The 283,881-nt window shown below is 44.5% G+C and overlaps 10 protein-coding genes across 27 annotated transcripts in view; 8 read left to right on the forward strand and 2 right to left on the reverse strand.

Moving 5' to 3' along the window:
• Window positions 1-12,346: 12,346 nt before the first annotated feature.
• On the forward strand, window positions 12,347-27,262 carry Cavin1 (caveolae associated protein 1). Its single transcript, XM_027947267.2, has 2 exons — window positions 12,347-12,999; window positions 24,765-27,262. Exons 1-2 carry the CDS (start codon window positions 12,526-12,528, stop codon window positions 25,464-25,466), a joined length of 1,176 nt encoding a protein of 391 aa, XP_027803068.1. The 5' UTR covers window positions 12,347-12,525; the 3' UTR covers window positions 25,467-27,262.
• A 34,068-nt stretch (window positions 27,263-61,330) lies between these two features.
• Stat3 (signal transducer and activator of transcription 3) lies at window positions 61,331-121,539 on the forward strand. Of its 5 annotated transcripts, none has more exons than XM_027947027.2 (24): window positions 61,331-61,544; window positions 93,727-93,880; window positions 94,864-95,008; window positions 96,502-96,600; window positions 100,256-100,351; window positions 100,495-100,576; window positions 100,886-100,980; window positions 101,129-101,280; window positions 102,353-102,511; window positions 102,653-102,745; window positions 103,541-103,600; window positions 108,256-108,285; window positions 108,385-108,478; window positions 108,572-108,619; window positions 111,500-111,583; window positions 112,609-112,707; window positions 112,820-112,955; window positions 113,687-113,739; window positions 113,967-114,061; window positions 114,180-114,319; window positions 115,025-115,234; window positions 118,365-118,407; window positions 118,747-118,809; window positions 119,436-121,539. In XM_027947027.2, the coding sequence occupies exons 2-23, from the start codon at window positions 93,753-93,755 to the stop codon at window positions 118,769-118,771; spliced, it is 2,166 nt and encodes a 721-aa protein (XP_027802828.1). In that variant the 5' UTR covers window positions 61,331-61,544; window positions 93,727-93,752; the 3' UTR covers window positions 118,772-118,809; window positions 119,436-121,539. The 5 variants fall into 5 exon arrangements, with proteins under 5 accessions (XP_027802828.1, XP_027802823.1, XP_027802827.1 ...); XM_027947022.2 differs by having other exon boundaries at window positions 61,332-61,544; window positions 115,025-115,237; window positions 118,697-118,809; XM_027947026.2 differs by having other exon boundaries at window positions 61,332-61,544; window positions 115,025-115,237.
• A 1,402-nt stretch (window positions 121,540-122,941) lies between these two features.
• Window positions 122,942-143,944, reverse strand: Stat5a (signal transducer and activator of transcription 5A). Of its 3 annotated transcripts, XM_027947030.3 has the most exons (19): window positions 143,717-143,944; window positions 142,809-142,946; window positions 142,346-142,502; window positions 141,191-141,280; window positions 138,258-138,432; window positions 132,737-132,867; window positions 132,377-132,528; window positions 131,752-131,907; window positions 131,234-131,413; window positions 129,592-129,679; window positions 129,369-129,491; window positions 128,911-129,003; window positions 128,006-128,212; window positions 127,294-127,388; window positions 127,069-127,199; window positions 126,237-126,392; window positions 125,568-125,622; window positions 125,144-125,248; window positions 123,977-124,233 (listed from the first exon to the last, which is right to left on the reverse strand). In XM_027947030.3, the coding sequence occupies exons 2-19, from the start codon at window positions 142,934-142,936 to the stop codon at window positions 124,071-124,073; spliced, it is 2,385 nt and encodes a 794-aa protein (XP_027802831.1). In that variant the 5' UTR covers window positions 142,937-142,946; window positions 143,717-143,944; the 3' UTR covers window positions 123,977-124,070. The 3 variants fall into 3 exon arrangements, with proteins under 3 accessions (XP_071459748.1, XP_027802831.1, XP_027802832.1); XM_027947031.2 differs by lacking the exon at window positions 143,717-143,944 and having other exon boundaries at window positions 142,809-143,691; XM_071603647.1 differs by lacking the exons at window positions 125,568-125,622; window positions 143,717-143,944 and having other exon boundaries at window positions 122,942-124,233; window positions 125,144-125,238; window positions 126,227-126,392; window positions 142,809-143,692.
• A 9,417-nt stretch (window positions 143,945-153,361) lies between these two features.
• LOC114102000 (signal transducer and activator of transcription 5B) lies at window positions 153,362-217,232 on the forward strand. 4 transcript variants are annotated; one of them, XM_071602978.1, is made up of 19 exons: window positions 153,362-153,537; window positions 190,929-191,066; window positions 194,517-194,673; window positions 196,397-196,486; window positions 197,374-197,548; window positions 200,799-200,929; window positions 201,138-201,289; window positions 201,759-201,914; window positions 202,252-202,431; window positions 203,119-203,206; window positions 203,285-203,407; window positions 204,133-204,225; window positions 205,973-206,179; window positions 207,347-207,441; window positions 207,677-207,807; window positions 208,737-208,907; window positions 213,587-213,638; window positions 213,965-214,069; window positions 214,657-217,232. In XM_071602978.1, the coding sequence occupies exons 2-19, from the start codon at window positions 190,939-190,941 to the stop codon at window positions 214,781-214,783; spliced, it is 2,361 nt and encodes a 786-aa protein (XP_071459079.1). In that variant the 5' UTR covers window positions 153,362-153,537; window positions 190,929-190,938; the 3' UTR covers window positions 214,784-217,232. The 4 variants fall into 4 exon arrangements, with proteins under 4 accessions (XP_071459079.1, XP_027803018.1, XP_071459081.1 ...); XM_027947217.2 differs by lacking the exon at window positions 153,362-153,537 and adding an exon at window positions 153,753-153,874; XM_071602980.1 differs by lacking the exon at window positions 153,362-153,537 and adding an exon at window positions 154,007-154,025.
• A 6,844-nt stretch (window positions 217,233-224,076) lies between these two features.
• Ghdc (GH3 domain containing) lies at window positions 224,077-230,317 on the forward strand. 7 transcript variants are annotated; one of them, XM_027947183.2, is made up of 10 exons: window positions 224,077-224,165; window positions 224,347-224,429; window positions 224,599-224,903; window positions 225,189-225,316; window positions 225,462-225,963; window positions 226,339-226,531; window positions 226,641-226,712; window positions 226,788-226,921; window positions 227,280-227,365; window positions 227,608-228,369. In XM_027947183.2, the coding sequence occupies exons 3-10, from the start codon at window positions 224,612-224,614 to the stop codon at window positions 227,824-227,826; spliced, it is 1,626 nt and encodes a 541-aa protein (XP_027802984.2). In that variant the 5' UTR covers window positions 224,077-224,165; window positions 224,347-224,429; window positions 224,599-224,611; the 3' UTR covers window positions 227,827-228,369. The 7 variants fall into 7 exon arrangements, with proteins under 7 accessions (XP_027802984.2, XP_027802985.2, XP_027802988.2 ...); XM_027947184.2 differs by lacking the exon at window positions 224,347-224,429; XM_027947187.3 differs by lacking the exons at window positions 227,280-227,365; window positions 227,608-228,369 and adding exons at window positions 229,023-229,168; window positions 230,138-230,224 and having other exon boundaries at window positions 224,080-224,429.
• Hcrt (hypocretin neuropeptide precursor) lies at window positions 230,246-231,583 on the forward strand. Its single transcript, XM_027947190.3, has 2 exons — window positions 230,246-230,327; window positions 231,114-231,583. Exons 1-2 carry the CDS (start codon window positions 230,307-230,309, stop codon window positions 231,483-231,485), a joined length of 393 nt encoding a protein of 130 aa, XP_027802991.1. The 5' UTR covers window positions 230,246-230,306; the 3' UTR covers window positions 231,486-231,583.
• Window positions 231,584-233,935: 2,352 nt separating this feature from the next.
• On the forward strand, window positions 233,936-251,888 carry Kcnh4 (potassium voltage-gated channel subfamily H member 4). Its single transcript, XM_027947199.2, has 17 exons — window positions 233,936-234,153; window positions 235,978-236,211; window positions 236,536-236,682; window positions 236,799-236,926; window positions 237,754-237,997; window positions 238,316-238,473; window positions 241,312-241,519; window positions 242,873-243,067; window positions 243,495-243,694; window positions 245,424-245,673; window positions 246,261-246,505; window positions 247,192-247,230; window positions 247,433-247,785; window positions 248,056-248,162; window positions 248,766-248,839; window positions 250,010-250,697; window positions 251,658-251,888. The coding sequence occupies exons 1-16, from the start codon at window positions 234,078-234,080 to the stop codon at window positions 250,388-250,390; spliced, it is 3,039 nt and encodes a 1,012-aa protein (XP_027803000.2). The 5' UTR covers window positions 233,936-234,077; the 3' UTR covers window positions 250,391-250,697; window positions 251,658-251,888.
• Window positions 251,889-253,572: 1,684 nt separating this feature from the next.
• On the forward strand, window positions 253,573-275,416 carry Rab5c (RAB5C, member RAS oncogene family). 2 transcript variants are annotated; one of them, XM_027947303.3, is made up of 6 exons: window positions 253,573-253,682; window positions 271,068-271,321; window positions 272,318-272,469; window positions 272,888-273,010; window positions 273,888-273,981; window positions 274,495-275,416. In XM_027947303.3, exons 2-6 carry the CDS (start codon window positions 271,156-271,158, stop codon window positions 274,608-274,610), a joined length of 651 nt encoding a protein of 216 aa, XP_027803104.2. In that variant the 5' UTR covers window positions 253,573-253,682; window positions 271,068-271,155; the 3' UTR covers window positions 274,611-275,416. The 2 variants fall into 2 exon arrangements, with proteins under 2 accessions (XP_027803104.2, XP_027803105.2); XM_027947304.3 differs by lacking the exon at window positions 253,573-253,682 and adding an exon at window positions 254,495-254,657.
• Window positions 275,417-276,196: 780 nt separating this feature from the next.
• On the reverse strand, window positions 276,197-276,676 carry Hspb9 (heat shock protein family B (small) member 9). The gene has a single exon (XM_034635199.1). The coding sequence runs from the start codon at window positions 276,647-276,649 to the stop codon at window positions 276,197-276,199; it is 453 nt and encodes a 150-aa protein (XP_034491090.1). The 5' UTR covers window positions 276,650-276,676.
• Window positions 276,677-277,767: 1,091 nt separating this feature from the next.
• Kat2a (lysine acetyltransferase 2A) overlaps window positions 277,768-283,881 on the forward strand; it is a 7,716-nt gene continuing 1,602 nt past the window's right edge. Inside the window, exons 1-13 of one of the 2 annotated variants that reach the window (XM_027947301.3) lie at window positions 277,768-278,175; window positions 278,314-278,437; window positions 278,776-278,921; window positions 279,035-279,124; window positions 279,421-279,602; window positions 279,688-279,879; window positions 280,775-280,881; window positions 281,079-281,189; window positions 281,275-281,414; window positions 281,500-281,708; window positions 281,931-282,057; window positions 283,128-283,238; window positions 283,634-283,777. In XM_027947301.3, coding sequence (XP_027803102.1) covers window positions 277,837-278,175; window positions 278,314-278,437; window positions 278,776-278,921; window positions 279,035-279,124; window positions 279,421-279,602; window positions 279,688-279,879; window positions 280,775-280,881; window positions 281,079-281,189; window positions 281,275-281,414; window positions 281,500-281,708; window positions 281,931-282,057; window positions 283,128-283,238; window positions 283,634-283,777 — 2,022 coding nt within the window. In that variant the 5' untranslated portion in view covers window positions 277,768-277,836. The remainder of the gene's footprint in view (window positions 278,176-278,313; window positions 278,438-278,775; window positions 278,922-279,034; window positions 279,125-279,420; window positions 279,603-279,687; window positions 279,880-280,774; window positions 280,882-281,078; window positions 281,190-281,274; window positions 281,415-281,499; window positions 281,709-281,930; window positions 282,058-283,127; window positions 283,239-283,633; window positions 283,778-283,881) is intronic. The other variant, XM_027947302.2, reaches the window with a different exon arrangement.

The following is a 283,881-nucleotide window of genomic DNA, read 5'->3' on the forward strand; positions in this document are numbered from 1 at the left end:
ATTCATTAAGTTTTTGTAGTATTGGGGATTGAACCCAGGGCCTCTTTACCACCAAGCTACATCTCTAGCCCTATTTTGGTTGACTTTTATGTTGGTGTGACCAAAATACCAGACAAGAGCAACTTAGAGGAGGGAAAGTTTATTTGGGCCTCAAGATTTCAGAGATCTCAGTCCACAGACAGTCGACTCCATAGCTCTGGGCCCAAGGTTAGCCAGCACATCATGTTGGAAGGCTCAAAAGAGGAAGGCTGCTCTCTCATGGAAAGCAGAGAGAACAGGAGGATGGGCCACAGGGAAGATTCACTCCTCCAGGGCAGAACTCCAGTGACCCACCTTCAGCCACCCCACACCTGCCCATAGTTACTACCCAGTTAGTTCATTCAAACTAGAATGGACCAATTAGGTCACAGCTCTCATAATCTAATCATTTCACTCAAAACACTCCTGCATTAATACAAATGCTTTCAGAGGAACACCTCACATCCAAACCATAACAAGCCCTTTTTGTTTTCTAGTTTGAGAGAAGGTCTCAATAAATTGCCCAGGCTGGCCTACAACTTGCAATCCCTCTACCTCCCCAGTTACTGGGATTACAGTCATGTGCCTCATACCTGGCTGTTTTATTTTATTTTATTTTTTGTGGTATTGAGGATTGAGCCCAGGGGTGCTTTACCACTGAACTATATCTCCAGTCCTTTTTAAAATTTTATTTTGAGGGAGAGTCTCACTAAATTGTCTAGACTGACTTCAAAATTACGATCCTCCTACCTTGGCCTTCAAATGGGATTACAGTGCATACCACCACACCCAGCAGAGATACCTACTTTATTTATTTAATTATTAATTTTTGGTATCAGGGATTGAACCCAGGGGGCTTAACCACTGAATCACATCCACAGCTCTTTTTATCTTTTGAGATAGAGTCTCTCTAAATTGCTTAGGGCCTTACTAAGTAGCTGAGGCTGCCTTTGAACTCATGATCCTCCTGCCTCAGCCTCCTGAGCTGCTGGAATTACAGGCATGCACCACCATGCCAGCCAAGATATCTATTTTAGTATCAGAGTAAAGAGGATGCCAGAAGAGAAGATGAAAAGGAAACAGAGAAGGTGATGGAAACAAGATCATAGGGCTGGAGACAGAACCTACCTTAAATTAAGAAAACAGCATAAAGCTGAGCACAGAGGCACTCCTCTGTAATCCCAGGTACTTGGGAGGCTGAGGCAAGAGAATCACAAGTTTAAGTTCAGCCTGGGCAATTTAGCAAGACCCTGTCTCAAAATAAAAATAATAAGTAATAATAGGGGCTGGGGTTGTGGCTCAGCGGTAGAGCACGCTTGCCTAGCACATGAGAGACGCTGGGTTCGATCCTCAGCACCACATAAAAATACATAAATAAAATAAAGGTATTGTGTCCAACTACAATTAGAAAATATTTAAAAATGATAATAAAATGGCCTGGGGATGTTATATTAGTGGTAGAGTACCCCTGGGTTCAATCCCTAGTACCACACAAAAAAGAAAAGAAAAATTGCATGCCTGAAACAACATTTATTTATTTATTTATTTAGTACTGGAGATTGAACTCAGATCAGAGATGCCATCCTACTAAGCCACATCCACAGTGCTTTTTATTTTTTAATTTGAGACAGGCTCTTACTAAGTTGGTTAGGGCCTTGTTAAATTGCTGAAGCTGGCCACAAACTTGCAATCCTCCTGGGATTACAGGCATGTGCCACAGTGCCCACTTTTTAAATTTTTTGAAACTTTGAGACAAGGTCTTGCTAAATTGCCTACTCTAGCCTTGAACTTGTGATCCTCCTGCTTTAGCCTCTCAAGTTGCTGGTAGTCAGGCATGGTACCGCATCCCTGTAATTCCAGAGATTCAGGAAGAGCACAAGTTCAAAGCTAGCCTCAGTCAAGGCGAGACATTAAGCAACTCAGTGAGACCCTGTCTCTAAATAAAATAAAAAATAGGGCTGGGGATGTGGCTTAGTGGTCGAGTGCCCCTGAGTTCAATCCCTGTACAAAAAAAAAAAATTTGCTGGGGCTGGGGATGTGGCTCAAGCGGTAGCACGCTCGCCTGGCATGCGTGCGGCCCGGGTTCGATCCTCAGCACCACATACAAACAAAGATGTTGTGTCCGCCGAAAACTGAAAAACAAATATTGAAATTCTCTCTCTTAAAAAAAAAAATTGCTGCATTTACAGGCAAGTACCACCACACTCACCCGAGTTATTCTGAATAGCGACTCAAATGTCCACCAGTTTATGAATGGATAAACACAATGTGGCATAATTGTACAATGGAATACTATTAGCCATAAAGAGGGATGAAGTTTTGATACCTGCTATGACCTGTAGCATGAAAACACTGTGCTAGCTGGGCAAGGTGACACACGCCTGTAATCCCAGCGGCTGGGGAGGTTGAGGCAGAAGGATTGCGAGTTCAAAGCCAGCCTCAGCAATGGTGAGGCGCTAAGCAACTCAGTGAGATCCTGTCTCTAAATAAAACACAGCATAGGGCTGGAGATGTGGCTCAGTGGTGGAGTGCCCCTGAGTTCAATCTCTGGTACCCCACCAGCCCCCGTCAAAAAAAAAAAAAAAGAAAACATTGTGCAAAGTAAAAGAAGCCAGCTACAACAGGCCACACGAATTTTATGATTCCACCTATATGAAGTGTTTGGAATAGGAAAATCTATAGAGATAGAATAGATTAATGGCTGCCAGAGGCTAGGGAAAGGAAGGCATGGGGTGTGATAGCTAATGGCTATGGGGTCACAATGATGAATTTGACCTGAGTCCTGGACTCCTGGAAAACAATGAAGATTGAAGAGATTCCATCACATTTTTATGTTCTGGGGAATAGTTTACTTTAAATAACTTCTCTTCCCCCCATGACTCATAGATGTGTCCCTGGTTTACCTATGACAAGGACAGACACAGACCCATCAAATTGCTCTTCTCCTCATTGATTAGGGTGAACTGCTTGGTCCCACTGATCACTCAAGAACAAAAAGCTGGGGCTGGGGATGTGGCTCAAGCGGTAGCGCTCTCGCCTGGCATGCGTGCGGCCCGGGTTCGATCCTCAGTACCACATACAAACAAAGATGTTGTGTCCGCCAAATACTAAAAAATAAATATTAAAAAATTATCTCTCTCTCTACCTCTATCTCTCTCACTCTCTCTTAAAAAAAAAAAAAAAAAAGAACAAAAAGCTGGTTAACTTACTTTGTTGAGGCACCTCCCTCCTTCAGCCCCCTGAACTTTGGCCCACCCTCGCAGGGGCTAGCCTGAGAGTAAAAGACTCTGATCCACTCTGCAATCATGCCACCTTCTGTCCCATTCTCTACATCTGGTTCTTTCCGGCTTGGTTTACTTCTCTGTATAAAAGAAAAGGCCTAGCCCTTGAGATGCTAGCAGGCCTTAGTCTTTTCCCTCTTTTAATAGACTCCCTTCCCTATTGTGACATTCCTGTCCTCCCCTAGAAAAAAGTCTTTTGAATCAAGTCTCTCTTTACTAAATCTGAATTTCTTTTTTATTTGATGAGAGTTTCTCCTTGGGGTGATGGAAAATGTCCTAAGGTTGATTGTGGTTGCACAACTCTGAATGTACTAAAATCCAGTGAATTATATTATACACCTTTGGTAAATCATGTGGTATGTGAATTATATGTCAAAGCTGCTCCCCCTCCTTTTTCTTTTCTTTTTAGCTTTTTAATTCCCCCTTTAAAAAAATATTTTATTTTTTAGTTGTAGATGAACACAATACCTTTATTTTATTTTTATGTGGTGCTGAGGATCGAACCCAGGGCCCTGCACGTGCTAGGCGAATGCTCCACCACTGAGCCACAACCCCAGCCCTAATTCCCCCTCTTTTTTCTTTTTAATTTAATTTTATTTTTTATTGGTTGTTCAAAACATTACAAAGCTCTTGACATATCATATTTCATACATGTGATTCAAGTGGGTTATGAATTCCCATTTTTACCCCGTATACAGATTGCAGAATCACATTGGTTACACATCCACGTTTTTACATATTGCCATACTAGTGACTGTTGTATTCTGCTATCTTTCCTATCCTCTACTATCCCCCCTCCCCTCCTCTCCCATCTTCTCTCTCTACCCCATCTACTGTAATTCATTTGTCTCCCTTGATTTTTTTCCCTTTCCCCTCACAACCTCTTATATGTAATTTTGTATAACAATGAGGGTCTCCTTCCATTTCCATGAAATTTCCCTTCTCTCTCCCTTTCCCTTCCACCTCTCGTCCCTGTTTAATGTTAATTTTTTTCTCATGCTCTTCCTCCCTGCTCTGTTTTTAGTTGCTCTCCTTATATCAAAGAAGACATTTGGCATTTGTTTTTTAGGGATTGGCTAGCTTCACTTAGCATAATCTGCTCTAATGCCATCCATTTCCCTGCAAATTCCATGATTTTGTCATTTTTTAGTGCTGAGTAATACTCCATTGTGTATAAATGCCACATTTTTTTAATCCATTCATCTATTGAAGGGCATCTAAGTTGGTTCCCCAGTCTAGCTATTGTGAATTGTGCTGCTATGAACATCAAAGTAGCAGTATCCCTATAATACGCTCTTTTAAGGTCTTCAGGGAATAGTCCGAGAAGGGCAATAGCTGGGCCAAATGGTGGTTCCATTCCCAGCTTTTCCAGGAATCTCCATACTGCTTTCCAAATTGGCCGCACCAATTTGCAGTCCCACTAGCAATGTACAAGTGTACCCTTTTCTCCCACATCCTCGCCAGCACTTGTTGTTGTTTGACTTCATAATGGCTGCCAACCTTACTGGAGTGAGATGGTATCTTAGGGTGGTTTTGATTTGCATTTCTCTGACTGCTAGAGATGGTGAGCATTTTTTCATGTACTTGTTGATTGATTGTATATCCTCCTCTGAGAAGTGTCTGTTCAGGTCCTTGGCCCATTTGTTGATTGGGTTATTTGTTTTCTTATTGCTTAATTTTTTGAGTTCTTTGTATACTCTGGATATTAGGGCTCTATCTGAAGTGTGAGGAGTAAAGATTTGTTCCCAGGATGTAGGCTCCCTATTTACCTCTCTTATTGTTTCTCTTGCTGAGAAAAAACTTTTTAGTTTGAGTAAGTCCCATTTGTTGATTCTTGTTTTTAACTCTTGTGCTATGAGTGTCCTATTAAGGACTAATTCCCCCCCCCCTTTTTTTTTTAAAGAGAGAGAGAGAGAGAGAATTTAAATATTTATTTTTTAGTTTTCGGCGGACACAACATCTTTGTTTGTATGTGGTGCTGAGGATCGAACCCGGGCCGCACGCATGCCAGGCGAGCGCGCTACCGCTTAAGCCACATCCCCAGCCCCATAATTCCCCCTTTTTAAAGCAATTCTTTTTTAATATTTTTTAAGTTGTTGATGGATCTTTATTTAATTTATTTATATGCAATTCTAAGAATCAAATTCAGGACCTCAGACATGCTAGGCAAGTGCTCTACCACTGAGCTACAACCCCAGCCCCTTTTAAAAGCAATTTTAAAAGATGTTATTGTTTTAAGAAATAAAGTGAAGAAAAAAATAAGCTAACAAATGGAACAAGAAATAAAAAAATAAATAAAATAAAATACTATAGTGTCCCAAGATCAAGAGGGAAGAATCCAAATGACAAATTAATTGGCAGTGCCAAATTATGCAATATTTAAATAAAATTAGAGCCAGGTGCAATGGTTCATGCCTGTAATCCCAGTGGCTCCAGAGGCTGAGGCAGGAGGATTGCAAATTCAAAGCCAGCCTCAACAATCTAGTGATACCCTAAACAACTTAGTGAGACCCCATCTCAAAACAAAAAATAAAATAGGCTAGGAATGTGGCTCAGTGGTTAAGCACCTCTGGGTTCAATCACTGGTACACATACATACATACCAAAAAAAAAAAGGGATATAATTGGTGGAATATAGATTTTCTTAATGATTTTTTGGTTTTTGTTTTCATTTTGAGTCAGGATGTTCCTTAGTATGGTCTTCAACTCCTGGGCTCAAATGATTCTCCTGCCTCAGCCTCTCAAGTCATCGTTACCACAGGTGCAAGCCACTGCACTTGGCTCTTAGGGACTTTTAAGTACTCTTGTAGCAGAGAAGAAGCCACCTTTTCAGATGAACTATAGAAATTTCAGGACCGAATTGCAGGCAATTGACTACAGCAGCTGTGGTAGACGATAAAGACTGAACAGAAGAGAAAACAGAGTGATCCAAATTGAGCAGACAGGAGGGTAAAACACATGAAGACTTGAAGTTTTAGCTGGCATGGTGACAGTCGCCTGTAAATCCAGAGACTGGGAGGTTGAGCCAGGAGGATAGTAAATTCATCAAGATCCTGTCTCAAAATAAGAAAAGGAGGGCTGGGGTGGTAGGTATGTTGGTAGAGCGTTTGCCTTTGTACGAGGCACTGGGTTCAATCCTTAGCACCACAGTAAAAACAAATAAAATAAAGGTATTATGTCTGTCTACAACTAAATATATATTTAAAAAAAGAAAGAAGGAAAGAAGGGGGTTTTGTAGCTCAGTGAAAAAGCACCTCTGAATTCAATCACCAGTTCTTAAAAAAAAAAAAAAAGACTGGAGTTTGTGGATCCCCTGCCAGTGCTGGGGACTAAATCCAGGGGCTCTCTACGACTGAGCTGCAACTCCAGCCCTTTCTTTTTAAAAAATATTTATTTTGGGGGGGGCTGGGAATGTGGCTCAAGTGGTACGCGCTTGCCTGGCATGCGTAAGGCCCTGGGTTCGATTCTCAGCACCACATAAAAATAAAAAAAAAAATAAAATAAAGATATTGTGTCTACCTAAAACTAAAAAAAATAATAAAAATATTTTTAAAAAATATTTATTTTTTTAGTTATAGGTGGACACAATACCTTTATTTATTTTTATGTGGTGCTAAGGATTGAACCCAGTGCCTCACACGTGCTAGGTAAGCGCTCTACCTCTAAGCCACAACCCAGCCCCCTCCAGCCCTTTCTTTTATATATTTTTTTTATTTTTTGGTACCAAAAATTGAGCCCAGGAGCCGGGCACGGTGGTGCATGCCTATAATCCCAGAGGCTCAGGAGGCTGAGGTGGAAGGATAATGAATTCAAAGCCAGCCTGAGCAAAAGCAAGGCACTAAGCAACTCAGTGAGACCCTGTCTCTTAATAAAATACAAAACAGGGCTGGGGATGTGGCTCAGTGGTCAAGTGCCCTAAGTGCAATCCCCAGTACCAATAAATAAATAAATAAATAAATTTTATTTTTTTTTTCCAGTTTTCGGCAGACACAACATCGTTGTTTGTATGTGGTGCTGAGGATCGAACCCGGGCCGCACGCATGCCAGGTGAGCACGCTACCGCTTGAGCCACATCCCCAGCCCCTATATATGTATATATTTTAATGGTACAGGGGATTGAACCTCTGCTTAACCTCTGAGCCACATCTCCAGTCATTTTTTTGTATTTTATTTAGAGACAGAGTTTGAACTTGCCATTCTCTTACCTCAGCCTCCCAAACTGCTGGGATCATGCCCTGCTATCCTCAGCCCTTTATTTAATTTTTTTTTTTTTGTACTGGGGATTGAATCTAGGGGTGCTTTACCACTGAGCTATATTCCCAGTCCTTTTTAGTTTTGAAACAAGTACTCACTAAATTGCTGAGGATGGCCTTGAACTTGCAATACTCCTGCCTCAGGTTCCTGAGTTGCTGGGATTATAGGCCTATGCCACTGTGCCTGGCTTATGTTTTTGTTTTTAGGGTAAAAAGAATATGTGCATATAGAGAAAAGCTTTTTTTTTTTTTTCCCATCAGTACTGGTGATTGAATGCAAAGGTGGCACATGTTAGCCAAGCACTTTACCATTGATCTACTTTCCCAGCCCAAGACAAGAAAAGGTTTGATGTCGTTTCTGCTAACATGTTTCCTTGATATTTTCTGTTAACCTGAATTACTGCTTCCCTGACACTTAAACTCCCACCCCATAGCAAATGCACTATTGGGTCCCTTGGCCAGCATGAAATTACGCTTAAATTAGCACTTTTTGATCATTTTCTGGCATAGAAAAGTTGCCCAATATATTAAGGCTTAAAGAGAAGATGAAAGAATTTTTTGTTTTGTTTTGTTTATTTTGTTGCTGTTTTTTAAATTTTATTTTAGTTATTGATGGATTTTTATTTTATTTATTGATATGCGGTGCTGAGAATCGAACCCAGTGCACACATGCTAGGCAAGCATTCTACCACTGAGCCACGACCCCAGCCCATGAAAGAATTTTTGAGAAAGAGAAATATACAAATAGTATAGGCACCTTTTGGATATAGCAGAGAGACAAGAATAGTGCCTATACCGCTGGCAAGAAAACACGTCACTGCTGTTTGTGGCAGCTGGGAGCCAGCTGCTGAGGATTGGTCTTGGTTTTTCTGATGTGAGGACCCATCATCCATCCCAACTTCCCAACTGTTTATTACTAACAAAACACACCGTCTCCCTGGGAGCTCTCCCAGAACAGATCCAAAACTAACTGGAACATATCACACTTTTTACTGATTCCCTTAAATGTAAACCAATAAGTATGAGATAAGACTAAGGGAGAACAAGATAAAAGGAGATGAGCGAGGCCTGGCACTTTCATACCCAATGTTTTTACTGATGTTGGGGAGGTGTCTTCCTTTACACCTGGAGACCCTCCCCCACCCTGGGAACCCTTCCCCACTCCCTTAGGAGTAGTGACCACCTTCCCTAACATTCCACATTGCATTAGAAACTACCTATGTTTCCCTTGCTACACTGTGAGCTTTTCAACGGAAGGGACTGGGCTTCATTCATCCTTATTGAGTCCCTAGCCAGGAGCTGGCTCACGGCAAGTAATCACACTTTATTAAACAAATGCCTGGATGGAAGATTATGATAGAGCACTGTGAGATTCTAGCTGCTGATGCAGTTGCATCCTGATGAGGTTTTTTTTTTTTTGTGTGTGTGTGTGTTTGTTTTTTTCCCTGGGCCAAAGGAGTTTGCTTTTAACCTCACTATGCCATAATTTAAGGACTCTTTCTCAGTGGCAGAAAGTACACAATGAAACAGTGTGCCTCTCAGCAAATAGAGTGAGCAATGGAAAATTGGAGCAAAGGATCAACCCTGAATGCAAGCAATGGCATGCTAACTGCAATTAATTACAAATAAAGAGAAACTGCTTGTTTTCAATGAAATGGCGTGAAATGCTCTGGAAAGGATTATTGTGTTTCATGTCGGTCTGCACTAGTAAACCTAGTGCAGGAGGAGGCTCAGGATGCCCCCTGTTGGATTTAGCTGATATTTGGTAAGAAGAGGTATAGTGAGAGAAAGATGGATGCTGACATTTCTTCAACATAGCTAAGCAAGGGTAGGGCCCTTTCACCAAAAAAAAAAAAAAAAAAATGTTGTTAAGGAGGCATTAAATGAGTCAAAGGTATAGTCATTAGACTATCCCTGGAACATAGCTTGACTCATCCACAATACTGACCTTCCTTTTTGAAGAACTAGAATAGAAATGCTTTCCTGACAGGAGAGCCAGAATGGTATGAACTTAATAACTTTTAGCAAGCATGTAAACACACAAACACACACACACAGAATCAACCACTAAAATACCTCTTTGGGGGCTGGGGTTGTGGCTCAGTAGTAGAGTGCTTGCCTAGCATGTGTGAGGTACTGGGTTCTATCCTGAGCATCACATAAAAATAAATAAAATAAAGGCATAAAGAAAAGTTTAAAAAATACCTCCCCACACCAGGGAGGTTTCACTTGTAATCTGTGAATGTCCATTTATAGGAAACCAGTTAAATAACTATAGTACATCCATCCATTGGAAAACAGGCAATTCTACATGGAATAATCTCTAATATATATTAATAGCTAAGATATTATGAGTAACTGAAAAAAAAAATGAAGAAATTTTCTGTAAAAGATTCCACAAGAAAATGGTGACAATGGTTTCCTAGGAAGGAAATAAACAAGTTGCTGGAGTGGGAGTAGAAATAAAACTTCACGATGTATTTCTTCCTGTCCTATATGCAATCGTATCTTGCAAATCACCTGTCAAATAATCTAATCAGTATAGGAACATTAGGAAGGTTCAATAAAGCCCTCTGCTGTCACTCTTTCCTCAAAGTTTTATCAGTCCACAATAGAAGGAATTTAAATTGTGATAATACATTTCTCTTAAAAAATTTTTTTTGAGAACAAAATAACAAGATCAATTAGAGTAATAGAAAGAAAGCAGAGCTCCCAAAAGAAAAGGGGTCCCTCAAACCGAGGGATACCCCATTTCTCTTAAATTCTTAAACAAATGGGTACTATGACAGTTCTGGCAGCCATCTAGTCATATAATACATAATTATTTTATACCACCTCACTGTACTTGAACTTCAAATGAGAAAGCCACTTGTTGCTGAGGAAACAATTGTTAAGTGTTGGGGAAAGTATTTTACTCAGTAGTTTTTTAAATACTATCCCAGACACAGAGCTCCTTTCTGGGATTGGGGTGTTCTTTGACTAGATTGATGACCCCTAGGGTCCCCACAAAGCAGTTTTTCACTCTTCCTAATGATAATGGATGCCAGGCTAGGAGTGACCTTTTGCTGAGTCCATTATCCATCCAGCTGGAGAAACCCAAGCCTGGTTTCCTAAGCAGGGAAAAGGTTTTCAGCATTTCTGTGGAAAAGGGAGCTGAAGCCATTCCAGGGATTCAGTGTGACCACGCTGTGCTGAAGGGCCAAAAGCAGCAGGAGGGCAGCCTCTATCTGGACCTCTTTGCTAAGGACCTTTCTTGGGCCTGTTTAGAACTACCTGCTCCATTCTCCCAGCATGGATGAAACTAGGCTTCAGGTATTCCTCAGGCCAGCAGGTTGAGGGGAGTGGCCATGGTTGCCAGTTTCCCAGTCCTAATAAAGGATTCAGAGTGCTAAGGCATAAAGAACAAAGGAGCAGGAGTCTAGAGACCAGGGTTCAAGGGCTAATGCCAAGGATGGAGGTATGGCTCAGTGATAGAGTGCTTCCCTAGCATCCTTAAAGCCCTGTTCCATTCTCCAGACCACACAAACATACACTCACTCTCTCACACACACCCCAAACAAACAACAACAAAACACCTCTACCAAGTGCTAATGCAAACTTGCAAGAGATCTCTACTAAGGCACCTCTCTTCTCTTGGCTCTCTTTTTTCCTATCGAATGGGAGGTGGGATTAGATTATCACTCCCAATTATTTACCGGGTCTCTGGGATCTAGAGAAATCAATAGACTTCTAGATCTTGCTCTCTGAGGTTGGTGTCTGCTAGATCTCTGGCAGAAAGGGACATAGGGAAAGGTGATTTTGGTGAGAGGTAAAAGGCTTTAAAAGACTTTCCTGTTTTATTGCTCTCTGTGTGTGTATGTTTTCCTGGGAATCAAATCCAGGGCCTTACACATGCTAGGCAAGTGCTCCATCGCTAAGCTATACCTCTAGTCTTTTATTGTCCATCTTAATCCTATACTACTAGGACAATTCTAAGAATCTAGGGGAGTTCTGCAGAACTTCCCTACTATGGAGACCTTATTTCTCTCTTCCCTCTTTTTGAAAAGGCAAGGATCCTTTCACTCTTAAAAATTAGGTACAGGCGCTGGGGTTGTGGCTCAGTGGTAGAACGATCGCCTAGCATGTGTAAGGCCCTGGGTGAGGCACTGGGTTCGATTTTCAGCACCACATATAAATAAATAAAAATAAAATAAAGGTCTATCGACAACTAAATATATATAAACTAGGATTGGGGTTGTGGTTCAGCGGTTGAGCGCTCGCCCAGCACCGGCGAGGCCCTGGATTTGATCCTCCGCACCACATAAAAATAAATAAATTAATTAAAGATATTTTATCCAACTACAACTAAAAAATAAAAATTTAAAAATTAATAAACATACGCATATAAACTAGCCACAGGAAAACACAGTAGTATGTGTATACATAACTCCAGGATCTCAGGGTCCACCTGACTTCCAGCTCTAGATCTCAAAAGTGTGAAGTGGATATTTGCTGTTGAGGTGGGGGGAAAAAAAAAAAGCCAGAGGAAAAGTAGAGCACACTCTCAGGACCTGATTCTTTTCTCCAGCTCACATTCACATTCCTCCGCCCCAGTCCCGCTCCCGCCGCCTCTGTTGCCAGCGGGGGCCCTAGTCTCCCGCTCCAACTATTCCAACCATCCTGGGCAGGGTGGGGCACTTGGCTCTTGGGTCCCCCTCCGCCATCCCCCCTCCCCACATCGGTCTCCCCTTCTGCCCCGTCCCTCCCTTTCTGGGGTGGGGCCAGCCAATGGGCGACTCCAGGGTTTGGCCTGCAAGCGGGCAGTGCGCGGATCCCCCGCCCCACAGTTCTGGCCGTGGTCCCGGTGCGCACGGACGTGGCTCGAGTTTCCCCTGCTCTCCACTCTCGTTCTCTTTCCCCTCTCCGGCTCTTCCTTCTCTCCCGCTCTCCCGCTGCAGCTTGACCCGGCCGGCACCTCACGGCTCCTGGTAGCCATGGAGGACATCACGCTCCAGATCGTCGAGCGGCCGTTTTCCAGTTTCCCCGACGCCTCCGAGGCCGCGGAGCCCTCATCCGTAGGGGCGCCGGCAACTGAGGAGCGGTCGGGAGCCGGCTCTGAAGAGCTGATCAAGTCAGACCAGGTGAACGGCGTACTGGTGCTGAGCCTTCTGGACAAAATCATCGGTGCGGTCGACCAGATCCAGCTGACCCAAGCCCAGCTGGAGGAGCGGCAGGCGGAGATGGAAGGCGCGGTGCAGAGCATCCAGGGTGAGCTGAGCAAGTTGGGTAAGGCACATGCCACCACGAGTAACACTGTGAGCAAGTTGCTGGAGAAGGTGCGCAAGGTCAGCGTCAACGTGAAGACGGTGCGCGGCAGCCTGGAGCGCCAGGCCGGCCAGATTAAGAAGCTGGAGGTCAACGAGGCCGAACTGCTGCGGCGCCGCAACTTTAAAGTCATGATCTACCAGGTGAGCCCGCGAGGCGGACCGCGCCCAGAACTTCCCCACCCAGCCCATGTCTCCGGTCCTAGGTTTGGGGTAGGGAGACCGGTACGCGGCGCGGCTCTGCAGCCAGCCTGATCCCGGAGCTCAGGAGATCCACCCTTCTTCCGGCGATCCCGGCTGGTGGGGGGAGGGGTGCAAACTCTTAGGGCGCTCTGAGGGGCGCGCTCTGCACCCAGTGCCTCCCTTCCAGGCCCCTCCCTCTGGGCTCCAACTTGCAGCGGAAATGTTTGAGGGCCGGACTCCGGAACGCCGTCCCTGGCAGAGTGCTCCCAACTGACTCTGTCAAACGTCATCCTACTTGGGGAAAGTTGCGGGGAACGTCAGGGGTCCCTGGCGGCCGTTGGGGCCCCGCTGTAAGTGGACACTGGTGGCGGGGCCCGGGTCTAGGGCCTCCGGCGCTGCGGGCCCGATATAGCGGGTGATTCAGGGCTCAGGCACGCACCGGCAGGGGCTGCGCCAGGCGAGGGATGCAGCCGCCAGCCCCCCTCACAGTTCCCCGCGCCCCCGCATCAGCTTCCGCTGCCCACTCCACCCTGATCCACTCACTACGATCTGCTCCTAGCTCCAGACACTTTTCAGGGCCTTGGGGACACCCTAGCCTGAGGCATGCGGGCGCCCTTGGCCTCCTGAAAACAAGTGGGGCGGGGTTGAGTGGGCGTTTGGAGTGCTAGAGGGGCTGATGGTGGCGGCGGGTGGACTGACCCTCCACCCGCCTCCGCAGAGTCCTTGGGTCTGGGCGCGATGAATCACCCCGCACGCCTGTGGGGGCTGCAGCTAGGAGCGGCAGAAGAGCGGGCGGGAGGTGCCCTCTTGTTGCTTCCTTTACATTTCTCTCCATTCCTCCTTCCTGGGTATAAATGTAGTTTTTGCATCATAATCCCAAATAAAACTGGGGATCTCAGTGTTGCCGCTCCTTTCCATGCCCTCTCCCCAACCCCATTAGAGGTGAGTCTGAGCTAAGGACTTTTAGATCTTGGGCTGGCAGGAATGTGCCCAGGCAGGAGTCCCACAGCCTGGTGGATGCTCCTACCCCAAGCAGTCAGGATCATGGAGGCTGTAGGGGTTAGTTTATGCTCTCTCTTCCCCCATTCTTTTTCTGACCAAGAGAAATGAAAAGGAAGGCTAGAGGGGAGGTGAAGGCCTTGGCTTTGTCTCTCTAGGGACAATTAGATATGCAGACTGGGAGTAGATTTGAGGAGAACAGAGAAACTGAGATGGTATGCCAGCATCTCTCTGAGGATGTGGTGGTGGGACAGAAGCAAACATGGCACTGGTCCCCTTCCACTGGCTCTCTTAAGAGCATTTTCTTGGCTTTTTTCCCCCCTTTTGTAGTGGGGATTGAACTCAGGGGTACCAGACTACTGAACCACATCCTCAGCCCTATTTTGTATTTTATTTAGAGACAGGGTCTTGCTGAGTTGCTTAGCACCTCGCTTTTGCTGAGGCTGGCTTTGAGCTTTGAATTCGGGATCCTCCTGTCTCAGCCTCCCAAGCCACTGGGATTACAGTCGTGTGGGCTTTTTTTGGCTTTTGAAAAGTGTTGCTCCTCCAGTTACAGGATTGTCTGGTAGAAAAGTGTTTTCCTAGAACTATTGCCACTTAATCTAACTGCTTGGGGGCAGTGGGGTGGGGAGGGGGTTGTGAGGGTTCTTTTTTGTTGTTGTTTTGAGACCTGACTAGCCCTGGGTGGCATCTAGGAAAGGGGAACAAGGGGTCTGGGGCAGAAAACCAGCTAAATTGCTGAGTCTGGCTTTGAACTTGTGATCCCCTTGCCTCAGCCTCCAAGGTTGCTGGGATTACAGGCATGTGCCACCACACCCAGCCAGCTTTATCTTTTCTCCAGAGCCTAGTATGGTAGAGAGTTGCCATGAAGAGCTTGGATGGGTGACATTCTGACTCCAAATGTCCCAGACTGTGGAATCTGGGAAAGTTCTATGCTAAAGATGGAGAGTCTGAGAGAAAAAGACAGGTATGGAGGTATAGAAGGAGGAAGACTTCTGTACAGAAGCCAGGGGCCTCCCTTGAAATGCTCTTCCTGGCATTTAGCATGATCCATGATAGTGTGTGTGTGTGTGTGGGGGGGGGGTTTCCTGTCACAGTGTGGCTTTGACTGCATCTGTATTAAGCCAGGACCAGTGGAGGCAAAGATTTGAGGCAGAACTTGGGTTGTTGGCTTAGGTTGAGCCCCAAACCCACATGGATAACTAAGAACAAAATGTTCCCAACCCTGGGAGAAGCTCTGAGGTGTGGAAAAAATTCCAGGAACAGGGGTGGGTCTCCGGATGTAAAATTTCTCTGAGCTATGGCAAGGCTGTCCCAGGTGGGGGTGAAGGGGTGGGGCCTCCACTGATGGAGGAAAGCCGAGGTCTCTCCTCCCAGGTCTGTGGAGGTCTGTGGCCTGAGAAGAGAATGTAGTAAAAATAGTTGTGTGTCTTGGCAGACCTAATAGGGAAGGCTGGGGGCAGCAGTGTTTATGGGAAAGTCAGGCTGAGGAGATATGATTGCTTGGGTGGCCAGGCAAGGAGAGAGAAAGATTTGGAAAAGCAGCTCCTCTGATGGTGTGGGTTTTTTGGAGTGGGTGTAAGGAGGAGAGACTATATTTCCCATGGCAGATGTGGGAAGTGATGATGTGGCAGTGGGGGCTGGGCAGAGGAGTGCACCAAAGGATAGGAACCGCCCAGTTGTGAGATCAGGACATCTGGCCGCCCACACCCCATTTTCAGGGAGGAAAGGAGGGAATCCCTTGTGCATCCACAACCAAACTCAGCAGTTTGGCATCCCATCCTATCTGGTGACATTTAGCTAGGCCACAGTTAATGAATGAGAGAAGGGAATTGTACTCATAACAGAAGTTAGTGGACTGAGGGCTGCTTGGAGGATCAGGCCAGGGTATGCATATCGAGGCCGTTGCTCTAGAACACCATGCATCCTGGGTGAAGCTGTGATTGTTACAGAGCAATGATTTGGATTTTCTTTTTTCCTTGAAGTACTGGAGATTGAACCCAGGGGTGCTTTACCAGCAAGCTGCATCACCATCTCCAGCCCTTTTTATTTTGAGTTATGTTCTCCCTAAATTGCTGAGACTGGCCTCCAGTTTGCAATCCTCCTGCCTCAGCTTCCCATGTTTCAGGGATTACAGGTTTGTACCATTGCTCCCAGAATCATGTTCTGTTTTCAGACAAGTTCTCACTAAATTGTCCCGGCATTTACATAAGGATCAAACTTTGCTCCTTTTGCCTTTTGCCTCCCTAGTCCCTGGGATTACAAACTTGTACCACTGCACCCAGCTGGATAATTTTTCGAGTTACTTTAGAATTCAGAAAGGAGATAGAATGAAGATAAATGTTTTCTGGATTTTTTTTTTTTTTTGTACCAGGGATTTAACCCAGGAGTGCCCCAGCCCTTTATTTATTTTAAATATTTATTTATTATTATTTTTTTTAGTTTTCAACGGACACAACATCTTTGCTTGTATGTGGTGCTGAGGATCGAACCCGGGCCGCACACATGTCAGGCGAGCGCGCTACCGCTTGAGCCACACCCCCAGCCCCCTTTATTTTTTATTTAGAGACAGGGTCTCACTAGGTTGCTTACAGCCTTGATAAATTCCTGAGGCTGGCTTGGAATTTGTAATCCTCCTGTCTCAGCCTCCCGAGCCTCTGGGATTACAGGGAAGCTCCACCACTCCTGCCACCATGCCCTGCCACCATGCCCGGCTTCAAACCTGCTCTGAATTCTTTGGGATAGGGCTGGGAAGCATTTAAGGAATTATTTGGCTCATGGGCACTAAACGGGAGGCCAGCAGCACAAGACTGTAATCAGAGCAGATGGGGAGGCTGAGACAGGAGAACCGCAAGTTCAAAGCCAGCCTTAGCAATTTGAGGAGTCCCTAAGCAATTTAGCAAGACCCTGTCTCAAAATAAAAAATGAAAAGGGCTAGGGATGTAGCTTAATAGTAAAGTGCCCTGGGTTCAATTCCCAGTACCCCCCCAAAAACAAAACAAAACAAAAAAACGGAAAGACACACATTTGCTAAAAGGAAAAGTAGTGAGGACAGCAGACTGGAATGAGGGCTTCCTAGCCTCTGACCCCCAAATCCTAACCTGATCTTTAACTCCTTCCTTCCTGGGTTCAAGGTAAATTGAGGCTACCTTGCTCTAGAAGAACCCCAAATCTTTGTCCAGAAATGCTCCCAGCTTGGGGCTCTGGTCCCTTTCACCCTCTAAGCCTAGCAACCCTGGGGGAGTGTGGCTGCTGCCCCTGTCCTCCAAAAGGCTGAGTTTGGGTGGTAGTTGTTGTTGCTTTGGTCGCTGAGCCCAAATCAGGAAGAGTATTTTGGGGGTATGAAGAAAATCTCAGCAGCCTGCTCTTCCCTTCATTCAAGTAAAATAAAGGTCAAAGTAAAAAAGGTGAGGTGGTGGCATATATTGGACAAAGAATAGCAAGAGGGGAGGGGATTTATTGCTAAGCAACAGCCTTGCAGATGAGCCGCGGTGTGTGCTGTTTTTTGGAACCATACCATTGTGAATATTTCATCATTCTGTCATTATGGACCTTTTGTCATCTCCTTCATTGTGGAGCTTGGGAAGCTGGAGCCCCAAAAGGGGAAGTCACTTGCCTATTGTCTCTCGAGTGATTAGAGAGTTGAAACTGGGACTAGAACCCAAGTATATTCTTCCTCCGCTACATTCACTGCTCCCACCCGCTCCTCCTGTTCCTGGGCTCTGCACCAGAAACCAGGGTGGAGGGTGGCCCTGGCCTAGGGTTGGTTCTGCATCCTTTATTCTCTGAGAGCGAGAGTTCTGCTGTCCCCACACCAGAATTGCTGTGTGGATGTGTGGATGAGCACAATGCTAGGCAGCCTACAACACTGGTGGCTCTTAGCTGCTCAGCTTTCATGAGTACTGAATTAAGAGCAAGGTGTCACCTGGTCCAATGCCAGTGGAAGGGAAAGGGGGAAGGGTCTAAGGATTGAGCTTCTGCCCAAACATGGGTATCCCCTGGCATGGACTGTGTATTTGCCTAGGTGAGGGCCATTGTATCTCCCTCTCTCTTTAGCCTTCCTACCACTCCCACCTCTTCCCTTCACCCCACAGGACAGGTTGGGACCTGCTGCTTTGGGTTTTTGTGACTATAGGCCTTACTGAACACTGCTATTGTGTGGATCTGGTAGTGTCACCAACTGTCTCTCTCTCATAACTTCTGATTGCCCAAAGCAAGAGTGACAGTTCAGCTCACTTCCAGGAGGGAGAATTGGAAGCTGTTGCTGCCACGTCCCAGGACATAGGCCCACCTGCTTGCACGGTCATAGCTTGGTTTTGATCCTGATTTCTCTGTGCATTTTGGTGTCTCATTTTTCAAACGCTGGGTAGAGGGAGAAGGGTGGCATGGGAGATAGGAGGTGGGGATGTGGCCAAAAGGAAGTCGCCAGGATGTCCCTCTTCCATGCCCATCCCTCTTTTTGTTCCTGGGCGGCACCCAGTATCCACCCTGCCTCTGGGAGTAACAAGAGCTGATTTAGCTACGCCTGCCTCTGGGGACAGAGAAGTGTGGACCTTCTCTTTTACTCCTCTAAACCTCCCCTTTAAAGTCTACCAATGGGCCTGTCTTAGAAAATTTCATGCCCAGTAGCCTCTTTGACCCTACCACTTTGGCCCCGCAGTAGCCATGATTATCCCACAGCTGTGGCTCCATAAAGGGAGAAGTTGGGAGCCCTAGGATGGAAGGGGGAGGAAGAAGTTTCTGTTTAAACTGTTTATTAATTCATGGGCTTGGATTTGTCGCACCCCTTTCATCCCGGGGCCCTCTTGATGAAGCATTTCAAATGTGGTTTCTTTCCACCCTGATAATTTGTGCCTCCTCCTGCCCCAACTCTGCATGCCACAGAGGACTCCGCACCCATCCCAAGTCCCATTTAAACCCCTTTTCCTCATCTTAGCCCAAGAAGAAGCCGATTGCACCCTCTGAGCTGGCCACACCCAAGATCGTGCCTTTTGACCTTCTGCCTGAGACTGAGCCCTTTGACCTGAAGCCTGAGACAGTACCTGAGCTCCCAGACTTTGAGCAGACACCTAGGACGCTGCCCTATTACCCAGAGCCTGGGCCTCGGCCCATCCCAGAGGAGCCGACAGCTGGTGGGGGTATTTAGGGTCTCCTGGTCCACTGGGGCCTGTGGTCTGGGGTGTCTCTCCAGGCTGTCTGCTCACCGGTCATGGTCAGTGCCAACCCTTCCAAGTTACTGTCCCCTTTGTGGTTGGGTCATAAGCACTGGGAAGACACTCTCCAGTTATGCAGAGTTCAGATGAATGTGGTGTGTGCAGGGGGGCGGTGGGAGGCAAAGGGAAGGGGCTTCCCCTTGTTCTTAGAATCTGTTTAGATTTTTTTGTCTCTTTCTTTCTTTTTTTTTTTTTTCAATGCTAGGGATAAAACCCAGGGCCTCATGCCTGCTAGACAACCACTGTACCACTGAACTATACCCCCAGCCCTGGGTTTCTGCTTAATAGCAGACATTCCCAGCACTAGGCTGCCCAAAGGCTGCCTTGCATGAAACTGTGCATGGCTTCTGATCCTCTCTTCCCTTCCCCCTGCCACCGCCTCCTCAGGGACAGGCCAGTTTGGCACAAAACTTCTTTAGAGGGGGCCCTCATGAGGCCCAGGCCTGGGGTTTCTTCTATGCCTTCTCCACCCCCACCCTGTAGCTGAGGAAAATATTTACACTTATTTTTTCCAGTTTTTTTTTTTTTAAAACGTTTTGCAAAGAGATCCCTTATGTTTGCTAGATCCTGTGTTGGGTGGGGCACCCAAAAGCTGCCAACTCGGAGAAGAGGCAGAAGAGGGACATTTTAACTGGCTCTGGCTTGGATCCTCTGCTGCCCTATATCACACAGTTTCTCAACTTATTTTTTTTTTTTTCATGATTATCTCCCTAAGGGGTCGTTTTACATACTTTCCCCCTTAATTTCCATCTCCTCCATGACATTTTTTTTTTTAATATATGGCACTGGGGATTAAACCCAGGGCCTCACAAATAACAGACAAGGGCTTTAACATTGAGCTACGTCATCATCCCTTTTAAATTTTTATTAATTATTATTTTGTTACTAGAGATTGAACCACTGAGCTTTTTATTTTTATTTATCCCCAGCCCTTTTTATTTTTATTTTTTTATTTTGAGACAGGGACTCATTAAATGCTGAGGCTGGACTTGAACTCAAGATCCTTCTGCCTCAGCCTTCAGAGTTGCTGGAATTACAGCATACCCCACTGTGCCCAGCTCCTCCATGGATTTTTTAATTAAAAAAATTTTTTTAGTTGTTAATGAACTTTCTCTTATTTATATGTGGTGCTAAGAATTTAATTGAGTGACTCACATGCTAGGCAAGTGCTCCACCACTGTGCTACCACCCCAGCCCCATCCTCCATGAAATTTTAATGCAATGAATATACCATATGTCTGTTTGTGTACAGTGGGCTCTTTGCAGCACCGCAAACAATTGTGCTATCTAAGTCTCCCCTACTGCCAAGAATCAATTTGCACCCTCCTAGGGGCAATATTACCTCTGTCTGAGAATACAGACAGATGGAAGGACCCTTCCGCATTTGATGTCTATCATCTCCCTATCTTGGCAACCTAAAGGGGAGGTCTTGGAGTTTTTTTGTTTTGTTTTGTTTTTAGGATTTTTTTTAATTTAATTTTTTTTTAAGTTTTTAGTTGTTGATAGACCTTTCTTTTATTTATTTATATGTGGTGCTGAGGATTGAACCCAGTGACACTGTCCCTTCTTCCTAACAAATGTAAGTTGCTTGGCCAAGGGCCAGGTATACAGTAGGTGCTCACGTACATTATAATTTTATAAAGATCTTCTTAAGCCATAAGATTGTAAGTTTCTATGGGGGGTTTAGTGGTGGTGGAAAAGACTGGGAACCTCCTTGGGTCTTCTCTATATCCATTATGGACTCATGCCTTCTGAGCTGTGTGTGCTTGCCAGGGGTTAGGGGAAGTTGTGCATGCTTTTGTTCAGACGTGGTCATTAAAGGTACCTCTGGAAACCAAGCCTGTTGGGAGTGGTGGTTTTGTTTAATAAAAATGGGAAAACAGAACAAGCAGAGCTGGCTGGCCTTGCCACCCCTGAGGCCCCTCCATTGGCTTAGGAGCTCTGCCAGGGAAGTAGGGGTGGGACAAAGGTGCCTGGCCTGTGTACCCAGGCTTGGGGGAGGTGCTTTTGGATTGTGTTGATGGTCGTTGTAGCAACAGACCAACTGGGTGGGCCTAAGACTGCACTCTAAGGTTGTGAGTCATCAGGGAAACTTGACTTGGAAAAGGGAGAAAAGATAAACCCATTAATGGAGGGGAAAAGTTAGTGGTAGTATATGCTCCCCAGGGCCAGCCTACTGGACATTGTCCAGGGATTCAGGTCAAGTTGTTTCTTCCCATCTCCTGACCCTCCACCAACAAGGCAGCTCCTCTTAGGAAGCCCACAATGAGTAAGGTTATGATTCCCCCAAATCCATGAATAAAGCCCCCTCATAGGGATTCTCCCCGTTATTGCAGTTTGAAGCCTTTCACTGAACAGTACTCCACTGGGAAGATGGGATTGACTAGGGGGAGCCTATAGCTCTCTCCTTGGCACTTGTTTCCAAGTTCAACTGGCAAAGACTTTATCTAGAAAGCCAGAGGCCAAGAAAATCAGCCTGCTTAGGACCTTTAGGGGTTAGGGTGGAGCAGTGGGGAGAAGTGGGGGGGTGGTGGGGGGGTGCAGGAGACAATATGGATTTGTTTCCCAGCAGCTGGGACTGTTTCCTGACTATTCCCTGCTGTTGTCCTTAATCCCTCCCAGCACATCCACATTGTTTCAGCTTAGTGAAAGGAGGGGCTCTCCTCCACTGCGGTGGGATGTGGGTGGGTTTTTAGTCCTGGAGATTGTGAAGAAGAGATCAGAGCTGAAAATGTTTTGATCTTGGGGCTACAGGAACATTCTGGGTGGAAATGGGCAAGGTGGATGGAAGCAGATACTTTAGGTCTTAGTCCTAAATATGATGTGTAAGCTCTTCCTAGTGACATACATCCTGATATAAGTCTCCAGTAGCAGGTTAGGAGAAGGTGACTGCAGGAGACCCCAAAGGGTACAACTGAAATCAGAAGGAATGCAGACAGAGATTGGGACCTCCCTGCTCAGAACCAGAAGAGGACCCCTTCAGTGCCTCAGTGAATAAGAGGCAGAGTGATCAGAATGCCCTAGAGATACAGGGATTGGCAGATGCCTGGGATAGCACTAAGCCACCCATGGCAGGTGGAGACTACAAATCCCAGCATGCCCTGTGTCCAGGTCACCTTGCCTGCTGGGAGGTGTAGTAGGATAACAGAACTGGAGGTGGCTTGGTGCCCAGCAGAGCTGGTATCCAGTTGGGAGAAGAGGTGGAGTCAGCATTCCCTCTTTGTCCCTGCTAATGCTATTGACAGGGAGGGAAGGAAGTTGGGAGGAGGTGTTCCTAGTTTCAGTATAAACCAGGAAACTCTGGGGGTGGGGGGAAATGTGGATTGGAGGGAAGAGGAAGGGGGGGGGGGACAAATTTCTGTAGCAGGTGGTGCAAGAGATTCCAAATAGCCTATATATAATGTGTATGTGTTCTCTACAAAAGGGGGTCAGTTCATGTTACCTCATCTTCTCAGGAGATGAGATTTTCTTACAACTTTAGGAAATTATCTCACAAAACCGTTAGGAAAAACTATGTCTTACCAAGCTTGGTGGCATGGTGCACACCAGTAATCACAGCTACTCAGAAGCTTGAGAAGGAAGGATTGCAAATTTGAGGCCAGCCCGGGCAACTTATTGAGACACTGTCTTAAAATAAAAAAGGGCTGGGGATGTAGCTTAGTGGTAGAGTGCCCCTGAGTTCAATACCCGGTATCAAAAAAAAAAAAAAGAAACAACATCTCTCATTTCTTTTCCTTTTTTATTTTTTTAAATGTTTATTTATTTTTATGCGGTGTTGAGGATCAAACCCAGTGCCTCACACGTGCCAGGCAAGCACTAAGCCACAACCCCCAGCCCTAACATCTCTCATTTCTTTGTTTGAAGTACCTGTGGAGAGTCTGGGCTAAATAAGAGCTCCTGTTTACATTCTGGATGGTCCTCTTTCCCTTTCTGTGCTCAGTGTCCTCTCCTTTTTGGTGGTGCTGGTGGTAGTGGTGGTGGTGGTGGGTTGGGGGGTGATGCCTAAGTGTTGATCCAGAATCAGGATCTTGGAAAATATTCTTAGAATGGAAAAACAGGTAGTGCTAGGTATTCCACGGGGAAGAGAAAAAGCCAAGGGCTGGCTTAGCCCCAGCATCATGAGCAATCTGGAACTACCATCCTACCCCTGATTCTTTGAGCTCAGACCTCTCGGGTAAGCAAGAATAGTTAAAGCAGTCCCTTGCCTGGATCATGGGGCAAGCCTGAAATCCCAGCTACTCAGGACACTGAGGGAGACAGAAAGTTCAAGGCCAGCCTGAGAAACTTAGGGAGACCCTGTGTCAAAATTAAAAAATTACAGGGCTGAGGTTATGGCTCAGCTGTAGAGTGCTCGCCTCGCACTTGCAAGGGGCCTGGGTTCAATCCTCAGCACCACATATAAAAAAATAAAGCTATATATATTTATATTATATATATATATATATATATATATATATATATATATATATATACACACACACATATATATATATAAAACACTTATCAAAAAATAAATGAAAAAATAAAAAATTTTATATATATAAAAATAAAGCTATATATATTTTATATATAAACACTTATCAAAAAATAAATGAAAAAATAAAAAAAATTTATATATATATAAAAATAAAGCTATATATATATATATATATATATATATATATATATATATATATATAAACACTTATCAAAAAATAAATGAAAAAAAAAATTTACAAAGGGCTATGTAGAAGTAGCTCAGTGGTAGAGCACCCCGAGTTCAATCCCACTAATGAAGAAAACAAAAGAAAAAAAGCAAACCCTCCCTCCCATGACAAATCAGGGAAGTCAGAAGAAATGTCAAGGCTAGGGTAAAAACATGTCCTTGGCTTCCAGCCAGCGTCTTCCTCTTTCCTCCATCATGGGAGATGGATGATGACCACTGGTGGAGCTCAACAGTATGAGGGGGTCAAGGGAGGAGGGACGGGAAGGGGCAAGCTCTCCTTCCCCAAGGCTGGTTCTGAAATGGTTCAATTCGAGGAAACTCACTCCCTTAACTTTTATCTTCAAGCTACCCTACTTGGGGGCCGCGTGAGACAGGCTGTGAGCTCATCCTCCATCCCTATCAACCTAAAGAGACTCTCGCAACCCCGCTTGCTGTATGGCCTCATTTGGGCAGTGTGTGACTTAGAGCACTAGAGGGCGCTCTGTCACTTCTTAAGTTAGAGCGCTCGGGCAGGGTGGAGGGCAGCAGAGATATTCAAGGTGTAATTGTAATGCAGGTCGATTTCTGACCAGAAGCTCTGTTCCGTCTTTGTGCAGTCTGTATTATGACAATTCATTCGATGTGCCCAGCTCTGTGCCAGGTACTAGGGATACAAAGGTGACTAAATCAGACCGATTTCACGGCTACATAGGTCTCTCTCCTCTCTCCGATTGCCACCGTCTCACCTCCAGTTAGCCCAAGGTTCCCCCAGTCCTCACCCTGCCTTCTCCCTTGGCCCCACTCTCATCTCCCCTTTCCTCTCCCCCTAGGATGAAGTGAAACTGCCGGCCAAACTGAGTGTCAGCAAGTCGCTGAAAGAGTCCGAAGCGCTGCCAGAGAAGGAGGGCGATGAGCTGGGAGAAGGAGAGCGGCCCGAGGAGGACACGGCAGCAGTTGAGCTGTCCTCGGATGAGGCGGTGGAGGTAGAGGAGGTCATTGAAGAGTCGCGTGCTGAGCGCATCAAGCGCAGCGGCCTGCGTCGTGTGGATGACTTCAAGAAGGCCTTCTCCAAGGAGAAGATGGAGAAGACCAAGGTGCGCACCCGTGAGAACCTGGAGAAGACCCGTCTCAAGACCAAGGAGAACCTGGAGAAGACTCGGCACACGCTGGAGAAGCGCATGAACAAGCTGGGCACGCGCCTGGTCCCAGCCGAGCGACGCGAGAAGCTCAAGACCTCTCGCGACAAGCTGCGCAAGTCCTTCACACCTGACCACGTGGTTTACGCGCGCTCCAAGACCGCGGTGTACAAGGTGCCGCCCTTCACCTTCCACGTCAAGAAGATCCGAGAGGGCGAGGTGGAGGTGCTGAAGGCCACTGAGATGGTGGAGGTGGGCCCGGACGACGAGGAGGTCGGCGCTGAGCGAGGTGAGGCCACCGACCTGCTTCGTGGGAGCAGCCCCGATGTGCACACGCTGCTGGAGATCACCGAGGAGTCGGATGCAGTGCTGGTGGACAAGAGCGACAGCGACTGAGCGGGACGCGAGACCGGCGCCTCGCCCTGCCGCTCCCCACCCCTGATACCACCCCACTCCTTTCCCTTTTCAAACTTTCTCTTTCGCATTCTCTCTCAGCCCTGACCTGGTTGAGATTTTTCTAAGTTGAAAACACCTCCTCTTGAGGAACACCCCTCCAAGTCACAGCTGTTAGACTGGAGGGGGAGGCAGCCCCCACCATGGACACCCCCAATTTGGACGTAGTCTAAATGGAAATGGGAAGAAAAGTGATCTGTGCCCTGTTTGTCCAATTTAGGGGATTCTAGAGGAAATTGCTAATTCCATGGTTGGGCCCCATGGGGGGGGGCTGCCTGCCCCTCCACACAGCACCCACTCCCAGCTGCATCATTCCTGCTCACTAAGCTCTTCCCCTTCCTTCTTATCCTCAACCCCAGAGGCTCCAAAACCACAGTTACCAAGAGGAAAGCTCGAGCCCTAAAGAGGACCTTTGCCCACACGGGAGGTCTCCTCCCAGAAGACCTGAGGGTGTTTGGGGGAGGACCCTCAGGAGTGAGGAAGAAAGGCAGAGTGAGCCTTGACCTTGGATAAGGGTCCAGCACAGGCTGTATCCACAAAGAGCCCCAACAAGGAAGCCTGGAAGCAAGCAGAACCTGGGGCAGGAGGGCTGTGGAGATATGGAGAGCACACAGCCGAGGGGGAGGAGCACGCTTACTTGTCTATGCATCCGCTCGCAGGAGCACATGGCTATGGCTTTGGGAAGGAGAAGGGAAAACTAGGAGAAGATGGAATGGGTGAAAAGAGAAGTGGCCTCATTAGCGTCATGAGAAAACAGGACACGAATCCCATATTACTGGGGTTTTCAGGATAGCAGGACTATTTTCAGGAGCTGGAAGGGGGACAGTGTGAGAAAAAGGTGATCCAAAGAGGAGAGAGGTATGTTTTGCCTGATCCCTTAACTAGGGTCTGGGTGCTACCCTCAGAGGAAGCCTAGTTCTTTTTTTTTTTTTTTTTTTGGAAGCCTAGTTCTTAAAGCAGAGAAGATTCAGGTCCCAGAAGGGGGCAGCAGCAGGCTGTGGAGAGCTGGGAGTTAGGCCGGAAGTCAGGCTGAAAATAGCCAGGTGCTAATGGCCAGGCCTGGAACAGAGAGCCAGAGGTGGAAGCCCGGGAGCACAGTGTAGAGTAGCCAGCCCCAGCCCCTTCCTGAACCTTCTACAGGAGACCCCTCCCTAGAGCTGCAGAACTCTCCCAGACCTTGCTGGGTTCCTTGCCTTTAGGGGTGCCTTTCCTAAAACCTTGGAGACAAGGGAGTGCAGCTTCCAATCTGAGGCCTGATTTCTGTAGTGCATTGCCTAGGTATCAGCAGCTTCAGTTCTTCTATTCCTTTCCAGAAGCAAGGACAACTCCTCCCCATAAGTCGAAGCCCCAAGGAAGGGCAGGAGGCTTCCCTTCTTTTCCCCCAACCTCCACCACCCCCTCCTTATCTTCCCAGCTTTGCTTTTTAGAATTTCAGCTAATTGTTTTAAGGGGTGGGGGGTGGGGAGTCTGGGAACACAAACCTTTTATATAATACAAAGCTTTGCTTCCCCCCCCAACCCCCCACCTTTTCCTTTTCTTGGTTCCCTTCTCTCCTCTGAATGGTTGGAGACACATCAGCTGAGGGAGGATGGGGATTGTGGGACAAGGTCCCTTGGTGCTGATGAAATGAAGGGGTCTGAGTTGTGGGCAGATGCAGTTTCTCATGGGCTCTGGGGAGCCCCTCATGTTGCTGTGTCCTGGTGAGCAGCCCGACCAATAAACCTGCTTTTCTAAAATGATTTGTGCTAGGTTGTGTTCTCCAAGGCAGTTGCTTGGGATGAACTAAAGAGAACAGAAGGGAGCCAAACAGGGAAGGCTGGAGAGAGAAATGGAGGAAGAGCTGGGGTTTTTTTTTTCAGTTTTCGGTGGACACAACATCTTTATTTTTATGTGGTGCTAGGGATCGAACCCAGCGCCCGGCTCATGCCAGGCGAGTGCATTACAGTTTGAGCCACATCCCCAGCCCAGAAGGACTGTTGATACAAACTTGCCTAGATTGTGTTGGGGGAAGGCACAGAATAACAATAGCCAGTATATTGAGTTGTTGTTATTATTATTATTATTTGGTACTGGGGTTTGAACACCCGCACTTTACCACTGAGTCACATCTCGAGCCCTTTTTAGTTTTTATTTTGAGACAAAGTCTCACTAAGTTGCTTAGGGCCTTGCAAAGTTGAGGCTGGCCTCAAACTGGCAATCCTCTTGCCTTGGCCTCCTTAGTCTCTGGAATTGCAGTCATGAGCCACCATACCCAGCTGTTTGGGGCCTTTAGACTCTGCCAAGACTGGTTCTAAGCACTTTGGCATGGACTTGCTTATTTAATCAGACTATACTCCTATGAGGTAGAGTCTATCATTATTATCTCCATTTGGAAGAAGAGGAAAGAGTGACTTGTCTAAGGTCACAGAGCTGGCAAGTGGCAGAGCTGGGATTCAAAGACAAGCAGCTTGGCTCCACAGTCTGTTTGAGGGTTACAGTCTATAACCCAAAATTTTTTGGAGTCATTCCCAGTCATCAGGGTGTTCATCCTCAGACATGCCCCCTCTTCCCAGTCTGAGCTTCTCACAAAAACTGCCCTAGAATCCAGTCTGGAGGAGGCATCCTGAGGAGGGGGACATTGGAAGATCTGCCTCAAGGGGCTTGATATCAGAGGAAAGGACATCAGTGGATCCACACAGCATATTTCATTCTCCCCACACCCCTGGGGTGGGCACCTTTTCCTGTATGGCAGCCTCTCTTCCCTGTGAGCAGGTTGCCTACAGGTAATGAATTTCCTAGAGCAGTGGACTCCAATCATCATGTGGTTGGGTGTGCATCAGAATCACCTGAGGAAGGGCGTCCCTGACAAAAAAATAATGTCATCTCCTAGACTGTACCCCAGCCTCCTGCCATTACCTCAAACAGGACGAATATTCCTCATGACCATACACCTCCAGGAGAGTACAGAGTTTTGACTTCTCACCAAAGGAAATGGACACTGATGCCGAAAATTCAGAGCCTGGGAGTCAGTAAACTTCCTGCTGCCAGGAGAGACACACTAAGGATCCTTATACTGGAACCTAGACAAGCAGCTGTGAAAAGCAGGGAATGATGGGAGGACTCCAGGGGCACAGTAATGCTTTCCCCTGGGCCCAAGCCATCACCTGGATTCTCCCCACAGGCTTCTTCCATGAGCTACTCCCCACACCCAGTCTATTTGCCACTGATTCAATATCCATGAGTCACTTTGTTCTACTGTCTTTGTTACCAATTTCAGAGACAAAGTGGGTGCTTTCTCCCTCCCAGAATCATGGGACCAATAACAAAATTGAGCAGTGATCATGTAGTGAAGGAAAATTTATTCTTGAATAGAGAATAAGAAAAAAATGAAAGAAATAACTCTCAGATTGGCTTCCACCTGAACAAAGGATGAGGGTCCCTATGAGCCCGACATGGTGGTGCACACCTGTAATCCCAGCAACTTGGAAGGCTGAGGCAGGAAGATTCCAAGTTAAAGTCTAGCCTGGGCAATTTAGCAAGGTCCTGTCTCAAAATAGAAAGGACTGAGAATTAGTTTACTGGTAAGGCACTCCTGAGTTCAGTCCTCAGCACCCAAAGCTAAACAAACGAAATGGTTAGCAAAAAAAGATTGCATCTCAGGATTAAGGTATTTTTGCCTGGTGATGTCCTCACCCAGTTCTATTATGGCTACCACTTTGTTAAGAATGGTCCTTATTCCTTGAACAGCCATTTTCCTGGGGACCCTGACACCCTGTGGCCTGCCTTCTTTATTTCCCAGTGCTGGTTGCTGCTCCAGAACCCCTAGACGAAATTCTAGTGTCTGAGGCAGGGATCCTAGTGGCAGGCACTGGGGAAACAGTCAACTGGCTGCCAGTAGGAGTTGATAGATATTCCAAGGCCCACACCCACACAGGGTCTTCCACCGACCAATCCACCCTTCATTAGCATTATTTCCAGGGTTACAATCAGACAATAAAGTAGAGGTATTGTCTCCCAAATGATCCTGGGACCTGTGGAAGTCCCTCTATACCTGGGACCTATGGAAGTTCCTTTACAGCTTCAAGTCAAGTTATCAGGTCTCTAAGATCTTCTAAGTCCAAGGTAACTCTCCTTTTTTTTTTTTTTTAAATATTTAATTATTTATTTATTTGGCGGACACAACATCTTTGTTTGTATGTGGTGCTGAGGATTGAACTTGGGCCACACGCATGCCAGGCTAGCGTGCTACCGCTTGAGCCATATCCCCAGCCCCAAGGTAACTCTCCTTGGTCCAGGAAAAGACAACAGCAGCCCTCTTGGACTAGTTGAGTTTCTCATCTGCTCTCACCTGAAGCATGTCAACTGACTTTAGATTCCCTTTCCAATGTATTCCCCACCTTACTGCCAGAGATATGCACCAACAGTCCCCACATACAGTGGTTTGAATTTATGACTGTTCAAATTTAAGATAGTAAAACAATATGCCCTCAATAGAACCTGTACTTTGAATTTTAATCTTTTCACAGGTTACCTGTATGTAATCTAATACTCTCAAGCAAAGGAAAACAACTGATACTATACAGTGTACTTACACAGTGTATTGTATTCAGTAAATTACATAAGATATTGAGCATTATTATAAAACAGGCATTGTATTGTGCTAGATGATTTCATTCCACTGCAGGCTAACGCAAATGTTCTAAACACATTTAAGGCAGGCTATTCAGTGGGCTGGGTATATGAAATGTATTTTTGACTTATTTTCAATTTGTGATGGGTTTATCTGGATGTAACCCCATTATAAGTCAAGAAACATCTTAATTTTCTTCCCTTTTTTTTTTTTTTTTTTTGGTGTTGGGGACTGAACCCAGGGCTGTATGCATGCCAGGCAAGCACTCTACCAACTGAGCTATATCCTCAGCCCCTGAATTTTCTTTTTTTAAGAAAACATGAATTGTGGTTTAAATACTTCCATTGACCAAAGAATTAAACTCCATGGCATGGCTCACAAGGTCCTCTAAGAATCTGGTCCTTACCCCAGGTATTTCTGTTCTTCAACATGTTTTGTTTTTTTTTTTTTTTTTTCTTTTTTGGTATTAGTAACTGAACCGTGGGGCACTTACGCTCTGAGCCACATCCCCAGCCCTTTTTGTTTTATTCTGAGACAGGGTCTCAATAAGTTGCTTAGGGGCTTGCTAAACTGCTGAAGCTGGCCTTGAATTTGCAATCCTCCTGCCTCAGCCTCCCAAATCAGTGGGATTACAGGCCTATAGGCTTTTGCTCAGGTTGTTCCCCCTCTCTGGAATGGCCTCCCCATTTCTACTTCTCAGTTTATTTTATTTTTTTATTTTTCGCCATGCTGGGGATCAAGCCCAAGACCTCACACATGCTAGGCAAGTGTTTTACCACTGAGCTCCACCTGGGGGTCACATATCTCTTAAATCACTTCCTCCCCAGGCCCCAACCCTAGTCATGCTACTCATTCCCTTCTCAGTCTTCAGTAGGACTTTAGGTCAATAAATACTTGTTGAATAATTGAATAAATTACAGGATTTTTTTTTCCATGGCAAGTGTTATAAAGTCACCTCAAACTGGTTTCAGCAAAAACAAAACAAAACACCCAAGTTGAAAACAAACACAGAGGGAATTTATATAATTGAAAAAGTCCCATGGCAGGAGTTATAGCACAATGAGGCCCTGGGTTTGATCCTCAGAACCACAAAAAAAAATAATAATAAAATAAAATTGGCAAATTTTATTTGAAAAAAAATTCCCCAGAAATAAGTTCTAGGATCACTAGGAATCTCTCTCCTACCTTCTCTCTGTGTTTGTTACAACACAGTAATCTATATCAATAATCATATTCTTCCCACATGGTGGCAAAGATAACCATGAATAGGTACAGACTTATGGCCTGACAGCTGAGCAGCCTCAGTAAACAGGAATTCTTCCCAAATCCTTCCAGCCAGACTCTCAGATATGATGGCCATTGACTCCAATAGGTCACATATCCAAATCACTGTGCCTCTGACAAAACAGAGGTCATGTGATCACTTAAAGAACTCACCTGAAACAATTAAGAATGAAGGGCTGGGGTTGTGGCACAGTGGTAGAGTGCCCACCTAGCCCGAGTGAGGCCCTGGGTTTGATCCTCAGCACCACATAAAATAAAATAAGGTATTGTGTCGAACTACAACTAAAAAATAAGTATTGAAAAAAAAAAAAATGAAGAGGGCTGGGGATGTAGCTCAGTTGGTAGAGTGCTTGTCTCTCATGCACAAGCCCTGGGTTCAATCCCCAGCACCACAAAAATAAATAAATAAGTAAATAAAATAAAGGTATGCTGTCCATCTGTAACTACAAAAAAAAAATTTTTTTTTTTTAAATGAAGAAAGGAAAAGGGCTGGAGTTGTGGCTCAGTGGTAGAGTGCTTGCCTGACATGCGTGAAACACTGGATTTGATCCTCAGCACCACATGAAAATAAATTAGATAAAGGTATTGTGTCCATCTACTATATATATATGAATGAAGAAAAAGCTGGGCAATTTTTCACCGCTTCTATTTAACACAGTCCTGGAAACTCTAGCCAGAGCAATTAGACAAACAAAAGAAATCAAAGGGATATGAATAGAAAAAGAAGAACTCAAACTATCACTATTTGCTGACAACATGATTCTATATCTAGAGGATCCAAAAAATTCCACCAGAAAACTTCTAGAACTAATAAATGAATTCAGCGAAGTAGTAGGATATAAAAATCAACACCCATAAATCAAATACATGTCTGTACATCAGTGACAAATCTTCTGAAAGAGAAGTTGGGAATCTACCCCATTTACAAAAAATAAAATAAAATAAAATACTTGGGAATCAACCTAACAAAAGAGGTGAAAAACCTCTACAATGAAAACTACAGAACACTAAAGAAAGATATTGAGGGGCTTGGGTTGTGGCTCATTGGTAGAGTGCTTGCCTCACATATATGAGGCCCTGAGTTCCATCCTGAGCACCACATAAAAATAAAAAATAAAAATAAAATAAACGCATTGTGTCCAACTACAACTAAAAAAAAAATAAGTATACAAAAAAGAAAGAAAGGGCTGGGAATGTGGCTCAAGCAGTAGCGCGCTCGCCTGGCATGTGTGCGGCCTGGGTTCGATCCTCAGCACCACATACAAACTAAGATGTTATGTCTGCCGAAAACTAAAAAATAAATATTAAAATCTCTCTCTCTCTCTCTCTTAAAAAAAAAGAAAGAAAGAAAGAAAGAAATTGAATAGGACCTTAGAAGATGAGAAGATCTCTCTTACTCTTGGATAGGCAGAATTAATATTGTCTGTCAGGGACTAGAAGGAAATTCTCCTTCAAAGATTAGCCTGACAGCCCCCTGGGAGACATCCTGCCTGGGAGGCATCCTGCAGCTACTTATCTCACCTGAGACATCCTGAGGCCACCTATCTTCCTGAAACCTATCTTCCTGAAACATCCTGCGGTTATCTCACCTTGTGCAGACATCCAGCAACTGCCGATAAGAGAGCTTCCCCATTCCCACCATATAAATACCCCTGTGTGAACAATAAAAGTTTGCAGCTTGATCAGAACTTTTGTCTTGCTGTCATCCTTCTGTGTCTCTTGTCCCTTCATTCCTCCCCATCTAGGTTCGCTGCCCACGTTGATGTGTCCTGCCGGACGGGACATTTGGCGCCCAACGTGGGGCTGGAGCCTTTGACTGAGGGGGAACGCCGTCCTCCGGGAAGACTTGGCCAAGCGGGAGCGCGCGATCGCCTCGGCAGACACAACCGAGAGACAGATCCAGGAGGAGAGAGAGGACGACGCAAGGTGAGTGACCCACCATGGGACAAGCAGTTTCGTCACATGAGTTGTTTTTGTCAGGCCTCAAGGAGGCCCTCAAGACACGGGGGGTCGTGTGTTAAGAAAAAGGACTTAAAATTATTCTTTTCATACATAGGAGAATTGTGTCCATGGTTTCCCCTTGAAGGGACCATCGATGGTAAAAGATGGCTTAGAGTAGGAGACTGTTTAAAAGATTATTATGAATCCTTTGGCCCAGAAAAGGTGCCTGTTCCCACCTTTTCTTACTGGAACCTAATTAATTAAAAAAAAAAAAAAAGCTTAAAAAAAAAAAAAAGATTTTTTGGCCTTTATGTTCTAGAAGTTTGCACTAGGAGAGTGAGAAAAAGGGAGAGAAAATGTGATGTTTACCTGGAGAGAAATAAGTTTCAATTTTCTACTGTTTTTGTCAATACTCAGAAAGTATGTACGGACCTTTTTACTACATGATTGTCCTATGAATCAGAATGGCTATAACTCAGCCGCTGGGGACAAGAGACTTTAGCTGCTTGCTGCTCGCTATGGGGTCCTAACCCCTGCGGCCAGCAGTGCTTTTAACCCTTGAATTACTTGACCTAAATGCCAAACACAGACTAACTTAAGATCTGATGGTAATGCTAGCATTTGCTGCTAAAAAACCTTTGGAGCACCCACGTGCCACAGAAAAAAAATGCAGGATGTACACGAGCTGCAACCGCAGGTCAGCAGAGACAGAACAAGCTGCTACCGCAGTAAGATCTTGTCCAGGTGGGGGAAAATGCAGACAAAATCAAACAAAATGCAATCGGCTAGGAAAACTTGGGGAACTTTTGCCCCGAAAATGGGCAGCGGACTCCATGTTGTTTGCATCACCATGGTAACCATGGGGCGCCTGGCCAGAAGAGCGGGCTTCCTGGTCCCACCTCCCACACTTTCGCGGGCTTCCGATTGGTTCTTCCACAGTCACTCAGACAGGACTTCTAGTTCCGCCTTCCAGCCACTAATCTGTACTACTGTGTTTCAGATTTCTAGCGGAGCTGTTCAGAGCCTGTATTTTTAAGAATGCCTACCTGTAAATGCTAACGAAAGATATCTTTTTCAGACAAAATTTAATTCCACAGGTTTCTATGTTGCAGCCCTAAATTTAAGTTAGTTCTGAGTTAAATAACCTGACTTTTCTCTATAGTTGTGTTACTAAATAATGTTCTATTGATGAGAGATCAAACATGCTTCTTTATATTTTACTTTTAATTTTGGAGGTTATGAGGATGCATTTGCTCGCCACAGGAACAAAGCCGGCAATGTTCCTGTGATGACCAAAAAATCCTTATTCTCATTCCTAACTATAAAAAATAAATATGTATACTCAACAAGGATTTTATTTCAGTTACATTAAGTGACGTCACATAGAAGAGTGCACTCCTAGTTAAAAATAAATTAAAATGGATCCAAATATTTTAAAACCACGTGGTTACATAAAATTAATACAATTATAAGTTATGTTCTTATTCTTAATATATATATTTTTAAGATATTTAGATAATCTATATTTGTTAATCTATAAAATAATTAGCACATGCCTAATTGATTAGTTAATATATATTTGCCTAATTGTTTTTCTTCAACAGAAAACCCATAATTTATGTTTTGTATTACATTTATCAGATACTCTGCCTTTTCAGTTACAGATATTTGAGATAAATGTGTTTACTATAAATTTGCTTTTAAGTGAAAATACAATCTTCAAGTTACTGTTCAAACTCATAAGATGATAATTATAATTATGTCTACAAAATATCTAAGGATTTTAACTATATTTTCATTGATATTTCTTATCAAAGTACAATAATTTGTTTATAGATTCTAAGGTTTTCAGAAATTGTTCCAAGTATAACAAAAAAAAAAATTTTCTAAAAGAAAAGGATGCTTCAACAAAGAAAAAGCACACATGGATCCTAAAAAGAAAGAAATCATCTTTGGGTAAAACAAGGTCTTTATATTCATATTTCAATGATAAAAGTATTTTCCTAAGTAAAAAAGATTTTTATATTGTTATCTAAACAGATGATGTAAAAAGTTAGAAAGATTAAAAAAGAGATTTATATATACTACACTGACTATAATTAATTTAAGGGTATTTCAGGCTATTTTTCCTAGTTTAACTATACTAATGTGAGCTAAGATTTTGTCCATATTTTGACATGATAAGCACCTATTAAAATGTAAGTTTATTTCTTTAAAGAAAGATCCTTATTGCCTAATAATTCTTACTGTTTAAGACAAAGATTAATTTTGGTAAATAAATTCACATTGTTGATTAAACATTTAAGTATATTGAACTACTAACTTAAATCCGATTTTAACAATTGCCCTTAGAGACTAAAATTAATTGATTCTAAGACACTGTGATACTAATTTTTACATATTTTGTTTGTTAGATAATCATAAAATTAAAAAAAAAAAAACCACAACATTTTATTAAGACTAAGGTTCTCCAAATTAAAGTTGTATTAATTTTAAACAATGAAGGTTACAAACTTAAAAAAATTCATTGATATTATATAAGTTCTCTGACTAGATCTATTGTCCATAAAAAATACAGTAAGATTTATATACTGCTCCCTACACAGGAAATAACCTTAATCATATTTTTTAAAGACAATTAAGAGATACCTATTTAAAGGATAATATTCTAAAATATAAAGATTTTGGGATCGCCTTAACCATGCTTTATTTGCCCTTAATTTTCTTACCCTAGACAGTGAAGGCCATTCGGCCGCAGACAGACACTGGCATCCCTAGTCCAATTCTGTTCGCCCACCTGTAATGTGGCGCGATCCCCTTACAAATAAATGGAAAGGCCCAGATCCTGTTCTCATCTGGGGACGAGACTCAGCTTGTGTTTTGGACCAAGAGCAAGCAGCCCCAAGATGGTTACCAGAACGCCTGGTTAAACAGGTTAATGACTTATCTCAACCCAGGGACGGAGACCCTCCCCCTGAGGACAAATTTTCCTCTTTTGCAGATGCAGCCAACAATCTGTGTGAGGATCCTGCTTAAGGCACTTCTGCTGAACAGGTTTGTATATGGAGGCCTTAGCCCTCCACCTTCCAACATCAGGGAGTACCTTTTTGGCCCCCCCTGCGAATGCAGGGGAGGATCTTGGACTCAGGCTCCCACTAGTTGGACCCAGATTGCTGACTGCTTGACTAAGGTGGCTTACCTCCATGCCGAGGTTGAGTTCATCAGCCTGAATGGGTATGTGTTAACAAGCCAAAGATTATTCCCCCCAGTACAAGTAAAGCTCTCCAAAATTGTTCTGCAACTTGTATGCATACCCAGGCGATGCATGTCTCTTGTTATGCGTCAGCCTCAATTTGTGTTAACAAGCAGGGAGAACAATTTTTTGAAGCCACCCTAACTAAAACTCATGCAGCAGAGGGGACCACTATTCATTATACCCCCCTCCTCTTTGACCGGGGAGGAGAAGGCATATATACCAAGTTACAGTCAGCTGGGTGCCAAGGCACTGTCGGTAAACCTTCCTGCTGGCCCATTAAGGCCCCTACAGGGGTCTCTGATGGTGGAGGACCCACTGATGCTGTCAAGCATCTTCAGATAATCAAACTTTTGAAACCCCAAATCCCTGAGCTCACATATCATCCCTTAATGCTGCCTAAATCCCAGCTCCCAGATTTAGATACCAATACATTAGATATTTTGGAAACTACCTTCTCCTTGCTTAATAATTCCAACCCCACCCTTGCTGGTGATTGCTGGCTCTGCATGACAACAGGGGCAATCATGCCTATGGCAGTTCCTATTAATTCTATCATAGACAGTGATAATACATGCCAACCTGGATTTCCTTTTAAAGTACAGCCTATAGGCACTTTTACATCATGTCTTTTAGGCGCGATGCAGAATAATACCTATGATATTGATGTTGGAGTTACTTCCTTTGGAAATTGCTCAACAGTAAAAAATTATTCCTCACCCACCCCATCTCTTTGTCCCCCCAATGGCACAGTTTTTATGTGTGGAGGAAACTCAGCCTTCCCCAGGCTTCCAGCGAATTGGACCGGTGGCTGTGTTCTTGCCTTATTACTCCCTGATATAACTATTGTCCCAGGAGATGAACCTCTACCCATTCCTAGCCTAGACACCTTAGTCAAAAGACACAGGCAGGCAATACAGGCCTTACCACTCCTTGCCAGCCTTGGAATAACAGCTGCTGTGGGCACAGGTACAGCTGGCTTAGGCACGGCTATACACTCTTACCGTCGCCTATCTCAACAACTTATAGATGATGTACAAACTCTATCAGGAACTATTAAAGATTTACAGGACCAAATAGACTCCCTGGCAGAAGTGGTCCTTCAAAACAGACGAGGCTTAGATTTGCTGACAGCTAACCAGGGAGGTATTTGCTTGGCCTTAGGGGAAAGATGCTGCTTTTATGCCAATAAATCAGGCATAGTACGCACTAAAATTAAGCAGCTTCAAGAAGATCTAGAAAGGAGACGAAGGGAACTATTTGAAAATCCCCTCTGGACTGGGCTTAATGGATTTTTACCCTACCTCCTTCCCTTATTAGGCCCTTTGTTGGGTTTGCTTTTAATGGTGTCCATAGGACCCTGCATTATAAACAGGCTGGTACAATTTATTAAAGAACAGATTAATATTTTGGCCTCTAAGCCCATACAGGTCCACTATCACCGTTTGGAGATGGAAGACCGCGCTGCCAACATTTAAAAGGATGTTCTACCCTTCTTTCAGGCTTATTTCTTAAGTTTACAACCCCACAGATCTCTCTTTCTTATATAAAAGTATAAGTAACAGCTCTGACCAACCATCTTCTGCCCTTGCCATAAGGGTTCGCTCCTCCATGGGCCCCTCCGCTTGGGGGAGGATGCACCCATGGAGTGAGGACGTTAGGCCATAATGACAGAGGGTGCAGGAAGGACTGCAGGAGGATGGATCCACGGATCCCAAAACCCAAGACCTCTGAGTGACACGCTCTGGTGCATGGCGGTTGGCATGCTCCCCCCTCAAAGCCGTCTCCTCCAAAAACATGCCAAGGCCACCACGAAATCTCCTAGTGAAGATGCTCGCTCAGATCAGGAGATATTCTAAGGCCTTCTAGAGGAACAGAGCCTCTATCACCCCCTAAAAACATGGCCGGTAAGGTATGGTCAAATATTTTATATAAGAAAGTGGGAGATGTCAGGGACTAGAAGGAAATTCTCCTTCAAAGATTAGCCTGACAGCCCCCTGGGAGACATCCTGCCTGGGAGGCATCCTGCAGCTACTTATCTCACCTGAGACATCCTGAGGCCACCTATCTTCCTGAAACCTATCTTCCTGAAACATCCTGCGGTTATCTCACCTTGTGCAGACATCCAGCAACTGCCGATAAGAGAGCTTCCCCATTCCCACCATATAAATACCCCTGTGTGAACAATAAAAGTTTGCAGCTTGATCAGAACTTTTGTCTTGCTGTCATCCTTCTGTGTCTCTTGTCCCTTCATTCCTCCCCATCTAGGTTCGCTGCCCACGTTGATGTGTCCTGCCGGACGGGACAATTGTCAAAATGACCATACTAACAAAAGTGTTATACAGATTTAATGCAATTCCAATCAAAATCCCAATGACGTTCCTCATAGAAATAGAAAAAGCAAAATGAAATTCATTTGGAAGAATAAGAGACCCAGAATAGCCAAAGCAATCCTTAACAAGAAGAGTGAAGCAGGAGGCATCATAATACCAGACCTTAAACTATACTACAGAACTATAGTAACAAAAACAGCATGGTGTTGGCACCAAAACAGACTTGTAGACCAGTGAAAAATACAGAATAGAGGACTTGGAGATAAACCCACATATATACAGTTATCTTGTACTAAACGTACATTGGAGAAAAGATAGCATCTTCAAAAATGGTGCTGGGAAAACTGGAAATCCATAGGCAGCAAAATGAAATTAAACCTCTATCTCTCACTATGCACAAAACTCAACTCAAACTGGATCAAGGACCTAGGAATTAGGCCAGAGACTCTGCACCTAATTGAAAAAAAAAGAAAAAAGAAAGAAAAAAAAAAAAAAAAAGCAGGCCCAAATCTGCATCATGTTGGCTTAGGACCTGACTTTCTTAACAAGAGTCCTAAAGTGCAAGAAGTAAAGTCAAGAATCAATAAATGGGACAAATTCAAACTAAAAAGTTTCTTTTCAGCAAAAAAAAATTAATGAAGTGAAGAGGGAACCTATAGATATAGAATGGGAGCAAATTTTTTACCACATGCACATCAATCACATAGAGCATTAATTTTCAGGATATAAAGAACTCAAAAAACTTGACACCAAAAAAATAAACCAATCAATAAATGAACTAAGGAAACTGAGCAAACACTTCACAGAAGATATACAATCAATCAACAAATTTATGAAAATATGTTCAACATCTCTAGCAATTAGAGAAATGCAAATTAAAACTACTCTAAGATTTCATCTCATTCCAGTCAGAATGGCAATTATCAAAAAAATCAAGCAACAATAAGTGCTGGTGAGGGTGTGGGGAGAAAGGTACACTGATTCATTGCTGCTGGGATTGCAAAAATGGTACAACCACTTTGGAAAGCAGTATGGAGATGTCTTAGAAAACTTGGAATGGAACCACCATCCAATCCAGCTATCTCACTCCTCCATCTATACCCAAAAAACTTAAAATCAGTGCCTCACACATGCTATAGTGATGCAGTCACCTCAATGTTTATAGCAGCTCAATTCTCAATAGCTAAACTGTGAGCAGCATAGATGCCTTTCAGTAGATGCTGGGAGCCATTAGCCAAGTAGGTATGACAATTTCCTTGCCAGCGTACCCCATGTTGCTGACATGTTGCAGCGACATTGAATGTAGGTGACCTTGCTCAAGGACCAAGGCAGATTAGGGTGTTCCTGGTTTTAAGATAATCTTGTTTAGGGCGTTCCCAGGTTAGGTTCCAGGTTTAAGGTTTAAGATTATTCCTGCTGGGAATAGGGCGTATCCTGCTGCCTGAGTTCCCCTTGAGTTCTCACGGGATTCAGACAGTATATTTTGGGAGACAGATGCCCAGTGGAGGTGGATTTGGGCAGAGAACGTGGATTTCCCCAGAACGTGATTGTAGACGGCTGGTGTGAGTTCGGGAATAAAGAGTTGCTGTTTGAATCTACAAGCTGTGTGGTGGCTCTTGATTGTGTGCCCAGCCAGACTGCGGCATTTGTGCCCAGCCAGACTGTGGCAAGTAGATGAATGGATAAAGAAACTGTGGTATATATACACCATGGAATACTACCCAGCCTTAAAGAAGAATGAAATTATGGCATTTACAGGTAAATGGACAGAATGCTAAGACACGTAAGCCAAAAAAGGGCCAAATTATTTCTCTGATAAGTGGATGCTTGCCGCAGTCTGGCTGGGCGCAAATCACTGAGCTGCCACAAAGCGGCTACCCCACTCGGACCGAGAGAACTCAGTGGGAACTCCAAAGTAGCGGGCGCCAGAGGCAGCAGGAACCACCCTATTCCTGGACAGCAGGGATCCATATACAACTGAATACACAGCTTAACATAACCATCAGCATCTCAATGGCTCGCTGGCAACCATTCCCTTCTGGCAGAATGCCATGCGTCATCCCTACTCTGCTGTGGCCCTCAACAGATGCTGATCCATAATGGGGGGGGGGCAAGGGAAGAAGGGAGGAATAGATTGAGCAGAGGGGAGAAGGGGAGGGAGGAGAAAGAAGGGAGTGAAGGGGGAGTATGTGTGGGGGAAGATGGTAGAATGATATGGACATTATTATCCCATGTATAAGTATGATTGCATGAATGGTGTAACTCTACATCATGTACAACCAGCCAAATGAAAAGTTGGGTTCCTTTAGTGCTGGGCGAGCTGACACACACATCTGTAATCCCAATGACTTGGGAGACTGAGGTAGGAGATTGCAGTTTCAAGGTCAGTCTCAGCAATTTAGTGAGGTCCTAAGTGGCTTAGCAAGACCCTGTCTCAAAATAAAAAGGGCTGGGGATGTGGCTCAGTGGTTGAGCATCCCTGTCTTCAATCCCCAGTGCCAAAAAAAAAAGGGGGGGTTGAGAGTGTAGCTCGGTGCTAGAGCGCTTGCTCTGCATGCACAAATCCCTGGGTTTGGTTCCCAGCATTTCCTGCCCTTCTGTGGAGGAAAATAGGGTGTGTATGGATGCTCATCCTTCTTCTTTTTAGTTTTCGGTGGGCACAACATCTTTATTTTATTTTTATGTGGTACTGAGGATCGAACCCAGAACCCCGCGCATGCCAGGCAAGAGCATTACCGCTTGAGCCACATCCCCAGCCCATGGTTGCTCATTCTTGTAGTCCCAGCTACACAGGAGGCCGAGGCAGGAAGATCCTGTGGTCCCAGGAATTTGAGGCCTGCCGCAGTCTGGCTAGGCACAAAATCACGAGCCACTCAAGCAGGAACAAACTTTATTTTTTGAAACTGCCGCCAATGTTCTGTACGCCCCCGGGAAGATCACCGATACACACACACACACACACACACACACACACACACACGGCGTTCTCCTACACCTACACACACACACACACACACACACACACACACACACACACACACGGTGTTCTCCCAGAACCCCCAGAGAGAAGTTCCTCCCCCGGAACTCCCTCCTACTGTACTTCCCCAACCAATGGGAACTCTCCAGGAGTCCCGTAGCAGGCCAAGGTGAACAGCAGGAGTCCAATATCCATATGAATGCAAATCTTAACATAATCATATCATCTCAATGGCTAGCTGGCATCACCTTTCAACCAAAAATGCCATGCATCATATACTTGGCTGACTCTTAGCATCTCCCCCCTTCTGTTTAATTAAGCAACAAGCAATGTGGCTAGGGACTGTGCCTGTTAGGTTTGTCCAATTCAACATATGGTTCTTACCCGTCATCTGAAAACTGACCTCTAGGCGTCAGCCTCCTGTCTTAGGTTGATACCACTGCAATTGGATCATACCCGTCACTGACTACCGGTCCAGCATATAGCCATACTTGTGGATAGGCCTATGCACCAGTGGGGGGGTGAGGTTCTTTGCCTCACCTCTGTTGGCCCCCAAATTTGGCCTTGGTGCCGGTGGGGGGGGTGTTCACCTCTGTTGGCCCCCAAAATTAGACCATCACTAGTAGAAGGAAGGAGGATACAGAAATGCCACGACACCAAGTCAATTGACGGCTCCTAGGAAAAATTGCATCACTGGTGACACATCAGCAAAGATACACTAGCACTACCATAATTCGCTGCATCAACAGATAGATCACAATGCATACAAGTGATACATAGTCCAGGCAAGTTCTGTAAGCAGTTCAAAGCGGAGGAATCTATCAATATGTCCATATCCTCCCAAAATAAATCGACTCATTGATTGAGCATTACTTGTTGACTTATTAATCATTGATGTATCAGTTTATACAGTTTGTTGTGATAACTCTCGAAGAAGTTGTAGTTTGGTTTCATCTTTGTCTTCACCGGCACTGGGATGAAAATAGGAATTCTGACAATCATGCTAAAAAAAAATATGTAACATTTCAACAGGTACTAAGAAAACAATTTTTAGAACAATTTACATTATCCTGAACAGAATTATTAAATATAGTGAAAAGGAAAGGTGAAAGTAAACAAACAGATCTGTTAACCTCCTATTTGTTCATATATTAAAACAATCCTCAACAGCTGTTTACCCAAATTAAATTAAACTATTAAAATCACGTGAATAATAAAAAAAATTCGGATCCATATTCATGAGCGCTCCTCATATATGATATATGGACATATGCACATACAGACATACAACACAAAACAGAAGTGTGCACACGTAACATACAACACATAAGACAATAGTAAAGGCCTTGTAGCTTTACCTAGGTGAAATCTCCATTGCAATGTTTAAAAACTCCACAGTCAAAAAATAAAACTGATCAGAAAAACATTAACCTAGGTCTGTTTGAGTTCAAAAATAAAATAGAACTTTATGATGTGGGAAAAAGCAATAATAAAATAGATATTCAAAAAAGCATCCTGGTTAATCACTGTCGCAGATGTAAGAATAGCCAAGCTGGAGTTCTGGATATCAGCTGTTATGGATTTGAGTCAAATCATCTTCCTTTTGGTCTGTAGAAATTGTTTTGGTTAATCTCTCTGGAATCCAAATCGGCTGCTGTTCTCCCTGTGGAAAAACACAAACAGAGCCCAGAGTCGAGACAATCACTAGGTCAGGACCTTTCCATTGTCCTGTTAGAATATCCTTCCAAAGTACCTTAGGCTTATGTAAATTTTTTGGATACAAATGTCTTTCCGCAGCACTAAGCCCTGATGAATCCAAATTTAAAATTTTAGAGTAAAAAGGGTTATTTTAAGTTTATCTTTGGGGGATATATACCCCTTTCCAATTCCCTCCTTTTGTTTTAATAAGTACATTTTAATAGTTTGATGAGCTCTTTCAACTACTTTGTCCTTGTGGATTGTATGGAATTCCTGTTATGTGAGTAATGCCAAATTATGAGCAAAATTGTTTAAAAGAGGTAGAAGCATAACCAGGACCATTATCTGTTTTTAACTGTTTTGGAACGCCCACAGTGGCAAAATTTTGTAAGCAATGAGCTATAACATCTTTAGTTTTTTCTCCGGCATGAAGGGAGCCCATCAAAAATCCGGAAGAACTATCAACTGTAACATGCAAATATTTTAATTTTCCAAATTCTGGCAAGTGTGTGATGTCCATCTGCCAAATATGGTTAGGTATCAGTCCTCTAGGATTGACTCCAAGATTAACTTGTGGTAAAAATGTCACACAATTTTGACATTGTTTTATTATATGTCGGGCTTGTTCTTTAGTTATTTTAAAACACTTTTGTAAAGTATTAGCATTGACATGGAACCTTTTATGAAAATTTATAGCTTCTTCTATTGTGGAGAAAATATGTATGTCATGTGTAGATTTATCTGCTAATTCATTGCCCAAACTAAGGGCTCCAGGCAATCCTGTATGTGCCGTGATATGTCCTATAAAGAATGGATCTTTTCTGTCCCAGATTAGACTTTGTATAGTGGAAAACAAAGAGAAAACAGTAGAAGAAGGGGAAATCCTACCAGCATCTTCAAGGGATACTATAGCATTAACTACATACTGACTATCAGAAAATAAATTAAATACAGAATCTTTAAACATCATAAAAGCTTGTAATACTGCATTAAGCTCTACCTTTTGAGCTGATTGTTTGGGTACTAAAAATGTAAAAGTTTGATCAGGGGTAACTACTGCTGCTGTACCATTATTTGACCCATCAGTGAATATATTTGGAGCATTCATGATAGGGGTTTTTCTTGTCATCTTTGGAAAAACTACAGGATGCTTAGACCAAAAAGACAACAAAGGATTTGCCGCAGTCTGGCTGGGCACAAAATCACGAGCCACCACACACCTTGTAGATTCAAACAGCAATTTTTTTTTATTCCCGAACTCACACCGGCACTCTACAAACACGTTCTGGGGGAATTCACGTTCTGGACCCAAATCACGTTCTGGGCAAAATCCCAAATACTCTCTGAATCCCACCAGAACTCAAGAGAACTCAACGGGAACTCAACAAGCAGGCGCGCCTGAGGCAGCAGGATACGCCCTATTCCCAGCAGGGTACACCTTAAACCTGGAACCGCCCTAAACCCGGATTGTCCTAAACTGGGAATGCCCTAAACCCCGATCCGCCCTAAACCCGGATCCGCCCTGGTCCTTGAGCAAGGTCACCTTACATGCAATGACACTGCAAATGACCTGGGTCATGCCATGCGTCATTCTTACTTAGCAATGGCCCTCAGCAAGGATTAGATGGTAAGTGATTATCAAATGAAACATTAGATTTACACATGATTATTGCCCAAGTATTTAACTCTTTAGCTAACTCATCAATTTGATCCATAGTATATGGAGTAATAATTTTATTGGGAGAAATCCCAAACACTCCCTTTGCTGCTTTTATTCCTTTGAGTATTAATTGTCCTACAGCCTCAGGATATCTAGTAAGAATAGTGTTAGGAGAATAAGATAAATGTATCCACATAATGGACCTTCTTGCCAAAATACTCCTGTAGGAATATTTTTTGTTGGCAGTACAATAAATAATAAAGGCAAACTTATATCAATTCTATCCAAATGCATATTTTCCATATATGTTTCAATGATTTTTAATGCCTTTCTTGCTTCAGGCGTCAACATGCGGGGTGAATTTGGATCTGATGGACCTTTTAGAATATCAAATAAAGGTCCCAACTCTCCTGTTGGTATGCCTAGATAAGGCCTTATCCAATTTATGTCTCCTAATAACTTTTGAAAGTCATTAAGTGATTTGAGTTGATCTACTCGTATTTGAATTTTTGGTGGACGGACCATGGTTGAGGATAATAGAACTCCTAAATAGTTAATTGGAAGATTTAATTGTACTTTATCTATTGCTATCTCTAGATTATAATTTTTTAATAAATTTGTAAGTGTGGCATAACATTCTAGCAATGTGTTTTTATCTTTATGTGCCAATAACATATCATCCATATAGTGAAATATTTGTAGTTCAGGATTTTGATTTCTAAGTGGCTGGATTGCTTTGTTAACATAAATTTGACACATAGTTGGACTATTAGCCATCCCTTGAGGGAGTACTTTCCATTCATATCTCTGATCAGGACCTTCATGATTTAGTGCAGGGATAGTAAATGCAAAATGTGGACTATCCTCGGGATGAATTGGAATTGAAAAAAAACAATCTTTAATATCTATAGCTAAAACATACCAGGTTTTTGGTAAAGCAGACAATTGGGGAATCCCTGATTGAGCAGGTCCCATAATAACCATCTCATTATTAATGGCTCTTAAATCTTGCAATAATCTCCATTTACCAGATTTATTTTTAATGACAAAAATGGGAGTATTATGGGGAGATATGGAAGGTTGTATATGTCCCTCCGCTAATTGTTGTTTGACCAGGTCATGGGCTACTTGTATCTTTTCTTTAGTCAGGGGCCACTGAGGAACCCACACTGGTCTTTCTGATTTCCAAGTAATTTTGATTGTCTCAGTGGCCCTTTCTGAAAACCCAATCCATGTCTATTTATTTCTTGGTCTATTTGAATTGGTGCTGTCATACCTTGTTCTTGTTCTCTTAATCTTTTTTCTTTCCTAAAGCCTTGTCTAGCCCTAGTAGTGGGTGCGTTAGTATTGATGTTATTTGTTAATATCAAACCTAATTGATCTAGGACATCTCGTCCCCATAAATTTATAGGAAGATGATCCAATACATAGGGCTGTATAGTTCCTTCACATCCTTCAGGATCCTTCCAATCTAATACCATTGCACTTCTATGGGGATTAGTTGCTATTCCTAGGCCTCAAAGCGTTTGAGTGGCTTGTTGTAATGGCCAATGTTTTGGCCATTCTTGACGAGATATGATGCTAAGGTCAGCACCTGTGTCCAGTAGCCCATTAAAGTCATGTCCTTGAATATTTAGTTTTAGCATGGGGCAGGAATCTAAATTTAAAGACAGCATAGCCCAATCTACACCTGTGGAGCCTAATCCCTTGGAACCTCTTTCTACAGTACGACTGGAAAATTTATCATGCAGGCTGGGTATTATTAATAACTGTGCTATTCTATCTCCTGGTGAAATTACTGATATACCTCTTGGAGAACTAGCTATAATTTTTATTTCACCCTCATAATCAGGATCAATTACCCCAGGACTTATCATAAGTCCTTTTAGTGTAGAAGAACTGCGTCCCAATAATAAGCCTACTGTTCCTTGGGGAAGGGGTCCTTTTACTCCTGTGGGAATGATTTGAACTCCCATCTCTGGAGTTAGTACTGCTCTGGCAGAGGCGCAGATGTCCAACCCTGCGCTCCCTGTAGTTTGTCTGATGAGGGATTTAATGGATAATGCGTCCTGGGCACTACCTTGATGTTGCTGCTGGGTTCCTCCATTGCCCCGTATATTTGTGGTTTTGGGCCCCGGAGCATTGGGCCCCCCTGTCCGTTTTTTGGCAATGGAGCCTGATGCCTTTCTCCACGATATTGTGGGTAAACACCTGGTCCTTGTTCGTTTTTTGATAATGGAATACCCTCTATGGTGGTTTGAGAACGGCATTCATTAGCCCAATGTTTCCCTCTACGGCATCTTGGGCAAATACCCGGTATTCTATTCCTTTGATACCTAGCTTTGTTAAACCCTCCTCCTATGGGGCAACTCCTTTTAAAATGTCCTGTTTGATCACAATCATAGCATGTTTTTGGCCTGGCATCTAAAGCCTGTTGTACTGCTGCTAAGACTTACCCTTGTTCATTAATGTCTCTACATAATTTAATATATGTGTTTAAATCTTCATGTCTCCATGGTCTAATGACCTCTCTGCAGCAACGATTTGCTTGGTCATAAGCCAGTTGTTTTATAAATGGCATTGCCTGTTCTGTATCTCCAAATATTCTAGAAGCTGTTTGAATAAGCCTATCTACAAATTCAGTGTAAGGTTCATTAGTTCCTTGTATTACCTTAGATAATTGTCCTTGTAAATCTCCATGCCCCTGTAAAGTTTTCCATGCCCTAACCGCATCTATAGCAATTTGTGCGTATACGCCAGGATCATATTCAATTTGTTGCCGTTGACCCTCATAAGGTCCTTTTCCTAATAACATATCTAGATTTCTTTGAGGGTAACTGGCTGCTGCATTTTGCCTAGCTGTCTCCATGCAAAATTCCTCATTGGCAACCTTCCATAACAAAAATTGTCCTCCATTTAGCACAGATCGACACATGTTAGCCCAATCTGCTGGCGTCATGTCTAAGTTGGTAATGGATTCGACCATGCTCACAGTGAAGGGTGCTTGCGGCCCATAGGTTGTTACAGCCTCCTTTAATTGCTTCACTGTTTTGAAATCTAAAGCACAGTGAATTCGTTGCCCTCCTGCCTGCTCAAGTACAGAGCATGCTAATCTTTGGGGTCCTGCCTCTGGATTCTGTCCATCAACTACGGGAGTTGAGGGCCGCTCAGCTGTAGATGGAGCTGTTGGTTGAATTACTCCCTCTGGTGATAGAACGGAATTAGTAGCAGCCTCCTGTTGTAATTCCCCGCCTGATGGTTGTTTTTCCTCTAAGCTTTCTTTCTTCAAATTTTCCTCTGTCTGACTAGCTCGAGAGACCTTCTCTTTTGCTTGACCTAACATGTTTTCTACCATAGTCTGGACCTCTAACAATTTACTTAACAGTTTTTCGGTTTGTTTTTTACTAGTTTCTAATCTACTATAAAGGTAACGCAACCCAATAAGATAGCATAAAACAAAACCGAAACAGAATGAAACAAAAACGGAACAAAGAATAGTTGTGTCAATTTTCTCTTTCTCAGGGCCGAACAACTTCAAACCTTGAGCCAACCATTTTTCCCAGTTTGCCTGAGAAAATTCTAGGGATAGGCAGCTTGAAACAAAAACAAAATCAATCAAAACAAGAACACATTGTTTTCTGAAATGGTCACCCATTTTGTCGCCTTCCCTCAGGGGCGAGCAATTTTACTCACCTCCAAGCTTCAGGCGTTCCCCGTACGGGCCACCAAATGCCGCAGTCTGGCTAGGCACAAAATCACGAGCCACTCAAGCAGGAACAAACTTTATTTTTTGAAACTGCCGCCAATGTTCTGTACGCCCCCAGGAAGATCGCCAATCCACACACGCGGCGTGAGGCCCACCTGGATAATATAGCCAGACTCTGTTTCTCTGAAAGAAAGAAAGAAAGAAAGAAAGAAAAAGAAGAATTGTTGGTCAGAGGTGAATTGGTTTGCTGATATCAATAGGAAAGGGAGAGGAAGAGCTGGGGTTGTGGCTCTTGCCACAGTGGTAGAGCACTTGCCTAGCATGTGTGAGGCACTGGGTTCGATTCTTAGCACTACATAAAAAATAAATAAATAAAAGTCATTGGGATTACAGACGTGTGCCACCTTGCCCAGCATTTTTTTTAACACAATAAAGGTATTGTGTCCATCTACAACTAAAAATATTTTTAAAATAAATAAATAAATGGGCTGAGGTTGTGGCTCAGAGATAGAATTCTCGCCTCGCATGTGCAAGGACCTGGGTTTGATCCTCAGCACCACATAAAAATAAATAAATAAAAATAAAGGTATTATGTCCTACTACAACTAAAAAATAAATATTAAAAAATAAAAATAAAAAAATATAGGGCTTGGGTCGTGGCTCAGTGGTAGAGTGCTTGCCTTGCACGTGCTAGGGCATGGGTTCAATCCTTAGTGCCACATAAAAATAAATAAATAAAATGAAAGATATTGTGTCCATCTACTACTAAAATAATTTTCATTTTTTAAATGGGGAGAGGAAGAGAAGCAGCAATGTTCTTTCCAAATGATGTGTTTGTGATCTTGTACTAGGAGACAGATGAAAAACACAAGATCTAGTCCTTGATTTTAAAGGATTTGCAATTAGCGGGAGAGGCAGGTGTTTGAAACAGCCCAAAGAGCTGACTGTAAGAGAGATAAATCAAAATGTAATGACAATGCACTGAAGAGGATTAATCCTGCTTGGGGAATATGGGAAAACTTAAAGGAGGAAGGTGACTTTTAAATTGCTATTATAAATATAGGTAGAATTTCAGCAGATGTTGTTAGAGAGCAGAAGCACCACTTTACTCTATTTTCAAGTCACCAGAACCTAAACATATTTCAAATATCATTGTATTAGTTATTGTTATTTGGCTGAAAGTACAATCATGTATGACTTGAGTCCTTAGGCAGTTTGGGTGTTCCATGAATACCATCTTTGATGGAAAGGTCATATGTGACACATGACTTATAAAGAAAAGGACATTGGCAGCTTAAAGGCGAAAAGGAAGTTAAGGTTGGACGACTGCCAACATATCCCTTGAACTCCAAGGAATCACTGAGCATAGGCCAGGAAGAGCAGGAATCAGGGGATCTCCAGGGACTTTTGTGGATGGAGTTGATAGACTGCCCTCTCAGAAGTGCTGGTGTTAATGGAACTAGGTTCTCAGGGCTTCAGGCTCTGAGCCTTTCAGTTGCAAATTCCAGATTCCAGGCAGAAAGAATCTTATTACACTAGTTAATGCTGGTGTTCACCTTGGATTTAATAATCTATGGCCAGGAGACCAGGAGACCAGGATCATATAATAGATGTAACTGAAGGAATTCATTCTAGTGTATGATTGGGGGGTTGGGAGGAACAAATCCCAGGAAAGAGGATTTGTGAGCCAGAGGGGAACACCAAAGTATCTATTAAAATAGCAGGTGCTCAATGAAGTTTAGTTTATTTATTTAGGTACCAGAAATTGAAACCAGGGGTGCTTAACCACTGAGCCACATCCCCAGATCTTTTTAATTTTTTTAAAAGGGTCTCACGAAGTTTCTGAGGCTGCCTTTGATCTTGCAATCCTCCTGTTGAGCTGCTGGGATTACAGGTGTGGGCCATCTACCCAGCCTCAATGTATTTTAATTAAATAAAGGTAATGAGATGGGGCAGGGAAGTTTCTTTAAGCAAAGGGAACAGTGTGCAGAAAGGCCTAGGAGCAGGAAGGCTGAGGAAGGGTTGAGGAACAGTTACTAGAATGATGGAATGTTAGAACTAAAAGGGATCTTGTTTTATGGATGAGAAAATAGAAGGTGTCATTTTACAGAAGTCCCAACAGACTCAGGAAAGAAAGTAATTTATCTGCACCTAATGAGATGCAGCATAAAAGAGTTAATGGTGGGGGGGAGGTGGTTGTTGGAATGGTAGGATTAAATGAGTTTTCCAAGGTAGGGAGGTGGGGGAGCGGAGTGCGGGGAGAGCAGGGAAAAGCTTGGAATTAGAGTTGGAGGTGGAGGGTTAAAGGCAACTCAATGGTAGAGCGAGTGCACTACTTTGTATACATGAGGATCTGGGTTTGATCTTCAGTTAAGCACTGGGGGGGGGGAAGAATTAAAGGCAGGAGTGCCCCCCCGTTAGAAGATATTGGGGGAATGGGGACCAATATAGTAAAGTAGACAATAGAATAACCAGAAAGGAGAAGGACAGGTCTGGGAATGTAGCTCAGTGGTAGAGCATTTGCCTACTGTGCACTAGATCCTGGGTTCCATCCCCAGCACCTCAAAAAGAAAAAAAAGGAAAAGGATATGCGGCTGGTGAAGGGCAATTTCATAAACAACTCAGGTAATCCTGATGCAAATGAGATGGGATGTCCCCTGCTCAGAAAAGTCCCCACCCTCCAGGGCTTCCTGTCTGCTGGGTGACCAGAGACTCCTATCCCTGTCAACTGCTGCTTTGTCAAAGATGGATGTCTGGTACTGTCTGGGCCAATGAAATCCCCTCTGCTGCCAGGAATTTAGAAGTTTATTTATTTATTTATTTTTATGTGATGCTGAGGATGGAACCCAGCACCTCACACATGGTAGGCAAGCGCTCTACCACTGAACCCCAGCCCCTCATTCAGTCTTTATTGAGCACATATTATATGCTCTGTACTGTGCCAGCTACTGGGGAGACTAACCTACGGAACAGACAAAATCCATTTTCCTGGAACCAACACTATGATAAGGAGACAAGTGATAAATAAACTAAGAATTGTGATAAGAGTTCACAGGAAACAGGATATAGAGATAGAGATGAACAGGTTGGGAGCAACTTTTGGTGTGGGTGGTTAGACAAAGCCTCTCTGAGTAAGAGGAAAGGTGAGAAGGAACTCGCTATGCCAAAGTCAGGGAAGGGAAGGAACAGCAGATGCAAAAACCCTGAACTGGGAAATGGACCGGCTGGAATTCAGTGGGCAGCAGGGACGTCAGTGGTGGGCAGGGTCTTGAAGGGGATGAGATGAAGAATTCCTTTATTCTAAGGGCCTCGGGAAGCCACTAGGCGAACAGAATGGCAGGGCAATGTAGAAAGAAGCTTAGGCGCAAGCATTCTGAGTGGGGAGGATCATTTTTCAGACTGGAGGGAAAATAAATGCTTGCTTAATGCTTGAAAAGTGTTTTTGCACCCCAAGTATTGGGATTATAACTGTGTGCCACCACCCAGGTGCCATATGTCTCTTTTGATTTAGGGCTCCTTCAGGGAAGAGACAGTAAACAGAAGTTTCTATGAACTGACAAAGTCTCATTAGCTTCAGGTCCTCATCTAGCCTAGGGTTCCTGAGTCTCTCTGAGGTGATAAATGGAAAACTGTCCTGGTTATGTACTGCTAGAGAGGGTCTCACATGACTGGAATCCCAGTAATTTGGGAAGTTGAGGCAGGAGAATCACAAGTTTGAGGCCACCGTCAGCAACTTAGCCAGACCCTGTCTTAAAATACAAAATAAAAAGGGCTAGGGATGTGGGTCAGTTTAGAGTACCCCTGGGTTCAATCACCAGTACTGCAAAAACAACAAAACCACTCCTAAATGTAATGGCACAAAACAATGGCAGTTACTTTACTTTTGAATTTGTAATTGGGGCAGAGCTCAGCAAAAATGGTTCATCCCTGCTCTACTTGGCTTCCATTATAGTGGCCTAAAATAAGCAGAGGGTTGGAATCATTGAAGGCTGGCTAACTTATAGGTGATGCTTGCTGTCACCTGGGCCTTAGCTGGACTCAGGCTGGGTTCCAAGGGTGAATGTCCAAGGGAGAGAGTCAGGTGGACGCTGTATGGCCTTTTGTAACCTAACCTCAAAAGTCATGCCACTTCACTTCCACTGCATATTCCATTTGTTAGAAGTGAGTCATTCAGAGAGTGGATCAGGTCTTATTTATTTATTTATTTATTTACGTACATACTTATTTACTTTCAGTGCTGGGATTGAATCCAGGGCCTTGTGCATGATAGGCAAGTGCTCTGTTAGACTAGTTAATATAGGAGAATAGTCAGAGAGTTGTAGACCTGTTTATAAGCCATCATAGACACACCCAACATCCACATTCTTTCTTTGTTCTTTTGATGGATAGAGGACAGTCCCGTTCTTGGGGATCCAAGAGGGAGCTTAAGCATCAGGTCTACTCAAGCTCTGAATTAGATATACTTGGATTTGAATCTGGGCTCTGCCATTTACCAGCTCTATGTTCCTGGATAAGTCACTTACCTTTGGATAGGTCTCCTTTTCTTCATTTTATAAAATAACATCATTTTACTCATGGGGTTATTGTAAGGATTAAATGAGTTCACAGATGTGTTACATGGGTTAATACAGGCTCACAGCAGTGGTTAGTACATAATTAACACTACAGGGGATTGGGGACATAGCTCAGTTTGTAGAGTGCTTGCCTGGCATGCACAAGGCAATCAGTTCAATCTCCAGCACCACCACCAAAAACAAACAAACAAACAAACAAACAAACAAAAAAACCCAAACAAACAAACAAACAAAAAAAACCACTCCTGAAGTCCATAAGTATTTGCTATAGCATATATGATTATTCAATACAACACATATTAATATTTAGTTAACTCAGAATTTTTCTTTTCTTTCTTTCTTTTTTTTTTGGCATATGTGTGTGTTTGTGGTACTGGGATGAAACCCAAGGCCTCAAACATGCTAGGCAAGTGCTAGTTTGCTGCAGCCGGACTGCGGCAGATGGTGGCCCATACGGGGAGCCCCGGGACACTCGGGGGTAAGTGATGAAAAAAAGCTGCCCGTCCATAGATAGGACGGGAGCAATCTGCTCGTCCCTAGGCAGATAGGGCGAGAGGAAAAATGACCATTTCAAGAAAATGGAGAAGATTGATACAGTATGTTTGTGTCTTGTTTTGTCTCAGTGTATTGTATTGTCTTTATGATGAAAATATGGAAGGGGTGAGAAGTAAATTACTAAGGGAAGAAGGCACCCCAGTGGAACCAAGAATAGTTAGGGCATGTGTTGATAAGATCCCAAGAACTCTAGTCAGAAAGAAAAAGAAAGTTCAGAAGAAGAAGGATTATCAGGAAAAAAGTTGCAGCAAAAGGCTATTACTAAATACTTTTCGTTACCGGAGGGTGCGTGAAGCGGAGAGGCGGCTGCCGAGTGTGCAAGCCGGTCACAGCACAGCAAGGATTTTCCAAGAGGCGGCGGCGACTGGCCCTTCCCCGCCTCCTGGCCAGGGAGCTGGCTCTTCCACTGCCGCGAGCCCAAATCTAGTCCTGACCCCGAGGCACAGTCTCCCAGGCTCTTGCTCCCTGTGCCCAGTAGCAGTTTGAGTCCGGGACTCTCCCCAGGGCCATCTGGGGCTACCAGGGACGCTACAGCCGGCAGAAGACGCTACTGGTCCGCTGATGTTTGGTCATTTTCAATGCCAATAACTAAGCTACAATGGTTCTCCCACACCTGGAGGCTGATAAATAATGAGCACTATACTATTAAGGCTTATTTCAAATGTAAAAAACCTTGAGATAATGTACTAAATTGTTCAGAAGGTTGTTTTCCTAGTTGAATGCTACAGGATTTTCTTTAGCCATCCAGAGTTCCTGCCTTCGTCCCAGTGCCAGTGAAGACCAAGGTGGAAGAATTTCCAGTGTTGCTGAAAACCAGACGAGACTTCGGCTGAGAAATGGAAGAAACTTCGGATCAAGCTAGCTGCCTGCAGAACTTACCTGGACTGTGATTTAAGCTAGCTCCCTGCAGAACTTACCTGGACTGTGATTTACCTGGACTGTGAGTTAACACTGCTTTACCTGGACTGAGACAACAAACTTTAATCTACAACAAATTGTAACTCGGTATCTTTGCAAACGGTGTCATTGCTGGTATAATTTTTCCAAGGGCATCTTGCATGGAGCCATCAATTGGCTTGGTATTGTGGCATTTTGTATCCTCCCCTTCTGCTTGTAGCAGATTATTTATGATGTTTGTGTAAAAACCACTATGGTCGTTATTTAAATTAAACAAAAGGGGGAATTGTTAGAGTCTGTAAACAAGTCTGGATGGCGCCTGGCAAAATGCCAGAGGGAGTGGTTTGTGAAGTAACACCAGGGAGCCATTAAGTGTGGAGATTTCTTATTGGTTGACTGATGTATCTAGTTTATGCTAATTAGATAAGCTGTGTGGAATGTATAAATACTGCTCCTGTCCTACAATAAATGGCTCCTACTCCTGCTGTATCAACGTACACAAGTTGTTCGTCACACCCCCTGGCTAGTTTGCTGCAGCCAGACTGCGGCACTCTACCACCAATTAACTCAGTGTTAGGTGAGTTCAGGGCTAAATGCTAGATGTGGGAGTTATGTAAGTGAGCCTGAAGGGGTTGGAGCTTCTAGGAACTTAAAACCTGGAGGGAGATGTTTCCTAGAATCTTAGCAGAGTCCAGGCTTTGGAGTCAGCCAGACTTTATTGTCATTCTGAGTTTGCCCCTTTGCCCCTCCTTTGTTTCATTTGGTTTCTTTTCTTTTCTTTCTTTCTCTCTCTCTTTTTTTTTTTTTTTTTGGTACCAAGGGTTGAACTCAGGGGTGCATAACCATTGAGACACATCTCCAGCTTTTTTTTTTATTTTTTGAAATAGAATCTCATGATATTGCATAGGACCTTATTAAGTTGCTGACACTGGTTTTGAACTTGTGATCCTGCTTCAGCCTCCTAAGTCGCTGGGATTACAGGAGTGTGCCATCATGCCTTGTCTAAATTTTCCCCTAGTTTCTAACTGTGGGACCAGTCCTGGACCTGTCTCTTACTTCTTTAAGTGCTAGTTTCTTCAGTTATAAGATGAAATCATAATACCCCTCTCACTAGCTTCTGGTGAGAATTCAATTGAGATAATTTATGTAAAATGCTTATTATAATTTGAATATAGTAATGACATAATAAATGTTGATAGTTAATTTTATTTATTAGGAAAAAGACTAATACATAGACATATGACAGTTCAAGGTGGTGAAGCATCTAGGAAAAGTCCAGAGGAGGTGATGTGGGAACCAGACTTTTAGGTTGGGAATGTGGAAAAGGAAGATATTCTAGTTGGAGGAAAGAACACCTACAAAGACATAAAGTTACAGAAGGTGCTGACATATTTGGAGGAAGGTGATGTATTCAGGGCAGGAGTTTAGAGTGTGTGGGATGAGGCTATAAGATGGGCTCAGGTTGGACTTTGTAGGACTTTGTGTCAAATTAAGAAGGGGAGTGCTCAGGAGGTGACTCAATAGTAGAGCATCCACCTAGCATGTGCAAAACCTTGATTTTAACTTCTAGCATGAGGGGAAAAAAGGACAGAGATAGGACATCGATTTGGCTCCTACTATATGCCTATCACTGTATTGGATGGTCAGTATTTTTTTTTTTTTTTTGGTGGGAGATGGGTAGTCGAGTGCCCTTGTGTTTGATCCCAAGGGCACTCGACTACTGAGCCACATCCCCAGCCCTATTTTTTTAGAGACAGGGTCTCACTGAGTTGTTTAGCTCCTTGCTTTTTGCTGAGGCTGGCTTTGAACTCACAATCCTCTAGCCTCAGCCTCCCAAGCTGCTGGGATTTCAGGGGTGCGCCACTGTGCCCAGCAGTATTTTTAAATTTAACTTAGATTTTATCCTACAGATATCAAGGAACACTAAAGTTCTTTTTTGTGTGTATGTGTGTGTATGTGTGTGTCTGTGTGTGGTACTGGGGACTTAATTCACCCAGAGGTGCTCAACCACTGAACTATACCCCCAAATCTTTTAAAATTTTATTTTGAGATGGGGTCTCACTAAGTTGCTCAGGCTGATCTCAAACTTTCAAGCCTCCTGCCCCAGCCTCTGGAGTTGCTGGGATGACAGGTGTGTATGACTATACCCAGTTTAGCAGTAGAGCTTTGAAAGCAATCTGTGACATGATTGAATATTCACTTGTTTTAAATTTAATTTTTAGGATGATGACCACAGCAGCCAGGGGAAGGATGTGATGGAATGAAGAGAGAAAATAGTCAGGAGGCCAAAGCACTGGCCCAAGTGAGAGAAGCTACAACATTTAGCCAAGGGGGCATTGGCAGAAGTGTGGAAAGAGGGCTGGACACCGTGGTACACACCTGTAATCCCAGCAACTCTGGAGCCTAAGACAGAAGGATATCAAGTTCAAGGCCAGCCTCAGCAACTTAGCAAGGCCCTAAGCAACTTAGGGAGACCCTGTCTCAAAATAAAAACTACAAAGAGCTGAGGATGTAGATCAGTAGTAAAGTGCCCCTGAGTTAAATCCTTAGAACCCACCCTCCTGCCCCCCCCCCAAAAAAAAAAAAGTTTGTGGATAAACGACAGTGGCAGGGATGAAGAAAATTTCATAAGCTGAAGAGATAGGCTCAGGGGTAGTTATGTGTGAATGGTGGGGAGGATTGTAAAGGAAAGGAAGGCCAGCTCCTGGGAAGTCAGAGGAGGAAGGCAGGATTTGAGTGGATGGACAAAGCTCTGAGCTGTGGAATCCAAAATCCTGGCTCTGAACATCTCTGTGGTCTTGAGAGTGCCACATTATTTTGGCTTTATATTTTTGTTGTTGTTGTGTTGTTTTGGGTACTAGGGATTGAACCCAGGGATGCTTTACCACTGAGCTACATCCCAGCCCCCTTTTTACAATTTTTTATTTTGAGACAGGTCTCTAAACAGTCTAAACTGTTTAGAGCCTTGCTAAATTGCTGAGACTGGCCTTGAACTTGACATCCTCCTGCCTCAGCCTCACAGTTCACTGGGATTACCAGGCATTGGCCTTATTTTCTTTCTTTCTTTTTTCTTGTTCTGGGGATTGAACCCAGGGATCCTTAACTACTGAGCACATCCCCAGCCCTGGCCTTCGTTTTCTTTCAGTGGATAATATGACCTCTCCTATCTGCTACACATGATTGTTGTGAGAAAGAAGAGACAATGAGTATGTCAGTGGTTTGTCATCAGTAAATCACTAAACAAATACTATTCCCCATGTTATCAGGGAGCAGTCAACTGCCTGGGATACTACAGCTAAAAGAAAGTTTACTCTTATAGGAGATATCTGTCCTGTAGTGAAGATAAAGATAAACAGTGATCAATACAAACACTCTCTATAAATAAATACAGCAATTTTCACACTGGTCAGGCTCTACCAGGCAGTGGGAGATTCAAGCTCACCATCAGTGACCCTACAAGTTGCCCTATAGAGGCTCTTGCCTCTTTTTTTATTTTTTTTAAACTTTCATTAATTTTTTTTTAAGAGAGAGAGAGATTTTTTTTTTTTAAGAAAGAGTGAGAGAAAGAGAATTTTTAAAAACTATTTATTTACTTTATTTTTCCGGCAGACACAACATCTTTGTTAGTATGTGGTGCTGAGGGTCGAACCCGGGCCGCACGCATGCCAGGCGAGCGCGCTACCGCTTGAGCTACATCCCCAGCCCAGGCTCTTGCCTCTTACTTGGATCTGAGATGGTGGCTGGGAATGTAGCTCAGTGGCAAGGCACATGCTTAGCATCTGTGAAGACCTGGGCTTGATTCACAAGCTACACATATACACACAAATACAAATGGATATGAGGTGGTACAAGAAGTGGTAATCTTCCAGATTCAGATAGGTTTTGGGTATCTAGAGAGTCATGTGGATCTGTAAGTAAAAGATCTGCTGTATATTTCTTTCTTTTCTTTCCACCCTACTCAGGATTGAACCTAGGTCCCCTCACACATGCTGATAAAGCACTGAGCCACATCTCCTGTCTTCTCCTTTTTTTTTTGCCCTGGGGATTGAATTTAGGGGTGCTCAATCACTGAGCCACGTCCCCAGCCTTTTTCTTTTTATTTTGAGATAGTGTCTTGCTAAGTTTCTTAGTCCTGCTAAATTGCTGAGGCTGGTTTTGATCTTGTGATCCTCCTGTCTCAGCCTCCCAAGCTGCTGGGATTACAAGCATGCATATTTTATTTTTATTTTTTATTTATTTATTTTTTTTAGAGGGAGAGACGGGGGGGGGAGGGGGGGAGAGAATTTTTTTTTTTTAGTATTTATTTTTCAGTTTTCGGTGGACACAACATCTTTATTTTATGTGGTGCTGAGGATCAAACCTAGCGCCCCGCACATGCCAGGCAGCGCGTTACCGCTTGAGCCACATCCCCAGCCCCCATATTTTATTTTTTGTTTTGGGGATTGAACTCAGGGGCACTTTACCACTGAGCTAAGTCCCCAGCCCTTTTTATTTTTAATTTTGAGACAGGGCCTCCCTAAATTGCTGAAGCTGGCCTCAAACTTGTGATTGTCCAGCCTCAGCCTTCTGGGATTACAGGTGTGTGCTACCACTCTGGGCTCATTTTATTTTTGAGCCAGGGTCTCATTAAATTGACCAGGATGGACTGTAATTTGCATCTTCCTGCCTATTCTTTCCAAGTAGCTAGGGATTACAGAAGTGCATCACCATGATCAGTTTGTGCTGTACATTTCTGAGGCTAGAATTCACAGTCTCCATTGGATTCTCAGAAGGGTCTGTGACCCATCAAAGGTTAAGAATCATTGATTTTCTCACCAGAAATTAATAAGAACAGCTATCTTTAGGGAGAAGGACTGATGGAGAAAGGAGGGGAAGATTTCATTTAACATTTTCAACCTATTTGAACTTTTTTTTTTTTAAACCGTGAACATGTATTAGTTTTGTTGAAAAAAATTGCTATAGTAAGATAATGAACTCTTTTTAGATTTAATTTTTTTTTATTTTTTTAATTTTATTTTGGTACTGGAGATTCTATCCAGAGGTGTCCTACCACCAAGGTGCATCCCCAACTCCCCAGCCCTTCTCTCTCTCTCTCTTTTTTTGGTAGTGCTGGGGATTGAACCCAGGGCCTTGTGCATGCTAGGCAAGCAGTGCACCAACTGAGGTATATTCTCAACCTCTCATTTTTAATTTTGAGACAGGGCCTCACTAAGTTGCTGAGGCTGGCCTTGAATTTAGGATTTTCCTGCCTCACTCCCTAGGTGCTGGAATTATAGCCATCTCAGTCAGCTAGATTTTTATCTTTATGTCTGTTAGAGGAATATAACAAACACAATTACAACTGGTGTTTTTAAAAACTATGATAGTATCAGCACACAAAAATCATTCCGTTATGCAAAGTTCATCCCCTATTGTGTAAGCAAAATGTCTACATTTCCTATGAGCTACTGGCTTCAATTCAGTAAAACTTGCACATCAAGTAGGCGCGGTGGAAAAGAAAAAGAATTTCAGTAACTCAGAGGCCTAAACATGTCAAATACTGTTTATACATGTCAGTCCTCATATATATACTATCTGCATTTCTGTGTACCAGCTAATAACTTAGCTGTTGACATTTGATACTTGAAGCTATGGAACCGAGGACGGGGTTATATCCACTATCTTCTCCCCACGCAATCTAGTAATTACTCTATTTTGGCGTCATATTTCCGGGTGTGTGTGCCCGACTCACGCAGAAACCAAAGTTCAAAGCAGGCAGGAGTCGCCCATGTTCTTTTTGTTGTCCTCAGACACCTAGTTCAGGAGTTGGGACCCCGGAGGATCCGGTGCTAACTGGGAGTCTGAACTGGCTGATTCCCACGTGGTAAGAAGCTCTTAACCTCTCCCCACGTGGTGCCAAGGGCCGGGAAAAGGGAAAGCGGGCAGCAGGGAGCCGTATCAGGGCATTTAAAGTGTCTTGACGTCACGCACTGCCAGGAACTCAGCTGAGTTTTCAGCAGGACATTCCGGTCATTTCCCCACCCTCCCCCCGTGATCCGGTGCCCAGGGCTTGGGTTCTTCCCTGGTTATTACGGAGGGAGGAGCACTAAGCCCTTGGAACAGCCAACACAGGGGCGTACCCAGTCTTCTTTTGACTCCGCCCTTTCTCTTAGAGGCTCTTTTTATTGGTTTGTGGGTGGGGTTTCGGATGTACAGCCATGCTCTGGGGCCTCTGGGTGGCCGAGCAAGCTGGCCGTCTCATGAATTATGCATGAGGCGTGTCTTGGCTAGGCAGGGGCTGGGTGGGGATTGGCTGGAGAGTCTGTAATTCAGCGGTTTCCGGAGCTGCGGCGGTGTAGACGGGGAGGGGGAGCTTGGGGGTTCCGACGTCGCAGCGGAGGGAAGGAGCCCCAACCGGATCCTTGACGAGCACCCCAGCTCGGCTTTGCCCCTCTGCGTCGCCTAGGAGAGGCCCGGCGGCCCGAGGGAGCCCGGCCACCCGCACCCGACGCAAGCTCAGCCCCGGCCTGTCGGGCCTCACAGCTGGAGAAACAGGTGAAGGGGGCGAAGGGTGGGGCCGCGTCCCCCGACGGCCGGCCGGCCGGGGGACCGTGGGGGGCGCCGCAGGGGCTGCGAGCCTTCGGGAGTGTTTTGGGCGGTAGTTGCGAATGAACGCTTCAGTGGAGCTGGCGGGATATGAGAAGACACGGAGGGTCGCCCTGAAGGGACAACTCCCTGGGATGACAGGAGCGGTCTCGGAAGAGAAGGGGGCACTGGAAGGAAGTTTCGGTCTTGGGGGAAAGGGGATAAGCGGAGGAAGACTGGGAATGAACTCGAGGGGGCAGAATCATGGAGCGAGGGCATACTAGTGTTGGGGTGGATGGAGAGAGCGACAGCCCCCCGACTTCCTGCTCCCTGGGGCTTTGGGGACGTTCGGGGCACGGGAGCGACTGTCACGCCGGCCGAGATCACTGGTGGTGTGTGTGTGTGGGGGGGCGCGTGTTGGAAAGAGCCTCTTCCCTGCCTCGCCGGCTCAGCGCTTCCTCCGCCTTGCCCTGCTCCTGCTCTTTCGGAAGCCAGCTGTGCCCCTCTGGAGGTGGGAATAGGTATACCCTTATAGCCTTACGGGCTGGCTGGTTTGGGGTAGGATTATTGAATAAGAATCAAGTTTTTTGTAGGGAAACTGAAAGACTTGTACTCTATAAATTCTTCCCCAGCCCCATCTTTTTCTAGGTTAAGCCATGCATCTCCCCACCTTGTAAAAATAAAATAAAAAAAGACAAATCCCCGGTCAGGTCCGCTCTAGAGAGCAATAAACCTCTTTCCTCCTTGACATTGTTCTTTTATAAACACCAGGTAAACTCGACTAGAAGATAAATAATTGAGCCATTGCGTTTACTGGATTGTGGTGTTGCTTAATTGCATGGGACAGAATGAACCAATCAAGAGTGGGAGTTTTCTGTCTCAGAGCCAAGATCTTGGGTAAATGCAGAATAGAGGGAAACAAAGACAGGCTGGCCTTGGCCAAGCCCGGTGTGCCAACTTTACCTGTTGAGGGGTGTGGTTGCACTTAAATTAGCAAAATTCAAACTCTCACCCAAGTTGCTTTTTTCACATTTAGTACATATCACTCTGTAATATTAAGTGTGTGGTGTTGGCGAAACCAGTGGTTAGTCTTTTTTTTTTTTTTTTTAAACTTTTTTAAAAATTTAACTTTATTTTTAATGGTATTGGGATTGAACCCTGGCCTTCACATGTTAGGCAAGCACTCTACCACTGGGCTACATCCCCATCCATTTATTTTATTTTGAGACATGGTTTTGCTAAGTTGCCCAGGCTGTCCCTGAACTTGGGATCTTTTTGCCTCACCCTCCCAAGTAGTTGGAATACAGTCTTTTTTTTTTTTTTCTTGTTAAACCTGTAGATAGTGTGTACCTGCTGTTTTTTAAATATCTAAATGGTTTATTTATTCTGTGTATGGGTTGTGAATTTTTAGCTGGCTGTTCTGATGAAGCATTGGTTTGAAAAAAATCAAAGCAGTAAATCTCACATTTTTACATGCGGAGTTAGACTGTGTTATGACTTGATTCAGCCACTTTTCTGTTATATTTTATATTAAATATGTCTGTGTTCTCTGAGTCAACATGTTTGTTTCCTTATTATATGTGCCAGACTGAAGTATTTGTTGAATTTTTGCTCAGACATTTGCATAGTGGGATGGGATGAAGAAATTTGGGGAAAAAAATGTTGGAGTGTTGATCTTAGTCCATTTGTTAGCATATACTCCACAAAGAACCATTAGCAAATTCATGAATCTTTTATCTATCTATCTTTCTATCTATCTATGTAGTTCATTTGGGAAGAATAACCATGGTTATGACTTACTCATAAAGGATTTGTGAGGTAGGTAGTTCACCTAGTATTAATTCCTTTTTGAAGATAAGGAAATTGAGGCCAAAGGGACAAGACACTTGCCCAAGGTAATAGTACCATAGTGCTGAAACTTGTGCCTTCTATATATCTTGTGTTCTGTTGACTGTCGATACTTAAATATTGGGTCTTAATTTAGAGCCAGTATAGGCCCTACTGGGAAAAGTGTCAATGAATTTCTTACATGTGTCTGCACAGTGAGATCCCACCAGTAGGCTGAAGGACTCCAAGGGAGATATATGCTCAATAAAAAGGTGAAAAAATGTTGTACAAATAGGACTGGCTTAGGTCATTTTACTGTGTAACTTCTGTTTCTAACTTGGGAAGAAATTAAATTTTTTGTCAGCATAATTTGCCATCAGAATTTAGCTACTTGCTAATGGAGATGTTTAGGCAAGTTTTAGGTAAAGGGAAATTATGACCTAAATGTCATTTCAACTAGAGTACCTGTGGCTTGATCAGTGGTCATTTGTGTCTTCAGAAAGTTGCTTTTTCCTTCCTGTCTGTGTGTGTCATGACATTCAGATGGGGCAGAAGTGGTGAACATCACTGTAGATGCCTGAGTCCAGCACCTTTTTGCTGATATTTTCTGATAAACTGGCATGTACATAAGCAAATATTTACTTTTGTCAATTTCATGAGAGTTGCTATGAAAAATAAGATGTGTCTTGTGTACATAATTTTCAGTCTACTGGGGTGATTTGATGAATGTTTTAACCATAGAATGCAGCAGGTTGGTGTTACCAAAGAGATATTGAGGCATTACGCCTGTGCTGTCTAACAGGTAGCTATTATATACAAAAGAACATATAGTACAGATCTAGAACATTTCCATTGTCTTAGAAAGTTACAGGTCTTAAGAGTAATGAAAGGTTACAAGATTTGGAGTTGTCTAGGTAGTCTTTCTTGCCAAAGGAGAGATTGAACTGGGTCCCAAATAATGGGTATGAAGAGCAAGGGGTGACAAGATATGGGGATATAAGATCTTGAGAATTTGGGAAGGTAAATGGGCCTTGAATACAAGACCAAGGATTTGCAACTCTGTCCTTCTGGAGGGAAGGTTTTAAAGATTTTGAGGCCAAAATTTAGGGTTATAGAGTACCTCCTGTGTCAGGCACATGCCTGGTACTCTAATTAGTACAAAGTAATTCAGTAATTCAGTGCATATGCCCTCTGCTCTAGGGGAGTTTTCACTTGAGTCTGACCTTACACATGGGGCCACCATTCAAAGAGAGGTGAAAAAAGCCTAGGGTGTTTTAAGTGCAGAAGTATTTTTTTGAGGATTTTTGATTGGCTGCGTATCACTCCCCACACCTTCCCTGTCCCAGGACTCTAACTCAGGGCCTCACACATGCTAGACAAATTCTCTACCTCTGAGCCACACCTTGAGCTCCACCAATCACATTTTATATCCACTTTTTAATTTTTGTTTTTAGTTGAACATGGACACAATACCTTTGTTTCACTTAATTATTTTATGTGGTGCTGAGGATCAAACCCAGTGCCCATGTGTGCAAGGCAATTGCTGTACCACTGAGCTACAACCCCAGCCTCCTTAATTTTTTATTTTTATTTTTTACCGTAACTTTTGGGTAACTTATTTTTAAAATCACCTAAATAGTACTTGAGGGACATCCCCAAATCCTGAAGAACTCTCTGGTGTTCTGAAACAGTCTCTGAGGGGCTGGGGACATAGCTCAGTTGGTAGAGTGCTTGCCTTACATGCACAAGGCTCTGAGTTCAATCTCTAGCACCAAAAAAAAAGAGAAAAAAGAAAAAAATCAACTGAAATAATCTCTGTAAGATATGGCAGGATAACATAGCTGAGCTATCTCTGACTTTGTTGACTGTGGTGAAAAGAATTTATATGGTACATATGTACTTGTTGCTGGTGACCTTGGCTTACTCTGGTGCATTGTAGTCAGGCTGGCCAGATGGTATTTGGTGGTCCATTGTTTGAAATGCTTCCAATATTATTATGTAAAAATGTGGATGTGTAACCGATGTGATTCTGCAACTTGTATTTGGGGTAAAAAATGGGAGTTCATAACCCACTTGAATCAAATGTATGGAAGATGATATGTCATGAGCTGTGTAATGTTTTGAACAACCAATAAAAAAAAAAAAAAAATTAAAAAAAAAAAAAAAAAGAAATGCTTCCAATATTTAAAATGAACAGTATTTGGAAGAATGAATTTCTATATGGCCAGTTCTCATTTATTGTGTTAGGATTATCACAGTTATTAATTCAGATCAGCAAACATATATACTGAAAGCCAGTTATTGTGCTAGGCAGAATCCAAGGAGAATGAGAAATCATCCTTGGTTTCATTGAACTAGAACTGTTGTGGAGACCAGGGTGTTTGCTTTGTGGGTTTGGATTTAGGGCAAGGGACAGGACAGAGTAGTGGTTCAAGACTCAGGCTCTGGAATCAAACAGATCTGGGATCAGGTCTTAGGTCTGCTGCTTCCTAATCAGAATCTGAGCCTTAGTTTTCTTATCTGTAAAAGAAGATGCTAAGAGTACCTTTCTTGTAGGTATTATTGAAGAGTCAATAAAAAAAAAGATAAAAATCCTAAGCACTATGCTAGTATATGGTAAGAGCTGTGTAAGTCTAAATTCCTATTAAATGTCCAAGAAAAGAGATAAGTTCTCTTAATGGTTGAGAGAAAGGCTTTATTACAGAGGGGCTTTAGTAGGTATGAACACCTGAATAGGGTTTTGTAGGATGAATGGAGATTCTGACAAAGTTGAGTTGTAAACAGTTGCATTCAAGGCTGAAAGAACATGAGTGTGCAGAGGCTTAAAACAGCATACTGTATTCAGGTAGCTATAAGTGGAAGTTCTTAATTTAGGAGAACTAAACTGAGGGGAAAGGAGGCCACAGAGTTACACGTCTCTGGTCCCTTCCTAATAATAGAGTTTAAATGTCATTAAAATAAGTTGTTTTGTCCATTTTACAAAGTAATACATGATATTATAAAAAATTAAATTTATTATTGTACCTATGTTTAGTATGTTTCTCCAGATTTTTTTCAGCTTTATTTATTTGTCAGTTTATCTTGGACATGTTTATTGCAAATTCATTTTAAGAGTCTAACAAAAGAATAATAAGGAAAGCAAATCTATTCCCAAGAGAAAATAATGTTTGAATTATCTGGCTTTCCCTCTGCTAGCCCATCTGTAGGAATAAATGACTTTTGCCAGGTGCCGTGGTCCACACTTGTAATCCAGCAACTCAGGAGACTGGGGCAGAAGGATCACAAGTTTGAGGCAGCTTGTCACAAAATAAAAAAGAAAAAGGTCTGGAGATGTAGCTCAGTGATAGTGTACCTCTGAGTTTATTCCCCAGTACCATAAAAAAAAAAAAAAAAAAAGGAATAAATAACTTTACTAATCACTGAACATTTACCTCACCTTCCACTTAAATTGCATCAGCAGAGGAACTTATATTTTGAGCTTTCCTAAAAAGGTAAACTATTGTTGTAGTGTTGAGACACTTGGGCAGTGTGTTTGAGGGTTTCCTGGTGTACAGTTACTATAGGAGTTAAAAGAGTGGACTGTGAGACCTTGGACTTTAATCCCAGATCCACCACCTCTTAGACCTTGGGCCAGGTGCTTCAACTTCTTTGTGTTTGTTTCAGTATCCACAATCTAGATACCAGGTCCACTGATAGAATAGTTGTGAGGATTAAGTAAGATAATTCATATACCATAAAGTACTTTGTGTAGTGCCTGGGAAATAGCTAATACTCAATCCTAATAATTGCTATTATTAAAAACTGCAGTATCTAACTACAGAGTTGGGTAAGTTATGATTCATGGTAGTCATTAATGACCCAAAGGAAAGAAAGAGTAATTGGGAGATTCTAAGCTACTGGGAAAAAAACAAAATGAATAGGGACTGGGGATTTACACTGTGGTAGAGGAGACCGAGGCCTTCACGTAAAAGGTATAGACATGGCAAACTGTAAATTCCTGTTTTACACAAAGGCCCTTGTGATAAGTCTCTTTGCATTCTCCAAAAGCTTTGATTACATCCTATTTAATATTCAACACATTAAAAGTTGATTACCACTTAGGAATAGTCCCTTGGGGTTTTTCTTGACACAAAAAGTACAGATAATATTGAAGGTTTGAAAGGTTAGAGGAGTGATTAGAGTGTTTCTCAGAAAGAAGTCAATCAGAAGAACTTTATTTTGGGTCAGGCTGGGAAAATGGGACAACTTTTGTTTTTTTGGTGGTGATGAGGATTTGAACTCAGGCCCTTTTACATGCTGGGCGAGCACTTCGAGACCTGAGCTATATCCTTAGGCAGCCCAATGTTTTGTTTTTGAGACAGAAAAACAGTTTTTGTTTTTCTCTGTGTTAACCAGGCTGGCTTCCAACTTCTGGGTTCAATGGATCCTCCTGCCTGTCCCTAAGTAGCTAGAGCTATAGGCCTGAGCCACTGCACCTGGCTGTTATATCATTTAGTTTGGGGGTGAGTAGGCATCCCAGGTGGTATGGATGATCTGTTTGAATCTGGGAGCTGATTTGATGTGCACTACTCAGCTGAATTAGCTGTCCCTTCACATTTATATGTGTGTGTATGTGTGTTCCATGAGTCAGTGTGTTTGAGGGTGTGTATATATGTAATTGTGGTTAATCAGAGGTGTAGAGCTTTATTTTCCTGTTCTTGCAACTTTCCTTTGCAAATTAATCAGTATTCAAAACAACCTTGCAGTTAAGAACAACCACTTGGCTTCTCCATAAAATAGATTTTTCTCACCCCAATTCTCTAATTTTGGACTGGAGAAGACAGAAAGGAAAAGGCTACCCAGTTGCTTCTTGGCTAAATGTGGGGCAGGAGGAAGCCAGCAGGGTTTGAAAGAGAAAGTAAAACTTCTGGTAAATAATGGCTTCCCTATTGTGGAGGAGGAGTGTAAATTATTAGGGGGATGTTTGGGTAGTTTTTGTAGACGCCATTTCTGAAAACTGATTTGGATTAGCGAAGGTGAGCCTAATTTAGGAAAACCCTGCCTGCCTGTGTCAAACATCTGTTTTCCCGTTTTGTTGATTGATTGCATTAGTTTGTGGTATCTTGACCTCTTGGTATGAGCGAATTTGAGACTGAACTTGAGCACTTGCTTGGGTGAAAGTTTCCTAAAATTTATGTCTTTCTCATCTTTTCTACTGTTAATTTTGTTTATTCAACAAGCACTGTTTTTCTGGCAGAATCTAAAAGCATTAGACTTTTCTTTCATTATCCCTGCCGCCCCAAATGTAATCCTCAAAACCTCAAAACCCCGACGCTAGCTGTGTAATTACCTCTCCTGTAAACCAAAGTGCAATATTGCATCGAGTTAGCATTAAAATAGTCAGCCTTTGAAAATTTTTTCTACTTGTGGTTCAGGCACAATAAATATTTAATCTCAGACTGACTTTCTCTGACAAATCAGTTTTGCATTGTATGTGGGCTTTTTTTTTTTTTTAATCAATATATTTAGGGAAAGCAAATTTACTGAAACATTAATCAAAATTAAACATAATTAGGATGGTAACTCTTTTATGATGCATATGGGCAGGTGGGATAATTGAAGTGTTCTAGAGCCAATATCAATACCTATTCTTGGTTCTGTGTGTTATTGTCTATTTCCATTAGAGTGAAATATACAATGTGAATTCATGTATCAGGCCAGGTTCTGTATAGGCGTACACTGTAAGAGAATAGAAACCTGTGGAAGCTTTAGCATCCTAATTACTATATTGGAGATTCTTAGGTTTCTAGAGCCAGCTAAGATTCCTGTTTCTAGTACCATTGTGGTACAGAATGTCCATAGTTGGGGAGACTGTATGTGTGACTGGGACAGGGGTTATATGGGAATTCTTTGTTTTATGCTCAGTTTTGCTCTGAACCTAAAAGTGTTCTAAAAAATTAAGTTTATTCATTAAAGAAATATTTCTGTGTCTGCAGAAATAGCTGAGATGCCCTGGGTTAGAAGTACCCAATATGGAGCTGGAGTTATAGTTCAGTGGTAGAGCACATGCTTAGCAGCACAAGGTTCCATACCCAGCACCCAAAACAAACAAACAAAAAACCAAAGCCAAAAAAAACCCCTCAAAAAAACCCAAACACAAAACAATTTTCATAATATAGATATTTGCATTTTTAACTTAATTGACATTTGCAAATATACTAGTAGACATTATATTCAATTCACTCAGGAAAAAAATACTGGTTTTGTTTAAGGATATCCTTGATGAAACAATATGCAGTATTAAATTCATGGTCTGTCGACCCTTGAGGACATGTCTTTGATATTCTGTAATGAACTGGGAGGCACAACATAAAACACTGCTGTATACTGAAATATGATGGCTGTCTCAAGGAAAAGCACTTTTTTTCAGGGAGTGGTACTGGGAATTGAACTCAGGGGCACTCAACCACTGAGTCACATCCCCAACCCTATATTGTATTTTATTTAGAGACAGGGTCTCACTGAGTTGTTTAGCACCTTGCTTTTTGCTGAGGCTGGCTTTGAACTTGCGATCCTCCTATCTTAGCCTCCAGAGTCGCTGGGATTACAGGCATGCACCACTGTGTCCGGCAAGGAAAAGCACTTCTGATTTGAGTTGTGATTTCAATAGTTTGCTTTTTTCATGAAATACTATTTTTACTTGAAAGAATAACTGAGAGGCCAGCTGGGATATTGGCAGATATTTTCTTAAAAATGAAAGAAAGGAAGCTGTCTATTTAAGGAAAACAACTGCCAATATCTGTTACCAATGATAAAAATTGGGTTTTAGAGTAAAAATCAAAATTTGAGAAAACTTATATTCACTACTGTGAGTTTGACAGCTTCCCAAAACTAATGAAAATCATTTTTTTTCCTAATTGAAATTTTTTTTTTAATTGGTGGTACCTGGGGGGGGGTGGGAGAAAGCATTCTACCATTAAGTTGTTACTTTCCCAATCCTTTTTATTTTTTATGTTGAGACAGGGCCTCACTAAGTTGACCAGGCTGGCCTTGAAAATCCTCCTGCCTCAATATCCCAAGTAATTAGGATTACAGGTGTGCACCACCGTACCCAGTCTGAGTGTCATTTTTCAGTGTTAAAAGTGACTTGGGGGGATGGTGTATAATGAAATGTCAGCATTTGAAAGCCTGAATATCTCTGAAATGTTTTCAAAATGTCTAATGCATGATATTATAAAATCATACATGGCAGACCTTGTGTTCAAAATGCAAGGTAGACTAGTGGATCTTAATGTAATTGAATATGAGAAGCGTATTGACATGGTCTCAGATTCCACATTGCAACTGACTTTAAGGAACTATCAATCATTCATTCTTGGTGTAGTATTAAAGAAGAATATTCAGAATGATCTGAAAAGACAGAAATTCCTCCATGTTCCAAATAGTGTATCTGTATGAAATAAAAATTTTTCTATAGTACTTCAGCCAAGACAACATATTGCCACAGACTGAATGCAAGCAGTTATGAGAATCCAGCTGTTTTCTATTAAGCCAGGTATTAGATACCCATAATTTTCAATAATACTACTTTTTTTTTACTAAGGTTTTGAAAATTTAGTTATTTTTCATAAAAAATATTATTTAAACTAGCATGCAATACGTTTATTGTTTTTAAAGAATGAATTAATAAATATTTTTAAATTTTGTCAATTTTAATTGTTAAACCATAGTTTCTAAGAGGTATTTTCTAATACCTATTTATGGATACTATATGCATTCTTTTTTTTTGGTGATTCTGGGGAGGATTGAACCCAGGGAGGGCCATGTGCATTCGAGGCAAGCACTCTACCAACTGAGCTATATCCCCAGCCCCTTATGCATTCTTTTTTAAGAATACTTTTTAGTTGTCAATGGATCTTTTATTTTATTTATTTATATGTGGTGCTGAGGATTGAACCCAGGGCCTCACACATGCCAGGCAAGAGCTTTACCACTGAGCCACATCCCCAGCCCTATTTTGTATTTTATTTAGAGACAGGGTCTCACTTAGTTGCTTAGTGACTTGCTTTTTTGCTGAGGCTGGCTTTGAGCTCACGATCCCCCTGCCTCAGCCTCCAGAGCTGCTGGGATTACAGGTGTGCACCACTGCACCCAGCTAATTTTTAAATTTTGAGATAGCGTCTAGCCAAGTGGCTCAGGGTCTGCTGAGTTGCTAAGGTTGTCCTCCAATTTGCCTTAGCCTGCCTCAGTTTCCCTCTTCCTGGTGCATGCCTATAATCATAGCAACTGGGGAGGCTGAGGTAGGAAGATTACAAGTTTGAGGCCAGCCTAGGTAATTTAGTGAGACCATGTCTAAAAAGTAAAAATTAAAATAAATAAATAAGTAAATAAATAAATAAATAAAAAGAGACTGGGGATGTAGCTTAGTGGGAGAGTGTCCCTGGTTTTCGATCTCAAGTACCTGGGGAGTGAGGCATTGTCTTATAAATTTTATAAGAAGTGTTGATTTATTTCAGACATGTCTAATAAAGTTAACTTTAATTTGTTACATACAACATGAGTAAAGTTCTCATTTTCTTCTTATAATTGTGTAACAAATTTTAAAAAAGAAATTTACTTGTCAGAGATCTTACAGCAGAGATAAGACTTAAAAACAGATAATTAGACTAGCCCTGGAGTTTGAAGGCTCAAGTTGTTCTGGCTTGAGTTAACCATTATCTGTATATGTCACTTAACCTTTCTGACCTTATCTGTAAAATGGGAATGATACTTATTGATAGGGATTGTTGCATTATCTTGGTCCCCTCAAGGTGTCCTCTGACTAATTGGCCATCCAATGTGAATTGGCACTTCAGGTTAGTTCTGTATAGGTGTGACTTTTAGAATTTAGATCTCAGAAACTGGAATAATGTTTAATTTATTCATTCTTTTTTCAAAGTGTGCATTTTTCTAAGTTATAACCAATCCTCACTTAACATTGTTGAATTATAATTTCATTTTTAAAAAATACTCTTAGTGGATTGGGAATATAGCTCAGTTGGTAGAGTGCTTGCCTCACATGTACAAGGCCCTGGGTTCAATCCTCAGTACCACAAAAATAAATAAATAAAATAAAACAAAAAGTTCTTAGTACTGGGGATTGAATCAAGAGTCTCACACATGTGCTCCATGTCTTTGTGGCTTAGCTCATCTCTTTTCATTGCTGTAAACATTCGTGCATAATATATACGCATAAATTTTCAACTCCTCCAGGTAAATACCAAAGGAGCACAATTGCTGGGTCATATGGTAAAAGTATGTTTGGTTTTATAAGAAATTGTCAACTCATGTTCCAAAGTGACTGTACCATTTTGTATTCCAAATTGCAATGAATGAGAATTCCTGTTACTCCATATCCTCACCAGCATTTAACATCATTAATGTTTTGGATTTTAGCTGTTTTAATAGATGTATAGTAGCATCTCCGTATTGTTTTAATATGCAATTTCCAATGGCATTTGATGTTGAGCATCTTTTCATTCTGTGTCATCTGTGTATTCTCTCTCTCTTTAAAAGAATTTTTTAAAAAATTATATATATATATATATATATATATATATATATATATATATATATATATATTAGTTGTCAATGGACCTTTTTTATTTATTTATATGTAGTGCTGAGAATCGAACACAGGGCCTCAGCCATGCTAGGCAAGTGCTCTATCACTGAGCTACAACCCCAGCCCCTATATATTCTCTTTGGTGAGGTGTCTGTTCAGATCTTTTTTTTTTTTTCCCCTGTATTGGGGATTAAACGCAGGGGCACTCGACCACTAAGCTACATCCCCAGCCCTATTTTGTATTTTATTTAGAGACAGGGTCTCACTGAATTGCTTAGTGCCTCGTTTTTTTTGCTGAGGCTGGCTTGAACTTGCAATTCTCCTGCCTCAGCCTCGGCTGCTGGGATTACAGGCATGCACCACCGTGGCGCTCGGCTGTTCAGATATTTTGCCCAGTTTTTCCTTTTTATTTTACTGTACTGGTAATTGAATCCAGGGGCACTCTATATTGAACTATATTCCCAGCTCTTAAAATTGTATTTTTTAGGGCTGGGGTTATGGCTCAGCGGTAGAGTGCTTGCCTACTGTGTGTGAGGCACTGGGTTTGATCCTCAGCACCACATGAAAATAAATAAATAAAGTAAAGGTATTATGTTCATCTACAACTAAAGAAAACAAACAAATATTTTTAAAAAATAAAATTATATTTTTTAAAAAATATTTTTTTTTAGTTGTAGATGGACATATACCTTCATCTTATTTATTTATTTTAATGTGATGCTGAGGATAGAACCCAGTGCCTCACATGTGCTAGGCAAGTGCTCTACCACTGAACTACAACTTCAGTCCCTAAAATTCTGTTTAGAGACAGGGTTCCCCTAAGTTGCCCAGGCTGGCCCCAAAACTTTTCAGCCTCCCAAATAGCTGGGATTAATACCACCATACCCAGCTTTTGCCCAGTTTTTAAAAATTTTATTTTATTTGGTACCTGGGATTGAACCCAGGGGTGTTTAACCACTCAGTCACATCCCCTGCCTTTTTTGTTGTATTTTGAGACATGGTCTTGTTAAGTTGTTTAGTGCCTCCCTCAGTTGCTGAGGCTGGCTTTGAACTTGTGATCCTCCTGCCTCAGCCTTCCAAGTTGCTGGAATTTTAGGAGTGCGCTGCTGTACCGAGCATACCTAGTTTAAATTTTTTTTTTTAAAGTTTTGAGAGTTTTTTCTTTAGCCAGGTATGATGTGCACACCTGTAAAGCAAAGGAAATGCTTGCATACCCCTCACTGTGTCCAGTATTCCATAAAAATTTCAAAAAAAAAAATTTAGCCTTTAAATTCTCTTGTGTGTTTATTTATTTTCATTTTCATTTTCCTGGTTCTCTCTTGTGTTTAATAAGGCAGGCCACAGAGCCACAGTCAGGCATACAGACTTAGATAATACCCTGGATGAAGTGTGAATTCCTCCTTAAGATCTGAACATTGCTGAGCCTCGGTGGGTTGGAATAGTTGAGAAATGATCTTTTGAGGAAGGAGAATCACCATTTCTAGGGTTGTTCTTCTCAGGTCCTTTTTAGTCACTGTTTTTGGGGGGCTCAGATTAAAGAACAGAAGTGAGAAGATGATCTTCCAAGGAGTCCTGGAAGCCTTTAAGGCAGTCATTGCTGGAAGAGCAGAGTGGCTTGAGGTGCTTCCTGATGGATTTGTCTTGGAGTTCAGAAAGCGAGCCTAGTTGAAGGAAGGGTGGGCTGGTGGCCTGGAGTGTCCCCTGTGATCCCCGTTTTATAAAGTGAACAGACATTATTTTGTTGCCATTTTGCTCATCTTTCCAATGGTAATGGACACAATCGAATGCTTCTTTTTTCTCAAAGCTGTCTTCTCTTGGCTTCTGTGACAGCCCATTCCCCTGGTTTTTCTTCAGTCTTACTGCTCCTTTCCAGTTTCCTTTACTGGTCATCTTTCCCTGATCTCAAAATATTGAAGTACCTCAGGCCTCTTTCTCTCTGGGTCTCTTTCCTTCTGTTTCCCTATATTCTCTCTCAAGGTGATTTTACCCATGACTTTGGCCTTTACTCTGATAAAGCTTTAACCACCCTGATGACCACCAGATGCCTGGGCATATCTGGGCTCCCAGCTCCTGCATCCCACTGCTTACTGGACTTTTCCCCTTGAGTACCTTGTAGTTGCCTTCTGTTTATCTTGTCCTGCCGCAATCTGGCTGGGCACAAAATAACCGAGCCACCACACCGCCTTGTAGATTCAAACAGCAACTCTTTATTCCCGAACCTCACCGGCTCTACACGCACTTTCTGGGAAAATACACTCCCTTCACCGGGCTCTGCGTACCAATTCTCTCAGAACCCCGCGCGAACTCCCCGGGAACTCAAGGAGCACCTGAGGCAGCAGGATCCGCCCTATTCCCAGCAGGATCCACCCTAAACCCGGAACCACCCTAATCCAGCAGGATCTACACTAAACCTGGAGCCACCCTAATCCAGCAGGATCCACCCTAAACCTGGAGCCACCCTAATCCAGCAGGATCCACCCTAAACCTGGAGCCACCCTAATCCCTGAGCAGGGTCACCTTTCAATTAAAAATGCCATGTCATTCCTACTTGGCTATGGCTCTCAGCATTGTCCAGAATATGGCTCTTTAACTTTCTGTCCACAAGCTTGTTCTTAGATGTTCTCATCTAATTTCTCCATCCAAGTAAAGGGTAGTTCATTGTCTACCCCATTATACAAACCCCAAATCTAGGGTCATTCTTAATTCATTCTCTTCTCTCATGACTTCTGCTTCCATTCAAATCTTCAGCAAGTCCTGTTGGATCTACCTCTAGAGTTTTCTCAAATCCCTTTGCTTTTCTTTTCTTGACGTCTGTTTCCCCTCTATGTAGACTAGGTAGATACCCTGAAAACCCTCTGATAAAAAAACATCTAGAAATGCTGGAAAAAATGAAGTCTTCAGAATCAAAAACAAACATGAGCTGGGCATGGTGGTTCACACCTGTTAGTGGCTTTGGAGTCTGAGGAAGGAGGATCACAAATTCAGAGCCAGCCTCGGCAATTTAGCTAGGCCCTAAACAATTTAGTGAGACCCTGTCTCAAAAGAAAAAAAATAAATGTGGCTCAGTGGTTAAGTGCCTCAGGATTCAATTCCTGGTACTCACAAAACAAAACAAAAAAACCATGAACTCACCAAAAACAGGAGTAGAAGCCAGCCTGTAATGGTAGGGGTCAGGGTGCCTGTGTGGCACTTATCTATGTCCATCACCAAGGATTTTTAGTTTAATAGTTACTCTAAGGGCTGGGGAATAGCTCAGTGCTTATCTAGCATGCAGGAGACCCTGGTTTAATCCACAGTAGAAAGAAAGAAAGAAAGAAAGAAGGGAGTGGAGAAAGGAAGGAAGGAAGAAAGCAAGCAAGCAAGCAAGCAGCCACTCTGGGCAGGAGATAAGGCCTTAGTCTTGATGAGTATTTGGAAATGTCCTAAAAAAAGCTGGGCAGGTTGGTATATTCCTGGAATCCCAGCAGCTGGGGAAGCTGAGGCAGGAAGATTGCAAATTTGAAGCTAACCTCAGCAATTTAGGGAGAACTTGTCTCAAAATAAAAAGTAAAAAGAGCCAGGGATGTGGCAGAGTGCCATTGTTTTTGATTCCTAGTACAGGGGGGAAAAAAGCCTAAGAGTAGAGGTCTCTCAATTCAAAGTTTGAATTTATACTATTGTTTTGGCCCTGGAAACTCCAAGCTGAGATTTAACAGAAATATGTGTGTTTTCACTAGATGTGGTGACACATGCCTGTAATCCCAGCAACTTGGCAGGCTGAGGCAGGGGGATCACAGTTTGAGGCCCACCTGGGCAATTTAGTGAAACCTTGTTTCAAAATAAGGAATAAAAATGACCAGGGGGTGGGGCTGGGGTTGTGGCTCAGTAGTAGAGTGCTGCCTAGCATGTATAGGGCACTGGGTTCGAGTCTCAGCATCACATATAAATAAATACAAAAAAAAAACAAGATCCATTGACAACTAAAATAATATTTAAAAATTAAAAAAAAAAAAATAGCCAGGGGTGTAGCTCTGTGGTAGAATGCCCCTTAGTTCAATCCCTAATGCCCCTCTACATGAGAGTTTTCCTGTAGGATTGAGAACAAGCATTTATTTCCTGGAAGAAGCCTTCCCTATCTGAAGTATGTCCTCTTGACCTCAGTCACTATCCTGTCATCTTTACTGCTCTTATCACAGATGGTCATTGCCTGACTAGTTTACTCTTTGTCTTCTCTATCTCTGTGAGGGCAGAGACCTGTCTGTCTAGTTCACCATCTCTATCCTGCCCTTGAGAACTGAGTAGTTTTTTTTTTCTTTAAGGGTGAATAGATAAATGGGTAAATGAGCTGGTAAAGGAGGTTTCTTCTGAGGGATGATAAAAAGATACTACCTTTTGTGGGCGGGATTGAACCCAGGGGCACTCAACAGCTGAGCTACATCCCTAGCCCTTTTTTTTTTTATTGAGACAAAGTATCCTTAAATGGTTCAGACTGACATTGAATTTGCTATTCTCCTACCTCAGACTTCTGAGTCACTGGGGTCACAGAGTGAGGTGTGGGTCACATGACCAGTGCTACCTATTTTTAGAATTTTTAAAAAGATATTTATTTTTTAGTTATAGGTGGACACAATATATTTATTTTATTTTTATTTGGTGCTGAGGATCCAACCTAGTGCCTCAGGCATGGTAGGTGAGCACTGTACCTCTGAGCCACAACCCCAGCCATAGAATTTTATTTTGATACTAAGCATTTCACTTAAAAATAATGTTAACTTTTATCAAAGCAGTACATATAAGTAATTTAAAAATCAAAGAATGCTGAAATGCTTATGTTGAAATCAGTCTCAGACTGGGCATGGTGGCACATGACTGTGATCCTTAGAAGGCTCAGGCAGGAGGGTCTCATGTTCAAGGCTAGCTTGAGCAACTTAGCAAGACCGTGTCTCAAAATAGAATAAAAAGGGTTTGGGATATAACTGAGAGGTAGAGTATTTCTGGGTTCAGTCCTCTCTAGTAGTAGTAGTAGTAATAATAATAATAATATAAATAAAGAAAACATCTGTCTCTTGTCTCATTCCATCTCACGTTCAACTCTGCTTCCCAGAGGCAGCCCTGAAACACTTTTGAGATTTTTCTTCTGCTTCTAGGTGATGTTTATATTGCTATTTTTTTTTTTTTTTTGGTATTGGGGATTGAATCCAGGGGCACTTTACCACTGAGCTGCTATTATATCCCCCTGCCATTTTTATTTTTTATTTTGGGACAGGGTCTCACAAAGTTGCTTAGGGCCTTGCTAATTTGCTGAAGCTGGCTTCAAACTTGTGATTCTCCTGCCTTGGACTCCTGAGTCGGAGGTTTATAGCAATTATATAGTTGCTGGGATTATAGGCGTGTGCCGCCATACCTGCTATACTGGTATTTTTGATATATCAAATTTTAGACTCCTTTGAACTTCCTATTATGATCGTTGAAGCTCACAACATAAGCATCATAATTTTTAATTAAAACACTGAATAGTGCATTTTATTGATTAAATACTGTTCTAATATAAACCAAGCATGATTTTGTTCCTTTTCACACATATATATTTATTTTATCTGGAGTTAGTATTTTTATTTTTAAAAATTGGTTTAGTTTTCTTATGCCTATAGCTAACTTTCTCCATATGGTTCCAGCAGGTCTCCCAAGGGCTTGGCATTTGACTTTAAATACTGAAACACATTGATAATACATCATTCATGATTTTCTTGATGACCTCTTATTCTCCCTGCCCCTAAGTCCTTCCAAGATCTGGGTCACCTTTTGTCACTCTCCTGTGCCTGACTTTCTTCATCTCTTTCTAGCTTTGCTGCCTGTGTGGTGAGGCACATAATCTACTAACACACTAGCAAGGACAGATGGGTGGAAACAAAATTTTTGGAGTTGTTGGTATCTGAAATATCTGTGTTCTCTCTCCACACCTAAATGATCATTTGGGTGGGTGCTGAGTTTAGCTCATTTTGGAAGGCATTGTTCACACAGTTTGTAACAGGGGTCCACTTCATGCTTTGAATATAACACTTGCTGCTGTGCCACTATGGTTTATTTTGTAACTGACATGTTTTCTTCCTTCCCCTTCTCCCTCTCTCCCTCCCTAACCATGGGGGCAAGCCAGATTAACCAGGCTGTTATCTGTCCTTTGGCTCATGGACCACATGAATGAAGGAATCCAGACTTCTTGGCTGGACCTGGACATCTAGGCTGTCTCTCAAGGCTACAAATGAATTGATACCTGACAGGGCACAGTTAGAGTACAGCATTTGTATCCCCTGTTTAAAAGCCCACTGTTCCCACTAGCATTTAGAATCATAGCCTCTGGGAGTCCCATGTGTATTCTCTTTTGCTGGCAAAACAATAAAACTTCTTTTTCCTTTTTCTCAAAACCTTGTCCTTGTTATTGGATTGGTATTTATGACAAGTACTGAGCTTTTGATATCAGGTTGGCTTTAAATTCTTCAGTATTTGTGTTGAAAGTCTGGTGCTGTTATGATTTCTGATCCTCCCCAATTTCTCTGGAAGTCTGTCCAACTTCTGTATTCCCACTGTTCTGAAATGTCACAGAATAGGCCTTCATGTGGATCTGTTTTCATTCATTGGGCTGAGTATATGAGATGATTCCCTTTCAAACAGAAAGGGAAATTCTTATTTCTTTGAAAATGTCTTCTGTCCATTGTTCTGCCTTTGTTCTGAGAATCCTCTTGGTCAGATAATGGTTCTTCTGGACAGATCATCTCAGGGTGGTTGGTTTGTGCTTTCCTCCCCCTACTGCCTTCTCTTTTCCCTTCTTCTTCTTGTTGGCTTCCTTGGCTCTGTCTTTCAAACCATGTATTTAATTTTCTTTTTTTGGTCCTGGGAATTGAGTTCAGGGATACACTACCGCTGAGTTACACCTTACACCCCCCCCCCCTCCTTTAAAAACATTCTTTTTTCATTTTATTTATTTTTGTTTGGTGCTAAGGATCGAACCCAGGGCCTCACATGTGCTAGGCGAGCGCTCTACCGCTGAGCCACAATTCCAGCCCTCACCATCGCCTTTTAAATTTGACGTAGTCTTTAATTTCTGACATAGAGTCTTACTAAGGTGGCAGGCTGGCCTCAAACTTGCAATCCTGTCTTAACCTCTTGAGTAATTGGGATTATAGGTGTGTGCCACTCTGCCTGGCCTATTCAATTTTTAATTCTGGTGGTCATTTCCACTTTTAAGAGTTCTTTTCCCCACTTGCCATCTTAATTTTCATCTTGATCCTATTTCTGTTTAATGGGTATAATTTACCTCTCTGAGGATATGTTTTATAGTTTCATGAAGTTTTTTTACATTCTCTGATTACTGAGTTCCTCTTTTCTTCTTTCCTTCCTTCTTTTCTTTTCCTTTCTCTTCTTTTTACAGAGCTAAGAATGGACCCAGGGCCTCATGCATGCTAGGCAAGCATTCTACCACTGGGCCCCACCCTTTGTTTGAGTTCATCTCTATTTTTCATGTAGGAGATTTTCTTCAAAAGTGTAGTTGTTCTTGGTTTTATTTACTAAAAGGTTGAACGGTCTATGTGCTTGTTGGGTTTGTTGTAGGCAGAGCTTTACTGTGGAGGTTGGGGGCTTCAGCTGCCAGGTTCTAGAAGTTGATGTGTGTAGACTGTCACCTAATCTCTGTGTTTTAATTTTGTGACTGTCTTGCCCTCATCTGTGCATGGTGTCCCCAAGTTACTTGGCTTTCTTTAGACAATAAGTATACTGTCTTCTGCTGAGTTTGAAGAGAGGTAGTTATCTGGGGAAATGAAATATTCTTTATACAGATTTTTCCATCCATCTTCCTGTTTTCAGCTGATACATTTGTCCTAGCCTTCAACCGTATCTACCACCTCCAACTTGAAGCTTTGGGGGTTTACACAGTGAGCTCAGAGCTCTTTTCTGCAAACACTTTCAGTTTTCTCAGCGTGCTAGGTCAGTTACCATCCCTATACTTTCTGGATTCTAGAATTTTATTGACATCTTTTGTCCACTGTCATTGCACATTCTTTGTCCTTGTGAGTTTATATCCATTGCCTCTGCTTTTCTTTGTAGGGTTTTGGGTTATGCTTAACCAGGAAATGTGTGTCCTGTTCTCCGGAGTAGTCCTTGTTTGTACTTGCTGTTCCCTCTACTTAGACTAGCCACCCCTTCCTCTCCAGAATGACCTCTCTGTAGAACCATGATGCTTCATAAAATGTATGCCTTCTGTTGTAGCACCTAGCTCATTTTCATGCAATTATCTTGTTATATGTATGCCTTTCTTTTAAAACAGTATCCAGTATCTTCTTTGACAGTGGGGACTGGATTGCACAACCCGTAGGAGCACCACTTACCTTATTATTTTGGAGTTGTGTTCCATGAATGCCTCCCAGAGTGTGCATTCTTGTCCTGGTGGGCACCTTGGTAGATGTCCTGAATTCTCCACCTCTGTGTTCCTCAGTTTAGCAAAGAACTTGGTAAAGAGGCACTCAAATATTCAGTGAACCAGTGACCCTCTATGGATGGCCTAAATGTCATAGATTGGCAAGAAAACCTCTGAGAAATTATGCATTTGGTTCTTTGCATTTTTATCTGCTGAGGTCACAATATTTTGATTTTTTTTTTTCTTAATGCCAGCAAGAAAACATTTCAGGAGAATAACAATAGTGATGCGATTTTCCTGCCTAGATAATGATTTTCTCTGTAATTAGACCTTTTATTTTTTCCCTTCTCTAGGTACACTTTTCCAGTTGTTGAGTTAGAGGCTTGATGAACTTCTTGCCTCTTAAGTTAGGGGGAAACAGCCTAGACTAAAAGCTGAGAGGTTGGCTTTTGGATGTACCTATGTTCACATCACTAGTCTGTATCCAAATCTATAAAATGAGGAGGTTGGATTTTTTTTTTTTTAACCTTCATTTTATTTATTTTTATGTGGTGCTGAGGATTGAGGATTAACCCCGGGCCTCGCACATGCCAGGCAAACATTCTGCTGCTGAGCCACAACCCCAGCCTGAGGAGGAGGTTGGATTTTCTGTATTTTTTTAAAAAATGTTGATGGACCTTTATTTTATTCATTTATTTATATGCAGAGCTCAGAATTGAACCTAGTGCCTCACACATGCTAGGCAAGTGTTCTACCACTGAGCCACCCTTAGCCCCATGGATTGTCTGTATTTTAAGAGCTGATAAAAACAACAAAATTCTGGGCCTGGTGGTGCATGCCTATAATCCTAGTGGTTCAGGAGGCTGAGGCAGAAGGATCACAAGTTCAAAGCCAGCCTCAGCAACTTAGCAAGGCCCCAAGCAACTTAATGAGATCCTGTCTCAAAGTGAAAAATGAAAAGGGCTGGGGATGTGGCTCAATGGTTAAGTGATCTGAGTTCAATCCCTGGTACCAAAGAAACAATAACAAAAATGCTTTTTTTATTGAGTTGGAGCTCACATTTCTTGAGGATAAAGCATTTGAAAGCAGACAGTGGAGATAGAGATTTACTATGGACTGTAGGTTCAATCTTAGATCTATCACTTTGGGATGATTTCTAATCTTACTTATCCACGTGGTGTTATTTTATGAGCTCTTTTACTTCGGTGACAATATTTAGTTATGGTCTTATTTCTTAAGATTCTCAAGTACTACCAATAGACACTTGCTATGAAGTAACCTTTTGTGGAGGATGAGGGGTGCTCAAGTCTCATCACTGCACCTTAAAGAGAAACAACTCTATAAGAATTTAATATTATAGGAAAAATCTTATGCTTAAACTTTTTTTCTTTTGAAGCTTATATTTTAGTATAAATCCTTTACTGGGAAACTTTACCACTTAAAGTATATTTCCATAAATTATTGTATTTATTAGCTTCTGCTTAAGAATGACCAGTTTATGGCTTTATATGAAGTTAATTAGCTTCTTATGCTACTCCAGTCTTCTCAATGCTAAAAACATAGAACAGATTTTTTTTTTTCTTTTTTTTTGGTGGTGCTGGGAATTGAACGCAGGACCTTGTGCATGCAAGGCAAGCACTCTACCAACTGAGCCATATCTCCAGCCCTATAACAGATTTTTTAAAAACATATTTAGGGCTAGGGATGTAGCTCAGTTGGTAGAGTGCTTGCCTTGCATGCACAAGGCCTTGGGTTCAATCCCCAGCACCAAAAAAACAAACAACAAAAAAATTTAATTTTTATTAATTTATTCAACAAATATTTGAGCATTCCAGCTTGCTGGGCAAATAGCAGTGAACCGAAGAAAGTCTTTGTTCTTATGAACCATGAGTTTCTAGCTGGTGATAATGGAAGGAGACAAGCTAAAAAGAAGTACACAGTTGGCCCTAGCACTCTGCTGAATCCTTGTGAACAGAGTGATGGTGGGCAGATCCTGTAGCCTACCCCCAGACCCCAGATCCTCAGTGTCTCCGCAGCACGGCACTCATTGTTTGAGCTTTGCTTGAATCCTGTTCAGGTACCATGTGGTTAGGCCTAGGATTGTGTCTGCACTGAGCATGTACACATTCTTTTCCTTGTCATCATTACCTAAACAATACAGCATAACAACTCTTTACATAATAGTTACATTTTATTAAGTATTTTAAGTCATGTAGAGGTAATTTAAAGTGTTTGGGAAGTTATGCATAGGTAATATGCAAATACTATGGCATTTTTTCTAAGGGACTTGAATATCCACGGGGATCTTGTCTTAGAACCAATCTCTGGCAGATACTGGAAGACAACTATATTTGCATATTGAAGGAGGATGAGTATTGTGAAGACAAATTCATCAGGGGAGATGTGCTGTAGTAAATTGAGGCCTGTCTATGGACAGTGGTGCAGAGACTCTAATGAAGTGAGGGTGTGAACTTTCCAGGTTGAAAGAAGACTAAGTATAAAAGGCTAGAGGGGTGAGGGTGAAAGCATATAGACCATCAGGAGTTTGGTCTAGCCTTCTAGGGAAGAGATGCTGGTAGCTCAGACTAAGGTTGTAGTGGTAATGGAAGGAGTCAAGTTAAAAAGAAATACACAGTTGTTACCCAGGCCAGCCTCAAACTTGTGCTTCCATTCTAGGAATCCTTAGAAGGTAGAGCCAACGGGTTTGTTCATGGACTGGATGTGAAGGGAGGGATGGAACAGAGAAGGTTAGGAGGAGAGAGGCTGGAGTCAAGGCTTATCTCAATACGTGTAGCCTGAGCATGTGCAAGGATGGAGTTGTCACTTGCTAAAATGGGAAGAGTAGAGGGGAAGCAGGCCAGGAGAAGTTTTTAACAAAGGAGCTGGTTTGAGATACTTTTCTGATATCCAAGCGAAGATGTTGAGGAGGCCACTGGATATAGGAATCATGTTCATGAAAGAAAATGGGCTGTAAATTTGGGAACTGTCAGTCTATGATGGCAGTGGTTTTTTTTAATATTTTATTTTTTTTAAGAGAGAGAGAGAGAGAGAGAATTTTTTAATATTTATTTTGTAGTTTTCGGCGGACACAACATCTTTTGTTTGTATGTGGTGCTGAGGATCGAACCCCGGCCGCACGCATGCCAGGCGAGCGCGCTACCGCTTGAGCCACATCCCCAGCCCTTTTTTTTTTTTTTTTTTTTTAAGTTCTGGGGATTGAACCCGGGGTGCTTTGCCACTGAGCTACATCCCCAATCCTTTTTTAAATTCTGAGACAGAATCTCACTAAGTTACCCAGGTCAGCCTCAAACTTGCAATCCTCCTGCTTCAGCCTCCTGGGTTCCTGGAATTACAGTGCATGCCACTGCATTAGGCTTTTACATAGCATTTTAAAGTAGTGGATGTTTTTGTGACTTTTTATTTGGTCTTTGGCCAAGGATAATAGTACCAAAAGGCTTTTTCCAGCAATTTGTATTTTTCCTCTCTTTGGTTGCCTTCAAGCTGTGAAATCTTGAATGATGATTTGCTTGACTGACCTATGATTATTTCTCAGAGGCTATATTGCTGCTTACTTATTTACTTACTTATTTATTGAGTAGTATTGGGGATGAATCCAGCGGCCCTTTACCATTGACATACACTCCCACTCCCAGCCCTATTCTCAAAAGTAAAATCTTTTTTTGGGGGGTGCTGGGGATTGAACCTGGGGGCTCTCTCCCACTGAACCACATCCCCAGCCCTTTTTATTTATTATTTTGAGACAGAGCCTCACTAAGTTGCTGAGGGTCTTTCTAAATTTGAGGCTACCCTTGAATGTAATAGTTGTACTTGTAATAGTAATTCACTCCAGTGGGTAATTAATTAACTACATATTTTTAAATTAATTAACTACATATTTTTTGAGGCTGGGAAGGTGGCAAGACATACTAGTAGGCAAAAGCTGAGACTTTTCCAATCCTCATGGACCTTGGAGTACTGCAGGGCGGTTGCCACTCCGGTAACAGAGGCCCAGCGATGGTGTTAGAAGGAAGGCATCCTGCGAAGGCCTGTGGCAGGAAGGAGCTTGGTGTCTCTGAGGAGCTGAAATAAGAAGTGAGGGGCAAGGCCAGCCAGGCCATTGGTCATTTTAATAATGCTTACAGATGTACTGAGTGCCAGCCATGTCCTAAGAACTTTGCATTAACTCAGTCAGTTACTACAATGATTCTGCCTGTGAATGTGATTTTCACCCCCTTTTTTCCAGATGAGAAAACAGAAGCACAAAGAGCATAAATAACTGGCAGTAGGTTGCATACTAGTGATGGAGTCAGGATTCAAATTCAGGCAGTATGGCTCCAGTATCCACACTATCCTTCCTTCATAGGATATATATCATACACACACACACACACACACACACACACATTTTTTTTTTTTCCCCAGCCAAAGAACAGTGCTTGGTGGGGTTTTAAGCAGGGGAATGGCAAGATCATGTTTACACGCTGAGAAGGTCTCTCCAACCACACTGTGGAAAAAGGCCTGGAGGGAAGCAGGCAGATGTGCCAGACCATTAAAGCTCTGGTGCTGGCTCAGGTGTATTTTGGCTCTTAGGTTTCTGGTTGATTTTCTTTCAACTTGATTCCTTTCCTGAGAGGGAAAGGCAGGGTTCATTAGTGAATTGGGATACAAACCCTGGATGTTTGGTCTTTTTTGGTTAAATGTCAACTTTCTTTTACTACAGCATTTATTATTGGTTGCAGCAACCCTAATATCTTGAAGGAATCGAGACTGGTTGTACTTTATAGACTAAACAGTGTTTAGAGGCCATCCAGCCCCGTTGCCCTCCCTGTGTTGAGATTACTGCTGTGACATTTCTCCAGTGAGCATTTAACCTTCATTTGGACTCCATATGTAACAGGAACCTGGTAGATTGTCCCTTAATTCTCCCTTTCTCAAATTTACCTTGCCCTTCAGTCACCAAGCCTGGTCATCCCTACTTTTTTTTTTTTTTTTTTTTTTTGGTATTGGGAATTGAACCCAGGAGTGCTTAACCACTGAGTCACATCCCCAGCCCTTTTAATTTTGTATTTTGAGACAGGGTCTCACTGCATTGCTTAGGGCCTCACTAAGTTGCTAAATTGGCAACGGGTTCTCCTCCTGCCTCAGCCTCTGGAGTCGCTGAGATTACAAGTGTGTGCCACTGCAACCGACATCCCTACTGCTTCAGTTATCTCCAGAAAATGTCTACCTCAAAATGTTTCCTACTATCTGTCACCTTGATTATTGCAGCTTGAGGTATCTTTCTGAAATGTAAATGTAGCTGTCATTTGTGCTTAAAACTTTTCAGACTTCTCCATTGGAAGGAAGTTCAGATTTCTTAGTGTGGCTTTAAGAGAGCCTTCTCCAAACTTCATCTCATGCCATAGTCTTTTTGTACAGTCTATATAGTGTTCTGCTTTGTTACAGCTGCCTAGACCCTGTCCCTGAAGGTTACTACTCCATAGATTTAGGCTAAGAACCAGCATCCGTCTTTTCAGAACTCCTCAGGTGATTCTGATGTGTATCCAGAGTTAAGCCCTGATCTCTGCTCTGATCCCAAGCTTTTCATTTGGACTGCACATCAGTTAACATCATCTGAAGAACCTTTAAATTGCAAAACCCGATTCTCACTCTCAGAGATTCAGATTTGGCTTCTGCTTTTAGTTCCCAGACTTTTAATCAATCAGTGTCTCTCCCTCCCTCCCTCTCTTTCTCTCTCCCCTCCCCGTTCCCCCCCACCTCATTTGTTGATATTGACCCCTGTAATTCTAGGTGGAACCTCTATATACAATCCAAGGGGCAGAACTGAGAAGTGGATGTTATGGGGAAACAGATTCTGGTTCTGGAGTGATTGACCTTGTCATGTACAGATCTCCAAGTATTTGAAGCTGTAATTTATCTTTTTCTTCCCTAACCTTGCTTCCTGCTGTCCACTTCTCTTTATTGGCAAATTTGTTCAAAGTCTCGGATTCTTCACTCACTGATTTGTGACATCCCTGAATGTGTTTGGTTATTTTTTTAGAGTGCCATTTAAATTGTGATATACACAAAAGGAATAACATCCCAGACATGGGCCAGGTATAGGGAGACTAATAGATTCTTTAATCTAAGCACTGTTATGTGTATTAAAATACCATAAGATCAATTTGGATTGATATCATGGTTGACTCAGGGATTATTTGAAATCAACTAAAACTCCTCTATCCCTGAGTTGCAGTCCCAGCTTTTTATTTATTTATTTAGAGACAGATTCTTGCTAAATTGCCCAGGCTGGCCTTGAACTTGCAAACTTGCCATCCTCCTGCCTCATCATCCTCCAAGTCACTTTTTTAAAAAAAAATATATATATATTTTTAGTTGTAGATGGACACAATACCTTAATTTTGTTTATTTTTTTATTTTTATGTGGTGCTGGAGATCGAACCCATTGCCTCATGCATGCTAGGCAAACACTCTACTACTGACCACAACCCCAGCTCTCCAAGTCAGTTTTATTTGTGTATCACCATGCTTAGCTCTAAAATTCTCATAGTGGTTAATAGCAAGAATTCATCGGGGAGGTGGGGGGTAAGGACTATTTGATTTAGGATTCCAGCCCCAAGGCTTTCCTCCCTGTGTGATATTGGGTAAATCACTTAATATTCTGTCTCTCAGTTTCTCCTCTGTAAAATGAAGATATAAGTAGTGTCTATTTCATATATTGTAAGGATGAAAGGTGTCAATAAATGTATGTCAAGTGCTAATGGTGCCTGTCATGTGGTAAGAAGTACTATGTAAATTATTTATTTATTTATTTGTTACAGTGCTGGGCACTGAACCTAGGGACTCTACCACTGAGCCACACCACCAGCTTTTTTATTTTTTATTTTGAGACCGAGTCTTCCTAAATTGTCAAGGCTGACCTTGAACTTGCTATTCTCTTGCTTAGGCCTCCCAAGTAGCTGGGATTGCAGGAATACACCACTCCACCCGGATTCCGGTTTGTTTTTAAAATCCTGCTTGTTCTTCATGAATCAGAGCACTAGATTTTCTTTCCTTTTTGTCATTTGCATTCTTGGTGGATGCTGCCTCTTAAAGTTCAGTGTAAACCTGATACATTTCATTCTTCATATTGCTGGATATGAACCAGATAACTGTATAAATGGTAGTGATGGTGGTAAGACCTTAATAAGCATGTTAGGAGTTGGAATGGAGAAAAATAATGTTCCCGACCTGAGATTCTTGAACTTTAACAAGGAGAAAGTGAAATAGTCAGCTTTTTTGAGTTGGAGTTCTCCAGAATGTCAATAAAAAAGTTTCTGGATCCTGGATAGAGTGCTGGCCTGGCATGAGGCAAGCCATATGTTCAACCCCAGCATTGCAAAAACAATGAAAAACAAAAAAAGTCATTTCCTCTACTTCTCTGAGCTCCACTGTCCAGTGATTTAGTACTTCTTTTAGTATTTTTTAGTACTTCATATAAGTAGTGAACAAGTTCTCATATATCCTGATATTCATTTTTACTGGGAAGAGTTAGTTTCTAACTTTAAAACAAATCTTATTATTTGTAATTGAACTACAACATTTATAATTTGTTTTAGTTGGGCATTCAAGTGTTAATTTTTTTTTTTTAGGAAATCAAAATTAGATTTTTTTTTAGAAATATTTTATTAGTTGTTGATGGACCTTTATTTATTTACATGTGGTGCTGAGAATTGAACCCAGTGCCTCACACATGCTAGGCAAGCGCTGTACCACTGAGCCACAACCCCAGCTCCCTCAAAATTAGATTTATAACATAAATTTCTTACTGTAAAGGCAGATTAAACCTAAAAAGGCAGTCTTAAGCCTTATAAAGGTACTGTTTGGACTTGCAAGCACTAAGATTATATATTTACTTTATAATTGTACTTATTTTGAGTTAACTTTCATTTGACATTCCCAAGTCTTTATGTCTAGGGTAATTATGAGTGGTTAAATCATGAATGCCCAAATAGTTAAAGCTTAGTATTTAAATGTGGACTATCTGCCATCCATGACAGTTTATCCTACAGTGAATTTATAAAAGTGAATATTTTTCTCCAGCCTTAATCGTGTTTTCTTTTTCTCATTTCCCCCTTCCTGATCTACTTTAAGGAGTTTGCAGCCACCTCAAATCCTTTTTGGAATATTTTATAGCAAGAGTAAATAAAATAGAGTTTGCAAATTAAATAAATTCTGTGGCTTCTCAATTGGATTTGCAGGATTGTATTGAAAACACTAGTAGAACCAGATAGCTATTTTGTGTGGCCTTTAAACAAAAATCTCTTTTCATAGAAGAATATTTATTTTAATCAGCTTTAAAAGAATATGAAGTGGGCTGGAGGCTGAGGCTCAGAGGTAGAGCGCTTGCCTAGCATGTGTGAGGCCCTGGGTTCGATCCTCAGCAGCACATAAAAATAAAATAAAGATATTGTGTCTACCTATAACTTAAAAATAAATATTAAAAAAAGAATATGAAGTTATAATTAATACCATGATTCCAATTCTATACACACACACACACATATATACATACACATGTTCTAAGATAAGAAATTGCATCAACATATCAATTGTAGTTCTGGACAGTAGGATGGTGGAAAATGGGTGATTTTATCTTTTATTTTTTATATTCTAAATTTTCCACAGCGAACAGTATTACTTTTATCATCTTTTTAAAGTACCTTTTTTTTTTAAATATATTTTTTTAGTTGTCATTGGGCCTTTTTTTTTTTTTTTAATACGCAGTGATGGGAAATGAACCCAGTGCCTCACACATATTAGTCAAGTGCTCTGCCACTGAGCTACAACCCCAGCCCTAAAGTACCTTTTTAAGAAGACTGGTTTCTATGGAAATTAATACAGGTGTTTTTCTTTGTTATTTTATACTTTGGTTGCCTTAGTCACTACTAGGCTTTTCCTGATGGCAAAGAGGAGCTAATAGTGTAAGCATCAGGTAGAATATGGGTAAACTCTGTTTAAAATATTTGTATAATGTGTGGGTAATACCCAAAGAAGAATCTCCTGGAACAGAAATTATCTTTAGACCACTTTCTGTTCTAGATGATCGTATGCACCTGATTTCCACCCCCCTCTTCATGTTCTCTTACCTCTAGTGTGAATCCACTGGTGCATGGATGTGAAGTACAAGTCTCAGTTTAGAAAGAAGTGTTCTGAGTGATATAATGAATCCCCTTTGTAAGTGGTCCTGTGTTTTCAACATATCCCTTGTTTTTTTTTTTTTAAGTGTGTAAATGAGAGCTGTGACCTGGAACATTTTTATTAATCTTTATTACAGTAATAAGTTCCCCGAGGGGCAATAATTGTTTGTCTTATTGTTGATTGGTTATCCCCAAGAGGCTGAGAAATTCCTGTTTCAAAAAGTCCAGAAAGTGGGGCTGGGGTTGTGGCTCAGTGGTAGAGTGCTTGCCTATGATGCATGAGGCACTGGGTTCGATCCTCAGCGCCACATAAAAATAAAGTTATTGTGTCCACCTGAAAAACTAAACAATAAATATTAAAGTCCAGAAAGTCTTTAGTGACTTGCTGTTTCATTTTTCTTTTTCTTTTCTCTTCAGTTACAAAAAATAGGATCACACTTTACCTTTCCTTTATACACAAGCATCTATAATCTGTTAACCTAAGCCTAGTAAATGCTCTGAGAGTTAAGCCCCATGAAATGCCCTAACCAGGGCTTTGTGGAGTGATGGCTTCTCTCCCAGGCACCCACAGTGGTACTCAGTGATCAAATTATGCATATCACCTTGTGTGTTCAAGGATTTGATGAAGTGATTATTAAATCACAGATTTAGAATTATTTTATAGATAAGAAATATTTTAGTTAGAATTTAGTGGAACTCTTTAGATTAATTTATAATTTGAAAAACAGAATGGAGATGGGATAATAAAGTGGACTCTTAATTTTTTCCCAGTAAAACAATTACAGTAGAGCCAGTTGGGGATGATTTTTCACAGACAATGGGGCTAGTCTTCTCTTAAGGACATCCTATTCTTATGATGAAAGTTGGGTTTAATTGCCCCGAGGCTGCTGTTAATTAAATATGGTTTGTATTTTAGCAGCCTTTAAAGGAGATAACTATTTGAATATTTGACAGTGCTTTTCTTGGAAAGTAGAACATAAAATACATCATTCTTGGTGCTTTAATTTTATGGAAAAAAACCCTGCAGTGGTCTCTGGTTTAAGAAATAGCATTATTATTATACACTGGACCTCCTTTGTCCCCAACTAAAACATCCAAACTGCAGCAACAACAACAACAAAAAGTTTCCGAGTTATGGACTAAAAGTTAATCAGACAGTTTTCAACAACTTATCATTTTTTTAAGGTATGTTATTTGAAAATGCAAATGTGCATATACGACTTCAACATTCTCCTATATTTGAGCAGGTGTACTAGGTTGCAGTTTTATGGTTTTAACTCGGAACTTGAAGGAGTAGTCTGTAATAGCTCTGCATTTCTATCTAAGATACACAATGAAATATTCTATTTTTATGGATTTATAACACTGGAATATATGATGATAAACTGATAACTATTTCTTTGGGCTTTCAATTAGGAGAACCACCATTTCTTGGTTATGGTCTAGCAGCAGTGTCCTATAAAAATGGAATGTAAGTCACATATATGAAGTTAAATTTTCTAATAGCCATATTAAAAGAAGTGAAAAGGAAATGGGCTACCTAATGTGTGGTCCATGCCTATAAATGCCAGCTACTCAGGAGAATCCCTAGTTCAAGGCCAGCGTGGGTAACTTAGTGAGACCTTGCCCCCAAATAAAGAGGGCTGAGGACATGTGTTCAGTGGCCACAATGTGACCATACTGCTTGCTCTATAGAGTCTTGAGTTTCAGTACATTGGCATGTGGTAGAATCTACATAAATTTCGCAGATAGATCTTTATGTAAATAAGATCCTGAGAAGCAGACTGTAGATCTTGATGCTTTTGGTCTACTAGGCAGATTTTAACTTGGTCCTCATGTGAGTACTTTAAAAGAGATCTAAACCTTTGGTTTCTTACTGATATTACTACAGCCATGGTTACAAGGCTTGGGTTTGGAGCCTGAGCTTTGACTAAGTTTTTGTTCCAGCTAGTGTTTGGTGTGCATGTCCCACTTCTTAGTCTTTGGCACTTACTTGTAGCTATTTTTAGATCTTCTTAAGACTATTTGTTCTGTATTGACATTTCTGTGACTCGAACTATTCACAGAGAGGACTGGAAGTGATTAGCTGGATTGGTTTCTCACACCTGAGCATTTTACTGGCATATTGGTGAAACTGGGAATGATTTGTATACCTGCTGTTTAGCTCCCCTTCTTCCTCATCCCAGACTTAGAAACTAAAAAAAAAATCAAAATTACTTTTTATTGAGTGGGAGAATCCCAGGGCACTTGGTCATTTATCCTCTTAAATGTGTAGACTTGGAATTAGCTCTTGGTCCTTCTTTTTTTTTTTTTTTTTTTTAATTTTATAATTGTAGATGAGAGCATGCCTTTATTTTATTCATATATTTTTTATGTGGTGCTGAGGATTGAACCCAGTTCCTCACACGGGCCAGGCAAGTGCTCTACCATTGAGCCCTAGCCCCTGCCTCTCTTGGTCCTTGTTGAACATCCACATCCTGTATTTTAGTATACTGGGTATATTTTACACTTCACCTAAAAGAAGTGTTGTGGGGAAATAAAGAAAATGACATTTGCTAAATATCTGTTGTGTGCTGTGCATGGAGCTGGGAACTTTAGAAATATTATCTCATTGGCCCTGAGGGATAGGAAATGTGATCTTCATATTATAAATGAGGAAATAGAAATCTTGTACTTAAGTGATTTTTCAACTACGCATATTTCTAGTAGATAATGGATTCTAAAACTTGGAATCATGTCTACTTGTTATCCTTCTGAAAAAAAGCTATATTGGTGGTACATACCTATAATCCCAGCTACTCAGGAGGCTGAGGCAGGAGAATCACAAGTTTGAGGCCAGCCTCAACGAATTGGTCAGAACTTGTCTCAAAATAAAATAAAAAACAGGACTGGGGATGTAGCTCAGAGGTAGAGCACCCCTGGATTAAATCCCTAGTAATTAACACACACACACACACACACACACACACACAAAGATGTGATGTTCCAGAGACAAAGATTGTGAATATGTATGTACTGTTCTAATGTTCTAAACTGGGAAAAATATGTAGGATTCTTCCCAATGCGTCTTTTATCCCCAGTCATAGACCTGATATCTGTGTTGGGTAGATGGGGTATTTTCAGATTATTTACATCCACTGGGGCTTGTGGTGACCATATGAACACTTTGGTTTACAGTTGGGACCCCCCCTGATTTCAGCAGGATGGCCCAGTGGAATCAGCTTCAGCAGCTAGACACACGGTACCTGGAGCAGCTTCATCAGCTGTACAGCGACAGCTTCCCAATGGAGCTCCGGCAGTTTCTTGCACCTTGGATTGAGAGTCAAGACTGGTAAGTCCTGCTGGATGTGGTGGTGCACGCCTAGAATCCCAGCAGCTCAGGAGGCTGAGGCAGGAGGATCACAAGTTCAAAACCAGACTCAACAACTTAGCAAGGCGCTAAGCAACTCAGTGGGACCCTGTCTCTAAATAAAATACAAAAAAGGGCTGGGGATGCGACTTAAGTAGTAGTGCGCTTGCCTAGCCTACATAAGGCACTGGGTTTGATCCTCAGCCACCACATAAAAATAGAATAAAGATATTGTGTCAACCTAAAACTAAAAAATAAATATTAAAAAAAAACCCCCAAAACTCAGACTGCTTGGTGGTAGATGTGTTGAAGATTCATTTGAATCTTATTTACTTGAGATCCAAAAGTATTCCTATACTCCAGTGATGTGGTAGAAATATTTTAATTTGAGAATTTCATTACAGATAGAAATTTGAGTCAGCACATATGATTCCCTTTAATTATAGGAAAGAGACACTGGGTAAGAGAAATAGATTCCATTCATATAGGAGATAATAACAACTAGTTTCTTTAACATGTTTAGGTCCATCTATTAATTTTGGTTTAACTCAGGCCTCTATTAATATGACCTAGTTTTTTCAGAATACATACCTGATTTGGTGAGGGGCCAAGATGTGATTCAGAGATGCTGGAGATAGGCCATTGCTTATTATACTAATAAGTGCTTATTTGTACTAATCATCTGACCACAGAGTTGATGAGAATTTAAAGCAAAACCACGTATCTGTCCAATTTGCTCAAATATTATATATATACTATGAGAGGGGCAATAATATGTGGAATAATTGTTAATAATCATGTAGTTGCTGAGCAAGGAAAATGGAAAATGATAACTGGGTTATAGCATCAGGTTTGCCTTTTTTAATCTCTCCTCATGGTGATTTCTGAGTGTGTGAATGTGTGTGTGTGTGTGTGTGTGTGTGTGTAGGTATAGGTTTCAGAATTATTCTTATTGTGTTTCCCAGGGCATATGCTGCCAGCAAAGAATCTCATGCCACATTGGTGTTTCATAATCTCTTGGGTGAGATTGACCAGCAATACAGCCGCTTCCTACAAGAGTCCAATGTTCTCTATCAGCACAATCTGCGAAGAATCAAGCAGTTCCTTCAGGTGCGATGGGAAAATGTACAGAAGACAGTGGATCCGCAGAGTAGGGTGTTAGCTTCTTTCCTGGAAGAACTTCTTTCCTTATTTGGTTAAATAATGAGAACCTATCAAAGGAGAAAGAATTAGCCCTTTCTTAATTTTCTGCATGCTCACCCTTAAGCATCATTACCAGAAATTGACTTCTCATGTCACAGTTGAAGTAATAAAGTGATTGTTGTAATGTTAATCATATTATGTTAGCAGGCTAGTAACACCTACCCCTCACAAGAGGTTTGAGACAGGGTCTTGCAAAGTTGCTAAAGGTCTCACTAGATTGCCCAAGCTGGCCTCCAACTTGATATCCTCCTGTCTCAGCTGCCTGAGTCATTGAAATTATATGATATATGCCACTGCACCAGACAATTTTTTTTTTAAGTTGTCAGTGAACCTTTACTTTATTTATTTATATGCAGTGATGAGAATTGAACTCAGTGCCTCACACATGCTAGGCAAGCACTCTACCACTGAGCCATCACCCCAGCCCCCACTGGGAAATTCTTACTTTTATTTATTTACTTTTTTGGGGTACCAGGGATTGAACTCAGGGCACTTGACCACTGAGCCACACCCCAGCCCTATTTTGTATTTTGTTTAGAGATAAGGTCTCACTGAGTTGCTTAGCACCTCATTGTTGCTGAGGCTGGCTTTGAACTCTCGATCCTCCCATCTCAGACTCCCCAGTAGCTGGGGGTGCAGGCATGTGCCATGGTGCCCAGCAATTCTTATTTTAATTGTTAAAAGTTTGATCAGAGCCAGGTTCTGTGGCGTACACCTGTAATCCCAGCAGCTCGGGAGGTTGAGACAGGAGGATCATGAGTTCAAAGCCAGCCTTAGCAATGCAAGTCAGTGAGACCCTGTCTCCAAATAAAAAAATACAAAATAGGGTTGGAGATATGGCTCAGTGACTGAGTGCCCCTGAGTTCAAACCATGGTACCAAAAAAAAAAAAAAAAAAGTTTGACTAGAAATTGGCTGGGCATGATGGCACACTCCTGTAATCCCAGCAGCTCTGGAGGTAAAGGATTGCAAGTTTGAGGCCAGCCTCAGCAATTTAGTAAGACTCTGTCTCAAAATAAGAAAAATAAGGGCTAGAGATTTGCTCGGTGGTAAAGTGCTCCTGGGTTCAGTCCCTAGTACAAAAAAAAAAAAAAAAGTTTGGCCAGAAATTTAATACTCCTAGATAAAATCAGGTACCTCCCTGTAAGACCAGGGTAACATACTGTCCAAAGACCCAGGCTCATATGCTGTCTGTCATCATTGTAACCACCTTTCTTCTTCTCTTTTCCCCTGTCTTCCCCACTGATTTCTGCCAGGCTTTGAGGCCTTCAGCTGTTGTTTCATGTAGTATATATAAGGCTTTCCTCAGTTTATATAGAAATTAGTTGTAAGTTAACAAAATTCAGTCCATATCTCCAAAGTCTGCTGCAGCTTTTCATTGTCTTTCTCTCCTACATACAGAGTAGGTATCTTGAGAAGCCAATGGAGATCGCTCGAATAGTGGCTAGGTGCCTGTGGGAAGAGTCCCGCCTCCTCCAGACTGCAGCCACTGCAGCCCAGGTGAGACCCAGGAAGAAACAGCATCAGATTGGGAGAAACAGAAAATCAAACAACTGCACAAGCAATATTAACTATACTCGGAACAAAGGAAAAACATTTAAAATAGAGTGGCCATAAAAATACACTGAAAAATACATTAAAAGCGTTATACCACCCATACTGCCAAAAAAGCCAACGCCATGATTTTTTTTTTTTTTTGTACTGGGATTTGAACCCCGGGGTGCTTAACCACTGAGCCACATCCCCAGTCTTTTTTATATTTTTGAAACAGGGTCTCACTAATGTGCTTAGGTCTTTGCGAAGTTGCTGAGGCTAGCCTCAAACTTATGATCCTCCTGCCTCAGCCTCCTGAGTGGCTGGGCCACCCTTCCAGGCATTTTTTTTTTTAATAGAACAATTTATTAAGGTGATAAAAGAAAGATCATCTAAGTCAACCTAGACTGTGGGGAAAGCATCACAGAAAGAGGAGGCTGTGTTTGAGCTGAGCCTTAAAACTAACTCAGACAGATGATGAGAGAGCACTGGGCTCAAAGAAGATCGTGTTCAAAGATGGAAACATAAACACATATGTTCTTGGGAGCAGGGTAGCAAGTTCAGTATCTGGCAGGGTGAGGGGACCTAAGTGACTCAGGGACCACATGAAAGTGTTTTTAATTAGTCACATCTAGTAACTGGGCTTTGGAAGAGCAGTTCATCTCAAAGGCCAAACTCCCTGAGTTTGAATCCTGCTGCTTTACCACTTACTGTGCATCTTAAGAAAACTACTTACTCTTCCTCTAAAGAGAACGACAGTGTGCCTACATCATAGAATTAAATTACTTCATACATGTAAAATGCTTGGAATAGTATCTGGCACAGAAGTGTGAAATAAGTGTTAACTGCCTTTTGCTGCTGCTGTTAATCATCATCACCAATATCACCACTACTGTGAGAAACGGGAACCCACTAAAGAACTTTCACAGAAAACTGTTATACTCCGATGTGGGTGAAAGAGAAGCTAACACTGATAACACTCACTGTTCCATACCTGCAGCCTGAGAGGCTAAGAGGCACTTGCCTGTGTGTATTATGTATTATGAGAACCTTCATGTCTTCATCCTGTTCCCCAAGATAAAAAAACATTTTGGTTTAAGTCAATTTGAGCAGAGGCTCTAACTTTACCATGGGAGATAGGAAAGCAAAAGAATGTTCTTAGTCCTGTAGGACCCAGGGTCTGAAAACTGTCAAAGGCCCCAATCTAGCCTCTTCCCCGCATCTCTAAGACACAGGGTCCTGCCAGGTTGCTCGGGCTGGTGCCAACTCCTGGGTTCAAGTAGTCTTCCTACCTCAGCCTCCCAAGTGGCTGTGATTGTAGGCATGTGCCGCTGCATATGGCTTATTTTTATAAATGAAGTTTTTTGGAACCCAGCCACATTTATTCATTTATGAATTATTTGTGGCTGCTTTCATGCCACAGTAGCACAACTGAGTATTTGAAGCAGAGACTATGTGGCCCAGAAGGCAAAAAACATTCATCATCTGGCCCCAAGAGAAAACATTCACAGTCTCTGATAGAGAGCTATAAGTTGGATATTTGTGGCCTCAGTCCAGGCTTCACTCTTTTTTTCTCCATTTATATCATGTGGCACATTCTTAAATGCCCAGCATAGGTAAAAGCATAAAGAAATAGAAGAAAAGATACAATTTGCTGGGTGCAGTGGTGCACACCTCTGATACCAGCACCTCCAGAGGATGAGGCTGGATCGCAAGTTCAAAGCCAACCTCAGCCACTTACCAAGGCCCTAAGCAGCTTGTGATACCCCCATCTCAAAATTTTTTAAAAAGGGCTGGGGATGTGGCTCACTAGTTAAGTGTCCCTGGGTTCAGTCCCTGGTACCAAAAAAAAAAAAAAAAAAGTAATCCCTGCTACTTAATGGGCTCTGAAGCTAGTTAGATTATGCACAAATACTCAAGGTGAGAAAAACACAGAAGAGGATGTGAGTCATTTTGTCCAAGGAAGTTGTAGAGGATTTCACAGGAGAGTGAACCTTTGAATTGAAAGTGAAGGTGAACAAGTTCACGGGTGCTTGGGCAGAGGTGCACACCAGGCTGAGTGGACAGTGTGCAGGAGGTGAAGTGTGGGAGCATACCGTATACAGAGAAGAATGGGTGGTTAGGGGTCACTGAGACATGGAGAGGGCAAGTTAAATTTATCAGATTGTTTGCAATATCTTTGTGTTTTGGGTTCTGCTCCCTTTAAGAGCAGCACCAATTGAGAACTAGGACATGGGAGCCAAATGCAAATGAAAATAGCTATATTTCTGGTAGAACTAGATTGGAAAGCATGGCTTAAGCTGGTAACCACAGGGTCTTTCTAACACCTGTTGCCCGAGTTAGAACTTGGGGTGGAGAGATGGGGGTTACAAAGCTTAAGAGACCATGGACTGATACCTGCTGAATACAAAGAAGGAGACCTCTAGAAACCAAGACCTGCTCCTGCCCCAAGCAAGCTGAGGCAGGCAACAGTGAGAGAGGCAGGCAGAAGCTCCAGGACTGGGCTCTTTGACATGTCTCTGGACAGAGAAAGTCTTTCTCTCAATCTTACCAATCAAATGAGTCATTCCCACCCCTGGGAGAGTAACTAGGGGCAGGGGTTGCCCTCCCAAGATTTCTAAGAAGTTTGTATTATCTTTGCTTGGCTAGGCATGGGAAAGGGAGGGAGTTTTTAAACCGGCATGTTCAGACCTATTTTGGAGACTTCTGGTAGAAAGGCAGAGAACAGATTGGAAGTAAGAGAGTTTAGAAGCAAAGAGAACAGCAGTTGGGGCTTGAACTGAGCCCTTGATACTCAAGGTCGGTTTGAGAGATTGCAGGGAATGGACCAGGAGAGTTGATGAGTCAGTGTGAAATCAGGGAGAAATCAGATGCCTAAGGGTTTCTAGCTTGAACTCCTGGGTAGATAACATCTTTCCTGGACTCTCAAATCTGCCCCATTCATTGCCATCTCTGTCCTTGGGCCACTATCACACTATCTTGATCTCTGGCTTTTACATGGTCTTTTCTGTCCAAGATCTTTTATTACTGCTCTTTCACAAAACCTAGCAAATCCTAAAATGTTATGGACTAATTGATCTTTTCAAGGTACTAGCCTCTCCTTCTCCCCTGAGAGCACATCCGTTGATACGGAATTTCATCCTTAGGGCAGGATGGTGCTTTTATTCCACAGAAATGTTTGCACACCATGTTTCAGTAGATTGACATCTGCTATCATCAGGTATTCTGAATTTGTTTATTTTTGTAGTGCTGGAAATTGAACCCGGCATGCCAAGCATATAATCTACCACGGAGCTACACCCCAGCCTGTTCTGAAATTTCTTTACATCCTTACCCATGAACTGTTTGAGGGCAGGGACCATGTCTTAGTTCAACATGTGGACTCCTAGTTCAATCCAGAGTGGGTATATAGTATGATCTGTTGGTAAAAAGCCAGTGACACAGGTAAAACATGAGGGATTCCTTGGCACCCTGCCCACAGTTCCGCTGCCTCTGTTTCCTCTCCTCTCCTAGTGGCAGGGGATAGCAAGGAAGGGTAGTAGGGAGGGATGGAGGCCAGATGGGGGTGTTCCTTCCCCCATGTTCTGTGTGTTTATATGTGTGCTTACCCACTATTTGGCAGCAAGGGGGCCAGGCCAACCACCCCACAGCTGCTGTGGTGACGGAAAAGCAGCAGATGCTGGAGCAGCACCTTCAGGATGTTCGAAAGCGAGTACAGGTAAAGTAGGTCCTGGCTGAGAAGCTTGGATTGGGGCTATCGAGAGTGGGTCTTGCGTGCACATTTTCATTCTTCTCAGAATTTTTTTTTCCCAAGGAAACCTTTTTTAAATTTTACTTCTGTTTTTTATTTATTTTAAACAGGATCTAGAACAGAAAATGAAAGTGGTAGAGAATCTCCAGGATGACTTTGATTTCAACTATAAAACCCTCAAGAGTCAAGGAGGCAAGTGAATATTAGAGACGTTAAAATCTCCCATAGAAAGTGAGTTTAAAGACTTTTTTGTCTTAACTCTGTTAGACTTTATGGTGGGAGGTGAGGGACTCCTGCTGCTTAATGGTACCTCTTTTATTGTCTGTGTTTTGAGATGGGACTTGCTAAGTTGCTGAGTCTGGCCTTGAACTTGCAATCCTCCTACCTCAGTCTCCTGAATAGCTGGGACTGTAGGCGGGCACCACTGCACCTGGCTCCGAAGCCTTATTTTGAAGGCTGAGAGTATTCCCTCTGGTCAAGGGGTCTTTCCTTTGCCTACAGACATGCAGGATCTGAATGGAAACAACCAGTCTGTGACCAGGCAGAAGATGCAGCAGCTGGAGCAGATGCTCACAGCGCTGGACCAGATGCGGAGAGTAAGCGCCTTGGACAGCTTCCCTGGTGCCTTGCATGTCTTGTGGCAGAACTGGTTTCTAATAAGTTCCTTCTCTGGAACTGACTAAAGAATGTGGTTAGAGACAGTGTGGGGAAATGTTTTCTGACTTTGTTTTGGTTTCCAACCAGAGCATCGTGAGTGAACTGGCGGGGCTTTTGTCAGCAATGGAGTATGTGCAGAAAACACTTACTGACGAAGAGCTGGCTGACTGGAAGAGGCGGCAACAGATTGCTTGCATTGGAGGCCCTCCTAACATCTGCCTGGATCGTCTGGAAAACTGGTAACAGTTGGAAGAGAAACTTTTCTTTTCCTTTGAGAAACTGAATTGAATTATGGTCATAACCATAGGCCCACAAAGTTAGTACAATCTTTTTTTTGGTACTAGGAATTGAACCCAGCAGTACTTTACCACTGAGCTACTTCTCCAGTTCTTTTTATTTAAAAAAAATTAACTTTATTTTTGTATTTGTTATTTTTATGTGGTGCTGGGGATCCAACCCAGTGCCTCATGCCTGCTAGGCAAGCACTCTGTCACTGAGCCACAACCCTGGCCCCTTAATTTTTAAATTTTGAGTCAGTTTCTCTGTGTTATTTAGGGCCTCACTAAGTTGCTGAGGCTGACCTCAAAGTTGTGATCTACCTGCCCCAGCCTCCTGAGTTGCAGATATTACAGGTGTGCAACACCACAGGGCTCTCTGCTTATTTTTTCCTCTATGCATGTTATTAACATTTTGAAGCATAATATCTATTGAGAGTTGACATTGAAAGGGCTTGTGGGAATCATGCACATCGACCCCTTTCCTTCATGCACCAGACCTACCCTGGTGAAGAGGCTTGTCCAAACCTGCACAGGTAGTAAGCTTGGCTTAAATCCAAGTCTTCTGAGGCTATCTATTCCCCTTTAGTTCCCAGTTTCACATTTTAACATATGGACAAGTTAGGATAATTAAAGTGAGTGCCAATCTTTATAGTTTATATCCACCGAATCGAAGTCTAATGCTTTCATGTTCCAGTGATAACTCCACCAGTGTCTCCTAATGCTGCAAGTTTTAACATTTCTTCCTTTATGTCCAATCCCATCTTTGAAATTCGAAATTTTAGGGACTATTAAAAAAAAAAAAGCAAAATAAATTCCTTTTTCTTAATGTCACTGAACTATATTCTTAAAATGGTTAAAAATGGTCTATTTTATGCCATGTATGTTTTACCACAATAGAAGAAAATTCCCCTTTGTTATTTGAGGGGCTTTCTTAGTGGTATTTATACCTATGGTATGCCCCTCCCTTTCCCCTTCCCATTCCCACCTGTGTCTGTTTACCAGGTAACTGGAAACTTTCCTATTTTACTGGCAGGATCACCTCATTAGCAGAATCCCAACTTCAGACCCGCCAGCAAATCAAGAAACTGGAGGAGTTGCAGCAAAAAGTTTCCTACAAAGGGGACCCCATTGTACAGCACCGGCCAATGCTGGAGGAGAGAATCGTGGAGCTGTTCAGAAACTTAATGAAAAGGTAACTTAAAATCTTTGTCACCTTCTCTCATCCCCTGGCCCCAAAAAATGTCCTGAGGTGAGAGATTAACTGACTTCAGAGGATCAGAAAAAAGACTTGTCACCACAGTAGTATGTGACAAGCTGACCTTTTCCCTTTCAGTGCCTTTGTGGTTGAGCGGCAGCCCTGCATGCCCATGCATCCTGACCGGCCGTTAGTCATCAAGACTGGTGTCCAGTTCACCACTAAAGTCAGGTAGGCCATGGCATTTCTGCTTGGGTGGAAGTTTTGTTGAAGGATACCTTTAGAGTCAGAGTTGGTGTTTTGTTTTGTTTTGTCCTGACATGGGCTCTCACCGTATTGCCTGGGCTGGTCTCCACATCCTGGAGTCAAGTAGTTCTCCCACCTTGGCCTGGGTAGCTGGAACTGTAGGCACCAGCACTGCACCTACTTTCAGGGTTGTTTTTTTGAGGCCTCACAGGCAGTGCTGTTGTGAGTATGATATTTGCCAGCATGGTATGTGTGTGTGTGTTTGTAGTACTTGAGATTGAACCCAGGGGCATTCTCCAGTAAATTACATCCTCAGCCCTTTTTTATTTTTTATTTTAAGAAAGGATCTCACTAAGTTGCCTAGGCTGGCCTTGAACTTGTGATCCTCTTGCTTCAGCCTCCTGAGTCACTGGGATCACAGACATGAATCACCTTCATTTTGGTATTGAGTTATAAGTTTAATAGAAATAATACCAGCTACAGAGCATGTTCCTGTGATATTTTTCACTAAATGTTTTTTATTATCCTTTTGTGAAACTTCTATAACTTTGACCAAGTCCTTAGTTCTTAGGCTTTTTATCTATACCTTTTGGCCAAAGTGGGTAATGTTCAGCTTAAGATCAAAGATGGCCTTGCCTAGAGGATGAATTTGGGATTATGACTTCTTTACCTCTTAGAAATGAGGAATTATGAACTTTACATCATCTAAACTGGAGGTTTGAGGTGGGGGAGCATACTGACTTTTTTTAAGAAAGAATTATTATTATTATTTTTTAATAGGTTGCTGGTCAAATTCCCTGAGTTGAATTATCAGCTTAAGATTAAAGTGTGCATTGACAAGTAAGTATTCCTAAACATAGTTCTTTTTTAGAAAAAAAAAAAAATTTGTAGATGTAGATGGACAACATGCCTTTATTTTATTTGTTTATTTTTTTATGAAGTACTAAGGATAGAACCCAGGGCCTCACACGAGCTAGGCAAGCACTCTGTTACTGAGCCCAGCCCTGGTCCTTTTTTTTTTTTTTTTTTTTTTCAAATGAGGAACAGAGAAGTGAGAACTTTGACAGATATAGTTTGATGGTAGAGACTATCTCTGTTCAGAAATCTTTGTTTTGTGAACAAATGTTTCCAGAAGCCTTGTAGTATATTCTTTTCATACCAGAACAATGCTGGTGGTATAGACTTGAGTTGGGATTGCTGCTGTGACCATTCGTCCCTCTTTTTCTTTATTTAGTATTTTATTTATAAATGTAATTTATACATATTATGCCAAATGGATAGTATATGAAAAGAATGGATTTTAAAAAATGTTCCTGGGCCTTGGGATATACTTCAGTGGTAGAGTTGCTGAGACTGGACTCTAACTTGTAATCCTGCTGCCTCAGCCTCCTGTCTCTGGGATTATAGGCATGAGCCACCCTAGAATGTAAAAGGCTCTGGGCTCAATTTCTAGCAACCTCTCCACCAAAAAAAAAAAATACCATATAATGACAATATTTTTAAAATCTAAAATATACTTATCCTTTGAAGAGATTAGAAAAAAAGTATACTTGTTTTTATTAGGTAATATAATTATCAGGAAATTTCATGAGAATAAACTGGAAAGTAATTATTAATGAAATCAAGGAAATTGACAAAGGTGTAGGTATAATAAATATGCAATAATGAATAACCTTGTTTTAGCTTTTTAATAGAAACATGATATCACAATAAACAACAGAAGTTAAAAATATATTATGATAAATTAACAGAAATATCTATGATCTATTTGAAGAAAACTGAAATTTTAGTGAGGAAATGATAGTTTCAAAAGTGATGAGATAGGGGCTTGGGATGTGGCTCAAGTGGTAGCGTGCTCGCTCGGCATGTGTGAGGCATTGGGTTCAATCCTCAGCACCACATTAAAAAAATAAAAAATAAAGATATTGTGTTCACCTAAAAAACTAAAAAATAAATATTTAAAAAAAAGTGATGAGATAAACCCAACTATATGTATAACTATAATACTCTAATTTTTTTTTAAAGTGAGAAAAGTCATATTCCTGATTTTACTATATAGATGTTGATTCTTCCTAGTTAATATAGGAACAACCAAAATATGAATAGGGTTCTTGAAAATCCATAATGTGTTTTTCTATTATCTTAGCTGAAAAAGATTTCTTTATCTTCTTACTGTAGCTGAAAAAGTAAACAAATTTATTTATGAAAAAGATAGCAATTTATTTTTTAAATAAAAAGATTTATAATTAGTATTAAATATAATACTTATTGTAAAGTTTACCATAATAATCATGTCTAAGTATACAATTCAGCTTTGTTAAGTATTTCACATTGTTGTGCAATAGGTCTTTAGAGCTTTTTCATCTTGCAAAACTGAAACTCCATACCAATTGAACAACTTCCCCTCATTTCCCCTTCCCTTTAGTTTCTGGCAACCACTATTCTATTTTTTTTTTTTAAGCCCTTTTTATTTTTTTGTTTTGAGATAGGGCCTTGCTAAGTTGCTGAGACTGGACTCTAACTTGTAATCCTGCTGCCTCAGCCTCTTGTCTCTGGGATTACAAAGCATGAGCCACCATATCCACCTTAAATTTTTTTTTTAATTAAAAACACCTGGGAGAGGGAGTGGTATGAGAAGCTGCCCTCCTAGATATTAAAATGTGACACAAAGTTCCAGTTACTAATTTAGTGTGTTAACTAGGACAGAAATAAGTTGATTGATCATTGAAACAAAACCTGAAATCTAGAAATAGACCTCTAGTTTATATAGGGAATTAGTATGTTTAAAAATGAAATCTCACCTTAGTGAAGAGAAGATGGATTATTCAGCAGATGGTTTTGGGGGATTTTGATATTAAGGATTCAGTTGGGAAGTTTAAATCTTATGTTTTAGTGAGGATTGAACTCAGGGACACTTGAGCCACATCCCTATCTCTATTTTGTATTTATTTAGAGACAAGGTCTTACTGAGTTGCTTAGCACCTCACTGTTGTTGAGGCTGGCTTTGAACTTGCAATACTCCTGCCTCAGCCTTCAGAGCCACTGGGATTACAGGCATACACCACTACACCTGGCTTAAATTTTACTTTTAACAGTCTGTATGAATAGATTCTAGCATATTTAGAATTTAATAAGGGTATCTTGAGAATATAGGTAAATAAATATGTAATGGGAAAATGGCACAACCCCTTTGGAAGAACATTTGGCAGTTTCCTAAAAAGTGAAACCTGCGTCTGCCATATGATGCAGTCCTTTCATTCCTAGGTATTAACCCAAGAAAAATGAAAGCAAATATACACAAGTGTCTATTAGCAGGTGAATGAATAAATGATTTGTACTGTATCCACAGAATATACTCACCAACAAAAGCAAAGCTTGACTGATAGCTGTAACACATAAATAAATCTCAAGATAATTATGCTGAGTAGAAAGAAACCAGACCCCCCAAAAGAGATATACAAATATATATGTTCTAAAAATGTAAATGATCTATTGTGACAGAAGGCAGTGGTTGGCCAAGGGCGGAGTTGAATGTAGGTCTGGGAAATGGATTACAAATGGTCATAGGGAAACCTTGAGGGTGATTGATACATTCCTTGATTGCACTGATGGTTTTACAATGGGCATAGTGTGTGTGTGTGTGTGTGTGTATATATATGTGTGTGTGTGTGTGTGTGTGTGTGTATACACACATACATAAATTAACCTGATCAAATTGCACATTTTAGGGCCTGGGGTTGTGGCTCAGCGGTAGAGCGCTCACCTAGCATGGGCAAGGTGCTGGGTTCAATCCTCAGCACCACATAAAAAAAATAAGCAAATAAAATAAAGGTATTATGCCCAATTATAATTAGAAACATAAAAATTGCACATTTTTTACAGCAGAGTTTATTGGTTGCCAATTATACAACAAAATAATAATACAAAAAAGGAATATATATACATATCTATGCACGCACACACACACACACACACATACATGTACAGGTGCACACCTGTAATTCCAACAACTTAAGAGGATTGCAAGTTTGAGACCAGCCTAGGCAACTTAGCAAGACCTTGTCTCAAAAAATAAGAAAAGGGCTAGTGGGCTGGGGTTATGGCTCAGTGGTAGAGCACTCACCTAGCACATGCGAGGCCCTGGGTTTGATCCTCAGCACCACATAAAAATAAATAAACAAAATAAAGGTATTGTGTACAACTAAAAAATAAATTTAAAAAAAAAGAAAAAAGAAAAGGGCTAGGCATGTAGCTCCTTGGTAGAGTGACCCCAAATTCAATCCCCAGTACTGAAAATAAAAAATAAATGAATAAATACATATGCATAAGTTAGGCATGAGGGGGAACTTTCTGGTCATGCTAACTGTTATGTTTTAAAATGTGATATGTGGTGGCTGGAAATGTAGCTTAGTGATAGAACACTTATTTAGTGTGCTTGAGGTCCTGGGTTTAATTGTCAGGACTACAACAAATAAACAAAGAAATAAGATGTGGTGTATGGAAAGAAATCTTATGAATGGTTTAAAATTAATCAGTTTTCTCTTATAAACACACATAAAATGTACCATTTAACAAACAGTATCTATTATTAATTCTATATATGTAGATAAATATATAACAATAGAGAAGAACTGTTAAAATGGTTCCCAAATTTTAAAAAAACGGGGGGGGGGGGGGGGAGAAGACTAAGAAATGTGACTATATTAAAAATGATATATTCAGGCTGGGGTTGTGGCTTAGCAGAAGAGCGCTCAACTCGCACATGTGAGGCCCTGGGTTCGATCCTTAAGCACCACATAAAAATAAATAAATATTGTGTATAAGTATTGTGTCCAACTACAACTAAAACATCAGTATTTTAAAAAAATGATATATTCAACAACAGAGTTTTAAAATAGAGTGATCACACTGGAAGAATATTTCCAGCTGTCTCAAAGAAAGTGCTTGCTCTGAGTTGCAGGAAACAGCAGACCTTTACAGAAAATCCAGTGTGGCTTAAGTTAGGATATTTGCAACCCAGTATAACTGGAAATGCAGAGTTTGGGCAAGTTCCCAATGGTAGTGAGATCAATGACTCATAGAAGTCCTCAAGGATCCAAGATCTGTCTCTCTCCTCTGCCATTATTAACCATCTCTTGCCCTCCAAATTTCCCTTCTGGGTTGCTACATGGTTGCTTGCAGCAATTAAGGTCATGTGCTTTCTTGCTCATGTTCAGCTGAATCTTATAGAAAAATATAAGTCCAGCCTAGGATAGAATTATAAGTAGATCATGTCCTCACCTCTAGACTCCTCGTTTGTGGGCATGCTATGTTCTGATGAATGTAAAGACCAGGATTCCCCTGGAGTGTCTATTACTTAAGCATGTACAGGGATTTATGTTTCACATCTAAAATGTAACTAAATTAAAGAATTTCCCATCCATGTAAATAACACAGAGTAGGATCTTTGAAGAAATGCTGGTCTTCTCACCAATCTTAATCTGTGTTCTTAACAGAGACTCTGGGGACGTTGCAGCTCTCAGAGGGTAAGTTAAGCCTAGAAGCTTCCTTTTGTTTTGTTTAATCTAACATTATCCTCTGGCCACTCAGTCACCCTTGTGGTTGGTTTTTCTCCTGTGATTCAGATCCCGGAAGTTTAACATTCTGGGCACAAACACAAAAGTGATGAACATGGAAGAATCCAACAATGGCAGCCTCTCTGCTGAATTCAAGCACTTGGTATGTCAGAGGAGCCTGAACCCCTCTTCACATAGAGCCTCTGGCCAAGTGAAGGGCTGGGACAGCCTCATGTGACTTTTTCTTTTTTTACAGACCCTCAGGGAGCAAAGATGTGGAAATGGGGGCCGCGCCAATTGTGATGTAAGTTGTTGGGTATGAAAGCCAATGAGGGGGGGTTCTTTTGAGGGAGAGAAAGACAGAAAGTCCTCTTATTGCCCAGAATTAGAGGCTTTAAGCTGTTACTTCAGAAAAGTCACTGTGGGCCACCCTGAGGTGTTCAGAAGGCCCGTATGCAGTGGAGTTCTCTGGCTTGGAGCATTTCTCCACGTGTCTGGGGAGTTAGCTCCTCATTTAGGAGAAGTGGAAAGTCCCCTGCTGAGTTGCTATCCACACCCACTTGGTAGGAGGGACACTTTCCACCTTGCTTGGGGCTTTCCAAATTCCCTTCCATCTTTTGCCAGCTGGCTCCATTTTTACTGACCTATTTTTCCGAATGAGATGGAATAAAGGGTATAAATGTAACAAATCCCAGTTAAAGTTTTTAAGAACAAAACTGGGGCTGGGGCTGTAGCTCATTGGTGGAGCACTTGCCTAGCGTGTATGAGGCCCTGGGTTTGATCCCTAGCAGTCAAAAAAGAAAAAGAAAAGGCAAGATGTAAAATAATTTGCGTAGTGCATTTTTAAAAAATACACTGGCCAGGTGTGGTGGTACACGCCTGTAATCCCAGCAGCTTGGGAGACTGAGGCAGGAGGATGGCAAGTTCATAGCCAGCCTTAGCAAAAGCTAGATGCTAAACTCAGTGAAATCCTGTCTCTAAATAAAATACAAAATAGGGCTGGGGATGTGGCTCAATGGTAGAGAGCCCCTGAGTTCAATCCCCAGTACCAAAAAAAAAAAAAAAAATGCACTGCACTGTTTTACATGTATTCATATATGTTTAAAACTTCTGAAGCCAGACATGGTTGCCCATGTATATAGCTCCAGCTACTTAGGAGGCCAAAGAGGATTTATTGCTTCAGTCCAGGAGTATAGACAACCCTGGGCAACTTAAGGAGCCTGTTTCAAAGTAAAACTTCTGGAGAAATATATACCCACAGAGCTTATATATTAGTGATGATGTTAATAGACAAGGCTATTTTATATTATCTGTTATATTTGCATATTAAACTGAATTTACTACCTCCATAATCAGAAAAAGGAGTATTTTAAAAATAAATTCAAAGGACTGGGGATGTTGCTCAGGGATAAAGCATATATTTAGCAAACTTGAAGACCTAGCACCAAAAAGAAAAAAAAAATTGTAATTCTATTTCTGAGAATTCATTTGTAACTCTTGTTAAAAATAAGATTGCTGATGGGGCTGGGGTTGTGGCTCAGTGGCAGAGCACTTGCCTAGCACATGCAAGGCCCTGGGTTGGATCCTCAGCACTACCAAAAATAAATAAATAAAGATATTGTGTTAAACTAAAAACTAAATATTTAAAAATAAATAAATAAATTAGGTACTGCTGGGTGTTGTGGCACATGCTTGTAGTCCCAGCAATTTGGGAGACTGAGGCAAGAGGATGATAAGTTTGAGGCCAGCCTCAGCAACTTAGTGATACCCTGTCTAAAAGTGAAAGATAAAAAAGACTTGGGATATAGCTCAGTGGCAGAGTGCCCTTGGGTTCAATCTCCAGTACCAAAGACAAAAACAAACAAACAAAAAAGTAAGGTTGCTGTTCTGCTGGTGGGAGTAAATATTGTTAGTCACTTTTGAAAATATTTTGCCATTATAATAAAGGAACATAGCTGGGCATATGCACCTAAAGTGTCAGCTCTTCAATAGCTTGGGACAGGAAGATCACTTGAACCCTGGAGTTTGAGGCCGACCCAGGTAACATAGTGAGATTCTGACTCTTACGAAACAAAACAAAAAAACTATACCCAATAAACAAGCAGAGGTATTCGCAGGATTCAACAATAGAGAAATCTTTGCATTAGAGTAACAGGAGACATTTACAAAATATCAGTGCTACTTCATTTTAATTTAGAACTTAAAATTAGAGAAGTACTCATTAACATTATAATGGAAAACTGAGTTGTGGTGTAGTCCTATAATGGAACACTATGTAACTGTGAAAAAGAATAAATTGCAGGTGCCCACACAAATTTCACATTGAGTGAAAAGTGAGCCACAAAAGAATACAGAGTGGGATTCCATCTGTCTGAAGTATACAATCATCTCAAACTAAACAATATACGGATTGTTTAGAGAAATAAATAAACTGTAAAGAAAAGCTAGGAAATGATAAATCCAAAAATAAAATGGCAGTTATTTCTATAGAAAGATGGAAAGAAATGGAGTAGAGGAAAAACATCTGCAGAATTTCAGTGGTAATGGTCTTTTAAACTGGGTGGTAGGGCTTGGGGTGTAGTTCATGTAGTTCATGGGTAGAGGAGGCATGAGGCCCTGGGTTTGATCTCCAGCACAACAGCAGCAACAACAACAGAAGAAGAGAAGAAAGAAAATCCAGTCAGCAAACTGGGTGGCAGATTCACAGATGTTCTTTTTTTAAGTAGGGATTGAGCCTACAGCATTCTACCACTTTGCTCCATCTCCATTTCTTTTTAGTTTTTATTTTGCCTTTTCCTAAGTTGTACAAGCCTGGCTTTGAACTTGTGATCCTTCTGTCTCAGCCTTTTGAGCACTGGGATGACAGGCATCTGCCACCACTCGTGGCAGGAGTGTTCATTGTTTTGTTGTTTTTTATGCCTTACACCTTTATAAGTAACCTGTAGGATTTGTGTGATAGTATAATAAAAACCAAGTGAAAGATCAGGTTGAAGGTCAGCATCGGAGGGTCCACATATTAAAGAGAGCATGTGCTCAGTGAGTATCCTTGGTAATGTGTCTGTGACCGTCCTATGGCTCACCCTTCTTCGCATAGTAAGGCTGTGGAGTGTCACTTTCTAAGACTGTGGCTGTTGGTAACAAATTCCCTTCTCTCTGAAGAGGAGTGTCTTTCTTGCTATTGTAGGCCTCCCTGATTGTGACCGAGGAGCTGCACCTGATCACCTTTGAGACTGAGGTGTATCACCAAGGCCTCAAGATCGACCTAGAGGTAAATTCTGCAGAATCGGGGTGGCCTTACATGCAGGGGTGACTCAGGACAAGAAGGTCTAGTGAGATTTTATTACTAGAGAAGGTGGAATGATCACAGTTTCCTAAGTATAATATTTATTTATTAGTTTTTTTCCTCAAAAAGATTCTTGGTGTCCCATCCAAGAATAAAATTTGCTTGAATGCTTAGAAAACGTGTGAACACTTGACTTTTGGCAGACTTGATATGAGAAACTGTATTTAGAAAATGATTAGGATCAACTGTATAAAGTTTGGGCAAAATCCTTAGCAGCCATTTTTTTTTAAGTTGCAGTTGGACACAATATCTTTATTTTATCTATTTATTTTTCTGTGGTGCTGAAGATCGAACCCAGGGCCTTGCACGTCCTAGGCAAGTGCTGTACCGCCAATCCCAGCCCCAGCAGCCACTGTTTTGAGTATGCAGAAAATCATGGCATTTGCATTCTTGTGCATGCCTTCTTGATCTTTAAATTGAATTAGACTAGGAAAAGCAGGAATCCTAGGCTTTGATTTCTGAGTCTATTGTGTTTCATGAGAAAATGCAGATTCTTGGGATTTTGGAGAATGTCTTTTCCAAGTCTTATAAATGGGGAATCTGGGGCTGGGGTTGTAGCTCAGTGGTGGTGTGCTTGCCACTGGCTTTGATCCTCAGCACCACAGAAAAATAAATAAATAAAATGAAACCATGAGTCAAAATGCATCTTTCCTCCTTAAAAAAAAAAAAAAAAATGGGGAGGGTGGGATCTGGGGGCTTGAGTCAGGCTTTGAGCTGTCAGATTGTACAAGTTACTGGTACAGACACAGCCAAGCCCCGGCCTGTGTTTGGCATGCTTTCCCTCTGGGCCTTGCGCTGACTCAGTGAGAGTCCTTGTCCTCCTCCTTGCCCAGAATCATTAGCAGGTGTGCTTTTTTTTTTTTTTTTACTCCAAACCTGCGCAATATGGAGATTTTGGAAGCTGTGAAAACTCCTCTGCCTCCCTAATTCATCCCTCACACACTCCACAGACCCACTCCTTGCCAGTTGTGGTGATCTCCAACATCTGTCAGATGCCAAATGCCTGGGCCTCAATCCTGTGGTATAATATGCTGACCAACAACCCGAAGGTTAGTGTCCCAACCTCTTGGAAACCACGTTCTCTTGTAACTTCTTGGTACCTGAGGCAGGTCATTAGCACTACCCTCTCATCTAAATGAGCAAATGTGTTATTTTCAATAGAACGTGAATTTTTTCACCAAGCCCCCAATTGGAACCTGGGATCAAGTGGCTGAGGTGCTGAGCTGGCAGTTCTCCTCCACCACCAAGCGAGGCCTGAGCATCGAGCAGCTGACCACTCTGGCAGAGAAACTCTTAGGTCTACATCTTGCCTATTTACCCCGCTGCCCTCCTCAGACCAGGAATCTGGCCTGGGGGCTTGAACAAGGCACCCTGCTGGTGCCAGGTTGGGAAGTCAGGGCACTGAGCAAGTTTGCATCCTGGTGACCATTTTTTTATGAGGTGGGAGGAAGATTTCTTTTCTCTTGGTTGCTGTCTTCTTCGCCCTTCCAGGGCAGTACTCTGTCTGACCTTAGAAGATACTTTAAGTGTGTGTTAGAGGATGGAACTAAAGGCTTGACATTTCCCATCCATTTCTTCAATAAACTTAGACTAGGTTTTAAGTTTTCTCCCCTCAAAAAAAAAAACTTAAGTAGAATACTTTTTGTGTTATCTAGACACAAAGTTAAAAGTAGCTTTGTCCTGTGCTGCTACAAAATGCAACCATCTAATCCTAGCTGTGAGCTGGTTAGTGTGTGCCTGGTCCCCACCACAGCAGGCTAGGAAAAGCAGGGGGGCTTGATCCTTACCCACCCTCTGCTGGGCTAAAGGGCAACTTGGGTGTGGGAATCAGGTGACAGGTATGGGCATATGTGTTTGCATGTGTTTTTGTGCAAACATGTACGGAGGCATGCACACACAATGGCTACCTTCACACACGTGAAAGCCAGTGGTTCCTGGCCCATTGTGGGGCTAGGAACTTTCTGTTTTTAAGAAATAAGATCTTGAACAAAGATGAAACTTTTCTACTTGGTTTTTTTTTTTCTTTAGGACCTGGTGTGAACTATTCAGGGTGTCAGATCACATGGGCTAAATTTTGCAAAGTAAGTGATCTTGTTAAATTCTTGTGGTCACCTCTTGGGAGTGGAGTGCTCATCTGGGAGGTAGTTGTAGAGGACGCGAAGCCTAGAGATCTGAACTCTTACTCCAGCAGCCAGTGGGACCTCCTGGAGGGTAAATGGGCTGGAAGGATTTTGGAGGTATACTGTGTTCCAAGAGGGAAAAGGCTGGATGGTGGTGGACTTAGCTTTCCTATTATTCTTTTCCCTAGGAAAACATGGCTGGCAAGGGCTTCTCCTTCTGGGTCTGGCTAGACAATATCATTGACCTTGTGAAGAAGTACATCTTGGCCCTTTGGAATGAAGGGTAGGTTGAAACTCCTGCCTGGAAGAGGGCACCGTGCGAACATGTCACGCGTGCTCTCTCAGTAAGCCAGTGGCTGGGGATGCCCTCTAACAATGTGGTTGCCCCTCTTTGGCTCCAGGTACATAATGGGCTTCATCAGTAAGGAGCGGGAGCGGGCCATCCTGAGCACCAAGCCCCCAGGTACCTTCCTGCTGAGATTCAGTGAAAGCAGCAAAGAAGGAGGAGTCACTTTCACTTGGGTGGAAAAGGACATCAGTGGTAAGCCTGGCTCTGCTTACCCCACCCCTGGCTCTTGCTCTGCTGTCACCACTTGGCTGCTACTAGACACAAGCACCGACTGCCCCCTAGAGGTCGTAGTTGGCCTCAAACTTGCCTCTCCTGATCAGGCTTGTATACAGTTGAGTAACTTCTCTTCAGATTCTCCCAGCGGAAGAATTGCTTTGTCAGGTTGCTTGCTCCAGTGGCTGATATTTGTTGATTTAATTTGAGATTTAAATTTTATTCTTTATCCCATCTCCTTTCTTCCCTAACTTATTAATATATCTTATGCCTGGGAACCAACTAAATAGCCTCTCAAAGTCAGCCTAAGCCAAGCATGGTGGTACATGCCTGTGACCTGAGCTACTCAGGAGGATCAAAAATTTGATGTCAGCCTTAGCAACTTAGTGAGACCCTGTCTAAAAATTTAAAAAAAAAAAAAAAATTTTTTTTTAAAAAAAAGGGCTGGGGATGTAGCTCAGTGGTAAAGCACCCCTGGATTTACTTCCCAGTACCACAAAAGAAAAAAGGAGAGTCGGGGGAGAGTCAATCTCAACATTTTCACAGTGCCCCGCAACTGGATGGCTATTCAGGGTATCAAACTCTGGGCTGGCATAACTCTTCATTCAGAAAAGATAAACAAGCCATTTTCTCTGAGATTACTGGCTATGGGTTTCATTATCTTTCCTTCCCAAATCCCATTAGGAAAGACCCAGATCCAGTCAGTGGAACCATATACCAAGCAGCAACTGAATAATATGTCATTTGCTGAAATCATCATGGGCTATAAAATCATGGACGCTACCAATATCCTGGTGTCTCCACTGGTCTATCTCTACCCTGACATTCCTAAGGAGGAGGCATTTGGAAAGTATTGTCGGCCAGAAAGCCAGGAGCATCCTGAAGCTGACCCAGGTAGTTGTTGATTTTCCACATTTATGGCATTTACCTCTTGGGGGAAGTTGGAAACTACAAGATTCTTAGAGGATAGACAGGCAAATGTCCAAATAACTGTTATCTAGTAGATATCAGAAGATTTGAGACTCTGCCTTGGGTCTGGTGTGCTTTCTTTTATTATCACTAAATGCATGGCCACTGTCAGGTGAGCTGAAGGAGAGCTTGCTGGAGGAGATGGTCCTTAGTGGCATCGCAGCCTGGTTTGCGGCAGAGTGGGGAGTGTCAAGTTTGTAGGGGAGAGGGGTGTGAAATTGGTATTTAGAATGTATAGCTATTAAAAATAAGAAATTTTTCAATGTGCATGAGCGTATTATAAAAGTTAAATATAAGTTAGTTTACGTTAAGCCTCTAGTCTCTGGGGCTGTCCCAAGCATAGAGGAGGTAGAGTCCTCTGGTCTGTTCCCATTCAGTGCTTGCTGCTTTGACTCTCTAGTCTCTGTCCACATGCTGATGAGGAGCCTCTATTTGCCAAATCTTTGCACTTATGTATTTGGTGCTAGGAATCGAACCCAGGGCCTCACACTTGCTCAACAAGTGCTCTACCACTGAGCTACACCCCCTGCCCTTTATTTAATGTTTTGTAATTGTAGAACCAACAGTGGGCTCTTTAAAGTAATCCTTTGGAGATTTGACTTCCTTATCCCAGTTGCTTTTCAAAAACACTGTTCTTGTTGGGCTGGGGTTGTGGCTCAGTGGTAGAGCACTTGCCTAGCATGTGTGAGGCACCGGGTTCAATTCTTAGCACTGCATACAAATAAATAAAATACAGGTCCATCAACAACTAAAAAAATATATTTAAAAAACAAAAAACAAAAAACTGTTCTTGTCCAGTTAGCACACACGCACAAACCCACTGGTTGCTCTCCTGCCCTTTTACAGGAATTCCCTCCAAGGATTTTTCAGGGTGGGGGGAAATGAGACTTGGAAGAGGGAATTTGAGCTCGTTGACAGTTGACTTTCCTTTTCCCTTTGTTCTGGTATTGAGTTCAGTTCATAGTGTGGAAGAGTTTAGCTTTCACTTCCTGTCTACCGCTTATCTCTCTTTCCACCTTGTGTTTCAGTTAGGAGATCTGTTTATCAGCCTTTCTCACACTACTCTTTGTTCTTTCTGCACAGGACATTGAGGTTTAAGTGCTGGTCCTTTGGACTAATTTTGCTTTCAAGATCCCAGCTCCCAGTCTGAGGCTGCATCCTCCATCTCCATCCATCCCATGGGCGAGAGGCACATCCTTTCCTGCCAGGAGACATTCCTTGGGGGCCAGGCACTGATCACAATAAAGAAACTAACTACCTAAGATGTGCCTGCCTTGTGAGTGAGCATAGGAACTTGGCAAGAGTGTGGCGAGGGAATAGGAACTTTCAAATGAGACTCTCAGGGAGATGAACCTGTGACCATTTCTTCTCTTTTTCCATCTTGAGAGCATTATGGTATGAAGTTTCTCAGAGATAGATCCTCTTTCCAGGACTCTTCCCTCCTCCTTACTTTTCCACCAGAATCCCACACAGTATCTTCTTTTGGCCTGAAGGAAGGATTCTGAGCCACTTATAAATTAGATAAGTACATTCACAACCTTGTATGGTGCCACATGTAAATCAGCTTTTTCTTCTTTATTGGGCATTAGTTCTTGGCTTCCACAGTTCCCTCTTAGGGTAAAGCTATTTTTCTCAGCTCCCTTGATCACTGGAGAATGAAATCCTTTTCTCTCTAGGATGTCAGCTCCTCTCGGATCTGGACCAAAAGAGTTGAATTTATGACACCAGAACCCTGCCTCCACAGTTTCTTTGGATTCTGTACTGATTTTAATCTGTTTCTTGGTCAAAAAGTAAACTTGGCTAGCTACCTACAGGCTGCCCCTCGGTGCCCTCTCAGACTCTCATCATGCATCTGATCCCTCAGTTTCTCTGTTCATCCCCCCGTGTGTCTGTCTGTGCTTTTCTTGACCCAAACACCTTGCCTCCTATGTAGTTTGTTCACCTGGATCCTCAAGGCTCCTGGACTTCTGCCAGGGTTCTCAAGGCTCCAGGACTTCTTAGTGCAAGCATTCAGTATCCAAAATTCATTGATTCTTATTGTCACATTTCTAACAATAGAATCAGAATTACAAATGACTGGGATTATAGATGATCAGAACCTCTTTCTTCCTCTACTTGAGAAAGTGTCTCGCCCCAGGACTCTTAGCTGTTGAAGATGTCCCTGGACTCTCTGGTCTCCTGACTTCTAGTTGGATCAGTTGTACTGCACCACATGACATCTCCCCTGTGTATACAGGCTGCCTTTTTTGGATGTATTTATCCAACTGATTACCAATATCCTCCTAGAAAAGTGTGCGAGAAGCCAGGTTTGGTGGCACACGCCTATAATCCCAACAACTCAGGGGACTGAGGCAGGACAGTGGCAGACTCAACAGTTTAACAAGGCCCTCAACAACTTCTCAAGATCTTGTCTCAAAAAATAAAAAGAACTGGGGATGTAGCTCAGTGGCAGAGCTACATTTCCTGGGGTTCAATCCCCAGGAAAGAAAGAAAGAGGAAGAGAAAAAGAAAGGTGTGATAGAGGCAGATTATAGTGCTTGTAGGAATAGAAATAAAACCCTCAGCTTGGGAAGCCATTGTTTTTGTGTTCTCTTAAAGACTGGGTCATGTTGGTAAAGACTGGGTCATGTTGGTATCTGGGTGGAACACTATGCCAAGTCTATATAGAGTTGGTTCCTATAGGCAGAGAAATTATCTAAGAGATATGACCAGGCAAGAGGAGAGTCTTCAGACCACATGGCGACAGTTGAATGTTTATATAATCCAAGGAAAAACTGAACACAAGGTTGCCATTAGTCTAGGCTCAGGTGAGACAAGGTACACCACAGTCTCTGCAGCTCGGCAAAGCCTTGTATGAAGAATTGAACTTCAGACTGCAAATGCCTGAGACATCAAATAGTACGTGATGAGGAAGGGCAACCCCTGTGGTCAGATGGAGGTTTTCAGACAATCTGTATAAGGATGGAGTTTCACGTTTGCATCAATGAGGCCAACAGCTTCCTTCAGTCCTGTATACATAGGTCACCATCAGTAAGTCCAGTTTTCTTTTTCTCAGGTGCTGCCCCATACTTGAAGACCAAGTTTATCTGTGTGACACCGTAAGTGGCTTCCTTTCCCAAATGTTGCATTCATTTCTGATGTCCTCAGTTATCCCCCAAGAATAGGGAGGACACCGGGTGAGAGTATCCCGTGAAGGGTTGGAAGCTCCTGGGCTGTGTTTAGCACTCAGAGTGACCTTGTGTGTTTAAAAAGCTTGAGCTTTTATTTTTCTGTTGGAGACCAGAGTTTGATGGCTTGTGTGTGTGTGTTTTGTTCTTTTTTTTTTTTCCTCCATTGTGTCTTGTCAACCCGGCCCTTTCCCCTCCTGCCGCTCCCCATTTCCTACAGAACGACCTGCAGCAATACCATTGACCTGCCGATGTCCCCCCGCACTTTAGATTCATTGATGCAGTTTGGAAATAATGGTGAAGGTGCTGAGCCCTCAGCAGGAGGGCAGTTTGGTGAGTATTAGGTGCTCAGACTTTGTCCCTGTGAGGCATGTCAGCCCACTTTCCGTGATCTTGATGTGTACAGAGCCTGTCACCACATTGGTAGGAGGAGGTTCTAGAGCTCTCCAGCAGAAACAGAATGTACACCATGAATATAAATATAATTTTTCTAGTTGCCCTGTTGAAGACAGTAAAAAGAAACAGATGAAGTTAATTTTTACAATATATTTTATTGAACCCAGTAAATCTGATGTACTGTCATTTCAACACGTAAGAAAAAAATTAGTTTTGCATTTTTTTTATTCCAAGTCTTCTAAATGTAGGCTTTTGACAACTGTAACACACCTTGATTTGGACTAGTCACATTTTAGGCACTTGGTGCCTAAGGCTGCCATGTTTAGATCTTCTTGAAACATGGAGAGCTGGGAATGAGTCAGGTAGGAAAGAAGCTGAGCCCTTCCAGAGGGCAGGGCCCTGTAGGAAGAGGAGGAAATCTGGCTTTTCTGACCCTGTTTTGGCCTGAAGGGGCAGAAGACTGGTGAGCATGGTGACCTGAGCCCTGTCCCCTGAGGGCTGGGGGGATGTGCCCTGCCTGCTCCAGGGTCAGGTGGCTGAACCAGCATTTTCTCTCTCTTCAGAGTCCCTCACATTTGACATGGAGTTGACCTCGGAGTGCGCTACCTCCCCCATGTGAGGAGCGAGAACGGAAGCTGCAGAGATGTGACTGAGGCACCTACCCGTGTTCTACCGCCCCTTAAGCAGCCAAACCCCAGAGCATCTGAAGCTCCTCTTTGTGGTTCCAGATTTTTTTTTTTTTTTCAAATCTCCTACTTCTGCTATCTTTGAGCAATCTGGGCACTTTTTAAAATAGAGAAACGAGTGAGTGTGGGTGATGTGCTTTTATCTAAATGCAAAGAAGAACGCTCTCCGAGACCATGATGGGGGCATGGTAGTGGGTGGCCAGCGGGAGAAAAACGGAAATGTCTTGTATTCTTTTGTTCCCCCCTGCCCTCTTTCTCAGCAGCTTATTGTTGTCGTTTGTTGTTAGACAAGTGCCTCCTGGTGCCATCGGCATCCTTCTGCCCATTTCTGTGAGCTAATGCCACAGGCTGCCTGTAGCTGCGTGCTCTCGGCCTTGCACTTTTAACCTTGCTAACGTCCAAATAGAAGATAGGACTATCTAAGCCCCTAGGTTTCTTTTAAATTAAAAACATAATAATAATTAAAGGGCAAAACACACTGTAGCAGCATAGCCTTTCTGCATTTAAGAAGACTCAGTTAATGGCCTCCTTGGTGCTTTAAGCATTCAGCTATCTTCAAGCTGATAATTTATATAAACCCTGAAATGGGTATCAGTCAAACCCTTTAAAGACATCGAAGCTATGGCGTGGCTATTGGGTTTGAACTGGGAGGGTTGAGGAGAACCAAACATCCCAGACTCTTGTTATTTTATTTTCCTTGGAGTGTGTTGGCCTGCTAGAGGGTAAGGCTGGGAGGGGGCCTGAAAATCCTTGCTCCCTTTCTCTTTGGACTTTGGCCCTTGTTTCAGAGCCAGCTTGTTCCTGCGTATTCCTTATCAGGCCTAGGATCCCGCTGGCTTCCTTTCCCACAGATCCCTGCTAGTTACACAGCTCCTTCCCTCGTCTAAAGGACCCCTGTCCCATTTGTTTTAGGAATCCTGGTCTTGGGACCTCAGGAGATAAAAGAGAGAAGTTGTAGGTTGAACATGACTCAGACTCCAGGTCCCCAACAAAGTGTCTAGTTGAGCTCAGGGAATATGGTTCTTATCCCAGTTTCTTGGTGACATCCAAAGGCACCTGTGCCCCTTCTTCACTTGTTAATATAGGGCCAAGGCTGACTGATAAAATCAAGGCCTGTCCCTCCTGTGAGGTGTGCACACCTGGCCTCCCCCAAAGCTGGTGACTGTCTGCCCCCTCTGTGGCCCCCGGGTGAGGCAGAACAATGAGAATGCCTGCACCTGCTCTGGCCTTCCTGTCAGTGCCTGCCTCAGCCTGTCAGCACACCTCTGCCCTGCATTTTGGAACGCTTAGCAGCTGGCGACATGGGCCTTCTCTGACCAAGAGGCATACATAGCTGGATTTGGTGACTCAAAACCACCTTGCCTCAGTTGATCAGATTGTCTAGAATTCTGTTTGTTAGACCCAGATTAACTATAGCCTGGATCAAGGGGGTGAGGATGAACAGGGCTTGCCTCGACCACCTGTGTCCTCTGGCCTCAAGATGGTTATTTGTGTAGGGAGCCTCCTTTCCCTTTTCCAGTAACACTCTTCAGTACACAATAAGCTGAACTCATAAACTGAGAGAATATGTAGAAAGGTGAGGCTGGGGCTTACCATTGGGTTTAATCCCTAGGGACCTAGGGCAAGGGCTTGGGCTTCTCTGGAACAAGTATTATAAAGTTCATGGCTTTAGGTAGCATGCTTGTCTGGTTTTAACTGATTATATATAGCAAAAGTTCTGACAGGAGCTGAGTCTTATTCTGGCCCCCCCCTTCAAAAAACAGAGTCCTCAGGACCTGCCCATTTTTTGTCTATTGTCCCCTGCCGGTCCCCAGCCAAGCCAAGGAATTCCCGTGGTTTGTAAGCTGCTGTCCCTAGCCACTGCATTCAAATTCCAATGTATACTTCCTAGTGTAAAAATTTATATTATTGTGTTTTTTTTTTTTTGTATATTGCTGTATCTACTTTAACTTCCAGAAATAAAAATTATATAGGAACCGTCTGATAGCGTGGCATCTCCCTTTGTGCTGACGAGGCTCCTTTTGCCCTGCTTCTGTCTGGAGGGGTCTTCCACTCAGGCCCAGCTGGGGTAGGAGCAAGAGGGCCTTGGGAGGAAGAGGCCCCAGCTCCAGGACTGAGATTCCCTTCACCTCTCATTCCTGAGGTGATGCCTGGCCCCCCATCTTATGTTAGCCACCAGCCTCCAGGTGAGATGTAACCCAGGAGCAAAGGGTCATAGTCCAGTGACACAAAGGTGTCAGAGCAGCCCTTTCCCTCTTCTCTTCTCTCCTCCCTCCCAAAGCTGCTGTGTCCTGTCTGGGGTCCGATAAGCTACCTAAAGGGGGGTTGGGGTGTAGATTCCCTCCCAAGGCCTTTGGCTACAGTTGCCCATTATCGCCTTCTCTTCAGTTCACTCAGTGGGGACGACACACAGACATTTCACTAGCTGGTTGCTGTGGGGCCCCTGGGCGGTCAGTGGCGATAATTCAGGGAAAGGCCACCAACACCAGTGCTGGCTCTGCATCAGCGTCCCCCTGCCCCCACCCACGGCCCCAGTGCCATGAAAACAGAGCCAGTGTGAGATACTGCGTTTCCCCTGCAGAGATGCAACCAGAGATAGTGTGGCTGGGGCGGGTGGTGGCGCCTGTCTTCCCTCCCACCCCCACCCCCTACCCCGCCTGCCAGCCTGCTCTGGGCCCCTGCACCTCCCTGGGACAGACTGTAAGCCCCTGCCCCCAACCCTGCTTTGAGTTCTGAATAAACTTGCCCACAGTTCCTTACTTCCCTACCCGACCCCACACCCAAGTCCAAGGCCCCAGCCTCACCTCCTAGACTGACCACAGCTGGGGACTAGGAAGCCTACAGGAGGGAAGCTGGTCCTGTCTCCTCCCTGGCCAGCCTTCCTCATGCTCAGGCCAGCGCGGCAGTTGGATGGTGCCACCTGCTGGTCTCTGGGAAGAGGCCTGGGGAGGATGGACTTTCCTACTGGCTCTCAGCTGCCTTGGCCCCAGGAGGGTTGACAATCACCTTGACACTGGCCCTCAGATGCCAGCTTCAAGATTGCTCTTAGCAGCAGTGGATAAAAGAGGGGCCTAGAGCTCAGCTCTGCCCATCCTATGGGCCCCCTCCCCCAGTGAGTCCTGCCCCTTCTTTTCTCTAGACCTCAAGCCTCTGCGTTCTTGGGCATGTGTGCCCCCTTACCTAGTGCTGTAGCCCCCTGAGAAGCATTGACAGTATTCTGGGGGCGGTCAGACTCCTAGAGTAGACAGAGAGGGGAGCAGAGTTGCGGTCTCAGGCTAAAACTTACAGCATAGACCACATAGGAACGAAACAACTCCAGCTCTAGTGACTGTCATCAGCCAGGGAGACCACCATCAGTCCCCCAAACCAGGAGGAAGACCAGAAAATTTATGAAAATATTTTATTCCAAAACACTGTTTACACAAATGTGTGGTCTATGTACAAAGTACAAAAGAATCCATCTTTCCGTCCCCACTTCCCTTCAGAGAGGTTTAAACCTGGGACTCCCAATCTCTGCTGCATGTCATGTAACCTTGGAGGAGCACTTGAGACTGGAGTGAGGCCTTCTCTGGACATGAGGCCTGTTCCAGATTCCACCTCCTAGCAGAGTGGAGCGGCTCTAACCTTTCACTCTAGACTCCATGGGCCTGCAGCAACTGAGAGGTGGCAGCTTGTCCCTTGCTGCAGTTCCCCTCTCCCCAGGGGATGGCATCAGCCTTGCAAATCTCAGGCCTTCTGTTCACCCACTGTGTCCTGAAACAATTTTTTCCTCCTTTCTCATCAGCAAGGTTATAAACAGAGGCAGGGAAAGAAGCCCAGGGCAGGATGGAAAAAGGGATATTGCAGGGAACCCCACAGCCTGGACTCAAGTACAAGAGGCCAAGACACTACATGCTCAGAGCAGCTCCAATAGCTCTGGTTCAAATGAACCCATTTCACTGTGTTAGGAAATTGCTCCGGCCTAGACATGCTTTCAGAGAGCTCACAAAAAACCTGGAGTCCACATTCACTACATTATGAAATATCAAGAATGAACCTCCACCTCCCTCTGGAGAGAAAGCATCAGTTAGACCACCATATGTGCATGGGGACAGATGCACATCTGTGTACATATATGGGCACAGGCATCAGGAGGGCGAAGCTTCTAGCTCAGGAGTAAAACTGCAGCTTTGAACATTTACCTGTCTCCTTTCCTTTTCTGGAACAATTTCACTTAAATAGCTACTAGCAGATAAAGGACATGAGAGGAAGAGGTTTGCCTGCAACGAGTACCTACAATGACAGAAGCTCCATCTCTTGCATGAGACAGACAGACCCATTGGGCTCCTGGAGGTCTTGATCTGAACCAAAAGGCCACCACTGCTTCAGCCACTCAAGGGCGAGGCGGGCACACCTCGTACTCAAACACATGCACACAAAGGCATCAGTACACACAGCAGTGCTGCGACGACACCTGGAACGGAGTCTCCACATTGAATATTGTTTCCAAAGAGAAGCGTGGCATTCAAATATTCACGACAGGGAGCTTCTGGCAGAGGTGAAGAGACCAGCAGGCGGGGAGAGGCGGGGGTCGATACTGTCCATGGGCCTGCGTAAGAGTTCTTCCACGTGCCGGGCGACATCCATGGTCTCATCCAAGTCAAATTCTCCATCCTGATCGAGGACGGGATCCGGGCTGGTGAACAGAAGGATGTCAGGGGAACTGGCATGTCTCTTAGCCCCAAGTCCTCCAGGACAGTCCCCAGCCTGCTTCCCACTCATCCTAGTGTCTCATGAGGGCAGACACAGTTCTGGAGGGACCCCTTCCTCCAGGCTGGATAGCAGTCACTCACTGGTTCTTTGGGACACATCCCACTTCCACTTGCATTTTTTTTTTTTTTTTTTGTACCCAGGGGTGTTTGACCACTGAGCCACATCCCAGGCCTTTTTTTATATTTTATTTAGAGACGGGGTCTCACTGAGTTGCTCAGGGCCTTGATAAGATGCTGAGGCTGGCTTTGAACTCACGATCCTCGTGCTTCAGCCTCCGGAGCCACTGGGATTATAGGCCTGCACCACCATGCCCAGCTCACTTGAATCTCTTGCTACCTCATAGCATGATCTAGGGAGTTGTTTCCCTCTCCTTGTGCTCATCTGTAAGCGGAGCGGTTGGGTTGATGAACTGCACCCACCTGCAATGCCATTCAATGACCTCATACACATCTTTCACTGAGGACTCACAAAAAGCTTTTAACCACCTTGTTCCAGTCCTCACAGCATCTTAAGGCAGGTGTTCACTCCATTTTATGGTGTAAGCAACCTGACTGCCATGCCTGTGGCGGTCCCACTGCCGCTTGCTCCTCCCAGGTCACCACAGTGCAGAAAGGATCCATTTTCTACCCTGCTCCCCTCTGATGCACAGCTATCCTGAATCAAGCCCTTCCAACAGCCTCACCTGTGTAAAAAAACTCTACCCACCCAGGCCTAGCCTGGTGGTCGCAGACCTAGAGGAGCTCCGGATTCTCTGGTCCCACCAGCCCTCCAGGCCTCCAGCCTGAGGCCAGGGCCCAGTTCCTCCCCACAGACCCCAGAAGAACACAACTTACTTCTGTGGGTACACGTTGTAGTGAGCCTGGGGACACACAGACGGGGAGGGGGCCTGGTCCATGTACGTGGCGCTGGTTCCAGCGTCTGTATTTGCGTTCACAAATCTGCAGAGGGAAGCAGAACACGGCCTCAGTTTCCTGGGGGCTGGCTGGCAGCTGACCTGGGGAGGGGCTCTGGGGAAATCTTTAGGTCCTTTCTGAGGTGTACAAGGACAAAGTGTCCCACCGGGCCCAAGATCCCCAGCTATGGGAATGGAGCCCTGGATGTCAGTCACAGCACAATCAGGTCCAGTCCCTTCCCATGCCAGGGTTGAGCCAGGTTTCCCAGGGGATCAGGGATGTTGGCCCAGGGTTAGGGGTGACTGTGTCAGGGTGGGGAAGGGAGAGGCAGCAGGAGGCCTGCAGCTGGGCCCTGGACACTTACTCTGGGACCACTTGCTTGATCTGTGGCTTCACATACCCGTCCACCGCCTTGCCCCCTTGACAGGGAAAGAGAAGCAAGGTCTCCGGGAGATGCACATGAGTAAAAGCCCAGCCATGCCCTCCGCCTCCTGCCCGCACCACCCTGAGGCCTTCTCAGGATGAGATTTCCCAAGGACTCACAAAAAAACACCCCTGAGGGTCACCACCCCCTAGCTTTAGTCTCATCCCTGATTCCTTTTCTGGCTTTACTCTCCCTCCTCCTGCTCCCACCCCTGACAAGAGACAGAAACAAGAAGCCACAGCCCGGGTAGGCTGAAGAGGAGAAACCTGTCCATTTTGCTTCCTACACTCAACTTGGGGGCAGGTTGTGGGGTGGGGCGTGGTCAGAAAGTCAGAGGTCCGTGAGGAGGGTGGGAATCATCCCGCTTTCTCCCCCAACCCTGCAAAGTGAGAATCTTTAGCTTGCCCGAGGGGGAAAAAAAAAAAAACTAGTACAAGTTTCACTTCCTCTCCCACAGTTGTGAGCCCTGAGGTCCTCTTCACTGTCCCATGGACCAAAATCTACAGGGGAAACGGCATCTGGTCTCTCCTGGGGAACCCTCACTGCCCAACCCTATGGCTCTGTTCAGGGGCTTGGGAAAGGCCCAGGGGGTCAGGCATCAGGACCCACCTACAACGGGAGTGTAGTACTTGGAGAAGACCTCAGCCTTGGGGCGGTCAGGGAACACGTAGATGAGATAGCTCAGGTCCCCCAGTCGGTCAGCCAGGGATCGGATAGAGAAATCCCGCGTGGTGAATGGTTTCAGGTTCCACAGGTTGCGGTCAGCTGTGAAAGGAACAACCTCATTCCCGCAAGCTACTCCCACAGGAGAAGGTCATGGTTGTGAATTTCCTGCCTCAGCTTCCCAAGTCACCGGGATTACAGGTATGAACCACCGCATCTGGCTTTTGGGTTTTTTTCTTTAACTTTTTTTTTTTTTTTCAGTTGTCAATGGACTTTATTTATTTATATGTGGTGCTGAGAATTGAACCCAGTGCCTCACACAGGCTAGGCAAGTGCTCTACCACTGAGCCCCAGCCCCAGCCCTGGTTTATGGAGTTTTAAGGAGGGCTCACAGAGAAACCTGGATTTTTCCTCGCTCACACTATGATCCTAGCCTGCATGCCTTTTCACACGGGAAAGCGGACACTGGAACATTCTACTTAGCAAACTGGGCAAGTAGACACCAGCAAGGCCAACCATGGCAGAGCAGGGACAGCATGAAACATCTGGGGACCCACTCAGCAGTTCTGGAGTCTGTGGGGCCAGCGATTTTAGGTTCTCCAAGATGAAAAATGCTAGGAAGTGGTTACATTTCCAAGCAACACTCCTCCCACGCTGAGCTTAGTTCCTGCTTTTCCCAGTGGGTGCCTTCTGAGGACACAGGCCTGAAGGAGGATGGGGAGCAAGGACATGGGAGACAGAGCCCCTGGGTAGGAATGAGGGTGACGTGGGCACTCACGAGAATCAAACTTCCAGGCAATGGTGATGCCCCCAATTTCCGAGTCGCTGAAGCGCAATAAGAAGGTCCCATCGGGCTTGTTGATGAGCAGGTCATGCGCCTGTTGCTTATTCACAAAACCTAGGATGGCCCTGGGTGCATGGAGCATTTGATGTTACTGCTGAGCCGACAGCTGGTATCCCCAGGCTGTCCCCCACCTCCCGGCTCTGTGATCCTGTTCCTCACCCGTCGTTCCAGTGGGGCTTGTGGTGCTTCTTCAGCACTTCCATCACCCCATCAAACCACTGCCAGAAGGTGTAGTTCCAGCCTGGCAAGTTCTCCTGAGAGCCCCAGGAAACCCAGAGTCAAGGCTGGGGTCCAAGTCACCCAGAGTGAACTTGCCCCATGCTTCTAGACACAAGGGACCCACACGACCCCCTGGTGCAGGGTGAATTGTTGTTTGAGACAGGGTCTCGCTTAATTTACTGAGGTTGGCCTCTAACTTGTGATCCTCCTGCCTCAGCCTCCCCAATTGTAGGGATTGCAGGCACATGCCATTTTGCCTAGCTTGTGGGTGGGTGCTGTAAAGCACTGTCCAGGCTGGATGGCCTTCCAAGGTCATTTCTGCTTCACCCTCTCATGTGACAGATGGGAAACTGAAGCACAGGGAGCCAAAGGGGCCTGCAAATTAGTTAACAGATCTAGTACTTGAACCCCAGCCCCAGGTTCCTTCCACCATCCTGCTCTGGCTTGCACAGCTGAGTGCAATTCCTTGTGGCCCTGTCTGCATTTCCTGGGGTCCAAGCCCCCATCTCTCCTGATTGTAGGAAGAAGTGCTTGGGGGTGGAGGGTGGAGGGTGGGACCCTAGCCCCAGGTATCAGCCTGTCCCTGATGTGCAGGAGGAGTGACAGGACCCTGGTGGTCTCAGGCAGGCAGTTGGAAGCTCAGGTTCCTCACCCTGTTGAACTGGGACCAGGACACGGACATGCTGTTGTAGTCTTCGAGGTGGGCGCTGCTGCTGTTGAACAGTTTCTGCGCCAGGAACACGAGGTTCTCCTTGGTCAGGCCGCGGTTGCTCTGCACTTCGGCCTTGAATTTCATGTTGAGAGCTTCACACAGCTGTGGCCACAGCACTTTGTCAGGCACGGCAAATGGCACCCTGCCCTGAGAGGGAGATGGAGAAACGGGAAGAAAAGGCAGATGGAGAGAGCTGGAAATTTTTACACATACACACGACATACAGAGACCAAGAGAGGATGGAGGACAATCCAGAAAGGAGACAGAAACACAAGGGGGAAGAGAGGAAGGAGCTGGGCGTGTGGGGCAGGGTGGGGGGATGATGACACACACGCCTATAATCTCAGCAGCTCAGGAGGCTTAGGCAGGAGGACCCTGAGTTCAAAGCCAGCCTCAGCAACTGCTAGGTGCTAAGCAACTCAGTGAGACTCTGTCTCTAATAAAATACCAAATAGGGCTGGGGATGGGCCTCAGTCGTCGAGTGCCCCTGAGTTTAATCCCTGGTTATCCCCCCCCCCCCAAAAAAAAAGGAAGGAAGAGAACAGGGAGGGGGGCTTGCAGGATTGGAGACCCAGACCCAGGGATCAGGCATCCCAGCCATAAGGCAAACAAAGTTCAGAGACCAGGGACCAAAGAGCAGGCTCATGGACTTCAGAGAGTCCAGTCCAGAAACCTGGAACGTTGACAGCCCTAGGACAGGCCTGAGAACAGGGCACTTGTTCATCCAGCTTCACTTTGGTTCTGGGGTCAGGACCCCCTTTAGCAGGGGCCCATGGAGTGAAGGCTGACCCTATGGAGAGCTCTGGGGCCCAGGGGGACAATGTGGAAATCCTGTAGGGACTCACCGGCTCAGCAAAGGCATTGTCCCACAGCACAGTGGCGGTGGCATTATGGTCCTGGCTGCCATGAACGATGACAACCACAGGGAGGGACAGGGTCTGTGGGAGTCAAAGGAATGAAAGGTGAAAGGGACTGAGCACCATTTTGCTCTCTGCCCAGACAAGACTCCCAGCCCTCATTCCTTACCCACAATTCCAAGCACAGGCCCTTCCCAACAAATGCTAAGCACAAGCTGACCCAAAACATAATTTTTTTTTTTTTCTCAGTCCTTGACTAAGTTGCCTGGGCCAAGCGCCAGGTGATAATGCAGCAAACAGGTGCCTGCAGAGTGGGATTTCTGACCACGGGGTGGGATAACTGCATTGAGACTGAGAGGAGTCAGAGATTTCTGGTTTTCCCAAATCAACCAGACAGATCCCTTACCTCTCTGGGTGACCTATGGGGACAGGTGTGGGGGGCTCACCTTCACCTGGAACACAAGCTCATTGCTGCCAACACTGAACTGAGACTCAAACAGGACCGTGAACTTCTCCTCTGTCACAGACTCTGCACCCCGTCGGTCAGCGCGCTTGATTCTCTTCAGCGACTACAGGGCAGGAGGCCAGAAGAGGACAGGGAGACTTTGGCTGGTTACGAGGATTCAGCCTTGGGCAGACCTTCCCTCTGAGGCCAGGCCCTGTGCTCACCATGTTTCTGAAGTGGGCGCTGAGGGTGCCCGTGGCTTGGTGGTACTCCATGACACAGCAGTTGTTCAAGATCTCGCCACTGCACTCGCTACAAAGGAGACAGGAACCCCAGGTCACACAGGCCCCGGTGAGGAGCAACATCCTGTCCACAGCTTGGACTGGCATTTGACAGTGTTTGGCTCTTGCCAGGAGCCCCTCTCCCCACCCCCTAAGAGTATTGCTTGGTGTCACTCTGGGATATTGTCTTCTCTATCAGTCTGCCAGACCAAGGCAAGGTCTCTAAGGGGGAGGTCTGGGTCTCTAGCATCAGGTTAGAAGTTTCTTGGGTCAGGGGCAGATATGCACTCCTGCAATCCCAGCAGCTCAGGAGGCTGAGGCAGGAGGATTGTAAGTTCAAAGCCAACCTCAACAACATAGCAAGGCCCTAAGCAACTCAGCAAAACACTGTCTCAAAATAAAAAACTAAAAAGGGTCGTGGATGTGGCTTAGTGGATTCAATACCTAGAATCAAATTAGAAAAAAAAAGAAAAGTTTCTTGAGTACTGAGACTGAGATTGAGGTGAGGCTTTCAGGACCTCTGGCAGCTTCTAGTGCAATTACAATGAAAACCCTGACCATGGCCTACAAGGATCCCCATGATCAACCCCTGCCCTGTTCCTTGATCTGAGTTCCCCTCCTTTCACTCAGGACAGGCAAATCACGCTGGCCTTGACTGCTGAACAAGCCAGGCTTGGTGCCTACCTCAGGACTTTTGCACTTGCTCTTGCCACTACCCTAAACACTGTTGAGTGCTCATTCAGGTCTCGGCTCAACTGTCTCCACAGAAGACCTTCCTTGACTTGTCTAGTGCTGCTCAACACCCTGCCCTGCTCCCACATCTGAAAGCTATGATATCACTATTTTAATTTTCTCTCACACTTTTTGGTAATACCTTATTTTTAAAAAGTGTGCTATTCTCTGATTCCGCAGCTAACCTGAGAGCTCCTTTACCACACATTCCCTAGATCACAGACTGGGCATTCAGGAAACAGTTTAACTGGGTGATTCAGGATGGGACCAGGTCTCCCATGCAACTTATTCTTTCATTCACCACATACGTTGTGCCTAGCCTTCCCTGCCCCCTGGGCCCCAACCTTGACCATATGTATCTTCTTTATACTTTTCCTTTGGGACATAGGACAATTTCTGAGTCTGGAAAAGTCTTCCCTCTCTAGTTTAGGCACTAGCCACCTTCTGTCCCACTGCTAACCTGAGACTACCATCTGCAATATGACCCCCTTCCGGGATGCCCTATGTGTGACCCTGGTCACATACGCTAGTAATCACTTCTCTGTGTCAGCAGCTTGCTCTGACATTAGTCAATGGCTGGAGGAGGAGACGTAAGATTGGTCTAGAAACAGCTGTGAACGGGTCATGTGGCAGCACAATACTTGCTGATCTACTAAGTTCCAGCAACCAGCAAGACGGGGAAAGGCCTCTGAGTGGGGCTTCCCTGAGTCTACTGTGCATGGGAGCAGAGTGAACCAGGGAGATGGGACTTATGGGACACAGGCACAGAGGAAGCAAACCTGTGCTGCCCCAGTACATGGGGCCTCCAAACCCCAGCATGGGGAATGCAGGCGGGAGGGACAGGCACACTCACTTGCGGGTGTTCTCATTCTTGAGCAGGGACTTGGCCTGCTGCTCGCTGATGATGGTCGCCTTCACCTGGGGGGGGTTCATGTGCACATTCAGCTTCCCGCCCACCAGCAGGCGCACCGTGGCCGCAAACTTGGTCTGCGTCTTCAGGACCTGAGGGGGCTGCTTCTCAATGATGAATGTGCTGCAGGGGACATGAGTGACCAGACACACGATGAGATGCAGGCGTGGGAGTGGGGGAAGAGGCTCTCTCTAAGGAAAGGGACCTCCCACAGGTCTAGCAGGCGAAGGACAACACAAGGCTTCTGTTCCCAGAAAGAAGGGGAGGCCAAGCAGAGGCACCTCCCTCAGTGTCCACACCAGAAACTGGGCCAGGGCCGCCCCAAGCAGCCAGAGCAACTGGAGATGCAGTGGGAGAGGATGCGAGGCACAGACTGTGGTCTGGATGGCACCTGCGGCCTTCCACATGCCAACCCCAAGGGAACTGCTCTGCCCTGGGCACGGTGGAGAGGCAGCAGTCACCTGGTGACCAGGGCAGAGATGATGTCTGTGATGGTGGCGTTGACTTCGGCCAGCATCTCCTCCACTGGGCCAGGGATGGGCAGCTGTTGGCAGAGGTGCTCGGCTCTGCGGATCTGCTGCCGGTTCTGCCAGATGATCTCGGCCAATTTCTCACACCTGCGAGGAGTCCCAGGGCCCACATGGGAATGATGGCTTCTTCCCCACCCTGGGCCAGAGCCTGGGGGCTCCCAGCCTAGGGAGACCTCCCCCCAACACAGCTGCACCTGCACAGCAAGGACCCACCCAGGACGGCACAGCAATTCCCCACCCCATGGTCCACGGGTACACAGGGCACTCCTGCCTTCCAGAAGTAGAGGATGCACGGGAGGCCACCCTGATTTGGGTCCAACCAGCCCAAGAGTCACTGCATACCAAAGCCCTGTCCCTTTCCCCAACATGTGACTGACTGCATCCCTGGGGAAATGGAACAGAGAACAAAGTCCATATCTAAATCAGGACACTGGTGAGATGAGGGCTGTCACAAGACAGAAGGAGCCTGCTGCTCAGGCCAAGGCAGGAGGCAGAAGAGGCAGCTGGCAGCACACCCTGGAGTCCTGCCACCCTGCTGCCTCCCCACTGCCCTCACCAGGACTGCAGCACGTCCAGGCTGCCCTCGGGGGGCCCTCCGTTCCCGGCCAGCTGCTGCCGCCGCTTCCACTGGATCAGCTCGTCATCCAGGATGATGGTCTGTTGCTTCCGCAGCAGCTGCAGGGTCTTCTGGTGCTTCTCGGCCAGCTCCTGTGGGAAGGGGGACAGCGGCCCTTCTGGGCTCCCAGGGAACAGCCCTGCAGGGCCTCCCCTACAATCCCGGGCAGCCAGGCAGCCCAGCAGGCCCTTCCCTCTCTGACCCCCTGCCCTCATAGACCCCAGAGAAGAGGGTCTGGCCTCCTGCTCTCCCTGGCTCTGTCCCTCCATCCAGTCACCAGAGAAGCAGGATCCTACTCACCACGCGGTACTGCTGCAGTGTCTGTGCCTCCCGCTGCAGCCAGGCCTCCAGGGACACCTGCTTCTGCTGGAGGGCCGTCTCCCGGCTCAGGCGCTCCTGGGGGTTCAGCTGGGCCAGCTGGGCAAACTGAGCTGGAGGAGGGGACACGACACCCACCACCATCACTCCTGGCATCCAGCAGGAAGCCCACAGCATTCCCACTCACTTGTTCTGGAGCAAGACCTCCAGGGTCAGACACCCCACTGATGGCAAGTGGGGCTTCCTACCTACAGTCGCCGGTGCCCAAAGATGAAGATGCTCCCTCAGAAGGCAGCCTCTGGGCTCTGGTCACTGGCCTCCTGACCCAGCCTCCCCTCTGGGCAGTGGGTGCTCAGGATCCTGCTCGCCCCCAAACCCCTCTGGGTGAACTCTGCACATCACTTCCTTTCCTGTGTCTCCGCTCCCCACACGTAAAATGGGAGAATCCTGGCACCTGCTCAGGGCCTTGCTGTGGACTTTAAAGGAATGACGATGCAGAAAACGCTCAAGGAGCAGCCGGGAAGGCCTGAGTTCTATGTAGATTGGTCCTTTTTGGTGACTGGGGGTAGGACGAGAATAAAAGAGTGACAGAGACAAGCAGCTGCTGGGCCCCACCCTCACGTGCAGGGGACCTCGTCTGGGAGGCCCTGCTCCCTTATTTTGTCTCATCCCTGAACTTGGCAGTCCCTCTCCAGTGGTGAGTCTCACCAGGGGTTGCAAAGCATCTGACATGTCTGTCCAGAGTAGGTCAATGCAAAGGGACGGGGAGAGAAGGGGGGTGAGAGGAGGGAGGAAATCAACAGAAGATGGGGACAATATCCAGGGCCTCCCAGGACACAATTCAGCAAATTCCCTTAGAAAGGGAGGGTGGAGGGAGGCATCACCGGCTGCTGGGAATCCCACTGATGGCAAGAATAGGGAGGGAGAAAGGCCTCCCTCCCTTTTTCAAAACATCTATGAACAAATCCTTAAGACATGGGGAGGCAGAAAGAGTAAAGCAATGGCTGGGGCTGGGGCTTAGTGGTAGAGCGCTTGTCTAGCCTGCATGAAGCACTGGATTTGATCCTGAACAACATATTAAAATTGAAAAAAAAAAAAACACCTAAATAATCAAAATGAAGATACTAAAAAAAAAAAAAAAAAAGAAAAGAAAAGAAAGAAAGAAAAATAAAGAGTAAAACAAGAACTACCTGAGGATTAATAACCCCAAAACATGCCCACAGTTAAAGCTACCTGCCCACCTCCTCAGCTTGCAAACCTATCCCCCTCCCCAACAAAACAGTCTCCCCAGTGCTGGGATTATTACTCCCTTCCTATAACCCTCTTTATTTATTTATTTTGGTGCTGGGGATTGAACCCAGGGTTGCCTAACCAGTCACATGCCAAGTCCTTTTTATTTTTTGAGACAGAGACTCACTAAATTGCTGAGGCCTTGCTAACTTGTCGAGACTGGCTTTAAACTTGCAATCCTTCCTCAGCTTCCAGAGCCGTTGGGATTACAGGTGTGCACCACCGCGCATGGCTCCAATAACACTTTTGAACAGCCCAGCATCCTTACTCAGGCTGAATCAAGAAGATGTGTGTTGGCATGTCTTGGTTAAGTTCCTGGCTGGCTTGAGGGTCACATCACATTGACCTAGTCCCTGCCCCAGAGCTGGGACAGACAATAGCAATGCTGGACATCCAGGAAAAACTCAGAACTAGAACTTGGAAATATGGTTCCAATCTCATTGGAAGGTACTGAGTGGGAAGAGCATTACCCCGGCTTAGAACATAGCAGAGGGGCCCGATGGCTCCCCCAGGATCCTGCTGGCCCACAGGATGGGAACGGTGGTGGTGATCTCAACACCTGTACCCAGCCTCCCCATGCAAGTGACCCATTTTAGTCTCTCCTGGCCATATGCAGGTGTTTCTGGGAAGGAGGCCAAATGGATCTGAGGTAACTGCTCTCTCCTGGGGACTTGGGCCTTCACTTGCACAACAGATCAATGGTCTGTGTTTGCAATGGTGAGGCAGATAAAACAGACAGAACTGACACCATATACACGGTGGGTGCAAACCTAAACCAGAATCTAAACCTAAACCTACACATGGGCAATTGAAACCCACATCCAGGTTCATAAATCTTGTCATCAAAGAACTTAGGTAGAAACCATAGCCTGAAATCTCCCGTTTCCACTTTATGAAGGAGCTGGGTTTTTTTTTTTTTTTTCTGGGTCAGTGTGGGGTGGATTCAGATGGAGAAAGACATGCTAGAAACATCCTGCCAACATTCATTCAACATTTACGATGTTTCAGTCACTGTGCTGGGTCAGGGTACAGAAACCACTAATAGGGCAAGGTTAGGAAGAGATGATAAACAATTAAAATTGAGTTCTGGAAAAAATTAAAGGAGTAAAAAAAAAAAAAAAGCCAAAATGAGGAACAGAGGAATAGATACTTAACAGGACATAACAGAAAACAAATATTAAAATGTCAGTCCTCATTGAAGGGAGATCAGTAAAGAAAAGGGACCAGGGGAGGGAGGAGGAAAGGGGAAGAGAAAACACTGGGAAATTATATTGGCCAAATTATATTGTTGTACTGTGTGCATGTTCAAATATCTCACAACAAATCCCACTATTATGTAAAACTAAATGCACCAATAAAAAATATGGATAAAAGTAAAAATAAGATGTCAGCCCTTCATACAAATACACTAATTATTACATTAAATGTTAACGGACAAAACATCTTAATTAAAAGCAGAGATTGTCAGAATAAGCAAAACTCAACAATATGCCCTATGTATTACAAAATCTTTAAAAAGCCTGAATAAGGCTGGGGTTGGTGGCTCAGTGGTAGAGTGCGTGCCTAGCTTGCATGAGGCACTGGGTTTGATCCCCCAGCATGAAATAATAATAAACAAATAAATAAAAGTATTGTGTCCATCTACAACTAAAAAATGTTAAAAAGGCCTGGATAAAAATATGCTAATGGAAATACAGAAAAAGAAGGCTGAAATAGTTATATTAATATCTTATGAAGTGAGCTTCAAAACAAAGAATATCAGAAGAAAATAAGAGAGACATTTCATAACGATTATGTAATTGCTCAGAAAATCATAATAATTATAAATGTATCTATATCAGAATACATAAACCTACAAAATGAATTGAAAAGTAGACAATTCCACAGTTGTAATAGGAGATTTGATTGCTCTCTTTTAGCAACCAATAAAACAATTAGGCTAAACCCCCAAACAACAAAGACCATGATCAGTGATTCTCAAAGTGTAGTCAAGAGAACCTCTGATGGTTCCTGAGCCCCTTATAGGATATCCACAAAATCAAAATTTTTTTCATAAGTTCATAAGATCTTATTTTCCTTTTTCACCCTAAATGTTTTTATAAGTATACTGTGAAATTTTCTAGAGGTTACAAGATACTACAACAAATTGAAAGCAAGACCCAGCTGTGTTTTATTTAACCTACACTGAAGAGATGTGCAAACACAGTTATCCATCATTTAAGAATGAGGACACATTCTGAGAAATGTGTCATTAGACGATATTTTCATTCTAAGAACATCAAGAGGTATCATTTTTATTCATTGTAAAAGCGTACTTACACAAACCTAGACAGTATAGCCTACCACATATGTAGGGTATGAGGTAGATAACAGCATACATATGGCCAATTGCTGATGGAAATGTTTTTATACAGCACATGACTATATGCAAAGCAATTCCACTTTTCTCACTAAATTTTGTTTCAGAAAACATAGATGTTGTACATATTTGGTAGTCTGTTTTTATAAAATTTTATCTTTTATGCTAATATTATTATTATTTTATTTTATTTTTTGGTGGTACTAGGGATTGAATTCGGGGCCTAACATTTGCTAGGCAAGCAGTGTGCCACTGAGTTACATTCTAGACCTTTATAAAAAACTTTATTTTGAGCAGGATCTCACTAAATTGCCTCGGTTGGCCTCAAACTTGCAATATGCCTCAGTGTCTAGAGTATCCAGGATTACAGGCAATGTACCACTGTACCATGCATATTGTTGCTATTTTTAAAGGAAACAACTATAGAATACACATCCTCTTCACATACATAGGATGCATTCATTAAAATCAAGTATATGATAGGCCATAAAAAAAGTCTCAATAAATTTATAAGAACTGAGACTATATAGAGCATGTTCTTTGATCACAGTGGAATCAATAACAAGACAATATTGAAATCAGTCACAACATGATACCAATATGACACCCGAAATAGTTGGAAATTAAATAATATACTTCTAAATATCACACAAGGTAAAAGAATTAATCACAAGAGAAATTAGAACAGTTTCAAAGGGAATGATAGCAATACACAGTATATCTAAAATTATGAGGTACAGCTAAAGCAGTGAGAGGAAAAATCATATCTTTAAATCTTTCTCTATATGTGTGATGTATATACACATAATCTATATACATTAAAATATACATATATGCATGTTTATGTGTGTGTGTGTTTGTGGTGTGTATGTGTGTGTGTGTATGGAAGAAAGATTTAAAATCAATGACCTGTTTCTACCTCAAAAGCCAGAAGGAGAAAGATAAAGGGAAATGTTAGTACAACTCTTCTTGTTCTCTCTAGAATGGAGTGGTACATCTCTAGGGTCAGTCTGGAGTGAGTGAAAAATGGGTCATGTCTTAAAATGCCTCAAATTGTTCATTCCTTCTAAGTCAATTTTTCTTTCCCTGAACTGTTATCATGACAGCCACTGGCAAACTATAGCCCTAGGATAGAGAGAATTTTTCAATGTTACCCTACCCCAGGTCCACAACCTGTGAGCCACTCCTGAAGTACCTCTCCCTAGCCTGCCTCAACCAAGAAACTCCCCTCCCATGTCCTCTCTCTGGTTAAGGCACACTTTGCCCATATCTCTTCATTTGTTTTTGTTTTTTTTTTTTTTTTTTTTTTTTTTAGAGTGAGAGTGAGAGAGAGAGAGAGAATTTTTTAATATTTCTTTTTTAGTTTTCAGCGGACACAACATCTTTGTTTGTATGTGGTGCTGAGGATTGAACCCGGGCCGCACGCATGCCAGGCGAGTGCGCTACCGCTTGAGCCACATCCCTAGCCCTCTCCATTTGTTTAGATAGTCTCTGAATACCTACAATTAGCTTAGTAAGACAGGGATTCTATAACATAGCTGTAGTTGAGACCAAGTTCTACAAATTATAGGCACCCTAGGCTAAGCCATTTGTTCTCTTTGAAACTCTCTGTACCATCTGAAAAATAGGAACAACACAGCTATCTCCTACTCTACAAGCTTGTCATAGGACTGAATTGAATTACACATGCAAAAGGCCTAGCCTAGAATCTAGTCTTTGGCAGGGAGCCATGACTTTGGGCAAGGTCCTGGAGAGATGGACACTGACCCTGCCCCTACCCTGCTCACAGAATGTTCCTCACTCGCACACCAGGGACATGCACGGTTCCCTTGCCCCCGGCACCCTCTTCCTCACCTTGGAGCCTCAGGCTCTCCTGGTACTGGATGATGAAGTATTCCTGGGTCTGCTGCAGCTTCTTCAGCTCATTCTCTGTGTCCTGTGTGACCAGTCGCAGCTCCTCAAATGTCTGGTTGATCTGAAGGTGCTTCTGGGACATGGCGTCAACCAGGATACCGGCAGGAGAGCTGCACTACAGACAGATTGAGGGGAAGTCACAAGTGACCAGGAGTAGAGTGATGGGCAGAGAAGAGGGGAGAAAACCTCGGGCCTTGGGGAATGCTAATGCTATGACCCCAAACTCCAAACCTGGGGTGAGAAGAGTCGCCTGAGTCAGAAAGACAGTCATTTGCCAGAATTGGGGTAGAAAGGAGAAAGAAAGAAGAGAAACAAGTGGGGTAGATAATGGCATCTTCATAGCAGAAATTTCTATTTCAGAACAAGCCTCCGCCAGAGTATCCCAAAGAGGGTTCACTGAATTTCCTTTGGAGAAACGTCAACTCTACAGGCCAGGTGTCACCTGGGTCTTCTACTGATGGGGACAACCCCGCTTTCCAGGTTTATTTACTGAGCTAATCTAGAAGTACTGAAGCTTCAGGGCATGGCATGGCTTGTGAACACACACCATCCACACTGCACCTGAGACCTTCTTATGACTCAAGGAACAGCGAGGAGACCAAACTTCAAACAGGTGGTATCCTGGGGACACCGAAATGAAGTTATCAGGGATATACCAAGAAGGCCTCCTTGGACCTCAGCGATCCTTCAACACCTAGCTGAATTCAAAGACTTTCCAATGAAATGTTCTCAGGAAAAAAATCCAAACTCTTTTGTATAGTTTCAGCCAGCTTAGAGGACAGCCTTTACCTTCCTTCCTCTACCCAAATCCCCTGCTGCCTGACCACACCAGCAACCTGGACTTTCTATCTCTGTCCCTTGAATACAAAAGCATGTACCTGCCTCAGGGCCTTTGCATTTGCTGTTCCATCAGTCTAGAACATTCTGACACCAAATCCTTCTGAGGCAAGTCCTTTAACTCATTCCTTCTCAGAGGGGCCTTCCCTGTGGGGCCAATTTACAGCAACACTACTTTCTTTCTTTCTTTGGTCCTGGAGATTGAACTCAGGGGAACTTAACCACTGAGCTACATCCCGGCCCTTTTTTGAATTTTATTTAGAGACAGGGTCTAACTGAGTTGCTTGTGTCTCTCTAAGCTGCTGAGGCTGGCTTTGAACTCAAGATCCTCCTGTCTCAGCCTCCTGCGCCTCGTGGATTACAGGCATGTGCCACTGAGCCTGGTAGCAGCACGATTCTTATCTGAAAGTGCCTTTTACTTGTATTTTCACTTTTTGCTAGTCTGTTTTCTTGCATAAGGATGTGAGTTTCCCCAAGTGCTATGACCTCTCTGTCCCTGAGGCTTTGAACACCAGTTTGATGGAGGGGAGAAGGACTCTGATGTGACCACACCAGTACTTCAGACACGCGGTTCTCAATCAGGGCTGCATCCTTTCTATGTCCACAGGTAGCTCTGTGATTATAAGTTCAGGACACAAGTGTTGTATTGCAAGACCCTCTGTAACCTGGCCTCTGCTCCCTCTCTAACTTTACCCATTTACTCCCCAGCTGGCTCCCTTCTCCTCAGCTAAACTGGCTACTTGCAAGACTTCAAATGTGACTCCATGGCTGAAGCCTTCCTGCCCTCCCATCTGCTGTTACTCCGAGCCATAAAACTCATGCTTCCTCCCTTCCTCCTTCTTGCCCCACCTCTTCCTCAAGACACTGCCCTGCCAGCTGCCTCAATCTGAAATGGCACTTTTCCCATATATGTCCCCTTAGCACTTGGCTCACCTCTGGAGAATCTGTCTTTGCTGGGACTCCTTGTGGGCAGGGACAAAGCCTTTATCTGTTTCTCCTGTCCCAGCCCAGCATCAGACACATAGTAGGACCTCAATAAACATCTACTGAGTGAACTGTAAAATCCCTGCAATAGGTGTCCATAACATAAATAAATAATACCACTGTGATTCATGCACTGCTCTAAGGTCTTTCATTACGTCACTTTACAAAATTAATTTTGTTTTACTGCAGATAATACAGGATTTTCCATGGTCCATGCAGATGTTTGATGCCATTAGATTTTAGAAGGTGAGGGGCTGGGGATGTAGCTCAGTTGGTAGAGGGCTTGCCTCACATGCATAAGGCCCTGGGTTCAATCCCCAGCACCACAAAAAAAGGGAAAAAAAAAAGATTTCAGAAGGTGGGAAATAGGTCTCCCTCCTGTGCCCTGGGTCTTGCTTTTCTTAGCCTGTCTGTCTTCCATCTTCTAACACAGACCTTGCCTTTGGTGTTCCTCACAGACACCAGCAGGGTACCATTTCTTATTTTGGTCCCAGTCCTATTTATTGAATATCAAATCTTTTTCCCTGGTGATCTGTAATGCCATCTCTGACAAAGAGGTAGTTTGTAGGTGTGTGTGCGTGCGTGCATGTGTGTTTAGGTTTCCTCTTTTGTTTCATTGGTCTGTTTGTCCAACCTTGGCACACATGGTGTTTCATTTAGTTGTCATAATAACCCTATAAGGTAGGTACACCTATTTTACAATGGAAGGGATCTGGGGATGCGCTCAATGGTAGAGTGCTTGCATAGCATACATGATGGTGTGGGTTCAGTACCTAGCACTATGAAGAAAAGAGAGAAAAAAGAAGAAAAAGAGATTCAGAGAGGTTAAGTAACTTGCTCAAGACACAAGATTGGTAAATGGTTGAGCAGGGGACTGAACCCGGGGTCACTCCATACCACATGCAGCACTGCCTCTCACATTTGCCCAAGTCTCCTATTTCTTTGGTGTTCTCCACATGCCGGTGTTTTGCAAAAACACAGTGTGTCAGGGGAGGAGGGCATGAGGTGGCAGGACTCGCCAGCTCCTCTTCCCATACCCCCAGGGCACTCACATTATTGGCTTCTCGGACCAGCCTCTGTTCATTGTACAGAATGTGCCGGATGCAGCGGACCAGTTCCATGGGGCAACGGTCATATGTGTTCTGAAACAAGGCAATAGCAGCCACCAGTGGGTCACCCTCTGCTCCAATCATGCAGATCCCCGCCATCTCTGCCCCTTCTTCTCCTTCAGCCCCTGCCTCAGCTTTTCCCAGGAGGCCCCAGGAGTCATCATTAGATACCTCCATCTCTCTTTTATTCCTCATAAATCTTTTTCTTTGGTTTGCAGTGACAGGAAACCCAGTTTACAAAGCACTTTCAATCTAACATTTCCTTTGACTTTCACAGCATGGAAACTCTATGACATAAAGAAATTATTATCCCCTTTTACGAACAAGAAAACTGATGTTCAGAGAGGCTAAGTACTTGTCCAGAGTCAAATAAATGAGAGAGTAGATGACTCAAGGCCCAGAGCATCCGCTGCCAATGTCAAGGTACTTTCTAACATACGCCTGCCCCTGGGTTCCTATTTTGTTTCCCCTCAGGTTTCTCCTGTTTCCTTCCCCTTCTGGGATGGACTTTCATTTCCCTGGTACTCTGGATTTAAGAGGGGTTCTCTAAGAAAAACAAAGGAGTTCCAATAAATGCTTGACCATGATTACCACCCACACCCCTTTCCTGCTTTACAAAACATCCCTCTCTTCCTCCATACTCCCCCCAGAGGCTACATCTTTCTTCCAACCCTTAATTCAAAGCCCTTTTATCCAGTTCTTGCCTCCCAGGCGACTCTGTTCTTCAGCAACTGTCCCGCCTATAATAAAAAGAGCCCCAAGAGGGATGCCTCCTTCCCTATTTCTAGAATCTGCCAGCCTTCCTTTCTCTAGCAAAGGTATCCTGACTCGGTCTCCTCCATCCCTTCTATTTGATCTGTCCACAATGCGGGTTCACTCATTGCACACACACTCCTACCTCTTGCTTTGTAATAAGTTAAGGGAACCCAACAGGTCTGACTTAGAAAGAGGGGGTGGGGGAAATTGAAGAAAAGTTGCCACTAAGCTCCTGGTCACATGGTGAGTCAGTGGCCAGACCAGCAAAACCCCCAGAGGTTCTGATGCTAAAATAAGAAGGCAGACGTGCCTCCCTGCCGGTGACCTGGTGTTCACACCCACCTGGAGCTGCGTGGCATAGTGCCCCAGCTTGATCTTCAGCAAAAACCCATCTTCCCCCACCTGGTGCTCCGCCTTCTTCTGCAGCTCTTGCACCAGGCCCTCCAGGAGCTGGGCGGCTTGGGCTCGGTCCTGGGGATTGTCCAGGTCAATGGCATCCCTGGAGACAGAGCGTGTGTGGGGGGACTTACTGTGGCACCTCCTTGGGCGAGGAGGTCAGGCACTAAAAGTGTGACATGGAAATTCCAGGCTCTTAACTAAGGTGCTCCAGGGCCCACAGAACTTGTTCCTAGCAGCTTAGAATTTAGAAACATTCTCTGTCCCCTCAGAGGCTCCAATTTCCCTGTTCCCCTTTCCCAGGGACACCGCCCCTTCCGCAGAAAACAGACAGGACCAGCAGAGTCACAAGAAACTATAAAGAGGAGATCTAGAGACCAAGGAGACCTGGATGGTAGAGATGTCCTACCATGGCTGGCTTTCAATCCACTGTGCCAAGTAGTGCCGCACCTCGATGGGGAAGTGCTGTCCATACAGCACCTGCATCTGGCGCAGTGCATCTCCCTGCAGCTGCTGGGCCTGAATCCAGCCCGCCATGGCCCTTCACCTAGGGCAAACAGAGGGCTTAAGAGGTGCCTCCTACAGCAGAGACCCGACCAGCCCTCTCATGCCCACCGTCTCCCCCAGACACACTTTCCTGTGAGGGAAGAAAAGACAGTAAGCAGGGGAAGACCGCCCTTCCCCTCCAACAAGGAACCCGCTGAGGTTTGGGGTGGGGTATTGAGAAGCAGGTGCCCTCCTCCTCTTCCTCTCCCCTCACCCTACTGGGGCTTCCCCAGGGGGGGAGACAGCTTAGAAACTGAAAGAGAAACTTGACAGCAGAGGCCCACAGGCCCTTAGGAGAGGGCTGCAAAAATCCCCCTCCCTGCCTTGGACCCTGACTCTTAATTTCTGAAGGGGAGATGCTCCAGTTCAAAATTAGGGCAACGCAGTAATTGCCACTCGACAGCCTGGTCCCTTCAGGCACGCGGCTGAGGCTGTCAAAGAGAACGGGTTGGGGAGATGGACACTGGTCTCTGGCATGCCCCTCGGTTGTGCTCCAGTGACACCCTCTCTCCGGGTCCGGCCCGACAGCGCTCTCCTCCACTGCGTGCCAGGACGGTGCCCACGGGGGACCGCTTCCCTTCATCTTGGCGACTGGTCCCTCGTCCCTCTTCCGCTCTACACTCTGCACGAAACTCCCTCTTCAAGCCGGAGCGATCTCTGCTTGGTTCCCAGCCGTCGGGCTCCAGGGTGGCTGGTGCCTGGGTGCCGGCTGGACCAGCAGTCGCGTGGCCCTCCCAGCACGCCGCCCGGGCCGCGCCGCTGGCCACCCACCTGGTGGGGCCGAGCCCTCCGGCGGCGAGCTCGGCTCTGCGCCCGCGGCTCCTGCTCGGGGTCCGGACTCCCGGGGGAGGCGGCAGCGGTGGCGGTGGCGGCGGCGGCGGCTGTTACTACAGGAAGGAGCAGAGAGCAGCGATTTCCTCCTCAAAGGTCAGCTGCCTCTGATAGACCATACACAGCGCGCGAGCGTTCGCCAGCACCCCTCCCAGCCCCTGTCGCTCCCTCTCTGCCTCCGCCCTCGGTCGCCGGCTCCGGGCGAGTGCGCAGCGGCGGCGGCCGGAGAGGAGGCCGGAGAGGCGGGGCGGAGCCTCGCGTGGGGGCTGCCCCGACGGCTGGGTCTCCCGGGAATCCCAGCTAGCCCTCGCCTGCGGCTCGACGGGAGCGTCCCGGCCCTGGTGGGCAAGAAGCGCTGGACAGCTTGGGAGGGAAATCCCGGGCTCTGAAAATCCCAAACCAGAGCTTCAGTTTTCTCATTCGCAGAAGGGGTGGAGGGAAGGGTGGACTAGCTGGGGATGACCATCCTTTGAGTTTCTAGATTGAAAAGGGTGTGTGTGTGTGTGTGTGTGTGTGTGTGTGTGTTTTCATGTAGGTTTGAGGCCACAGCTTTTGTGACCTCAAAGGTAAAAACTTAAGAGAGGGAAAGGACTGGGGATTCCGGAGAAACCAACCTCACTACCACCGCCTCCTCTCTTTCCTCCTTCCATTACTCCCACCGTCTGAACTCTCTGGTGAAGAAGCACCAGACAAGAACCTTGGCAATCATATGATTCAGTCCTCTGCCCCCCACCTCCTGAACTTTGTAGGTAAGAAATGTAAGTCCAGGGAGGAAAAGGGGGTTGCCCAGGAACACACAGTGCGTACATGGCCTAACCCAATATGACATAACCCAATCTGCCCCTCCATTCTCCCCAGCCCAGTCACATCTGAGGCTGGCCCTAGCTTTGAAAAGACCCAGGGAGGTGGTCTTGAATCCTGACAACCTCGCGTCTGCCTACATGCCTTGCCACAGCAGTGAATCTCTTCCCTAGACCCTTGCCTGGGTCACAGTCCCCTTCCCCAAGGGTCCCCCCCACACACACACAAGGCCTGAGGAGTTGGGTAAGGCTATCCTGGAAGCTTTCCATCCCCTTTGCCCAGCTTCCCTCTCTTCTGGGCCTCCTCTCTGCCTGGCATCTGGTTTTGGCAGTACCAAAGGAGGGGCCAGCCTGGCTGCCCACTCATGGCCCAACTGAGCCAAGGCCCAGTGTCCTGGGGGAATAATTCTCATTTGCCTCCTCCCTCCCTAATTCCTTCTCGGATCTGCCCTTTTCTCTCCATTCCTCACTCCTACTACCACCTTCTTGTCCCTTACTACCTCCCTCCGTTTCTTTTTTTTTTTTCTTTCTTTCTTTCTTTTTTTTTTTTTTTTTAACTTCAGAGAAAGAAAACAAGTTTTTCTGCAGAAGTTGAAATGTCTGGGTTCTCCCCGCCTTCCATGTGTGGCCACAGTGACTTAGTTGGCAGAATCACGAGGAAAGGAATTGAAAACTGAAAGGGAGCACATGGAGGATTTGAGGAAACCTTGCTTTTCAGATGTTCCTGAGGGCGTGCCTAGGTAGGAGGAAACTCCTCGAGCCCTCTTCTCTCCCTTCTTCCCCACCACCCTGTGCAATAGTTTTGGTGGGCCGGGGATCCAAAACACATACAGCTAGGGATCACCTGGAGTGAGAATCAAATATTGGAGCTGAAAGTGACCATGACAATTTTACAAATGGGAAAACAAACACTGGAGAGAGGAAGTGATTTGGTTGGTGGCAGATCTCAAATCTTTCACCAAGAGGTGGGCAGGCCTCAATTGTCAAGTACTTTTTTGTTGTTGTGTTGAAGATTGAACCCAGAGATGTTTTATCCCTGAGCCACATCCCCATTTTTTTTTTTTTTTTTTTTTGAGGCAGGGTCTCACTAAGTTTCTTAGGGCCTTACAAAGTTGCTAAGGGTGGCCTCAAACTTGCGGTCCTCCTATCTTCAACCTCCTGAGTTCCTGGGATTACAGGCTTGTACCACCGTGCCTGGCTGCCCACCAGCCTTTTGCTGCAGGCAAATGTGAAAGTCAATGGCTGGGAGCAGATTCCTTGAGTTTCCAAGTCCTTTGAGCAAGGGCTGGAAGCAGAGGACCACTTTGGCTGTAGACTCACATCAAGGTACCTAGAAGAAGGTGATATGAGGGTGCTGCTTAAGAAAAGGGACCTTGCCAGCCCACTTCAGGTAGCTGCCTCTGAATACTTCTCCCCTAGGGCCCGCAGGGAACTCCTGCAGGGAATTCCCACCCACCAAACATCTGGCTGAACTGGGTTTGGCTTAGCTAGCGTGTAGGTAAGTCTGGGTCCTAAAGAGCTATTATTGAGGTGTCAGTGAACAGAACTGGAAAAGCTAACCTAAAAGGGAGTGGCAGAGTCTTCAGAGCCCTCAGGTGCCCCCATACCACACCTCTGTCCAGCAGGTATTTCGCTAGCTCTACTCTCTCTAGCTCTCTCCTGTTGGGTCTTTGTCTGTGAGGCTCTACATCTTGTGTCTCTTGCTATTTGTTTCCTCCTCTTGCTTTGATAGTCTCCTCTCCCCCCAGCCCCATCCCCACCATCTCCCTGGCTCTCTGTTTCTGCCTGGGTTTTCTCTCCCTTTCTCTGGGCCTCTGTTCTCTGAGATGCAGTGTGAAGGAGGAGGGACTTTGGAGCTCTCTCAGGATGGGCAAAGGCCACTTGAGGGATTAAAGGAGGGCAGAGTGTCAGAGAGTTGGGTTGGGGGCAGAGGTGACTGTGGTCGTCCAGATAACACAACTACCCGGAAATGTCAAATTTGGGGTTTCTTTTTGTTTTCAGTCACTTGGTTTGGTCTCTGCTATTTCCCACCACAAAGCACCCTAGTGGTTTTAGGGGACCATGCTATGGGGGAGAAAACTGAGGCTTCAAGGATGGGGTTCAGGAAGATTAAAAACTGCCTAGTCTGGATTGAACCAGGGTTAGAGGCTGGTCTCATTGTCCCCAACTGCCCTTCATCTCCAATTCCAGGTTGTAGCATGAGATGAGGAGTGAGGAAGTATTTGACCAAAAAAAAAAAAAAAAAAACTTAGAGGGATACAGATCCCAAAAGAAATGGGCCATATTTTACTAAGAATAGTAATTATCTGTAGCCTAGTTTGTATTTAGCATACTATACACACATCCTGAACTGAATCGTGGCACATGTGTGTACAACATGGTAGAACTCTTCAATTCCACTGATACTCGCATCAATCTGAAAGGTAGGGCCAGAATCATCCCCTTTGATTAATCCACAAAGGAGATCTATCTGAAGCTGTCTGGCCCAGGAGTGCCCAGCTGAAACCACAATCCCAGTTGCTCAGACCTAAGGCAGGGGCTCAATGCGACTCTCCTAGAACTCTCCCAACCCCAGCACAACTGCAGATTGAAGAGGTCTCCATAGGTTAGGTTAGCTCATGATTGTTCTGGGGTATAGAGCATGGCACCTCCACTTCCATGCTGCCCATGCTCTGCTTTGTTAAATGATTCAGTGTGACGTATGTTATGTGAAGATGGGTCAAGTTCATGGTGGAAGGGAACGATAATCCTAAGTCCCCTTTCTGCCCTGCCCTTGGGGACCAGGTTAGTGGTTGAAGCCCCTATCCTAGGGAGACCAGATGGAGGTCACCTTGACCTGATTGTCCCTGGGGGTGGAAGGAGGTGGTACAGAGACCCCTTTGTTTTTTTCTGCTCCAAATCCCTTCTTCAAGGAGAGTTTCTGTTGCCTGGGAGCCAGAATGGGGAGGGGGCTTCCCAAGAAAGTTGAAGGTGTCCCAGGAAGTATTTCTGTACCCTCTGAACTTTGTGGCAGACAGAGGAAAACTGACACCCTGGGGCCTTTAATATCCTGCTTTGTCCCCACCTTGCTTCTGTTTGGACTATCTACCTCCGTGGTATCCCCAACCATAAGGATCCTAATGTGGAGCCACAGGCCACGCTCAGAGTACACCCCACCTCTGAGACCAGTCCCCTCACCGAGTATCTCCCTGTAGAAGCGCTGCCCTGTTCTTGTCCATGAAGACAGAGGAGACCTGGGGAGGGTGTTGGGGGGCGGAGGGAGGGATAAGGAGCAAGGAGCTGTGGGATGGGGTGAAGCCCATTTTTACCTCTGTCCCCTCTCCTCCACCTTCTTCAGAGAAGTCGGTTTACTGTGAAGTCACCAACAGAACACAAGGCTACCCTGCCTGAGGCATGGTGACTGTCCTCTATTTCTGGGAACAGAATGAGGGGAGGGAAGCATGTGGAACTGGGAGGGATCCTGCCTCCTTTACCTGCTTCCATGGGGGAGAGCTGGCAGGTGGCTTTTCTCTGGGCACAGAAAGGAGAGTTGAAGGCCATCCTGGTGGCCCCATCAGGTGGACAGGGAGGAACCCACCATTCGCATGTCCTCCTGGTTGCAGAGCCTGGTGGAGGGACTGGATGGGCAGCTGGGAGGGCTTGGCTGCTGTCGAGAGCAGGCTTGGCTTCTTATCCGCATCCACGATGGCTATCGCCCCTCTTCCGGCTGAGCTAGTTTCTCCTCCTTCTAGCCCAACAAGAACTCTTTTGTGCCTTGGCCAGCTCAGTACCCAACCTCAAGCCCTCTGGGGGTTCGGTGGGAGAGGGCTGCACACCTCCTTCCCTGCCATCCACCAGGCTCTGCCACTTTCCTTTGTTATGACTGGAGGGGGTTTCTTTCTTGTCATCTGTGTTTCCCATTGTTCTCTGTTTTTTTTTTTTTTTTTTTTTTTTTTTTTTGTCATACTGAGGACTGAACCAAGAAGCACTCTACCACTGAGCTGCGCTCCCAGCCCTTTTGATTTATTTTATTTTTTGGATTTGGGGATTGAACCACTAAGCTATATCCCCAGCCCTTTTGTGTTTTATTTTGAGACAGGGTTTTGCTAAGTTGCTCAGGCTGGCCTCAAACCTGTGATCCTCCTGCCACAGCCTCCCAAGTTGCTGGAATTACAGGCATGGCCCTTTTTATTTTATTGATTTTTTTAAACTTTGATATAGGACCCCACTAAGTTGCCCAGGCTGGTTGACACTGCCATTCTCCTGCCTCAGACTCCCCAGTAGCTAGGATTACAAACCTCCTTCCTTGATTTCTTAAATCTTATACTCACTTATATCTTCCCTGCTCATCCCCCTACTCCAAGCCTCAAAATAGGACTCCCTACTCCAGGAGCAAATAGGGAACATAAAGTCAAAACGAATACAGAACCAATGACCCAGCCCTTTCTTTCTCTTACTACTGGCCTGGTCTTCATCTGCCGCTGACATCAGCCTCAACCAAGGGGTTTTCCTTTACCCTGTGCTCTAGCCATCCAATCCTCCCTTATACCATCCTCTCAACACTAAATTTTTATCCACTCAATTCAACCTACCTGGAATATCATTCTTCCCTTGGCCACCTGGTGAAATCCTCCTCATCTTTCACAGGGTCCATATAGCCTAGAGGAAAATAAAAAGACTTTGGAATCATAAGGACCTGATGCAAACCCTGGCTCTGCTGTGTGATGTTGGGTACTGAGTCTGCTTCTCTGAGCTGAGCACCCTCACGTGCAAAAGAAAGACAGAATGCTCACCTGCTAGGGTTGCTGTTAAGACTTGATCATAGTGGCTCAGTGGTAGAGCATTTGCCTAAATGACAAGACTCAAACACAGTGCCTGGCACATAATAAGATCAGTGAATCTAGGCATTTTCTCCTCTGTCCCTCCATCCCATCTGCATTGTGGGCCCCTTCTTATGCTTCTAACTAGTTCCCTAAAGGTCTCTGTCCCACTGCTTATTCATAATAGAGGCTTCAGAAATGTTTATTGGATTAAGAAGTTCCTAAAACAACCCAGGGTTTCCCAGAACTCCAACAGTTCAGAGCAGACCTCTTTTCTCTCACCCCAACCCACAGTACCCAATGGCGTTCCCCTCTGCAGCCCTGGCCTCTGCGTGCTCTAGTCCCACTGACCTGCTTCTGTCCATGGCAGCAGCAGCTGCAGCCTCATTGTTGCCTGGTGCCGTGCTGACTTTTGAGTTCTTAACCTTCCCAGTAAGCTAGCAAGGTACTGGCCGAGGTGGCACTCTGCTCTCTCTCCTGCATCAGCCCCACCCGCCCTGGATAAGACAGCATCGCCTCAGGACTCAGGGTGGAAAGGACATGGTGACCCTGTCCCAGGAGGCAAGGGGAGCCCTTGTGCTTTCCAGAAGGCCACCCCTTTAGCTCTGACTGGAAGGGAGCCCAGAGAGGTGAAGCACACACAGGAGAGCATGTGAGGCTCTGTAGGGGATGAGTCCTGCAAAGACCCGGACACTCACCACTCACATCCCCTCCCTTCCCCTCCCCTTGACTCTACAGTGACACCAGCTGCCTCCTGGCCCAGTAAACTTACTGGAATTGGGCTGAGAGAAAGAAAGAGGCAAAATGTTCTTTTATTGAGCATCTTCTTTAAGCCAGGCACAGGGCTTGGTTGGTTTCAAAAGCACTCTCTGCTTTTTCCTTTAAACAATGTCCATTTTGCTCATGTTGTAATGGGTAGGACATACATATGGTACAAAATACAAAAGATTCAAAAGGACCAATGGTGAAAAGTTAATCTCTCCCTTTTCCTGTCCCCCATGGCCTTTCTGGAGGGACACCCACAGTTACTAGGGTCTTGTGCATGCCCCAGAAAGATTCTGTGCACTTATAAACATATACTTTACCTCTTTAAATTTTTTTTTTTTTAGTTGTGGATGAACACACAGTATCTTTGTTTATTTTTATGTGATGCTGAGGATTGAACCCAGTGCCTCACACATGCGAGGCAAGTGCTTTACCACTGAGCTACAGCCCCAGCCCTTACGCTTGACCTCTTAACTGACTTACACATGAGGGGAACTGAGGCTCTCAGAGATGTTAAGTGGTTTCATTGAGGCCACACAGCTGTTGAGTTTGTAGAGCCAAGCTTTGGAACAATATCTAACTCTTCATCACTTCAACATCCTTTCTAGACAGCTATCCATGACAACCCTCCATGCTGAGGCCCTAGAGATCTGGGGTCTCTGGTGTACTGGCTTCTGAATATCCTGTGCCTCCACCCTGTGGCTCAGGGGGCCTGAACTGGTTTATCCCATATGGAAAAGGGGAAGTTGTTGCAAGTGCCCTTCTTGACTAATGTGTAGCAGGTGGTCCCCCTCAGGCCAGCCCAATTCCTGGGATCCAGGATTTGGAAAGGGAAGCCACACGAACATGGGGTTCTAGCTGGAGGGGGTTGTGGCTGTGGTTTCAATTATGTTTACAGAAAATGGCCTCATGATTTCCCTGTGGCTAGGCAGGAGTGAGGGAGGATGGAAATGGTGGTAGCCACATGGTCAACTATGAAAGGGAGGGAAGGAGGCCGCAGTCAGTCCTAGCCAGGAGCAGAGGGTTGTATGGCCAAGGGTGCACTCAACTTCAGGCTCTTAAGGCCTTTTTTTTCCTCTTGGATATGCCAAGGTGGACTGAGATATGATCCCCTGTATCTCCAGGTATATATCCTTGGGAACTTTCTGGATCCCAGCTTCCTGTTCAGTTTCTTTCTAGCACTCCATTTGTGTCTCAGTCTGGTGTCCTCTCAATTTAGAGGACTATGTTCCTGAGGCCCAAAGAAGAGGATCTCTCTTTATCTGAATTGTTAAGCAGAGACAGGTGTTAGAACCTTCTTTCTTGTTCCAGGATGACAACTTTCTGTCTAGCTAACATAATCTCAGAACTTTCCACCCTTTGTGTTGGTACACACAGATGGCCAGGTCTAGCTAAATGCTTTGTGATCAGAAATGTGCCATGATCTGCAAAAATAAAGTGGCAACCTGCCCAACCCTTAGGGACATTTAAACTGACAGCCTCACAGATGCCACTCATAGCAACCATGGGATCTACATTGAGTTCTAGAACTTGGTCAGTCTTAGGAAGCAGGATATAATCTTAGTTTAAAATCAACAACAGGGGCTGGGGATGTGGCTTAAGCGGTAGCGCGCTCGCCTGGCATGTGTGCGGCCCAGGTTCGATCCTCAACACCACATACAAACAAAGATGTTGTGTCTGCCGAAAACTAAAAATAAATAAATAAATATTTTTAAAAAAATCAACAACAATAATAGTTAACAGCATTATAGTGCTTGACAGTGTTTGAAGCACTTTGCACACATTAACTTAATTCTTCTGACATTATGAGGTAGATAATGTTATTGTTGCCATGTTATGAATGAGAAGATGGAGGCAGAAACTGCTCAGAGTCACATGGCTCAAGGAATTGACAGAGCCTGGTTTTAGACCTTTAATGCCTATGTAATCCTTATAGTTTTCATTCCATTCCTAGAACATAGCATATCTATTAGGTGTCTACTCAGGCCTGGGTGTGAGTGGGGGGGACTTAACTTAAGATAGTCTGCTTTTGGGGGTAGAGACACATGTTTAAAAATTACCCTTCAAACACAAGAGATGCTGAACCAAAAGCGTCAGCAATGTGAGGCAGGAACCAGGGGGGGCGAGGTTCATGCTTCTTAGAGCAAAGGTCACAGAAGAGCAAGCAGTGAGAGGACAGGAGGTGTTCAGGCAGAGGCAACAGCATGTGCGCAGGCATGAAGGCTTGCAAGGAAAAATGTGTGCCTTACTGTCAAAACATCATGGGCAGTGATTGTCAAGAGGAGTTGCCAGAGATCTCAGGGTTGCTGCTTCCATCCTGCTTCCTGTTCCAGCCTCCAAGCTGCCTGCATCTATTCTGTGCTGAGCACTGTGCCAGGTGTTAGCCCAGATTGTGTGATAGGATCAGTAGTCTGGTTAGGGGAGAAGGGCTTTGTGATCAGCTAAGGACCCAAAGACTTTTGTGACTGGTGTTATTCCGAAGGTGAAGGGAAGGCTAATGGGAAGGGCTGTCAAAAGAGGATTATGGGAGAGCTTGCAGCTCTTGGTCATCTCTGGCCATGAAAAATTTTAGCGGGACAACTTGTAGGAAACGGTAGGGAAGGGGGCCCTCTGTGTGTCTGTGTGGGGCTGAAAAGGGGGTCTTTCCTCTTTTGCTCCTGCAGCTGGGTTTCTGATATGCTCTGATATGCCTTGTTTCAATGCTGGCCCTTGGAGGGTTGCCAGGGAAACCACTGGCCAGCTCCGGAGATGGAACGCAGGGGAGGAGAACGGGTGACTCAGGCTGCCTTCTCACACACCGCAACCCCTCCCCACCACTGGGGAAAGGATCTGGGAGACCCCCTGCCCCTGGATCCTACTGAGACGATCCCGCTTATTCTCCGCTGGATAAAGCAGCCGCTTCCGCAGCCCTGACTGGTGGGAGCTAACAAGATTTCCCTGGGGAGGCAACTGTCTCCCCTGACCCCCCATAGATTCACCCTGGGACAGTGCACGAATCCAGTCAGTTTGGGCCAAGTGTAAGCTCCTGCTGTTTCCATCCAGGCTTCTCGCCCGGGGTGGTGCTGCTGGAGACCTGGCAGAGCCACTCTCACGGGAGCAAGCCCAGGATAATTATTGATCAGGGCTGCTGTGGACTTTTGACCTCGGCCTGTGAAGGGAGAGGACCCAGAACGCAGGCCCTGGCGCGGAGGGAGGGACGTGGGCGGGACACGGAGTTGGTGGGGGGGACTGCCACGACCACGAGCGCTGGCCGGAGCCCTGTAGTGGTGGTCGACCCTCCCCAAACAAAGCAGCATGTGCTTGCCGCTCCGGCTGGGGAGTGGTGGCAGCAGACACTCAGTTGGCCAAGGAGCTGGTGTGCGTGGAGCAGGCCCGGTCGAGCGCGTTGCCACCGCGGGTGCGCGAGGGGGTTCTGCGTCCCGGTAGGGCGGCCGCGGAGGGGGCGCAAGAGACCAAGGGGCTCGCGAGCGCGCGCCAGGCGGAACCAGGAAGCCGGGCGCGCTCGGGGCTGCGGGCGGCGCGCGTCCCCGGGCCTCCGCGCGAGAGAGGCGCGCGCGCCCCCGTGGGCCCCGGCGGGAGAAGAGTCGGCGGCCGGAGCCGTCACCCCGGGCGGGGACCGTGCGCAGGCGACGACGCGCGGCGGCCCGGCCGAGGGAGGGAGCGAGCCGGCGGGCGGGCGGGCGAGCGAGAGCGTGGGGCCGGAGTAGCCGCTGGCGCCCGAGGGGCCGAGCGAGGTAGGAGCTGCGGGAAGAGCCCGGGGCCGGGGGAGCGAGGCCGGGAGCACGGCCGGGCGGGGCCCCCGCTCCAGCCGCCAAAACGCCCGGCAGGGCCGCTCCGCCGCCATCGCTCCCTGGCCGTGAGGCGGCCGCCGTGGCTGCGCACTCGGTGAGGGGAGCCCTGGGGGAGACGCGGCCGTGGCGGGCTGCAGAGGGGGCCGGGGCCGGGGTGGGGCGTGCGAGGGGGCTCGTGCGGAGGCTGCGGCGGAGCGGAGGGTGTGCAGAGCAAAGGCTGCGTGCGCGCGGGTTCGTGTGGGTGTGTGAGGGACCCCCGCCGGACCTTCAGCAGCGAAGGAGGCTGCTGTCCGCCACCTCGCACCTTCCTGTTGCAATTCCGAAGAGTCCCTGCGCGGCCCTTGCTTGCTTTCCCCTTTTTTTCCCCGCTTCAAAAGAGGTGCCTTCGGTTCCCGGGGATGAGATGAGCCTGGGGGTGTCGGGTGGGGTGGGGGATATTAGCAAAGCTCCAAGAAACAGCGCCTTATAAGGAGTCAACGACAAATGCGAACATTTTGATAAGGCTCTGGGCTTCGGGATCCCACATCAGGACCCGCCAGGCCTGGGCAGTACGTGTGGCGGTGGGATGCGGGGTGTTCTTTTTTACAAGCCAGGGATAAAGAGCAAAGTGCTCCTGGTGTCCGGGGTAGATATGGAGAGTCGGAAGGGGAGTCGTCTTATCACAGAAACTGGTCTGAGGCTAAAGGAATCTGGCAAGATGGTCAGGGTGATCAAAGAGGAAAGAACTTGTGTGGAGCAAAAGGCGTTTGCAAACACTTGTAGCCAGCAGTGATGGAAAAGGCACGGAAGAAAAACAAGCGCCAGCTTTTAGGAAGATGGGATTAATGAAAACCACAGGAATCCTAACCGCAAAAAGAGATACCGATTTTCTTTCCCCAAATTTTCTTTCTTTCATGCCCATGTTCTTGTTCTTAACCCATCATACCTGTATCAAGTAAATAATGGCAGAAGTGGGTCATAGAATCTTGGAGCTGAAAGAGACCCCCATTATTATGCTGCATACTTTTATTGTTCAAACGGGGAAACTAAGGCCCAGATAGGTGGAGTAGGTGACCTATTCTATTCACAAGGCTGTTTGTTTAGTAGTTCAGGGACTGAAACTTGGGTCTAAGGACTCTCACATCTGTTCTGTTCTCAAAACATAGAGAAGTTTATTTTAGATCATTGCCTAAGTACAGTTCCATACATTGTCTCTGGAATGTACTTGGGCCCTTTAAAGGACTGGTGTGTCACCAAATAATACACTGGGCCTATGTCATTTTTGTCAGTCTTCAAGTGTTTATCATCTTGTATCTTAGGTTTCCAAAGCCGTTGAATTGCCGCCTGGGCCATAATAAGCTTTCAGCTGTTGAGTCTACATTATCTCAAGTAATTTTGTTATCATTCAATTAAGATAATAGAACTTTGCATCTTTTCTCAACATTCTACTATTGTTTATGTTCTATTGTTTTATATTATTATAAAAAGAAGAAGATGTATATGATTTAGTCTGCCTTTTTGGTTCTGATTACAAATCAGGGGAATGCTACTAATCACCTTTGTCTTAAGGCTTTGGGTTTTTTTATTTGGATACTAATTTCTATCTCATGCAAGATCACAGTTGTTAGAATTAATGGTGTTAAGTAGGAAAAGTGGCTGCTGATTTTAAGAAAAATTTACAATGCGGCAACAATAATTTTAAACACCACCTTTGGTGAGTTGTCATCTGGTAAGATGATTTGCTCTGAAAGATAAAAATTTCAAACACCAGGTTGAGATACAGAGAAGGAATGGAGAGATTTTTTTTTTTTTTTTTTTTTTTAAGCTACCATCAGGGGGAAAAAAAAAGTTTTATCTATCACCAGCAGTTTGGTTATTGCATAACTTAGAGCTAAACTCTCCACAAAATCTTTGCTGTATACCTAACTGAATAAAATATCCCACCTTCTCACTAGTTCTTACTTTTTCAGTTTTCATATTTTTGCTAACAGGATATTAAAATGGATTATGTTAAGTGTGAGGTAGATATGTTTCTTAAATGTGTACTTCGTAATATGTATGATAGTAGGGGAAAAAGTGCTATCATTGTTTGGAGTGTTACAACATAAATATTTTGGCCAACACTTCCTATCATGCTGTTGACTTCTCATTTCACCTCCATTTTCTTCCTCTCAAGTGATTTTGTTTTTATTTTATTTACATATGCAAAAAACATATCAAGACTAAAGGTGTCATTTATTGATTTTGGGGGTACTTATTTGAATTTTTTTCATATTACTGTTAGTATTCAGATTATTTGTGATTTGTGTTAGACTTATATTTATGAATATGCTTCGTGTGGTTCCTTTGGCTTATTGTTATGTAGGTAGGTAAGACAGGTGATCCTCTTGTAAAAAGAAGAGGCTATAGAGGTAAATAACTTGCTCAAGATTAAAGGCAAATTTAAGGTGGAATCAAAGGAAGCCTAATTGTTGTAGTGTCTTACAAGGCATGTATGTACATTATAAAGTTATTTATAGATCCATGGACATTCCATCAATGATGCATTTTCCCCTTTCTATTAGACTGTAGATTACCCATCATTCCTACAAAAGAAAGCATGAAACCCTTAAAAAGCCATTTGCATGTGTGTGTTTTTATTTTTTATTTTTTTAGCATTTGAAACATTGTTTAAAAAAGTTGCCTGGAAATTAGGGTTACTGCGCTCAGAAGATTATCCTTTTTCTATATAATAAAGTATGAAAATACGTTGACTTTGAAACTTCTTAATGAAAATGATGTTTAAAAATTAGCCCTAAGGTATCACTGTCTCCAGATATATGCGTGATATTAAAAAAAATTCTTTTAATCTAAGCTCTGAATAGAGCTGTTCCAAAATCTGAAGTATTTTTCCCCTACAGTGTTGTAAACACAACTGTTTTATGCTTATTTCTGGGAATAAGAAAGTCAGATTTAACAATCTAGTTTCCATTGATCAGACAGGGTTTTTTTTTTTTTGTTATTGTTGTTTTTTGGTTTTTGTGTGTGTGGTATGAAACTAAAATTTTGTACATGTGAGGAAGCGCTGAGCTGCATTCCCAGCCCTTTTTATTTTACTTTGAGACAGAGTTGTACTGAGTTGCCTGGGCTGGCCTCCCTTGAACTTGCCATCCTCATATACTTCTGCCTCTTGAATAGCTGGGATTACAGGCCAGCACCACAACACGGAGTAATCAGTTTTTCCACATTTAAATTTTAAGCTTCTCAGTGATAAGAGTTTTTAATTGTATTCACTCTTAATTATAGTGACCTTATTTGAAGGAAAATATTGACATTGGATGTTTTATTAAGGATGATCCTTTACTACTGAAAAACTTAAGCCACCTTAGATATGATTTTATATATTTAAATCTACACTATTTTTACCCATCAAAAAAGGGGAGTAATTTACAGATGTTAGATTTTTAGTTGATTGAATAAGACCCTCACTTTTGGTGGTTTCAGGGTTTTAGATGATGTTTTATTACTTTTGTTAGTTTTGGTCACACCCATGACTTCCTTGGAAGGTATCTTTGAGGTTTGGTTTCCTTTTTTTTTTTTTTAATGGTAATATTGGGGTGGGGGTGCTTCCTGTTTATATTTTCAAAATTAGGTCCACGTGTCAACCTTCTTGTAGTATCACATTTTTATTTTCAACATACAAAGACAGATATCAGATAAGGCGTGGTTTGTCTTTGACCCATTGTTCTGCTTACAGGACAGTGTCACTGGGCTAAGCCTGAATGTTCAATTGGGAAGGCAAGAACTTGAATCTTTTCCCAACTCTCTTCAAGGTTTAGCAGCCTTGGAAGGGAACCTTAAAACAATTAACAGAAAAAAACAGGACTCCTGCTCTGATTCCAGGTACCAAAAATTTTATAGCACTAAGATAGAGAAGAAACATATTATATCCTTGTCTGTCAGCACTCTGAAAAAGAGTTGCCATAAGTTTGTATGACATAGAAGCTCATTTATAAAGCAGTAGTTCTAGTGGGTTTTCTGACCTTATCTAAAAGCCATATATGGTGTCAGGGAAGACTTAATAAGAACAAGGAGAAATTTTAGGCTATGGTAGTAGAGCAATCAACCTCAGTCTTAAAACTCTTCTTTGGCCCTCTGGAATAATTTTTAAGTGGACTGTGGCGGGGAGGCAGAAGTGGGGATGCTGGGGATTGAACCCAAGGCTCTAAGTATACTAGGCAAATTCTTTACCCCTGGGCTGTATCCCCAGCTTTGCAGGGTCACTTTTAATGTAAATGTTAGAAAATGAGTTATGTGGAGCCCTGTAGTATTGCTTCAGTGGTTAAAGCCAGTCATCTTTTCCCAGCCTTTAACGTACTTTATTCTAAGAAGTATAATAACTAAATAGACTCCTAATTGAATTGGCATTCAGATCTGTTTGCAGTTTGGGGGCATTTACCTCTTCTGCATTTTCTTTTGAATCTGTCCTAAAAGCAATACTACATTAGGATGGGCACAGTTGTGCATAAGTAATTTGCAAGTGAAGTTAATACCGGGACTACCTTGACCTCCTATTCCCTCCACCCCTGTAGTCAAGAAAGAAGTTACAGTTGATCTTTTACAGGATATTTTTCCTTTGAGTTTATTCATACTAATTATACCCATTTCCTCATATATCATACCATTAAGATAAAAAACAAATATATTGATTAATTCAGAACATTTATCTTTTTCTACCTGCTTTTGGAAGCTAGCTTGCAAAATCTACCGCAACACTCTCCATTTATTCTTCCATTACCTTTGGCACTCTGAATAACCCTTTTAAACATTTTTGCACATTTTTATTATGAAGTGAAATAGCTCCATATTTTATGCACTGCTAGTTTTTTGAGGTGCTTGTACTGACTCATTTTTAAAATTATACTAAGATAGAGAGCATGGTTTGAGAGCAAGTAATGAGATTCTCAGAAAATATAAAAACTTTCCTTTCTGACTAGTTAGAGAAAGGTTGGGGAAGACAAGGGGAAATACATCAGTGAGCCAATCAATTATTGTTATTTGTTGGGATTAATTTGGTGACTAATATTTTCAGTGCCCATCAATCACGTTAGTAAATGTGAATTTGGCTTTACCCTGCAATGATAACAGGACAAACCCAAGTGTTTTCTAATACTGCTTGTTTTCCCCTAGTAGGGGATTTTTTTGCATATGGGAAATCAAGCCAAAGTTACCAGTAACAGCCACATCCATGATTTTTATTTAAAAAATAACACATTCTAGGCTACAGAACTACTTACCATGGCTCATCTGAGTAGATATACTAATTATTTGTATAATAATTATTATGCCTTCTTTCAAGAAGTGAACAGACAATAAAAAATAAAAAAAGAGTACTCCAAATTGTGCCCAAAGCCAGAGTTCAAGAAAATGTTCCAGTGCCTTAAAGCATAAAGATAATAAAAATCATACCTAATACTTTATGTGCCAAGCGGACACTGTTTTCAGCTTTTGCCATGTTTTATGGTCCTCAGAGGAGTGGGTATTATCCCCAGATGAAATGAAGAAATGACCACAGAGAAATTAAGTAACTTGTCCAAGGTCACATTGCTGGGTCATGGCAAGGCTGGATTCAAACCCAGACAGAACTGATTCTAAAGGCTGCATCTTTAACAACTGTGCCACAAAGGCCAGTGGGCAATTCCATCTCAGTAATAAGACAGTTGATTTTCTTAAGGCTTATATTTCTTTATTTGTAGTCCATAGAGAAGAGCTATAAGCTGTCTCCTTGGCTTCTATTTACAAAAAAAACAAAAAGGATCATCTGCACCACTGTGGTGAATTCAGTTCATGTGACACATGCATTCATACTGTGAACTCAAGTGTCCAGCTCATTTTGTTTACAACTTCATTTTGAAGGGATGGGTATGTCATCCTTTTCTTGTTTTATTGAAGTTTTTTTAGAGCTATTAATTATGATTTCTGAAATACAGAGATTTAGAAAACTGGGCTTATTTTTTAAGGCAGCTGAACAGATTATTGTATGTTTAGAGCTACACAAAGGCTATTAGAAAGTAGTCTTAGAAACTTATCTCTTTTCGTATATGATGATTATTTTCTCTCAGCACCACTCTCCTTGGGAATGGATTGTGAAGTTAAATCTTGGAAACAGAATTCACAACTCTAATGTGTAGTGATCCCAATTTGGGAGATAAGTCATGGACAAGAAAAACTTTAATTCCTGTGCAGAGAGCATAAACTTGTTCAAACAAACAGAGGATGTTAGCTTCCAGGATTGTCAAACTGTCACCTTTGACCAGGGTTGAATTTTCTTTGAATGTTGACAGAAGTTACAATGTCAGTGGAAAACTTTTAATGTGAGGTATCTATAACTCAGAATTTCCTTATGTGTGTGTCAGTGAGATCCTACAGCTAAAGCTGTTTTTTACTTCTTCTTACTTTCTTTTTTTTTTTTCTTCTGAGGCTGATGAGTTTTCTTTCTTTTTTTCCTTCTGTCTGATGAGTTTTCGAAGCTTCAGTGGGGGGTTTTCCAGCCTTTTAGGCCAGGGTAAAAAAGAAAGTTTGTGAAAAACTATTTGTGTTGTCTAAAACACAAAGCCTATAGCTGGTGACAAGATCGTTATTGGGAAGAGTGGAATTTTTAAAATGAACCTGAGCCAAATATTTTAAATAAGCTATATTCACAAATGCCATTGTATTATGTAGAACAAGAAACTGTTGGGCACTTAACTTTTTAAGTTTTAAATATTGAAATTTATCAGCCTAATAATAAAGCAAGTAAGATATTTATAGTTTTAAATAGGGAAAATGTTCTCCCAGAAATATTTCGTTTTTGTTAAATTTGTCTAAAAATCTTTCAGTCAATGTTTTAGGCTTGGGAAAAGTAGCTGACTAGAAGTCTACAGAAACATACAGTTTGTTGTTTTTTTTTTACAAAATTAATGTTTTAGGACTTGGTTTCTGATAGAAAGGGAGGGAGAATTATGGGCAGAATTGGACATTGTGGAGCCCCATCCCCAAAAGTGTGGAAAGCTTCACATAGGGATATAAGCCCCTCTTTTAAAAACTTTCTTGGTTATTGTTTCAGTTTGTCACTTTATTTGGAAACTCAAATGTAGTTATATTTTAAATATGAATTTATCTTGCACTGAATTTAAATATCAAGTAAAAATACTAACTTTTTTTGTAATATGTAGAGAAACTGGCTTTCTTCCTTAATTGTTGAAGGTATCAAAACAAAATAGAAAACATTTGGCTTCCTGAATGACATGGCTACAATTCACATGCTGAGTTGGTGATGAAGCATGATCCTTTGATTTTGCAATACCAGAGCAAAGCACATAATTTTAAAGGAATGGGTGCTTAAGTAAGATAACCTACTACTATAAGCATGCATTTTAAATTTTGTCTTAAAATATGGCATCCTCAAAATTTATGGTTTTGAATTTCTCCAAATCTGAAGAGGTCTGATTTGAACTGAACTTAACATTATGTTCCATTTATGTTGGTAAATTTGAATAGCACAAAAGGTTTTTTGTTTGTTTACTTTTTGGTATTTGGGGATTGAACCTAGTATGCTAGGCAAGTGCTCTATCACTGAGCTACAGCTCTGTCAGTAAGCTACTGAAATAACTCATAAAAGAAAATATTGATATATAAATGCATAAATATTAAATACTTGATGCCAAAAATAACAAAATAAGAAAACTATTTTCATCATTTTGATAAAGGGATATAAGTTAATAATGTCATATATGCATTATTTATAAAAATAGTAAGAAAAAGAGGGTTCCCACAGTAGGAAAATGAACAAAAAGAGAAAAATAAATAGCCATTAATTCTGTAAAATGAAGTTCAACTGCACTAGAATTCAATAAATGAAAATAAAAATAGTGCCATAGCTTTTTTTTTCAGTTTACAAACTTACAAAGACAAAAAATAAAAAGAGTGGTATTTGGGAATGAGGGGAAACTGGCACCTTCATAGTAATTGGTCAGAATGTAAATTGGTGCTTTTTCTTGGAGAGCAGTTTGATATATGTATTCACTGCCTTAAAAATGTGCATAGACTTTGACCTAGCAATTCCTTTTAGATAAATTTCAACCTAGTACATAATCTGAAATATGTTTAGAGATTTGTATGATGTTTAGATGTTTCTCACAGTATTATTTAAAATAACAATAAATTGGAAATAATATTGATATTCTGCTTTAGAGGATTAATGAACAAAGCTGTTCACTACATCTATGTGTATTTATATAATGGAATATTACTCAGCTATTTCAAATTATATTATAAAACAATGTTTAATGACCCATGTAAAGTTCACACTATATTGCTAAATTAAAATTAAATTACAAAGCAATCGTACACTTTTGCTTGGAAAAAAGAATAGGCATTGAAAAAAAATTCTAGGTTGTGGGATTCTAGGGGTGTGTGTGTGTGCATGTTTTCTAGTATCTTCCCATTTTTCTGTGGTAAACAGATAATGATCAGGGAATACTTTTGTAATCAGGGGAAAAAATGTTTTCCAAATGACTTATGTATTCATTGAAATTAGAATATAAAACCTGCTTTTTTGTTTTCAGTTAGTGTTTCTTTTTTAGGAGCAGGAAAATGAATAGTTTCTAATATTTGTGTTAAATATTACTGTGTACTGTTCTGTGACATCTTTTGATACAGTTAAAGAACTAAATTAAAATCATCACCTTAATTGGGACTGGGATTGTAGCTTAGTGGTAGAGCACTTTTTGCATAGCACATGTGAGGCACTGGTTTCAACCTTCAACACTAAATAAATAAATAAATAAATAAATGTATTGTGTCCATCTACAACTAAAATATTTGGAAAAATCATCTTAATTGTATTTAACGGTTTCAAAGTTAAAAGAACTTGAACTTGAGGACTGAGTTATTGTCTACACTTGGTGGAATGTTCTATATTTTTATATAAAAGCCAATGGAGGATTATACTGCTCATAAAGATAATAAAGAAATTATATTGTTTTATCTGTATATGTGCTTTGCTAAGTTACCAGTTATTTCATATTGAAGATGTGTTTGTGCTTTTTCAACTTTTGAAAAAATTGGTCTAGTTTATTTTAGTTTCTTGTAACCCTGACATTGTATTATTTCAATGTATTTCTTGCATTGGCCCTTGTACTGCCTTCTCTTTCATGATGATACATATGAAAGCTGCTAAACTTATGGATTTCTTTGTCTTGTAATCTCATTAGTCATACCTAATGACTTCTCTAAATGTTTATTATGATATTCACTTGGGAATATCTAGTGAAGGAAACCTCTAGTGAAAGATACTTTCTCTTGGGTGTATGTCATTGTTAATTCCAGATATTTGTGTTTTTCCTTAATTGAATTCACATCAAATAGTTTCTTTGTAACTACAGTTAATGTATCTTAATATTTTTAGGAGTTGAAAGAAGAGAAATGAAAATAAATTACAAGTTGATGTTTTAGGATAATTTTGGAGCAGAGCTATAATTTTACTTGTAGAGCAAGTAAAATTATAACCTTAAAAATATTTTTTAGGGGACTGGGGCTGTAGCTTAGTGGTAAAGCACTTGCTTCCCATGTGTGAGGCACTGTGTTCTATCCCTGGCACCATTTAAAAATAAAGATCCTGTGTGTTCATCTACAACTAAATATATATATATAATTTTTTTTTTTTTTAGGAGGGCAAGGTGGCGCTTGCCTGTAATCCTAGCAACCTGGGAGGCTGAGGCAGGAGGACCACAAGTTGAAAGCCAGCTTCAATAATTTAGCAAGACCCTGTCTCAAAATAAAAATAAAAAGGGCTAAGGTTATAGCTCAGTGCTTAAGCACCCCAGGGTTTAATCCCCAGTACCAAACAACAACAGCAACAACAATAACAACAAGTTTATAAAATTTAATTAATTAAGAGTCTGCTTTATCATATATAACTAATTAAAACAAATAAAGAAAAAAATTTTTTAAAAAGTCTCCTTTAACTTGGGTTGCACCTTGTCATTTATTGTAATGGAATTTGCTATAATAGAATTTTTTTAAAGCTAATTTGGGGAATACTAAAACAAAAGAAATCATTATCGGTAGTGCTTTTTAAACCTAAATCCATAAGCAGTTAATTAAAATGCATGATGATTAATAAATATTTATTTGTATTAGATAAATATATATTTATTTATGTATGTATTGCTCTGTATGCCTGCATAAATATATTATTCTGTTGACTTTTTTAATCCTTTTTTGTTTTTCATCATGTATCTCCTCTACCTCCTGACAATGTGATAATCTCATTTAAATCAAAATTATATTTTCCTTTAGTTGTAGTTCATAATTTCTCTGTAATCTGAGTTACTGATAGGATACTATTGTGACCAGTTAAAATTTACTTTCTTCTGTTAAATGTCTGAAAATTTTTATCAAATGATGAGATAATTTAAAATCATGTGAATTTGGGGCCTTGAACTTGGCATGATATATTTTATAATATGGCATCAGTAAATTATAGGACATATTTTAAATGTTGATATATAAAATGATTTATTGATTTATTTATTTAGATAGTTGCTTGACTGTGTTTTAGTCTTTTTTGTTGTTGCTGTTCAGTATTAGGGATTGAACCCAGGGATTTGAGCATGCTAGGCAAGCGCTCTACCACTGAGCTACACCCCCAGTGGTGTTCTAGTCTTTATCTGATTTTGAGAATTTGGATATCATCATCATCACTTCAAAGATGAGTCTTTTTCTAAGTCTGTAAATCTTAAGGTTATCTCCAATAAAAAAGCTCAAATGTAAGTAAGATTCAAAAGACTTAATATATTTCAGAAGTTAATGACATAATGTTTTTTGAAACTCTTTAGTTTGCTTTTTTTAAAACCTTAGCTGCTACGAGTGGGAATTCTGTATATAATGTATGTGTGTGCAAATACTTCCAAAGTGAGTGAAGAAATTTTTCCCCAAACTTTGGTTAATTATGGTACCAATAAAGGTAAGTCTTAGTACTGTGTGTTGACTAGTGAGTGATTAGGCTGTACAGTCACATGTTTTTTAAGGCCAAGTTAGCCAACAACTTTACCCATTAAACTATATATTCCAGTGGTTCTTACCATTGGGGATTAGGGGATTTTTTCAAGAGTCTAATGAAACTATTGACTGTCTTCCCAGTAAAAAACACGTAGGCAAAAAATATTTGCATATACTCTAAGGGGTTAAAATGCCTAAAATAGCTGTCCATTAACAAAGGTGATAAGGTAGAATATGGAGGAGAGATAATAAATAATCCAAATTTATGGTTAAAACAAATCTCTAATCTGATCTTGTTATTTGTGGGCTCAGTAGGGATTTATTTCCCTGGGAAATTAATGAATATCAATGTCCTTCAACATTTTAAAGGTCTGTAGTCCATTGTATACCATACTTACAGCTAATTCATTAATAATTTATATATTATTAACTTAATAACTAATAGATATTTAGTTTATTTTCAGGCTTTTCACTTTCATTAACAACACTGGTAGAGACTCTTAGGCCAAGTAGATCTTTTTCACCTTTACTAAACCATCTCCTTACTGGAAGTTCTAGAAGTGGAACTGCTGAGTCATTTGCATTGATAATGCTAAACTTTCTCCAAAAATACTATCCCAGTCTGCCTACACACCAACAAATGATGCATGAAGAATGTAGTGGCCATTTCCAAGACTAAGTATTGATAACTTTTGTTTTTCAAGTATTAATAACCTTTCAGCCTTTGCCAGTCTCTCTTATTTGTATTTCTTTGATTTCTAGCAAGGTTGGACATTCATATGCTTTCATATATGTATTGGTCATTTTGTTTCTTCTTTGTGATTTGCTTTTTTTTTTTTTTTTTTCTGTTATAGGTGTTCAAGTTTTCCCAAAGCTCTTTTAGTCTCATATTACTTTGCAAGTAATGTTTCCATTTTTTTTTTGTTTTTAACTTTCAATAATTTTTTTTATAAAAATGTTAAATTTTTATGTTGTCTAGTTAAATAGTCTTTGTTGGCATGCTTGTAAAAACCATCCCTACCTAAAGAATATGAAAATTTCATTTTTTTTTGTTGGGGGGCAGGTACCGAGAATTGAACTCAGGGGCACTCAACCACTGAGCCACATCCCCAGCCCTATTTTGTATTTTATTATTTAGAGACAAGGTCTCGCTAAGTTGTTTAGCGCCTGGCTTCTGCTGAGGCTGGCTTTGAACTCACTATCTTCCTGCCTCAGCCTCCTGAACTGCTGGGATTATAGGTGTGTACCACTGCACCTGGCCATGTGTATTTTCTTTTAGAATATTTTGTGATTCTATTTTTTCTACTTCTATATAAGAAGTGAGATAGGAATTTAGCATACTTTTTTCTAATGGCAACAGTAATTAATATTTATTGACACTGTGTGCCAAGTGATTAGCTAAATGTTTTATATGTTAACAATTTTGACCAACACTGAGGCTGTAGCTCAGTGGTAAAGTGCTTGCCTTGCATGTGTAAGGCATTGAGTTCAATTCCCAGCACCACATAAAAATAAAAGTCAAGATACTGTGTGTTCATCCACAACTAAAAAAATAAAAATAAAAAAAATTGGGCTGGGGTTGTGACGCGCAAGGCCCTGGGTTTAATCTTCAATACCGCATAAAAATAAATAAATAAAACAAAGGTATTAAAAATAATAATTAAAAAAAATAACAATTTTGACCTAAATCAATTCCAGATGGCTTGCCAGTTATACTCCCAATCTACTACCATCATCTCCTCCTTTTCCCCACTGATATGAAAATCCATTTTATCATATACCAAGTTCTTTTATGTTCAGATCTGCTTCTTGTCCATAGGTCAGTGTGTCTCTGAATATACTGTATTATTTTAACTAGACATTTTGTTTGAATTGATGTTTTTTTTTTCAGAGAGTCAAAGATGAGAGTGTTACATGGGTTTTCTATGAAATATACCCTAGTATAGATTTTTTTGTGTGTGTGGAGGGGGATACTGGGGATTGAACTCAGGGGCACTCAACCACTGAGCCATATCCCCAGCCACCTTTTTTTTTTTAACCTTTTATTTATTTATTTATTTTTATGTGGTGCTGAGGCTCAAACTCAGCACCTTGCACATGCTAGGCGAGTGCTCTAGACTGCTGAGCCACAACCTCAGCCCCCCCAACCCGTTTTTGTATTTTATTTAGAGACAGGATCTCACTGGGTTGCTTAGCTCCTCCCTGTTGCTAAGGCTGGAGTTGAACTTGAGATCCTCCTGCCTCAGCCTCCCCAGCCGCTGGGATTACATGCATGTACCACGGTGTCCAGCCCCTAGTATAGATTTTTAAAGAGATTCAAAATGAGTATCACATTCATGGAACAGATGGCAGTTACTTACCAGTTGTTCCATTAAACAATCACTAGATTTACTCTTCTTAAACATCTTTCCATAGAGATTATGTAACAATAGTAATTTTAAAAAATAATACTCTGTACACTTTCAACTCAAATAATATAATTTCATTCTGACATTTCAGTAACTATAGTAATAACTGCATAGAATTGCTTTCTCCTAAGCACAACAGAGAAGGAAAGTTAAATGTTACTGCTAAGATGTAATATATATGAACTGGAAAACTGTAAGCAGGAGTTGTGGTAGGAATATGTAAATTATTTATGTTATAGTCCAGCACTGTCCAATACATATATAATGTGAGCCTCAAATGTAATTTTTTAGTAGCCACCTTTAAAAAAAAAACAAAAAGAAACAGGTGAAATCAATTTTAATAATATAGTCTATGTAACCCAAAATATAAAAATATTATCATTTCAACCCATAATCAATATGAAAATTATTCTTTTTTTGTACCAAGGTTTGAAATCTGTATATTTTACACTTAAAAATATCTCAATTTAGTTGCAAAATTTTCACCATAAATGCATGAATTGTGTTAAGATTTCATAAAACTTTTAGTTGATCAAGTAGATGTATATGCCCAATTTGTTTCCAATATACTTAAAGGTTTTCCCATAACTAGACTGTACTAGACTAGGCATGAGTTATTTATTTATTTATTTTTGTTGGGGTACTGGAGTACTAAGGGATTGAACCTGGGGATTCATGCATGCTAGGCAAGTGCTTTACCACCCAGCTACATTCCTACTCCAGAGCAGGAGTTTTAAGTTTATATTTGTTAACTAAAATAAAATTTAGTATTCAGTTCCTCAGTTGTACTAGCTACTACCCCAGCAGACAGTGCATTTGTAGCTTTTTAAAATTTAGTTGTAGATGGACACAGTACCTTTATTTTATTTATTTATTTTTATGTGGTGCGGAGGATTGAACCCAGTGTCTCATATGTGTGAGGCAAGCACTTTGCCACTGAGCCAAATCCCAGCCCATTTTAGCCTTTTAAAAAAATACAGTAATCTTCCTTTTTTGGAGGTTTTACTTATAGTCATCCATTATTCAAAAATAATCAATGAAAATCCTAGAAAAAATAATTTATGTTTTAAATTATGTACTGCTCTGAGTATCCTGATGAAATCTCATGCCATTCTGGTGTGTCCCACATAGTATATCCCTTCAGCCAGCATATCCATGTTGTACATGCCTGCAGTCACTTAGTAGGCATCTTAGTAATCAGATCAACTGTTATAGTATCACATACTTGTGTTTAAGCTACTCATACATGGTAGCCTAACACAGTGTCATAATGCCCCACGTCATTCACCTCACTTCCTATTATCCCATAGGCATTGTATCATCTCACGTCATCACAAGAAGGGTGATTATAGTACAGTAAGCTATTTTGAGAGACAGACTACATTCATATAACTTCAAAAGCTGTGTATTATTATCATTATTCTATTTTACTATTGTTGGCAATCCCTTACTGCACCTAATTTATAAATTAGGAAAGGAGAAAAAGCATAGCATATATATTGTAGGGTTCAGTACTGAAGTTTCAGGCATCCACAAAGGGTCTTGCAATTTTCTCCCTGAAAATAAGGAGTGCTACTATGAAATAAAATAAATGTGGACCATCTCCTGCTTATAACATCTGGTTTACAAACAGCAAACATAAATAGGGTCTCTATGGGAACTAATAGGCCCTCTGGGAACTGCAGCCACTGCCACTAAGAGCAAAAGCTACTCTTACCTGAAAAAGGCCATACCCTTAAAGCTTCCCACAGGACCTTCACCCCTAAACACACAAAAACATCCACACATATTCTTTTTAGTTTGGAAACTGCTGTCCTATTACAAGGTTGAAGCATTATGTGGAAAATCCTCCCAACTCCTGCTTTCAGGGCACTTGCTCTGCAGAGGTGGCAGGAAAGTGGGGAAAGGATAGAAGTATTTTATTTTGTATGGTTTCCTTGCCTAGAAATTCTAGTACTTTTTCTTCAGAAACAAAACTATAAAGGGTAATTAGGTTTTTCAGGAGTGTAACTCAACCAAGGTTCACCTAGGGTCACCCTAGGAATTTTTCATATCTTTATTATATTTTTTTCTCTTTCTTTTTTGGTACTGAGGATTGAACCCAGAGGCTCTTAACAGTTGAGCTACATCTCTACCTTTTTTTCTTTTTTTTTTTTTTTTTGATTTTGAGACAGAGTCTTTGTAAGTTGTTGCGGTTAGTCTTGAACTTGTGATCCTCCTGCTTCGGTCTCCTGAGTCCCTGGGATTATAGGCATGTGCCACCACACCCAACTATGATATTATTTCTGTGGTAAAATATTCTCTGTTCTAAACAACATATGTGCAAATGAGTTTTGGAATATGGCTCCATTTGTAAGGCAGAAGAAGAGGCTGATGGTTGCCTGATGTTTTTATTACAAAAAGGTACAAGGCCTTGAGTATTGAACCTGATGCATCAACCTAATTATCTTTTGTTGCACACACGGCTTTGCTTATATTCTGGGACTAAAATAACCCATCCTGTTTTAGGTATACCTCAACTATCAAGTCACTTTTTTATTTTTATTTTTTTGGTACTGAGGATTTAATCCAGGGGCATTCTACCACTGAGCTATATCCCCAACCCTTTTTATTTTTAATTTAGGACAGGGTCTCACTAAGCTGCCCAGGCTGGTCTCAAACTTGCAGTCCTGCCTCAGCCTCCCAAAGTAGCTGGGATTGCAGGCATGCACTACCACACCCAGCTCACATTGAGTTCAGGCAGGGTTTGTTGTTATTTTTGTTTTGTTTCAGGATATGAATGTATGTGTTGTTTTACTTTGGTTTTGAAACTGAGTTTGCCTAGAAAAGAATCATATTTACCTTTTGGTCTTAGTTATTCTTTGTCTTTATGAAATACATAAAGTTGTTGCTTGAAATTTGAGATCTAGTTACAAAAGAAGCTTTCTTTTGAAAGAGAATTACCCCAGCCAGGTGTGCAGGTGCACACCTTTAATCCCAGCTACTCAGGTGGTTGAGGCAGGAGGATGGCAGGTTTGAGGACAGCCTGGGCAATTTAGTGAGACCCTATCTCAAAACAAAAAATAATAATAATAATGAAAAGGGCTGGGAATGTAATTCAGTGGTAGAAACCTCCCAGATTCAATTCCCATTTCCACCAAAAAAAAAAAAAAAAAAAAAGAAAGGAAGAAAGACATTCCCTCACCATGTAACTTTAATCTTAGAAGACACTTAAGGGAGGGGAGTGATTTTTAGTTCTATGTAGATGGGGTGATAGTACTCTTCCTAAACTGCCAGATTGCAAGATGGCTGTCAACTCCATCCAGTATGGAAAACAGAACAGAGTTCCAGCAGACCCACCTGTAGAGAGATTTTGGCATCTGGGTAAAACACAAGCCCTATTCCCCTCCATTCTTCAGGCCTACTTTCTACTTAGTTCATCTTAATGGTCTTTTTAGATACCTCTGAAAGAACTTTTGAGGAAATGGATAGAGCTTCTGTGTTGCTTTGAATTTTGCCTCACACCTAAACCAAATCAGTTGGCTTTAAAATAGTAAATAAAATACATGGTAGCTTTTACTAGGTAAGTTTTAGGGACCCTTTATTTTAGTATGGTGCCAAAAGTAGATTCATTGTAATGTTTAAAACATTCTATTGTAGTTTGTTAAATATAAATTATCCCTCCATAAAATTGAGAGATAATTTCAGTAAAGAGGAAAAGAAATCCCTTTCTTCCAATTATAACAGCCTATTTTAGAATATTTAAAATGTTTTCTTTTCCCTTTTTTTTGCTGTTTTGGGGTTTAAACCCAGGGCCTTATGCATGTGAGGCAAGACATTTCTCCAGCACTAAAACATTTAAGAATGCATATATAAGTTGGTATCTTCCAAAGAAGCTGATGTTTTTGCTTTAAAATTTTATTATATTGTTTCCACAAATGTATATTGTTTTAAACTGAGAAATATGTGGTCATTTTCAAGTATTTCAAGATATTTTTGTGATACCTAAATTTTCACTATGATGGTATTTGTGTGTGTGTGTGTATATATATATATATATATATATATATATATATATATATATATATATATATATATATAAAATTTTATACTGTGGGAAAAAGAAGAAACTAACTCTTGCTAGCTGCCTCCCTCTTTGTGCTGCTGTTTGTGGGTAGGAACTTCAATCCCATTGTGAATTTTTACCTTCATGCTCTATAAATCTAAAAATGTGGAGATTGAATCTGCAGATCATCTTTGAAAGATAAAGGATTTGATTTGATTGTGACAAGCATGAAACTTATCCTGTAAATAAAAATGTCCTGGAAAAAAGCTGGAGTAATTCTACTCTGTGGCATCTTTGATTGGACCTGATTTGTTCTGCACATGCTATAGCTCCTTAAGGATGATCCCCTTTTACCAGGGACGAACAGATGTCCTGATTTTATTAGAAATTGCTTTCATATCACCAGGGCTTCACAAAAGCTGGTAATCTCCCTATAATTCTGATGTTGTTGAGATACTTTTAAAACTTTTTTTCAGATATTGGTTTGCATGCAGACTTTGTTTATGTATAAGATTTTAGTCAGTGGTATCTTTTTCCTCTAAAAGAAAAAAAAGAAAATTAAAAAAAAAAACCAAGGAAGTATTATTATTTATTTAGACTTCAAGATATTTAATATTAATATTAAAATCAAAGTTTCATAAAGGTATGTCTGCTTTGTTCACTGCTGTATCCTCAGTACCTAGAACAGAGCCTGGCATATAATAGGTGCTCAATGAGTATTTGTTACATAAACACAGTTTCTATCAGATGGTTTATACAGTTACAGTTGTTTATGACAGGCAGGTGCTCATCTCTGATAATAAGCATTGGTTGATGTGAAGATAACTTGATTCCATTTATTCTTCTTTACCTCAATATAAAGTGTATATTCCAGAGAGCTTCAGTTCTTCAACGGACTGAACGTATGTCCTTTACTGTGCAAGAAAGAGAGGGGAAAGCCTATAAGTTTTGTTTCCTTTGGATTTCAGAGTTAAAGATGGAAGGAATGTGAGTTTATTAGATAGAAACATTCCTCCCCTATTCTTAAAATTGTATAACAGAATGTATCATTTTAACTTTTTTTTTTTTTTTTGGCTGTGCTAGGTATTAAATCCAGGGCCTTGTGCATACCTGGCAATCACTCTACCCTGAGCTACATCCCAACCCCATTTTATTTTATTTTATTTTTAACATATTTTCGTTGTTGTTGGACCTTTATTTTATTTACTTATTTATATGTGGTGCTGAGAATCGAACCCAGTGCCTCACACATGCAAGGCAAGCACTCTACCGCTGAGCTACAACTCCAACCCCAACCCCATTTTAAACCATTTTTTTAGCATACAGTTCAGTGGCACTAAGTATGCACATTGTTGTGTAACTGTCCATCTCTGGAACTTTCTCATCATCCAAACTACAACTCTGTATTTATTAAACAGTAATTCTCTATTTACCCCTTCTTCTTCCCCTAGCAACCACAATTTTACTTTCTGTTTCCATGGGTTTGACTATGTTGTGTACCTCATGTAAGTGGAATCATATACCATTTGCCCCTTTATGTTTGGCTTATTCTTTTTTTTTTTTTTAACATGACCTTTTTTGTGGAGACCTGATGGTTTTTCTTTCCCCTGATTATTTAGTTTTTGCTTTGTACCGAGACAAAGCCAGTGATGCATACACAGTAAGTGTTCAAAGACAAGTTGATTCATCAGTTCATTGCATACCACTAGGGGGTTATTAAACCTTTGAAAATTCGATTCCTAATCTGTATGTCTCTAGGCTTATCTCTCCAAGTCTTGCTGATAAGCCTGCACTGACAGTAATATCAGAGATTAGTTTTTCTCCATGTTTTATAAAACAAATTGTTCTCCTTCTTATAACTTGACTGTGAACTGGAAAATTACTAGTACATTGTTGTAATTGTTTATACAGATATTTAGACATACTCTACATAGGGGACCTCAGCTACAGGACAGGCTTTAATTGAAGCTCCATTAAGAAATCATATGCGGCCTGATGTGGTGGCACTGTAATCCCAGGGATTCAAGAGTTTGAGGCAAGAGAATCACAAATTTGAAGCCAGCCTCTGCAACTTAGTGAGAACTTATTTCAAAATTTTAAAAAGGACTTGGTATATAACTCAGTGGTATAGCACCCTTGAATTCAATCAGTACAAAAAAAAAAAAAAGATTATATGCGTATAGTTTTTTCTTTTCTCTTTTTTTTCAAGTCTCATTACTCTTCCTTCCTCCCTGTTTCCCTTCCCATCCTTTTCCTTCTTTCCTTCTCTTTTTTCATTTTCATTTTTCTAAGTAGTTGATACAGTCAAAAGCTGACCCTGTGGATTCAAATATAAGTAACATAGTCAGCTCTCTGGCAGTTCACCTTGAAGGAGAGAAAAAGAACTAAAACTAAGGCAGACATATACATAGTTATTTTTTAAAAGATAGAAATTGTACCTGGCATGATAATGTACATCTGTAATCCCAGCAACTCAAAAGGTTGAGACAGGAGGATTGCAAGTTCAAGGCCAGCCTTAGCAACTTGGTGAGACCTTGTCTCCAAATAAAAAATGAAAACTTCTGGGGATGTAGCTCAGTGGTAAAGCCCCCCTGGGTTCAATCCCTAGTACCAAAAACAAAAACAAAACAAAACAACTAGCTTGTTAAAAGATAAGTATATTGGTCTGGTTGGTAGAAATAGAGGGAGAGCCTTGGAGAGCAATTTGAAAAGTAATCTGTGAAACTCCAACTTTCAAACAGGATCTTGGGTTGTGAACTCTCAGGACATTGAATGTAGAGCTAGTGAAGTGACTTTCCATCTTTGTGTTCCCTCCTAATTTACATCAGGGCAGATCATTTCTGTTTGACTCCCATTTTTTCAACCTATAAAGCAAAAGGTCAATAATTAGATTGAGAACCATCAGCATTTGGGCAGAAGCCATTAGAATATGAAAAGTATTTTTAAAATGTGTTGATGAGATCTACAAATGCAGGTGTAAATGTGCCAGGAACAGAAGTCTTGATAATGAAAAATTATCCCAAACCAACGATTGCTCCTTTTGGGAAGGTAGAAATGGTAGTGATGGAACTCAGTAACATCAGTATCACGGTGTTTGTTTTTTTTTTTCCATAACTTTCCGGATGTTAGAATCTTCCAGTCATTCCTGTTTAAATAGGAATAGACACATATTGCCCTACCCCCACTTTCCCCAAATTTAGATTGTCCATATTTATAAAGTTTACTAGTCCCAAATAGATTCCTGCATTTCCTATTCCTTTTCATGGGGCCCTCTTTCAGCTCAATATGCTTTTATTGGCACTTACTTTGGTTTTCTTTACAGCAGCAGCTGCTAATTAGTGACAGCTTTTGAGCAAGCAGCTTGTCATTTTTGGCAGGGATAAGGGACATCCATAGCAAGTCAAGACTGTATTTTCATTTGCTAAATTTACTTTGCTACATGGAAATACAACTTGAATAAAAAATAGTCTGTAGTCATAGGTGGCGGTACTTTCTGAAATATCTTGAGTTGGCACTCTGTCCTATAGTTGAAGAACTCTTGGGAGATAAAAATATAATAAAATAGGTTCAGTATCTGTTGTAATGATATCATTAGTCCTGAGTCATCCTTCTAACATTAATCTACATTTTGGATGTAGAACCTCATCATTTTCTTTGGGCACAATAAAATCTTTCTTGATGGTATTTAGCCACATACATGGTAACTGAAGGAATGGATTGTTGATAAATGTTGTACTTTCCATTTATACATAACTTCTTTCTTGAGACATAATTAAAAGAAACAATTTAGTTTGCGTGGAGAAGGAGCTTTCTTTGGAATTTCAGATCGTATTAGACACATATTTCATGTAATTCTTCTCTATGAAATTGCTGCAATGAGGTGTTAGCTCTCTTTTACAAATTTGTCATGGTGTTTGTGGATGGTACAGCTTGCGATTATATTTACCTTGATTAGCACCAATGATGAGTCAAAATCTCCGTCACAAAATTTCTATAAAGTGTGATTCATTCCCATTATTCCTGTAATAAGGATTCAAGTTAATGATTTCCAGTGTTAAAAATAACACATTGAAGGAAATAACTGACCTACCATCCATTTCCCCCAATTTACTGTTGTTGTTTTTTGTTTTTGTTTTTTTTAAAAAAAACATGGAGGTCTACCAAGATTGTATAACACAATTACTAAATACCTACCAAGTACTAAGTACTGGGTTAAGGAAATTGGAATTAATGAGACATGGTTCTCACCTTAGGATAGCTTACAGTCTATTAGTTCAGCAACAGATAACTCGAAATTTCTATGGTTCTCAATCCTGGAGTGTGAGGTACATTCTAATTCTAGAGAAGCAAAGCATTCCATCTTTTAAAAATAGGATGATCAAAATTATAAAAGGCATTGGATACAAGCGTTGCATTTATTTATTTATTTTCTAGCTAAGGAGTTAAAGATTGTTGTACAGGACACTTTTCTTAGGAATGTGGAATTATCAGATGTCCTTGAACCAAATTTCCCCTTGACATGTCATACACACTGTTAATGTCAGAAGTTGCCTTCCATATCAGAGTATCTATTTCTTTGTAGCAGGGCTTGGTGAACCCAGGGGATCTCCTAGCATGCAATTAACATTTAATGTACACTGAGCATAATAAAAGTAATTTCTACACTTTTCATATTAACATTTATTATCACAGGACTTTACAACTTGTCTGCAATATCGTACATATATCAGTATTAGGTAAGTTGATATTGAATTATTAGTATAATGTAAATACGTATTCAGATGACTTCAGGATCCTTCACTATCATCTTACCCACTGAATAGTTCACAAATGTTTTCTCATTTGTATCAATGATATTGACCCTCTATGAGAAATGTTTTCTGCTATTAGAAAACTAGTTTAGGATGATCCATGACAAATATTGGTGATGGATTATAATGTAACTAATGAGAACCCAATAAGGAATTTGGGGACAAATGTAACATACGTAACATCTGTGCCTCTTATGGGAAATGTCGCATTGCTCATTCTGACCACAAGTGGTCAGGATCTAGGTTTTGGCCTTATTGGAAAGTTACCCACCTCCAGGACAGTTCTCGTTATTCTCCTCCCACTCCTTTTTATATTCTGAAGCTTTTAGCTAATTTCTGATTGAGTTAGAAGAATGAAGGTGAACCACCAAACCCTACTATGGCTTTCTCTGTCATCTTGGTGCTTTCAGACTCTTAGGGAAGAGAGTCTCATTTAAATCTTTTTTCCTCCCTTGCTATGGGACTTTGGAGAGATATCTCAACTCTTAAGCCTGTCTCCTCATCTATAGCCTAAGGAAAATATTAGAACTGTCGTGTAGGTTCCTTGCGAGGCTTGGATGAGAAAGCATGTAAAGTGCCCACAACAGTGCATGTGGCAAGAGCTTCGTGAATATTTATATCACTACTGTTACTACTACAAGGGTTGCTTCTCCTTTGCTAATTCTGGCAATAAGTACAGGAAGGCCTTGGAAATTAAGTAGTTTAATTTTGTGTCCAACATGAAATTGTATTGTAATTTAGCCTATTCACAAACTCAGGAGTTTTTTTCCTTGAACCCTGAACTGTCTTCATTTCAATCTAGATGTTCTCAGACAGGGATTCAGTACTCTCCATCATCAAAGCCCAGACTCTTTAGAACAAGAGCTCATCTTACAAAAAGCCCGGTGTCTCTGTTGCCACCACAACCTGAAAGTGATGAGTTAAAAACCACATAGAGCCCTAGGGCATGCTGTGGGAGCCAGTTGGAGAGACCCATCACATTTTCTTGCAAGCTGCATGTAGATGGTTAAGGCAGGAACTGATTTGGTTGAGAAAACTTTTTAAAACTTTTTTTTTCCTTCTCTTTCACTTTCATACTCAAAAGAATCTAGTTTTGCTCCATCTAAAAAGACTCAATGCGTAGTCTTTCCTGTAGTTTGATCCTCCCCCCCCCTTTTAGTTAATGGACCATTTATTTTATTTTATTTATATGCGGTGCTAAGAATTGAACCCAGTGCCTCACATATGCTAGGCAAATGCTCAACCACCGAGCCACAACCCCAGCCCTTGATGCTCTCTTAAATAAGTTTATTCAAGAATATAATGTTGTTTTTTGAGGGGGGTCAGGATGAAGTTTTCAATATTATTCACAACTATTAGGGGTTACTATCTAAAGAAGATTTAAAATCCTATTTTCTGTCCCCTTTTGATTACAGTTTTATAGTCTTTTCTCGACGTCTAAGCTAAGGAACTATGTATTCATTGTATATGTGCTTCTGTGGTTGTCAGCATTGAACCCTGCAAATATTCTAGCATGTTGGACCACTATTTTGAGTTTAGTTTGAGAAGAGAAAAGCTAAAATTTTATTTTTATATCAGTCAATTAGAGAATTTACAGGCTGTTGCATTTATTATTGCCAAAATGCCATCTTATTTTTAGATGGAAACTTCTGGACCATTGATATAAAATCTAGGATGGTTCCTGTCCTGTCCTTAATCTCACCTTAAACCTGACAGTTCTCACCGGTTCACAGTTCTCTCTCTCTCTCTGAAAAGCGTAGCTCAGTGTGATCTTACCACCTTTTAAATTGAGGCAAGTGAGACACTTAGATTGCACAGATTCTGGGTCTCACGTTTGCTTTGTTTTTCTTTGGAGCTTTACTGGAAACCAAATGCTGTTGCGTACTAGCTGCAGAAGCAGGAGGGGAAGTTGGCAAGAATTTACTGCTTTCTGTTTGGTCTGTCTGAGACAGCTGACCTTTTGGAAGGAAATAGCTGCTCTTTGCTTCTTCCTGTAACAGTGCAGCCTGTGAAAGTGTGCGTGCACGCATACACACACACACACACATACACATACACACACAGAATCGTTCTGCCATTATCCCAACATAACAATGCTAGTAGGAGGCGGGAGCCTTGTGGCACATCTGTTGTGTGCTGTAGAAACATGCACTCAAGTTCACAGTGCCAAGGTGTGTGTGTGTGTGGAGGTGTAGCAAGAGAAAACCTGTTTCCAGGAAAAGTGGTTTGTTTTAGAAAAAGTATTTTATTGTAAAGTCCAGTATTAATGCTGTAGTAAATGTGTAATTGCTTCGTGTGCAATTTTAATTCATCCTAACATTAAACGTCCTCATAACAGCATTGCTTCTCATACCTGGAAAATCTTTTTCCTGACAGGATAGACCTTTGGTTTTCTTTTTTTTTTTTTTTTTTTAAATTTTTAATATTTATTTTTTTAGTTTTCGGCCGACACAACATCTTTGTTTGTATGTGGTGCTGAGGATTGAACCCGGGCCGCATGCATGCCAGGCGAGCGTGCTACCGCTTGAGCCACATCCCCAGCCCCAGACCTTTGGTTTTCTAAGACATGAGCTCTTATTCCAGTGTCATTTCTTCTCAGAATTTGAATTAGCTTTTTAACCCACTTGCAGTCATTGTTGGAGGCACCTTTTTTGCTGGATTTGTTTTACCTATGTGTAGGTGGTATCATACCACACACATTGACATGATCTTCAGAAAGCTATAGTCAGGCTTTGCAGATGGAATGTCACTCCAAAGGTAAACAAAGAAACCAGCTGATGTGGCATTTCTCTTTTAAAAGAGGAGATTTTAGTTGTCTAGTATTTTAACCAAAACATATTAGCTTCATTTTTTTTTTGTTATTTGAAAGCATTTATATATTGACTGTAAGCAAAAATGAAGTTCACGATAATTCACAGTAAATGTGAGACTACAGCTAAGTGATAGAAGTGGCAAAATGCCACAGTCTTCTGCATATAACTTGGGCTCAGTGGATAGGTATGCTTTTCCAAATTAGCAGTGGTCTCTTTTCTATATTTATTGTCGATGGTACAAATTGTTAGGTGATTAATGCTGAGGTGCGTAAAAAAATTTAGAGAATAATATAAGGAGGATTGCCCCAGGGTTTCCTTAGCAAGATCGCCCTACAGTGTTCATGGAAGCTGGTCATATCTGTCCAGCCTCCCTAAGGTAGGGAAGAATCCAGAAGTAATATAACCCTGCTTTGGTCTTAGGTATCAGTTCTTGGTACAAAACGGGTTGATGTCAATGAAATGGGAAAATTTCTCCCTAGTTCTTCTAGCCTTTTGGGTAGGAGCTAAGTTAGGAGCCAACAGCCAAGGTTTTCTGTGATCTCCTCTTGTACCCAGAGCTTTCTAGAGACCTTGAATTGTTATCCTTGAACTCTCAGGGGCCTGCAGATAGGCCAGTTGTGTCAAGGTGTATGATTCAGGTTATGAGAAGTGTATTTCTTTAAAGTAATTCTTGTACTGTTGTGAGTGGTTTTCTGTGTATTTCGTTCTATTTATGGATGGTATAAGATTACTTAGTCATATCAAAGATGAAAAAACAGCCAGACTATTGATATAAACGTGTGTGTGTGTGTGTGTGTGTGTGTCATAATAACAAATTAATCTTCAACTTGGTCTTGAACCACTTCTTGAAAACACGTTAAAGTTACTATATATTTGAAAGTGATAGAATTACATTTCTTAAAATAATATTTCATGTTTCTGAATTTTTACTGTTTCATGTCCTGCTTAAATCAAGGCTACCTGGTTTGTATTATAGTCCCATAACTGGGATACTGTCATGTTGACAAAAATTTCTTCCTATGCATTTGTGTTTCCCTTTAAACATGGTGTAGAATAGTCAGGAATACCAATTGCCCATGAGTATTAATTCTATATTTCAGGTTGTTTGTTCATCTTTGGTGTGGTGCTAGGGATTGAACCTAGGGCTTTGCACACATTCTACCACTGAGCTATACTCCCAGCCATCAAATTTTACATTTTAAGCAAAATTTAATAAGTCAAAGAACTTTACCAAAAAAGTACCAAAACTCCTTCACCTAGGTGTAACAGGTATTTACACATTTCTTTGATTTTTTTCTCTGATAGTTGTCATTTAGCATACATGTTGTACATAGATCTAGCATTATTAATACTTCAAGAGGATATGTCTACATGGTATTTGTGTTTCAACATAACTTTTTAAATGTAATTTTCAAGACAGCACACTGTTCTATCAGATTAATGTGTTATTGTCTAACCATTCCTTTATTTTGGACACTTAGGTTGTTTCCAATTTCTTCTAATTGTGTGTCGTACTACTTAACTAGTGGTTGTCCCTGGGAGTTGACCTAGTGCAAGGCACTCTTCAAAGCAAATTTTTCTAAGTGGGAACTTAATACTGCAATCAATCCTCAGTGGTAAGGGGGAGGCTGTGGGCTTTAATGAGGAAAATATTGAGAACATGTTTCTTATTTTTCCATAACGCAGATGGTCATTATTATGGGCTACAGCAAATGTTTTCAGTCGTCTGGAAAATGGTATTGATGTAACTTCTTCTCCAACGGGTTGTTCAAGTTGCTTATTGGATTTGGACATGGAGATAATCACATGCAGGGACGCTGACATCCTATCCTACCAGCTGCAAGGAAGTTGAGAAGCCCAGAACTTTATCTATGACTAGGGACAGTATCAAGATGAGAATTAAGCCTGGTGTGCACGCCTGTATTCCCAGCAGCTCCAGAGGCTGAGGCAGGAGGACTATGAGTTCAAAGCCAGCCTCAGCAAAATCGAGGCGTTAAGCAACTCAGTGAGACCCTGTCTCTAAATAAAATACAAAATAGGGCTGGGGATGTGGCTCAGTGGTCGAGTGTCCCCAAGTTCAATCCCCAGTACCCGTCCCTTGCCAAAAAAAAAAAAAGATGAGAATTAAATCTCCACTTTCATTGCTTTCGTTTCTTTTATGTTTATGGAATTTATGCCCTTAAATTTGATTTTGAAAAAAAAAATACTGAAAAGTTGTAAGAATAGAGCAACAAACACTCACACAGACTTCAGTTAGATGGACCAATTTATGAGCAGCTGTTAACATTTGCTTTATCACTCTCCCCATCGCTACTCTTCCCTCCTTTGAATGTAGGTTGCAGACATAGGACTGCTCACCCTTAAATAGTTGAGTATGTGCTGCTAGATCAAGAGCATTCCTATACACCCCAATGCCATTATCACTCTCAAGGTATCTAACATTGACACAAGAATATTGAATGTACAGACTATATTTAAATTATTTTAATTAGCCCAATGATGTCCTGCGTTGTTTTTTTTTTAATTATGCTTTTGATAATTATCATGTCTCTTTTGCCTCCTTTAATCTAGAGCAGTTCTGCTTTTTGTTGTTGTTGTTCATGAGAGTCCCATAAGTTGGATTTTAGGGTTTACCTGATTGTAGATTGTTTCTTCACACTTCCTTATAAATTAGTTTTTTGTATTCTTTTCAGCACATCACATCTGAACACACATAATTTCACTTCATCTCATGGTTGGGGATGTTTGATCCTGAGGTTAAGATATTGTTTATCAGGCTGGGGGATATAGCTTAATTGGTAGAGTGCTTGCCTTGCATGCACAAGGCCCTGGGTTTAATCCCCAGCACCATAGGAAAAGAAAGAAAAAAAAAAAAAAAAGATGTTGTCTACCAAATATATACTCTGGAATGTACCTTTTCCCCTTTGTGAATAATAAGTAATTTTTGAGGTATTTTGAGAGTTTAAAATACATGTTAATCCACTGATGAGGTTTTTGATTTTTGTATTTAGCAAGTGGCTCCCTTCCTTGCCCTCTCCTTCCTTCTTTTTTTTTTTTTTGTAGTTGTAGATGGACAGAACGCCTTTCTTTTATTTGTTCTTATTTTTATGAGGTGCTGAGGATGGAACTCAGCGCCTCACACAGTGACAAGCACTCTGTCACCGAGCCATAGCCCCAGCCCCCTCTCCTTCCTTCTTGCACTCCCCTTCTCCCTCCTCTTTCTCTCTTCCCAAAGTGACATGTAATGTTTTGGCTGTGATGTGAAGATTTATGACTATCTTCCCAGAATGTTATCATCTCTGTGTTGCCTGAGCACATTTTTCCTTGTTTGTTGGGCCAAACACACTTTGCTTTTATTCTTTCTGTTCTTTTTTTTTTGGACTGGGCATTGAACCCAGAGGCACTTACTGCCATATTTCCAGCCCCCCTTTTTTTTTGTATTTGATTTAGAGACAGGTCTTGCTGAGTCACTTAGGGCCTCACTAAATGGATCAAGCTGACTTTGAACTTGAGATCCTCTTGCCTCAACCTCTTGAGCTGCTGGGATTACAGGCATGCACTACTACACCCGGCTCTGTTCCTTTCCTATCTGTTTAATAATTTTTTTTTTCAAAAAAGAACTGTCTTCCCAAATTGCTTATAATGTCCACTTTTTTTTTTTAAGCAGATGGCTCTGGTATTAACCTACTCTTTTGAGGAGGGTGGGTACCAGGGATTGAACCCAGGGGCACTTAACCACTGAGCCACATCCCCTGCCCTTTTTATTTTGAGGCAGGATCTCACTAAGTTGCTGAGGCTGACTTTGAATTTGCAATCCTCCTGTCTCGGTCTCCCAAATTGCTGGGATTATAGGCATGCACCACCATGTCCAGCTATTGACTTATCTCTAGGTGTAGTAATTTTGCTATAACCTTCTTTCTTGATGTCAAGCCAATTTTAATATGAACAAAGTCTTAATCCTTTTTTACTGCTATTAATATTTTTCTGTCCCTCAGTGTCCCTCCTACTAGGTAAGCACCACCACTTAATAATGTTGGTATTGAGCAGTAAACATGACCAGGGAAATGGCCCTTTATATTCTGTCCAAAGCCCTTTAGTCATTAATAGGTACTGACGTGTTCAACAGTTTTGAATGCTGGCTCCTTGCCTTGTACTTTTCAGCTCAGAAGCAATAGTTATGTCTTCTGCTTCATCTGCCAGCTAGCCCTAGTCTTTGCCAAAATCAGAGACTCTTATTATTATTCTCATTTCTTGTTATTTTTCTCTGTAAATTACGAAATGTAACACACATAGGGAAAAGTGCAGTGAATAACATGACAACCCCGCACAGGTCCTTTGGACTCAGTGTGGCACAGCCGTGGGGATACAGGCTCTGGGGTGGATCCAGCTCTGGGAATGCCTTAGTACTGTGGGACCAGAGGCAGCTATTTCACCTCTTCTGTCTTTTAAAATAATATTTTATCAAGCTAGAATTACATATCATAAAATTCACCCTTTTAGAAAAGTGTGTACAATTCAGTGGTTCTTCGGAGTCAGCGTTATAACACTGTCACCACTTGCTAATTCAAAACACTTTCACCATCTCCCCTCTGTGCATTTGCCTCTTTTGATCATTCTATGAAATGGAATCACAATGTCACCTTATGTGTCTGTCTTTCCCTTTGCACGTTTTCAAGGTTCATCCATATTACAGCATGCATTAGGATTTCGTTCCTTTGCATTTTTGATATTTTTTTATTTGTGAACCCAAGGCCTTTCTCATGCTAGGCAAGTGCTGTACCGCTGAGCTATACCCTCAGGCCTTTTTATTTTGAGACAGGGTCTCATTAAGTTGCTCAGGCTGGCCTTGAATTTGCAGTCCTCCTGCCTCAGTTTCCTGAGTAGCTGAAATTACCGTTGTATGCCACCACAACCAGCTCTTTATTCATCAGCAGACATTTGGGTTGTTTGCACTTTGGGGCTGTCATGAGTACTGCTTGTGTGAACATTTGTGTACAGGTTTTTGTGTGGACATGTCTCAGTTCTCTTAGACATATCCCTGGGAGTAGAACTCCTGGATGGTATAGTAACTCTACGTTCAACCTTTAGTGATCTGCCAGATGGTGTTCCAAAGTTGCTACACCATCCACAATTATATTTAATCCTACTGAACCTCTTTCCTCATCCATAAAGTGGGGATAATAACAATGCCTACCTCATAGGGTTTTTGTGAGGATTAAATGAATAGATTCATAAAAGCATAATGTGAGTGCTCTGTCAATGTTAGCTCTTAAATCTGGTTGGTAGACAATAATAACCACACTAGTAAAAGTTATTTTAATTCATTTCTCAACATTATTATTTCTGAAATTTATTTATTAGGTAAATCAGAATATTGTTAATAATTTATAAAGCAGTATAATAAATGAAGCTGCAAATTTTATTAGTTGCCTTTTACATTATTAAGTAGCAGGACTTAGATGTGTCCTTGGAAGGAGTAGGGAAAGGCACGGTCCCCTGGCACCTTAGTCTCTGCTGGAATAAATATTTACACATAGTAATTCATTCCTACCACAACCTCCCAAGGAACCTAAGTATTATTATTCTCATTTAATAAATAAGAAAACTGAGGCACAGAGAGGTCAAAGATTTCAGATCTTTTGCAGAGCTATATTTAGGAGAGTTCAGCATTATCTCCAGAACTTTAACCCCTTTTTAGAAATTTTGGCCCTGGAATGGGATGGGGTGAGATGTGTGGTGGTGATATGAGATGGAGAACAGAAATTATAAAAATGCTTTAAATTATCCACATGAATCCAGAAACTAAATATCTCTACATACATTTTAAGCCCCTGCTCTTACCCCAAGCTAGAATTCATTCACTCCATTGGCAAATGTGCTTTGTGAGCCTCTAGAATCAGATGCTCTGTACTTCTCTACCCCACAGTTGAGTTACAGCAAGACCTGGGCTCCAAGTGTTCTGGAATTCTTCAGAAAAAGTGATATTTCTCTTTGCAAAATTTTATATTTCTTAAAAGAGAAAGCTTCTGATAAAAAAGTATTTATTATTGAGATAAAGTTATCACTAAATCTCTCCCACGTATATCATTAATTGATGTAGTAGACATCTATTTGCATGGTTTTTCAGTAAGCCTGTACCATTATAAGTTTACAGATCTTGAGACTTGTATTAGCAAATGCCTCAGGGGCCACTGTATTTGGCCATCCTTGCCCTTGGATATATTAAGATTTTGGAGGTCGATGTGAATGCCTTGTGCTTCAGAAAGTACAATATTCTGCCCCCAAGGCTGTTTGAGGAGGCTTCAGAATGCTTGTGAACACTGAAAGTACAACTAAACAGAGCTCAATTATTTTTCATCTTTGGCCTAATAATATGACAGCGAATCCATTTCCCAGTCTTTAGAGAAGCCCTGTGATGACTTACCAAAGATACAGACCACTTCCCTTGTGAGAACATCACACATTAAAGATGGAGTGCGTGTAAAAAAGCAGAAGGGGCGGGGTGTACTGGGGATAGAGGTGCAGTCACTCTGTAGGTTCAGTAGCTTTTGATGACTGGATAGATACCAGAGAGAGGGACAGGGAATCAGCTTAGGTGGAATGGAAGTAGCCTAACAAAGGGGATGAAGTGTCCTGACATGTACAAAGAAAAACACTGCTTAAATTCTAGGTTTTATTCATATAAATTGGGGGAAGTTATCTTGTCTAAGCTGAGTATTTAAAGTGGTTATACACCCAGCTATCCCTCTCCTCGGTCTATACCCAAAGGACTTAAAAACAGCATACTGCAGGGACACAGCCACATCAGTGTTTATAGCAGCACAATCCTAAATAGCTAAACTGTGGAACCAACCTAGATGCCTTCAGTAGATGAATGGATTTTTTTAAATGTGGCATATATATACAATAGAATATTACTCAGCAATAAAAGAGAATAAAATCATGGCATTTGTAGGTAAATGAAGGTGTTGGAGAAGATACTGCTAAGTAAAGTTAGCCAATCCCCCCCAAAAAAAACCAAATGCCAAATGTTTTCTCTAATATAAGGTGATTGACTTATAGTGGGTTAAGGAGGGGGAGCATGGGAGGAATAGACAAACTCTAGATAGGAAAGAGTTGTGGGAGGGAAAGGGAGGGGGCAGGAGATTAGCAAGGATGGTGGAATGTGATGGACATTATTATCCAAAGTACATGTATGAAGACATGAATTGGTGCAAACATACTTTATATAGAGAGATATGAAAAATTGTGCTCTATATGTGTAATAAGAATTGTAATGCATTCCACTATCATTTATTTTTTAAAAATCAATGAAAATGTATTAAAAAAAAATAAAGTGGCTACATGGTGTTCATCTCATATTCCATATGTGTATAGATCTTAGTTTAAAAGTAAAGTACATACAATTCTGTACTATTTAATATGCTTTTATTTTACATTATATATATATATTTTGGGGGGGGAGGTGCTGGGGACTGAACCCAGGGCCTTGTGCTTTTAAGACAAGCACTCTACCAACTGAGCTATACCCCGAGCCCCTACATTATAATGTTTAAATTTTTTAAATTGACATAAAAATTGTACAACATATGGCATACAGTGTGCTATTTCAATACATGCAAACAAACTAATGATCAGATTAGGGTAATTGGTATATCACCTCAAACACATCACTTCTTTGTGTTGGGAACATTGAAAACCAACCCTCTCTGCTAGCTATTTATTTTACACTTTGACCAGTAATAAGCAGAATCTACTTTCCAGCTCTGACAAAGCACTTTTATGTAGTGAAATTATATTGTATTTATCAAAATAAGGCAACTGCTGCTTTACATTTACCAGTTATTACCCTTCAAATGTCATACTACTTTAGAAAATAACTATTGTGACATGTTCATAATTAGAATTGTAAAAAATATTCTGACATTCTAAGAGCTCAGCAGTCTACACTTCAATCAATACTAAGAACTAATTCAAAACATTAAAAAAATTTTAGTTGTAAATGGACAGAATGCCTTTATTTTATTTGTTTATTTTTATATGTTGCTAAGGATCGAACCCAATGCCTCACACATGCTCAGCAAGCACTCTACTACTGAGCTACAGCCCCAGCCCAACTAATATAAAACTTAAAGTGTTGTCTTTACATTGGTACCTGTACATGTGGCATATCACCATAGTATTTCTTTTTTTTTTAAATGTCTTACATACATGACAATAGTGGAATGCACTACATTTATAATTATCCTTTCACAGCACAATTTTTCATAACTCTGTATATAAAGTATGTTCATGCCAAATTATGCCATTATACATGAGCTCTTTTTTTGCATTACAGTTCTTAATATACCTTTATAGCACAATTTATCATAATGTTTATATATAAGGTATGTTGACATCAAATTCACATCTTCATACATATATTTTGTATAATGATGACCATCCCCTTCCACCATCCTTGCTATTCCCCTTCTCCCTCCCTTTCCCTCCCACCCCTATGTATTTCTTTTTTTTAATATTTATTTTTTAACTTTAGATGGACACAATATCTTTATTTTATTTTTATGTGAGGCTGAGGATCAAACCCAGTGGCTCATGTATGCTAAGCGAGCATTCTACCACTGAGCCACAAACCCAGCTTATCACCATACTATTTCTTTCTTAAAACAATAATAGGCTCCTGTTATATCCTTGGCCAGCAGCACATATGAATATTTATTCATATATTTATTCACACAGCAAAGACTTATGGACCACTTTCCTTGGCAAGCCATTGCACTGGGTCCTGGGAACACCACACTGAATGAGATGGGCTCCCTTCACTTACTACTCTTAAGAGTTCAATGGGAGAACATAAACAAAAACTACAGGGAAAATTACAAATGATGGCCAGTGTTAGTAAGGAACAAGTAGACCGTTGTCAACATAGACGCATTCAGATTATAAAATTATAATTGATCAGTTAAATTGAAATCTGTCTCATTTCCATGCCTTGGTATTTCATCCTGATATCCTGTTTCATTATAATTTGAAAAAAGCTGATAGGGTTATCCCAATCGTGTGCATACATTTATTTGTGCAACAACAACATGACAAAAAGTTTATGCTTATATATTAGGCGCTGTTCTGGACCCCAGAGAAAGAGCAGTGAACAAAACAGAATCATTGTGTTCATGGTGATTTCAACCTTGGGGGAGTCGGTAAGCAAAATATGATGCGTGTCAAGAAATGAGGAAATGACAAGAAAAACAGAGTAAGAGCACAGAAGGTGGCCATGGTACTATTTTATTTGGGTGGCCTGGAAGGGGATCTGTGAGGAGATCAAGGTTTTTCCACCATTTTCCTTCTTTTGTCTCTGGGTCAGTTTGCTAATGAATGTGGGTGCGGGAATTTTTTGTGTGGGTGTCATTCTCATGTTCATGAAGGGAGCTAGGGCAAGGTCCTGCACTGCTTTATTCTGTACCACTAAGAAAGACTTCACTCTTCACTCCTTCACCCCACTTTTATAAGTACTCTCATCCCTCCATGCTTTATCCTTCCTCCAAAAATCATGATTTGTTATCTGGTTCTTCAAATTCTTGGCCTATGATTCATTTGATTAAAAGGTATATTGTACAATTAAGTATCTTCCAGATGTTTGATTATAAAGAGGAATTACTTTTGGAGAGCGCACTTTTATCCTTGTCTTTCTTCTGGTGCACTCACAGCCATTGAACTTTGATGTCTTTGGTGATGTTACAGTGATCCCAGCCTTAAAGCCCTAAATAAAATTGTACACCGTTCAAGTGTTCTATAGCATTGCACAAGTCTAAAATAGGTAACTGGCTCCCGTCCCATACCTCATTGTTGGCTAACTGACTCGTCCCATAAATAGCTCAGTGTTACGCGATCAGACAGCTACAACTAACAGGAGGGTTTTTCGTTTCCTGACATACATGTGCAATTTCTGGGAGTCAACAAAATCCAGGTCCAATTCACTGGACCATAACTGTAACAGGTTCTTAGGAGAATGTGCAAATCAGTAGCCAGGTCACTTGGATGGGGTTCAGTATAACCCTGTCTTATCCCAGATTCTACATTATGGAAAATAGTGTTAGAGCAAGATTCAGTTTTAGTGGCCTTCATTATATAAAGTAAAAACATTGCTGCTCCAATCTGATTAATCCCAGAGAGTCTCTTCTGAATGCATAAAAAATTCTCAGGTGAGAACAGGGCATAGTGGTGCCTGCCTATAATCTCAGTCACTCAGGAGGCTGAGGCAAGAGGATCACAGTTCAAAGCCAGCCTCAGCAATTGAGCAAGGTCCTAAGCAACTTAGCAGGACCCTGTCTTAAAACATAAAAAGGACAGGGGATGTGGTTCAGTGGTTAAGCACCCCAGGGTCCAACACAACAAATTTTTTTTAAAAGAATGCTGCAGTGAGTATTCTTTATATTTAAAAAAAAGCATGTTTAAAAAAACTACTCACTGTTGGAATATAATGGCTCAGTCTCATTTCTCTTAGTTGAAATGTATTCTTTTTTGTGGAAGATTTTTATCAGACGTAATTTAACAGAATATTGCATCATAAGTTCTGTAGGAATAACTCAGAAGGTGAACCTTGGGGTATTTTATCAAATAATCCTTTGTCTTTGTGTTGTTGTAATTAGTGATAATACATAGGGTTCCATCTGTGCTTTAGATATTTTCACTTTTTTTTTTTCCCTTAATGAACACTAATGTGACTTGATTCAAGTTTCTTGAATAAATGGTGCAGTGACACCATTTGAATCAGTACTTATTTAAAACTGGGCTAAAATTTTCTTATTATAAGACCATACTAAGGTCAGAATGTAAGTATTTTTGAGACAATGTGTGTTTGTGGCGGGTGCTATTCAGTGCAGTAGTGAACTAGATGATATTGGAACCTCTGTCCTTAAGGAGCTGCAGTAGTTTCCAAGGTCTCAATCCATGATGGCCATCTCCATTCCTTTGGGCTTATGGTGAGGCAGAATATCATGGCTGAAGAGTGTGGCAGAAGTAAACAGCTCTGGACATCGCATCAGGAAGCAGAGAACACTTTTTTTTTTTTTTTAATTGTATTGAGAATTGAACCCAGGCTGCTTAACCACTGAGCCATATCCCCAACCTTTTGTTTTGTTTTGTTTTTGTTTTTTGAGACAGGATGTTGCTAAATTGCTTAGGGTCTCACTGTGTTGCTGAGGTTGGTCTCAAACTTGAGATCCTCCTGCCTCAGCCTCCTGAGTTGCTGGGATTATGGGTGTGCTCTCTTTTACTGGGCTCTTCCAACATGGCAGCATGTTTATTTCAGTTCTTAAAGCCAAAGTAACAAATCTAAAATGGTTCTTAAAAAGTCTTTCTGCTCATTTTTTTTTTATGACTGTTGAAATGCTGCTAACCATTGCTGACAATTTTGAACAAAAGTAATGATATCAAAGTTATAGGCATTTCTTTCCCTAATGCTGCTTTGTGATTTTACTTATAGGACTCAGTATATCTATAGGCAGGAATTCACAGATCTGATTGGTTACCTTCCCAAGACCACATTGAATGTCTACATTTTGAAAACATTTTAAAGCTAAAATTCACTTAAAGAATACTGATTTTTAAAACCAGGCTCAGTGACACATGCTTGTAATACCAGCTACTGGGGAGGCTGAGGCAGGAGGATGTCAAGTTCAACACTAGCCTGAGAAACTTAGTGAGACCCTGTCTCAAAATGAAAAGGCTGGGAACTAGCTCAGTGGTTGAGTATCCCCGGGTTCAATTCCCAGTAAGCAAAATTTAAAAAAAAAAAACAACAAAAAACCCACTTTAATCCACCTAAAGGGCTAATAGTGTGTTAGCATTTTAACTATATGAATATTTACTCTGGTGGATTTAAAAAATCATCTAAACCACAGATTATTTGTTTAACAGGTCGTGAACCATGGCTGTGTGGATACAAGCTCAGCAGCTCCAAGGAGACGCCCTTCATCAGATGCAAGCCTTATATGGCCAGCATTTCCCCATTGAGGTGCGGCATTATTTATCCCAGTGGATTGAAAGCCAAGCTTGGTAGGTGAACAATGCTTTTTACATCATATTTTGTGAAGCACAGAATATTGGAGTTTGGGCTGAGAGAGTAGCTCAGTGGAGGAATGTTCATGCAAGGATCTGGATTCAATCCCCAGCACCACCAAAAAAAAAAAAAAAAGAAAGAAAGAAGAGAAAAAAGTTTGATTAGAAAAATCTCATGGTGGAGACTTTAAAAATTATGTGCTTAAGGCTGGGCATGGTGGCACACACCTATAATCCCAGTGGCTTGGGAGGCTGAGACAGGAGAATTTGTGAGTTCAAAGCCAGCCTCAGCAATGGTGAGGCACTAAGCAACTCAGTAAGACTGTCTCTAAATAAAATACAAAATAGGGTTGGGGATGTGGCTCAGAGGTCGAGTACCCCTGAGTTTTAATCCCCAGTACCAAAAAATTTTTTCAAAAAGTTATGTGCTTAAAAATTTTTTTTTATTTGATCCATGAAAAGGTATTTAATCCCATCTGATTTAGGGAGATGGAATAACTCTTGGGATTTAAAAACAGGATTCATTGTTCCCTTTAATAGTTAGTACTACTAAAAACATTAGCATATTGCTGCTAATAAATAGCAATCAACTAATATGTTTTGAGTGCCTGAGGGTGCCAGCATTGTTGTAGATAGCAGCATTTTTTGGAAGAAATGAAAGTCCTTGCCCCTCAGAATTTAGTGTTTGATGGGGCAGATAAGTAATTTAACGGTAAATACATTGGTGTTTTTCATTTATATGTATTTTACACATATATGCATAAATCTAAAAGGAAATATGCCAAAATATTAACAGAAATTACATTTCAGTGGATTTAACAAGCATTTTTCTCTTTATTTCCCAAATTATTGGTTATATACTTGCATCGTTCTAAAATCCCTTTAGAATTGGTGCAGTATAGTCGACTGACAAAGCAGCTCTTTTGTTTGTCTTCTGTAATGCTGGGGCCAACCCAGCACCTCCTGCATGCTCAACAAGTGCTCCACCACTGAGCTGCACCACCAGCTCTTTAGTTTCTTTAAGTGACAGTGTTATTACACACTGGCAGCAAGTTGAGCTCCGCTCTGCTCTGAAGCAGGGGTTCTGTCAGTGGATCTGACATATTCTCTAAATGGTTTCAGCCTCCCTATTGTGGCCAGGGGTCCTCTTTGACAGACCTCAGTAGAAGCCAGCCTTGATGCTACTGTTGGAAGATGGCTGTATTTCCAATTAGTGCTATTGCCATGGAATAATTTGCAATTGCAAATTATTGTTAGTAGCAGATTTCTGTTCAGAAGCCAGAGAGCACCAAAGGCAGACAATTTTCTAGGCAATTTAAAAAAAATCTCAGCTTCATATAATTAAGTGAGGGGGAAAAAACCTGCTAAATATGAGAATGTCAGGTGCACCTTGTTTAGTGCTTTTCCATTCCCTTTTCATTTTCTTTTCTGTTTTAATGATTTGGAGGGTTTAAAAAACATTAGTAGGAAGTTTCTGCTGATTTAAAATTTCATTTAGGGGGTGTAGCTTAGTGGTTGAACATTATCCATCATGTGCAAGGCCCTGGGTACAACTCCCAGCCCTGTTAAAAAAAAAAAAAAAAAAAAAAAAATTTTTTTTTTTTTTTTCATTTAGCCTGGCTCAGAGATAACAGGCAATGGTCCTAGCTGCTCCAAAGAGGATCACTTGAGCCCAGGAGTTCAAGACCAGCGTGGGCAACATAGTGAGATCTTGTCTCAAAAAGCAAATAAGCTTTCCTTTAGTAGATTTCTCATGTAATTTGCTTACTGATAAGTTCTAAAAGATTTGTGTTGATTAAGGAATATCTGAATTATATGTAGTTTGGTTTTCTTAAGAAGATAAAGATTTAGCTTGGTGCCATGGTACACGCCTGTAATTCCAGCAGCTCGGAAGTTGAGAAGTTGAGGCAGGAAGATTGAGAGTTCAAAGCCAGCCTTAGCATCTTAGTGAGGCCCTAAGCAACTTAGCGAAACCATGCCTCATTAAAATATTAAAAAGGACTGGAGATGTGGCTCAGTGGTTAAGTGTCACTGGGCTCTATCCCTGATTTAAAAAAAAAAAAAAAGAAGATGTAAAGATTTTAATGAAAAATCTTCAGTTCTTCATGTTGAAGCCATCCATGGAAATCTCTTTATTAGCAGGAACATTAAGAACCAGTGTCAGAATTCCAAGAGTTTTGCTCAGATGGGATCCACTCAAGCATGGGTTCCCAAACAAGAAGCATCATTGCCTCAATCCCTGCAGGTTTTTATTTAATATATATTATACTTAATTCATAGAGCATATATATTTAAAATTTGGCTTTCTTTACTGACTTCTCCAGTGCATATTTGGGTATGCTCTTTGATGAGATAGTCTCAGTGGTTTTTTGTTTGTTTGTTTGTTTGTTTGTTTTTTATTCTGAAAGTCTCAGTGTTTTGATACACATGTTTGTGTCTCTGTTTGAAATTAGTTGTAACGTCAGAGATTAGGAGATGACAGAGCCATTTAGCTACCACTAGATCTCTTGTTTGGCTCTAGACTGGTCAGCAGTAATTGGATGTTATTTCAGTCTGACAGCTGTTCAGTTTCTTCAGCAGGCTAAGAAATTTGGTACTACCCAGTAGCAATTGTTGCTTAAGTTTTAGAAATAAAGGAAAAAGGAAAGAAAGAAGAGAGGGAGAGAGACCGTCCAACACCTGTCACCAGTTAAATGGCTCTGAATTAATATAAAGTCTGTAAACTGGTTTCTCTTGTTTGTTGGAAAAGTTGGCATTGCCTAAAGTCCCAGATCTGCAACTAGTGATACAAATGTCTCGCCTGTGTAAATGCTAGGCATCTTCTGCTTCATTTCCAGGACTCCTTAGAAAGAGCAGTATTATTCCTTCACCTGTCTCTAAGAAATACTACCTGTGGAATTTGCAACATGATCATGGAACTGGTTAAGGCTGGGAAGGACATGTAGGACAGTCTTGACCTTGTGCCCCTTCACACCCTTGAGAAGACTATAAATAGGAAATTATCAGAGCCCTTATTTCCTTTAGAGAATGCGAAGCATGTTCCTTTTCCTTTTGTTTCTAGGAGTAGATAGCATTAGCACCAGAGCCAGTCAGTAGAAAAAAGGAGAGGGCAGTACATAGTTTTTTTTAAAAAAAAAAAAAGGAGAAGAAGAAATGAAAATACTGTACAGTCCACTAGGGTAATTAGAAGATTGTGAATAGAGTAATGTAGGCATTTAGTCAATTTGTGTTAGGCTGTTTCTTAACATTTACCACAAGTGTTAAGGAGAAATCACTTTAGGGCTGAGTGCCTCAATGGTAGAGCACTTGCCTAGCGTGTTCTGGTTCCAAGCCCAGAAATAAAGGGAAGAAATCATTTTAGTCAAAGAAAGACTTGATGTGTAGAGGCTGCATTTTACAGGCTCTTGTGCATGTATGTATACATATTATGTAATTTTTTTCCCCTAGGGACTCAATAGATCTTGATAATCCACAGGAGAATATTAAGGCCACCCAGCTCCTGGAGGGCCTGGTGCAGGAGCTGCAGAAGAAGGCGGAGCACCAGGTGGGGGAAGATGGGTTTTTGCTGAAGATCAAGCTGGGGCACTATGCCACGCAGCTCCAGGTGGGTGTGAATGTTGGGTCACACTTAATTCTTGTCCCTGGGATGGCTTCTTCCTTCATGTAGTACTTCTTATAGAGTCTTGTTCTCTTTGTCAGCCAGCATTGTTGAGTCATGTGTTCTGTGCTTAAGATTCTGATCGTTTGACTTTGGGGTTGTGGCTTTTTTTTAAAGAATTTTTTATTTGAAAATAATTTTGAATTTATAGCAATTTGCAAGAATGATACAAAGAAGTCCTACATTACACCCAGATTTATCTGTTAATCTGCCTCATCATACTCTCCTTTCTCTCCTCCTCCGTTTGTTTCCACATACACTTTAGTCAGTCACTTGAGAGTAAGTTGCATACATCATGTCCCTTTACCCCTAAGTATTTCAATGTGCATTTTATAAGATTATGAACCTTCTTTTTAAAAAATTTTATTTTTTAGTTTTAGGTGGACACAATATCTTTATTTTACATTTATGTGGTGCTGAGGATCGAACCCAGTGCCTTGTGCATGCTAAGCAAGTGCTCTACCACTGAGCCACAACTCCAGCCCCAATTAACCTTCTTTTACATGGTTATAATACAGTTATCAACCTTAGTAAATTTAACAATGATACATTACTTTTAGTTAATCTTCTGTCTATATGTCCATTTTATCAGTTGATTCAACAGTGTCCTTTAGGGCATTTCCCCCCCCTCCAGTTCAGGATCCAGTCCAAGATCACATATCATATCTAGTTGTCGTATCCCTTTAGTCTCCCATTTTGCAACCTTGCTTTGTCTTTGACATTGACATTTTAAAATAATTGACCTACCCCTTACCTTTTTTGTTGTTGTTTTATTTTGAGATAAGGTCTCACTATGGTGTCTTGGAACTTCTGGGCTCCAGGGATCCTCTGACCACAGCCTTTCAAGTACAGGCACAAATCCCCATGCCTGATCTACTACCCCTTACTTTTTTTTTTTTTAATATTTTTTTAGTTGTCAATGGGCCTTTATTTATTTATTTATTTATTTTAAAATATTTTTTAGTTTTTGATGGACCTTTATTTTATTTATTTGAATATGGTGCTGAGAATCAAACCGAGTGCATCACACATGCTAGGCAAGTGTGCTACCACTGAGCTACAACTTCAGCTCCAGACCTTTATTTATTTGTGGTGCTGAGAATTGAACCGAGTGCCTCATATATGCTAGGCAAGCGCTCTACCACTGAGCCACAACCCCAGTTCTACCCCTTACTTTTTAAAGACAAAATGTTCCTCATTTTGGAGTTTGTCTGATGTTACCTCATGATTAGATTCACATTTCACATCCCTGGTCAGAATTATAAATGAGTGGTATGGTCAGGGTATCACATCCAGAGGCATATGGTGTCCATCTTCCCCTTACTAGTGATAACAATTATGATTACCCAGTCAAAAACTTTTATTATCCTATTTCTCATCTGGTATGGACTTGACTTATCTGGGTTTCAAAATATTGCTGTAATACTTAGATACACTAAAATTCAAGAAATAAAATAACCTTCCCTTTTTACTGTAATTGGGCTTTTTGCAATGTACTTCCTTATTCTCATTGACATGGGCGGGGAGGTGCGCAGTATTACCCATGATTGGGCCATGACATCTCCAGGAGTGTTCTGCATTGTGAGAGCTGCCTGTCCCAAGACAGGGCAGGGTTAGGTCCCAGAGCATGGAGTGGAATAAAGTCACTTCTGATGTTGCATTCTTTCAGAACACATATGACCGCTGCCCCATGGAGCTGGTCCGCTGTATCCGGCACATTCTGTACAATGAACAGAGGCTGGTCCGAGAAGCCAACAATGTGAGTGTCCTGTGGGTGTGAGGAGAGGAGTGGTGATCCCTTTATTATCTACCTCTCTCTGGACCCAGCTTTGTCAGGGTCACTCAGTGTGCACCTATTGGTGCCCTTTTAGAGATCTGATCTTAATAGATTTATAACCTTAATGAGGTTGCAACCACAAAACAATGTGAACAAGTACAAATTAATATAACCCCAGCTGAATTGTTTTTTAGCGAAGATACACTCATATTCAGGTAGGATTACCTGGGAGAGACTTCTCAATCCCTTCTAAGCCAGGTGTTGAAGGAATGGGTCAAACCAGGTCACTTAAATACCTGGATCCACAGAGGCCTTGTTTATGCCTCCCCCATATTTTCATGTGGTAGTCTTCAGGATGCCTGTGAAAGGTTCAGCTTCTTCCACAGTGGAAGCAAATTATTCCATCACAAGAAAGTCTTGAGTGAGCACACAGACAATGTGCATTCACAGAGCCACACTCCCCACTGCGTGCCTAACATTAGTACAGCCGCATTAGGTCAGTGAATAAATGTGAAAATGTGGGTCATCATCATTAGAAGGAAAACCCAGGTGATACCTAGAACACGTTGAGTTCTAGTCTCTCCACAGGAATTATTGGGCCCTGTTTTGGTACTCTGGTGGAAGCCAGATCTGAGGTCCTAGTTTCCACTATGGTGGTGCCATATTCTGTCAGATCACTTGTTTCTCCATTTTTCCATTTTACCCCAGTGCTCACAGATGATGTTTGTGATTCCTTCTGATCCAAAATTTAGCTTTTGGGAGTCTTAGCCCAAAGTAGGCTCTGGCATCGGTTGACTTTTCCTAGGGATTAAGGCCAAAGGTTTCCTCCCACCCCACTGCCCTGCACTGTCTCTCTGATCTCTCCTCAGGGCAGCTCTCCAGCTGGGAGTCTTGCGGATGCCATGTCCCAGAAGCACCTTCAGATCAACCAGACCTTTGAGGAGCTGCGACTGGTCACACAGGACACAGAGAATGAGCTGAAGAAGCTGCAGCAGACCCAAGAATACTTCATCATCCAGTACCAGGAGAGCCTGAGGCTCCAAGGTGAGGCTAGGGCTGCAGGGGCCGAGGGAGCTGTTTGTGTCTTGGAGGTGTGCAGGTGGGAGTAAGGACTAGAAGGCTGCTCAAGTTGGGTTGTAAGAAAACCCATTTTTCATTCTGAGCATCTATCTTCCCTTGGCATTAGAAGGATGAGACTTAGGAAGGGGAGAAGATATGTCACCTATCCTTGGAGAGTGTGGGGTCAGGCTTCGGGCACCCTGGGGAGTGCCAAGGTAGCTGGGGAAGACATTTCCTTTTTGGGAAGGAGCTCATAGTCGTAGGTAAACAGCACCAGGTGTAATATTTTATATATAATAAGCATTTTATAAATGCACATTTATTGAAGTAGTAAACAGAAAATGTAAAACCATATGCTCAGGGGAAGAGCACTTACCTACCATGTGCAAGGCCCTGGGTTCAACCCTAGCTTCACCAAAAGAAAAAAGAAGAAAAAAAAAAAAAATCACCTTTAAAAAAAAAAAAAAAAAAGTCTCTCTAAGCAAGGATTCTATAAGGGCCAAGGGACTGTGTATCTGGTGACCAGTGTTTAATATTCTGTATAATTATTCGGAGAGGGCTTCCTGTGACTGCATATACTCTGTGCCTCAGTGCATCCTTGTGGACAAATCTCCCTAGCACCATATACTGCTTGCTGCTTGAGGCATCCAGAAACTTCATTGTCAGTCTTGAGGCTGTGGAGCCCCACTGGCGCCCCCTCTTGACCCTGTAGGAAGTCGGCAGTTTGAACTTTTACAGTTTCCCTGCTTGTATACTCTACTCAGAATCTCAGAGGAGTGATGGCTTGGCAGCCAGTGCCCCCCCCCCCCACACACACACACACACTCACACAGTGTGCCTTCCTGTAAGAGTGTGTGTGGCAGGCTCCATCTCAGAACTTTATTGACACTATTTTTTGACTCTGTCTTCGCAGACTATAAATCCCTGAGAGGGGTTTGTGTCTTTTATCTCTATAGCCTGACAGCACAATGACTGAAATGTCAGTGTTGACAGGATAATTCTAACATGTCTTCCTCCAATTGAATTCACCCAAAGAAAAGGAATAGCCCATTCCTGCAGTGGAAACAGAGATTTAGGCTGTGGTTTCTACCCAAGTCCATTGTCAGCAGCATTTATGATCCTGGATATGGGTTCCACTTGCCTGTGAATGGGTTTAGGTTTGGATTCTGGATGGGTGTACACCTATCACATGGTGTCACTTCTGTCTCATTTGTCAGCCTCACCATTACAATCACAGATTATGGCTGGGGATTGCTCAATGGGACAGCACTTTCCTAGCATGCACAAAGCCCTGGGTACAATCTCAAGCACCACACAACTATACACAAATATACACAGAGCAAAAAAACACATACATTTATTTTTATTTATTTTTGATACTGAGAATTGAATCCAGGGGCCCTTAACCACTGAACTACTGCCCCAACCCAAAATTTTTATTTTGAGATGGGGGTCTCGCCTTACTAAGTTGCTGAGGCTGGCCTTGAACTTGGGATCCTCCTTCCTCAACTTCTGAGCTGCTTAGATACCATGCCTGGCTAAAACCACAGACTGTTGATCTGTTTGTTCAAGTGAAGGCCCAACTCCTGAGAAACATAGCCATTGCCTCAAGTCTACCTGGCCTCCTTCCCAGAAAAAACTGCAAATGACTAGGAGAGATCTATGTGGGACATTTGCATTGAGAAGCTGGGTGTAGGTGTTGAAATCACCAGTCCCCTGCCCTATGGGCCAGTAGGATCATGGGGTAGCCATCGGGCCCCTTTGCTGTGTTCCAGGCCTGGGACTACTCTTCCCACTCAGTATCCTCCGATGAGATTGGAACCATATTTCCAACTTCTAGTTCTGGGCTTTTCCTGGCTGTTCAACATTGCTTTTATCTGTCCTAGCTTGTATGTTTCCTGGGGCGGGGACTGGTTTGGTGTGACATGGCCTTCAAAGCTAGCCAGGAAGTTGACCAAGACATACCAACAAACACATCTTGATTCAGGCTGAGTAAGGATGCTGGGCTGTTCAACAAAAAGCGCTATATGGGGGCTGGGATTGTGGCTCATTAGTAGAGCGCTCGCCTAGCATGTGCGAGGCCCTGGGTTCGATCCTCAGCACCACATAAAAATAAATAAATAAAGATATTGTGTCCAACTAAAAAATAAAAAAAAAAGATATGATGTCCACCTAAAACTAAAAAACAAATATTAAAAAAAGAGAGAGAGATAGGAAGGGAGTAATAATCCCAGCACTGGGGAGACTGTTTTCTTGGGGAGGCAGAGGGGTTTGCAAACCGGGGAGGTGGACAGGTGGCTTTAACTATGGGCATGTTTTGAGGTTATGGATCCTCAGGTATATCTTGCTTTATTCTTTCTACCTCCACCATGTCTTAAGGATTTGTTTAGAGATATCTTGAAAAAAGGTAGGAAGGCCTTCCTCCCTCCCTATTATTGCCATCAGTGGGATTCCCAGCAGCTGGTGATGCCTCCCTCCACCTCCCTTTCCTAAGGGAATCTTGCTGAATTGTGTCCTGGGAGGCCCTGGATATTGTCCCCATCTTCTGTTGATTTCCTCCCTCCTCTCACCCCCCTTCTCTCCCCGTCCCTTTGCATTGACCTACTCTGGACAGACATGTCAGATGTTTTGCAACCCCTAGTGAGACTCACCACTGGAGAGGGACTGCCAAGTTCAGGGATGAGACAAAATAAGGGAGCAGGGCCTCCCAGACGAGGTCCCCTGCACGTGAGGGTGGGGCCCAGCAGCTGCTTGTCTCTGTCACTCTTTTATTCTCGTCCTACCCCCAGTCACCAAAAAGGACCAATCTACATAGAACTCAGGCCTTCCCGGCTGCTCCTTGAGCATTTTCTGCATCGTCATTCCTTTAAAGTCCACAGCAAGGCCCTGAGCAGGTGCCAGGATTCTCCCATTTTACGTGTGGGGAGCGGAGACACAGGAAAGGAAGTGATGTGCAGAGTTCACCCAGAGGGGTTTGGGGGCGAGCAGGATCCTGAGCACCCACTGCCCAGAGGGGAGGCTGGGTCAGGAGGCCAGTGACCAGAGCCCAGAGGCTGCCTTCTGAGGGAGCATCTTCATCTTTGGGCACCGGCGACTGTAGGTAGGAAGCCCCACTTGCCATCAGTGGGGTGTCTGACCCTGGAGGTCTTGCTCCAGAACAAGTGAGTGGGAATGCTGTGGGCTTCCTGCTGGATGCCAGGAGTGATGGTGGTGGGTGTCGTGTCCCCTCCTCCAGCTCAGTTTGCCCAGCTGGCCCAGCTGAACCCCCAGGAGCGCCTGAGCCGGGAGACGGCCCTCCAGCAGAAGCAGGTGTCCCTGGAGGCCTGGCTGCAGCGGGAGGCACAGACACTGCAGCAGTACCGCGTGGTGAGTAGGATCCTGCTTCTCTGGTGACTGGATGGAGGGACAGAGCCAGGGAGAGCAGGAGGCCAGACCCTCTTCTCTGGGGTCTGTGAGGGTAGGGGGTCAGAGAGGGAAGGGCCTGCTGGGCTGCCTGGCTGCCCGGGATTGTAGGGGAGGCCCTGCAGGGCTGTTCCCTGGGAGCCCAGAAGGGCCGCTGTCCCCCTTCCCACAGGAGCTGGCCGAGAAGCACCAGAAGACCCTGCAGCTGCTGCGGAAGCAACAGACCATCATCCTGGATGACGAGCTGATCCAGTGGAAGCGGCGGCAGCAGCTGGCCGGGAACGGAGGGCCCCCCGAGGGCAGCCTGGACGTGCTGCAATCCTGGTGAGGGCAGTGGGGAGGCAGCAGGGTGGCAGGGCTCCAGGGTGTGCTGCCGGCTGCCTCTTCTGCCTCCTGCCTTGGCCTGAGCAGCAGGCTCCTTCTGTCTTGTGACAGCCCTCATCTCACCAGTGTCCTGGTTTAGATATGGACTTTGTTCCCTGTTCCATTTCCCCAGGGATGCAGTCAGTCACATGTTGGGGAAAGGGACAGGGCTTTGGTATGCAGTGACTCTTGGGCTGGTTGGACCCAAATCAGGGTGGCCTCCCGTGCATCCTCTACTTCTGGAAGGCAGGAGTGCCCTGTGTACCCGTGGACCATGGGGTGGGGAATTGCTGTGCCGTCCTGGGTGGGTCCTTGCTGTGCAGGTGCAGCTGTGTTGGGGGGAGGTCTCCCTAGGCTGGGAGCCCCCAGGCTCTGGCCCAGGGTGGGGAAGAAGCCATCATTCCCATGTGGGCCCTGGGACTCCTCGCAGGTGTGAGAAATTGGCCGAGATCATCTGGCAGAACCGGCAGCAGATCCGCAGAGCCGAGCACCTCTGCCAACAGCTGCCCATCCCTGGCCCAGTGGAGGAGATGCTGGCCGAAGTCAACGCCACCATCACAGACATCATCTCTGCCCTGGTCACCAGGTGACTGCTGCCTCTCCACTGTGCCCAGGGCAGAGCAGTTCCCTTGGGTTGGCATGTGGAAGGCCACAGGTGCCATCCAGACCACAGGCTGTGCCTCGCATCCTCTCCCACTGCATCTCCAGTTGCTCTGGCTGCTTGGGGCGGCCCTGGCCCAGTTTCTGGTGTGGACACTGAGGGAGGTGCCTCTACTTGGCCTTCCCTTCTTTCTGGGAACAGAAGCCTTGTGTTGTCCTTCGCCTGCTAGACCTGTGGGAGGTCCCTTTCCTCAGAGAGAGACTCTTCCCCCACTCCCACGCCTGCATCTCATCGTGTGTCTGGTCACTCATGTCCCCTGCAGCACATTCATCATTGAGAAGCAGCCCCCTCAGGTCTTGAAGACACAGACCAAGTTTGCAGCCACGGTGCGCCTGCTGGTGGGCGGGAAGCTGAATGTGCACATGAACCCCCCCCAGGTGAAGGCGACCATCATCAGCGAGCAGCAGGCCAAGTCCCTGCTCAAGAATGAGAACACCCGCAAGTGAGTGTGCCTCAGTTTCTAGTTCCCTGGCCCTTTCTTCAGGTCCCTGCAATGGGAAGATAGAAATTCTGCCATCTCTGCAGATCCTTGCTCACCCTCTGGCCTGTTCTGAGGATCAGAGAATGAATATAAGGGGGTTCTTTTTTGAAGATAGTATAGTTTCATTTAGTAGGGATATGAAAATTACTTGTGGGCTGGGTATGTGGCTCAAGCGGTAGCGCGCTCGCCTGGCATGCGTGCGGCCTGGGTTTGATCCTCAGCACCACGTACAAACAAAGATGTTGTGTCCGCCGAAAACTAAAAAATAAAATATTAAAATTCTCTCTCTCTCTCTTTAAAAAAAAAAAAGTATGTCTTAGTAGTAATAGTATTTAAAAAAATTACTTGTGTGTTTTATTTATTTTTAAATTATTTATTTTTATAGTTATAGGTGGACACTATATCTTTTTTTTTTTTTTAATGTGGTGCTGAGGATTGAACCCAGTGCCTCACACATGGTAGGCAAGCGCTCTACCTCTGTGCCACAACCCCAGCCCCTATATGTTTTATTTATATAGCTAACATTTCCCCTAAATGATATGTGCTTTTAGCAGCCTTCTATATTATTTCCTCCTACCCCAAACATGTTCTTTGCCCCATGTGTACTGAGACCCAGATAGATTTGGAGCTGGTCTCTCTGATTTGCAGTGATTACAGTGGTGAGATCTTGAACAACTGCTGTGTCATGGAGTATCACCAGGCCACGGGCACCCTCAGCGCCCACTTCAGAAACATGGTGAGGAGGGGAGAAGAGGAAAGATGCATTCTCCCTCTGTGTTTGAGGGCTTTGTCATCTCATGTTCCTCCTTTGCAGTCCCTGAAACGAATTAAGAGGTCTGATCGCCGTGGAGCAGAGTCCGTGACAGAAGAAAAATTCACAATCCTGTTTGAATCACAGTTTAGTGTTGGTGGAAATGAGCTGGTTTTTCAAGTTAAGGTAAAGCCCCCTCCATAGCCATGTATGCTTGTGTGTGGGGGTATGCACGTTCACGTGTGCTGTGCATTTTATATCCCAAAAAATGGTGATCATGGGCTGGGGTTGTGGCTCAGTGTTCAAGCTTGCCTTGCACGTGTGAAACACTGGGTTTGATCCTCAACCCCACATTAAATAAAAAGAATAAATAAATAAAAGTATTATATACGTATACAACTAAAAAAAAGAATGGTGATCACCTTGTATCTTCTTTTTAACCATTGATAAACAGAAAATGGGGAGACCTCATCCTTTCAGGTGTTCTCTCTTAGATTCTATTAAGTCATGAATAAACAGTAATGAATTGAAATGGCTGGAGGAATAGATTAAAAAAATGAATGATAGGAAGCGTTACTCAGCATGAGGAGTGTATAGTACGTTTTAAACATTTCATTTTTCTTTTTCCAGAAATGTCTCTTTATGCTCTTTCTTTTTCTCATTTTCCTTACAACTTTGAGAAACTTACTCTGTCCTTCAGAAACATATAAGCAATATTGCCTTTAAAATATCTGAAATTTCTAAAGTTGTGCCAGTATTGTGAAAAGTCACCTTACTCCGGGAGCCATTCCCATTCAGCATTTTAGGGCATCACTGCCACTTGAATGATAGTGTTGCAATGACAAGGAAAAAAGAAGGAAGGGAAAGAACTTGAGGCTGTGGGTGCTCAGCCCTTCTCCTGTGTCTTTTAGACCCTGTCACTCCCGGTGGTGGTGATTGTGCATGGCAGCCAGGACAACAACGCGACAGCTACTGTCCTCTGGGACAATGCTTTTGCAGAGCCTGTGAGTGGATCCTTTGGGCCTGTGGGTCTCGAGATCACAATGGTGTCACCAGTTTTTTCCATGTGGTATCCCCTCAAAAAGCATAGAAGGGCTAGGGATATAGCTCCGTTGGTGGAGTGATTGCCTCGCATGCACAAGGCCCTGGGTTCAATCCCCAGCACCAAAATAAACAAACAAATAAAAAAATAAGTAAATGAACAAACAAAGAAGCAAACAAATAAATACAATAAAGGCATGCTGTCCATCTACAATTAAAACAAATTTTAAAAAATCACGGGAAAAGTTTTATTTTCCTTAGTTAAAGGCAGAATAGAAAATATGGAAAGGGCATGGCTTGATGTCAGGCCAGGGTTAGGCTCTACCCCCCCCTCTTCACTGTGATCCTGACTGTGATCTAGGGATGTTCTCTTTGCCTCTCTGAGCTTGAGTTTCCGTTCAGTTCCGGCAACAGAAGCATAATGGCGCTATTGGGATGCTTACATTGAATAACAGAGAAATACTGTCACAACCCCCATGGTCAGTAAATATTTTTGAGTTCTTGGGGGATACCCTGAATGGGGTAGGGGACTCCCAGGCTCCTTCTAGAAGTTAGTTTAGCAGAGGCATTGCTTCATGTCATCTTCTTTCCAGTAAACGAGGATGACACTCAATGTCCTTTCCTGATTTCACAGTCTCTAATTCATTCCAGATCTCTCAGAGAGAATGAGATGTTTTGTCTGAAAGATCAGATATAATTTTGCGGGCTTATGCACCTGAATGCTGTCTGAATGCCACTGAAGTGGCTTGAAGAACATTTGACCAACCTCTCCTCCTTCCCTTCTCTTCTCATTCCTCTCATAAAGAAATGAGGAATTTCTTTATGTGCTGATATGAGATTTCCCAGATATACTATTAAGTGGGAAAAAGAGGAAATACAGAATATGTGGATTTTATGCTACCATTTATGTTTAAAGAAAAAAAGAATAATTGCTGACATGCAATATCTTTGGCAATATATACAAGACACTAGATGCATTTGGGAACAATTGGCTTACTGATGGGGATAGGAAAGCAACTTCACTATATTTACTTCTTTGTTTTTTGAATTTTTATTATGTGAAGGAAATGTCCATCTGAAAAAAATTTATAGAATTTTAAGTACTATGGTTGAATAGAATGAAAAGTAATTTATTAAAAGTTCATATTCTGATAATAACACTTGATGATGAAATTTTTTAAAAAGTTCATATTCTGTCCTATTCTCAATTAAATTGCCAACCTGAAATTTTCACTCTACCATGCCAAGTTGTTTCACATTGTGATAGAGTTCTTGGCAGATGTCAAGGGCAAGTATGCACATATGTGTGTATACGTGCATATGTATACATGTATGTGCACATTCTCTCTCTCTTTACCAGTCTTTTCAGTTTCTAAATTCCCAATGAGTTAATAACATAAAAGCCAGACCTTGGTTTTATTTTTATTTTTATTCATGGATTTAGAACCTCAGGTTGAACCACAGGATCAGCAGCAGCTCATTATGCATAACATACATAGCATAATGTTAACTTCTAGTTATGCATGAAGAAGGTAAAACGGAATCTTCTGCATCTCACAGAACCATATACCCCAAGGAAGCATGAATGTCCTTGGCAAGACCAGTGCTTATAACTACTTCCAGCCATCGTTGTTTTTCTCTTGTGGCTGGAGGGAATCAATCATGCAACTGTTTTTTTTTTCATAAGAATCTGGCTTCTCTCCCTCTCAGGGCAGGGTGCCATTTGCCGTGCCTGACAAAGTGCTGTGGCCACAGCTGTGTGAAGCTCTCAACATGAAATTCAAGGCCGAAGTACAGAGCAACCGAGGCCTGACCAAGGAGAACCTCGTGTTCCTGGCGCAGAAACTGTTCAACAGCAGCAGCGCCCACCTCGAGGACTACAACAGCATGTCTGTGTCCTGGTCCCAGTTCAACAGGGTGAGGAATCCAGGCCTCCAGTTGATATTAGGTCAATCCCTCCCAACCAGATGTCTTCAGGAGTCTCCCTGTCCTGGGCCTCTATTCTTCATATTTATAATAAAATGTACCAAAAATAATAGAAGCTTCTAAATAGATGGCCAACTTCAGAGTTATCCAGGTCTCATGTTGAGAATCACATCTTTCCATGTTTTAAGTAAGTTGGGCTTTGTGTTCAGTTAGTGCATTTTCTTCCTATATAAAGGAAATAAAGAAAGCAAACATAAACATAACTCATGGGAAAAAAAGCTTTAAGATAATAAATCCATGACTCTGTCCCATTCATTCACTCTCTGATGTTCCATGATGTATAATGCCAGTTCAGACTCCCATGAGACCCTTAACCCACAGAACAGAATGCTGATAAAAGAAACATTTTCTAGTTTGTAGTGTCTGGTACTCAGATGTCATATCTTTGATTGATTTTTAATTACACTTGAGTTCCTTTCCTATACTTCCACGTCCAGTGTTTTAAATGCCTTTCATTCAGAGAGCTATTGGTCTTCTGGGTAGTTTTGTATTAACAAGTTGGCCAACAATCTTGCTGGTAGTCAGAAGAGGTTTGATAGGGGAATCAGGAGGTCTCATGGTCTATCTTTTCCATTACAGTAAAGCTCCTGCCTTCTAATAGGATCAGGTAACTGCATTTGACTGATGACCATTGGAAACATCTGTATGATGTGACCATCTCTGTGGCCTTATGATTGTGATCTAATCCAGATCAAATTTATGAAGCAACAGGGCATATTATTAAAACACAGCTGTGATTCAGCTGAGATGGGTCCTGAAAACATGCATTTATCAGAAGCTCCTGAGCAATGCTGATGTTGCTAGTCACAGGCCACACAGCAAAAATAGTCAGCCCAGATCCAGGTGGAAGACTCAGGGACCACTGGGTATTGACAGTACCACATTGGCCTTTCCCCTTAATTGTCTTTTCTTCTTCATTCTGTCTTTTTGGTTGAGGACCATTTGGTAAAACTGAGGTAGGCAGAAATAGTTGCATGCTTCTGGAAGTGCAGGTGTTTGTTTTCCAGTTAAAGTACATGCAGTTAATATTCCAACTCTTCCTCTTTCTCTCTCTCTCTCTGTGTGTGTGTGTGTGTTCATTGTTGTATCTCCAACCAGGAGAATTTGCCAGGACGGAATTATACTTTTTGGCAATGGTTTGACGGTGTGATGGAAGTGTTAAAAAAACATCTCAAGCCTCATTGGAATGATGGGTAATTCTCCTTTTTTCTGAGATGGGGGTCTCACTGTGTTGCCCACGCTGGTCTCAAACTCATGAGCTCAAGTGATGCTTCTGCTTCCACCACCTGAGTAGCTGGGCCTATATGCACACACCACCACACCTGGCTAGAATCATTATTTTTTAAGTCTAAATTAGAGTATGAAAGTTTTCCTCCTAGCATTAACACATCACCCTCTGCTTCTGTTCATTTGGCCTTTGTGATCCAGGGCCATTTTGGGTTTTGTGAACAAGCAACAGGCCCATGACCTACTCATTAACAAGCCTGATGGAACCTTCCTACTGAGATTCAGCGACTCAGAAATTGGCGGCATCACCATTGCTTGGAAGTTTGATTCTCGTGAGTGCTCCACCCTTTTTAAGACGCATCTTGGTTTTCATCCAAAGTCAGCTGCTTTTGTTGCAAAATTACTTTAACAGTTTATTGAATACTTATTATTTGTTGGGGCTAGTACTAGTTACAGAAAACATAGTCATATAACCATGACATGGTTGCTCATAATATGGCGCATATGAAAAATCTTATTATGGGAAACATAATTATTAATTTTGGGAAACACAAAAGTATAACTATGCAATACAGCAGTCTATAAAATCTCAGCTGCTTCCCTTTTGAAATATTTGCCCTATTATTTCTCAGCCTGGAACTTATTTCAATGAAGAATTACTTTGATGATTTGGAGTCTTCAAAGTACTAATAATGTGCTATTTCAATCATTCCCTTTTCCTAATTAACATGAGGGTATTGCCATTGACCATTTCCACCAAGAATGTTAATTTTTTTCTCTGACCCTTACAATAAGATAAAAGTACCTTGCTGGATTTGTGTGTGTGTGTGTTTTTTTTTTTGTGTGTGTGTGTGTGAGAGAGAGAGAGAGAGAGAGAGACTTTTAATGATTTTAATAGCTTTTAATAGCTCTTATGTTTTCTCTGCCTATGGGCATGCTTCCTAGCTCTCTTATATACCTTCATACAGAGAATCAGGGGTTGGGGTCAATAAGAACTGTTCCTTCTAGAGAGGGATGGAATGCTGCTTGAACTTGAACTGACCTGAGATCATTCAGTCTCTAGGGAAGTGATGCGTGCATTGCCTGCTTATCTATCCATGCTTTTAAAAACTACTTTACCTACAACCTGTGGTTATTTTAAAATGGAGATTTCCATTTGATCAATTTTAATGAAGGGCTTGAATTTGTGGTATATTTGGATTTTAAGATTCTGTGTTCAGAAATCATGGATAGAATGTGATTGTTCTGTTTATTGATCTAGAGGAAAGAATGTTTTGGAATCTGATGCCTTTTACCACCAGAGACTTCTCCATCCGGTCTCTGGCCGACCGTCTAGGGGACTTGAATTACCTTATATACGTGTTTCCTGATCGGCCAAAAGATGAAGTGTACTCCAAATATTACACACCAGTTCCATGCGAGCCTGCCACTGGTAACAATGTTCGCATTCTGATTTGATTTTGTTGTGACTTCGGTTTTGTTTCGGTTTGGTTTGGTTTGGTTTGGGGTGTGAGCGCATGCATGTATGCGCATGGAATTCACACAGTTAACACTCAGTCACTGCTTTTTTGGTATTACCCAGGGCAGACATAAGCCCCTTGCTGCATTTGTTAGTCACACAAAAATATATCTGCCATCCCATATACCAAATCAGAGGGAATGAATTACTTTATTTAATAAAGTTTAGATCAAATAAAATTAGGTAAAATTTTGTTTTTCAAAAAGGAGATGGTTTGGGGGCTGGGGCTGTAGCTCAGTGGCAGAGCATTTGCTTAGCATGCGTGACGCACTGGGTTTGATCCTCAGCACCACATAAAAAATAAATGAAATAAAGGCATTCTGTCCATCTACAACTACAAAAAAAAATTTTTTTTAAAGGAGATGGTTTTATGGTTTTCCGAGCTAGAAAATGTTTCATGTTTATTGTAGAATTTTCAGAAAACATAAAAGCATAAGAAAGTCATCACACATCTCTCATCCAGGGAAGAGCCTCTGTGGACAAGTTTAGTGACTGTTCCTCCACTCTCTTCAGGTTCATACTCTTCCTTCCTTTCTTCCTTGTGTCCAGTTGCTTATTGTGCACTTTTTGTGTGAAGGCTACAATCTAGTTAGAGAAAGAAAACAATAAGCAAGGAAATAAATAAATAGATTTATTTAGCAACGGATGCTCTGAAGAAAACTAGCAAGGTACAGGGATAGAGAAGTGACACTCTGTCATCAGGGTGGTCAGGGGAGGTTTCTGAGGAACCCATATTTGAATGGTCAGAACAAAGTGAGGAAGCTGACCATACAAAGATCCAGGGGAAAAACATCTTAGGCTGAGAAAGTGAGGCCAAGTCCAAGTCCAAAAGTGGGAGTGAGCTTGGTACATCTGAAAGCTTTGTGAGGGTAGGAGGCTATAGCCTGCAGAACAGGGAAGAAGCTGTGGGAGGCGGAGGTCAGGGCTCCTTTGACATGGAGTCCAGGGTGAAAGGTTTAGGTTTGGGTTAGACCATAGGTAATCTTTGGGTGCCCTGATTACACACACACACTCACACACCCTTAACAAACATATCCAATATAGCCACCCTCATCTTTTTTCCTTTTTTTTTTTGGTTGGGTGGTACTGGGGATTGAACTCCGGGGCACTTGGCCACTGAGCCACATCCTCAGCCCTATTTTGTATTTTATTTAGAAACAGGGTCTCACTGAGTTGCTAAGCTTCTTGTTTTTGCTGAGGCTGGCTTTGAACTTACGATCCTTCTGCCCCAGCCTCCCAAGCTGCTAGGATTACAAGCTGCGCCACCGCACCTGGCCTACCTTCATCTTGATGATTGTAGAGAGCTTCATTATATAATGATTCTGTGTGGTTTTCCATGTTGGTTAGTTAGCATACTTATAATTTATTTGCATTTTTGGTTATGATTGACGTTGAGATAACCTGGTACATGTATCTTGTTCAACTCTTTCCTTGAGATAAATTCCTAAAACAGAACTGGTGTCAAGGAATATATACTTTTTAAGCTTTTTGACACATATTTCATTATTGCCCTTCAGAAAGCAAAATTCATTTTCACTCCCATGTATTTATGTTGGACATTTGCTTCTTCCTCCTGCCACCTAAAGACTCTAATCATCCATTTCAGGTCTACCTGTCTGATTGGCATAAAAATGATATCCGAGCCAGGCACACTCCTGTAACCCCAGCAACTTGGAAGGCTGAGGCAGGAGGATCACAAGTTCAAGGCCAGTCTCAGCAATTCAGTGAGACCCTCAGTAATTTAGTGAGACCCTATTTCAAACAATAAAAAAGGACTGGGGATGTGGCTCCATTGTAAAGTGACTTTGGGTTCAATTCCCACTACCACAAAAAAAAGAAAAAGAAAAAAAGCATCTTATTGGTCTTAATTTCTTTGACTCTAGGTAATCTCAAAAATCTTTTCATATGACTATAATGATAATAAATAGAATAATAAAATAACAGCCAACATTTATTTAATATTTACTGTGTACTAGGAACTTTTCTGAGTACTTTTCATATACATTTTCATTTAAATCCTCAGAACTACTCTAGAAGGACTGGTATAGCCCCATTTTACAGATAAGGAAACTGCATCACAAAGAAGTAAAATTACTTGCCAAAAATCACACGGCTAGGAAGTTGGCCAAGCCTTGATTTGAACTCAGTCCACCTCAAGAGCCTTTATTTTTTAACCACTATATCACTGACCATTTGCATTTTTCTGTGAAGTGTGAAGTTCATGTTCGTATTTCTTACTCATTTTTCTTTCTTTGTTTTATTTTATTATTTTTATTATTATTACTATATATTCTTTTGGTACCAGGGATTGAACTCTGTGGCATTTAACCACTGAGCTTCGTCCCTAGCATCCCCCACACACCCTATTTTTTTAATATTTATTTTTTTTAGTTTTTTTTAGGTGGACACTATATCTTTATTTTACATTTATATGGTTCTGAGGATTGAACCCAGTGCCTCATGCATGCTAGGCGAGCGCTCTACTACTGAGCCATAACTCCAGCCCCCCCCACCCTTTTAATTTTTTTTTTTTTTTTAGTTTTAGATGGACATAATACTTTTATTTATTTATTTTTATGCAGTGCTAAGGATTGAACCTAGTGCTTCACTTGAGCTAGGCAAGTGCTTTACCACTGAGCTCTATCTTGAGCCCTTTATATTTTTTATTTTGAGACAGGACCTTGCCAATTTGCTGAGGCTGACTTTGAACTTGTGATTCTCCTGCCTCAGCCTCCCGAGCTGTTAGGATTACAGGCGTGCACCACTGTGCCCAATTCATTTTTCTTTTAAAGTTGCTTTTTTTATATGGGAAATATATTAATTCCTTATTATATATAACAAATGTCTTCTCCATGTTTTATTATGCTTTTAACATATAAGTTTTGCTGAAATGCAGGCTCATTTTTTTTCTGTAGAAGTACAATCTACAAACCTTTTTCCTTTATAGAATTTTTTTTTTTCAATGTTGGGGATTGAACCCAGGACCTCTCATCCTCAGAATGTGCTTCTACCACTGAACTACATTTCCATCCCCTGTCTTTTGTTTTTGCCTTCTCAAAGTCAAAGATGATGGTATAGTTCTATGTTTAGACTTATGAGGTATTTTGGATTATTTACATCATTCTTTTTTGTTAGCACAGCTAATCTAGACTTTAATATCCTGTTTTTTTATAGCTTTCTTTGTTTTGTTTGTTTATTTTTGTTTTGTTTTTGCAATACTGGGGATTAGACCCAGGGGCACTCTGCCACTGAGCTGCATCCCCAGCCACCCCAACCCCTTTTATTTCAAACAGGACCTTACTAAATTGCTAAATTGCTGAGGCTGGCCTCAAAGTTGAGATCCTCCTGCCTTGGCCTCCTTAATCACTGGGATTACAGGCATGTACCATCATACCCGGCCTTCCTTTATTTTTATCTTTTCTGCCAATCTATAAAGTTTTCTGTAGACTGTAAAACACAAATGCATCCGATGTCATGAAAAGGTAACACTTGACATTTGAAGCCAAAGATGCAGCAGGTTAGGATAAGAAACGGTTTGTGAACCATGTAACATTTCCCTATCTTGGCTACTTAGCTGACAAGCCCTTGGTTCTGTTGATCAGAATAGCTCTCTTGACTAACAGATTCAGATTGAACTATTTCCCACACTCACATGTCTGGGAAACAAGATTTTATTCACCCACATCAGACCCTCACATTCTTTTCACCCACTTAACAGAATTTCCACAATCAATCTCTTAAAAAGATAACTACTGCCAGGCCACATTCAGGTTTGCCCCCAGTCCATCATGTCCCCCTGGGGATTCTGCAGAGAATGAGGGACACACATCAGCATGCTTTTCAGCCAACCTTGGCACTGACAGCTCTCACCAGGATGAGTGGTCATCAAATTGCCCCCCAGATGCAGAAACCACAGAATGAACAAACCTGCCAGTGCTGGGAGGGATAAAATTCCTTTCTGAGAGAGTTAGATCCTCAAGAGATAGACCTCGGGGATTGTCAGGTCAGATCTATGGCTGTCTAGTGCTTGAGCTTTTCTGTGTAATCCCTAAGAAGGACTTAGACACCTTCTGCTTCAATCTGCAGTGAACGGACAGCAGTTCTTCCCAAGACAGCCTGTTGCAGGGAGGGACGGTTCTACTTATGGTAACATTCTTCCTTATGCGGCTGGAAATTTATCCTCTTCCGGCCTCCACTGCTGGTTCTAATGCTGCCCGTCCCCCAGATATGCAGAATAAATCCTGTCCCTGCTACATCTTTAACTTAAAACTTTCAAAGGTTTTTAGGTTTTTAATAATTAACCAATAATTTACCCAATTAATAATTGACATAGATTTGTATGAAAGTGTATAGTTTCTGGGTTGAAGGATATTTTAAAACATCTCAGCCAACCTGGCTTTTCAGTTTTGGTGCTGAGCTTCTCCTCCACCAGATCTCTCAACAGATGGAAATGTGAAGTGTTTGTGTCGTGTCCTAAGATAAAATTAGGTGGCTATGTCTTGTCCTAAGAAAAGATGTGACTCTTAAGGAGGATTACATTTTTATTTCATTTGGGAACTTTGCTTCTCACCACCGCTCCTCCTCCTTGGCAGCTAAAGCAGTCGATGGATATGTGAAGCCACAGATCAAGCAAGTCGTCCCTGAGTAAGTGTTGGGGCCCAGCTCCAGGCCCCCAACTACTTCTCCGTTCTCCCCACTCTCGACCCCACTCCTGACACTGCCACCCCTAACCCTGGGCCAGCATCTCCATCCCCTGGTAAGCCTGGCTCAGGTCTTGGGAGGAAATTGGGCTTAGTCATGCTATGGCCAACACCCAGGAGCACACATCCACAGCTGGGGACCTAGGGCCAGTGGGACACTTTCTCCTTCTATACGCCAAAAAAAATGTAAAGGCACCCCAGAGCCCCTCCCCAGGTCAGCTGCCACCTGGCCCCCTGGCAGCTGAGGCCGTGTTCTGCTTCCCTTTGCAGGTTTGTGAACGCAAATACAGACGCTGGGGCCAGCACCACATACATGGACCAGGCCCCCTCCCCATCTGTGTGTCCCCAGGCTCACTACAATATGTACCCACAGAAGTAAGTTGTGTTCTTCTGGGGTCTATGGGGAGGAACTGGGCCCTGGCCTCAGGCTGGAGCCCTGGAGGGCCAGTGGGACAAAGGAATCCAGAGCTCCTCTAGGTCTGCGACCACCAGGCTAGGCCTGGGCTCTGGCCTATAGGAGGGAAAGATTCCACCAGAAAATATTGGTTCTTTAGAGTGAAATGGGGCAAATGGCATCTGCTCCCCTTTCTAAAAATGGAGAAATTTTTTGCTGTATATAGGAACTGGGTGAGGGGCTGGGGATATAGCTCAGTTGGTAGAGTGCTTGCCTCGCATGTACAAGGTCCTAGGTTCAATCCCCAGCACTATAAAAAAAAAAAAAATTTAAAAGAACTGGGTGGGTTTTTGTTGGGTGTGGGAAGCCAGTGATGGGGCTGCTGGGGTGGGTATTGGGGTTGGGGTCTGTCTGCCCTCAAAGGCTGCTCCTCGCCAGCGTTCAGAGAAGTGGTTCTTTTCCTGTGAGGCCCTAGGCTGAGGGGGCAGGTGGTCTTAGGCCACTTGCCTGGTAGGCTCTGGGGCTCGAGGTGGCCTCTGAACTTCATCTCTTGTCTTCCCCTCCCAAGTCCTGATGCCGTCCTTGATACCGATGGGGACTTCGACCTGGAAGACACAATGGATGTGGCCCGGCGTGTGGAAGAACTCCTAGGCCGGCCCATGGACAGTCAGTGGATCCCTCACGCACAGTCGTGACCTGACCTCGCCAACTTCAGCTTCTTAATCCTCACCCGAGGATTTACTCTTGTGGATGTTTTAATTCCATGAACCGCTTCTCCTTGGATACAATACTCATAATGTGAAGTGTTAATACTAGTCGTGACTTTAGTGTTTCTGTGCATGGTGGCACCAGTGAAGGGAGTGAGTGTGTGTGTGTGTGTGTATGTGTGTGTGTGTTTGCACGTTGTAGTGTTTCTGTCCCTTGCTGTCCAGAGTCTAGCTGCAGCATTGAGGCCACAATGAGGCTGTGCTTGTTTTTACCTTGTGCAAAAAGGCAGTTAGTTCTGTGGACCCTGGAACTTGGACGTTTTTTTTTTAGGGTGGCTGAACTTGGACATGCTGAGGTTCAAGTAAGAGAAGGACAAAGGGAGGAAAAGGTACCTCCTCTCTAGGGAGCCTTTGTCACTCTGCCAGGCAATTGATACCATCACCATCTCTGCTTGTCTTTTAAAATGTAGAGAACTGCCTTTTGACCGAGAAAGCCAGTCCTCCCTCCTCCCCTCACCCCACCCCTGTGTTCTCGGGTAGGGATGGGAAAAGGGGTAGCATGCAAGATGGGGCAAGGGAAGTCACAGGTTTGCTGATGGGTAGTGGCTTTTTATACAGCACTAAGCCCATCTTAACAATCTCTCTGTCCTTCTCTTCCCTCCTCCCTTCCTCCCCTTTCCGTCTCTCTGTCTCTGTCTCTGTCTGGAATTGCCAGTCGGTTCTTCTGTGTGTACACACACAGACACGTTTGGCAAAACAGAGGAAAGGAAAGAAGGTCACATAACTGAGAGCTTACAGGGTGATGTCCTTTGTGTTCTGGCCAGAGCGCACGGCATGCCCAGCCTGGCACCCAGAGTGTTGCCTCGTTGCCCAGGCAGCTGCTCCTCTGTGTGCTGCCTGCCCTTCCTCTGCATGAGTGGAGGCCCAGCCCAGGCTTTCTAAAGGGCTTGGTTTGGATAATGATTTTTTGCAAATGTCTAATGATGTTTTTGTTTCTAGATTGGGTCTTTTTTGTTTTCCCTTTCCCACCCGAATTTGACAGTAAAATTCTTTCTCCCTGCACCAGGTACTGGGCCACCCAGGTCACCTCTTCCCTTCACTGTCACACACCATGTCTTGAGGAGGAGGTGGCAGGAGTGTGGCCTGAGCCTGGGGCCAGCTTGTGCAGCAGGTGGCCACTGGCTGCAGGATGCTGGTGTCAGAAGTTGGCAATTGGGGAAATGCACTCAGCAGGTTGGCTGGGAAGTTTGGTAAACTATAGAAACAAAACAAAACAAACCGTTTCCTCTGTAGTACACCAGAAGGGAGGGGCTGCGGCAGGCAGGTGGGAAGAGGGTAGAGCTTACGGGTAAGGCCTTCAAGGCCCCCTTGGCCCCCTCTCCAAAAGAAGGGCAGGACCACACCCAGGAGAGGATGGCCCTAAAACCTTATTTTTATACATGTGAGTAAATAAACAGATATTTTTTTTACAAAAATAACTTCTGAATTTATCAGTGTTTTGCTGTTAAAGGAAAATACTCCTCTGTAGTAAATTATTTATTGGAAGATGACTTTTTAAAAGCTGCTGTTTGCCTTGGCTTGGTTTCATACACTGATTTATTTTTCTATGCCAGGCAGTAGACTGCCTCTGGAGCAGGCTGACCCTCCGTGGATACCCGATAATGGCTGATGGAGGAGTCCTGAAGCCCTCCCTCCCCCTCAAGATCCGATTCAAATCACAGTGGGTATGTTGGGGACAGGTGAAAACCAAAGCCGAAGGCTCCAGGACCCAGGCTTAAAGAGCCCTTCCCTGCTGTCACTCAGATGCTTCCCAGCACCTGCCTCTGAGTGGCAATCTCTGTGCCAGCAACCCGGGCAGGGACAGGGAAAGGAACAGGGATGTGGGGCTTGACACACTTTCAGATTGGTGGTAGACACAGCCCCATGGCCCATGGAAGGAAGAGCAGCCTGGCAGTTACAGGCAGCTCCGAACTCATTCTGTAGTTGGGCTGTGGGGTTGGGAGGAAGGGTGCTGAAGGGTAGCTTCCATACAGTTGCTGAGCTGTCCTCAATTTTACTGAGGCTGTGCGTAGAGGTGGGAGAGGGTCTTCACTGAAAGGTGTGCTCACTGTCTGCATTCTGTTTTCTCTCTTTGCCCTGTTCCTGCAACCACAAGAGGCCATGGCAAGTCTTGACCCCACCTCTCTCCCACTCCCAACACACACACCCCCAGCCCTCAGACATCTCAGCGCACGTGCAGGGTTTTGTAGGGGGTGGAGGGAGACTCAAAGCAGATATCACTTAAAATGAAAGTATACTTTTTATAATTTTTCTTTTTTAAAACTTTGTGAAAGTATTTCAGATACATATTTTAGTGTCAAGGCAGAATAGTATATAGCCACCAAAAAAAAGTATTGTGTATTTTATGTCACAATAAAGGCTTCCTCTCAAAGGACAATATTGAGCCCTGTTTTTATTGCTTTCCTTCATGTGGCAAGGGAGGGTGACTTCAATAGGAAAAAGTTCTAAGTCATCAATATGACTGGAAAAGGGGACTAGTTGGGAGTCGGTATTGGAGGGTGTCTCAGCTTTGGTGGCAGATAGGGGAGTTCTCTTTCTCTACCTGCCTCTCTCTCTGTTTCTTTCTTTCCTCCTCCTCCTCCTCTTCCTCCTCCTCCTCCTTCTCTCTCTCTCTCTCTCTTTGGTGTTGGGGATCAAACTTAGGGGCACTTTACTCGAGCACCCAGCTCTTTTTTATTTTTTTGAGACAGGGTCTCACTAAATTGCTAAGGCTGGAACTTGTGATCCTCCTGCCTCAACCTCCCAGGTTGCTGGGATTACAGGTGTGCTTCCCCACACCCCCTGGCAGATGGGGGTGTCTCTTACCTTCCTGTTCATGTAGCCTTCACCTCTGAGCCTCTGTACACTCTTCCGGTTAGAAAACCCATCCTCCAAATTCCTCACATTAGGACGCCTCCCCTGTGTGTGTGTGTGGAAGGAGAGTTCCTTCCTGAGAGGCTTGTGCTGGGGGAATCTGTCATGATTGGATGTTGGTTCTTGCCACTCCAAAGGTATCCCAAGATCATCATGAAATACAAAAGAACATGGAGGAAGGCCCTGAATAGCCTAAGCTGACTCTGAAAGGACAAAGAGGAGTTAAGGAAGGTGAAGGCATACAGCCAGAGGAACTGGTGCAAGTAAAGGCCTAGAGGCAGGGGAGCGTGATCTGGCTGTAGTAAAGGGTATTCAGTGTGAAGTTCTGGAACTTCAGTGCCTGTCAGCATCTCCTGTGGGCCTTTAAAGTGCAGGCTGCTGGCCCACACCCACCACTGAGTTTGTGGTCAGCAGGTCTGGTGTAGAGCCCCAGAGTTCATATGTCTAACAAGTTGCCAGGGGGCGCTGGTCCAGAGGGCACACTTTGGGAAATATGGCAGGGAGGCTGGGAGGCAGGCAGAGAAGAGGCCACAGGGGCCTCATGTGCCAAGCTGAGTTTAAACTTCACCTGGGAAAAAAAAAAAAATGTTAATGTAATATACTATATCAATCAGATAAAAAACAAAAACCAGACAGGCACGGTGGTGCAAGTGTGGTTTCAAATGAACCATGGACCACAGCATGTTAATATTCTATGTATCCTCTAGTCCAAGGACTCTTTTTTTTTTTTTTTTTTTAACCCAGATGTGGTAGCACACACCAGTAATCCCAGAGGCTTAGGAGGCTAGGGCAGGAGGATCAAGTTTAAGGTCGGCCTCAGCTTTTAGCAAAGCCCTAAGCAATTTAGCCAGACCCTGTCTCAAAAAGGGCTGGGGATGTCAATGGGTTCAATACCCAATACTTAAAAAAAAAAAAAAAAAAACCATGATCATTTCAATAGATGCAAAAACCCCACAGGTACCATCATACTTATTTTTCTTTTCTTTCTGGAACCAGGGGCACTTACCCTCTGTTTCAGTCAGCTTTTTCACTGCTATGACTCAAAGACCCAACCAGAACAACTGTAGAGAAGGAAAAGTTTATTTGGGGGCTCATGATTTCAGAGGTCTCCATCCATGGACAGCCAGCTCGATTCCTTGGGGCTCAAGATGAGTCAGAATGTCATGGTGGAAGAGTGTGGCAGAGGGAAGCAGCTCACATGGTGATCAGAAAGCAGAGAGAGGTCTCCACTTGCCAGATACAAATATAAACCCCAAAGCCATACCCAAAATGTCCATGTCCTCCAGCCACACCCTACCACTTCAGTTACCACTCAGTTAATCCCTATCAAGGGATTAATCCACTGAAAGGTTAAGGATATAACCTAATCATTCTCCTCCAAACCTTCTTGCATGTCTCACATGTGAGTTTTGGGAGACAACACACCTAAACCATAACCACTGATCCTTATCCCTAACCCTTTTTATATTTAGAGCCAGGGTCTCACTAAATTGTTGAGTTTGGCATCGAACTTGGGATCCTCCTGCCTCAGCCTTTCAAGCCACTGGCTGGGATTACCACACCTGGCATAACATCATAATGATGAAAAACTGGATGCTTTCTCCTAGGATCAGGAATAAGACAAGGAAAAAGAACACAAGCGGTGAGAGTGATATTCCTGATCTAGGGGAAAAGCATCAACTTCATCAAAATTAAAAATGCTTGTGCTTCAAAGGACACTAGCAAGAAAATGAAAAACACCCCACGGAATGGGAGCCAATATCTGCAAATCATATATGTGATAGAACATTTGTATGTAAATATGTAAAAAGTCTAACAACTTCATAATAAGACAACCCAATTTATTTTTATCATAAATATGAACTCATTAATCAAATTATCGAATTAATAGGTTTCACTGTGACATTTCCATTTATGCATATATTGTTACACCTTTAATTACACCTATCCTTCTTATTATAACCTGTCTTACCACCTTCTCACTCCCTGCTCCCTAAATAGCTCAATTTAAAAGTGAGTAAATTATATGAACAAACATTTCTCTACTAAAGATATACAAATAGAGGTGGGCAAGGTGGTTCACACCTGGCACACCTGTAATCCCAGCAATTTGGGAGGCTGAGATGGGAGAATCACAAGTTCAAAGCCAGCCTCATTAATGGCAAGGCACTAAGCAACTCAGTAAGACCCTGTCTTTAAATAAAATATAAAATAGGGATGGGGATGTATGTGGCTTAGTGGTCGAGTACCCCCAAGTTCACTCTCTGGTACCAAAAAAAAAAAAAAAAAGATACACAAAAAGGCCATAAACCCATGAAAAGATAAACAACATCAGTATCAGTAAAATGCAAATAAAAACTGCAGAGACACCAATTCACACCCATTAGGATGGCTATAATCCAAAAGTTAGATAATAGCAAGTGTTGGCAAGAATGTAGAGAAATCAGAACCCTCATATAATGCTGGCAGGGATGTAAAATGGTACAGTCTCTTTGGAAACCAGTTTGGCAGTTACTTAAACAGTTAAACAAAGTTACTACGTGACCCAGCCATTCTGTTCATAGGTATCTACAGAAGAAAAACAAAAACATTTATCCACAGAAAAATTTGTCCACAGACGTGCATAGCAGCATTATATATCACGGGCAAGGAATGGAAACAATCCAAATGTCCACCCACTGACGAATGGATAAACAAAATAAATATCCATAACTGGAATGTTCGCAATGAAAGGGAATGAAGTACTGATAGGCAGTACTACCCAGAAGAACCTTAAAAATATCCTGTTAAGTGAAAGAAGTCAAATGCAAAAGATCACATAGGATTACGATTCCACTTATATAAAATGCCCAGAATTGACAAATCCATGGAAGCAGAAAATAGATTTTTGGTTGGTTAGAGGATAGGAAGGTTGGGAGAAGTGATAGTTAAAAGGTACAGGGTTTTGCCTGGTGTGGTGGCACATACCTGTAATCCTAGAGGTTCAGGAGACTGAGACAGGAGGATCACGAGTTCAAAGACAGCCTCGGCAACAGCGAGGTGCTAAGCAACTCAGTGAGACCCTGTCTCTAAATAAAATACAAAATATGGCTGGGGATGTGGCTCAGTGGAGTGTCCCTGAGTTTGATTCTGCTGGTTATCAGTTCTGCTCCCTCACATGAAGTGAAGTATAACATTAGAGAAGTATGCTGAGGCAAGCATATAAAGCAGGGTTTATTTAAAAGGAGGTAACATAGACTTCTCCCTGGTGGGAGAAGGGGGCCATAGTTGGTATTCCGGTATCCCAAGAAGTGAAGGTGTTCTGCCTTTTTATATGTCCTTGGCTTCCTTTGTTCTCCTGCTCTGTTCTCTACCCCTATCTCTCTCCTTCCTGCTTATGTAACTAGGCCCAGGAGGTGCTGAGTGGGATGGCCAAAAGGTGGGAAACAGGTGGGCTGGAGTGGCGGAGGAGGAGTGATCCAGGAAAGAAGGGGGCAGGAAGGGGGTGTGATTAACAACTCTTTCTAGGGATGGACAATCCCTGGGACAGGTTACCTTAGCAACAGATTGGAGCAGGGGCCAGTTAGCTTGATAAGGGCCAAAGAAAGGGCTCTGAAGGAATTAACATTCAATTCCTTCATTCTCTGGGTCTGACCCTTGCCTATCTGCCTAATTCTGGCTTCAATTTTAATACCCCTCTCCCCCAAAAAAGGTAAAGGGTTTTAAAATTGTTTTAGATGTTGGTGGACCTTTATTTTACTTATTTATATGCAGTGCTGAGAATAGAACCCAGTGCCTCTCCTGTGCTAGCCAAGTGCTCTACCACGGAGCCACAACTCCAGCCCCAAGGGCTTGTTTTTGAGATGATGAAAATATTATAAAATTGACTGGCCCAGCATGGTGGCATATGCCTGTAATCCCAGCGATTTAGGACACTGAGACAGGAAGATCACAAGCCTGGATAGCACAGCAAGACCTGGGGTGTGGCTCAGTGGTAGAGGGTCTCTGGGTTCGATCCCCAGTGATACTGCTGGTTATTGGTGACTGAGTTCGGCTCCCTCAAATGTTGAAGTCTGAACCCTAGAGAAGCACACCGAGGCAAGCATAGAAAGCAGGGTTTATTTAGGAAGGGGTAACATAGACTTCTCCTGGGAGAGAGAAGGGGGCCATCGCTGGTATCCTGGTATCCCAAGAAGCCAGGTGTTCTGACCTTTTTATATGTCCCAGGCTTCTGATAGACCCAACCTGATCTTTTATTAAAATTGGGAGCCATCTTGCCACAAAGCCATGAAAAGATAATTTCGGCTTTACTATAAATTACTGCAAATTCTGAACCTGCTTGGAATGCCTGCCCGTGCCTTGAACTCACCCATGCCTGACTCTCTGACCAGATAGCAGCCCTCTCTGAAACTTTAGTGACACCTCATAAATATTGGCCTTCCCTGGCCAGACAACGACCCTCTCTGAGGCTCTAATGGTCCTCATAAATTCTGATGTTGGGGCCAGCAAAAAAAAAATGTAAACTACCATTAGTGTGATGCTTGTCAGAGTTCTGTTATCTGTAACCCCCCTTTGTGTAACTTTCTGGGCTATAAAGCTGAGCTGTAGGAAAGGTGGGGGGCTGTCTTGTTCCCGCCGTTTTGGGAGGGAGAAGCAGCCCGGCCGGTGGAAATAATAAGCTTGCTTTAATTTGATTTTAATTGGAGTCAGTGGTCTTTTCTTGCTTCCTGGTCTAACACTTCCTTTGTTCTCCTGCCCTCTTCCCCTTATCTTCCTCCTTCCTGAGTAGTGACTAGGCCCAGGAATGCTTGGTGGGGTGGCTAAAAGGTGGGAAACAGGTGGGCTGAAGGGGGAAGGACAGGATGGTGCAGCCCCAGGACAAATTAATTATCAACTTTATATCTCCCTGTAGGGAAGGGCAATTCCTGGGACAGGTTACCTTAGCAACAGGTGGGAGCAGTGAGAGGTTCTTGATAAGGGTGGAGGAAGGGCTCTGAAGGAATTAACACTTCAGACCCTCAGGGGACAGTCTCCAACTCCCCCAACTCACTCAAAATTGGCCTCCTTGATCTGACCTGACTCAATTTACCTATCTATACTAACTGCCTGTCTAATTCTGGCTTCACCAGTACCACACACACCCAAAAAAATGTTGTGATAGCTGCACATTTATCTGTGGATATACTGGAATTGAATTGTACACCAAATGGGTGATTCATAGGTCTCTAGATTATATCTAATAAAACTGCTGTTTAAAAAAAAAAAACGAAAGCAAAAGCAAGGGGAAAAAATGAGCAAAAGTGAGGTGGGGCTGCCAGAGGGTGAGAGCAGATCTGTTTAAAGAGACTCAGCCAGCTGGGTGGAGGCACACGCCCTGCAAACCCAGGAACTCCAGAGCCTGAGGCAGGAGGATCACAAGTTCAAAGTCAATCTCAGCCATTAAAGAGGCCCTAAACAACTTAGCGTGACTCTGTCTCAAAATTTAAAAAATAAATTAAAAAGTGCTGGGGATGTGACTCAGTGGTTAAGCACCCCCAGATTCAATCCCTGGTACCAAAAAATAAAAAATAAAGAGACTCAACAGGGAAGAAAACTGGGATTCTCAGCAACCTGGAGGTGAAGGGTTGGAAGCAGGGTATTTTGAGGGTCTAAGACAGTAATACAAGTGGAGGGAGGGTTTAACATAATCGGAAGGGCATTCTGCTTCTCCTACCTGAACTCGGGAGTGTAGGAGCTCCACTTTTTGTGAATGCCTTGCTCCAAGTTGAAAAATTACCTCCTATCATAATGATATAGGAAGTTTGTTTTTCCTTGAGATAAAGCCAATAAGCCAACACAACTCCAATTTCCAGGGAAAGTCTGGATGAACCAATGTAACCAATAGTGCTGTCAAGTTGTCTTATTTAAGGACTAGTTGTTTCTCTCAGAATGTGTGTAATCAATTGTACCCACTTGTCAATAGAAAAGGATGAGAATTCCTTCGGTCTTGGCAATTTCTTCACAGATTGCCTATGACACACATCACATTCTGGCTTAATGCTTATTCAATAATAAAAGTGTTTTCTGTCTTGACTATTTTTTTTTGGAGAGGATTTCTGCATTGGGAGAAGATTTGGGTTTTTCACAGTTCTCAAGTTTGAACCTGCTCCCGGATGGAGCGTGCCTCACTCACAGCTCAAGCTGTTTAATAGCGTTCTTTTCCACACTCAGCTTTCTCTTCCTTTGCCCCAACAAATTTGAGGATCATGCTACTCTGGCCCCAACTCCCTGGTCAGCCAGCCTGAGCCAGCTCCCAACCGGCTCTTAGGTGACCTGTCCCTTTAAGAGCACCCCCCCCACTCCTCCCTGCTTGGGCGGATTTCCTCATCAGGGCCCAGCCCTTTAAAGCCACAGCGCCGTCCTTCTAGCCGGATGTGTGTCTAGCTGGAGGCACTGAGGGGCCCGGGTGCTAGCAGTAGGCAGAAGTGAGCTGTGACAGGTACACCTGGGTGTGGACCACTACCCAGGGCTCAAGAGGGACATGGAGCTGGGACAGGGAGGATCCCAAGAGAAAGCAAAGCCACTCTATGCAGCCATGATGTGCCAGGCCCTGTGGCCAGCCCTCTCTGTCCCTTCTGAGGGAGACATTATTCTCCCCCCTCACCCCCACCCCCGTACAGACAAGGAGGTGAGCTCAGAGCAGCTAGCTGGATTCCCCAGGGCCCCACAGCTAGCAAGCGCCAGAGGCAGGATCTGAACTCAGGTCAGTGGAACTCCAAAGCCTTGGTGGTCTGTCTGCATCACCTGCTGGACCCGGTCCTGGCTTCTTTCCAAACTTCCTTTTCCCTGGACTTTCCTTTGTGCAGTAGCAACATGGGGAAGGAATGGGTCTCTCCTCATGCCCCCATACTTGACCTCCTTTCTCCTCCCAGGAGCTGCTTGGAGATGCTGCTATGGCTGCTGCTGCTGCTGCTGCTGCCACCGCTGTTCCTGCTCGTCCTGCTGTTCCTGCTGCTGCTGCTGCCCCCATTGGCCATGCTAGGACAGAGGTTTCAGGAGGCTGGCCTGTCCTGGCTTGCCAGCCTCCAGCACTGTGTAGCATGGAGGGTCCTGAGCTGGGCAGCCACCTGGCAGCAGCAGAGACTGGAACATAATACACTACACGTGGGCCAGAGCCAGCAGCAGGCCCTGATGTGGTGTCTGCAGAGAGCCCAGGGTCCTCTCTGTCCCCCCACAGGTGTGTTTCACAGGGTCTGGGGAGGGGACCTAAATAGAAAGAAACCCCACAGGATAGTCACATTACAGAACCTGAAGCCCCCTCCCCTGCCTCCAACACGCTGCCTGTGGCCTGGCCTGGAGACCTAACCAGGCCCTAGGATTGGCTTTCTTGTTCAGGATGGGTTTTCCCATCTGGGGCCTTATATGTAGGTCCTCTCCCCAAACCTATTCCTGGGTCTCAACAATTTTTCTTGAAATTCTTGGGAAACTGTGGCTTCCTGAGGAGTTTCTGATGTCTTTGGAGGTATAGATATGAGCATCTTCCGGAATCATCTCCCTTTGACCAAAGTCAGCCAGGCTCAGGAGGAAGAAAATGGGGGGCAGCTCCTGCCCCCTACTTCAAACCAGTACCATGGGGAGGCCTCTCTGCAGGTAAACTGGGATGGCCAGAGCCCACCCCACAGAAACCCCTACTTACAGCCAAAGCCTCCCATTTTGATAGGCAAAGAATGCCCAAACTGGTGGCTCCGGGTCTGGCCCTGTGGCCGGGCTGACAGCCTCTTTCCTCTCCCTCCAGGCCACTTTGCTGGGTCTGGTAGCCCTAAATAAGGCCTACCCAGAAGTGCTGGCTCCAGGAGGCACTGCCCGTGTGACTCCTACGTCCCCATGGCCCAGCCCCCTCCCCTGGCCTGGGCATATCCTGGACCAGGTGAGCCCCCCTGGAACCAAGGACCCTGGGGCCCTGCTGCTGGAAGCACTGAGGTCCCCAGGGCTGAAGGCACTGGAGGCCAGAACAGCCGTGGAACTCCTGGACGTCTTCTTGGCCCTGGAGGCTGATGGTGAAGAGCTGGCTGAGGCCATAGCTGCTGGGACCTCAGGAGTGCCTCTTCCCGGTCGGGCAGCTGAGCTACAGGAGGCTCTAGAGCAGGGACCCCGAGGACTGGCCCTTCGGCTCTGGCCAAAGCTGCAGGTGGTGGTGACTCTGGACGCAGGAGGCCAGGCTGAGGCTGTGGCTGCCCTTGGGGCCTTGTGGTGCCAAGGGCTGGCCTTCTTCTCTCCTGCTTACGCTGCTTCTGGAGGTCAGCTGGACGCAAGGGCAGTGAGGTGGGGTCGGGGCAGAGGCCACGCAGCTAGCTGCCATGTATGAGCCCCACATGCTCATCTTTTTAATCCTCCCCAGCACCCTGTGGAGCGGGGCTCAGCAGCTCCATCTATCTGATGGAAGCACTAAGGCTCCCCAGGCAGGTTCTTGCAAGCACCAATACGTGCTCCAGCTCAGCTGCCTGCGGAGCCGCTGCACACGCTGCCTCTTCTAGTTGGGGCCTAAAGGCAGCAGCCTGAGCCCCAGAGAGACAGGAATGAGGGGTGGAAGGTTAGCGGCTCAGAGGGTCAGGGCCTGGGTCCCAGGGTGAGGCCCCACCAGATGACAAGAAAGCTGCTCTTGCTCCCCACAGGGGTGGTGGGCCTAAACCTATGGCCAGAACAGCCCCAGGGGCTCTACCTGCTTCCCCCTGGACTCCCTTTTATTGAGCTGCTTCCAGTCGAGGAAGGAGCCCAAGAGGAGGCCCCATCTACCCTCCTTCTGGCTGAGGCCCAAAGGGACAAGGAGTATGAGCTGGTGCTGACTGACCACGTCAGGCTTGCCAGGTGACCACCTGCCCAGCTGCTGCAGCCTCAGGCTCTCTGATGCCCTCATTAGCACTCTGCTGGGGACAGGGCCTTGAGCTCACCCTCCCTCCCAATCCCACCCCATCAGGTGCCGCCTGGGTGATGTGGTACAAGTGGTTGGTGCCTATAATCAGTGTCCGATCGTCAGATTCGTCTACAGGTAGGTGAGCCCAGGAGTGCTGAGGGGTTGTCCCTGTGCCCTGGGCTCTACTGCCTCATGCTTCCTCCTCCCCAGGCTGGGCCAGGCCCTGAGTGTTAGAGGAGAAGTTACTGGAGAGAATGTGTTCTCTGAGGCCCTGGGCCAGGCTGTGGGCCAGTGGCCAGGAGCCAAGCTGTTGGACCATATCTGTGTGGAGAGCAGCATTCTGGGTAAGTGTCTCCACTCGCTACTGCCTCCCATTCTTGAGTTGGCTGTCCCCCCAATCCATACCTACAGTGCTAGGAGACTTCTAAGAAGGAGATAAGACTCAGCTTCCTTTGCCATGCCTAACAAAAGTCCCTCTCCATATCTAACTCCCGTCCTTCCTGCTGTAGTTTCCACCCATTTTCTTTCCTGGTCTGTCCTCTATTTATAGTTAGGCTCTAGGTTCCCCTCAATTCCCTACCCAAGAAATTCTCTTATCCCCCATGAACCTCAGAATGTGAAAGAACAGATGGAGCAGAGGGCGTTGGCTTTGGAAGCGCCCTATTCTCAGGAAGTGTGTGTGCATGCGGGGTTTGTCCACAGATTCCTCTGAGGGCTCTGCTCCGCACTATGAGGTGTTTGTGGAGCTGAGGGGGCTAAGGAATCTGTCGGAGGAGAATCGAGACAAGGTAAAAGAGACAGGGATGGGGTCTGACTGCATGGCCCCAGGGTGCCATGGAGACAGGGGATGATGGAGAGAGGGTGGTAGGGGAGGAGAAATTCCTTTCTGGAGCTCTGGGGAGGGAGAGATGGGTCCACAACCCTCTTGGCACACACTAAACTCACACACACATGCCAGGTGCAGTCATGCACATCTTATACACACCCTTGCGACCACGCATCAGCCTCACTCAGGCCGTTCTGCCCCCAGCTTGACCACTGTCTTCAGGAAGCCTCCCCTCGCTACAAGTCCCTGCGGTTCCGGGGCAGTGTGGGCCCTGCCAGAGTCCACCTGGTGGGGAAGGGGGCCTTCAGAGCGCTCCGGACAAAGCTTGCTGCCTGCCCCTCGTCCTCCTTCCCTCCTGAGATGCCCCGGGTCCTTAGGCACAGGCATCTGGCCCAGTTCCTGCAGAGGAGGGTGGTGTCCTAACCGAGGCCCACCTATACTGCCTGGCTGTTCTTGGAGGTCGCCTTGCTCTTTCCTCTGGGGTCTCCCTGCATGGGGAGTTCTTGATCAGAGACCTTCACCTGCCATCGGCTTTTCAGAGCTGCTGGGCCTTAGAAAGACCTTCGCCTAGTTGGCCAGCTCTGAAGTGAAGGTTTGAAGGGTATAGCAGAGATCCCTGCCCATATTCCTCTGGGCCCCGCCAAAGGACACTTCAGTGCTTCCTGTGTCCCAGCTTGACAGTGCTCTCTGGCTATAGCCCTGGCCCTGACTAGTGCACTGGGTGGGCTGAAGGTAGGGGGATGGGGTCATGGCCCCAGGAGTAACAGGAGTTGATGAATAAAGACCTCAGCACCATTGTTCCTAAGTGGGACAATTTTTATCTCTTGGGGTTCACCTTCCAGGTGGTGTCCCTGTCCTTTACAGCAATAACCCATTCACTGATGTTTCTGCTATCAGTTCTTCTTCTTCCCTGTTCCCTCATTGTATTTCCTGGATTTTCTCCCAAATAAACCATTTGCACCCAGATTCTTGACTCTGGTCTGCTTTGGGGAAACTGTATAGGGTCCCTTCATGCTGCTCCTACTACAGCCTGCTAGCTGCTTTGCAGTGGGTCACCTTTCTGTTCTGAGCTCTAGGGTTTCCCCCTACTCTTTGCTCTAGACTGGATTAGGCCCCAAGAGTGTGTGACACAGGATCCTTCAGGGACTCCCACCAGGGGCTAGGACAACCTAGCAGATATGGAGCCCTCTTTTGCCCTGCCTGTTGCCACTACCCCAACCTAAAGGTGGAGGAATGGTTCCCAACTTCCCCTACCATGCCTTAGCACCAGTCCCTTTCCTGACCCAGCACCCACAAATCACTTTCATGGTGGGCAAGGGGGAGTTATAATTCAAATCACAAAGTATCACTGTAGGAGGCGACCCCAGAGTCATCTGGGTTAAGTGCCATAGCAATGGGGAAACAGCCTCTTGAGGCTGTGAGACTTACCCCAGGCCCTGCAGCGCCTCCTCAAGAAGAGCACCACTGCTCTGGATCAGCCATCCAGCTTCTAATTCGGCCTCTGAATTGCTTCTCAATCCCATGATCCTAGAGGCAGGCCCTCCTCCTACCCAACCAGCCCCCACATTATCCCATGACTCCTGATAAATCCTCCCTTGGTGGCTCCCTTTCACCCATAGATGGAATACCAATCAACTTGGCTGTAAGACCCTTGACCCAGGCTCTTACTTGTCCAGCCACCTTTCTCCCCTTGCTCAAGAGAAAGCCTGGAGGGTGAGGACCAGCCCATCCACATCCCATGTGGGGGAAGCACTGTCACCTCCAGGTATTTGCTCACATCGTCCCTTCTCCCCCAACCTACCTGAAGGAAATCTGTTTTTCATTCAAGGCCTTCAAGGACCCCTACCCCACCCAGGTGGAAGGAATTGGCCCAACTTTACTGACATCTGCAGTAGTCCTTCCTTCTGTGGAATTTTCCTTATGCCCAGACTGATATCCCACCTGGACTTATACACTCCTTAAAAACACGGTCATGTCCTAGGCACACAGTTGTTTCTTGTCCACATGGGGCCCAGCCCAGAGCAGAAGCTCAATAACAGTGCTCTGAATGAGAGAAGCGTGGGCCTGGAGGTGGTCACACCCTTCAGCCCACGGGGGCTCATCCCTGGAGATGGAGGAGTGGGACAACATCCCTCCCCTCTGGGCTGCCTGGCCCAGAAGACAGCAGGGGAGGAAGAAGCTTTCTACCAGCTTCTGGCAGAAACTAGACTTGGCTTCCTTTCCTCCCACTGCCCACCATAAGTCTCCAAGGTTTTCCATTGCGGAGGCTGGTGGAAGGGGCAGAAGGGAAAGAGAGCTGGGGGGGAGGGAAGGGACAGCTCAGGAACCGTTTCCATGGAGGAAGAAGGCCCTGGAGCCTGACAGATCCCAGTGACACGAAGTAATGCGGGGAGAAGTCTGCTGTGACTGCACTCCCCCAACACACGGTGGATAGTGGGTCTCACCACTGCCTCTTCTCCAACCCTTAATTAGCAGCCGCCCCCTCCCCCATTGTCCCAGGCCAGCACCCCAGCCAAGGCCTCTTTTGTGCACTCAGATTCCTGGGTGCAAGGTGGCCTAATTAGTGCCCGGAGACCACCCCATCTCCAGGGAGCAGGCAGACAGGCAAGAGGGAGACCAGTGGCACAGTGATCCAGCACTGGCCTCTGAATGCACGCCTCAGGGGCCATTCCTTGGGCCCAGCCTGGAGACGGCCCCCCTGCCCGATGCTAATCTTAGATTCGCCTTTGTCTAGCTCCAGAGTGGACGCAAGTACTCATCCCTTGCCTGCCACCTCGGAGCACTATAAACCCCATGCCCCTGGTAGCAGGTTGCAGTTGACAGCCTCAAGATTCCTGGCTACTTGGACCACTGCACTGCAGACACCTCCTTTCCAGAAGACCCCACCGAGAGCTCCAGACACCATGAACCTTCCCTCCACAAAGGTAAAGACCCAGGGACCAGGGAGGCTAGGAAAGTGCTTGCTCAAAGGGCTGTAGGATGACAAGAAAGCTGTCAAGACCAACAGTGTCTCCACTGTTGATCTTTCCTATGGGGGCAGAGACTCTTCTTAGATTCTTAGAAGTAAATCTGCCTAAGTTGTCACTGGGTCATTTTCTGTTTCTTAAAAGCTCATGTTTATTGACCATCTACTATATGTCAGGTGCTGGGTTTACACCTGTCATCTTGTCATTCCCCCCAGCAGCCCTGAATAGTAGGGATTATCTACTATCCAGTTTACAAGTGAGGAAACCTTGTCTGAAGACGGTGGGAAGCTGGTTCAATGCCATGGTGGTCAATTTCTCCTGTAAGGGAGCAGGCAGAGGAGACAACAGCTTGGAGTCCTGCCTGTCCCAATTTCCACATGTTGACCTTGGGGCAAAATGTGTGTGTTGGGGGAGGGGAGTGACACTAAATAGGGCCTCTGTTTTCTCCAAGTATCCAACTTCTTGTGCAGACTTCTTGTGCCTGTCTTCAGGTGGTAAACTTTGGAGATTCATTCTGACCAGGCCGGCTCCCGAGGAAATGCTCATCATCCTGGTTTTCTCAGGATGAGCTGGCAAAAGAGCCAGTTTAGACAGCAAGGGCACATTGACAGGAAAACTAAGGGATAACACAGGAATCAGCACAGGTCAGGAGCAGACGCAAATCAAGCAGTGTAGGGTCTGGGTGTGAGGTGTGATTGTGGACCTGGAGAGAAGACCCTCAGCACCCTGTCTCCACCTCCCCAGGTCTCTTGGGCCGCTGTGTCTCTAGTTCTACTGCTGCTGCTGCCACCCGCGCTGCTGTCGCCTGGGGCGGTCGCTCAGCCTCTGCCCGACTGCTGTCGCCAGAAGACTTGCTCGTGCCGTCTCTACGAGCTGCTGCACGGCGCTGGGAATCACGCAGCCGGCATCCTCACGCTGGGCAAGCGACGGCCAGGGCCCCCGGGCCTCCAGGGCCGGCTGCAGCGCCTCCTGCAGGCCAGCGGCAACCACGCAGCGGGCATCTTGACCATGGGCCGCCGCGCAAGCGCAGAGCCAGCGCTGCCTCCCTGTCCCGAGCGCCGCTGTCCTGCCTCAGTCGCCGCAGCTACCGCTCCCAGGGGACCGTCTGGAGTCTGAGCCCTTCTTCAGTCCCTGTCCTGGTCCCACCCTTTCCCCTCTGTTCTCCAATGTCAGCCTCTAGAGAAACGGCAATAAAGACGAGTCTGTTCATGTGACTGGTCTCTGTTCCTCTGTGTCACGTCCAGCCTTCCAGGGGGCGGGAGAGTAAAGACAAAGGGGTGGGGGGCTGAGATTGTGGCTTAGTGGCAGAGCGCTTGCCTGGCACTTATTAGGCACTGGTTCCATCTTCAACACCACATAAAAATAAATAAATAAATAAAATAAAGACATTGTGTCCATCTACAACTAAAAAAAAAAAAAAAAAAGAGGACCTGGGAAGCAGCTCCTAGGAGAGACATCCAGGAGGGGTGGGAGAGCAAGAAGGCTGCACAGGAGAACAGAATCCAGATGGAATGGTCTGGAATCCAGATGGAACTTGTGGGACTCAATCTGCCCCAAAGGGAAGGCATATGAGCTTCAACAATGAATCTTCCAGAGTGGCTGCTGGGCGGGATAGAGTGTGAAAAGCAGTGACAGATCAAAAGGGAGGTGGATAAGTTCGCGCACCCTGGATTGTGAAGGCCCTCACAAATCATCAGGCTTTGAGCTTTATTCTGCAGTAATGGAAGTCATAAAAAGATTTTAAACAGAGGTGAGGCAAGGTTTTTCTGCAACTCTAGCCAAAGATGCCCGTTTCCCCAAATTAACATGTTTAAGTCCCAACCCCTAGCATTCAGAATGTGACAGTATTTGGAATCAGGGCTCCTTGCAGATGTAATCAGTTAATATGAGGTCATACTAGGATCGAGTAAACTTCCAATTCAGTATAAGTCGTGTTATAAAAGGGAAGAATTTGAACACAGAAATGCACACAGGAAGAATCCAGGTTAACATGTAAGTAGAGATTGGAGTGATGCATCTACAAGCTATGTAACACCAAAGATTGCCAATAGCTAGGAGAGGGGCATGCAACAGATTCTACCTTACAGAAAATCAATCTACCTTGGAGAAAATCAATCCTGCCTTCACCTTGATCTTGGTTCAACATCTAGCCTCCAGAATGGTGAAGCAATAGATTTCTATTGTTTAAGCCACCTGCTTTGTGGTAACTTGTTATGGCAGCCCAGGAAACTATTATGACATTCAAAAGTAAAGACAAAAATATGTAATACGTTTTAGCAATCTAACATCCCAGATGATGCCCAGCTTAAATCCAGAGAGGGGACTGGAGGGAGGCATTTAAACTGCTCATCCAGGTTCCCATTTTTACTGGCTTAAGCTGCTTTGTCCCAGGAAGCAACCAGGAAGCAACCACACTCAGCTATAGAATTCTGCTTTCCCAATAATTTTCTGCTTAGGTAGTGAAAAAGTTTTGTGTCTGGGTTTTCTAATTTTCTCTTGTGGCTATACTGGGTCCTCCTGGAGAAAATTAAAGACTCTAATTCATGGGCTGGGGATGTAGTTCAGTGATAGAGTGCTTGCCTAGAGTGTGCATAGACCCTATGTTCAATCCCTGGTATTAAAGAAAGAAAAAAGAATTTTCACCTGTGCACTCTTGAAGATTTGCAAACCGTGTCTCTGTTCTACACTTCAAAACTACCTTTGGCTATCCCTAACTTGCCTCCCAGATTCTCTTCCACCTGAAAGGCAGCAGAGGAAAGTGAGTTAAATTAGGACTGTAAGAAGAGGGAGAACAAGAGGCACTCCCCCTTCAAGACACTCATTTGTGCCAATGATAGACATTAAGCTACAAAATACTCACAATAATTGCATAAGGTAAGAATTATGAGCTCCATTTTACAGATGAGGAAAGCAAGTCTCTGAAAGGCTGTCAGACAAATAGTGTCCAGATCTAGAATTCTATGTGGCGGACTCCAAAACTCTTTTCATTTCAGCCTGCTGTGCTCAGAAGTAGAGCTTGCCAGGGTGCCCTACGTAAGATGAGGCAGAAGGCAAGAGCTACCTGCGCTTCCTACGAGTTGGGGTTCCAAATCATCCCCTGTGTATTCCCATCCACAAAACTAGCCTCTTAACCCTTGGTATCTGACACTGGAGCACAGGGGGAATGCTGTGAAATATCCCAACTCCGGCAGGCGGCACTGTGTATCGGATACCAAAAGCGTGGGCAGCACGCGGGGGAAACCCATGGGGTGGAGCCACAGGAACAGCCAGGGAACCACACGTGGGGGCGTGGCCACCATGGCAGGAGGGCGTGTCTGCTAACCAAGCCCTGCCCCACCACTTCTGGCCTCCCCTCCCGGTGGGCGTGTCTCCAATTCTTTCCCCGAGAGACACGCGTGGGCCGATCCCCTCTGGGAGGAGGGGTGCTGGTATCGCTGGTGGCCCCTCCCCGTGTGAGGCACGTGGCGGGAGCGGGCCGAGCCCAGGGGAAAGAACCTGACCCGCAGGGAGGTGGGGGGACCGGGGCGGCGCCGAGCGAAGCTCAGAGCTACTGGGTTCAGAGCAGAGAGGCGGCTGCTGCGGCAGCGGCGGCGAGAGGGAGGGACGGAGGCAGGCGGGCGCATGGGGTGCCCAGGTCCCGCCGGCAGCGCGCCCCCTCCGGCCCGGCCGCGCTGATCGCTCAGCGCCTCGAACCCTCGCCCCGAGGCCATGCCGGTCATGAAGGGGTTGCTGGCCCCGCAAAACACCTTCCTGGACACCATCGCCACCCGCTTTGACGGCACGCGTGAGTGGGGCGGAGGCTGCGGCTGGAGGTTCAAGCTGGGGGCCAAGTATCCTTAGGGCCAGGTCAGGTCTCCTGGATGTGGTGAAGTCGAGGAGAGAGAATGGAGTTAAGGGTCGAGGGACTCCTGAAGCCTGGTGAAGAAACAGGGAGCGGAGCGCCCTTTGAGGGGAGGAGGGGAAAGGGCCAAGAGCTCAGGGAAGATGGGAGGGTCAAGGTTAGGAGGTGTGACTGGAGACACCAGAGGCTCTATAGGCGGCAAAACTGAGAGAAGATTTGAGAATCACCTACTTCCGGGCAGAGCTGGGCTTGGAGGCGTGTATGGGGGGTTATCTGAGACCTGGAGGTGAAACGAAGTGGCCGGGCGTTCTAGGGACGACTCCTAGACGATTCCAGCTCCCTTTTACCCCACAAAAAGGTGAAAAGATCAGACTTCGGCAGGACCTAGCATGGATTAAGGTCACACGCCTCCAAATCGTGGGGCGTCTGTGTTTAAGATGGTTGAGGCGGGAGGGGGCGGTCCTTGCGATGGAGGGAACTCCCAGCTCGCCCACCGGAGCTCGGGTCCCAGGTTCAGCACCTTGGACAGCCACACAACTCCTTTCCGGCCTCTTCTCCCGCCATTCCCTCTCTCTACTCTGAAGCCCAGAGATCTCCCCCTGCCCGCCTAGGGAACCCTGACCTGGATCGGGAGGGTGGCGGAACGGTACCCGAGGGCGGAAATCGAGCCGCCGGTGCCCTACCCGCCTCCCCCCACACACACCTTCCTTGTTTCCATAGCGCCCATCACCGAGGCAACGGGCCCTGGGATGGAAGAAGAAGGCTGCGCCCAGGGCCCAGTGCCTCCCAGGCACCCTTAGTGTCCCCGTCAGCCATCCCACTCCCTGAAAGTCACCTTTCCTAAGGCCCCAGAACTAGCTGTGTCTTAGGGCCCATCCCTCAAGTGATTGTGTCCCTGGATGACCCACAACCTCCCACCCATTGGAGCAAGAGGGGGCCAGCTCAGGTTCTGCTTCTGGAGGTTGCTGAAATGCCACTCTCATTGCCCTCCCCAGTCTGACTTTGAGCAGTGGGGGCAGATCCCCTGAAAATAGCTAAAGGAATGCTTAAAAGTGGACCTTTCCTGGAAGACAGGAATGAGGACACTTCTCATCACTGTCTTACCCCCACACTAAGGAAATTTATGAGTTTGGAAAATTTCTGCCTTTTGGTTTCCTAACAATAAAAGGGTGTGATGTCATCAGAATCTTTGCCCTGCTCCCTATAATAGCATAACAGGATGGTGGCTATGGATGTCCTTCCAAAGCTGAGTGAATGTGGGGGAATCATTTTACCTTCTCACAGTAGCACTTACTAAATGCCAGGGCATGTCCTCCCCAAATGAATTGATGTAACTCTCACAACAACCATGCAAGGAAGGTACATTGTGTCCCACTTTACAGATAAGGAAACTGAGGCACAGGAAATGTAATTAACACAGGTCACAGTCAGTAAGTGGCAGGGAAGTGTACTGTAGTCCATGCTCTTACCCACCATGCTAAGCTGCCTTCTACAGTCACACCTCACCAGCTTGAAGGCAGGGGGATGGACCACATGGCCTCTTGGGATTTCTTCTCCAACCTTCTAGTATCCCTGCCTCATTTCTAGGCTTGAGTTTTTATCCCTTTGATCTATCTCTTGTCCTTATTTCAGAATATCCCAAAGGAGGATCAGGAACCACATGGAAGCCCAGGAAGCTGGTTCAGTGACCCCTAGCTACAACTTGGGGCCCATCGGAAGTTAGTTCTTCTCCTGGCCTGGACTTACCTTGACCTTTACCTTCCACAGACAGCAACTTCCTCCTGGCCAACGCACAGGGTCCACGAGGCTTTCCCATCGTCTACTGCTCCGACGGCTTCTGTGAACTCACAGGCTACGGCCGTACTGAGGTCATGCAGAAAACCTGCAGTTGCCGGTTCCTCTATGGCCCAGAGACCAGTGAGCCAGCCCTACAGCGGTTGCACAAAGCCCTGGAGGGCCACCAGGAGCACCGAGCTGAAATCTGCTTCTACAGAAAGGATGGTGAGAGGCCCAACCAGCCCTGTAGCCCTGCCCAGACCTCACCCAGAGTGCACTGGGCATAGTAGAAGCCTAGGAGCGCTCCTCATACTGTTACAAGCTGACTATGGGACTGAGTGCATTCCTAACCCTCTCTGGACTTTTATTTCCCCATCTGGAAAATGAAAAAAATTAATCAACAAAATCTCTGGGGTCCCTTCCATCTCCCAAAAGGAAGGTAAACCTTCCAAAGAAGGCCTTTGACTATGTCCAGCAAACAAGGGGGACCAGGGAGAAAGATGTGGCATGAGGCTACTCACTCCTCCCTCCCTCTCTCCATGCCCACAGGCTCAGCCTTTTGGTGTCTCCTGGACATGATGCCCATCAAGAATGAGATGGGGGAAGTTGTGCTGTTCCTCTTTTCTTTCAAGGACATCACTCAAAGTGGAGGCCCAGGACTTGACCCTCCAGGAGCCCATGGGGACAGTAATCATGGTAACTGCAAGCCTGGGCAGGAGGCATGAAGTCCTTGCCTAAGGTCACATAAGACCTCTCCCACACAGCATCCTGAGATGTGTCCCAACCTATCTCCATGCCCTTCTTCCCAACAGAAAACTCCCTTGGTCGGAGGGGAGCCAGCTCAAAACTTCGGTCCACCAGGAGGCAGAATCGGACTGTCCTACACCGACTGACTGGTCACTTTGGTCGCCGGGGCCAGGGAAGCATCAAGGCCAATAATGTGAGTCCCCCCCATCCAACATCTGCCAAGTCATCCAGCCTTAATTCCTTGCTACTGTCTCCCTGTTTCCCTGCCTGCAATCTCTCTCCACTGGCTCATTCCTCTGTCCACCCACTTCCCTTATACTACCCTCTGCTCCATCCCATAGTCCCCCACACCTCCTTGCTTCCTTAGGTGACTGACATTTCTCCAGTGATATGACAGGGATGAGGCTCTAGCAGTATTACATTATCTCACCCTGAACAATGAGGTTATATCAGTGGGCTGGGTGGGGAAATGGTTAAAATCACAAGCTGCTGTGGTCCTAGGGAGAAAGCCCCCGTTTTTGTGGGTCTGGCATCTTGCCCTGAGCACCACCTCCAAAGATCCTGATAAAGCCAGGGGATGGAGTCTCCTCTCTATAGTCTGTTAAGGATCTAGGGAGTGTGGTACGTGGTGCTAGCCTCCCCTCCCCTCAGGACATGCCCGTCACCCACCAGGACTCCAAAACCCAGGAGGAATTTAAGGGAGAATTAGTGACCCTTTAAGCTAGGGCTTGCATCCGATTTGTCATAACCTCATTCTCAAGTAGGGTGAGAGTCAATCCTTATAGATACTCCCCACAAAATATGACTGGTTAAAAAGGGGGTCTGGGCAGTAGCTTAACAGAGAGAAGGAAATGTCAGGTGCTAGGCTCAGAATCTCTCTCCACACATTCTATCTCAGACTCTCATGGTTGCCCTTGAAATACCCACCATCGCCCTTCCCCCATCCCCTGCCCCTCCCTTCCCTCAGCCTTGGCTCTTTTTCCCCCTAAGAGTCCCCAACTGCCATCTCTCTCCCTTTAGAATGTGTTTGAGCCAAAGCCATCAGTGCCTGAGTACAAGGTGGCCTCCGTGGGGGGATCCCGCTGTCTCCTCCTCCACTACAGCGTCCCCAAAGCTGTCTGGGATGGTCTCATCCTCCTTGCCACCTTCTATGTTGCGGTCACCGTCCCCTACAACGTCTGCTTCTCAGGCGATGACGACACTCCCATCACTTCACGACACACCCTTGTCAGTGACATCGCTGTGGAGATGCTCTTCATCCTGGGTCAGACCCCCTGCCTTGCTGACCCTGGAGGGTGGGCTGTGGGGAACCATTCAACCCAGCCTCCCTCTATCGTGGGCCTGCAGGACCCAGACCTATCCCTTTCTGGGTCTTTCATTGATTGTGTGCCTTGCCCCTGTTAGCCTTCAGCCTTGTGACCTCACCTTTCTAAGGACCAGCCAGAGCCCAATCTTTCTCCATTCCTGCTTCCTCCTCCATACTGGGTTCTCCAAGGTTCATTCCCATCTTCCCCAGCCCCTTGATCCTTTGGCCTGCTTTTGCAGGCCAAGGCTGCTTAGTAAAAACCTCTTGCTCCCTCAGATATCATCCTGAACTTCCGTACCACCTATGTGTCCCAATCCGGCCAGGTGATCTCTGCTCCTCGTTCCATTGGCCTCCACTACCTAGCCACCTGGTTCTTTGTGGATCTTATCGCCGCTCTGCCCTTTGACCTGCTTTATGTCTTCAATATCACCGTGGTGAGTGACCCCCATCCAACCATGTGCCCTAGCCTCTGAACTTCTGCATGGAATCTCCCAATAAAGCATCAATCCCAAACTCAGATGTATTCCTTCCCATCAACCCATCTGCAAACTTTCATCAGCCACCTGCTGTAGGTACTGGGCTGGGTACTGGAAAGGATCTGAGAGGGTCTGTGCTTTTGGAGAGCTCAGCTCACAATCTTTGAGGGAAGCTGAGACAAATGAAAAGCTAACTATGGCTACCAAGGCGGCATTGGTCTGATGCCAGATGAGTGGTACTTTTCACATTTTTTATTTAACAAACAAATGATGAGCATTTAGCTGTCTGCAAAGCACTATGTGGGGCATGGTCACTGTGGGGAAAAGGGACAAGGATTTAGTCTCCAAGTCTCTGTGTAGGTGAGGGGGACATCAGGGACAGAAGAGGGTGAATGGGAGTAGAAGATGGGGGCCGGGTATTGCTGCATGGGAACTGGACTGACCTTGGAGATCCAGGATGGAACATGACCCTGTGCAAACATGATCTGAAAGCTGGCCAGTGCCCAGGAGGCAGGAGCACCCACTGGGCAGAGGCTGGGGTGGTCTGGGCAGGCAGGGTTCCTGAGGGAGGTGGGAGCAGAGCTAGGCCTTAAACCGTGAGTAGGATTTGGCTGGCAGGAGACGAGGAGAGAGAGCAGTTGGGGGAGTGCAGTAAGTCAAGCCCAGGAGGTAGAGGCTATGGGGTGGGTTTGGAGACCCAGCATTCCAGGACCTGGGTCCTCACCTGGGACTGCCTGGAGATGCCCTAAGTGGTTGGCACACACCAGGTCAGCAGATAGTAGGTCTCCTGGAATCCAGGTGAGGCAGTCCCACCCTGTGTCCCTAGGCCCCCCTTGGCTGTTGGGAGGGGAGGTGGAGAGCAGCTTCCCTGTGTTCTCCCTGCTGCACTCAGCTATAGCAGGAAACCACCTACACGCAGCCGGATTTAACTAGCCGCCAACGGGCTGTGGGCCTCTTCTCCTGGCAGTGCACATGTGTGTGCATGCTCCTACACACGTGTGTGTGTGTGTGTGTGTGTGTGTGTGTGTGTAAGTCTCCCCAAGGCTCCGGCCATTCTGAACAGGGCTTCCCTACCCATCCCCAGGCATGCATCCATCCCTCTGTGCCCACCAGGCAGTGTCAGCCTGGCAGATGGCTGTCCTTAGGGGAGAGCCAGAGCTGCAGGAGCCTCTGCCCTTCTCTCACGCAGTCCTCCTTTCTCAGATACCTTCGGGAACACTTTAGAGCTCACTACTTTCACTCATATCATCAAATGAGAGATTCACTGTAACTCTTCAGGAAAGGTTCTCTTGTCTGTCTTCTCCAGGTGTTGACAAGAGGCTCAGAAAGGTTAAGCAATTTGTTGGAGGTCACACAGTTAGCAGTGGCAGGCAGGAGATTAGAACCAGATCTTCAGACTCCAAGTCTAGTAGTCTGGTATACCCACCTCCCAGGTAACCTGGGTACCTAAGTGAGTGGTTTAGGGGAGATGAGAATCAATGCTGAGGGGCCAGAGAGAGAGAGAGAGTGGAAATAGAGGAGGTGTAGGCACCAACAGAGCCAGAGACTTAGAGTTAAACCAGGGACATACCAGTTTGAAGAGATTCCGAGGAGGATTCTTAAAGGTGTGAGGCCCCCGGGGCAGGTGACTGGGAGAATCCCTAAAGGACTCAAATTTGGAGCCAAGAACTCTGGGGGCTGGGGAGAGCCCATGGCTCACACGGGAGAAACAAGGCCAACTCCTTTCCAGTTCCTTCACCTAAAATGAGAGAAAATGGCATGAGGTGGTCCAGGAGCAGTGTAGGGCCGGGGCTGTGGGGAACGCTCCTGGAGAGGCCCCTGCTAGGGCAGTAGGGGTCTTCACATCACATCCCAGAGCCTCCAGCTCCAGCTGCCAAGCTGCGCTCACCCACAAAATGAGCCCCCACCTGCTTCCCATCTCCAAGATTGGAAGAGCAAATTGAAGTAATAACTATTATAATGAAAATAGGAGTCTGGGGGTTGGGGTATAGCTCAGTGGTAGAGCACTCGCCTAGCACAGCAAGGCCCTGTGTTCAAGCATCAATACTGCTTAATAATAATAATAATAATAATAATAATAATAGCACTTGGGGTAGTATTAGTGAATGCTCACAGGACCCGGACTAATAGCCACTGGCTCCATCCACCTCTAGTTTAGCCCAGGAGCCCTCAATCCCTGCTCTCCTTGTCATCTGCAGCTGATCCACAGAGGGAAGGGTCCCTAACCTTTTCTAGTCCTGAAACTTCTTGCCTGTTCCCTCCCCACCATGTTTCTCTGTGTCAGTTGCCCACCAGTGACAAACAGCTCTTGCCCACAGTTGATGGTGCCTAGGACACTGGAACTTTGAGCAGGGTTCTTGAAGAGATCATTCGGACTGGCTCCTGAACCACCCCACTTTGCTGTCAGTCAGCCAATATCTGAGTCTCAGCTCCTTTTTTCCTGTCTGTGACATTGAACAAATCATTAGCCTCTCTGAGCCTTAGTTTATTCATCAGCAAATTGGGAACAATGATAATCAAACCAAAAGCACACATTTTTTTTATGAGAACGACAGATGCTTAGCACAGGGTCTGGCATACACAGGAAGTCCTTACCTGGGGGCTAAATATGCTCTTTCCCCACTGCATTTCCTGGCTATTTTCTCCGGACACCAGGGATACTTTTCTTTTTGCAGCCTCACCTGTCTCCAGGGTGTTTGGCAGGAAGGGCCTGGGTGGGGACCCAGGGCTATGTGAGGGCTCTGAGGAGGCGTGCCTGCTGACATCCTCCCCGGGCCACCACCCTCACCCCTGCAGACCTCGCTGGTGCACCTGCTGAAGACAGTGCGGCTGCTGCGGTTGCTGCGCCTGCTGCAGAAGCTGGAGCGGTACTCGCAGTGCAGCGCTGTGGTGCTCACGCTGCTTATGTCCGTCTTTGCACTCCTTGCTCACTGGATGGCCTGCGTTTGGTATGTCATCGGGCGCCGGGAGATGGAGGCCAATGACCCGCTGCTCTGGGACATTGGTGAGCCACCAACCCCAGACTTCCTACCTGTCCTGCCTGATCCCCAAACTGATACTCACCATCAGGACTCACCACCCCCCAAACCACGATCCCCCATTCATTCAGCATACATGCCGTGAGCTCCTTCTGGATCAGGCATGGGAATAAAGTCAAGGGCTCTGCCTTTCGAGGAAGCTCAGCATAGCAGGGAAGTAAGTCAGCGATAAGTGACCAAAACACAGTGTGGGAAACACTCTGATGGTGGGGGATTGTATTTTGGACAAAGGAAGTGGCATATGCAAAGATTCAGAAAGAGCTTGGCCTGTCCCTATCACTTCCTCTTTATCTAGGCTTAAAGGCCACTGACCAGGAGCTAGCCCTCAATGTTCCCCTAGAGGGCAGGTCAGATCTTGAGGAATTGTCCTTGATACCTCCTGTCCTTCACCCCACACCCGGCCCACCATGTCAGATACTACCTCTCAGTATTCCTTGGGTCTGGCCTCTTCTCTCCATCTTTTTTGCCCCTTCCCTCACCCCCTCTCTTACCTGGGCTTCTACAATGGCCTCCTACTATCTCCCTGCTGGTAACTTATCCCTTCTCAATTACCCTTCTCACTAAGCCAAAGTGGTCTCCCAAGAATCAATGCTGACTTGCCACACCCTTGGCTTGGACTCTTCCAGTGGCTCCCACTGCCCTTAAATGAAGTCCACACCCTTTGCACTCCCTGGACAGCCCGGCACCCCCTATTCCCACGGCCCTCCCTGTGTCCCATGCTCTCTGGGCTGCAGCCACTCTGGCCTCCCTCCTGGACCTAAGACTTACTGCTTTTCTCTCTGGGCCTTGAACATGTTTTTCTCCCTGGGATCTGCCCTCTCTTCTCTCTCATCTCTTCTCCACCTAGGTGAGTTTTCTGTTCCTTGCAATCTCAAGTAAAATGCCCTGTCCTAAGGTAACCCTCAGGAATCCCCACCCCCAACTGCTGACTGAGTTGGCTCTCCCTCATCTGTTATGATTCTTAATTAACACAGCCTATGCTTCAGTAACTCTCCGCAAACCAGTGACGATTTACTTAATTCTCTATCCCCTCTAGATTGTACCACGGCAGGGAGGCACACAGCAAAAAGAGTTGAAGGGGCACCCGAACAGTCAGAAGTGTAGGGAGTGGTAGCCTTGAACTGCGATTGTAGCCAGTTCACCCTGGCGATGCCTGGGCATAGGCTGCTCTGTTTATTTTCTGTGGCAACCCTCGAAAACGGGCCCTGCTTTCCTCTGCCTCTGTAAATACTTGCCCAAGGTCGAGCACAGGCAGCTCAGGGACACTCGGTTCTCTGCCGCTCACGCCATCGGGCCTCCCTCCTTCCCTCCACCCGCAGGCTGGTTGCATGAGCTGGGCAAGCGGCTGGAGGTGCCCTACGTGAACGGCTCGGCGGGCGGCCCGTCGCGGCGCAGCGCCTACATCGCTGCGCTCTACTTCACGCTCAGCAGCCTCACCAGCGTGGGCTTCGGCAACGTGTGCGCCAACACCGACGCGGAGAAGATCTTCTCTATCTGCACTATGCTCATTGGTGGTGAGAACACAAGCCCACCATGCTTGGGGTCCCTGCAAAGCCCTGTGTGCCCATGGGGAAACTGAGGCCCAGGGACAGCAAACTGTCCACTCGAGTCCTGACCGTGGTGTATTCATTTCACTAACGTTTCCTCAGTGCCCACAACTGAGTCCACAAAGAGCCGTGGCCTCTTTTGAACCAATGGGGAACCCAAGTTCATGACTTAATGGGGGGATCATGGAGGAGCCTCCAGTCTGACGCCTCTGTGACCCACCCCCCTATTTCCTGCATCCAATGCCAGCTGGGCATGTGGGAGCCTGCTGCTCTCCTGGACTCGCAGACCCTTCCAGGGCAGGATGGGTGTGAGAGCATGGGGAGGCTACCGGGGGGGGGGGGGGGGGCACCTCAGGGGTGGCGGCCCCTGACACATTGCCTATCACTGCCGCAGCGCTGATGCATGCCGTAGTGTTCGGGAACGTGACAGCCATCATCCAGCGCATGTACTCACGCCGCTCGCTGTACCATAGTCGTATGAAGGACCTCAAGGACTTCATCCGTGTGCACCGCCTGCCGCGCCCCCTCAAGCAGCGCATGCTTGAATACTTCCAGACCACGTGGGCGGTCAACAGTGGCATCGACGCCAATGAGGTAGTACAGCTGGGGTTCCCGGTCTCAGCCCAGGTCCTACATGTGGCAGTGCAGGGGGAACTGGGCCACTGCCTCTCCAGGTTTGGAATGGAGGCAGATAAGGCCCAGGGAGGGGAGTGCTCTTCCCAAAGGCACTGCACCCAAACTAAGTCCAAATCCTTTTTCCCTTGCACTTGAATATGGGAGCCAAAAGGGAGCTTTGGATTGCACTAATGCCATTCTCCACTCAGACCATGTTTCCTGAGCACCTGCTCTGGGACCTCAGTGCAGGAAGTAGGGAGGTTAGAGATGATTACATCCAGCCCCTGTCCTTAGAATGGTGGCAGAGGGAGATGGGTAAACAGAAAACCAGGCTGTGGCTAGTACTATGCAGGAGGATGTTGGTGCAGTAGGGCCCTTGTTGGGTCTGGGCCCAGAGTAAGGAAGGTAGCCCAGGAGAGGGGACATCATAAAGAACAAGAAGGAAATCAGCCTTCTAACAGGAAGGCCATTCCAGGCAAAAAAAGAAAAAGAAAAGAAAACGGGAACACAGAGCAGGAAGCGTTGGTGAAAGAGCAGAGTTTGTTCCTTCAGGGAACTGCAAGTAGTTGAGAGAGGTTTCAGGAGTGTGCGAATGCTGTGGGGGCGAGGCGGGAAGGAGTGTCAGCTGGGACTGGGGAGGCTGTAGCCTCAGCGCATGGATGGCTTTGAGTTTAAATTTTATCCTGCTGAATCTTTAGGCTGGACATGGCACGGGGACGAAGAAGGGAATTAGTTGGTATGATACTTCTGAGGGAAGGATCCCTAGGACTGGGTGGTTTCCAGATGGTTGCAGAAAAGGAACTCACAGTGACTCCCAGTTGTCTGGCTTGGACAGAAGGGTGAGATGGAGGCTTTACAGGAGGAAGACTGAGCTTAGGAGTGAGGGTGAGAGTCCAGGCTTAGGCCACGAAGAGGGTGTGGTGCCTGTGGGAGATCCAGGTGGAGGTTGCCCAGAGAGTAGTTGGAAATATAGGTCTGGACCCCATGTTGGGGCTCAGGACTCACAGGTATAGGGGAAGCCAGGAGCTGGTTGCCATGATGCAGGGAGATCTTGGCAAGTGAGAAGCAAGCTGAGGGATGAGCCAAGCAAGGAGTCTGGGAGGAAACAAGGAAGGGGCAGCCAGAGAGATGGAAAGAGAAATGGGAGGGAGTCCTTCAAGGACCCAGAGGAGACAAGAGGGAAAGGTCAATAAACCAGAGTGGCCAAGGGGCAATAATATGAGGACAAAAATATAGACAGTAAGTTTGGCCCTGGGAGATCATTGGTAATGTTCAAGATCTAGCATCATCCTTTTACAGATGGGGATACTGAGGCCTAGAGAGAGGAAATCGATTGACCAAAGTCCTCAGGGATTTAAGAGCAAAGTTGACTCAGTCTCCTGACTCCAGTTGAAGCCATTCCTACCATGGATGGCTCTTGACTTTGTAGGGTTCAGTAACCAAGACACATGAGGGACCAATGTGTGTAGGTAGCCATATGCAATGGACAAAAGGGATAAAGCCTGGTTTCTGTCCCAGAAGTGAGGTTGGAAGGTCATCAGCAAGCACCTGTGAGGTTAGACACACGAAAATCTCCTGAAGATCTCTAATGGGTGACTTCAAAGCAAGGGCAAATTAGCACCCTTGCCTTGAAGACAGTGTAACACATTTGTAGACTCAAGTAATAGTTGCAGGGGGATGGCCAGAATGACCTATGCCCCTTATGCAGTTACTGCGTGACTTCCCAGACGAGCTGAGAGCTGACATTGCTATGCACCTGAATCGGGAGATCCTGCAGCTACCGCTATTTGGAGCAGCAAGCAGGGGCTGCCTGCGGGCCCTCTCCCTGCACATCAAGACCTCGTTTTGTGCTCCGGGCGAGTACCTGCTGCGCTGTGGGGATGCGCTGCAGGCACACTATTACGTCTGCTCCGGCTCGCTGGAGGTGCTCCGAGACAACATGGTGCTGGCCATCCTGGGTGAGGACCCCTCATCACCCACCACCTACCATGGAACTTTCCACAGGGCTTGGGGATGGCCAGGAGTCTAGGTAATGGGATGCTTCTAATGGATATCTGGAATGCAGTTGAGGAGCACACTGGGTCTTTTCACCCTATTACCGTCCCTCTTGACCATTCCCCTCCCACTCTCTCCTAATGCCTTTGGCTGTCCCTCAACCTATCCATCTTTCTCCAATGACTGTCCCTCAAGTCAATCAATCCTTTACCATTGTACCATTTCCCAATTCCATTGCCCCTTCCCTGTTGGCCCAAAACTCCATTGACCTTTCCTTTTAACTGACCTCTCTGGTCATTCTTCATTGATCACCTAATTCTATTGATCATTCCTCCAGCTCACATCCCCATAGATTTTTCTCCCAACCTCACCAGTCATTCTTCATTCAACCTTTTCTCAGTTCCATTGATTATATTCACCAGTCCTCTTGATTGACCCACCTTCGACCATCCTTCAAATGCACTGAGCATCTCTAACCCATTGACTACCTCCCACTGATATCCTATTAGTTCCTTTGCCCCAGCTGACTGTCCCCATCCTTTACTCACAGGGAAGGGGGACCTGATTGGGGCAGATATCCCTGAGCCTGGGCAGGAGACTGGGTCGGGAGCAGGCCCAAGCTGTGTGCTGAAGACCAGCGCTGACGTGAAAGCTCTGACCTACTGTGGCCTGCAGCAGCTGAGCAGCCGAGGGCTGGCTGAGGTCCTGCGGCTGTATCCTGAGTACGGGGCTGCCTTCCGGGCTGGCCTGCCCCGGGACCTTACCTTCAACTTGCGTCAGGGTTCTGACACCAATGTATGTAGAACTCTTATGGCCTCCACCCACTCCAAGTTCCCTTCCTTCAAAGCAGATCTCCCTCAGCCTCAGAGAGGCTCAGGCATCTCCTTCTACCCTGAAAATGTCATTTCTCAACATCAGGCACCTTCTTTACCTGCTTAATATCTTCCAACCCACTGCTGCATTGGCCATCACCAGCCCTTGGACCATCTCTGCTGCCCATGTCTGTTGAGCACCCCTCGGCCTCAACCCACACTACTTCAGTCCTCCACAGTGCCTCTCCTTCATATCCCTCCCTGAATTGCCACCACCCTGAGGCCTCTTCTTCTCCATTGTTGTCCCAATGTCTCCTGAGCCTACTTTGTTTCAGGCTGGGTTGGCCTGGATTTTATACCCTAGGCTTTTTTTTTTTTTTTCCTGGTGGTGGTGTTGGGCATTGAACCCAGGGCCTGGTGAGGCAAGCACTCTATCAACTGAGCTATATCCCCAGCCCCAACCTTTGGTAGGGGCTTTTGTCTGCTACTTCTCAGTCTCCCTTTGCTACTTAGGATTCCTCCAAGTCAGAGTTTGTGGTGTCTGACTCGATTCCACAAAAAGACCCCACAGTTCTCAACCCCTTAACACTGTTGGGTGGGACTAGGAGGGGCTGCACTAGGGAACTGGGGAAGTGGGAGTTAACTTGAATCCCCCCCATGTCCCCACAGGGTCTTAGCCGTTTTTCCCGATCCCCTCGCCTCTCCCAGGTAACACCCTCCTTCCTGGGTGGGGGTGAGGTTGCTCTGGGAAGAGGTGGGGAGTGAGGCCTCCTTCCCTTGGCTTCTCTGATGCAGGGAGAAGGGAAAGGGAAGGGGGGGGCAGCATGTGGTAGTGAAAAGGCTGTGACCACCTAGTCAAGGGGTCCGTTGTTCACCTTCTTGTGACATTGGCTGCACCCTCTGTCCATAGCCTCGTTCGGACAGTCTTGGCTCCTCCTCAGACAAGACTCTACCATCTATCACAGAAGCTGAGGGTGGCACGGAGTCTGGGGGTGGTCCCAGACCCCGACGGCCTCTCCTGCTGCCCAATCTCAGCCCAGCCCGGCCCCGGGGCTCTTTGGTCAGCCTTTTGGGTGAAGAGCTGCCCCCCTTCTCAGCCCTTGTCTCCTCTCCTTCCCTGTCCCCATCAACTTCCCCTGCCCTGGCTGGCCGGGGCCAGAGCCCTCCCCCACATGCCCCCCCCAGGTGCACTACTGCCTGGAAGCCTCCCCAGCTTCTCATTCCCCCACTGGGAACCGTTGGACCTCCGGACCTCAGTCCCCGGTGAGATGCCAGCCTTCCCTGCCTTTCCCATATCCCTGATGGCTTCCAGAACCTTCTATGGCCTCCATCCCTAGCATTCCAACCAGTGCTCCTTCCTATCTCTGCCCCATTGGCCCACCCTACCCTTTCAACTACAGCTTACAGCCCCATCCTGCTTTGACCACTGCTCTTCCCAGCTCCCCGGTTCTGCTGCCCCGTTCGCTCTCCGCCTGCTTTGTTTTGGCCCTTGTGCCTTCCCCACGGGGCTGATGAGTACTGCCCCATCCTCAGGATAGTGGATGGCATTGAGGACTCTGGCAGCACAGCTGAGGCCCCTACATTCCGGTTCAGCAGGAGGGCTGAGCCCCCAAGGCCCCGCTTGCAGGCCCCCTCTACAGGTAAGGGGCAGCAGTCACTTCAGCTCACATTCACCCATCCATTTATCCTTTCATCCCTCCATCCATCCACATGCAGTAGGCATGGACCTTGTGTCAGGCGCCACCTGGGAACACACGTATAAACCAGACTGAGCCCTTGCTCTTGTGAAGCTCCCTTTCTAGTGGGAAGACACCAGTGTACATAGATAAACAATTCTAGAACTAGGTGCTAAATTCCGTGATTGAGACAAGAACAGGACTGTATAATAGGAGACGAGGGGACACTTGAGTTGCTTCTTAAAGGGTGGGTAGGACTTTGGTGGAACAGCATAACTGTTAAAAGACATGAAGGCAGGCAAACCGGAGGGCTGTTTTGTTCAGATGACAGAGAGAAGCTCCATGTGTAGAACTGGGGGTGGGATCAGGCATGGAAGAGCAGGGGAGGGTGGGAGAAATTACAGGGCCTTACGACCAGCCTAAGGAATTTAGGGTCAGCTCCCTGACCCCAGAACTCTCTCTTTCTTGCTCCCTGCCTGCCTGGTGACAGAGGGGTCTAACCCAAGCTGTATGTTCAGATATTCATGCTTCATGAACTTGCCTGCATTCCCTCACCTCATTCTGCAGGTACCAGACCCAGCCAGGAATTGGCCACTGAGGCTGAGGAGGTGAAGGAAAAGGTCTGCAGGCTGAACCAGGAGGTGGGTTGGGGCTGGCTTTCCCCCTCCAACCTTGAATTGGAAAGCAAGTCTGGCTCTGGAGTTCAGAAAGTCACATTAGCTGGATGACTTTGGGCGAATCACATAACCACTCTGAACTTCATTTTCCTCACCTAAAAAATGGGAAAAATAATAACATGTTTTTCCCAGAGTTGTAAGGATGAGAGTGCATATGTGCCTGGTCTAGTCCCTGGCTCATCACAGATATTCAGTAACAGTTGGTGACCCCTCCAACTAGCTCAGGGTTTCCAGCCTGCAAAGAAAAAGGACCTCTTCTCCAACTTCCCTGGCCCCCACGGGACTCTCTCCTGCCTGGGGCCATCCAACTAAATCTGATACTCAAGTCCTTTTCCCTTACCCAACTCTGGGAAATGAGGGTCTAGCAGCTGTGTATGTTGGGGCCAGAGAACAGGGAGGCTGAGAGGTCTTCAGGCCTGAGGATCTGGGCCTAGATGACTGAGTCCTGACAGGGAAGAGCCCAGATCCTCTATGTCAAGGTGTTACCTCTACCTCCTCCCCAAGAGATTGCAGTGCTGTCAGGACAGAGTGAACAGACCCAGCCCTTGGGACTCCTTCTCCCTGGGCTCTGACAAACATCAGGCACTCCAGAGGGTGGAGCCTGGGCTGGGGCGGGTCCTGGGCCCTGAGTGAGGCCAGCCCCTGTTTTGTAAGGTTCTAGGCAAGTGGTTCCCAAACCTGAGTATCTCTCAGAACCACCTGTTAAAATGCAGATTCCTGGGCCGTACCCAATTTGGGCTGTCTAGGGCGAGGCCCAGAAATCTGCATTTTGATAAGTTTCTCAATTGATTCTGCACTCATTACTTTGAAAAGCATTGATGTAAACACTTGAGCTCGTGTGATGGGTTCACTTGATGTGTCTATTGCTTCACAGCTACATGGGTCTCTTTGAGCACATTTTTCTACATCTTGTAAAAGCAAGGGAGAGGGGATAATATCGCAGTGTCTGCTGCCCAAAATCCTTTTTGGAAAGAGCCTGAGTTATTTACCTCTAGTCCAAAAATACCCCTTCCCTGCTTTCTTCCCAGGGTGGCCTGATCTTTTATTGAAGAGCTTTGCAAACTGTAGGGGGAGGGGAGGTGTGTCTGGTTATTGTTGTAGCACCTGTGAAACAACTTGCTGTGTTTTCAACAGATCTCCCGCCTCAACCAGGAAGTGTCTCAGCTGAGCCAGGAGCTGCGGCATGTGATGGGCCTGCTGCAGGCCAGGCTGGGTCCCCCAGGCCACCCAGCAGTCTCAGCTTGGCCCCCGTGCCCTCCTTATCCCCAGCAGAGACCACCACACATCTCTCCTTGTGTGTCTGGACCACCACCCAACCTCCAGGATACTACGCTTGCTGAGGTCCACTGCCCGGCCAGTGTGGGAACAGAGGAGATGGACCTGAGACCTTCCATGTTGGCCCCCTATCCTTCAGAGCCTGACCCTCTGGGACCCTCCCCAACGCCAGAAGCTTCACCCCCTACCCCAAGCCTTCTGAGGCAAAGCTACCAGTCTAGGTCAGACACATTCCACTGACCCCGGCCCCAGGCCCAGGCCTGTCTGGGGTGGGCATTGCTGCCTGCTATCCAGGGAGGAGCTGGGCCCCTTGGCCTCCTGCCTCGGGGTCAGCAGCCACCAGCTGGTCTGGTTGGCTCTGGATTCTCTGGACTTTTTAACAAAGCGTGGTCACCTCGACCCTGTTCCCTTTTCCAAATCTTCCCTCATCTTTCTCTGTGAGGGGAGCCACCTGAGGCCGTGGAATCCAGCAGGCATGAGATGGACTGTGGTGCCTTTGGGCTGGGCAGATGAGATGTCCTATTTTCTCTCCAGGACTTGGAGGCAGGTAGAGATTGGGGAGCAGTGGGGATGGGTAGGGGCCCCAGATCCAATCTGGGAAACGAAGGCTGAGGCGAGTTCAGGACTCAGCAAGAGAGACAGACAGTAGAACTCCATTTGGGACACAGCTCAGTGATCCTGTGAGGTCTCTGTCCCAGTTCCTGGATCCTTTGCTGGAGACCCTGAGAGCAGTGTCACTTTGAGAGGGTTAGGTTTCAGATTCTGGTTGGTATTTAAGCAACCCAGGACACTTTAAACCTCCCACTGTCAGCCTAGACTGGAGGGGCCCACCTCATCCCATAGCACACACAGGAAACCAACTGATACCACCAGAAATGTATTCTTTGGCTCTCAGAGGTTTTTTGTTTTGTTTTGTTTTTTCAAAAATACAAATTAGCTGCCAACATTAAAAATCAAGACAGAATCACATGAAAATCTAGTACTCCAGCTTCTCTAAAAAAAATGTAGGACATCTGGCCACATTTTGCCAACATCTATCTGTCAATAATCAGTAATCACCTGGTGTTTGGTACAGCTGTTCTCTCTAGATGGGATCTAAAGTCCCCATTTCTTTGTGGCTCCACATTTCTTTTTCTTTTTTTCCTATACTGAGAATTAAATGCAGAGGTGCTTTACCATAAACTATATTCCCACCCTTTCTATTTTATTTTGAGACAGGGCCTGGCTAAGTTACAGAGGCTGTCCTCAAACTTGTAATCCTCCTGCCCCAGCCTCCTAAGTAGCTAGGTTTATAGCAGTTCCCACATTTCTTGATCATCTCCTGATACCTAGTTAGCTTCTCTTGTTTGGATTCTTTGTCTGGTCTCTGTGTGTGATTGGAGTTTGCAATCCCTACCTTAAAGTAGGTTCCCAAGTCTTGTGCCCTTTGGGTGTTTGGGGGGCCCAGTAATGTCTGTTTCTCCCCCTAGGATTGGGTCTGTCAACATTTGTTTCTGTCTCTCTACAGGCTGTCACTCAAGGTGGTCTCTTCTGCTGCCAGCAATTCAAAACATTCCCAGAATCACTCCCTATCCTGCCCCCAACCCCAGACTCCAGCCAAGCCTGTTCTTCCCCATATCCACCTGGTCTCATTCAGGACCTGGACTTCTCAAAAACCTGCCCTGGTCTCCAGCTTTCCTTTCCCACCCAGCACCCTGGGCTCACTTTTGGATAGGAAATAAACTCTTTTATTTTTGTAGTTGTTGGCTCTGGCTGTTTCTGGGGGTTGGTCCGAGAGCCCCAGGGCTTTGGAGGAACCAATCCAACAGTCACTCCTCACCATACCCCGGGGGCCTGTTGCTGTCTCTAGGAAGGGCAAAGGCGCCAGCCAATCCACTTGGCACCACATTCACGCCACCAGGGATCCCCAGGGATGAGGGAGAAACCTTAATGAGTCCCTAAGGGCCTGCTATACACTCTCCTTCCCACCACCCAGTCACAGTCACAAATAAACACACAGTATATGGGAGGGACAGTCCTGGGTCAGGCCCACTGCCAGCCTTGGAAAAGTAGGCTCAGAGGACTACCTACCTCTCCTGTATAAGGAACTATTATTGCAGGGCAGGGGAAGAGCCCCAACCTGCTAGGAATCCACTCAGCCTCATCTCCTCTTCCCTCCTAAGCCCTCTCTTTTCTCTCAGCTTTCACTTCTCTGATGATCACTGTTGAGGGGGGCAGGTTATGGATGTTATAAAAAAACAAGATGCGAGGGAGATAGTGGAATGAGATGGACATTATTACCCTATATACAGGTATGACTGCATGAATGGTGTGACTCTACATCATGTACAACCAGAGAAATGAAAAGTTGTGCTCCATTTGTGTAAAAAAAAAAAAAAAAATCAAAAAACAAAAAAAAACAAACAAAACCCAAGACACTCAGATGGAACAAGGTGTGGGCACAAACTTGTGGGGGGTTGTCCTAGTTCCATTCTCCAGCTCAGGCTCCAGAGTATGACTGTTTTAGCTAGGGTCATAGACACAATGGCCACCGTGTCTCGGGTGGGCTTTGGTTCCAAACAGATTTTGAGTAATGTCCCTGATGAAATGCAGAAGCAGAGGAGGCACTGGCCTATGTTGGGAGGGAGGGAGTGAACAGAAGCTGAAATGGTCCTAATCTGTATTGAGGGGAGCAGAAGAAGTAGAAATAGTCCTGATCTATATGGGGTAGGGGAGATGGGTTCTAGTCCATATTAATGGATGGAGAGTGCAGGGGCAAATGTTGTCTGTTTCTTTGTATTTGGCATCAGAGAAGAGCTGGTTCTGATTGGGCGTGGGGAGAGGCAGGAATCCTAGTGTGATCTGTGATCGGAAGCTAAGCTGGGCCAAAGTAGGAGGTTTTTATGCCTGCGAGGTGGCAGAAGCTCTCTCTTTGATCTCACCTAGTATTTTCCAGAAAACTTTTCCTATAAACTTCCATCGTCATTCCAGTCACTGAATGTTCCAAAATCGGATTCCTAGAGCTGACTTGACTGCAAAGTACGAACAGGGGTTTCTCCGGATTAGTGAGTGCATAGGGCTGGTACACGAGGCCTCTTGTACATTTTCATTCATAGCATGTTTCTCCTTTCCATCTGTCCTCTTCCAGTGCTCCACCATCCGCCTTCCCTCTGGGTGCCTGGAACCGGTTAACAGGCCTGGTCTGACTCCGCCCCGCCGGCAGCGGAATACACCCTAAGCCTAGGTCCCAGGCAGCCACCGGCTTCTCCCAGCGCCGCAAACTACAAGTCCCGCCACCTCTCGCGCTCGCCCTCCCTCCTCTCCCGCGGCCCCCTCCCGCGTCGCCTGTGGGTCGGCCATGAGTGCCTCCCATTGGTCTCCCCGCCCTGTCAGTCACTTGAGAGCATGGAGGGGCGGGGCGGAGGTGGAGATCCGGATCCGGAGCGGCTGAAAGGCGGAAGTGGAGGCCGGAGCCTGGGACACCGCCGGGGGGGAGAGGAGCGGAGTCTGTCCGAGCCCCGGCCCCAAGTAACGCCGCCGCCCCGGAGCCGCGGTGAGTGTGCCTGTCCCAGAACTATTGTCTCACCCGCGTTGAAGCCTCTCCCGGGCACCGCTTCCTCCCGCCCAACCCCAGCTTAAGGGGATACTGACCCCTCCCCCGACCCGTAGCCCCCTCTTAAGGGGCTCTCCAGGCGTCGGGCCAAAAGGGGAGCCCTTCTTTACTTCGCTTACCTGTCCTTCGCGTGGGCCTTAGGGAAATCTTTGCGGTTCTCCTCTGGCCTGTCCAGTTCAGTTATGGGAGAGAGGGACCTTAAGTTCCGCTCCCCCTGCTCCGAAAACTGGAGGGTCCTTGCCAGATATGAAGGAACCTGTCTCCCTTCTCTTTTAGAGGCAGCAGAAAGTGCTGTCTGTCGTCGTTTTCTTTCCCCGCCAACCCCCAAAGAACAGTTGTCTCAGCCCTGGAAGAATTTTATCTTGATTTCCTTTAGGCGGCTGGGGTGGGGTGGGGTGTGGAGGGGTGGTCTGAGTGAGACCGGTCCACACTCACAGAAGTATGTTGCGTTCCCACTGCTCCTTCCTTCCTCAAGCCAGAGTGAGCCAACCAGGACCTCAGCAGAGTTTGAATTCTGGGTCACTAATTAGGAATGAACTGTCTTCTGATTTTACTCCCTGGGCCCCCAGCCCTGTCCTCTGGTTATGTTGTTCTCTGGGTATTTCTCTCTCTTTTCCTGCCTCTGAAGAATTTAGCTGAGCTTTGCTCAATCCTAGTACAGATCACAGATCAGGGTGGATCTGCCCATTCATTATCTTCTCTCTCCCTTCCTCCTACCTCCTTGCTCCAGGCTCAGCCCTGTCTTCCCAGAGCATGTGAGTGGTTTCCAAGCTGCCTCAGAGGGACTGCTCCTCCTGGGACTGCTGTCTGCTGATCTGTAGGCAAGAGACTAAACATGAGGAGTCTGGAATTGAGGGTCCATCTCTTTGCCATTCTCACCTCCCCCCAACACACATAGACTACTCAGTGCAACAGGTCTGTGCCACACCAAAGTCTCTCTCTAATCCCTTTTGGGCTTGGACTTATTACAGAGGAGTAAGTTGAAATGACAGTGGCAGCTTTAGACTCTTAATGCACCAATTTTTTGTAGCCAAAGGACTTCTCATATATGCTAGAAACTGCTGATTCCCCCAACTATGTATCGTATTGCTATATGATCCTGTGTGTGAATTGACTGTGTCTCAAACCAAGCTGTAAGTTTCTTACATGACCAAAGTACAGACCAGAATACCTTAATGAGGGGTAGCCTTACTCTGAAGCCATGCCTGACCCTTGCTATTTACAGTGGAGGAAGGAAAGGAAAGCCAGTCAATCCTTAGGAATCGCTGTAGCTTGTCAGTAGCTGCCTTAACCATCCTTGGATACTACTTAAAAAGCTAAAGTTTTTTCCTTGACCTTTTTGACTATTTCTGGCTAGTTGCAAATGTCTAATTCTTATAATATTTGGAGCTTGACCTGTGATGCACTTATTTTTCTTTTTACTAGACAAACCATTTCTTATTAGGGTCAATAGTTGAGTTACAATCTCTATATCCTTGTGGCCTCACTAGAGACTCCCTCCATCAGCCTAGTTTCTCTGATCTAGTCAGCATGTGCCTCTGAGAGAGAGGGGCAGAGAGACTCTGCTAAACTTACCTCATCAGGAATGGAGCTCTTCAAGAGTCCTCAGACTCTGAAACAGGTTTTAGAAGGAGAAACTCTCCCTTTGAGAGAGACTAGAGCTCTGGGTGGTTATGCAGCTGCCTCTGGCATTCAGAACTTGTAGAATCCCAATAGATCTGACACTGTTGTGTAGGAGGAGACAGGCTCTGGTGGGATAGAAGCCCCTCCCTCCTTTCTGAGGCTGCTTCTCTCTTCCCCTCTTGCCTCTCACATCTAGTTGGCCTTTTTCTACCTTTGTGTTTGCTTATAGGGGGACTGTAACAACTAATATTTATAAATTATTGTAAAATTACAGAGTTCTTTTCACATACATTGCTCCTGAGTGACCTCGAGATAGGGGTGTGTGTGAGTGTCCTCACCTTAGAAATGATGCTCAAGGAACTTAAGCAGTTTGCCTAGACTGTATAGTTAGAAGTGGTTGGGCCAGGGCTTGGGATCATATCTGACCCCATCTTTGCTAATAGCAGGCCCTCTTCCCATCTGGTCTGCTTGTTAAATGAATGAACACGCAGGGTGAGCAAGCAGGGGCACAAGTGCATACTCTTTACCTTTAGCCTTCCTCATCACTGGCATTCTTCATTTGCTTCCATTTTCCTCCCCTACTTTTATTCCATCCTCCTGTCCTCTTTCTTGAACCTCTTCTGCTCTGCCTCTGGAGGGTATGACTGTTAGGAGTCCCAAGCCAGTACCCTTCAGGGCCCAAGAGTTTCCTGATGTCTGCATGCCATTAATTTCCTGGGAACGTGAGTGAAAGTCATGATGGCTAGAAAATGAAAGTAAAAGTGAATGGACCCGGGGGTCCCACTGGGCAAGGCTGAGGACTAGGGAACCAGCAGAGCTGGCCTGAGATTGGTCCTCTCATTTCCCTTTGGTGTTGCCTACTGTTTGCTCCTCTCACTAGAATTTACATGGAAATAGAATTAGGTTACAAATTTAAATTCATCCCCACCAAACAAATACTTCTTAAAACTTCCTTCCTGTAACTTTTTCCTAGTCAACAGTGGTGGTATGGTGGTATGAAAGGTGCTAGAGCTTAGGAGTTGGCCAGAACTGAATTCTCATCCTGACTCCCCTGCTTACCAGTTGTGTGACCTTAGGCTTGTTTCTTTACCTCATTGAGCCTGTTTCTTCCAATAAGACAGGAATACTAAATATCTTGCAAAATTAGAAACAAAGGGTAAGGGCTGGGGTTGTGGCTCAGTGGTAGAGTACTTGCCTAGCATTCACAAGGCACTGGGTTCGATCCTCAGCACCACATAAATGTAAAATAAAAATATTGTGTCCACCTAAAGCTAAAAAATAAATATTAAAAAAAAAGACAAAGGGTAAATGAGCTAGTCCAGTGCTGGATGTGGAACAGAAGCTCCCAAAATAGCAGTTGCCTCTGGCAGGTAGCTGGGATTTTGAAGTAACTCATCCCTAGAATTCTGATTTACTACTAGTACCAAATGTCTGCTATTATGGTTAGGACTTTGCTTGATAGTTTCACATATTGTCTCCTTATGTAGATATTGAATAGAACTAATGTGGGTTGCGTTCCCATTTTCCAGAAGAGAATGCTAAGGCAATCATTGCACTTCTCTCACTGGGATTCTCAGACCTCCTGAGTTCACCTGCTGTGAATGCTCAGAAGCACTGACTAGATAAGGTTTTGCATCTTTTAGAAACTTCAATCTTAAGTTATAAGCATTTTCATATTAAAGCATCCTGGATCTATTCTAGATTGGAATGCAAAGTTTGCATAAATTTAAGCTAAAACAGGAAACTTGAAGACAATATTTTGGAAGTAGCAGGTTGCTTGGGTTTGATTCTCAAATTCCTGAGATTTGTATTTCTCCTCCCCTGGCTCCAGTCAGGGCACTTCTGTTGGAGCTGCTTGAGAAGCAGTGCTTGAGGTAGGATGTCCCCAAATTCAAGTGATAATGCTTCCAAGAACTTTGGCAGAAGAGAATTGGAATATTTTTTGAAGGAGTCCTCTACATTTATAGCCTGGCAGTATAAGAAACTTATTTTCAGAGTAAATAGTCCCATCTCCTGTATACAGAGACAATAATATAAATTAAAGCTAAACTAAGCTTTGCTACTGTGTGTCAGTCACTCTTCTGGGCCTTAAGCATACACATTTTATCCTCATAACAACCCCAGGAAGTAGGATGTGTTTTTCATCCCCACCTTACAGTGGAGAACTACTGGGTAAGTAACAGAGGTAGGATTAGAATTGAGTGTATACTTAGATCACTATGCAACACAGCCTCTCCTTGCCGAATTTCTGGGCTGGATGTATACTGTTTCCTTTGGTTGGAAAGCTCTTGTCCATCTCATCTGCCTGGAAGCTGCTTCTCTCCACTTTATTCTCAAAGCTCAGCTTGCCTATCACTTCCTTAGTGAAGTTCTCCCAAGTCCCAAGGAGGTAAGGGCTTTTCTCCTCCATGGACTTTCTTTTTACTACTGTCTCCTGCTTCTGTTTACCTCCTTTTATGGTGTGTGAACCCTTTAAGGGCACAGATCTTCTACTTTATCTTGGTGTGGCCAGTATCCAGCATGGTACTCTGCATAGTAGACCCCCTATGGAGTCATTAAAAGGAAGGGCAGACATCCAAACCTGCCCTTGAGGCACATGCCTGCCCACTTCCTTCATCACACCCTTCATGATCTCACTTAACTTGGATGTGGTGAACCTGGGATCCAGATTTACATTCATCTGATTCTCAGCTTAAACTCCATCTTCAGTCCGTTCTCCAGAATGTTGCTCACAGATGTTCAGAGAGCAAACAGGTAAAAAAGGATTATCAGGACAGATGATGGGGGTTGGGCACGTCACAAACCAAATTTCCTCAGGGTAGAGCTCTCCAAATTTCCATTTCCGGTGTTGGGTTTAAATAGGAGAGGGTGGGTGTGGCTCTGGATCTGGTAGCAGCACAGAACATAGTGTACTTCTGCAGTTGTGTGTGGTGAGGCAGCACCGACCCAGGTCATCACTTAGCAAAGCTTGGTGCAAGTAAATTTCACTCTTGTCCACAGGTGCTATTCTGCATGTCTGCACAGAGCTTGATCTTGAGAGGCTGGTCTTAAGCAAGTGGTGGCAGGACTGGGAGTGTAGCTTGGTGGTAGGGTCTTGACTAGCCTGTGTGAGGCTTTAGATACCATACCTAGCATTGCAAAAAGAAAAGAGTGGTGGCAGCAGTAGGTGGTGGGAGCAGCTTCCCTTGAGTATTCCATGGGTGTGGCCTTTGGACTCCACACTCCTAAGTCTGTGGTGTTTGGTGTAATCCTTTGCTCACCTCTAGACTGTTGGTCTGGTTCCCACCAACCCTACTTTCTGCACATCCCTTTTACCCCTCCCCTTTGTCAAATTAACTCATCTTTAGGAATGTGTGTTTTTGATAACTGCTATCCTTGGATATCATTTTGTCACAAGATAAGCCACCACCCCTTTTTTGTTTGGTTTTCCCAGCAGGGGGAACTGAACCCAGGGGCACACAACCACTGAGTCCCCCAAAATAAAATATTTTGAGGTAGGGTCTTGTAGAGTTGCCCAGGCTATCCTGAAACTTTTCGATCCTCCTGCCTCAGGCTCCTTAATAACTGGAATCAGGTGTGTACATCCCTTTTAAAAAAATAAATAAATAAACTTTTTCTTTCAGAATAGTTGTAGAAGTTAGAAAGATAGTGCAGAGTTTTCTCACAAACCCCACATGCAGTTTCCCATTATTAGTATCTTGCATTAGCTCTGTACATTAAAGTCCATGTTTCATCTGGATCTTAGTTTTTATCTGTTGTCCTTTTTCTGTTCTAGGAGCCCACACTGCATTTAGTTGTTACATCTCCTTAAGCTCCCCTGAGCTGATAGTTTCTCAAAAGTTCCTTGTTTTTATGACCTTGGTAGTGTTAAGGAGTACTGGTCAGGTATCTTGTAGAATGTCTCATGATTGGGATTTGCTGATGTTTTCCTTATGATTGGACTGGGGTGGTTAGGAGTGTTTGGGAGAAGACTTTTGACCTAAAGTGCCATTTTCATCACCATCCCATCAAGGGCACATAGTCAATGTGACTTATCACGGCCTAGGTCAGCCTTGATCACTTTGGCTGAGGTGATGTTTGTCAGGTTTCTTCCCTGTGTTCACTGTAAAGTTAGCCCCTTCGCATCCTGCTGTATTTTTTGGAAGGACATCAGTACTTGTAGCCCACGCTTAAGGAGAGGGGAGTTAAGCCCTCCTCCTTATGGGTGGAGTAACTACATGAATTATTAAATTCTTCTAAACAAGAACTGTCTATTCTCCTTCATTTATTTTTTCAATTATTTATATATCAGTATTGATTCACAGATACTTATTTTACACTTTGATTTATAATACAATCCTGCTTTCTTTTATTGCTCACATTGTTCCAGCTTTGACCAATAGTTGCACTTCTAGCTGCCTTTAACCTACTCTATCACTGTGAGGTTTTTTGTTTTTGTTTTTTTCAGTATTTCCTTACTTTTTGGTATTGTAAGATTCTCTTGGGGGCTGGGGATGTGGCTCAAGTGGTAGCGCGCTCGCCTGGCATGCGTGCGGCCCGGGTTCGATCCTCAGCACCACATACAGACAAAGATGTTGTGTCTGCCAAATACTAAAAAAAAAATAAATAAATATTAAAAAAAAAAAAAGATTCTCTTTGTGTATTTCCTGCCCCAGCCCTAGAATCAGCTGACTTTCCAAAGCCATTACCTTTTTAGTGAACAGTTTCTCTAGTTTGCTGATACAGAGTTATGTGAATGGGTTCAAGTTGTTCCTTCTTGTGATGGTTAGTCATAGTCACTGGAGACTCCAGAGAGTGGTAAGGTAGAAAGGTACCTGGGAATACTGTGAGAATCAACTCCAGTCCTGGCAGTTGGTCCCTCCAGCAGGCTGTCGCTCCTCTGCTCACATATATCCTTCTCCTTGTACCCGAGTCTGATGCTGCATCTGATCCAAAAATGGTCAGATGTGGTATTTACTTTGGAGTTTACTATCCAGTTGGGAAGAGAACGTGTGAGGATATATAATAATTCTCTATTTCAAGTACTAAGCTCTCCAGCCAAACCTTCCTACATTCTAGGTCTGAGATTCCATATGAAATTCCACGTTCTAGACCCTTTTGCTGCCATTCAAAAACAGACCTCCCCTTTGGGAGGGTTTGTGCAGTGTTGTGGCTCCAGGCAGGCTCAGGGCAGGCTGTCACTTTGAGCTGTGATCCTGAATCATTGAATAGCTTAAATCCTTCTGTTGTACCGTCACCCTCTGAAGATGTGTAACTTGAGCCTACTGGAACACTAACTCCAGATCTTAACAGGAGTTGGTTTACAAACCTCTTGCCTTCTATTCATAGCTCTGTGTGTGTCCCCTTCAGGTGGCTCTGTCAGAAGCGTCCCAGGCATGGAGGAGGGCGTGGGTGGCCTCTCTCACCCTGGCTGTTCTCCTAGTCATCAAATTGCTCTGTGAGCTGCTCAGACTGCTGTGGTGATGAATGACGCCAATTTCCAAACCTCGAGCGTTTTAGCCTAGTTTTTAAAAGGAACTCTGGTTTCTTCGTCAGCTGCCCTATTCTTCTCCCCCCTTCCCCCCCGCCCTGCAACTGAACTACTTCTTCCTTTTCCTGAAAGAAAGAGGCTTTGAGATGGAAGGAAGGGCACTGGGGCTCAAGATGCTTTGTGTGGTGGTCCCCCCCCCCTTTTTTTAAAGGGGGTCATGATTTGCCTGGTTGGGGGCTTCAACTCAGTACTGATTTGTCAAGTGATGGTGGTTCCCTCCTCTGTTCTTGTGGCCTTTGGGGTGTATCCAGAGAATTCAAGATTGAGTTGTTGACAGGATACTGGATCTTCTAGAAAACTGGTGAAAGACGTCCTATTCCACATTCTCTTCAAAGGAGGACCACTGAAGAATGGGGTCCAGGGAAACTGGAGGTGAAAGGAATGTGGAAGGATGTCTGAACATGAGGATGGAGATATCCACTTGCTTCACAGGGACTGGGAGGCAGGGTTGCCCCTGGCCGGCGAGCACTACTGAGTGCTGCTGTAGCCCCCTCTGCTAAGAGCACCATCTTCCCAGCAACCCTGGGAGGCCAGGGTGCTGGTCTCTCCATTTTTTAGGTGCTTTCAGTGACACAACACAAGTCCAGCCTGGTGGCTTCAGCACTTGAGATGAAGTTTGTCTGACGATACTCTTAACCCCTGTGTGTCAGGGCCTGAGAAGTTGTGCAAGAGTAAGTGAGGCATCTTCTCAGCTGACCTGTGGCTTCCCTGGAGGGTCCAAGTTGGCAAATGGACATGTATGTAAGCCCTCAGCTGCCCCCTCTACTCTACCCAGGCCTCCCTGTATCACCTGCTCAGTTCACCATGTTTATGAGCAGCCACAGTGTGTCAGGCTTGATGTTATTTTCTGTTAAAACAAGAAAAACCTACAGTCCAGCCTCTGGGGATTTTGTATTGTGGGTCCTTTTCATGCAATAGTACCCTTAGGTTCTTTTGCCTTCTCACTTTCAACCCAAGTTCTCCCAGCTTTGATCACCTACAGGAATCTTATGAAAATTTGGGGCCATGGAAGCAGAAGTATGATTCATTCATCAAATCTTGTTTAGACCCATTCAATGCCTGATTTTTTTACCTGGCACCATTTCTACATTTTGTTCAGCCAAAATTAAGAAAGAAGAGTATGTCAGAAATAATGTTCTTTGGTGTCCAGGCTTCTGAGAGCAGCCGTTGTCCCTCTGATCTCTGAACTTTTTGACCTTGTTAGCTGGGCAGCCTCTGACCACAGTGTGTGTGGTGTCTGAGCAAGAGAAATTTGGCTTGCTGGGATCTGATACCTGATTCTTTTCCCCTTGCTTTCCTCCCAAACTTTACCTCAGCTCTCTGTGGAGGAGCTCAGGGTGAAACAAAGAGGGCAGTGATTTAATTAAGCAAGCTTGCTTTTGTTGTTTGTAAAGACAGGAATGGTTTGTGAGAGGTATCAGTTGTTAGTGTGAGTGGCTGGGGGAACAGGTGCTGCCAGTGACCCTGGCTTTCAGCAAAGGTTCTTGGAGTCCTGCTGGGCCTGGAGTGCCAGTAATAGTGGCAGCTGTCCTGTTGGCACTCCTGGCCCTTGCAGAGGCCCTCCCAAGACAGGGGAAGACAAGCTGTGCACTGAGGAGATTCCAATTAGGAATGTCCCAAGTAGTGACTGCACAAGCAAAACAGATACAAGTTCATTGTGAGAATTGTGGATCAGCAGGAATCCCACATCCATCCTGATGGGCATCTAGATGATGCATTGCCCATCCTGGGACAACAGCAAGTGTGTGTTGGAGCCAGGGAAGCGCCTTGGCCCGTTTTCTTAGCATCTCATCTGGCACTGGCAGGGGAAGAGCTAGCTGGCGAGTACAAGTTACCGTGCAGCTGCAGTCCCATTCTCCCCACCCCCGCCCCGTGCCCTGTGCCTGGACATGTGTGGACATTGTGCTGTGGAAAGTGCCACATTTCAAGTTGAGCTTGTGTTTGGGGCAGAGAATCTACCACAGCCAGACTGTCTAAGGTGTGCAGAGTTGGAGACCTCATTAGGGATAATTGTCTCAGGAGCGTCTCAGAAATCAGTAGGTAGGACAAATGATCCTTGACTGGTACAGCTGTGACGGTCACCTGCCTATCAGACTGCTTTGCTGTACTGCCATCCAAGCCTCTGGATCCTCTGCTGGTCTACAGTGCCCATGACTGAGGATCATCGAGCTGCCCATGAACCATGGGGCCCTTCCTGGGCAGTATGGGCAGACCACACTGACCAAGCCTCGTCAGCACATGCATGAGAGGGAGCAGGCACTGGAGGTTTCCATCCTCGCCTGAAAGTTACCGCTGACTCTGCCTCTCTGGGCCTCTCCAGGGAACCCAGCTGCTATGTTCAGCTGAGAAAGCAGCTTGGAGATCAAGAAAGGATTTCTTGGAGTTCTTGCTAGAGCAGGAAGCTGGGGGTTGCTGCCTCAGGGGTGGTTTCTACCTAACTCAGCTTAGGATCTGTCTGGAGAGATCCAACATGCCTTTTACACTAGGAAAATGGCTATGAGAGCTGGCTGTACTCCATCCTGGCTAATTCCTGGCAAAGCTCCAGGTTCATTCTAGACATTTGGTGATGTGTTTCCAGGGTTTACACCCCTTGGTACCCCTGCACACTGGCCCCTTTTGCTGGTGTTGGAGGAATTGGGGGTCTGGGCTGGGCCTCTCCGGAACTCCCGGGGGCCTCACTGTGATGTGGAAGTCTAGACACTCAGCCTCAGAAGTCTTATCATTAAAAGGGGAATGAATTGGGGGCTGAGGTTGTAGCTCAGTGGTAAAGTGCTTGCCTCACATATGTGAGGCACTGGGTTTGAGCCTCAGCACCATATATAAATAAATATAGGTATTGTGTCCATCCACAACTTAAAAAAAAATTTTAAAAACGTAGGGGTGGAATGAATTGGAACTAATCCCAGTCAAGGGAGTTGAGTAGGCTGGGGGGGAGGTTCAAGAGCCTGTCCTAGTTGTAGGGGACCCAACTCACCTTGAGTGTCCCTTCTTGAGTGTTACTTCCCTTACCCCAGAAAGAGTCCTTCTGTGGCTTTGTAAAGGCAGCACCCCTTTCTTCTCTTGCTGCCTCCTCCCCTGAGCCTATTGCTTACTGGTGTGAGGAGTGAGTCCCAGCTCCCATTAGAGTCCTCGCTGGATCTCAACCTGGGCTGTTAAACCTCTGGCCTCCGGAACCAAACTTCTGCTACACTCTCCAGGTGAGATGCAGGCCCTGTGTGTAGCAGTGCCACAGTCATGCTTATGCAGGAGGGTGCCACTGTCTTTGATTCTACCCCTTTAGCCCCTAAACCTTTTTCTCTTCTGTAGATACTCTTGACTGGTGGGGGAGCAGAAAGCATCACAATGTAACCTCTTTCTCCTCCTTGAAAAAGACAATAAATATTAGCGCTTTTTTGTTTTGTTTTGTTTTCAGGAAACAATTGTAAAATTCTTCAGCCCACAGTTAAATCCAAAAATATATATGCAATAATCATATTTTTATGGTAATCCCATTATCTTGTCCATTACTTTTAACATTTGGGTACCTTTGTTCTCTTTGGGTCATCTAATTTAGGCATCATCTTTTTTATTATCTTTAATATTATTCTATATCTTTTCATACTAAAGAGGAGGCAGAAAATATTTTATATGCAGGGAAGCTAGAATAGATTAGTATCAATTCTAAGCTTTAATTTTTATTGTTATATGCAAAATTCTATACCATTAGCATTTTTTAACCTCTTATTAACATGTAGCTTACATATATACAAGTTAAGTTCACTTTTCTTTTTTTCCCAGTACTAGGAATTGAACCTAAGAGCATTCTACCTCTGAAATACATCCCCAGCCCTTTTATTTAATTTTTAATTTTGATACAGGGTCTAAGATGATAAGTTGCTGAGGCTGGCCTTGAACTTACAATCCTCCTGCCTCAGCCTCTTGAGTAGCTGAAATTACAGGTATAGGCCATTGCAGTTCAGCCAAGAATTTACAGATCTTAAGTGTACAGCTTGATGGATTTTTGCATTTGTTTGCATCCTCTAAAGTCAAGATACAGAACCTTTCCATTCATCAGAATGGATTTTTTTGTTTTATTTGTTTTTAGTTTGATAGAAATGCGTGTTTCCCTGCTAGAAGCAGTATTTTACAAAGTATCCATAGAAAGTCAAATTCCCATCTACTAAGATTTAATTCTTAGTAGATGTAGTAATAGACATTGTTAATGTTCTTGGGGGCTTTCTCTGTATTTCTGATAGGGGAGCCTTGCCTGAGTTATGAATCTTGGGCTTGGGCTCTGCCACCAACTGGCTGTGTGACCTTGATTATGTCACCTTGCCTCACTTTCATTTCCTTTTCTGTAATTGGCAAGGATAGGATTAGGTCTTTAAGACCCTTTTGAGCTCCTTCAACCAATGAGTCAAAGCTAGTTAATTAGCCGGTAGTCTAATACTCTTACCACTTGTTGGAACCTTACCCTCAGCCTAATACTATGCTAAACACTATGTGTTGTTTCATTTAACCTTTACAACAACCCAGTGCAATTAGTATTAAATAATATCATTTTGTCGATAAGAAGCCATCCCTTGTATGACTTGGCCAGGGTCACACAAATGAGCAACAGTGAAGCCAGGACTTGAAACAAATCAGGTGTAGCCTCCCAAGTATCCTGCTGGTTGGGTGTGTGGATACCTAAGATGGCTTCTGTTGCCTCAGAGTTTTCTTACCTTTGCGTCTGTGACCAGCTAGAAGCCAGGGTCGTCCTACTGGGAGGCTCTCCTCTCTTTCTGTGTGCCGGCAGTGGTGGTATTCCTTTGCATGGAAGAGCTGTGGTCTTAAGTCTATAGGTCAGTGATCTTCAGCTAATCTGAGCCTTTGGAGCATTTGCAGAACCTTGGCTCCATTTAGTTTCCTTTTAATATTGCCTTTGAACCTCTCTGCCTCTCCCTCTATATCCTGTGTTTCCTTTTCTATAAACTAACAAGTTTGCTTCTGCTGTGGCCTTCTCTAGCTCCATGTTACGTGTTAAATATTTTCAGGAATGCTTTTTCCTGGAGGAAAGTATAGCTGAAGTTGCTGACAAGAATGACCTCCAGGGGGCCCTGGGTGGGTCACTGGTTCTCAAGCTACCCTCAGCTAACCTTGAGAGAGTCTCCACCCACCCTCTGGTCAACAGTCTGGTTTCCCTAATCAGTTCACTATCCAGGCAGTGTTGGCTTTCTGAGTTAGAGGAAGTCTCTTAAGCAAACAGGAAGCACAAGAGACACCCATCAGCTGGAATTGCTCACCCTTTTACCAGGAAGGATAAAAAGTATGTAGTGGTAGGGCTGGGGCTCAGCGGTATCGCACTTGCCTGGCATGTGTGAGTCATTGGGTTCGATTCTCAGCACCACATATAAATAAATAAAATAAAGTTCTATCAACAACTAAAAAGAGGGCTGGGGTTGTGGCTCAGCGGTAAAACCCTTGCCTAGCAAGTGCAAGGCCCTGGGTTCGATCCTCAGCACCACATAAAGATAAATAAAATAAAGTATTGTGTCCGACTACAACTCAAATAAATATTTTAAAAAAAAACCAACTAAAAAGATATTTTAAAAATAGTGGGTGACTTCATAGATTATGGAAAGGTGAAAATTTCTTTTTATCTTTTTAGTACTGGGATTGAACTCAGGGGTTCTCAACCACTGAGCCATATCCTCAGCCCCTTTTTAAATATTTTATTTAGAAACAGGGTCTGGCTAAGTTTCTGAGACTGGCTTTGAATTCCAGATCTTCCTGCCTCAGGCTCCCGAGCTGCTGGGATTACAGGTATGCGCCACTGTGCTTCGCAAAAGGTGATTATTTCTAATGGAGACTGGGGACGGGTGACTTTCCAGCAGTATCTGGTGTCTTGAAGACTTCATTGTTGAGTGAAATCAAGACCCCACCCCAATCTGATGCCATGTATTGTCCTTGACACTGATCAGAGTGCCTTTCTATCCTGGATTACATATTTCTTTATCAAAGCTCTCAATACTTAAATCAGCTACTTAAGATCACTTGGGGAACTTATTTTAAAAACATCGAGTTCTTGCCAGGCTTGGTGTAATTCCAGTAACTCAGAGAGCTGAGGCAGGAGGATCTCAAAAAATAAAAAGGTCTGGGGTTGTAGCTCAGTAGTAAAGTGCCCCTCGGTTAAGCCCCAAGAATTAATGGATGAGCCAGGTGTGGTGGCACATGCCTATAATCCCAGCTGCTTGGGAGGCTAAGGCAGGAGGATCTTGAGTTCAAAGCCAGCCTCAGCAATTCAGCAAGGCCCTGAATAACTCAGGGAAACCCTGTCTCTAAATAAAATACAAAAAAGGCTAGGAATATATGTTCCTCAGTGGTTAAGCACTCCTGGGTTCAATACCTGGTATCCATCTCCCTACCCAAAAAATGGATGGATAGATGAAAGAAAGAAAGCACTGGGTTCTGGACTCTTTCTCTAGAGTGACCAGTTTAGTTGGCCAGTGTTTTTTTCTGAACACTCTGGGTGATTCTGATGAAAAAAGTTTAAAAAGCACTGATCAAAGTACTTCTAGTGTCCAAAGTACAGAAAACTCCAGAGCATGAAAGAACAATATCCTACTATTTCTTCTTTTCTTTCTCTAGTCACTCTCATCCCCAGAGCAGCCTGTGCATAGAACCAGTGTTTAGGAGTTCATATCCCTTCTGCCCTCTCACATGCACCATTGGAAAAGACACCCTGAATAGGGTACCCCTAAGTCCTTGCACTCTGTCGCTTTTCTTGTGGAAGATGTGAGAATGGGACTGGTGCCCATTCGCAGGGGCTGCTGAACCAACCAGGATTCTGTTTAGAGGGTAGGGAAGTGGGGCACAACAAGGAGAGTCTTGCTGTAGGCCTGATGCTCAGTTGCTACCATTATACTTGGAGGAGGGGAGAGATCTTTGGCCCCTTCTGTGTCTTATAGGCAACTTTGACTATGCCTTTAGGTCTTTAGGAGAATTTGACTTTTGACTCTAAGACTACTTTTACTATGTCATTTTAAAAAACTGCTTTAAAAACTTGAGTTGTAACAATAGGTAATTTTTACCATGAGTTCAAGAGCAAAGATTTCTATTCTCGGGAGGCAGGACAGCTCAGTATGTGAGTATGAATTCCTTCACCTTTGCTACCTGGCAGAGAAATGTCTTCAGTTTCCCAATCTTGGGAAAGAAGGGCTAAGGCTTCCTGGGGCCCTGGGTCTGACCTTTACCTGACTTAATTACCCTCATATCTCCAGGTCCCCATTGGCAAAGTCATCTTCCTTAGTGCTTTATTGTCTAAAAAGGTTGGACACCACTGCTCATGTGATCAGTAAGTGGGGCCAGGAAAACCATGAGGCAGCAGACTGTAAAAAAATGCTGGGTCTGCCAAGTGTGGTGGCATATGCCTATAATCCCAGGGACCTGGGAGGCTGAGGCAGGAAGATTACCAGTTTGAGGCAAGAATTTAGCAAGACCCTCAGCAATTCAGCAAGAGTATCTCAAAAAAGAATTTAAGGACTGGGGATATAGCTTAGTGATAAAGCGCCCCTGGGCTCAATCCCCAGTACCCGTCCCCAACCACCAAAAAATAAAAAAAGAGCGTGCTCAGGTGTCTCTGGAAGGCAGGATCAGTGTGAGCAGGAAGAACATGTCAACAGTCAGTTTATGGCAGATGGAGCCTGTCTTGGTTCCCCGGGGAGGCCTGAGTCTGTTAACCAGTAGTCTTAGAGAAAGTATTATAATTGATCATGTCAATGTTATTAGCTGCTGATGATTCAACAATACATGTACAAGACTCTCGGTAGATGCTTTCATTAACCCTTATCCTTGTCTTGTCACTAATAGCACTAGTGAGACTCAGCTCAAATGACTTCTATGAGGTGGCCCAGAAGTGGCAGGAGACAAGTCACATCCTGTAGTGTGCAAAGCTAGTGCCTGTATCCATTGCTTAGTGCCAGTTGCTCTAACCCTTGCTGAGCTTCAGTGGCACTTGAGGATAGTGGGCTCTCCAGGGACCAGACGTACAAATAGCTTTGTTATATAGATGAGGTTGAGAATCACTGCATGAGACTTGCTTTTCTTTCCCTCAGGCTTGTTAAAAAATCACATTCTATCTGGACAGGTTTGGAAATGTGCTACCTCTGTTTTTCTCAGCTTGTAGGTGCTGGTTGCTCCCTAGCTGCTTTAGTTTTTTTTAGAATTAGGGACTTAATTTCCTGTTTCCCTTGCCCCACTCCTTCATACCTGGTCTAGAACCCAGCCACATTACATTGCCCAGATAGGGCTATGTGTCATGAGCATGCATGGTAATAACCAGCTGTTGCTATTGCTGTGTCTGACCTAGGATGTCTCCTCCCACTATTTGGGAGTACTCAGGGACTGCAAAATCACTCTGATTGCCACCAAGCCAAACCTGGCTAGGCCAGCAAAAGTACTGTCCCAAAAAGAGTCTCATTCACTCTGCAACTCAAAACCAGAACAGAGTGGAAGTTGCCTTCATTGTTCTTCCACAGCGGGAAGAATGGCGGGTGATAACAAATGAGTTTGTATGAGCAGCAACCTAAGTTTGCATCTAGGCTCTCTTACTTGTATGCTGTGTGTGACCTTGAGCAGGGCATTTAGTATCTGAGTATCAAGTTATTTATCTCAAAAATAAGAGATCCTTTAAAGCTTAAAGGAGATAATAGTTGTGCAGTTATTCAGTAAATGTTATCTGTCTTTAAAAATGATTTCATTTAGTAAGTGCTTCTTGAGTTCCTAGAACTTCTGTAAGCCTGATGAAGACCTGCCTGGCTGTTGATTGGGGTGGAATGAGAAAGGATCTTATCTGTGATATATTTAAATGGCATTTCTGGTTACCAATTGAGCCCCCCCCCATACTTCCTTCCTTGAACTTTTGGGGAAGACATGGCCCCATTTCAAAGCTCTTTACCTTTGGTACTGTTCAGAAAGGAAACTTGTTCCTGGTTAGTGAATCACTCTTCCTGAAGCTCACTTTTTAAATGAGTCGCTGGGAGAACTCCAATGTGGAAACGATTTGAGGCTGAAAAAAAGCCAGCTCTTTGCTATCAGCTGTTTGCACAGGCATAGATCATATGCTTCCCATGGAAATGTCCTGTTCATCCACACCTATCCCTTGACTCTAAGGGAATATGCTCCCCTTCCCAGGGGCAGGTCAGGGCTTTCCCTGACCCTTTCTCTCCTCTCTGGACTCCATTTTGCAAAGGGCATCTAATAAAAACTTTTGCAGGTCCAAACACTGAAACGAACTTAACAGCTACTCAGAGTTCTCATTTATAAAATATTCTCAGTGTGTTTGGGTACAAGTCTTCTAGAGACTTCTGGAGTTAGGTTTCTCATCTTTCTTTGCAGTTCCAAAGTTTATAAAAAGTTTGTGCCTCTGAAGCTGTCACTCAAGAGTGATTGCTCACTGAGTGACTGTCAGGGCTAGAATACCAGCTGCTGACCTGTGGGAGCAGGTTTTGTTGTCCCTTGTTTGCCTCCACCCCTCTTGCCTTCCCCTTGTTCTTTCTGTGTGTCAACCCCTGCCTCTGCCAATAGAGAATGAAATTGAGGTCTCTATTTAAAAGGGAAAGCTGGCAGTTGGCTGCCAGCAGAGCATTGGCTTTGGTATGTTTTGTTTTCGTGTGTGTTTTGTTTTTTAATGTGTGTGTGAGACTCCTGGCCCATCAAGAATGAGAGGACTGGGGAAACAGGCTCTCAATGAGAGAATGAGGGGAAACATTGCTTTGATTCCAGTGCACAGAGGTTCATAGTCCACCTCAGACCGAGAGAATGGCTCATTCTGGAGAACATTGGCTGTTTTGATAACAACTTGCACTGTTAGGCCCTGGTCCTGAATGCCCATCTGGTGGCTGAGCACCTTATGTGACACACTTTCTACCTACACTCCTTGTACTCTCCCTCATCTGCCACACCATCTACTTGGCTCTGCACAGAGCAGGCTGTGGTCTTATTAACATCCCAAAGAGCTTGTTGACTTGAGTCATCCAGCTGCCATAGGTGGCCTAGTGAGGTGTTGTCCTGACTCTGGGCTGAAGGGCTGGGATTAATGGGAAGGGAGGCAGTTAGCTGAGTCATCAGGAAGGGCAGGAGAATGACCTGTAATTTAGGAAGGGCTCGCTAGTCTCAGAACTAACCCCATGCCTCTTATTTCTCCCCTGCAGTTGGAGGCCCCCTCCCCACTAAGTGCCTCCTTGCCTAGCACCGGCCCCCATCCCCACGCTCACTGGTACTACTTCGGCGGGACGGGCCATGGCGGGTCGGGGAGGAGCAGCACGGCCCAACGGACCAGCCGCTGGGAACAAGATTTGTCAGTTTAAGCTGGTTCTGCTAGGGGAGTCTGCAGTGGGCAAATCCAGTCTCGTCCTCCGCTTTGTCAAGGGACAATTCCATGAGTATCAGGAGAGCACAATTGGAGGTGAGTGGACCCAGGGAAATGGGATACCTCAGAGAGGCCAAAGAAATGCCTTGGCCTAGATAGGAGAAGCTGATTCCACACAGAGACTAAATATGTCTGAGATTGCAGCACCTCTTTCTCATTAGCCCCTAGAATTGAATCTAGTAGCTAGACTCCATGTCATGACTAGTAGGAGTTACCTGGGTTCAGCTTCTTTTTTATTGTGTGGCCTTGGCTGAGCCTTTTCCGCTGACCTGGACTCAGGGAAGGAGAAGCTAGCTCTGGATCTATGAGGTTCTTCTTACTAAAAGGAGCAATGTATCTGCCCTGGCCCCTCCTGCTTTCCAGATGGGAATGGCTGGTGAGTCAGCTGGTAATAGGTTGGCATTGCTGAAGTTGAAGTTTACCCTCTGTGGAGCTCAGTGCATATTGTCGATTCCCCATTGGTCAGTATTTAGGTTGCGAGTTAGGGTCTGGACTCAGCCTCTCACCTGAGTGGTCACTGTAAACTTGAAGCCAGGATTAGCCTTGGACTTGAGTCACCCTTTCTCTGCTCTCTTGGGTGGTAGGAAATTTCCAGGCAGCTGGAAACAAAATGAGCCATGTCAGCAGTCTTCCTGCTGCCCCTTCAGCATTCATCCAGAGCTGGAAAGGGGGAAGTGGGGCAGTGCCCAAGGCCCTTAGTAGGTGGGGGAGGGCAGACATTGAAAACAGCTTTCTACACAGAGCTGTCTGGGATCCTGTGCTGTGTCCAGGCTGTCTATTCTAGCACTGAGTATCCTCCTTTGAAGCATATGCATAAGTGCTTCACGTTCCCCTGTTAGGTTCCCTGTGTTCCCTGAACATCAAGCCACAGGGTACTGAAATGGCTCTGGGTCCAAGCTGGGGGCAGTGGCTATCTGGAGTGTCTGGAAGTGCCCATCTGAACAGTTGGCTTCTGAGTACCAAAGCCTAGAAAATATGTAGGGGTAGCTTCTAACCCATCCTTGCCTGGTGACACTACCTTCTCTCTTACAGCGGCCTTCCTTACACAGACTGTCTGCTTGGACGACACAACAGTCAAGTTTGAGATCTGGGACACAGCTGGACAGGAGCGGTATCACAGCCTGGCCCCCATGTACTACCGGGGGGCCCAGGCTGCCATCGTGGTCTATGACATCACCAACACAGTAAAGATTTTCTCTTCTTCCTTGCCTTCATCTTTTTTTATTTTTTATTTTTATTATTATTATTTTTTTTAGTTGTTGATGGACCTTTATTTATTCATTTACTTATATGCAGTGCTGAAAATCGAACCCAGTGCCTCACATATGCTAGGCAAGTGCTCTACCACTGAGCCACAACCCTAGCCCTGCCCTCATCTTGAAACCCCAGGAATTGGCTATAAATGCCCCCATTTCAGGCCTTTTGGCCCTCTGTTCTTGGGTGGGATGTGGGCAGATTTCCTCTGTTAATTAGGGACATCTCATCAGAATCTTTAGGGGTGGCATCTTAGATAACTTGGCTCTGCCAGCTTGAGCTTCACTCATGAGTGGCACTGGGCAGAATGCCTCCTCTGTCTCTGACATTTTGACCCTGTCTCCTCAGGATACATTTGCACGGGCCAAGAACTGGGTGAAGGAGTTACAGAGGCAGGCCAGCCCCAACATCGTCATTGCACTCGCGGGTAACAAGGCAGACCTGGCCAGCAAGAGAGCCGTGGAGTTCCAGGTGGGGAAATGACCGGACTTGGGGATGTGTGAGCCAGCTCCATCAGGCCTCCCTGGGTTGTTCAGGGGCTGTATAAAGGGCCACACAAGGACCAGCACGCAGCTTTCATCTCCTTTCCTCCATGGCTCAACCTTGGGCCTTGGAGGAACTGCCACCTGCCTCTCCCTTGTCCTTTTTCTTTGGTGATGGGTGTGTTTGTGAATGAGTGAAGCTTCTTATTTCATCTTAAGAACTGAGTTTCCTGATAAAGAAGTCCTCTTTTCATATAATATGTGTACACAGTAAAATTTATATATTCACTCTCTTTTCTCCTTAGAAACTCAGCCTTTCTTCCCTGAAGTTCCCCAGTTTTTCTTTCCAGAAATGTCCATATGTTTGTGAATCTCTTTCTTTACATAGATGGGAGTATGCTATACATACTGTGTTTTCTAATTTCTCTTTGGGCCAGGTCCTAATTGATGGGCTTCTAGGTAGTTTGTAATAACTTCTGGTAGTTTGTAATGACAAGTAGCATCCTCATACTTTGGTGCTTTTGCCCAAATGTGCAAGTGTATTTGTAAGATAACTTCCTAGAAGTATGTCCAAGCCTGGTGATTTTGAAGGGCAAGAATGCAGAATGGACCTAGGGAAGCTAGAGTAAGGCATCTGCTTATACTGGTGAGCTACGATGCTATGTGGAATAAGAGGGCCGGGAGTGTGGAGCAGACACCTCAGGGCGAACCTGGAGCAGGAGAGCTTAGTCCTAAAAACCCTGCATTTGTCCAGTCAGTCTTTATTGTACGTAAAGACTGTGAACAGTGAAGATTTTATCTGGGGCCCTGTTAGCCCCTGCTAACATTTCCTTTCCATCCTCTTTCTGGCCTCTGTCGGGAATCAGGAAGCACAGGCCTATGCAGATGACAACAGTTTGCTGTTCATGGAGACATCAGCAAAGACTGCAATGAACGTGAATGAAATTTTCATGGCAATAGGTAAGTTGCCTCTTGTCCCCTTCCCACCATCACCAAAGGCATGTTGCTTATGTGCTATTCTCTAGTGGGTCTGTGGGGTCCCTTCAACAGAACTTGCACTTTTTTTTTAACGTTCTGATAAACTCATTGTCTTTTCCATCTGACTCCCACACGTAAGAGAACTGAGCACTGTCTGAAGCCCAAGGCAAAGTTTGAACATTTTACTTCCTGACTCTTCACTTGCCACCCATTTCAGAGCCTGCCATTGCTGTCCTTTACCCCTTCTTAGGATTTTTTAGCTCACTTGACTCAGGAGTCATCCTGCCTGGGTTCATTCCTGGCTCTACCACTAATGAGCTCTATGGTATTTAACTTCTCTTATGCCTCAGTTTTCTGAAACACTCAAAATGTACTTTGTGACAGCAGTCCTCCATTTGTTAGCACTGATTAGTAGGTAAGGACCAGACTGCTCCAGTGCAGTTGGCAGAGAGTATTGGGGTGGCCCTACTGCTACATTTTCTCTCTCTCAAACAGCTAAGAAGCTTCCCAAGAATGAGCCTCAGAATGCAGCTGGTGCTGCAGGCGGGACCCGAGGGGTGAACCTCCAGGAGAACAACCCAGCCAGCCGGAGCCAGTGCTGCAGCAACTGAGCCCCCCTTGCCTGCCACTGCCCCCACCTCCTCCGCCTGAATGACCCGACTGGAATCCACTCTAACCAATCGCACTTAACGACTCGGGACACCACCGGGGGCAGGGGAGGGGTCCACCATGATTTCTCCGTATAACTTTGATCCTAGGCCGGAGGGAGTTATTCCACCTGCACCTTTCTGTACAAATACTAATTCAATTTTAAGTCTTAAGTCACTTTTTTAATATATATGATCTTCTGCTCTTCCCACTTCCCCCGTTTCTACTATACTCTCCAGTTTGTCCTTTGCTGGTAGTAGCCACATGCTCTTGCCCCCCACCCCCTTGTCTGTGGGGTCGGGGCTTGGAACAGTTACCCCTCCCTTCCCTTCCCTTCCCTCTTGCTGAAGAGCAGCCTTAGCAAGAGCATCCACATCCTTACCTTGTTGGGAGTGGTCTTAGTCTGGGGTGGTGGGCAGGCCCTGGGCTGGGAAGGGGACAGGCAGCTCTGCCCTCGGCTGGCTGTCATCAGGCTGCAGCCTCCTTCCCACCCAACTCCCAGCTGGGAGAGAAACCGCAGCATTACCACAGCATCATTGTGACAGCCACGCATCCATTGCCCATGACCCCTCCACCCTCGGTCACCTGACCTCTGGCTCTGAGCCCTGTTCTGACCAAATCACGATGATGAGTATTTGGGGGTGGGTGGGTAAGGGGGGGGAGTGGGAGGGGATGGAACCAACTTTTTCTGTATTTTGTATTGTATGTTTTCTTCAACATGTAACCAATCAGTATCTTGTCAATATAGTCAGCCGATCGATGGACCTCACACTTGTCTTCCTCGTCTTTCTCTGGCAGAGTTTATCAGACCATGTCCTTTCTAGTTCACTAAATTTAAAATGAACCACTGAATCTTGCTAAACAAAAGCTTCCCCCCTAACGTGAGGGGATGCTGGTGGTCATGGTAACCAAGAGAAAGAGGTTCTTGCTGTTAGCTCTGATGGGTAGCGGGTGGAATAGGACTGACTTGGGGCTGACCATGTTTGAAGTTAAGGGTCCTGCATTTGCCTCTAAACCATCCCCTGGCCTATCCCCCACCAGCTTACATTGGGGGATATATAGCTTGGGTTGAAAAAAAAAATCTTTGGACTCTGAAACACCAGAAACAACCTCTGTGTTGTTTTTTTGTTTTTGTTTTCTTGTTGTTGTTGGCTTATACCAAGCCTGTGAGGGATGGATCCTTTCAGGACTGGACAAGAGGCCAAGTCTGCAGCCCCTTGCTTTCTTCACCACTTTTGTCCTTCACTGCAACCCCTACCTACACGAAGTCCAATCCTGATCTCAGGGCTTTCTGCTAGTTCTGAAGTCAGGTCACATTTGGACCCTGCTGCTCCCGGCTTTAACTGCTGATTGGCAGCTAAGGCCACACTTCCCCCTCCTACTTCTCCAAGGGCCAGAGATCTGATTCTTGGTGGACCACTACCTGGAGGTGCCTTTCCTCCATCCTTCTGTGTATAGCTCCAACCCCCTACCTCTGACCTTATCCCCAGAAAAGACAGCAGACAACTTAAGTTTGCTGCACACCACGGTGGTTGTTTACTAGGCCAAGCTAGGTTGAACCCTTCTTAGAGCCACGGCTTCTGAAACTTGATGATCCTGTTAGGGCTTCAGGAGGATGCCGCGACTGGGTTTGGCCTTGGACCCACAATTGGCCAGAAGGGGTCAGGCAGCAGGTCATGGCGGTGGGATCTAGGCCCGGAGGTAGTTGCATTTGCCGGTGCACCTTCTGTTCCATGCGGTAACCTCCCCTAACCGGGTCGGTACTCTCTATCTGCCGCTGGCCGGTCACCATCAGGTTTCGGCCGTCCACCTGCACCACCAGCTCCTCAGGGGTGAAGCCATGAGCATTCATCTTCATTTGGAAACTTTTAGCATGCTCACTGCCCTGCACAGCGACCTGATCATCCCTGAGCAGTCGCACCGGCAGTGTGGCCACCGGATTACTTTCAGCGAGGGCCACGCTGGGGCTCTGGTTGGAGAAACTGTTACCGACCTGCTGCATCCGAGTGAGCAACTGCTGTTGAAGGGCGCGAGGCTCTCTGTGCAAAGCTCAGAGCTTGGGTAGGTGCGCAAGCGCGCAAGAGGAAGTGCCTCACGAGGCCCCACCTCCACCCTAGTTCCTCGGTTCTCTTCGCAGCTGCTTAAGTCTATAGTTTGGGGTCTGCCATGCCTGTCCTACCTCCAAGTGTCAGCATGTCAACCGAGGCTGCTTTTACCTCAAACCCTCTCCCTCCCTATCTGCCTGAGAGGGCTGAGGCTGTAACAGAACTTGATCTTTGGAACCAACTGCATACATCAGACTGAGGCTCAGGGCTAGAAGAGGGCTATTTTGTCTTCTAAGAACCAGGCCTGGGCAAGGAGGATTGTTCCCTGAGCACAGTCATCAGATGGGACTTTCTCCCCTTCTCTGTTTTTCCCTGACTATGCACAATCCGGTGCTGACACATGGGGAGGGATGTGGACGTCACTCTAGCTCTGGGACCATAAAGACTCCCTCCTGGGGAGGCTTCAGCTTTCTTGGCCCTCAATCCTCAGCCTCATCCCACACCTAGTAACTTTCTTCATGACTATCGTGGTCACTGCTGTGCCTCTGATGCTCCGTGTTTTGATAATAAATTCTTTGTTGAAGTGTAACAAAAAAAATGTTCAAAAGGGTTCAACTGTCACAAAACTAACACCCGTATCATCACCACATAGCATGAGATGTTGAACTGTTGTTACATTTAATCTCCCCGGTAATTGCAATTCTGTGTCTGGAGCTAGATGGAGCAGATCTTTTGACGGGAGCTGGGTGGTGGTACTGGAGGTGACCGTGGTGGTAGTGGGTGGCCCGACCTGGCCCAAACCTGTGGCTTGGGAGGGGCAGAATCCACAAGTCACCCAAACAGGTGCCTGTGTTCTGGAATGCTCCTTGTCCCCAAGAAGAGAGCAATCGTGACTACCCATATAGCTTCAAGAAAAATTACAAGTGAGGAGCGGTCAATCTGGGGCGCTCGCTGGGGCCTCACGTGGTTGTCCTGGACCAAAAGACAAGACAGAAAAGTCTGGAAAGCAGAGGCAGTGGGGAGCGGCCGAGCAAAACTACAACTCCCATCGTGCGCCGGTGCAGCGACGCCTGCGCACAGCGTGCCGGTTGCCCATGCGGCCCTAGGGCTGGGAGCGCGGCGCCGCTCCGCTGCTGGGAAGGCCATGGCGGAACCTTCCCAGGCCCCGACCCCGGCCACGGCCGCGCAGCCCCGGCCCCTTCATTCCCCAGCCCCTGCCCCAACTCCGACTCCTGCGCCCAGCCCCGCTTCAGTCCCGACTCCGGCTCCCACTCCGGCACCAGCCCCCGCTCCAGCTGCAGCCCCAGCTGGGAGCACAGGGACTGGGGGGCCCGGGATGGGAAGTGGAGGAACTGGGAGCGGGGGGGATCCGGCTCGACCTGGCCTGAGCCAGCAGCAGCGCGCCAGCCAGAGGAAGGCGCAAGTCCGGGGTCTGCCGCGTGCCAAGAAGCTTGAGAAGCTAGGGGTCTTCTCGGCTTGCAAGGTGGGGGCGGGGCCTACTGCGAAGGGGCGGGGCTTGGGGCATCCCAGGGCTCCGGTGGAAATGGGGGCAAAGCTCTGGATACCGAGCGGCCCCAGCTCCACGGGTAAAGCGTCATACATCTGAACCTTCTGCCTCCAGGCCAATGAAACCTGTAAGTGTAATGGCTGGAAAAACCCCAAGCCCCCCACCGCACCCCGCATGGACCTGCAGCAGCCAGCTGCCAACCTGAGCGAGCTGTGCCGCAGCTGTGAGCACCCCTTAGGTAAGGCAGGCATCGCCCTTGGAGCTGGGGAGGAGGGCAGGTTCTGGATCCTGTTTGGACAGGTGACTTAAAAACTACAAAGCCTCTTAGAAAAACCAGAGATCCCACCTCAAGAGAGATTAGGTTAGAGGTGTGTATACTCCAAGAAAGGAGAAAAGAAATCTACCAGACAAGAAGAGGCAGGGACATCCAAATACTAATATAAGGGCATTCGGTCTCAATGTTGGTCACACTGGGTAGAGGGAATAGGGTGTATCATGGCTGGTTGGGAAAAAGTACAGGAAACCCAGTTGATTTCTGTACATTTTTCCCAACTTCATCACCTGTCCATTTTGAAGCTGACCATGTATCCCACCTGGAGAATGTGTCAGAGGATGAGATTAATCGACTGCTGGGGATGGTGGTGGATGTGGAGAATCTGTTCATGTCTGTTCACAAGGAGGAAGACACAGACACCAAGCAGGTTTATTTCTACCTCTTCAAGGTGAGCTTTCAGGGAATGAAGGTGTGAATCAAGGAGGTGACCCATTTGTGTGGGGGAGGGTTCACAGCTTTGAGCTCTGCTGCCCTCTACTCCTCTTTTTCTCTTCCCTCCAGCTCCTGCGGAAATGCATTCTACAGATGACCCGGCCTGTTGTGGAGGGGTCCTTGGGCAGCCCTCCTTTTGAGAAGCCTAACATTGAACAGGTGGGATGGGGAAGGTGGTAAGAGGAGAATTTGGGGCAGCTTGGAGGAGTGGGGAACCTCTGATGCCCTCTGTCTTCCTCAAGCCAAGAACAGGGGAGAGGTTCATAGAGGAGTATGTCCTGTGCTAACCTCAGCATGGGCATAGGGATGGGGAGGGGCATAGTGTCTCTTCACAGAGAGTCCCAGAGTGAGAGGAGCCTTGTCCCTACCCTCCTGGAGCGTCTTTATTTGGGTGAGAAGCCCCTGCTGGCTGATCACGCCTCCTTCCGGTTTCATCCCCCTACCCTCCTTCTCAGGGTGTGCTGAACTTTGTGCAGTACAAGTTTAGTCACCTGGCTCCCCGAGAGCGGCAGACAATGTTCGAGCTCTCAAAGATGTTCCTGCTCTGCCTTAACTACTGGAAGCTTGAGACACCTGCCCAATTTCGGCAGAGGTCCCAGTCAGAGGATGTGGCTACCTACAAGGTCAATTACACCAGGTAGGTCCAGCCAGGCACTCATGGGGGAGGCTTGTGAACCAGGTTCAGTGGTTTCCACCCTCACCTGCCAGCCCTCTACCTCCAGATGGCTGTGTTACTGCCATGTACCCCAGAGCTGCGATAGCCTCCCCCGCTATGAGACCACCCATGTCTTTGGACGAAGCCTTCTACGGTCCATTTTCACTGTTACTCGCCGGCAGCTGCTGGAAAAGTTCCGAGTAGAAAAGGACAAGCTGGTGCCTGAGAAGAGGACCCTCATCCTTACTCACTTTCCCAAGTAAGGCTCAGTCTGGCCTGTTGGGGTTTTGCCCCAAGTTCACATCCTCGCTGTTGTCCCCTTTTTTCCAGGAAGGCTTCCTGGATTGCTCCCTCCTCTCCCTCCATGGGCCTTCTGGGATCTGGGTGTCTACCTGGCAGACTTGCCCATGGCCCAGAAGCAACTTGCTAGTATTTGCCTTTGCACGTACTAGTCTGGGGATGGCAGGTACATGGCCCGAGCTAACGCTACCCCCTCCCACACCCCTTGTAGATGTTACTAATTGTTTCCCATGGGAGCCTGGACACAGCCTCAGAATCCTTACCACCACAGCATTGCAAGAAACCAGAGTTTATGCATGAGGTGAAACCAGTTCCCACCTCTATTCTAGTCATTTCTGTAAACTTACCTCAGTTCTGCCACACCTTCCTCCCTTTTTAACCTGGCTTGTAGCTCTTCTGTTCAAAAAGTCTTTGCTGACTAATCCTGGCCCTCTAGTGCCCCTCCTGCCACCAGGTGGGAACAGGAGGTGGCAAGATGGGGTGGATTCTCAGCTCATTTTGATATTAAGGGGAGTGAGGGGACTCGGGTGACTTGGTGTCCTGCCTGACCACACAGCATGGATGGCATCAGCTCAGACCCTGTCTCCCTGTGCTGCCCATCATGGCAAAACTGGATCTCCGATCCCAGCCCTGGGTGTGTCCTGTCCTCTTACCTTCAATTAGAGGAAGTAGGGGGCTGTTTCTCCCCCTTCCAACTAGGGCTTCCCAGAGGGCGGAGGCTGTCTTCTCTCTCAGGCTCCCAGCCCCCCTGAGAGCAGGTTTGTCTGGCTGGTCTCCAGTCCCTCTGGAGCCTGACCCAGACTGCAGCAGAGCTGGAGGACAGAGTTGTGGGACAGTCTATACCCTCTGCACAGATTCCTGTCCATGCTTGAGGAGGAGATCTACGGGGCAAACTCTCCTATCTGGGAGTCAGGCTTCACCATGCCACCTTCAGAAGGGACACAGTTGGTTCCCCGGCCAGGTATATGGCACAGTAGGCTCTGCAGGGTCTCTGCTTTGCTGAAGGAAGCGCCCTTCCCTCCTCCTGTGGGGTAAAAGAACTGGGAATGGCAGCAGTGGGAAAATGTGGGCAGGCTTGGCTGGGGCCGAGAGGGCCTGGATTCTTTTGAGGGACCTGCCAACACCTACTCCCTGTCCCTGATATTTTCTCTCTCTCAGCTACAGTCAGTGCAGCAGTTGTTCCCAGCACCCCCATCTTCAGCCCCACCATGGGCGGGGGCAGCAACAGCTCCCTGAGTCTGGATTCTGCAGGGGCCGAGCCCATGCCAGGTGCGTACTTGACCCCTGGCCTCTGACCTTTTCTCACCTTTCCTTCAGCCTTTCTGTCTCTGGGTGACCTTGCCAACCTCCTCAGCAGGCGAGAAGAGGAAGCTTCCAGAGAACCTGACACTTGAGGATGCCAAACGACTCCGTGTGATGGGCGATATCCCCATGGAGCTGGTCAACGAAGTCATGCTGACCATCACTGACCCTGCTGCCATGCTGGGGCCTGAGGTGGGCAGCCCAGCCTATTGTCCAGTGGGAGAAGGGAGCCCTTACCCCACCTGAGGCCCTTGCTCACCTCCTCTGCTCTATCTAGACAAGCCTGCTGTCAGCCAATGCGGCTCGGGATGAGACAGCCCGCCTGGAGGAGCGCCGCGGCATCATCGAGTTCCATGTCATCGGCAACTCGCTGACACCAAAGGCCAATCGGCGGGTGTTGCTTTGGCTTGTGGGGCTGCAGAATGTCTTCTCCCACCAGCTGCCACGCATGCCCAAGGAGTATATCGCCCGCCTCGTCTTTGACCCGTGCGTCCCTGGGTGGCCCCTACCCCCGGGCACCACACACGAGAGCCTTGGTTTCCCATTCCTCAAAATTGGGGGGCACCTTCCCATTTCTGAGGCCCAGCCTTTGAAAATTATTGCTCCCAAGTTCCCATCGCTGACCACAGTTCAGTCCTCCGGGGCTGTGGGGAGCTAAGGAGCACTAGGGGACAGGTAGGGACTGTGACATGCCCCCTTTCTTCTTAGGAAGCACAAGACTCTGGCCTTGATCAAAGATGGGCGGGTCATCGGTGGAATCTGCTTCCGAATGTTTCCCACCCAGGGCTTCACAGAGATTGTCTTCTGTGCTGTCACCTCAAATGAACAGGTCAAGGTGAGGACAGTGCCCCTGATCCCAGCCTCACCCCACTGCCTGCTTAGGACAGGATAGGTGTGCTGCTGCAGCAGCCTCAGCCCCTTAGTGGCCAGACAGTTCCTCACATACCCACAAGGTGGCAGCGGTACCTTGGTAATTGTACATTGTAAGGCCACACCTGTTGACAAATTGAGCCCAGGGATCAGCAACACTTTTTTTTTTTGCCCAAAGCTGAAGGTGATCCGGGGATTCAGCCTAAACCCAGGGCCCCATGCGTGGTAGCCAGACGCTCTACCACTGAGCTTCACTCCTAGCCATCAGTGTTTTTTTTTTTTTTTTAATATTTTTTAGTTGTAGTTGACACAGTACCTTTATTTTATTTATATGTGGTGCTGAGGATCGAGCCCAGGGCCTCGCACGTGCCAGGTGGGCGCTCTACCACTGAGCCACAACCCCAGCCACATCAGTGCTTTTTAAGTGAACCTGTTTTCTTCATCACAAGAACATTTACTTACTGTGGGGAATTAATAATTTACGGTAGCTCCACAGATAGCCCTGGTTTCTATCTTTTAATTATCACAATAGACCCACTTGTAGGGTCCCTCGTTCTTGTGTTTCATGTGACCTAGATGTTCGTGGACTTGATGTGTGGGAGACATTGTCTTCTCAAGATTCAAATGTTTTGATGAACAGGCCCCTGTGACTTCCCTTCTTCCCTACCATTCTAAGGCCCAGAGACTGAAAATCAGGCTATGTCGGTTTTGGATCCTGGCCCTTCTGCATCTGGCTAATTGACCTCAAATGCATTTCCTTGTATAGCTGTGTTTTGGTCTTGTCCTTTGTAAAATGGAGATGATAATACCTGTCAGAGGCTGACTGGAGAGTCTGTCTGTGAAGTTAGCACTGGGCCTGGAAATCCAGCGACCTTCTTATCTCCCCACAAATGCCCCATCTTCTGCCATCCACCTTTCCTCCTTCCTGCCTTGGATCCCTGGCTGTCCACCTCCTTCCCAAGATGCCTTTCATCTCTATCACTAGAGGTGGTGGGGAGACATCTTCAGCACTGGGCCCTCCCCACCTCCCCTCAGGGCTATGGCACTCACCTGATGAACCACCTGAAGGAGTATCACATCAAGCACAGCATCCTCTACTTCCTCACCTACGCTGATGAGTACGCCATTGGCTACTTCAAAAAGCAGGTAAGGCCTTCCCCACGTCTACCCACACTGCCTGGGGCCAGGGGTTACTCTGTCTAGCCCCTTTCTGTGGAGGAAGCCAAGTCCCTTTGTCCCTGTCCTACCTGGCATTTGGAGGAAGGCCTTCCTACCTGTCTTCCTTCCTCCTGCTGCTGCCCTAGGGGGGAACAGGGGCCAATGGGGCATGCCAGAATTGCGAGGCTCTTGGGGGTGAGTTGGGAAGGGGCGGCCAAGCTGGAACCTTTCTGGAGCCAAACTGAGCCCTCACAGTGCCTTTGGGAGGTTCAGGAACAAGAGAGGAGCCCGGGCACACATTGTCCCTCAGGTGCTCTTGGGGGAGGCAGTGAAAGTTGGGGAGTACTTGCTGATAGATTGGGTCCTACCTGTCCACCCTCCAGGGCTTCTCCAAGGACATCAAGGTGCCCAAGAGCCGCTACCTAGGCTACATCAAGGACTATGAGGGAGCAACACTGATGGAGTGTGAGCTGAACCCCCGGATCCCCTACACGGAGCTGTCCCACATCATCAAGAAGCAGAAAGAGGTGGTGTGCATGCACATCCATGGGACTTTTCATGGGCACGCAAGGGGTGGGTTGGGCACATGTGTACCTATACCATGTGTAGATACGTGTGAGATGGGGACAGT

This window comes from Marmota flaviventris, chromosome 17, assembly GCF_047511675.1.
Source record: "Marmota flaviventris isolate mMarFla1 chromosome 17, mMarFla1.hap1, whole genome shotgun sequence".
Lineage (NCBI taxonomy): Eukaryota > Metazoa > Chordata > Mammalia > Rodentia > Sciuridae > Marmota > Marmota flaviventris.

Bases quoted from the DNA above. Each gene is read 5' to 3' on its own strand.
- Cavin1 (XM_027947267.2), top strand. From the start codon at position 12,526: ATGGAGGACATCACGCTCCAGATCGTCGAGCGGCCGTTTTCCAGTTTC. The intron at 13,000-24,764 runs GTGAGCCCGCGA...CTCTCCCCCTAG, and splicing joins TTAAAGTCATGATCTACCAG to GATGAAGTGAAACTGCCGGC.
- Stat3 (XM_027947022.2), top strand. From the start codon at position 93,753: ATGGCCCAGTGGAATCAGCTTCAGCAGCTAGACACACGGTACCTGGAG. The intron at 93,881-94,863 runs GTAAGTCCTGCT...TGTGTTTCCCAG, and splicing joins TGGATTGAGAGTCAAGACTG to GGCATATGCTGCCAGCAAAG. The intron at 95,009-96,501 runs GTGCGATGGGAA...TCCTACATACAG, and splicing joins GAATCAAGCAGTTCCTTCAG to AGTAGGTATCTTGAGAAGCC.
- Stat5a (XM_071603647.1), bottom strand. From the start codon at position 142,936: ATGGCGGGCTGGATTCAGGCCCAGCAGCTGCAGGGAGATGCACTGCGC. The intron at 141,281-142,345 runs GTGGGTGTGAAC...GCCTTGTTTCAG, and splicing joins ACTATGCCACGCAGCTCCAG to AACACATATGACCGTTGCCC. The intron at 129,492-129,591 runs GTGAGCACAGGG...CCTGCCCTGTAG, and splicing joins GCGCCCACTTCAGAAACATG to TCGCTGAAGAGAATCAAGCG.
- LOC114102000 (XM_071602978.1), top strand. From the start codon at position 190,939: ATGGCTGTGTGGATACAAGCTCAGCAGCTCCAAGGAGACGCCCTTCAT. The intron at 213,639-213,964 runs GTAAGTGTTGGG...TTCCCTTTGCAG, and splicing joins ATCAAGCAAGTCGTCCCTGA to GTTTGTGAACGCAAATACAG. The intron at 214,070-214,656 runs GTAAGTTGTGTT...TCCCCTCCCAAG, and splicing joins TACAATATGTACCCACAGAA to TCCTGATGCCGTCCTTGATA.
- Ghdc (XM_027947183.2), top strand. From the start codon at position 224,612: ATGCTGCTATGGCTGCTGCTGCTGCTGCTGCTGCCACCGCTGTTCCTG. The intron at 226,532-226,640 runs GTGACCACCTGC...CCACCCCATCAG, and splicing joins GACCACGTCAGGCTTGCCAG to GTGCCGCCTGGGTGATGTGG. The intron at 226,713-226,787 runs GTAGGTGAGCCC...CCTCCTCCCCAG, and splicing joins ATCGTCAGATTCGTCTACAG to GCTGGGCCAGGCCCTGAGTG.
- Hcrt (XM_027947190.3), top strand. From the start codon at position 230,307: ATGAACCTTCCCTCCACAAAG. The intron at 230,328-231,113 runs GTAAAGACCCAG...CCACCTCCCCAG, and splicing joins TGAACCTTCCCTCCACAAAG to GTCTCTTGGGCCGCTGTGTC.
- Kcnh4 (XM_027947199.2), top strand. From the start codon at position 234,078: ATGCCGGTCATGAAGGGGTTGCTGGCCCCGCAAAACACCTTCCTGGAC. The intron at 236,212-236,535 runs GTGAGAGGCCCA...CCATGCCCACAG, and splicing joins CTGCTTCTACAGAAAGGATG to GCTCAGCCTTTTGGTGTCTC. The intron at 245,674-246,260 runs GTGAGGACCCCT...CTTTACTCACAG, and splicing joins CATGGTGCTGGCCATCCTGG to GGAAGGGGGACCTGATTGGG.
- Rab5c (XM_027947303.3), top strand. From the start codon at position 271,156: ATGGCGGGTCGGGGAGGAGCAGCACGGCCCAACGGACCAGCCGCTGGG. The intron at 271,322-272,317 runs GTGAGTGGACCC...TCTCTCTTACAG, and splicing joins TCAGGAGAGCACAATTGGAG to CGGCCTTCCTTACACAGACT. The intron at 272,470-272,887 runs GTAAAGATTTTC...CTGTCTCCTCAG, and splicing joins TCTATGACATCACCAACACA to GATACATTTGCACGGGCCAA.
- Hspb9 (XM_034635199.1), bottom strand. From the start codon at position 276,649: ATGCAGCAGGTCGGTAACAGTTTCTCCAACCAGAGCCCCAGCGTGGCC.